Below are 258,998 nucleotides of genomic sequence, written 5' to 3' on the forward strand. Positions count from 1 at the left end.
GTAATGTTCCAGGCCAGCTGTATTCAATGCATTTTCACTTAGGACAAGCCAAGGAATATCTGTAATGACAAGCTCACTTAAAGTAAACTGTCATTTGTAACTCTACGTATTTTTCTCTTTCCTATGGTAGGCTTCTTATCCTTACATGACAGAAACTCAACGGGTGTAGTCTGTTAAAAGAGATTAAGAAAACCCAACCTCCAAATAAAAGCACAAACACTTTTATTTTTAACAGTAGTGTTTTGTTACAATTTAGTGAAACAAATAAATACATTCATTGGCCACAGCTATACTTTTATAACCAGTTTGACACTGATTTTATAGCTGAGAAACACTTAAACAATAAAAAAGGCAGCTATGCTTAAAAAAAGCCACTTTAGCTATAAATTACATCTTTCATAAAACTACTACCAGCTATAATGAGTGGCAAGAGTTTCAAAATTAATGACCGTCCAAATGAAACAATAAAAACAAGTACTGCTAATCACTGTAGAATTACACACTTAAGCAATGAAATTCTCTTTTCTAGTTAGTGAACCAAAAAGAAGGTTTGAAATTGTCATCATGTGCTTCAGTGCAGGATGAACAGGGGATCGACAGCCCTTTGATTTGATAAACAACTCCTTCTTTCAAGACCAGACTTAAAGTGCTCCTAGTGCTTTGAAATTTTTAAGCAAAAACTGGGCCAGAAGCTTATCTTTCTTTGTCTTTGGTGATTTATTGTGGGAGATGTCTTTAAGGAGACAAATGCAAGAATTCAGGTTCCCTGGTCAGGGATAAGAAATTTACAAATCTCAGATTTGGAAGAATCAACTAATGCAACTGAAAAAACCACGTTATTTTATCTGAAATATTTTTAAAAGAGTAATCCTCACTTATCTGGTCAAATAGGAGCATTATGTAGGGAAGTCTGGGGAAGCTTTCCTAGAAAAAATGTATCACTTTGAACCCCAAGGATTAACAAAGGCAACACATCTTCTTAGATAGCTCTAGATAATTAAATACCTAACATTATTAAGACAATAAATAGTCGGCATTCTGAAAAGAAACCCAGTAACTGAAGTTGCAGTAAAAATACACTCAGGTAAGTGCACGGTATGTTGTCCTGTTACGATCTATAAATTCTATACTATAAATTTTATAAATCCAAAGTGACATGTATAAGTTTATGATTTGGACTAAATTCAGAATTTTTTTTGTACTATAAAAAGATTAAATTTGTCTGTGTACCAGCTTCCCAAGAGATCAAAAGCATTAAAAATTTCATTTTTTTCTTGGGGTTTCACTTACTGTTATACTTCTGTGAAGTTACTGAATCAATCAAAAAGGTGAAAGATGTTTTATGTAAGAGCAGAAAAAGAACTTTCTAATCAAAGTAAAGACAGAAAAAGACAGTTGTATTAGTTCCAGTTCTGAAGAAACAGATTAGCAAATAACCGTATATAGTCATCTTTAAGCATGTTGTGACAACTTCCCAATGTTGCCTGTTACCTTGGGCTCTTGAGGTATTTAGCATCTACTTTTTTCCATATAGACACTAGTAGAAAGTGCATTTTAAAATTCTCTATCACTTTAGCCTACCATATATATATATTATATATATATATATATTTTAGATCTAAGATAGGACGTTCAAGACAGTTTTAATGTAATTCTAAAAGTACTCCAATATTGTTAACCACTGGTTTTTATACTTACCTAGTTAGTACCTTCACATAAGTTGTTCATTTAGTCTAGTGCTGGGATTAATTTGAATTAATTTGGCTTTGCCCATATGCAAGATATAAAAATGAAAACTAAAGGAAAAATTATATGTATTACAAAGTATTGCACTTGAGCTCACTGCAATAACATATCATGATTTAATTTACCTGAGGTTAATCCTGATTCATAGGAATAATGGGTAAGATTTGCTATATTTTATTTCAGCTAATTGAATGCCTTTGAAAATGTATTCATGTTTTAACTTAGAATTGTATATTTTCTGAATAATTCTTAAATGCATCTGTAAACTTTAGTCCTAAGAAGTTTCTATCAATATCTCCCTACACAAAAATTGCTGTTGTTTTCTTGAAGAATCATGCTTAAACTACTGTATTGTCTTAACCATACAGAATAATCACTTGACCAATTCTACTCAAAGTAGCCACATAATTTTGATTAGTATACTTTGCTCTTGAAGAAATGACTGTGACTTTCCAAAGAACACTGCTGGTCCTCACTGTAAAGGATTACTAGTATCATTTCTTTAAAATGATTGAATAATTTCAGTTAGTACTGTACAATCATGCTTAAAAGAACTATCTTCAATGATTACCTATTTTCAATAGATCTTTCAAAAGAATGATACGTTTTTATGCCTTCATTCTGTGCACTGTTCACACTATAAACTTTATTGGGTAAGAATTCCACATGGAGTACACTGCTGAATATACAGGCTTTGATTTTTGTAAGGAATCTCCCTCCTGATTTGATGTACAACATAACATCCCAGTGTGAACACTGGGTATGACTTTGGGGACTGCAGTGTACTCTTTCAGAACAAAGATAAAAGTGCAAATATGCGTTCGATATTCCAAAATCAGGATGTACGGAGGCCATCGAGTCCCTTAAGATCTAATCCTTCTTTTCTCTGGCTCCAAATTTTCCATTGTACTTCATTTTACCAGGACGAGGTCAAAAGTAACAGCTGTGTCCTCCACTGGACTCAGCCACATTTCCAGGCTTTGTTTTCAGTTGTAACGGATAATGGAATGTTTATGCAGATGGAATTTAAACACACTGAATATACACATTCATGAAAAATGATTGAAGAATCACAACTTGATGATGCCATCAGTTTTGTGGTGTTACGTATAAGCTATGGTGACTGTTCATATCTAAGTTACTACAAGTAAAGAGCAAAGGAGCAGTGTCCGTCAGAGGTCCATTCAGGTGGGGAGAGACTGTGTAACTGCTGCTGCCACAGCCAGTCATGGTGCCGTACCAGCCCAAACCTTGTGAATTTGGTAAGCTGCAAAAAAGGGGCAAAAAAGGACTGTGATCAGGATATAATAACTCATGCTGGCACTTCTAGTTTTGAATGAATTATGTTCTTCACCAAATAATGGCTTTCTACAAAATTCAATAACTTATATCTAATATCCTTGATTCTATATCACATATTAGAAAAGAATGAATAAATACCATTCAAAATTAGTAGAACTTGATTATCAGATAATAATAATAGTAACATAGTGCTTATTATGTGCTGGGCTTTATTCTAGGACATACATATGTATGTTTACACACACATGCACTCAGCCTTCACAACAATCCTATCAGATAGGTTCTATTATTATCCCTATTTTACAGATGAAAAACAGACAAAAAATTGAGGTTAAGTAACTTGTCCAGATGAAGTGAGGGTTATAGAAAATGCTGCATTAAATTCAAAGCATTATTTAGTGTGCATTAAGGCTTCCTCGGCACTGATACCAAAGCTAATGGGATGGACTTGTAATGATTTTGGAACAAGGAGGGCACTGAAGATTTCTTATAGCAGCTAAGCTTCCCAAGAGTTTTATTTAGAGTTTCTCTGTGCAATTTGAACAGCATAGTAGATATGGAAACATATATAATAGTATTTCTTCTCTGCTCACCAACCCCCATCAGCTTTGAACTAACAAGGGATCCTGAAATGAAAGGGTGCCATTTTACCCCCAAAGGCATTTCTCAAATAAAGGTAATATGTGGACTTAGAAGCAGATGATAATTCTTTATAGTACAGGTCTCATCATGGGTTTAACATCTACTGTTCTACGCGCCAATGTTAAACGATCTTATTTATTGACATATATCAGCAAATCACCCTTTTCATATTTGGGTTAAAGCTTTTTTAAAAAAAAATCTATGTTGGTACCAATTCAGTGCAACTACCTTCCTTCTCTTGAACTTCCCAGTCTTGGCAAGTCATCATCACTATCATATCGCCTCGGATTGTCGAAGAAGTATGCTCTGGAACTATAACTGTGACTGTTTATCATGCCAGCAGGTGCCTGTGAACAATGTAGTAGATAGAATATGAAGATTTACTTTTCAACTAAGAAAGGAGGCTGAGATCTATAATCCTTTTTAGTCTTTGCCAAAAATAGAAAATCAATATAAATGTTCTATTATTTTTAAAAATAAGGAGAACAGGCATTAGGTAATGTTATGATATCATACCAAATTCTGGTTTAATCTCTGTGCCCGGAAAAACAGTACCACTGACCATGCTGGCACATGTTCCCACAGAAAGAGGACCATTCCAAATACAATATACTCTTCTCCACTTATGTCTTTTACATGAGCCTGTGAATAGAATATGGTCGAGCAGTTTTAAAATCAGTCTTACATGTAAGGAATCACCCTCCACAAACAACTTGCTCCAGGTAGGGTAACTTAAAAGATCAACTTACAAGCACATAGAACTCTAAATTAATTTTCCATATTTTATGGCTTCTCATGTAATGATATTTATCCTTTAAAGATCATAAAATGCTTTGATGTTAAGTAGAATAAAGAGGTATTAACTTTTTCAACACATCAATTTATGAAAATATTTTTAACACATGGGTAGTGGTGTGGGTGGTTTAGGTCCTGTAGTCTGAGGAGGGTTATAAATGAGACTACAGGTTCCAGCTGCTCCAAAGGCAAAATAATCACACTTACCCTGAGTTACACCTGTAGAGAAATGTAACATGCAAGTCACTCAGCTCTGTTGCTATTTAAAAACATGCTTTTGGGCTTAAATTCCATGTTGAATTTGTTTCTATTCTAATAAATGTGGGGAAAGAGAAATGGGGAAAGGAGTGAAGGGAATCTGCCACACGGAACCAAATGTGAAAATTCCTTCTTTGAAAGATAATTAAAATCCTGATAAAACAGCATTCCAGGATGCTTAAATTCAGTACGAAGCTAAATTAATATAGATAAAGACATGACATGCACCTAGGTCAGGCTACTTCTAGCAGAAGGATGGAAAATGCTGGGAGGTCAGATATGCACAGCAAGCGTGCCAGGAGTCACTACAGAAAACACCTAGACACCCAAGGAACTATGAATGCGCTCCCATTTTCAAGACTGATAATGCCAAATTTTCATAAAAGTATACATCTAAAACTAAACCAAATATTTAGGTTATATATAGTTCTTGGGTAAGAGAGAATTAATTTCATCCTAGCAAATTAAAGACATAACCATATTTACTAGCTAATGACAGAATATCAACTTATAAAGAGATACTTAAACACTATCCTTTACAAATTAGTAAAGCAGAGACACTACTTTGCCAACAAAGGTCCATCTAGTCAAGGCTATGGTCTTTCCAGTGGTCATGTATGGATGTGAGAGTTGGACTGTGAAGAAGGCTAAGCACCGAAGAATTGATGCTTTTGAACTGTGGTGCTGGAGAAGACTCTTGAGAGTCCCTTGGCCTGCAAGGAGATCCAACCAGTCCATTCTGAAGGAGATCAGCCCCGGGATTTCTTTGGAGGGAATGATGCTGAAGCTGAAACTCCAGTACTTTGGCCACCTCATGCGAAGAGTTGACTCATTGGAAAAGACTCTGATGCTGGGAGGGATTGGGGGCAGGAGGAGAAGGGGACAACAGAGGATGAGATGGCTGGATGGCATCACCGACTCGATGGACATGAGTCTGAGTGAACTCCGGGAGTTTGTGATGGACAGGGAGGCCTGGCGTGCTGCGATTCATGGGGTCACAAAGAGTCGGACACGACTGAGCGACTGAACTGAACTGAAAATAGATTTATGACCAATAGATTTAATACACTGTTAATATTATTCACAAAAAGAAAATAAAATACTATTTTGGGAGAAGTTCTCTCTGAAGAATGATTTCAACTGCTACATATGAATGAGAATTTTTAAACATAGAACTTTGAAGTATGATTACTGATAGTGGCTAGAGATTCCATAAAAGTGTTTGTAAGTCAAACACTCAAAACATTCTCCTAGTCAGGCTAACTTCATTATCATACACTTAGATTTGCAATACATGTTAGGTTCTTACCTTATCTGAAAGATTATCCCAGCCATAATTAAATGGACTTTCTAATGTATCCTGAGATATGGTGATCACCACCAAATTATAACATGCTCTTGAAGAGTACAGAAGAATGACCACAGAGCCTACGACAACAGTCTGGCATAGAGACATACCCTAAAAGAAATAAAAGTCATCATCACAACAGTCTGCACATTTATCATGATATACATTGTCCATGTACAATATAGTCACTTCTTGCAATGCACCCCTAGAAAACACTGAGTGAGTGCCAGTTGAAATCAACTCTTGATTATCATGCTTTACAATTCCTATTTTTAGAACCACTTGTGTTTCAACTACCCTGTTAATACATATAAGTTCTTTGTCAACTTTCCCAGCAGCAGCTGGAGGAAGATTTTGTTCGGCCAAGGTTACCTTACTCCTTTAAGTAATATATGAATAAACAAGTTGGCAAATGATTGATGTTAATCAGAGAGGTAGTTTAGGCACAATGAGAAAAGAATGGGAGATAGAAACGTTAGTCCATTGATACACTTAATTTCCAATAAGAAGCAAAATTAGAATAGAAACACAATTCCTGTACTATTTGCTTTGTTCTATTAGAGTTGATGTTAATCCTCTGTTGATATTGTTATGTTGATGACAAAATGATGCAGGCACCCAAATGCACTTTCAAATCCAAAATATTTTAATACTAAAGCTTTCACCATTTCCTGAAATATAGAAAGAAAGCCTTACATAACAGTGGTTATAACAGTGGTTGTCAGCTGGAGTGTGTATATTGGAGAAGGGTGTGGTATCCACTTTTGCAGAGATTCTTAACCTGAAATATTTGAATACAGTTGGTTTCCTTTGTAATCCTATTTATCTTAAAGACATTATTCTGAAAAGTGACACAATTGCCAAACATATATTGTGAAAAACACCTAATATGGTGTTTTGGAAGTTTGTGTTTTAGTGTCACAATGATTAAGCGGAAATGATGGCATTCACCACACAAGGGCCAGGGCTGCTGGATGATTGACAATTTACAGGAGAGTTCTCCACGTAAGAGAATTATCTGACCTTCATAATGTCCCCATGTCCTCTTGGACATTTATGAAGATGAAAAACTTATCCATAATGATCTGAGCCAGAACCTAAATCTGTTTTAAATATAAACAGAGTTTGTGCTTACACAGTTTTAAACAGATGCCAACATATCCAGAAACACACATAACATGTAAATCGAGGGAAATTTGTCCTTTGTTTTTTGTTCAGACCTTTATCAAGAACAGTCAAATATTTCAGAAAGGTATGAAAGTGACAGCAATACTGCTTGTGGTGTACAGTGCAAAAGCAACACACCTGGAACAGTCTGCATTTATAGTCTCATCCACAGTTTCTATGTGTAGATACAAGCATCCGACCACTGTAGCATACCCTCAAATCTACACATTCAAATATTTATTAATTACTTTCCTTTTATTTTCTCATTATATTACAATTAGGGCAATTGCACTGAATTTTTGAAGTTATGTGTGTATGTATGTTAAACAATCTATTAATTTCAGCATAGAAATAGGTGATTAAAATTTATGAGAAGGTTTCAATGGGTTTGATAGGATTGAAAAATATTATTATAACTGACATCCTCGTAAGAACAACACATTTTTAGAGGTGAATGAGAAGAAAGCAAACTTAAAGATGAAATATATCTTGAAAGATTTTGGGATAGCAACAGCATATCTTCTCTGATCTAACTCACTATTACAGCAAAAAGTATGTGTGAAAATAAAATCCTAGCAAGATTAAAGTTTTTAATCAAGACTAAGCTTTTCTACAACGTGCATTTTTACTGTGCATATTTATTATGAATCAAAAAAATGTTGCTAATAAAAAGCTAATCTAAAAGCAATCCAATTTCCATTTTAAAAGTACTATATTATTACAGAAAAGTAACAAGTTAGAATGCTATAAGCATTATCATCCTTTAATATAACCATAAGTAAATTTATAGTCACTGCTTTAAGAAATACTATGACTGCTAAAAGTAATAACATCTTATAATACGGAGTTTCTCTACTTACACTTGTAAATATTATAAAAAACTGCAAAGAAGTGTGAGCAAAGAATAGTATCAGAGCAATTAACAAAGCAAAATTGCAGCCAAATTACATACTTATAATAGAGAAAGAAGTCCACCAATTTAGAAAACAAATTAAGATTCTTCCCACAAAATACAGGGTCATAAAACAAAAGATATCAGCCACATGGAAAGTTACAGAAAATTTTTCTAAATCGAATAGTCATGACAAACAATTCCACTCAGGAGCAATCCTCAAAGAATGATTCTCCCTTCCTCTACCTCAGACATTTACATACCACTGTTTTAGGAATTCCACACTTGACAAGTAAAGAAGAGTTAGATCTCACTCCGGTATGCTTACCATTAACTAGAGTTCAGTATTTGTTTATAGGTACTTTTAGGACACAGATATGTCGATACCTCAACTTACCATTCATTGGTTTTGACAACTGGTGTATACAAATAAAAAACATTACCATCACTCTCAAATGTTCTCTGACATCCGTTCCCCACCAGCCAACCCCTCAGACACAAATATTCCCCTGCTTCTGTTTTCACTACAACTTAGTTTGGCGTACTCTAGAACTTCACGTAAATGGAATTATAGAATATGAACTCTTGCGTAGGTATCACGCACTCAGCGTAACGTTTTGAGGCTCATCCATGCTGTTGGATGTACCAGGAGTTAGGTCTTCGCGCTGCTGAGGTGGACAATTACGGTGACCAACTCCTGGTTTGCTCAAAAGTTTCCTAGTTAAAAAAACGTTCCTAGTTTTAGCACTGAAAGTCACGTATTCCAGAAATCCTTTGAGTCCCTGGCAAACCAGGACAGTTAACCCCACTAATTCCACTGTATAATTAATTACATGAATTTGTTTATACGAGAATTTGTTTATTCACTTTTTCTGTTGATGGATGTTTCTGTGAATGTTCTTACTCAAATCTTTTTGTGGACATATTCTTTCGCTTTTCTTGGGTAAATACCTCAGGATGGAATTGCTGGGTCATGTGATAGGTTTAAGTTCAGCTGTATAAGAAACTGCCAGATCTTTCTCCAAAATGGATGTACAATTTTATATTTCCAACAAAACATGAGAGTTCCAGTTGTTCCAATTCCTAGATAACATTTGGAGTTGTCAATCTCTTTAATTTTAACCATGCTGTGGATATTTTGGTTTTAATTTGCATTTCCTCAGATGACTAACGATACTGTGTTTATTGGCCATTTATACATCTTTTGTGAAAAGTCTGTTTATATCTTTGACCATTTTTAAATTGGGCTGTCTTTTTAAAAATTATTGAGTTGTAGACAGTCCCTGCATATACTGGAAATGATTCCTTGTCAGATGTATGCATTGCAAATATTTTCTTAAAGTCTGTGGTTTGCCTTAGCATATTCTTAGTCTTGCCTTTTGATGGGAAAATTTAATTTTGATTAAGTCTAATTTATTATTATTCTTTTGTGATTACTTTCAATGACCTGCTTAAGAGATCTTCTAAAGGAAATTAGTCCTGAATATTCATTGGAAGGACTGATGCTGAAGTTGAAACTCCAATACTTTGGCCACCTGATGCGAAAACTGACTTATTGGAAAAGACCTTGATGCTGGGAAAGAGTGAAGGCAGGAGGAGAAGGGGATGATAGGGGATGAGATGGTTGGATGGTATCACTGACTCAATGGACATGAGTTTGAGCAAGCTCCAGGAGTTGGGGATGGACAGGATAGCCCAGAGTGCTGCAGTCCACGAGGTCACAGACAGTCAGACATGACTGAGTGACTGAACTGAACTGAAGAGATCTTTGCCTGTATCCAAATTGCAAAGATAATCTCTTATGTTTAGTTTTAAAAGCTTTAGACTTTTTGAATTATATTTAAATTTGTGACCCATTTTGAATTTTTGTGTGTATATGAGATGCAGCTAGAGGTTCATTTTATTTCATGTGGATATCCAGTTGTTCCAGCACCATTAGCTTTCCCTTTGAATTGTTTTAGCACCTTTGTCAAAAATCAAGATTGTTTCCAGGCTCTCTATTATGTTTGTCTTTGTTTTAATTACTATGGTTTTACACTAAGTTTCCGGAGAAGGCAATGGCACCCCACTCCAGTACTCTTGCCTGGAAAATCCCATGGACGGAGGAGCCTGGTGGGCTGCCGTCTATAGGGTCGATAAGAGTCGGACACGACTGAGTGACTTCACTTTCACTTTTCACTTTCATGCATTGGAGAAGGAAATGGCAACCCACTCCAGTGTTCTTGCCTGGAGAATCCCAGGGACGGCAGAGCCTGGTGGGCTGCCGTCTATGGGGTCGCACAGAGTCGGACACGACTGAAGCGACTTAGCAGCAGCAGCAGCAGCGGCACACTAAGTTTCAAAGTCATGTGGTCTAACTCTTCTTTTTCAGAATTACCTTCTGCATTGTTCGCTACAATAACCGTTAGCCACATGTATTTACATAATCACATTTAAACACGTTAAATGAAAAGATCAGTTCCTTTGTAGCACTAGCCCTCTTTCAAGTGCTCAATAGTTACATATTGGCTAGTACAGATACAGAATATTTTCATCATCACAGAAAGTTCTATTGGAAAGCACTACTTTTTTAAGTATTTTAGGTCCTTTGTATATCCATATAAATTTTAGAATAAATTAGTCAATTTCTGTTTTTTAAAGCCTCAAGGTACAATTATAATTGGGATTGCATTTTATTGATCTTTTGTGTGGAAAACTGTCATCTTAAAAATACTGTATCTTCTAATCCATAAATAATGGTCTTCAGTGATTTAGATCTTTAATTTCTCTCAGCAATATGTAGTAGTTTTCAGTATAGAGGTACTGCTTATTTTTTGCAAAATTGATTCCTAAGTATTTTGGGTTTTTTATGCTATAGAATTGCTTTTTGAATTTAATTTTCAAACTGATTATACCTTGTATATGTATGAAAATCATGTAATTTTGCATTTTGACTTTGTATCCTGAGTACTTGCTATATTCATGATTCCTCGGGATGCTCTACTTAAACAACCATGTTATCTGCAATTAGAAACAGTTTTCTTTTCTTTTATTTTTGATGGGCTAGGTGGTTTTTAAAAAATATTAACTTATTTTAATTGGAGTATAATTAGTTTACAATATTGTGATGGTTTTTGCCATACATCAACATGAATTGGCCACAGGTATACATGTGTCCCCCCATCCTGAATCCCCTTCCTGCCTCCCTCCCCACCCTATCCCTCTGGGTTGTCCTATTATACAGAGTGAATTAAGTCAGAAAGAGAAAGTCAAATACTGCATATTAATGCATGCATATATATGGAATTTAGAAAGATGGTACTGAAGATCCTATATGCAGGGCAGCAAAGGAGTCACAGACGGAAAAAACAGTTTTACTTCTTAATTTCTAATTTTATACCTTCTGTTTTTCTTTTATTGGACTATTGAATAGAAATGGTGAGAACCGACTTCCTTGCTTTGTTCCCAACCTTAAGGGTAAAACATCCAATACTTTCAGTGTGACACAGATTGCAGGGTTTTTAGAGATGTCTTTTATCAGATTGAGGAATATTCCTTCTATTCCCTATTAGCTTAACGTTTCATTGCGGTTATTTTTAAATCATGAAGGGTGCTGAATTTTGTCAGATGTTTTTGCTACATCTATTCAAATGATTATTTATCTTTTCTCCTTTGTTCTCTCAATGTAGTGAATTACATTGACTGACTGATTTTCAAATGTTAAACCAATGTTGCTAGATTCTGTATCTCTAAGTACAAGAGATTATATGTGTGTGCTCAATCACTTCAGTCATGTCCAACTCTGTGTGACCCTATAGATTGCAGCCTTCCAGGCTCCTCTATCCATGGGGTTATCCTGGCATGAATATTACAGTGGGTTGCCATGCCCTCTTCCAGGGGATCTTCCTAACCCAGGGATTGAACCTACATCTCCTGAAGCTCATGAATCGGGACTGAGCATAGGGCGCTAAAAGCTCCAACTATGATTGTGGGGATTTTTATCCCTTTGTTTCTTACTACCTGGTAAGTTCCTCTTTATTCCTACTATTTGGCTTCATATACACATGTATTATTTTTATGTGTTTGATGAACACCTCTTTATATTTCATAATATTCTTTGCTTAACTTTTATATCTGGTAATACCCTTTGTCTTAACAGTTCTTTTGCTTAATATTAAAGTGCCTTCCTCAGAGAAGGCAATGGCACCCCACTCCAGTACTCTTGCCTGGAAAATCCCATGGATGGAGGAGCCTGGTAGGCTGCGGTCCATGGGGTCGCTAAGAGTCGGACATGACTGAGTGAGTTCACTTTCACTTTTCACTTTCATGCATTGGAGAAGGAAATGGCAACCCACTCCAGTGGTCTTGCCTGGAGAATCCCAGGGACGGGGGCGTCTGGTGGGCTGCCGTCTATGGGGTCACACGGAGTTGGACACGACTGAAGCGACTTAGCAGCAGCAGCAGCAAAGTGCCTTCTTACACGTATTGAATGAATAGTATATTAGCTTCCTTGTTCAACTTATATCTATTTAAAGTGCTTTCTGGAAGTCAGAGTATAGATGGGTCTTGTTTTTTTTTTTTTTAATTCATTTTGACAGTCTCTACCTTTTAACAGGAGTGTTTAGTCCATTAACATTTAATATAATTAGTGATATGTTTAAATTTAGGTCTTACATTTTACTATTTGCATATTTATTTGTTCCTCTATCCATTATTTTCTGCATCTTTTGGTTAATTGAATATCTTTTAGAACTCCATTTTAATTTATCTACTGAACTTTTAACTATACTTTTATATTCCTTGTTGTTTTCTTTTTGCCTTAAGTGGTTGCTCTAGGGTAGAAGTCCTTAAAGTGTGGTCCTGGGATCTTAAAAATCAAAATCAAGATGATTAAAAACAAGAGTACTAAGATGTTATTTGCCTAAAATATTTTCATTCTCTTTTGTAGATACAGCAGAGTTTTCTAGAGGCTTTATGATATGTGATGGTATCAACACTCTGTATGCATGTGTGTTCTTGTGTTTTCTATTAACAGATTCCTGATATAATAGACTTAGGGTATAAATACATTCATTTTCAGAGATTAAGTCAGCTTGTTCTCTGTATCTTTATTGGGTTCTTGTTAATTTTCTTTAGTTATACCTGATATAGCAGCTAAAACCTCATTATCATCAAACTATTAGGTTTATTTTCTTTTTTGGCAATGCCCATAACATGGCATGTGGGTTCCTAGTTCCCAACCAGGGATCAAACCCATACCCCTGCAGTGGAAGCACGGAGTTTTAACCACCAGACCATCAGGGAAATCCCCAAACAAGTAGTTATTCTGAAATCCTAGAAGAAAAGAAGGGAAAGGGGGATTTCCATGGTAATCCAGTGGTTAGGACTTGATGTTTTCACTGCTGTGGCCTGGGTTCAATCTCAGGTAGGGGAACTAAGATCCAGCAAGCCACAGCGTATAGCCAAAAGAAAAAAAAATGAAATCCTAAATTTTTCCTTGTATCTACATGGCAGCACAACAAGAATAGGTACAATTAATATGTTTGTTTCATAATATTTAAGCATTTAAATAAAAACTTAAAATATTAAATTTAACATTAAACTCATTTTAGAAATTAATCACATTTTACTCTAAAATGAAAAATTATAATTCTTTTCATATTTAAAAATGGATTATTCAAGAGACATGTGTACCCCAATGTTCATCGCAGCACTGTTTATAATAGCCAGGACATGGAAGCAACCTAGATGCCCATCAGCCCATGAATGGATAAGAAAGCTGTGGTACATATACACAATGGAGTATTACTCAGCCATTAAAAAGAATACATTTGAATCAGTTCTAATGAGGTGGATGAAACTGGAACCTATTATACAGAGTGAAGTAAGCCAGAAAGAAAAATACCAATACAGTATACTAACACATATATATGGAATTTAGAAAGATGGTAACAATAACCCTGTGTACGAGACAGCAAAAGAGACACTGATGTATAGATCAGTCTTATGGACTCTGTGGGAGAGGGAGAGGGTGGGGAGATTTGGGAGAATGGCATTGAAACATGTATAATATCATGTATGAAATGAGTTGCCAGTCCTGGTTCGATGCACGATACTGGATGCTTGGGGCTGGTGCACTGGGACGACCCAGAGGGACGGTATGGGGAGGGAGGAGGGAGGAGGGTTCAGGATGGAGAGCACGGGTATACCTGTGGCGGATTCATTTTGATGTTTGGCAAAACTAATACAATATTGTAAAGTTTAAAAATAAAATAAAATTTTAAAAAATGGATTATTGGCTTAGGAATGGGGACTTATCTTTTTATTGGTACAAACTTTCAGTATGGGATGATGAAGATGATCTGGAGATGGACAGTGGTGATGGTTACACAACAATGTAAATGTACTTTATGTCCGTGAACTGTACATTTAAAAATGGTTAAAATGGTAAATTTTATGTTATATATATTCATTAGAATAACAAATATTTTTCTCTACACACAGCTTCTCTGTTTACTTCTAAGATACTGAGAAAGTTGAAAGTGTTAGAATTCTCTGACTCAGTGAAGAAAGAAATCTATATAAAGTAACTAGGTGAAACTGATTTCCTGTTTTATCAAATGAAATGCAATGAAAACTACCTTTCAATAAGTTTTATAAGTGTTAATAATTTACCTTATTGTCTTTTGCGACAGAACATTTTGTCCAAGTTAAGCTGCAGCATCATTTTGAGATCAATCATTCAGAGATTAAAGCAAAACAACTGTAATTGTAAATGCAGGTGTGGTGAGCATTTAAATTCCACAAATTGTTTTTATAACTTTCCAAACTAGAAATTAAGAAACCATTCAGGCATTTTATAGGCAAAGTTGTTATACTGCATTGGGTGGCAAACCAATCACAATAGCTGAGAGACTAGTAAAGCCTTGAAAAGTTAACATTGCTGAATGCCTCCTGGATGAAACATGCATTACCATTTTCCAAGATAGAAATTCACTGATTCAAAGATTTAACTAAAAACATAGTGATTTAATGTCTTATCAATAGATGTGTTACTATTTTTGCCTTAAAAATAAATAAATCTGATAGAGCAGGACTAATTTTGTTTGTATTCATCTGGTGTCAGCACCAACTAATCATACAAGAAGATACTCTTCTGGAATGCCTGAGAAGTACTACTGAAATATTCAAAGTGTTGAAAATTCTTCTGACCATTTATCCTGGGCCAATTGCGCTGATAATCTCACTAATGGTACAGAAACAGTCGAGGTTAAAACTGTGGGCTGTAGCACAAAGCAATGCAGTGGTACCAAACAGTATTGTGTTCTTTACTACTATGTACTCCCAGTTAAAAAAGAAAGTTCATTTAAGAATATCCCTGATGAAACAGTGAAAATATTTATTAAGTATTGACCCCCCAGTACCTATCTATTTACTATTCTGTGTGATTAGATAAGATATGCACTGAAGTAATTCTTCTGTATACTGAAGCACAGTAGATGTCTTGAGGAGAAGCACTTATGTGGTGGTGGTTTGACCTGTGAGCTGAATTTGTGAGCCACTTTTTTCATGAAATCCCATTTTCTACTTGGCAGACAGCTATGACTATCAAGCTATCATTCAGACTTGGTTAATAAGCATACTTCTTTTTGCAAAAATAAATGAAATGAGCCTGTCATGTCAAAGAAAACATCTAATAATATTTATTGCCAATGATGAAATATGAACTTTCAAGTGAAAATTAGAATTTTTGAAAACCTGTAAGTACCTGTATCCACTGTAAGACTGGCAGTTTCCCAAACTTAAATACTTTCTTTGATGAGGTTGGTGGTGGTATTAACAAAAGTGATTCTGGATATTGTCTAATGAAATGTATCAACATTTTGAAGATCTGTGACCACTTTTCCTATGATCAATGCATGATGTTATAACTCATTCAAAGTGTAAGACAGACCAATGGAGAGTACAGAAAGTTCACTAATATGGCTTTAGATTCTATATGGCAACTAACCTTTAAGAAACCTCCACTTCAGAGTTTTGGTGTAGTATTAAAGAAGAATATCCACAATTATCTGAAAAGGCTATTTAAATTCTCCTCCATTTTCCAACTACATATATGTGTGAGGATGGATTTTCTTCATATACTTCAACCTAAACAACATATCACAACAGATTGAATGCAGAAGCAGACATGAAAATCCAGATGTCTTCTATTAAGTCAGACATTAAAGAGATTTGCAAAATGTATAACAATGTCAATCTTTTCACTAACTTACTTTTGTTTTGGAAAATATAATTATTTAGCATAAAAACATTTTATTCATGTTAACATAGAATAGATTTGTTATTGATATTTTAATGAATAAATGAATATTTTTAATTTATCATTTTTTCTAAAATGTATATATAGGTATATATAAGTTATATAAACAAAATCTCTTTGGGGTCCTCAGTAATTCTTAGTATTGTAATGGGATCTCAATACCAAAACGTTTGAGAATCACTGCTCTAGGGATTATAAAATATATCCTTAACTTTTCATAGTCCAAATAATTGTTAATATTATACCACCTGGTGTAAAATATAAGAACTGCAACAATATAGGCCCTATCCTTTATGCTACAGTGCTGTAGTTGTTCTATATACTATACTGAGAATTATGTATTATATCTACACACCTAAGCCTCACATTATCAATTTTGCTTTGCACAGTCATATTTATTTTAAAGAAATTAAGAAATTATATTTACCCACATATTTTTTATTTCTTGTGTTCTTCATTCCTTCCTGAAGGGCTAAAATTCAAGCCAATTTTATTCTTCTTCAGTCTGTAAAATTTTCTTAGCATTTCTTATAGTGTAGGTCTGTTGGTAGTGAATCTTCTTTGTTTTCTTTTTCTTTTATCTGAAGATGTTTTTACTTCTTCATGATTCTTAAAGAATATTTTTGCATGATATAGATTTTAGAATTGACAATATTTTTCTTTTAGCATTTCAAAGATATTGTTTCCATGTCTTCAGGCTCTATTACATCTGATGAGAAGTGATTGATCCTTTGAATCAATGTTCCCTTATGTATGTGTCATTCTTCTCTATTTGCAAAATTTTTTTTTTTTAGGTTTTAAGCACTTCAGAGCTTCCCTGATGGCTCAGTGGGTAAAGAATTCGCCTGCAATGTAGGAGACACAGGAGACGTGGGTTCGATTCCTGGGTCAGGAAGATTCCCTGGAGGAGGAAATGGTAACCCACTCCAGTATTCTTGCCCGGGAAATCCCATGGACAGAGGATCCTGGCAGGCTACATCCAAAGGGTCACAAAGAGTTGGACATGACTGAGCAAATAACACTTTCACTCTCACTTTAAGCACCTTAACTACAATGAACTTAGGTGAGATTTTCTTTCTAGTTATCCTGATTGGGATTGCTGAGGTTCACGAAATTGCAAATATATGTCTGTCATCAAAATTGGAAAATTTAAGTCATATGTCTTCACACGTTTTTTTTCCAAATTTCATTTTCTTCCTCTTTTCCTTTGGGAATTCCAATTCTACATAATCTGACCCTGAGACTCTGTTCATTTCATTGTCATCTCCCCTCCCTGTCCCCCAGCATACTCTGGTCTTCAAATTGGATAATTTCTGATTGATTTAAGTTCACTGACTCTTCTTTCATCTCCAATCTGCTGCTAAGCCCAAGTAGTGACTATTTAATTTTAAATACTGTATTTTTAAATTCTAAACTTTCTGATAGTTTAAAAAAATAGTTTCTATTTCTCTTAAGAGTTCTTATTTATTCATTCATTCAAGTATTAATGTATATTCACATCCTTGAGCATATTATAAATCATTAATAAATTCAACATCTGGGTCAACATCTGGGACTGCCACCAATGATTGCTTTTTGAGTTTTTCTTTCTGCTCTTGAGTATGAGTTATAGTTTTCCTGTTTCTTCATATACCTAGTGACCTTGGATTCTGTTATGGACATTGTGAGTGCCATGTTTTAGAGTTTGGATGCTGTTATAGTTTTCTAAAATATATTGATTTTTTTTCTTTTCCCTTAAAATTTTTTTATTTTTAGCAAATGATTAAGCTGGCTAGACTCAAATCTCAAACTGTCTCTCATGTATGAATAGCAGCTGAACTCTCAGTTCAATTTCTTTAACCTTCACTGTGCTGCTGCTTAGAGTATATCCTGAACACGTCTAGTTCAGGTATCAGATAAAAATTTGGCAGAGTTTAAATCAGAATTTGGACCTTCCTCTACTTGGCTGTCTTCTTCCTGAGATTTTCCACTGACTTTTCATCTGGAATAGTTTCTTGAATTTTGCCCTGTGATTCTTCAAGCAAGTAAAACAGCAGGTTTCTCTTCAAGTTTTGGCTGCCCCATGGACGGGACTTTTCCTCAGGCTAGAAGCTGTAAAAAACAGGAAACTCACGCAGTGTCAGTTCCTTCTTCTAAGAGGCTGCTCTCCAGTGTTGTCAGTGCTTTTTATATTTTTTCCAGGATTTATCTTTGCTTTCTGCAGAAGGTTGAGTCCAATAGAAGCTACTTGGCCAATAGCAGAAGTAGAACCCTGCACATGTTTCTGAATCCATCTCACAAATGCTATTTCCATTTTGAAATTAGAATGCCAAACTAAGCATCAAAAATAAGAAAACAAAGTAATCTCAATTAGTAAATTTAAAATGTATTTTGATAATTATAAGGCCTAAACAGTTTTAAAAATAGTTTCATGGTGCTAAGACATAGTGAAATTAGATCTCTGGCTTTAATGACTCTACTGTTACAGATAAGATGGCTTTAAGTTGATGAACTTTATGTCCATGGAAAAATTTAAAAATTCTGAAAATGCTGGCTGGTCTAGTAGAAGAATTTAGAAGTATAAAGGAAAGGTACTTGAGCTTAGGATAAACCCAGTGTTGTAAGCAGGGATTTTTCAAAAGGGACAAGTGTGTGGTAGATTGGTTCAGCAATAGAATAGGAAATAAGACTTGCAGTATAAGAACTGGAATAATGAAGGCAGTAAATTAAAGAAGCACCACAGCTTAAAATGAATGAAAAAAATTCCAGTGACTCAAGAGAGAAATCAGAATACTGGGAAGGTAGCAATCATATCTATTATAGAGGATGATGCAGGCTCTGGTTTTTTGGGTTTTTTTTAACCATCATCCTCAACAAATTCTGGCAAAGTCATATTTCAGGGTGGTGGATGACAGACATTAATGGTATTTTAGCCTATTACTTCGGAGAAAGCAATGGCACCCCACTCCAGTACTCTTGTCTGGAAAATCCATGGACGGAGGAGCCTGGTAGGCTGCAGTCCATGGGGTCGCTAAGAGTCAGACACGACTGAGAGACTTCACTTTCACTTTTCTCTTTCATGCATTGGAGAAGGAAATAGCAACCCACTCCAGTGTTCTTGCCTGGAGAATCCCAGGGACAGGGGAGCCTGGTGGGCTGCCGTCTATGGGGTTGCACAGAGTCGGACACGACTGAAGCGACTTAGCAGCAGCAAGTAATCATAAACTACTTCTTTAGTCTTATAGGATCAGCTGGTCTCCATGAATGGTCAAAAATATAGTTTAGTTGAAAAGTTACTGTGTCTCTGCAAGATGCTGATGATGCCTTCCATCCCAATATAGTAATTAATATGGATCAAGAGTTAAGAGAACATGGGTCAGAAAGGTCTGCATAGTAATTAAAACTGTTAGACATTCAGGAAAGACAGACAGAAAATGCATTATTTGCAAACAGCTAACCAGGCAGGGAGACAAACTAACCTTGAGTCAGACAATGATTTGTTTTACACTCTTATCCAGATATAAAATTGTACATGTCCTTAATCAGAGATGTAAGGCTAAAAGCTCAACTTTTGTACTCACCCTAACTTTGAGTGGCCTTTCATACAGATAATCCCAACTTGCCATTATTTTGGCTCCTATAATGGCAAGTTGGGGTTATCTGCATGAAAGACCACTCAAATTAAATTAACTAATTTGAAACCTTTTTTGTGCCACTATTTTATCCATTAAAAATAACATGTCTCCTATATTCTTATAAATATGCTTATTTTTCCTAAAATGGAAATTAATATTAGAATAAAAATAATTTTATTGTATGTATTTTAATGTTAAAAGTTATATTATAATCTGAATAAAAGTAAATAAATTCAAATATACCACAGAAAACAAACAAAGAAAGGCAAAGCAAAGAGCAGTTTAAAAAACTTAATTGCTTGGGGCTAGTGCACTGGGACGACCCAGAGGGATGGTATGGGGAGGGAGGAGGGAGGAGGGTTCAGGATGGGGAACACATGTATACCTGTGGCGGATTCATTTTGATATTTGGCAAAACTAATACAATCATGTAAAGTTTAAAAATAAAATAAAATTAAAAAAAAAAAAGAAAGAAAACGAAAAAAAAAAAACTTAATTGGAGAAAAGGACTAATACTGACAAATGATCATATTAATAAATATAATATATTTGTTTACCCTATAAAGAGTTTGTAAAAAAGAAACATTTTATCTAAAGTTAATGAGACACAGTTGAAATGTTAGCAATATACAAAAAGTTTAAAAATAATATTAAGAAAAAAATTAAAAAACAAATAAAAAAGGTCATTATATACTTTCAACAATACATGTTCCAAAAATTTCTAAGAAAAATGACTCAATTATTATATGAAATGTCGGAGACTTCAACCCTTACAAAATCTGTGCAGAATGGAATATAAAGAGTCAAAATTAAACTATTTAAAAGAGAAATCCTATTCTCCAGTAATTCTTATCTTTTTCACTGTTCCTTTGGAAAATTTGATATATAGAGGATCTGTCTCCAGACACATTTTGCCAACAATTTTGGGTATTCAAGAACTTTTTGAAGCTACATTACCATTCTTTTGTATACATTAGGATCATAATAGCTAACATTTATAAGGCCGTCCTAAGTGCTAGGAATTATACTAAACACTTTATATGCATTTTAATTTAATTTTTATAACAACATTATAAGGTAGGTACTACTCTTATCCTCAAACAACCTATGAGATCAACATTATCATTATTTTCATTTTACAGACCAGGAGAGTGACCATTAGAGATGCTGTTACTGAAACAGGAGGGAAGGTGGCAAGGAACAACTTTTAAAAGAATGATATAGTCATAGGACATGACAAAAACTAGTTAGAACCAACTAGGTCCAATGTGGCAGAAGATCTGACTTCCAGTGGACCTCGTTATATGCCCATCATAACACATTAGCAAAAGCTAAGTGACACACCCACCAGTGCCATGACAATTTCAAGCTGGACTGTCAAAACCAAAAGGTTGACAATAGTCCAATTCCTGGAAATCTCTGTCCCTGCCTCAAAATATTTGGAATAATCCTTCCACTCATTAGCCTATGAAATTACCCAATACATAAAAACTAACCACCCCGTATTTCAGGGCCTCTTGCCTTCTGAGATGGCCCACACTCCATCTGTAGATGTGTTTCTCTCTAAATAAATCCACTTCTTGCCTATCACTTTGTCTCTCACTGAATTCTTTCTTCAGTGAAACATCAAGAATCTGAGTTTCATTAAGGGCTGAGACCAGGTGTGTGATATCAAGACCATGGGTTCAAATCCCAATCTGAACAATCTGCACAGTTTCATTACTTGTCCAATTGCTCAATTGGTCATACAAGAGAGATAGGATCTATTTATATCCTTATCTCTCTGATCCCAGGGTTTGGTTTTTTTTTTTTTTTTTTTTTTAGCTCTTAATCACTATGATACACTGTCTCTCACTAAGGTCATTTCAAATTAATTAAAAAATCAATATATATGAAAAAGGATGGGGTAAAATGTGGGGATGGGGTAAGAATGTGAAATGAAATGAGAGGTAAACCCGGAACAAACCTGGGTATCATAAGATCACCTGTGATTGATATAAAGATGAGCCACAGATTTGCCACTGCACAACACAGTAGCCAGGGAAAAGAACTTTAATATTTTTCTTGGTACTCAACTGGAGAAAAAGATCTTTTCTAGGGAACAACAACATAATACGATAAGACTTTAAGACAAACGTTTCTCACAAGAAATTTCTTACATATTTCCTGACATAGACCAAAGCATGATGTGCCAGTATATGTCAGGAAAGACAATTCTATCCAGGGTATAATGCAGTCTCAGAATACAACTCTATAATGAACTGGATTGAGCAGAGGATATATATGGAATAGATGGGATTATGGATAGATTGTATATCCTTCAGGTAATGTTTCTGGCAATTAAGCTTTTGAGTTTAAAAACTAATATTTTCTCCAACAAGAACCTGGAGTACAGAAATTCTACATTGTTCAGGAGGCCAGAGTCATATGCATGGACAATCATGCAGAGGGTAAAACTGATAACTTCTGTGGAAGTTAGGGGGCCCAAAGAGAACATATATCTGAATATTAGACTTTTCACCAAAGTGAAAGTAGAATAGTATCTATCTATATGTAGAGATAATATCTAATTCACACCAATGTGTAAATATGTAGTATTTAAGACATGGCTGAAATCCAAAGGATGTTGCTATAATATACAGTAATGATATTATGGAAAGTTGCCAAGGCAGTACTTGAGAAAACACATTGCTCTAAATGCCTTTATTAGTTTAATTTAAAATAATAAATTAAGTATCTATATAAGAACATAGATATGGAACAAAGTAACAACCTTACATATGTAAGAAAATCAGAAACTGAAAGAGAAGAAATTAACTATTCAAAATCATAATAATGAATATTTAAAAAGCAAGTCAGAGTTGCTACTTTGAAAAAGAACCAAGTCACAGCACTGATCTAGTAGCTAAAAGAATAAAATTAAGAGAATTCAAACAGAAAATTATTTCTAAATTTTATTTTGGAGATGAAGAAGAAGGGACAAAATTAAGGTCATAAAAAGGAGAAACATTAAAGTTATGCCTTAAAGTTGGGTAAGATAAGGACAAACCACGGAATAAAGCACTGGGAGTGGAAAGACATTTGGGGAAGATGAAACAGCCTAAGGGTATAGAGACAGAGAAGCATACCTGTACTACTTAGAAATAAGGTTGGTAAGACTGAGATAAATCATGGAGGATCTCATTATCCTGATTATGTAGAAGAAGGAAGGCAGAATAAAGAGAAAAACAGAAGACCAAAGTCTGAACTTTAAGGAAACTCTCTTAGGGATAGCAAGAAACAAGGTCAGTTTGAAAGTGGAGGAGACAGATGCTCAACAAACATTTGCTAATTGAATAAAAGAAATGGCCATTACTATATATTGTTATAGAAGTCAAAAAACAAAAATGAGTCTAGAGATTTTACAAAGAAAATGTGAAAGCAAGATGATGTACTATTTGAATAAACCTAATTAGGAAAACCAAGAACTACAGAACAGTATAATACAAATAATTTACTATCTCATATTATATTTACCTTTATAGGTATGTATTTGAACATGTTTCTCTGTAGTGTTCCGAGAGAATTCTGAATACATGCACTTTTAAATTTAAGTGAATATCTTTCATATGATAGTGATGGGAAGGTATTTAATTCTGGAGGAATTATCAGATTAACTTCCCTCCTCACATTGGTAACTTAACTACATCCAGAGAATTCTGTATATCACAGTGAGCAAAACCAAACTTAAAAAGTTTCTAAGTATTCAGAAAACAAGCCTTCAAATTCAGCCTCATTTATTTATGTTTTATCACTAGACCAAAGAGGTAAGGAATTTATCCTGATGTTGTCACACTATGAAAAGATGCTGTTGCTACATCAAAAGATTATGCACCACAACAATGGTGGTTGTATTCTTCTTAACACTTATATGGAAGCCAGAATTAACTAAAATATTTGACTTTTAGGAAGTAAACTGTTAGAAGTTGAATTAAAAAATTTCCAGGCAAGATTAATGGGTTTGAAAGTAAGTCTATGTCTCTCTCTCTCTTTCTCTCCTCTATTTCTATTTTTGTTTCTATATTTATATTTCTATTGATATAAGTTTAAAAAATAAAATTAAAATCTTCACCTAAACTTAAGGGACAAGTTGATTTTCATGCTTTAGTAGGATTATATTAAGGGTAATAATAATACAGAAGTCTAAAAAATATTTCAGAGAACTGTTTAAGAAACTATCTTGCTTATTGTCAGTGAATAGGCAATGATGCCAAATTAAAGCAACCTCCTATGTACATATAACCCCCCACCCCAATATCCATACGCATATACCCCACACCCAATGCCACATATACACTGTGATACCGATTCATCACTCATCCATACTGTCAATCAGCAACAGCAGAAACATTCATGGTTCTCTGTTAACAGGTTAACATTGGCTTTTGTTTCCTGACCCAAAAGTATCCGGAAAGGGAGAAGCAAGGCATTTATAAATTCAGTTACATGACTAGCTGTTTCAAATACCATAGGGACTTCATATTATGCAGTGAAGTAACATTTTCTAAAACTTTATACAAATAAACAACACTATACCAGTATGACATCTTGACATTGCTAACCCAAATATATATAGACATAAAGTGGTAAATCTGTTAAATGGCAATACTGCCACCCTTACTGATGAAACCTAAGTTGTTAGTATGGCAACTTAGTTAGTTGAATATCAGACTATTTGTGATACATTTGTATACATTCTGGCTTATGTAGTTTAATTATAGCCTCCAATGCAGAGGATATATCATAGAAAATACAATATGTTCAAGATAAGTGTCTTTGTTTAAAAAAACCATGGTTTAGTGAGCACCAATTTTTGAATACTTTTTAATTTCTTGTGACCATTCTTTCATGCTCAGAAATGTACCTGACATTCAGAATGCTTTTTAAAGAAATATAAAATTTCCATTAAAATATGGTTCATAAGATGAGGATTTGAAGTATAAATTTGTCAAGTATAAATTTAATGATGAGGATTTGTCAAGTATAAATTTAAAAAACACACTTACCTTTGATTCGAGGTAGACATTTGCTGATGACATTTTTGTAATTTTGCATATGTAACTAACTAAAGAGATGGCACAAAGAATAAACAGGCTATCATTAATTAATGCTCGAACAAACACAGTCCATTTCAACTGATTTTCTGGGACATCTCCATGGACTAACATCGCGCAAGTCAAGTTCACCACTAAAAAGAGAAGGCTTGCCAATATAAAGCCCAAATGCAACAGAATTCTGAAAGAAAAAATGAATTTATTAGATTTTTATAAAACTAATGAGAAGCTAAATTTAATACTGAATTAGTGTGTTACTTTAAGTACAATAATTCCTTCAGTTTAAACTGTTTATAATTTCATTAAATACAAATTTAATAATTACACAGAGTTATTTAGGATATTTTTGCAATTCTGATATTAGTAACTAAGCCATTTAAAAATGGCATCAGATTTTAAACCATGAGTTTAAAAATAATCTCATGTGGACTTGAATTCAGTTGCCTCTATCAGGAAGAGTAATATAGGATTATCTTAACTAATTAAAGTAATCCTGAATTTTTCATTTTGTAACTGCTGAGCATATTTTCATTGACCTTTCCATTCTAAGAATTAGCAGGCTTCTAAAATTTGCTTGGAAAATTAATATACCATATATAAATTTAAATTGATCACTAATATTAACTTTAGAAGGTAAGGGAAATGTGTTTTAAACAATTCTCCCCTTTATGAACATCTGATTATAGCAAACATTTATTTCAAACAAGACTAAAGAGGAACATAGGGACAATATATGTAGAGTTTCATATACCCATCAATATCTCATCTTCTTCTAAAGTGGCATATTTATTATGCATACAGAACTACTCCCAAAGTAGAATGCTAAACTACTTCCCCTTAAGAAAAATTAGACCACTTCATAAAAACTCTTCAGGTAAGGTGTGGCTCTCTGTATCAAGTAGCTGGAACAGCTATCTATACGAAAGTAACTCAATTCAAATACATTTACACTCCAAATTAACACGATCAAGAAATTTATTTGCCATTCTAGTAGCCTCTACTTTGGATTACTTTTACTAGTGGGAATCATAAAACATTGTTTGCCTTTGTAAGTAATTTACACAAGGAAAATGGAAGGCAATGTGTAATCTGTAACAATCAATCTTTATTAAGTATACATGCAAAATACAAGGATTCTAGTTTGAGAAGTTTAGATCTTAATATTCTCTCAGGTTAAATAATAAAAATAATAATTATATAGCTTGAAACCTAAAATGAACCTTGAAATTATCCATACATCCAGGGAATTATAGTGGTTTAAGAAAAAAAGCATCAAGAGGTTAGACGAGGAGCACTGCTGGCAAGTTTATAGAAGAACTGGTCTGAAACCCAAGGCTCCTGACTCCCCAGTTTAGCAATCTCATTTTTGAGGTGAATCAGTACAGAAACATTAAATATTTCATGGAATGACACTATACATTCTCACTCCAAACAGCATAATCTGATTATGAGAGTATAGTCGATCTTGAGAATTTGTGGACCCTATGAAACTACATTTGACATCTGAAGTGGGACAGTGGCAGAGCACCAAAACAGGTATGCTGCAGCAATACTGCTGAGGGGGGAAGGCCAGATTACTCAGTTCACTTTCTGTGAACTAATCTAAATGCATGATCTTCTACAAAACTGCTAAAGCACCCTCAACTACCAAGCCTTCTACCTTGAGAAGTATACTGTAAATAAAATTTACATATGCTACTCATGAAACTTACTTGTGTTTGTCAAGTTCAGTTGCACATCTGACTTTACATATAACCTATAAAGAGAGTATAGAAAAAAGGTTTTGAAAACATGTGTAATATAGTATTTTTAAATTTGCTTTGAATATGTGTTTCAAAGTGATACAACAAGTAATAATAGCAAGTAAACCTCAAATGTTAACAGTTCAACCATTGAAGCAAAAATAGGCAGGTTTTCAAAAGCTTAATATAATAAATTAATAACTTTCTTTGGTATAATTTTAAACTTGAATTTCTATCTTTAAATTTTAAAATTAAAATTTTTAAACTGAAATAATTCAGTTTCAATATGTAATATTTTAAACTGAAATAAATATACATTTATTGAACTTTTATTTTGAGCCAAACATTGTGCTGGATGGCTTGTAACCTATTTTAAACGTATCTTAAGATGGAACAACTTACTTAAATATGAATATGGCTGAGTGTTCTCCAAATATTATTTCCCCTTAAGATGAAATGAAGTCATTAAAGGAAACAAAGGACCAAAAAATGAACACAAAGATGATGAACATATATTTAGTAAACTTACTTCTTTCATAAAGTCTTGCAAAAGGCAGGTCCTCAAATACTTGATGAATCAAGATTAAGCGTAGATAAGGTGAATTTGAAATAAACATGGTAACTTCTGAGAACATGGGTGGAAGGTCTAAATTCCTGACTGGTTAATTTGGATTTTACTTTTTATATAGTGGGAAGATAATGAAGGTTTTCATGTAAGCACTCCAAAATACTTCATTAATCTGGCATCAATGTACAGGCAACCACAAAGAAACTAGACTAAAAGTAGAAAGACTAGGGACTTCCCTGGCAGTCCAGCAGTTAAGACTCTGCACAACTGCAGGGGGCACAGGTTTAATCCCTGCTTGGGGAACTAAGATCGCATATGTCCATATGAGGCTCAGCCAAAATAAATAAACATAGAAAGACTAGCTACAAGACTATTGAAATAGATAAGAACTTTGAGTGGGGGTGGGAGTGGGGTTGGGGTGGGGGAATCTAGAAAGAGGCAAGTACAGAAGGTTATAAAGAAACCTAATGTTAGTCTTTTAATAACTTATTGATTTCATTCAAACAATTACTGAGCACACACTATGAAAGGTACCATGGATTCATAAACCTAGTAACTGTTTCTGCCCTCAAGGAGCTCAGTGTATGAAAGACAGAGATAAACCAACTATTTTGAAACATGGTGATATCAATGCAAAAGATACTGTCACAACATCTAAGAAGGGAGAAAGACTAATTCAGTCTAGGAATGCATTGGAGAAGGAAATGGCAACCCACTCCAGTGTTCTTGCCTGGAGAATCCCAGGGACAGCAGAGCCTGGTGGGTTGCCGTCTATGAGGACGCACAGAGTTGGACATGACTGAAGCGACTTAGCAGCAGCAGCAGCAAGGCGAAAGAGGAGAGATTGTCTAGAGTCAGTGAAAGTGAAAGTCACTCAGCGGAGTCCAACTCTTTGCGACCCTATGGACTATACAGTCCATGCAATTCTCCAGGCCAGAATAATGGAGTGGGTAGCCTTTCCTTTCTCCAGGGGATCTTCCCAACCCAGGGATAGAACCCAGGTCTCCTGTGTTGCAGGCAGATTCTTTACCAGCTGAGCCACAAGGGAAGCCCAAGAATATTGGAGTGGGTAGCATATCCCTTCTCCAGCGGATCTTCCCAACCCAGGAATCGAACTCAGGTCTCCTGCATTGCAGGTGGATTCTTTACCAACTGAGCTATCAGGAAAGCCTGTAAAGAGTGGTTTTCCAAAGCCCAGGGAGGGCTTTGGAAGCTACATTTGAGTCAAGTTATGGTGGAGAAATGAGTATTAGGTAAATGCTCAGGCAAAGATAGCAGCTTGTGAGTTTACTTGTGTCTATTACATTTTGGTTAACAGTGCCACCATCTACCAGAAGCTAGATGTGATAAAGGATTCTAAAATATCACCATATTAATCTCTAAATAGTACCACTAAATCATTCTCAGATGTATCTTTCTTTGTCACTAATACTATACTGAATTATTACTAGAGCCTTTTAATTGGTCTGCTTCCATTCTTAACTCCATCTATATCTTTAGAACATAACTGGGCATTTTGCCATTTTCCCTTTATTCTCACTTCTCTACATGTTTTATTTTTATTCAAAATTGTACTAAAATATATATAACATAAAACTACAACTTAACCATTTTCAAATGTACAGTTCAGTTGCATTGAGTACCTTCACATTGTTATGCAACCATCACCATCAACATCCACCTCTGGGATTTCTTCATCCTCCTGAATTGAAACTCTGTATTCATCTAACAATATCTCCCTGTTCCTCTCCCCTCTAGTCTTTGGCAATCACCATTCCAATCTCTGTCTCTATGAATTTGGCTACTCCAGGTACCTCATATAAAAGAAATTATACAATATTTTTCTTCTTGTGATTGGCTTATTTCACTCAGCATAATGTCTTCAAGGTTTATCCATGTACATCACACATGAGCATGTGTCAGAATTATCTTCCATTTTAAGCCTGAATAATATTCCACTTATGTATATACTATATTTTGTTTTATATTCACCCCCTGATGGACACCTGAGTAGCTTCTGCCTCTTGGATGCTGTGAATAATGCTGCTGTGGGTACTGTGGATAATACTGCTTGGATACTGTGAATAATTCTATACATTGAATATGTTTTTTTGTTACTCATTCGCTAAGTCGTGTTCAAATCTTTGTGACCCCATGAGCTGTAGCACGCCAGGCTTCCCTGTCCTTCACTATCTCTCAGAGTTTGTTCAAACTCAAGTCCATTGATTCAGTGATGCCATCTAATCATCTCATTCTCTGTCGCCTACTTCTCCTCCTGCCCTCAATCTTTCCCAGCATCAGGCAGGTCTTTTCCAGTGAGTTGTTTCTTTGCACCAGATGACCAAAGTATTGGAGCTTCAGCTTCAGCATCAGTCCTTCCAATCAATATTCAAAATATGATTTCCTTTAGGATTGACTGGTTTGATCTCCTTGCTGTCCAAGGGAATCTCAAGAGTCTTCTCTAGCACCACAATTCAAAAGTATCAGTTCTTCAGTGCTCAGCCTTCTTCATGGTCCAACTCTCACATCCATACTATATATGACTTAAATCATTCAAGAGTAAGTTGCATATGCAATGCTCCTTTACCTTTAAATATTTAAATGTATATAATACTTCCTTTATAAAGGAAATTATCTTATATAACCTGTATAATTATAAAAATAATAAAATTGATATTGATAAAGTATCATTATCTAGTCTGCAGACCTTATTCAGATTTTGCCATTTGCTCCCCAAAGTGCCATTCACAGGGTGGGGGAGGGAATCCAAGATTATACATTGTGCATAGGTTTATTGTATACTTAATTCCTTAATTGTTATTTTTTCCCTTTGTCTTTTATGATATTCAGTTTTAAAGAGTTCAGACCAGTGATTCTGTAGAATGCTTCTCACTGGGTTTATCAGATAGTTCCTCATGTTAGATTCAGAATATGTATTTTGATAGGAAAACCACAGAAATGATCGCACTGCATTCTTCTAGTGCATTATATTATGAAGCTCAAGATGCTGATTTGCCCCATTACTGTGATGTTAACTTGGATCATTGGTTTGATCAGATGGTATCCACCAGGTTTCTCCAGGTTTAAGACACTGTTTTCCCCACTGTAATGAATATCATGTGGAGAGATATTTAGATTCTTTTTTTATTATGTTTATTTTTAATTGGAGGGAAATTGCTTTACAATGTTGTGTTGGTTTCTGTAGTACAACAACGGGAATCAGTCATAATTATATATATATTTGCCCCCTCTTGAGTTTCTCTTCTCTCCCCCTCATCCTGCCACTCTAGGTTATCACAGAGTACTAGGCTGGACTCCCTGTGTTATACAGTAGCTTTCTGAGATATTTAACTTCTAGTAAATATCTTTTATTCTTCAAACTTTCATACATTAGTTTTAGTATCTAAAAAAATGAATCTGATCATACTATTCCAGGAAAAAGCCCACACGCCTTTGATACAGCAAGGCCTTTTACCACCTAGCTCCACCTTCCCATCATTGTATCCTTTTATCCCTGTCTTCAGTCTTACAGTCTGCTTATTCTGAGTTACTTACAACTTTCAGATAAGGGGTTTCATTTCACATCTCCATGCCTTTGTACATGTTTTTACTTTACCTGAAATATGATTTCATGGTCACATAACAAATTCTAATTTATCCTTCAACACCTTATTCGAGTGTTGATCTTTGTTTCACCATAAGTGCCTCAGGAAGAAGGAAACCACTCTGTATCCTTGCATTACAAATCACACTCTATGGCATTTATTCACATTTTTATCCCCCTCTTAAGAGAGACTGTAACTTACTCATATTTATAGTCCCAGTGCCCAGCATAATGCTTGGTTCATAGCAGAAACTGTTTGAATAAGTGAGCAGTGAATTTAGGTCAAAGCAAGTACTTTGGTATGTTGTTGTGGTGTAAGTGAGTATAGGAAATATGGCACAAGTAGAAACTGAAGGGAAAAGCAGTCATCCAATAATGGAAGACTTGTGTAAAACTGTAAAAATATTAGACCTTAATTCTCACAAACTGTATAATAGTTTTTATGCTTGAGTAATTTATTAGGTGTCAGTATAGACAATGGATCAGAATGCCAAAAAGAATTTGAGTTAAGGCTGTTGCATTTGAGCAAATTGACAGTGTTAGTAACTCAGTCCAGGCTCCTCTGTCCATGGGATTCTCATGGCAAGAATACTGGAGTGGGATGCCATTTCCTTCTCCAGGGGATCTTCTTAACCCAGGGATTGAACCTGAATCTCCTGCACTGCAGCCAGATTCTTAACCATATGAGTCACCAGGAAGGGAGTCTACTTTTCCTCATTCTCAAGTTTTGAATCTAAAGAACTATTAGAATCAAAGTCCTACTGACAAAATTTTTAAAGTCAGGTCATGTAATTGATTTTTAGTTTTAAAATTTATTACATATAGGCAGAAATAGAGATAACAGGTGAGTTTTGGAATATAAGAAATAAATCATAATCACCTAGAGAGGTGATAGCTGCAACTCAAAGTAGGAGGTACTTGGGAAAACAAATGTAGAATGAGAAATCAACCTGTGATATGTTCACATTTTACAGTAAAAGTGAAAAAGCCCAAAAGGTGAAGAAAAGAGAGATGAGCAAGGGAGAGAGCCTTAAGAATCAGACTAGTCATAGGAAGCAGTGGAGTAGTTTAGAGGTAAAAGGAAGAAAGTATAGCCTTTGTTCAATTCTGCAAAAAGTCAAGAATAATTAAGAAATGAACTTTTGACTGGGATAACTTGAAGAGAATAGTTTTCAGTGGAATTGCAGAAGAAAAAGCAAGGAAGTAAGACAACAAAGGCAGTGAGCACAGACTATATGAGATATTTTTTAAGATAGGAGATAAGAGAAACCTGCGTATTTTTTTTGACTGGAAATCATGTATTGGAATATTGCATGTTTCTGCATGGTCCAGGGTTTCTGCTATGCAAGGGATTTACACAGTGAACATCCTTGAAAACTAGAAATGGTGTCTATCCCAGTGGCAGAGGGAAGATCTGTCTCTTGACTGGTATAACAGAGAGAACATCTCTCTCCCTGAAGACATTCCAGGGGAGTAAAATTTTCATCTCCCTCCCTGGTGAAGATTTGCTTACATTTCAGAATAAAGACAAGGTCTGCCTGTCTTATTTATTTGGGGTTATCTCTCCTGTAACAAACCTTGCTGCACACACAGTTAACATCTGACCCTCACTGGTTGCCTTATAGGAACTGGGCTTGGGGAACTGGTTCAAAACACTACTTTGGTTGATTCTTGTTTTTTCCCATGAGCAATAAATGGCCTTTTTCTCTGACCTATGGGTCTTCTGCTTTCTTTTGGTATATGTCTATAAAACTGTGGGAGGCTAACCTATCAGCTTTCAAATAGAATAAAATCTCAGACATTCACAATTTCTGATTTAATGATCTGTTGATCCGAAATGAACTAGAGAGGGTGAAATGGTAAATGGAGGAGACTGGGAGAAAGGAAAGGAGAGCTCAATTGTTAAAGAAGGCTCTAGGTGAGGCAGGTCAGCCCTGAAAAGGAAAACACATACTTTTGAGATAAGAGAGAGGAAAAAATAGCTGAATAAAAACTTGGAGATCTGTACAGAAAATGTAAAATAATTTACAAACCACTTTGTTAAAATAAGAAATTTGGATGTAGCAATTTTGATATAGAGAAAATGGATGAGGGAATTTGGCAGATGGATTCTATTTTTTTTGTTAAGTAAAGTAGGAGGCAAGGTCATATCCTGAGAAGGGATGTTAGATTTAAGCACTTGGAATATGGGAAACATTTGGAACACATGGATAGAGGGCTATAAAAGATTATTTCCAGAAACAGAGAGGTCCAGTTAAAGTCAGGCAGTTGACAGTGGATGTGGTCAGCAAGGGTTCCTAATTTTAAAATTGAAACAACCTAACAGGGAAAAAATGGATGCCATTAAAAAGTTAGGATATGTCGGAGAGTGTTTTGCCTATGTTCTCCTCTAGGAGTTTTATAGTTTCTGGTCTTACGTTTAGATCTTTAATCCATTTTGAGTTTATTTTTATGTATGGTGTTAGAAAGTGCTCTAGTTTCATTCTTTTATAAGTGGTTGACCAGTTTTCCCAGCACCACTTGTTAAAGAGATTGTCTTTAATCCATTGTATATTCTTGCCTCCTTTGTCAAAGATAAGGTGTCCATATGTGCGTGGATTTATCTCTGGGCTTTCTATTTTGTTCCATTGATCTATATTTCTGTCTTTGTGCCAGTACCTTACTGTCTTGATGACTGTGGCTTTGTAGTAGAGCCTGAAGTGAGGCAGGTTGATTCCTCCAGTTCCATTCTTCTTTCTCAAGATAGCTTTGGCTATTCGAGGTTTTTTGTATTTCCATACAAATTGTGAAATTATTTGTTCTAGCTCTGTGAAGAATAGTGTTGGTAGCTTGATAGGGATTGCATTGAATCTATAAATTGCTTTGGGTAGTATACTCATTTTCACTATATTGATTCTTCCAATCCATGAACATGGTATATTTCTCCATCTATTAGTGTCCTCTTTGATTTCTTTCACCAGTGTTTTACAGTTTTCTATATATAGGTCTTCAGTTTCTTTAGGTAGATATATTCCTAGGTATTTTATTCTTTTCGTTGCAATGGTAAATGGAATTGTTTCCTTAATTTCTCTTTCTATTTTCTCATTATTAGTGTATAGGAATGCAAAGGATTTCTGTGTGTTGATTTTATATCTTGCAACTTTACTATATTCATTGATTAGCTCTAGTAATTTTCTGGTGGAGTCTTTAGGGTTTTCTATGTAGAGGATCATGTCATCTGCAAACAGTGAGAGTTTTACTTCTTCTTTTCCAATTTGGATTCCTTTTATTTCTTTTTCTGCTCTGATTGCTGTGGCCAAAACTTCTAAAACTATGTTGAATAGTAATGGTGAAAGTGGGCACCCTTGTCTTGTTCCTGACTTTAGAGGAAATGCTTTCAATTTTTCACCATTGAGGATAATGTTTGCTGTGGGTTTGTCATATATAGCTTTTATTATGTTGAGGTATGTTCCTTCTATTCCTGCTTTCTGGAGAGTTTTTTTTTTTTTTTATCATAAATGGATGTTGCATTTTGTCAAAGGCTTTCTCTGCATCTATTGAGATAATCATATGGTTTTTATTTTTCAATTTGTTAATGTGGTGTATTACATTGATTGATTTGCGGATATTGAAGAATCCTTGCATCCCTGGGATAAAGCCCACTTGGTCATGGTGTATGATCTTTTTAATGTGTGGTTGGGATTCTGATTGCTAGAATTTTGTTAAGGATTTTTGCATCTATGTTCATCAGTGATATTGGCCTGTAGTTTTCTTTTTTTGTGGCATCTTTGTCAGGTTTTGGTATTAGGGTGATGGTTGCCTCACAGAATGAGTTTGGAAGTTTACCTTCCTCTGCAATTTTCTGGAAGAGTTTGAGTAGGATAGGCGTTAGCTCTTCTCTAAATTTTTGGTAGAATTCAGCTGTGAAGCTGTCTGGACCTGGGCTTTTGTTTGCTGGAAGATTTCTGATTACAGTTTCAATTTCCGTGCTTGTGATGGGTCTGTTAAGATTCTCTATTTCTTCCAGGTCCAGTTTTGGAAAGTTGTACTTTTCTAAGAATTTGTCCATTTCTTCCACGTTGTCCATTTTATTGCCATATAATTGCTGATAGTAGTCTCTTATGATCCTTTGTATTTCTGTGTTGTCTGTTGTGATCTCTCCATTTTCATTTCTAATTTTATTGATTTGATTTTTCTCCCTTTGTTTCTTGATGAGTCTGGCTAATGGTTTGCCAATTTTATTTATCCTTTCAAAGAACCAGCTTTTGGCTTTGTTGATTTTTGCTATGGTCTCTTTTGTTTCTTCTGCATTTATTTCTGCCCTAATTTTTAAGATTTCTTTCCTTCTACTAACCCTCGGGTTCTTCACTTCTTCCTTTTCTAGTTGCTTTGCACCTCCCAGAATATTGGAAATAAAAGCAAAAATAAACAAATGGGACACAACAAAGGAAACTATAAGCAAGGTGAAAAGACAGCCTTCAGAATGGGAGAAAATAATAGCAAATGAAGCAACTGACAAACAACTAATCTCAAAAATATACAAGCAACTCCTACAGCTCAATTCCAGAAAAATAAATGACCCAATCAAAAAATGGGCCAAAGAACTAAATAGACATTTCTCCAAAGAAGACATACAGATGGCTAACACACACATGAAAAGATGCTCAACATCACTCATGATCAGAGAAATGCAAATCAAAACCACTATGAGGTACCATTTCACACCAGTCAGAATGGCTGCGATCCAAAAGTCTATAAGCAATAAATGCTGGAGAGGGTGTGGAGAAAAGGGAACCCTCTTACACTGTTGGTGGGAATGCAAACTAGTACAGCCACTATGGAGAACAGTGTGGAGATTCCTTAAAAAACTGGAAATAGAACTGCCTTATGACCCAGCAATCCCACTGCTGGGCATACACACCAAGGAAACCAGAATTGAAAGAGACACATGTACCCCAATGTTCATCGCAGCACTGTTTATAATAGCCAGGATATGGAAGCAACCTAGATGTCCATCAGCAGATGAATGGATAAGAAAGCTGTGGTACATATACACAATGGAGTATTACTCAGCCATTAAAAAGAATACATTTGAATCAGTTCTAATGAGGTGGATGAAACTGGAGCCTATTATACAGAGTGAAGTAAGCCAGAAAGAAAAACACCAATACAGTATACTAATGCATATATATGGAATTTAGAAAGATGGTAACAATAACCCTGTATATGAGACAGCAAAAGAGACACTGATGTATAGAACAGTCTTTTGGACTCTGTGGGAGAGGGAGAGGGTGGGATGATTTGGGAGAATGGCATTGAAACATGTATAATATCATACATGAAACGAGTCGCCAGTCCAGGTTCGATGTACGATACTAGATGCTTGGGGCTGGTGCACTGGATGACCCAGAGGGATGGTATGGGGAGGGAGGAGGGAGGAGGGCTCAGGATGGGGAACACATGTATAACTGTGACAGATTCATTTTGATATATGGCAAAACCAATACAATATTGTAAAGTTAAATAAAATAAAATTTAAAAAAATAAAAATAAAACTTCCCATTAAAAAAAAAGTTAGGATAACTACATTGTACTTTTCAAGTAATAATTTAGAACTGTGACATGTGGAACTACTGTAGAGAAAGAAAGAGTGGGTGAGCGAACCACAATGGCACAACATAGTCAAGAGAAGAGAAATACTAGACAGGCCAGGTACTAAATGCAAATCACACCAGACAGAAGCTAACGGAGTTGGGAAAACAGAAAGGGTAAAGTGAGTAAAGGTTAGGACGAGGGTGAAAAACAAATAAAGGGATGAATGCAAATGTATAAGGGGAAGAGAAAAAACTGGTTGAAAAGAATTGCTTAATTTTCAAGAACTGATCCAAGGCATGATCATGCTACTGAGCAGCTCAAATAGAAATGGAGGGCTTTAGAGCTTTGAGAAACCACTGAAGTGAGAGACATTGGATGGGTTATCAATATGGGCTTTGAAAAAGATCTATATAACAAGAGACCAGGCTAGGAGAAGGAAAGTAATGATTCATCCATGGAAGTGGAAGTTATTATGATAGCCAATGATGATCTAGTCAGATGGCATGTGTTTAAGAGCAATGGTGATGGTGTAACATTAGTAAGGAGTATTGGGAAACATAAAATAGGCCGATTATTCTTCCCACAAGTCTGCAAAAAGCTAGATTTCAGTGAAGTCATCTAAAAGGTTCAAATGAAGAAGAGAATAGGGACAGAGTAGAAAGTGTAATTCAAAAGGTCATGGAATGGGATAAATAATGGGTATGAAAGGGAGTGGAGCTGAATAAGGAAAAAAATTAAAGGTCAGCAGTCCTCCCAGATTTGCAATATGTTACAATGCATCATATAAACACAATTAGTTGCTTTGATCACATTTAGATTATAATAAGATTTAAAATGATGACCTGACAGTAGATTCCAAGTATTTTACAGAATACAGCTAACAAGACATGACGCTAGGCAAAAAATTAATATCATAAAATGTCAAGCAATTATGATTTACTAAGATGTTAAGACAGTGAAGGATAGTCCATGAAACACAGTAAACATTTACTTGATGTAGATTTCCAGAAGTTCCAGAAGTTTTTGATGGTAAATAACATATAGCTAAGTAATTCACCAATGACAATTTATGGTCAGAGGGGCCATATCTTTTCAGGTCTTTCTTAATATCAGAAAAACTGAATAAATGGGCCATTTTATTTTTTAATCAAACATTAGGAAATTGAAGTATAGTCGATTTATAATCAGTTGTGTCTGACTCTTTGCGACCCCATGGACTATAGCCCACCAGACTCCTCTGTCCATGGAATTCTCCAGGCAAGAATATTGGAGTAGGTTGCCATTTCCTCCTCCAGGGGATCTTCCTGACCCAGGGATCAAACCCAGTTTCCTGGGTCTCCTGTATTGGCAGGCAGATTCTTAACCTGCCACCTGGGAAGCCCTGATTCATAATATTATATCAGTTTTAGGTGTACAACATAGAAATTTAAAATTTTTTAGTAGATTATACTCCATTTAAAGCTATTATAAAGTATTTGCTATAGTCCTTGTGTTATACAGTATATCCCTCTAGTTTACATACTGTATATATAGTAGTTTGTACCTCTATCCCTATCTTGCCCCTCTCATCTTCTCTTTCTCCCTGGTAACTGCTAGCTTGTTCTCTATATCTGTGAGTTTGTTTTTGTTTTGTTATAGTCATTCATTTATTTTTCAGATTCCATATGTAAGTGATAATACATAGTAGTTGTCTTTGACTTATTTTACTATGTGTAATACCCTCCAAGCAGGGTGACAATATACAGCCTTGATGTACTCTTTTTCCTATTTGGAACCAGTCTGTTGTTCCATGTCCAGTTCTAACTGTAGCTTCCTGACCTGCATATAGGTTTCTCAAGAGGCAGGTCAGGTGGTCTGGTATTCCCATCTCTTTCAGAATTTTCCACAGTTTATTGTGATCCACACAGTCAGGTTTTGGCATAGACAATAAAGCAGAAATAGACGTTTTTCGGGAACTCTCTTCCTTTTTCCATGATCCAGCAGATGTTGCCATTTGATCTCTGGTTCCTCTGCCTTTTCTAAAACCAGCTTGAACATCTGGAAGTTCACAGTTCACGTATTGTTGAAGCCTGGCTTGGAGAATTTTGAGCATTACTTTACTAGTGTGTGAGATGAGTGCAATTGTGCGGTAGTTTGAGCATTCTTTGGCATTGCCTTTCTTTGGGATTGGAATGAAAACTGACCTTTTCCAGTCCTGTGGCCACTGCTGAGTTTTCCAAATTTGCTGGCATATTGGGTGTGCAGCACTTTCACACAAGCTGGAATCAAGACTGTCGGGAGAAATATCAATAACCTAAGATATGCAGGTGACACCACCCTTATGGCAGAAAGTGAAGAGGAACTAAAAAGCCTCTTGATGAAAGTGAAAGAGGAGAGTGAAAAAGTTGGCTTAAAGTTCAACATTCAGAAAACTAAGATCATGGCATCTTGTCCCATCACTTCATGGCAAATAGATGGGGAAACAGTGGAAACAGACTTTATTTTGGGGGGCTCCAAAAGCACTGCAGATGGTGACTGCAGCCATGAAATTAAAAGACGCTTACTCCTTGGAAGAAAAGTTATGACCAACCTAGATAGCATATTCAAAAGCAGGGACATTATTTTGCCAACAAAGATCCGTCTAGTCAAGGCTATGGTTTTTTCAGTGGTCATGTATTGATGTGAGAGTTGGACTGTGAAGAAAGCTGAGTGCCAAAGAATTGATGCTTTTGAACTGTGCTGTTGGAGAAGACTCTTGAGAGTCCCTTGAGCAGATTCAATCAGTCCATTCTAAAGGAGATCAGTCCTGGGTGTTCTTTTGAAGGACTGATGCTAAAGCTAAAACTCCAATACTTTGGCCACTTCAGGCAAAGAGTTGACTCATTGGAAAAGACTCTGATGCTGGGAGGGATTGGGGGCAGGAGGAGAAGGGGACGACAGAAGATGAGATGTCTGGATGGCATCACCGACTCGATGGATGTGAGTTTGAGTGAACTCCGGGAGTTGGTGATGGACAGGGAGGCCTGGTGTGCTGTAATTCATGGGGTCACAAAGAGTCGGACATGACTGAGCGACTGAACTGAACTGAATACCCTCCAAGTCCATTCATGTTGCTATAAATGGAAAAAGTTCATTTTTCATGGCTGAATAGTATTCCATTTGTATGTATACATCTTCATTTATCTGTTTGTGGACATTTAAGTTTCATTAAGTTTGTGGACATTTCCATATTTTGGCTATTATAAATGATGTTGCTATGAACACTGGGGTGCACGTATCTCTTTGAATTAGTCTGTTCTCTTTCTTCAGATATATTCCCATTAGTGGAATTGCTGCATCATAGGGTATAGCTCTACCTTTAGGTTTTTGAGAAACCTCCATTGTTTCCTACAGCAGTTGTACCAATTTACATTCCCACAAACACTATACAAGAGCTCTCTTTTCTCCACATCCTCACCAACAGGTTAGTTGTACCCTTTTTGATTGATGATAGCCATGCTGACAAGTGTGAGGTAATATTCAATGTGGTTTTGGTTTTGTATTTCTCTGATTAGTGATGGTGAGTACATTTTCATGTGCCTGTTAGCCATCTATATATCTCTCTTGGAAAAAAATGTCTACTCAGGTCTTCAGCTCATTTTTAAAATCAAGTTGTTTGTTCTTTTGATGTTGCATTAAACAAGCTGTTTATATGTTCTGGATATTAACTCCTTATTAGTTGTATCTGCAAACATTTTGTCATTCAATACGTTGTCTTTTTGTTTTGTTGATGTTTTCCTTTGCTATGCAAAAGCTTTTATGTTTGATTGGGTTCCATCTGTTTGTTGTGGCTTTTGCTTCCTTTGCCTTAGGAGACAGATCCAAAAAAATATTACTATGATACATCTCAAACATTACTATGATACATTCTGCCTATGTTTTCCTCTAGAAGATTATGGCTTCTGATCTTTAATTTTGAGTTTGTTTTTGTATATGTATTTTTGTACACGTTCTAATTTCATTCTTCTACATGTTTCCCACACCACTTATTGAAGAGTCTGTCTTTTTCCCATTGTATGTTCTTGTCTCTTTTGTCCTAGATTAATCACCATAACAGTGTGGGTTTATTTCTGGGCTCTCTATTCTGTTCCATTGATCTATGAGCCTGTTTTTGCACCACTACTACACTGTTTTTATGACTGTAGCTTTGTAGTATAGTCTAAAGTCAGGGAGCATTAATGAGTTTACTTAACACAGGTATCTCAATATTTGAGGAAGAGTTACAGTGGAAATGTGTATCATTTACTGTCTCCCAGGGCATGTAGAATAATGGTGCTTAGAAATAGTAGATATTGAAATACCTATAGAACGTGTGCTTTTCTATAGAATTTCTTTTTGTCAATTTTCCTTCATTTGTTGATTTGAAATAGAAAGTTTACTGGAGGACATACCTATATAAACTTTGAAATTGATGCAAAAATAAATTGTGGTGAATATACTCTCTTTCCCATGGTAAATAGAAACTGAAATTGAAGTTGCTCAGTCGTGTCTGACTCCTTGTGACCCCATGGACTATACAGTTCATGGAATTCTCCAGGCCAGAATACTGGAGTGGGTAGCCTTTCCCTTCTCCAGGGCATCTTCCCAACCCAGGGATTGAAACCAGGTCTCCCTCATTGCAGGTGGATTCTTTACCAGCTGAGCCACAAGGGAAGCCCATGGTAAACAGAAAGACATGTATTTCCAACTAGGTAGCTTTCTTTCAGAGAAACATTTTCCTTAGTTTCCATCTCAGTTTAAGTTCCTGTGGAGCACAGTGCACCATTCCCAAGTTTGCCATTGCTACTGTTGCAGACTTTAAAAATTAGACTTTTAGTTACCTTAGCTATAAATATAATATATATTATAATTATTATAATATATATATTTAATTATATAATTATAATTATATAATATATATATATATATATATATATAAAAGACTTTCCTCACATATTCTCTTTCAGTGCCTATTTTACATTTCATGTTTTAAAAACTCCTTCTAATCTTCTAAATATTTTTTTCTTTATAGAAACTTATTTCTAGGATACATAGAATATAATATCTGTCTGTCAGTTTCTTAGGATACTAGCACCTTTTTAGATTTCTTTGCTTAGTCTGATTTTTTTTCAAGTTGCTTAAAAATGATTTTATACAATTAAATTGAGGTGTTTTGATTTATAATTCAATAAGTTCCAGATTAATACTGAAGATATATATCTAATTTTGTTCTCACCTGAAACTCCGCTAAGACAATAGTAAAGGGATTTTCTTAAAATAGATAAACCTATAAATGTGAGTAGAATGGGAAATGATAAATAAAGTGTTAGAAGCTAGAAAGCATATGGATACTGTGTGCAGAAAAGAGTTAACATAGTATTCCTGAGACTGTTATCCTTACCCACTTGTAAGGCTGGTACTTGGCTGGCATTGGGAACTTGGGATTTTGGGGAACATTTTCAATATTCCCTAAATGAGAAAGGTATTTCATTGTGCCCAGGCTATTTGTACAAACAATATGGTTTGTACTCAACACTTGCTTTCCCTATGGGAGTCTGGAATTTGGGGGTTGGGCAAAGAGTGTTTATATAACTAAGCCCCAATAAAAAAACTTCGGCACTGAGTTTCTCAAGAGCTTCCCTGGTAAATAACATTTCACATGTGTTGTCACAACTCATCAAGGAAGGAATTAAGCATATCCTCTGACTCTCCTCAGAATTCTTGGAAGCTTGTGCCTGGTTTCCTCTGAACCTTATGCCATATATCTTGAAACCTTTACTGATTTTGCCCTATCCTTGCAACAAAATGTAACCATGGTATATAAGTCCTATTAGCAAATCACTGAGGCTGAGGGTGGTCTTAGGGATCATCAACACAATGTGATGAATCCCAAGCTAGTAGTGAGGAGGACTGAGAACCAACTTGATAAATATTTCAGAATCTTCAAAAGGTTTAGGAACCAACAGAACCAAGTACCACTGGAACTGAGAAGTGGAAGTGACTAAAACAGAGATTGATAAGAGCTGTTTATGAGCAGTTAAGTCCCTAAGTGCGAAGAAAGAAGTAAAGAGCTAAAGAACTAAAGAGCCTCTTGATGAAAGTGAAAGAGGAGAGTGAAAAAGTTGGCTTAAAACTCGACATTCAGAAAACTAAGATCATAGCATCTGGTCCCATCACTTCATGGCAAATAGATGAGGAAACAGTGGAAACAGTGACAGACTTTATTTTGGGGGGCTCCAGAATCACTGCAGATGGTGAATGCAGCCATGAAATTAAAAGATGCTTGCTCCTTGGAAGAAAAGTCATGACCAACCTAGACAGCGTATTAAAAAGCAGAGACATTACTTTGCCAACAAAGGTCCGTCTAGTCAAAGCTATGGTTTTTCCAGTAGTCATGTATGGATGTGAGACTTGAACTATAAAGCAAGCTGAACGCCAAAGAATTGATACTTCTGAACTGTGCTGTTGGAAAAAACTCTTGAGAGCCCCTTGGACTGCAAGGAGATCAAACCAGTCCATCCTAAAGGAAATCACTCCTGAATATTCATTGATAGGACTGAGGCTGAAGCTCCAATACTTTGGCCACCTGACGTGAAGAACTGACCCATTGGAAAAGACCCTGATGCTGGGAAAGGTTGAAGGCAGGAGGAGAAGGGGACAACAGAAGATGAGATGGCAGGATGGCATCACCGACTCGATGGACATGAGTTTGAGTAAACTCTGGGAGTTGGTGATGGACAGGGAGGCCTGGTGTGCTGCAGTCCATGGGATTGCAAACAATCGGACAGGACTCAGCGACTGAACTGAAGTCCCTAAATCTCTTTCCCTAGTCCATGCCCTGAAATGCCACTTATTCATTCTGGCAGATACCTGGGTGTTTATTCTCTGTAGAGGTTACTCTGACCTAGAATATGAGTTAGATGGCAGGCACAGTTGATAGTTTGGTACAATTCCAAAAACAAGGAGACTAGTGATAAATATCAATTAAAGGGAGTCTCCCATGCCCAAACTCTCTTCCATGACTAGATTCACAAAGTGTTGTAAACCACAGCTTTATTCTCTGAAGGATTTTTCCTCCTGAGAAATCTGATTAGTCCAAAAGGAAAGACACAAATATAACAATTCCAGTATCAGGGGTTCCCTAACAAATTGTCTAGCCAGTCTGTCTACTGTGTACATGCCTCACCCATATGCTGAGAGCTTCCACTTTTAATTATGAAAAGACAGCCAAGGATAACTTGATAACTCAAAAGTTTTCAATGAAGGATGGTGATCCCAACAAACTAATAGAAAAAGAAAAGTACAAACAAAAAACTAGACAAACAGCCCATCATTAGTAGACTTGGAGAGATAAGAAAATCTACTGCACTCAAGAAACAAAAACAAGATGCTATTAATAAAAAAATTCAGAGAACAAAAAAGAGCTCTTAGAAATTAAACAAGCTAATGGAAATGAAAATGTCAAGAGAGGGGCTAGAAATCTTTCCCAAAAAACCTAGAGAATAAAGACATATTGAAAAATAGAGAAGAGGTAAGAAAAAGATCTGTCTTGGAAGTCCAACATCCAAATGTTAGGGGTTCCAGAAAGAGAGAACAGAAACAAAGGAGGGGAGAAAAATCAATGAAAAATTGAAGAAATGTTTCTCCAAACCAAAGCATACATATGGCTAAACTGAAAGGGCATGTTCAATGTCCAGCAAAATGTATAGAAAACACGAAGAGAGATCATTTTGGAACTCTAGGGTCAAAGAAAAATCTAATAGGTTTCAAGAAAATAAAAACAATTCACATGTAAAGGATCAAGAAACAGAATGGCTTTCAAGCTTCAATCACAACATTCAAAGTGGAGCAACACCTTAAAAATCTTTAGGGAAAATTATCTCCAACTTAGAATTCTATAGCTGCTTAAACTATCAATAAAATATAACAGTAGAACAAAAATATTTGACATGAAAAGCCCCCCAAAATTGCTTATCAAGCATACTTTCTCAAAAAGGTTCTAGAGAATTACTTTACTGAAAGGTATGCAATAAGGGATTAACTCAGCAGGCCTGAGTTGTATAAACTCTGCACATTACACAGAAAGATCTGGTTCTTGCCTAGCACTTGGGAGGTATTTCTGAATCCTTGGAGTATCCTGCCTGATAAGAATACCTTTGTTTACCTGGGGACTTGGGCCATACCAAATAATTTATGCTAACAATGTGATTTATGGTGGCCATGTGACCACCATAATAATTTATGCTAATATATGATTTATATGACCTAAACCATTTAATATGAGTTTGACCTTTGAAGAGGTGGGAGACTGAGTAATTAAAATCCACCAGGGAGACCATGCCTATTTGACCGATTCCCAATAAAAAAACCCTGGACACCATGTCTTAGGTGAGTTCTCCTGGCTGGCAATACTTTATAGGTGTTGTCACATGTTGTTGCTAAGAGAATAAGCACTGTCTATAAGAATACTGGGAAAGGACAACTGGAAATGTATCCTGGTTTCTCCTGGACAAAAAGAAACCTTAGAGATTTAATTCAATAACTTAATTTTATAAATAAAGCTATGCTTTAGAGATGAAGTGGACTGTCTAAGAACACATGAGAAATTAAAAGGATTAAAACCTAGGTGTCCTGACTCCTAATTCAAGGCTCATAGGGATCCTGGTTTTCTCTGATACATCTATACATTTAGATCTTTGATGGTACAGAGTTCAATTCCTTAATTTCCAAGGAGACAAATACTGCTTTATTAATAATAGTGTCATACATATGTCACTGCAACTACTTGTTCATTGTTCAAGATCTGCAGAATTAACATGCTCAAGAAAAATATACTCAGAAACCAAATAATCTGTTTAGTAAAATATAATGACCTAGAAGCAGTTTAACATCTTTATTTTGTGCTCTTTTGCAGACTATAAAGTACCTTTACTATATCCTTTACTTAACTAGAAGTAGATTTTTTAAAAAGCATAAATAACTATTTCAGGAATGAAGTATTAATTTTTTAAGGAGGAAAATTTGTAAGCTGTCATTATTGAAAATCATCCCAAAATATAACAGGTTACTATGGGTTACTCATTAGTTTACCATGCATAGCTCTCTTATTGAAAATTTAATATACCTTATATTAAGGAATAAACATAATTTATTTCTGAACTAAGAATTTCATACATTATAGATTTAAACTTCTTTGGAATCTAAACTGAATTTGTGATGAAACTGTGGTACCCTTTACAAAGTTTTTCCATATAAAATTCCTCATTATATATTACTGATTTTTCATAAAACCTTTCATGCTTTTCAAACTAGGAAGATAGCAGAATTGCTTTCTGTAAAGAAAGAGACAGAGAGCCAAATTCATTGGACAATATCGTTCTAACTGATAATGGTGGTCATAAAAAGAGGCAGAATGTATCAGAAGTAATAGAATATCCCAGGGGAGAAAGAAGCAGAAAGAACACTGATTATTTTCTTTCCATCTAGATATCTTAAGGACAGTAACAGTTTGACCATCATCAGTGATGGTGATCATTCACATTAGCTTAAAACCTGCTAACTCCATGGTATGACAGAAAAGTTCGAGAGTACACAGGAACACCTCCAACCAGCCCAGGTGGCTTGATCAGCAACTGGGCAAAGTTCTAAACGATAGCTGTAGAAAGAACACAAAAGGTTAAGAAAATACTACTTAGCATTTTTATGTGTGTGTGTGTGCTCAGTTGTGTTCGACTATTTGTGACCCCATGAACTGTGGCCCACCAAGCTCCTCTGTCCATTTCCTGGCAAGAATACTGGAGTGGGTTGCCATTTCCCATTTCAGGGGATCTTCTCTACCCAGGACTTGAATCTGCACCCCTGCGTCTCCTGCGTTGGCAGGTGGATTCTTTACCACTGTGCCCCTTGGGAAGCCCTAAGCATTTTTTTGAAAAATTCATTTTTAATTGGAGGATAATTGCTTTACAATATTGTGTTGGCTTCTGCCATACATCAATATGAATCAGCCATGGGTATAATGTCCTCTCCCTCTTGAACCTGCCTCCCACTTTCTAGCCCTCTAGGTTGTCACAGAGCACCAGATTTAAGCTCACTGCATCATATAGCAAATTTCCACTGCTATCTAAGTTGACATATGGTAATGTATATGTTTTAATGCTACTCTCTCTCGATTTGTCCCCCCACAATCATTTTTCTACTGAGAGACTAAAGCTGAAAAAAATTGTAGCACATGATCAATATGCTAATGGAAAATGGCAGCTGTAATTGAATTTTTGTTAAAAGTTAGAATATACATATTCAAAATACAGTTATATTTTATCATATAAAGCAGATGATTCTAAATATTTAAATATTTGTGTCCTAAACAAACTAAACTTTGATTGATTTTAACATGATATGTGTAACTTAAAATTCACAGTAAGTTAAATCTAATCTAATACAGACACTGTATTTTAATCTAATACAGACACTGTATTAGATTTCGGAACTAGGTCACACAGTAAGAAGAGATTATTTTTTAAGAAACCCTCAAATTCTAGATGCTTTATCACTGTCAGATAATGACAACTACACATCTTAGATATCAGTGAGACTAACCATTTTACAAATTAAACAATTGGCTCAGAAAACTAGTGATTTGGAAAATATCAATTAGCCAAGTAAAACAGAATTCGGAGTAGAACTCAGACTTTCAGAATTGATGAAATTATACTTTAAACAGATCCCTTAAAGTTATAACAAAAAGATAACAAGGATACTTAATTCATAAAAGTTTGTCTTTATTTAAAACAAATTAGATGCAAAGTTCAACTTGCTAAAGCTCGAGATTCTGATTGTATCTGTGCAGATGAAAAGAATTTCTTTTAAATTCCTTTACCTTACCATGAATTTGCTCTACCATCCAAATCATTAAGCACTGATCTACATATGTAACAGTGCTAGGTGCTGAAGAGCATGCAAAACTTCCTTCAAAACAAATATACAATAGTGACTAACCTAAAGCAATGGACAGTATAGCAGACATTGCTGGTGTATCACGGGATGTATCGTACTTTTTTTATACTTGTTCAAACTTAGAACAAAATCAACTTCCCATAAGGTGTAAATTATTCAGAGTTCATTTTAACTAATGTTGTTCAGTCACTAAGTCATGTCTGATTCTTTGTGACCCAAGGATTGCATGGCAGGCTTGCCTATACTTCACTATCTCCTGGAGTTTGCTCACATTCATGTACATTGGGTCGGTGATGCTATCTAACCATCTCATTCTCTGCCATCCCCTTCTCCTCCTGCCCTCAGTCTTTTCCAGCATCAAGGTCTTTCCCAATGAGTCAGCTCTTCACATCAGGTGGACAAAGTATTGGAGCTTCAGCTTCAGCATCAGTCCTTCCAATGAATACTCAGGATTTGATTTCCTTTAGGATTGTCTGGTTTGATGTCTTTGCTGTCCAAGGGACTCTCAAGAGTCTTCTCTAGCACTTTAATTCAAAATCATCAATTCTTCGGCACTCAGCCTTTCTTATGGTCCAACTCTCACCTCCATATATGACTACTGGAAAAACCATAGCTTTGACAATAAGGACCTTTGTTGGACACTTTAGGTCTTACTCTCATTAAATTTCAAACAAAACTTTGCACCTTTTTCAGGAAGGATCCATTTCATTGAGGTATAATATATGTATGCAGCTGTACAATTTGATGAATTTTGTCATACTTCAACAACCTAAGAAACCACTATTTCTGTCAAAAACAGAGTATTTCCACACCCTCTAAACTTTATCCTGCTTCTTTGTTGTATATATTCTTCCCTTCTGGCTCAGGTTCTAAGCAATTGGTGATCTACTTTTTGTGTCTGGGTTTTCTAAAATTTAAAATAAATGTAGTGATATAGTATGAGCTGAGCTTATTTTTTTCATCTGACCTACTTAATTTTAGATCCATCCTTGTTGTGCTTATCACTAGCATGTTCCTATCTTATTGCCAAGTATACTCCTTTGTATACTTTATATCATATTTTTTTATCCCTTTGCATTTTATGGCTGTCTGGGTCAATTTCAGTTTTGGCCATTGTGAGTAAATCTACTTCAAACATTCACACTCAAGTTTTTGCAGAGACATATGCTTTCCTTGTTTTATGATGTGTTTCACTTTTTAAAAACTGTCCAACTGTTTTTCAAAGTGGTTATAAAATTTTACATTCCTAACATCAGGGTATACTTTCTTATTAATTCACATCTTTGCCAATACTTGGTATAATCTTTTTGTCTTTCCAGTCAATATTTAATGGTATCTCATTGTGGAAATTTTCGTTTTCCTGATGAGTAATCTTGAGCATGTTTCATGTGTGTTTTTTTGGCCATGCATATGTATTCTTTTATCAAGTGTCTTTCAAAATATTTTGCCCATATACTTTGGATTTTCTTATTGTTAAGGAAAATTAGAAAGAGAGAAATAAGAAAATATCTCAAGACATAAAATGATGTAGCTTTGTTACACTGAAGTAATTTTTTTCCTATTCTTAGTTTGTTGAGTTTTTACCATAAAATGGTGTTCAGTTCATTTCAGTTGCTCAGTCATGTCTGACCCTTAGCAACCACATGGACTGCAGCATGCCAGGCTTCCCTGCCCATCACCAACTCCCCAGGCTTGCTCAAACTCATGTCCATCGAGTTGGTGATGCCATCCAACCATCTCATCTTCTGTCGTCCCCTTCTCCTTCCACCTTCAATCTTTCCCAGCATCAGGGTCTTTTCCAGTGAGTCAGTTCTTCACAACAGGTGGCCAGAGTATGGGAGTTTCAGCTTCAGCCTCAGTCCTTCCAATGAATATTCAGGACCAATTTCCTTTAGGATGGACTAGTTTGATCTCCTTGAAGTCCGAGGGATTCTCAAGAGTTTTCTCCAACACTCCACTTCGAAAGCATCAGTTCTTCAACAATCAGCTTTCTTTATAGTCCAGCTCTCACATCCACACATGACTACTGGAAAAACGATAGCTTTGACTGGATGGACCTTTGTTGGCAAAGTAATGTCTCTGCTTTTGAATATGCTATCTAGGTTGGTCATAGCTTTTCTTCCAGGGAGCAAGCATCTTTTAATTTCATGACTGCAATCACCATCTGCAGTGATTTTGGAGCTCCCCAAAATAAAGTCTCTCATGGTTTCGTTTCCTCAACTATTTGCCATGAAGTGATGGGACCGGATGCCATGATCTTAGTTTTCTGAATGTTGAGTTTTAAGCCCACTTTTTCACTCTCCTCTTTCACTTTCATCAAGAGGCTCTTTAGTTCCTCTTTGCTTTCTGCCATAAGGGTGGTGTCATCTGCGTATCTGAGGTTAAATTTTGTCAAATACCTTTTCTGCGATCTATTGAAAACATGTGCAATCTTTTATTCTGTTAATATGGTGTATCACATTGGTTGATTTTCCTATATTGAACCATTCTTACATCTGAGGGGTAATTCCCACTTGGTCATAGTGTACTGTTGGATATTTTTAATGTGCTGCTGGATTCAGTTTGCTAATATTTTGTTGAGAACTTTTGAATCTATGTTCATTAGGAATACTGACCTGTAGTTTTCTTTTCAGGTGGTATCTTTGACTTTAGTACCAAGGTGATGATTGTCTCACTGAACTTGTTAGGAAGTATTCTCTCCTCTTCAATTTTTTGGAAATATTTGAGAACTGACATTAATTCTTTAAATATTTGGTTGAATGGTCCAATGAAGCCACGTGTCTGGAGTTTTCTTTATTGGGAAGTTTTTGATTATTGATTCACTCTCCATGTTAGTTATAGGTTTGTTCATACTTTCTTCATGATTCAGTCTTGGTGTGTCTCTGGGAGTTTATCCATTTATTCTGGGTTACTCAAGTTTTGGTACATAAATGATTGTAGTAGTCTCTTATGCTCCTGTTTATTTCTGTGGCATCAGTTGTAATCTCTCATCTTTCATTCTACTTTTACTTGTCTTCTTTATTAATTGTCTAGCTAAGAATCTGTCAATTGTTTAGCTTTTCAAAAAACTTAGTTTCATCAATTTTTATATTATTTTTAAATTCTATTTTATTTCTGCTCTAGCCTTCCTTATCTCCTTCCATCTGCTAATTTTGGATTTAGTGGGTTCTTTTTTCCCCCAGCTCTTAGATATATGAAGTTAGGCTGTTCATCTGAGATCTTTCTTCTTTTTAAATACAGATGCTTATTAGTTTAGAAATCTCTCTTAATACTGCTTTTTTGCTGTGTTTTCTTTTGTCATAACTTATTTTCTAATTTCCTTTTTGATTTCTTCTCTGACCCAGTGGTTGTTCAAGAGTATATGAATTTCCATATAGTTGTAAATTTTCTAGTTTTACTTCTGCTACTGAGTTCTAGTTTCATTCCAGTGTGGTCAGAAAAGATACTATGCATGATTTTAATCTTCTAAAATATGCTAAGGCTTGAGAAGAATGTCTATTTTGTTGCTGTTGTGCAGAATGTTCTATATATGTCTGTTAGTGCCATTTGGTCCATAGTATATTATGGACCTAACAGAAGCAGAAGATATTCAGAAGAGGTGGCAGGAATACACAGAACTGTACAAAAAAGATCTTCACGACCAAGATAATCATGATGGTGTGATCACTGACCTAGAGCCAGACATCCTGGAATGTGAAGTCAAGTGGGCCTTAGAAAGCATCACTATGAACAAAGCTAGTGGAGGTGATGGAATTCCAGTTGAGCTCTTTCAAATCCTGAAGGATGATGCTGTGAAAGTGCTGCACTCAATATGTGAGCAATTTGGAAAACTCAGCAGTGGCCACAGGACTGGAAAAGGTCAGTTTTCATTCCAATCTCAAAGAAAGGCAATGCCAAAGAATGCTCAAACTACCGCACAATTGCACGCATCTCACACACTAGTAAAGTCATGCTCAAAATTCTCCAAGCCAGGCTTCAGCAATACGTGAACCGTGAACTTCCAGTTGTTCAAGCTGGCTTTAGAAAAGGCAGAAGAACCAGAGACCAAATTGCCAACATCTGCTGGATCATCGAAAAAGCAAGAGAGTTCCAGAAAAACATCTACTTCTGCTTTATTGACTACGCCAAAGCCTTTGACTGTGTGGATCACAAGAAACTGTGGAAAATTTTGAAAGAGATGGGAATACCAGACCACCTGACCTGCCTCTTGAGAAATTTGTATGCAGGTCAGGAAGCAACAGTTAGAACTGGACATGGTAACAACCGACTGGTTCCAAATAGGAAAAGGAGTATGTCAAGGCTGTATATTGTCACCCTGCTTATTTAACTTACATGCAGAGTACATCATGAGAAATGCTGGGCTGGAAGAAGCACAAGCTGGAATCAAGATTGCCGGGAGAAATATCAATAACCTCAGATATGCAGATGACACCACCCTTATGGCAGAAAGTGAAGAGGAACTCAAAAGTCTCTTGATGAAGGTGAAAGAGGAGAGTGAAAAAGTTGGCTTAAAACTCAACATTCAGAAAACTAAGATCATGGCATCTGGTCCCATCACTTCATGGGAAATAGATGGGGAAACAGTGTCAGACTCTATTTTTGGGGGCTCCAAAACTACTGCAGATGGTGACTGCAGCCATGAAATTAAAAGACGCTTGCTCCTTGGAAGAAAAGTTATGACCAACCTAGATAGCATATTGAAAAGCAGAGACATTACTTTGCCAACAAAGGTCATGGCTATGGTTTTTCCAGTGGTCATGTATGGATGTGAGAGTTGGACTGTGAAGAAAGCTGAGCGCCGAAGAATTGATGCTTTTGAACTATGGTGTTGGAGAAGACTCTTGAGAGTCCCTTGGACTGCAAGGAGATCCAACCAGTCCATTCTGAAGGACATCAGCCCTGGGATTTCTTTGGAGGGAATGATGCTGAAGCTGAAACTCCAGTACTTTGGCCACTTCATGCGAAGAGTTGACTCATTGGAAAAGACTCTGATGCTGGGAGGGATTGGGGGCAGGAGGAGAAGGGGATGACAGAGGATAAGATGGCTGGATGGCATCACTGACTCGATGGACGTGAGTCTGAGTCAACTCCAGGAGTTGTTGATGGACAGGGAGGCCTGGTGTGCTGGGATTCATGGGGTCGCAAAGAGTCGGACACAACTGAGCGACTGAACTGAACTGAACTGATGGTTCAAATGCTCGCTTTCTTTATTGATCTTTTGTCTGGATGCTTTATCCATTATAGAATGTAGAGCATTGAAGTTTCTTACAGTTATGATATTAGTGTCTTATTTCTCCTTTCAATTTTATCAATATTTGTTTTATATGTTTAGGTTCTCTGGTGTTGGATGCATACTCATTCATAACTGTTACATGTTCCTGGTGGATTCACCCTTTTAGCATAATATAATGTCCTTCTTCAGTTTTTGACTTGAAGCCTATTTTGTCTAACTAAAGTAACACCTACATTCTTTGGTTATTATTTTTATAGTTTCTTTTTCCATCCTTTTACTTTCACTCTATGTGTATCCTTAAGTTGAAAGTGAATTTCTTACATATAGCATATTGTTGGGTCTTTCATTTTCTTAGTTCATTCAGCAACTCTTATGTCCTTTGACTTCAGAGTTTAATTTACGTTTAAAGTACTATTAAAAAGAAATTATTTATATTGCCATTTTGTTGATGTTTTCCTATTAGTCTTATACCTCTTTGGTCTGTTATTTCTCTCTTGCTGTCTTCCTGTTTTGTTCATTTTTGGTATTAATACATGTTGTTTTCTTTTCCCTTTTAATTTTGTGTGACTTCTATAGCATATGTGTGAGTGTTTACCTTAAGGCTTACAAAAATATCCTACATAAAAGTCTATTTAAAGCTGATAACTTAAATTCAATTGCATACAAACTCTATACTTAAACTTCTGCCCACACTCCAACCTTTTAGTGTCATCATTTATATCTGTTTATCTTGTGTATCTTTCAATATCTTTAATAGTCTTTATTTTTATATTTTTCTTACCTTTTATACCAGAATTATTTACCCACCACCATTATAGTAATACAATTTCTGTACCTGTCTGTATATTTGTCTTTATCAATGAGTTTCATACTTATGCTATTGTGTTACTTTTTAGCATCATTTTCAACCTGAAGAGTTTGCTTTAGCATTTCCTATAAAACAAGTCTATTAGTGAACTCTTTTAGCTTTTGCTTATCTGGGAAAATCATTCTCCATTTTTTTGAAGGATAATTTTGCAGAGTATGTTATTCTTGCTTGGCAGTCCCGTGTCTGCCACCCCCCTTTATCCCTATCCTGCTTGTTTTCTGACCTGTGAAATTTCTGCTGAAAAATCTCTCATAGCCTTATAGGGGTTCCCTTGTATGTGACAAGTTTTTTCCTTCTCTGCTTTCAAAATTCAAAGGTCTTTGACTTCTGATAATTTGATTATAACATTTCTTGAAGTGTGTGCATTTCTTTATATTCTTTTGACTTCTTGAATCTGGATGTCTATTTTCTCCTCCACTTTTGGGAAGTTTTCAGTCATCATTACTACTGAATAACCTTTCTAGCATTTTCTTTTCTGTCTGGGATTCAATGTGTATATTGGTTTAATGATGTACCAGTAAGTCCCTTTAGCTTTGTTTATTCCTTTTTCTTTTTCTGACTGAATTATTTCCAACGATTTGTCTTCAGATTCATTGATCCTTTCTCTTGTTTTATTATCCAGTCTGTTGATGAACCACTGAATTTTTCACTTTAGTTTTCATGTTTTCAGCTCCAGGATTTATATTTTGTACTTTTTAATATATACATATATATACATTTTTGTTCACACTGCGTGGATTGTGGAATTATAGTTCCCTGACCAGTGATTGAACTTGTGCCCCTTGCAGTGGAAGTGTGAAGTCCTATAACTGGATGATCAGAAATTGCCTTAATATTTTCTATCTCTTTTGAAATTCTGCTTTGTTGAGATTGTTCATGCTTTGGTCTGTTGCCTGTGGTTAGCATCTTTATGACAGTCATTTTGAATTTTCTGTCAGGCAAATTATATAGCTCTGTTTCATTGGGGTTTCTGGATATTTATTTTGTTTGAAACATCTTTGATTCATTTTCCTCAGCCTCAACTCTCTACATTAGTGTCTGTGCATTATACAAAATAGGTATCTCCCCCAATCTTCACGGACTGGCCATGAACAGCAGAATACTGTCATCAACCAACTTTTTCAGAGACTCTGGGGGCCTCGACCAACTCTTTCCCTCCTCAGGGAGTAGCAGGAAGTTGTAGCCCAGGTTTCTTCACTCTCTGCTGAGAAGTAGGGGAGCTACGCTGTTTGCCAGTTGAAGGTGCTGTCCCCATTCTCCTCCAGGCAGTTAAACTGTATTGGACACCTCAGACTTCCAAGACTGGTAAGATAGAAGGTCTCACCTCTGGAGAGCACCCTACAAAACACTGGGGTGCTGGACATATGACCTAACCCCTTCCTTTGGGAGAAGCTCAGAGCTAGGAGGTCTCGTCCCAATTGTATGGCACTGTGCTGGGGTCAGGGACTCTAATGTGAGTCTGTCCCAAACCTCCTTACTGGTTTTGATGATTTTTGTTTTGTGTTCACCTGCTATACAGGAGACTTTCGATTAGTTTCTGGATTTCTCACACAGGCAATTTGTGAATTGTTGCTGAATTGGTATGTTTGTAGGGAGCTGGAGGGTCCATCACTATCTTGCTGATGTCACCCCAACATGGCTTCTATTTTTTCCTGTTGTTGACAGTGTTACTGTGAGCAGAATTTTAGGTTAGCGGTTATTTTCTCTCAGCAATTTTAAGATGTTTCACCATCTTCTGGATTCCTTAGTTGTTAATGAAACACCAAAACAAACTAATTTTCATTCTTTTTTTTGTAATATCTGTATCGAGTTGTTTTAAACACAGTTTGTCTTTGGTATTTTGAGATATTACTCTTTGTTCATTTTCCTTTAATCTGTCTTAGGATTTTTTTGGCTCTCTGAATTTAAAATTTAGCATCTTTCATAAATTTGGGCAAATTCTAAGTCATTATTTTTTAAAGTAATTTCTCTAAAATTCCAATACATTGTACCTGTTCATTATATATTAATTCTTTAATCTCTGTTCTTATTTTCCATCTTTTACTTCTCTGAGATATATTTTGGGTGATTTCTTCCTTATATCTTTCAGTTTAATGATTTCTTTTTAGCTATTTAATTTGTTCAGTTCATTTCAGTTTGTAATTTTAAATTGTTTTTTCATTAAAAAATGATTTCCCAAATGTGCCTAGTTAATTTACATTATTTATCATGTATCAATAGTGTTACTTTATTAAATCAAATAAATAGACATTTTATACTATCTGTTTGATAATTCTGACATCTTCAATCTTTGAAAGGAAGAGTCCTCAGAGTGATTTTTCATTTTGAGCTCATGTTCCTTTGAATTTTGTCAGAATTCTCGGTTTATAGTATACTTCTCAACAGATTATTTGGATTTGCTCCCTCCAGGTGCTTGAGGTTACCACCAAGTCATGGTAACATTAAACTACATTTTTCCAGTTGAGCTTTTTCCTCCTCTAAAATCAAAGAAGTGTGATTTCAGGCTTCAAACCTGTGTGAGAATAAGCTTGCTATGCATTTTCAGAGAAGACATTTTTCCTCAATTTGTATCTCCTTCACCCAGAGCCATGGCAGAGACAGGCACAAATTCCACCACCAACCTCTAAGAACCTTTCTTTCTCCCTAATTCATTTACTTAAGATGTGTATTTCAAGAACTCTGGCATTAAACTGGAGGGGATGAGTGCTCTGATTAGATCTCACCACAAGGTACTGCCTCCAATGTCACCTCTTCATACCAAGGTGTTGTCACCCCAAGACATTGAAATTCAGGATTTAGGTTAGCAGGAAGCAGCAAGCAACCACCCCCAAAACCCAAGACAAACATCTGTGTGGTACTTTACAATTTCATATTCACTTCTTTCTTTGTGGCTTCTTGTCTCTGAAGAACTTCCTCACTTACAAACTCAATCATTCACTGAAAGGGATTAAATACTCTCTGCAGCATTTTAAGACATTTCTCTGAGTCTTTGTTCAGCCAGATGGGCCTGGTTTCTACTTCTATAAACTAGGAGGTGAGGGTCATAAGCTGAGTAAGAAGGAGGAAAAAAGTTTGCTGAAGAGTGGAAAAGGTTTGAAATGGTGGGAAATGGGAAAGCAAGACAAACAGTGAACACTAAATAATAAGCAGTATAAATGGTATTCAGAAAAGTTCATAGGCAGGAGACCACTTGACAAGACTTTATAGATCATGGGCTATACAGTAGTCTCATTTCTAATACATATTAGACATAAAACCTTGGACAAATCCCACTGTTTATACCTACCTATTTTATAGGGATTGTGAAGATGTGACGTGCTTTGAAAATACTAAATCACATAGAATGTAAGACATTGTAATCATGTTTTTGCCATAGAAATGTATCTCAAACTCTTGCTTTACAGATGATCTCAAGAAGGATAGAATCAAGTTAATGGATAGAACAGTTTAGTAGATTTGCATAAAAACAGTTTATAATCACAGTTATGGATAAAAATCTAACACTGAGAAAAGTATAGTTTCCAGTAGATAGTAACTGACTCATGAGGTGAGACTTAATTTGTTTTGCAGGCTTTTCTGTTTAATAGAATTTGTTGAAACCAAATTAGCAAAGCCCTAATTATTATGGGCCATTTGCCATGCTATAAAAATAGTTTTGCTAAGTAAAACTCTAATATATTAAAGCAACTTCATCAGTAAGATTTTACCTGTAGTAATCAGAAGTAACTAATTGAACCAAGAAAATCTAAGAGAATCTTAGCATTCATATCATAGGCAATGTTTTAGGCACAAAATATAAAGATCCCAGAAAGTACACAAATAATTTACGTCATATATTCATCAAAATTAACTCTCAAATTTTAGATGGTTAAATATTTTCAAGATTTTGGTCTTTTCAAGATTGTCATCCAAAAATATATTCACTATTGTTCTATGAGTTTAAAATATGATAAAGTAACTTCTTATCCTTAGGGAGTTTCTATTTTAGGTGATAAAAGTACTTTTGTGAGAAATCATAGACCATTATAACAAAATGAAAGTACCTGTTAAGTTGAACTCCATCATGTTCTCTGACATTCCATCAATATTTGGAAGAATATATCGAATGTCAGGGACAATGACAGCAGCCATGTATGTAAGAGTTAAGATTCTGAATTTAATTTTCCTAGCTGTACTGGCATTGTGATTTAGTAACTGCATTTTATTGTGATTAAGCAACTGGCACTCATGTTACAAAACTGCAAGAAAAAATGTCAATATGGGTCATGGAGGTGAACTCATTGATTTTGGCATGCATCAACAACACTGCAAAGGTACTATCAACTCTCATTTTAAGTCCTTTTACTTGTTCCAATGGTAGGTAGCATGTTTAATAGAATAATTTGTTTTAAAGACTGAACCCTTCTCTGGTAAAAGCATAGGAGTGTGAACTTTTCTTTGGTAAAGTACATATTCTATTAATCATGCTGGAAAAAGTTCAATAGGTGCTTTAAACTTAGTGCATAGGTTTATTATTTTTTTCCAACTATTTGTTCTAGGAGGTAAGTACGTAAATCTAATTATTTCAGAAAGGGCTACCTCCCCCTACCTGAATTCCATTCAAGTATGGTAAAGAAAAGAAAGAGTGGTTTAGGCAGTCTTAACTTTTTGAAAACTTATTTTTAGAATAATTACCACAATGTATTCAAAGTAGTAATGGTTATTTTACAAACCTTATTTTTATACTGCTCTATGGTTCTTTGTAACTAAGTCTTTAAGTTAGAATTTAATTTTAAACTACTACTATATGTTTTTAATTAGTGAGAAGTGGATACAACAAATACTTAAAAGAAGTCAAAAGTAAAATGAAACTGGCATTTAATAGACAGCCTGGGTAATCAAGAAGCACAACTATTTAAAACAGATATAAGGGTCTCTTGGTAAACTAATACAATTATGTAAAGTTTAAAAATAAAATAAAATTAATTAAAAAAAAAAAAGTCAAATGTTAAGTTTTATATTTGTCACCATGTAGATTTTCCCTACCACTCTGCTGTAATAAAGAACTCATTGGGAAAGCCTTATTCATTCAGAGTGATCAATAGTTCTTCCAATTACTTGGAATTGATATAAAAATTTGAATTAAAAAACTGGACATGTAAATTGCTTGTATGTTAAAAAAAAAACAAAAAAACTGGACGTGGAACAACGGACTGATTCCAAATTGGGAAAGGAATACTCCAGTGTGGTATACTGTCACCTTGCTTATTGAACTTATATGCAGAGTACATTATGCGAAATGCTGGGCTGGAGAAGCACAAGCTGGAATCCAGATTGCAGGGAGAAATATCAATAACCTTAGATATGCAGATGACACCACCCTTATGGCAGAAAGCGAAGAAGAACTAAAGAGCCTCTTGATGAAAGTGAAAGAGGAGAGTGAAAAAGTGGGCTTAAAACTCAACATTCAAAAAACGAAGATCATGGCATCTGGTCCCATCACTTCTTGACAAATAGATGGGGAAACAATGGAAACAGTGAGAGACTTTATTTTGGGGAGCTCCAAAATCACTGCAGATGGTGACTGCAGCCATGAAATTAAAAGACGCTTACTCCTTGGAAGAAAAGCTATGACAAACCTAGACAGCATATTAAAAAACAGAGACATTAGTTTACCGACAAACGTTGTCTAGTCAAAGCTATGGTTTTTCCAGTAGTCATGTATGGATGTGAGAGCTATACTATAAAGAAAGCTGAGTGCCGAAGAATTGATGCTTTTGAACTGTGGTGTTGGAGAAGACTCTTGAGAGTCCCTTGGACTGCAAAAAGATCAAAATTGTCAATCCTAAAGGAAGTCAGTCCTGAATATTCACTGGAAGGACTCAAGCTGAAGTTCCAATACTTTGGCCACCTGATGCGAAGAGCTGACACACTGGAAAAGACCCTGATGCTGGGAAAGATTGGAGAAGAGGAGAAGGGAATGACAGAGGATGAAATGGTTGGATGGCATCACTGACTCGATGGACATGAGTTTGAGCAAGCTCTGGGAGTTGGTGATGGACAGGGAAGCCTGGTGTGCTGCAGTCCATGGGGTCTCAAAGAGTCAGACACAACTGAATGACTGAACTGAACTGTTTTAAACAGATTCCTTTGTATTTTTTCTATTGAATATAGAAATGATTTCTGGTTAAAAATGTCTCTTTTTAAACAGGTAAAAATATGTTCTTTTAAGTATAGTTATGTGTTTTAAAATCGTTCGTTTTATAAAAAGACTAGGATAGACAAATAATTTACACTCTTTCTAGGAGACACTCCAAAAGGAAAAAAACTTTAGCCCAGCTTCTTTCCAAATTATGTTTTCTAGGATAATAGAACCTTACTGTGTTTTAAAAAGTACATGACACAAATAAGATATCCATTTAATAGGAAGACTTTTAGACATTTAAATATCTTCCTCACTAGCTTGGAATAACAGCAATCAAAAGTCTGAAAATCCAATCTGGATACTGTGTAGTTTACACTGTAGAAGTATACTTTCAGAATTTCAAGCTTAAATATAGATGCTTTTTCCCTATGGTGATAATGTTTAGTCAATTTGTGTTTACCTTAGGGTGAGAGGTATGACTGGGAAAAGGCACAAGGGGACCTCCAGGGCACTGAAAATGATGCATATCTTATTCTGGGTGGTGGTAACATGAGTGTGTGCATATGTAAAATTTCACGTACCTGTGTACTTTATGTACTTTATGATATATGTTATATTTCAAGAAAAAGTAAAAAGGGTGTTTAGCTACTTATGAAATGCCCAACTGTTTTACAATGCCTCATTAATATGACTTTGTTAGTCAAAATGGTATCAGATCAGATCAGATCAGATCAGTCGCTCAGTCGTGTCTGACTCTTTGCGACCCCATGAATCGCAGCACGCCAGGCCTCCCTGTCCATCACCAACTCCTGGAGTTCACTGAGACTCACATCCATCAAGTCAGTGATGCCATCCAGCCATCTCATCCTCAGTGGTATAAGGAAAAAACAAATTATCTGATATGCATGACTTAAGGACTGCTAATCATGCTTAGGCAAACTATATCTGAAGCTAGAGCAAAGTTTTAGTGATGAGATGTGCTGGTAGTATATCAGAAATTGCCAGGAAGAATACAGTGTATCAGCTTAACTATAAAGGACTGAAGTACTGTAACAGTTTAAGCAACAACCAGAAGATCAGAACATCTGCAAATAAATGATGTGACTATGGCATGTTTATTTGATTTATTAACCCATACTTTTTATTTCTGCTTACTGTTTGGGTTTTTGTCACTGTATTGTTTGTACTTCCAAATGATTGGGAATTCTGTTACATATTCTAAACTGTTGTTTTTAGTGTGGTAAAAAGCTGAATTTATGATTGTGCTTTTAAAATTATGCATTCAACTTCATAGCTATTACTGGAGAAGAGTTGGTTTACGCAGGAAATACAAACACACAATCTGCCTCAAATGATTTTTACTTTTGCTCAGAACCATGTTAATTCTCATCACCTCCAAAAGCCTTTGAGAGGATTAGCTGCATAGACCAATATTGTTCTATATTAGTCAGTATTAAGCATATGATGTCACCTTGTTTCCTCCCCTCCTTAAGCTTTTTTTTTTTTTTTTTTGCGGGGGGGGGGGAGGGGAGTGGGGTTTTGTGTGTGTGTGTGTGTGTCTGTGGTAATTTTCAAAATTCCGTGGCTTAAATACCACTAGCTGGCACACATGATTGATAAACTTACACTCTCAAACCTGTTTGAAATGGGTCAAATACCTAAGTGCTGCAGAACAATGCAAACCAACCAGCAATTCCTCATAAAAGAGAAAGGGGGTGTGATTAGGTGCCAGCTATTAAGCAAGTTATTGCAAAAACAGTTTGGTGGTTTGTTTCTGCAATAGGCGCAGGTTAAACTAGTATTTTCTCTTAATTAGCTGGAAAAAATAAAAAAGACTAGGCTTTAGGAGGTAGAATAAATAGTCGAGGCATGAAGCCACTGGGGCAAACACACTCGGGGCTTTACGGAGGTCTTTATACTGACCCTCGGGATTGGTTAGTGATTATTAACCCCGCCGGGGAACCATCGAACGAAATCTGTGTGAGGCTTATCGAGCGCCGGGTAAGGAGATGCAGGAGGGAATATAAGCTTCTAATAAAAGAAACGCAGTAACAATAGCAGAGGAACAGCTCTGCCTGGTGACGTAATGGCTGGCAGCAGTCCAGCTTCAGCAGAGCTGCTGCTACCTCAGCATCCAACCTCTCTCAACAGAGTCCAGCTTCGGCAGAGCTACCCCGGCTGCTACTTCTTGCGATGCCACTTTGTCGGTGCCACCGACACCTTCGCGTACAAGGGCCAGGACGCCAAACAAAGGCTGGTCCTGCTGTTTCAAGTTGTCTGAACATACACTCTCACTCACCACCAGCCCTCCCCTCGCCGACTCCCCAAGCCCCTCAGTAGTCGAGTCAATCGGCTGCTTAAGTTTAGGGCCAGAAACCTGGCGCACACTCCAGGCGTGCCTCAGTTTCCCCGGGCTGCTCTCGGATTCGCTTCTCCCGGTCCGCACCCCACCCCCCAACCCGCCACCGATCCTCAGCCCGAGTGAAACGCGGCGGCCCCACTCTCCCGCCCGGCCCCGCGTGCCGGTCCTCCCGCCTTACCTCCGCCAGGTAGAGGTTGAGGAGACAGAGCGTGGAGAACTGGAGACAGGAGGGGAAGCAGTAGAGCAGCCAGTGGGGGAAGAAGTGCAGGTGAGCGGGCGGCCGGAGCAGGGGCAAGGAGCCGCTGAGCGAGAAGGCGGCTGAGAAGAGGGTGGTCCTGAGCGCTGCCCACAGGAGACAGAGGAAGAGACAGAGGCTCTGGTAACTCAGCCGCCGCTCGCGGTACAGGAGCAGCCGCCACAGCTGCAGGTAGGCAAAGGCGAAGAGCGCGGCGTAGAGCAGGGCGTGCAGGATGCTCAGCGCCAACTGCACCGAGCCAGGCACCGCGGCGCCTGAGGCGGCAGCGACTGCGTCTCCGCCGCCCCCGCCGGGCGTCGAGGGCTCGCGGCCGGCCGCGGGACCCGGCACGGACACCCTCATGAGGGGGCTGGGGGGCGGGCGAAAGAGCGCGGGAAGGAAGGGGGCGGACTCGGAGCCGCCGTCGAGGGGGAGAAGGATGTCCCTCTGACCCCCCACCCACCCCAACCTCCAACCCCAGGAAGCGCCGTGACAGGACCCAGAGCCCCGCGGAGAACAGCCGCGGCTCCTCGGACCCCGCCTCCTCTCCCCGGCCCCCCACCCCCGGGGGTCTCGGCTCCTCCTGCTCCGGCTCGGCTCGATAGATGCAAAAAACAACTCTCGGCTGGAGACAATCAGCTGAGAAACCCGAGCATTTGAGGCGCTCGCTCCGCACCTTGGGCTCCAGCCGATTGGCTCAGGAGGGCACGCCCCCTGGGCGCCGCGCTCGGAAGACCACAGGCCACAGGACCCGTCGCTCAGGGACCCCACGATCTCATTGGCCGCTCGCTTTCCCCGCCTGCTCCCTCCCCTTCATTCCCTAACCACGCTGCCGATTGGCCCAACTACTGTACGGCCTACTCGCGCTGGCGGGCGGACTAGACGTCGCCTGTCACCGGGGTGGCTCTTGCCCGCCCCCTGCGCTTCCCATTGGCTGGAAAGGCTGCACGTAAGGCCCACGAGGACAAGGAGGAGCCTCGTGGGTTGTTTTTTGCCCAGCCGTCCGACTCAGATGAGCGGTGCAGGCTGCTGCGGCGGAGGCGGGAGGAGAGTGAGCTCGCAGGTAGAGGGAGCGGTTCGCGGTTACTGGGCAGGCAAAGCACGGCCCCGCCTTCTGGGTCTCATCCTTCACGTGGAGGGAACTGTCGGTCCGCAGTCCAGATCCCAGCCGGCAAGTCTTGTCCTCAGGTCTCGGGTACGTAGGTGGCAGCGCGGGTCCTGGAGACCAGGGCTATGGTATCTGCAAGCAGGGATGCTTGCCGGCATTCGGACCTGGTGGGTCTACCTCAGCAACGACCGCACCACCCGGCTGTGGAGCTTGGCTTAAATAGGGTCTCACCTGAATGCTTCTGTTTTGTTTTCTTCTTTTTCCCTAGCGTGAGCGCCTATAAAAAGTGAGCCTTTTGTGGGGAGGAATGAGGCGAAGGCTGAACGGAAGGTCTAAGAGATCTTTCCCTCCCTCAGGACATGTTCCAGAAGAGAGTGGAATGGGATAGGAAAGAGAGTGGAAAGAGAATGGGATGGATATGGAAGCCGTCTCTGAGTAGGGAGAAAGTGGGCATTTAAAACTTAGAATTTGGAAAGATGCTGTGAGCGTTAGGCAAAACGAGAGAATCAGAATTTTAAGTATTTGATGGATGTCTGGAGAGGAAAAGGGGAATAGTCTGTGCTTTTTAAATTCCAGATGTATTCCTTCAAAGACCGGACCTGTGTGTGGGTGGATAGTTGCGCTGTATCTAGGGCTCAGACATAAGGAAACAAAATGCTATATTATGTTACTTAATGCTGTAAATAAATGAGGAGTAAATAGATCTTCCCACATATAGTGGACTGACATATGTTTTGACTTGGGGGGAGGGGAGTTGTTTGGTAACAAAATGAGCAAAGTAGTGCAAAATGATGAGAGAATCATTTGTGTTCCCCTTAGGATGGGTGGCGCATTGTTATTTAAGTATCCCTGTGAAAGACACTGCTACATTTATTTGTGTAGCTAAGACTCGGCCTTTCCTAACTCACCATCCTAAGAAGCGTGTTGCTGTCTTCTTTCCTAGCTAAGAGATTCACAGAGAAGGTTAAAGTCTCCAGATTGTGGGACAGTAGTTCAACCAGGCACCACATGTTGGTGTGTTCTGGGTTCTGTATAGGGTGTGCTGACAAACTGATGGATGTTGAGGTCTGGTACTGTTCTGTGAAGATCCCTCAGATGAAACACTCAGCTGAGCAGGTTGTGCCGTGCAGCCAGCCTACAGTAGGGCAAACTTGGAGCGAGAAGTTCACAGGCCTAATCCAACATCAGTGCTCTACAGAAGGATCTTGGTTTGTTTGTTTGTTTGCAGCTTAAGGCATTTGCCTCATGTATTCATAAAGAATGTGGTTAGGCCAGTACACTGATTTGAAAGGGTTCAGAGAGCTCCTCGCCCCAGTGAACTAACTGATTGCAGTTATGTGCTTCAGTTCAGTTCAGTCCCTCAGTCGTGTCCGACTCTTTGTGACCCCATGAATTGCAGCACGCCAGGCCTCCCTGTCCATCACCAACTCCTGGAGTTCACTCAGACTCACATCCATCGAGTCACTGATGCCATCCAGCCATCTCATCCTCTGTCGTCCCCTTCTCCTCCTGCCCCCAATCCCTCCCAGCATCAGAGTCTTTTCCAATGAGTCAACTCTTCGCATGAGGTGGCCAAAGTACTGGAGTTTCAGCTTTAGCATCAGTCCTTCCAAAGAACACCCAGGGCTGATCTCCTTTAGAATGGACTGGTTGGATCTCCTTGCAGTCCAAGGGACTCTCAAGAGTCTTCTCCAACAGCACAGTTCAAAAGCATCAATTCTTCGGCATTCAGCTTTCTTCACAGTCCAACTCTCACATCCATACATGACCACTGGAAAAACCATAGCCCTGACTAGACAGACCTTTGTTGGCAGAGTAATGTCTCTGCTTTTGAATATGCTGTCTAGATTAGTCATAACTTTCCTTCCAAGGAGTAAGCGTCTTTTAATTTCATGGCTGCAATCACCATCTGCAGTGCTTTTGGAGCCCCAAAAAATAAAGTCTGATACTGTTTCCACTGTTTCCCCATCTATTTCCCATGAAGTGATGGGACCGGATGCCATGATCTTCGTTTTCTGAATGTTGAGCTTTAAGCCAACTTTTTCACTCTCCTCTTTCACTTTCATCAAGAGGCTTTTGAGTTCCTCTTCACTTTCTGCCGTAAGGGTGGTATCATCTGCATATCTGAGGTTATTGATATTTCTCCCGGCAATCTTGATTCCAGCTTGTGTTTCTTCCAGCCCAGCGTTTCTCATGATGTTCTCTGCATAGAAGTTAAACAAGCAGGGTGACAATATACAGCCTTGACGTACTCCTTTTCCTATTTGGAACCAGTCTGTTGCACATCAATTAAGCATGGATTCAGAGTTATGTGCTTTTAGGCACTTGCCAAAATCAGGAAACCCACTTATTTTCTGGCATGTTTTATTTTTGTATGTTTTATAATCAATGAATCAGGTCATGAATAGATTTTCTCCATGAAGGGGTTTTTCTCTTTTCCCCAAATTCTCTACTCAAAGTGAGAGTAAACCACACATGGGCTTCCCAGGGGGCTCAGTGGTAGAGAGTCTGCCTGCCAGTGCTATAGAAACAGGAGACACAAGTTTGATCACTGAGTCAGGAAGATCCCCAGGAGAAGGGAATGGCAACCCACTCCAGTATTCTTGTCTGGAGAATTCCTTGGATAGAGAAGCCTGGCAGGCTACAGTCCATGGGGTTGCAAAGAGTTGGACACAACTGAGTAAACACACACACACACGTGTTTCACATCTTTGCTTGTGAGTTTTTTTTTTTTTTATTTCAGAGTCATAGGAAATCGGGATAGTTACCTTTTTCTCCTTCCTTTTTGGGGCCATGTATATGGGGAGGTGTAGATAGAAGATTTGCCTCACTCCCTCAGGGAAACTCTGTAAGTGGAGATGTGTTGACTCCTTTTATTGCCTCCTTTGGGTCATAAATGATAAACTGTGAGATTTATCATTTATGAGATCTAATCAGCATTTTATTGGAGGCTGGTTCAGTGAACAGGTTCTGTTCTCCAATAGCAGTGTTAAACTGTAAGTAAGCTAATTTTTGACAGGATGTTCTTACAGGAACTTTGCAAGTATTATTATATGCCCCATTTGTTGCAGAATATGAAGTGTGGCTTTTCCCAGAGAATGATGCCTGCAGATCTTTGTTTAATGTTTAGAGTTGCTGATTTCCTCTTTCTCAAAAGGGGAAACCATTAGTTTTATGTTTAATGATAAGGGAAATTTAGGCTTTTACAGAAGAAACTAACCAAGGGTCTTCTAGAAAAGCTTGTGCCTGGAAAACCTAAAATATGGAATGTGTCCCTGATGCACAATGGTTGAATACTGTTGTTTCGGGAGAGGAGATTAGCACAGTGGTCTTTGAAAGCAGAACTGTTTGCCAAGTGTTATATATGGGACCCAGTTCCCCAATGAGATTGCTCCAACTGAAAAGGGCCATCAGCTGCTCCATCTGCACAGAAGGGCAAATCCTTGTTTACACCTCTCACTAACAGGAGTATCAGTGTTTTTCTCCTGAGGTACTTCCTCCTCCTTTCTCAGAATTCTGGTGCTGAGCAAAACAAACTTTTGTTGCCGTTAACATTTTATTTACAAGCTTTAGCCCTTTTTGTACTAAACCTTCATGCATCCTTTCTTACAGTGTTTGTCAGCCTCTTGTATTTGTCCTTGGTTAAATGTCACATACTTTTCCCCAACTTTTAAATGACCTGTGCATGCATACTTGTTTAGAGTTTAGGGATGAGGCAGAAGTTACATCTTACATACTAACTCTGATTATTCATCCAGGAGCATCGTGTTGAACTGAGGGCTCTTTCCAGATCCAAAGGCTAAGAGTCGCACTTAGTGGGGAGGTGTCTGTGTGTAGTATTGGCAAATATTTGCGCATGAGTTCATTTTCTTTTCATATTGGCACTGGTTGTGGTAATAGTCAGTTGCATTGTAGAGTCATCTTCCCTTTTAAAATCTTCCTAACTTGAAATTGGGTCAACTTCTTGTGAATTCTTTGAAATATATTCCTTTAAGATCTAGGATATGTTTTTATGTTTAAGTCACTCTCTTCTTAGCTGTCACTAAAACAAATAGGGCTAGGTTGGGTTATAGTGTAATAACAACCCTAAATCTTTAGAAGTTTAAAACAAGATGTTTATTTTATGTTAACACTAGTAGGCTGGGAGCCTTGTCCCATGTTGCCCTCTTCCTGAGACTTGGTTTAACAGTTGAGTGTTTTCAATCATCGTGGCAGAGATAAAGTGTATCATGACACATACACATTGACTTTTAAAAGCTTTTGGAAGTTACATATGATACTTTGCACATTTCATTGGCCAAATCAAGTCATGGCCATATGTAACTCAGGGAAGTGGGGAAGTGGAATTTTAATACGTGTAGAGACCTAGAAACATTTGGACACTCTACCATTTTTGTGAGTAGATATTGTCCTTCCTATATGTACTTCAAAGAATCCACCTGCCAATGCAGGAGACGTGGGTTCAATCCCTGGGTCAGGAAGATTCCCTGGAGAAGGAAGTGGCAACCTACTCCAGTCTTCTTTCCTAGGAAGTCCCATGGATAGAGGAGCCTGGCAGGCTACAGTCTATGGGGTCCCAAAGAGTCAAGCACGACTTAGTGACTAAACAACAACTATATTCTTCTTCCTATATGTACTTCATCCTTGGCTCTTCCATGTGGAGATAACCCCTAACTCCCGTTCAGTCACTGTGTCATGCTCAAAGTCTGGGATCTCTGAGTAATGCTTAGTAGCCATGATCTCTGGACTTCATAAGTTATCCGTTTCCCTTACACTGTTGAATTCATAGAGTAGTTGTAGGGACATATAACTACAATACGTGTTCTTACTAATAATATTTGAAGAGAAGAATGGAAGACATAAACCAGACACTGAACTGTAGTGGTTTTGGAACCTTGCTGGACAGATATTGCTAGGGCTCAAAGTATAAGAAAAATGAAATAAAAAAGCATATCAAATGACTAGTTAACATTTGATTAGCCCACAGATTTACTTTGTGAAATTGCTATAAAAGCTGCTAAACATTTATAGTCAATTTCTGTGTTTTTCTCATTATTGTAGAACAGTGCTGCTGCTGCTGCTGCTAAGTCGCTTCAGTCGTGTCCGACTCTGTGTGACCCCATAGACGGCAGCCCACCAGGCTCCGCCATCCCTGGGATTCTCCAGGCAAGAATACTGGAGTGGGTTGCCATTTCCTTCTCCAGTGCATAAAAGTGAAAAGTGAAAGTGAAGTCTCTCAGTCGCGTCTGACTCTTCGCAACCCCATGGACTGCAGCCTATCAGGCTCCTCTGTCCATGGGATTTTCCAGGCAAGAGTACTGGAGTAGGGTGCCATTGCCTTCTCCTGTAGACCAGTGACAAACAGTTAATATTCTAGCACATGCCCTGGAGCATAGTTCTTTATGGTCCTTGGCTTTGGCTTGCAAGAGGTCCTTTGATTTTTATCATCTTTGGCCACATCTGAAGTTGGACTTTGGAGAATATGGTTTTTTTTCTGTGGCTGAGCAGTTTTGTTAGTGTTTCCTGACCCTGCAAAGGTGGGGACTTAGGAATTGTTTTAAGTTTTGAACAGCTAGACTTTTAGATGGTGGTGCTTCTTTGAGTACCTTTCTTTTATTTCCTTGTTAAACGTAATCAACAGCAACTGTCACATGCTACTCATCTTCTGTCTTGCAGCCATAAATAAGTTCTTTAGCCACATGAACCTAACTACATGCTCATAAATTCATTAGGTACTTCTCATTTCCAAATTATTGTAGTGACAGTTATATCAAATGTTTTGTTATTCCTTAACACAAATCATTTGTTGAGGTCCTGTCTCTGTGTTTCCTCGAAGAGAAAGAGTTTCCATGAGTAGTCTCAGAACAGTTTCCTGCTGCTTGGCCCCTGAGCCTATGTGTGGGGTTCTTGTTAAGGCAGCACCTCACTTGTGATTTATATACTGGTAAAGATAAACTAGATTATGCTGCAGTAATCCACCCCCTGCCACACCAGTCTCAGTGGTTTAAGACAACAAACCTATGTTATTTCTTCCTATGTCATATATTCATTGCATACCACCTGGGGGTTCTCTGGGCTGCACCCCATCTGGGACCTATGCTGACACACAGCCACCATCTGAGTGTTTTCAGTGAGTGTGACGGAAGAAAAGAAAGCCAGGCACATTGCACAGTAGCTGTTAAACTGTTGTATGAGACAACCTTATGTGCTTATAGTGTTGAAAAAGCAAGGTATATGGGGTTTCAGTTTATCAGCTCTATTGTAAATTGAGAACTAAATTGTTTCTCATTATCCCTGAAATGTTAAATTGAAGAGTAAATGGTCTTCATGACCACTGAAATGATAAATGTCTAATTTAGTATGATTTTTTTTCCCCTAAATTTTCCATTCTTCATTCTTTACTGAAAAGTTCCACTCCTATCCTTATGAGTAATTCTTGCTACTTTTTTTTTTTCCTGTCTCCTGTTTTGACATAGTGATCTTTTGCTTAAAAGATAAGGAATCTATTTAAAATTACAGTTAAAAAATAAATAAATAAAATAAAATAAAATAAAATTACAGTTAAAATTCTCACCTGTACCTGTTGGTGTATCTTTACTTTCTAAAAGTATGATGTTTAATATAAAAACTAATTTCCCCAAACTATGTTCTTTTAAATGTAGATAATGTATATCAGCAGTAGAAAAGCTTCCTGAAAGAAGAAATTGTTCAAAAGAAATTTGAAAGTAGCAAAAGTATAAGAAAAGAGAACTGACAGTGGACACAGAGAACAGCATGGGAGTAAGTACAGCATGAAAGAAGATGAGAAGATGGTATATAGACTAAATCTGCGTTCAGAAGATAGAACTGAATTAAAATATGAGTTGAAGGAGCTATTTGCTTTTCTAAACTGTTTAAATCCATCAAACGTTACTAAATGTATATTTGGAAGGAATGTTCTTAAATAGTTTCAGTAGATATCCTCTAGGGTAGGTGGCCCCAACCTTTTTGGTGCCAGGGACCAGTTTCGTGGAAAACAAGTTTTCCATGTATGGGGGTAGGGAGCAAGAAGGGTGGTTTCAAGATGATTCAAATGTATTACATTTATTATGCACTTTATTTCTATAATTATTATATCAGCTCCACCTCAGATCATCAGGCATTAGATCCCAGAGATTGGGGACCCCTGTTCTAGAGGATTTAAAGTAAAAAGAATGTAGACATATATTTTGGATCTCATTTTCATGTTAGTGGTTTTAATTGCTATTTGAGTATTAATTGTAAATCCACTCTGGGTAGAGAATGATTAAATGCCCTGTTTAAAAAAAATGGATTGAATAATGTTTGAGAATTAATTTTAAAATCCTTAGAAATGACGGCTTAACACACACCAGTAAGTGGGGCTTCCCTGATGGTTCAGTGGTAAAAATCTACCTGCAATGCAGGAGATGCAGGAGACTCAGATTTGATCCCTGAATGAAGTTGGGAAGATCCCCTGGAGGAGGAAATGGCACCCCACTCCAGTATTCTTGCCTGAAAAATCCCATGGATAGAGGAGCCTAGTGGACTATACAGTTCCACTGTATAGTGGTTCACAAAGGTTCACAAAGAGTCAGACACAACTGAGAACACACACACACCAGTAAATAGCTATTAAACATAATATACTTAGTATTGTGTTTTCCAGATATCCTTGATATCTTTGTATCAAAAATTAATAGTATTATAAAATCAATGTCATTATATATCATCCCCTCTCACATTTGTACTAGAAGGAAATAGTAAAGTATTAGCAAAATCAAACCTGAGACTAATTTCTTATATTATTCTTTTTACAGATTTTACTTCATTCATTCATTTAACAAATTCCTGGGGCACAACTTTGTCGCACACCTACTCTTACCAGGTATTGTCCTGGGCAACAGAAGACAGCAGTGAAAAGAGTAGATTCTCCTGTCCGTACGCAGCCGCAGCTGATGATGCCTTCCAGTTTCAGCGTGTTTAGAGCTGGCATCTCTTTTGTCATGATGTGCATTTTTTATACATCAGCAGTAGACTCTCCAGAGCTGAGTCCTCAGACATTCTTCAGTACATTGCAACCAGGAAAAGCCACCTTAGTTTATTTTTGTCAAGCTGGTAAGTATTTTTTATATTTTAATATGATTTTTGTGATGTTTCTATTGGTGTTTAATCATTATGCTCAGGGAGAACTTATTGTCAGGATTAATAAAATGTGCTTTAAAGCTGCTACTATGATATGCCTACCTGGGTTTGAATCCTGACTTTGCTTCTTCACCTGTTGTGTGACCTGGGTCAAGTCACTTAATCTCTCTGTGTGTCTTTTTTGTCATCCATAATGAGGAAGTAGTGTGTGCTTTATAAATTTGTTGTGACGATTAAGTGACTTAGCTCATGTCCCTAATCCATAGTAAATACTAGGTGAGAATTAGCTATGAGTAATATCATTTCATTATCATTTCTAAAAGTAAACATTTTGATATTTTTAGCATGTAAATATTTTTAAAGTGTTTTAAAACTTTAAATATAGGAATACTGATGCTTAAGTTTAATACTCTGCTTTAACCATACTGTTGATTATACTGAATTAATTAATACAGCTATTGAACATAACAGATCACTGTCACGGTTCTATTAAAATTTCTCAGGCCTTAAAAAATACTATTCTTGGAATTAGTAAGTGAATTCACATATTTGTTGGCTCCCTTATAGGGGTTCTTTGGTGTCTTAGAAGGTAAAGAGTTTGCCTCCAATGCAGGAGACTTGGGTTCGAACCCTGGTTTGGGAAGATCTCTTGGAGAAGGGAATGGCAACCCACTCCAGTGTTCTTGCCTAGAGAATTCCATTGTCAGAGGAGCCTGGTGGGCTACAGTCCATAGGGTCACAAAGAGTCAGGCACGACTGAGTGACTAACACTTTATTATAATTAGGATTTGAAAATGGTATGTTAAAATCATTTTGAAATTTTTGTACATGTATGTTTGTGTATAGTATTAAACTTGGAAAAATAATGACAACTGTTCCATTTAAATTAAACGTTTATTTATCCAGTTTATGTCTAGAAAGCTTCTAAGGTCACAAAATGAAAATATTTCATGATAAAAATATTAGAAATAAGAATAATGAGGCAATAGGAAATAGGGTACAAAAATATGTAATTGGTTTGTTTAGTTACTTATTTGTTGTTGCATAGTAGTTGAGCAAACTAATATATTTCTTTTGCAGTTTGCAGCTTTTGGCTTTAATTTTAAAAATTCATTTTTCCTAAGGGCAAGTCATAAAACATTCATAAAACATTTCTTATTTTAGAGTCTCCAAGAACTTCTATGTTTCTTGAAGAACTGAATGAGGCTGCTAAACCTCTCCAGGACTATGGAATTTCAGTAGCAAAGGTAAAAACATATTTATGTTAATAAATTATTAGTGACAAACATTCTACAGTTGTGTGACCTAAGAGTGAGTATCTAAAAGTAATATGTTGTTTCACATCTTTTTTCAAACTGGAAAAATATTTTTTCTATCTTTTTTTTCATAAGAATAAGCAGAAGTATAGATGGTTCCAAATTATTGTACAAGTTAGTACAAATACAGAGGAAAAAGCTATTTAGAATTCTTAGAGCTTTATTTTGTAAACCATTCTATTGGAGCTATAGTGTGATTTTTTCAGTCTTGTATATAGGCTCTTTTTATTTTGCCTAAGAAATATATCATAATAGATATTCATAACTATTAAAACATTTGTATTAGCACAAACTGAGGTATCAAAATTGAAGTAATTAAAGTGTGTGTTTTTGTTTTTTCTTTCATATTCTGTCTTTATAATTGCTTATGTTGTGGTTGTCATATTTATTTTTAGAAAAATGTTAAGACGACCTAATTTGAAATTACATATTTAATTTCTCAAAAAGTGTTCAAACTTGCTGTGGAGTATTATGGAAAATTTCCAGATGCATCATGGTTTAAATAGCTTCATGAGCCTTTCATTTAGTTTAAACTTAGAATTTGTACCTCAGAAAGTGGAATGATTAATTACCCAGTGATTATTAAATTCTTCAGATTAGTGTCTCCCTGACTTTCTGTGTACATTTATTCTTTTCTAGTTCATTAACCTTCCTCCTTTGAGAGATGGCTACTGTCTGTCTTGATCCCTGCAGCTTGAGTTCCCAGGGCAGGAAACATAGAAAAGTTAACTGACTGTGACTTTTAAAGGGAAACTCTTCACTTTCACCACAAAACACTTCTGACACCAAATGTGTGTGTTTTCCACACCAAGCAGGTCTGACACCAACAACCCAGCATTAGCACAGACCCCTCAGGGGAAGGGTACAGTCCTGTGAGATTGCTCTCACTTTAGATTCCAGTCACAGGGAGTGAGAAGATCCCCAGGCTTCCTACGACTTGGCTACAAATGGGGGTTCTCACAACCCCATCCTCAGGGTCCATAATTGGCTACAGTGACTCACAGAACTCAGGGGAAGACTTTACTTAACTGTTACTGGCTTCTTACAAAGGATATCTCAGGAACAGCCAGGAAGAAATACATGGGCAAGATCTGGAAGAGTCTCAAGTGCAGGAGCTTGAGAAGGGAAGGGAAGTGGGGCTGAAAGTTACCACTCTCTAATTTTGCCTTTTGCTGGCAACCAGCCCCCTTCCTGAAGCTATCTAAGGGCCCCAACTGCCAGTCATTTCATTTGCATACAGACAGACTCTTATCACTGCCAGAGATTCCAAGGGTTTTAGAAACTCTTATATTTGGGGTTAAAGGACCAAATATTAGAACAAAAGATACTCCTACCACTCCATCATTCAGGAAATTACAGGGTTTTAGGTACTTCCCTAGTGGTTCAGTCAGTAAAGAATATGCCTACAATGCAGGAGACCTGGGTTTGATCCCTGGGTCAAGAACATCCCCTGGAGGAGGAAATGGCAGTCCACACCAGTATTTTTGTCTGGGAAATCCCATGGACAGAGGAGACTGGTGGGATACAGTCTCTGGGCTTGCAAGCGTCAGACATGACTTAGCAATTAACCACCATAAGCACCACCAGGCGCTCTGTGTCAGGAACGAGCGGTAGAGACCAAATATATATTTCTTATTATATCATAGTTATATTCCTTGGAGAAGGAAATGGCACCCCACTGGAGTATTCTTGCCTGAAAAATCCTGTGGACAGAGGATCCCGATGGGCTACGGTCCAAAGATCACAAAGAATTGGACACAACTAAGCGACTAAGCATGCATGTATATACCTTTAAAAAAAAATCTTTTTTTTTTAAAGTGTCAGTTCTCTTTGTATAGAGGTCTCAGGGTCTCGATTAATTGTGAACCAGTTTATACTCTAGAATGATAATGGCGCCCAAGCTTTGAACAAAAATTGGGATTTAGAAACAAAATACTGGGTTGGTATGACACTCCAAAGGGATAATCATACTGTTTATCTAGCAGTCAGTAAACTGATGACTAGTGACTATGTGTTTGCTCACTGGAGTAGAATATGAAGGTTCATGCCTAAAGATCACCTTTATGAACTAACAGTTCATAAAGCTTTTACAGTTAGGGCTTTGAAGTTATGTGGAAAGGAAACCATGGTGAAAGAGACAGACCTGGACCTCGAGTACCTAGCTCAGTCCCTGGTGCATAGTAGATGCTCAGTACTGCTTAGGAGGCTGAAAAGAGCTCAGGATTATTTAGTCTCTTATTGGATTGTAGACTTAAAAAGTATTCACAACCTAAAAGTTGAGAGTTATGTTTTCTTAGGAGGGGATTTTTAGGACTTAAAACCCAGGAGCCAGCACCTCAAGTAACCCTGAGAAAATAGCTCTGAGGAGTTGACAGGGGCAACCGGATTTTGTAGAAGTTTTGCCAAAAAGGGCAGGTAGTCCGAATGTCAAAATTGATTGCTGTTAATTAAAGGAAAGTCAGATATGGCAAGTTAAGGAATTTAGTGGTTTTCTGTGTATGGGAATATGCAAGAATCCGGGCTCACTGAAATCATTCCTTTGATACGTACCTCAGCTATCTGGTGCCAGTATCCTGTATTTTCACATCCTGAGTTTTCTCAGGGCTCACCTTCGGTGGTGGCTGCAATAGCTGATCACCGTGACATCCTTTGTTTGCTGATACGGCAGGAAATACTCCATTTCTCAAGACGGAAAAATAACTAAGATCCCAGACTTTTCTTTGGAGAGTAGATATTCAAAACACATTCACAGACCTTTTTTTTTTTTTTTGGTTACGCTGCACACCTTTGGGAATCTTAGCTCCCTGACCAAGGATTGAATCTGGGCCCTTGGCAGTGAAAGCTTGGAGTCCCAACCACTGTACTGCCAGAGAATTCCTGCAGACCATTATAATAACTGGCAGAACTTGGTCATTATAAGAGGTACAAATATAATGCTATAGAGGTTTAAAAGAAAGAAATCTTACATGATTATCAAAGTGGACATCATATTATGGTATGGGGAAAGACTTCACAAAAAGTAGCATTTTGAGATTGTCTTCAAAAGTTAAGATTTCTTTAGGCAGATGTAGATGAAGAAAACATTAAATTATAAATGGACTAAATATTCCAGGTAAGAAAACGATTGTCAGGCTGGGAACAATCAGATCAGATCAGATCAGTCACTCAGTCGTGTCCGACTCTGCGACCCCATGAATCCCAGCACGCCAGGCCTCCCTGTCCATCACCAACTCCTGGAGTTCACTCAGACTCACGTCCATCGAGTCACTGATGCCATCCAGCCATCCCATCCTCTGTTGTCCCCTTCTCCTCCTGCCCCCAATCCTTCCCAGCATCAGAGTCTTTTCCAATGAGTCAACTCTTCGCATGAGGTGGCCAAAGTACTGGAGTTTCAGCTTTAGCATCATTCCTTCCAAAGAAATCCCAGGGCTGATGTCCTTTAGAATGGACTGGTTGGATCTCCTTGCCATCCAAGGGACTCTCAAGAGTCTTCTCCAACACCACAGTTCAAAAGCATCAATTCTTCGGCGCTCAGCCTTCTTCACAGTCCAACTCTCACATCCATACATGACCAAAGGAAAAACCATAGCCTTGACTAGACGAACCTTTGTTGGCAAAGTAATGTCTTTGCTTTTGAATATGCTATCTAGGTTGGTCATAACTTTCCTTCCAAGGAGTAAGCGTCTTCTAATTTCATGGCTGCAGTCACCATCTGTAGTGATTTTGGAGCCCAGAAAAATAAAGTCTGGTACTGTTTCCACTGTTTCCCCATCTATTTCCCATGAAGTGGTGGGACCGGATGCCATGATCTTACTTTTCTGAACGTTGAGCTTTAAGCCAACTTTTTCACTCTCCACTTTCACTTTCATCAAGAGGCTTTTGAGTTCCTCTTCACTTTCTGCCATAAGGGTGGTGTCATCCGCATATCTGAGGTTATTGATATTTCTCCCGGCAATCTTGATTCCAGCTTGTGTTTCTTCCAGTCCAGCGTTTCTCATGATGTACTCTGCATAGAAGTTAAATAAACCGGGTGACAATATACAGCCTTGATGAACTCCTTTTCCTATTTGGAACCAGTCTGTTGTTCCATGTCCAGTTCTAACTGTTGCTTCCTGACCTGCATACAAATTTCTCAAGAGGCAGATCAGGAGGTCTGGTATTCCCATCTGTTTCAAAATTTTCCACAGTTTATTGTGATCCACACAGTCAAAGGCTTTGGCATAGTCAATAAAGCAGAAGTAGATGTTTTTCTGGAACTCGCTTGCTTTTTCTATGATCAACCAAATCCAGTTGTAAGATATTTAGAAATGCATCTTCAAGACTTTAGAAACTCTCAAAGTAAATGAAGGAAAAATAATATATCATGCAAATAATAACCAAAAGAAAGCTGGTGTGACTATATTACTTTATCAATGTAGATTTAAAAGCAAAAAACCTTTGGGTCATCTTTTTTCTATCATAACCAATCCATTAATAAGTCCTTCAGGTTCTACTTCCCTGGTAGCTCAACTGGTTAAGAATCCACCTGTAATCAGGAGACCCCAGTTCAATTCCTGGGTCAGGAAGATCCGCTGGACAAGGGATAGGCTATCCACTCCTGTATTCTTAGGCTTCCCTTGTGGCTCAGCTGGTAAAGAATCTGCCCGCAATGCGAGAGACCTGGGTTCAATCCCTGGGTTGGGAAAATCCCCTGGAGAAGGGAAAGGCTGCCCACTCCAGTATTCAGGGCTGGAGAATTCCATGGACTGTACAGTCCATAGGGTTGCAAAGAGTTGGACACAACTGAGTGACTTTCACTTTCTCTCAGGTTCTACTATCAAAACCATGCATACTTGACCACTTCCGGTATCTTCATTTCCAGTATCTTGTCCAAACATCCTCACTTCTCCTCTGGGAAACCACAACAGCTGCCTATTTGGCCTTTTTCCTTTCACTTTTGTCTCACCAAACCCTTCTCCACACATAAGCAAATGTATCAGATCTCAGAAAGACTTCCCATTAGAGTTGTGTTAAAATCGAAACTCCTCTTTGGATACTGACTTCCTCTTATCTCACTTTCTGTTCCTCCACCTTCCTCAGTTTGTTCCTGGCACTTGCTAGTTGTCTTTGTGTTACTTGAACCTGCTAGATTTTCCATAAGGCCTTTGCAGGTATTTCCCACTCATCTCTTCCACATATTTATATATTTGCATGCATCATTCCGTTACTTCAGTTCTTTGTTCACATGTTACCTCCTCAGAGAATCCTTCTTTGATGAAGATAAGCCTTCTTTAGGTAAGCCTTCTTACCTAAAATGTCCTGTCATACACTATCCCCATAGTAAGTTTTTTTTCCTTCATAGTGCTTAACATTACATATTATTTAGTTTTTAAATGGTCTATCTCTGCTTTTAGAATATGAGTTCTAAAGAGAAAGATTTTAATTTGGAACCTAACTGTGCTCCCAGTGAAGAGGATAGTGACTAACATACGATAGGTGTTCAAATGTGTTTTGAGTGAATGAATGGACAAATCTGTTATCATAATATCAACCATCCCCTATGCTCTGACTTTAAAAATTTTTTTTTTTAATTACAGTAAAATTCATGGCTTTTGGTTATGACTATACTCTGACTTTTAATTCTGGTTTTCTATTCCTCATATCCTTTCTGGGTATCAGTTCTCTTTTAGTAGCTGTTTGAAAAATAAAACAAATGTAGCTTTTCCACTTGTCACTGTGCTTCCTCAAACTCCATTAAAGTTAACCTGAAAACAAAAACCAAAAACAAAACAAAAAAAACCCATTAACAAATGCAAATTTAACAAAATCCAAAACAAAATACTAACTGTTCTTCCTATCTTAGTTTTGGTAAGTTATGTTTCAGGCAACCCACTTGCCCTGTCTGACAGCCTCTTCATTCTCTCTCTTTCCTTCCCCTCTATGTCCCGTGGTGCATATTATACACTCAGTCTTCTTAGTTTTACTTTCTGTATTTGTGAAAAGTCTCTTGAATCTCTTCTGTCCTTTTCTGCTTTACTTCAGGCCCTTGTCAGCCTTGACCTGTGAAAGTGAAAGTGTTAGTCTCTCAGTGGTGTCCCACTCCTTGCAACCCTATAGACTGGAGCCTGCCAGGCTCCTCTGTCCATAGGATTCTGCAGACATGAATACTGGAGTGGGTTGCCATGCCCTCCTCTAGGGGATCTTCCTGACCCAGGGATCCAACCTAGTCTCCCACATTGCAGGTGAATTCTTTACAGTCTGAGTCACCAGGGAAACCCTTCTTGACCTGTGGTGGTGGTGGTTTAGTTGCTAAGTCATATTTGACTCTTGCAACCCCATGGGCTGTAGCCCGCCAGGCTCCTCTGTGGAATTCTCCAGGCAAGAATACTGGAGTGGTTGCCATTTCCTTCTCCAGAGGATCTTCCTGACCAGGAATCGAACCCAGGTCTCCTGCATTGCAGGCAGATTCTTTACCAACTGAGCTATGAGGGAAGCTTTGACCTGTACTGATGTGATACTCTGTCATCTGGCTTCCTTGCCTTTGTGCTATACCTTCCATTTCATCTGCATGTTGCTGCCAGGATCGTCCTCATATTTTTCAGAGTCTTCATTGTAAACTATCAAGAGTGTTGTGGCTGCTCTAAAATCATCAGGGACTCAGACTCGTTCTTTCTTTTGCACCATCCTTAGCAAGGGTTTCTCCTTTAAGGATGCCTTATGGCCCATGATGACTGCTGGTGCCTACCTGCCTTGTTAGGTTTTTTTCTTTGTCATCAAGGAGTGGGAAGAGCATGAGTATCAGAGAACCTCCTTTAAGACCCTTCTAGGAATGCCAAACCTGTGACTTCTCCGCACATTATGTACCTATCCTTAGCTTTTGGGGGAGTCTGGAAAAGTCTTTTAATGGGGGAACTTGCTATTAGTGACATTCTGTTAGTGAAGCAAAGAGAGTGGGATGGATTTGGGGTGGGGAACCAGCAGTATCTGTCATACCTGTGTTCCAGCTACTGAGATGCTTCTGTGGTTCCAACTTACCATTCACTTCTCTGTTTCCTGGCTTTTGCCCATGATTTTTTTGTCTTGCTTTTATTGTTTCCTTCCTTTTCTACGTCATTATCTCCTACTTCCTTCATAAGATTGAATTGAATTGTGCGTGATTAAATATAACTCTTTGGTATAAGTGAGCAGTTACAGCATATAAGTCAGAAAAAAAGTAAAATAAGAAATGTGATCTGGAGATACACTGCACTATTTAACTTTCCTTTGTGTTTCCCTAACCAAGAAACTCTGCCATTTGCTCTACACTCTTAAGCGTTAAATATAATCTTTTAAAGGTTAATTGTGTCACAGAAGAAACATCGAGATACTGTGGAAGTGAAAAGGATTTGATAAAAGCATATTTATTCAGGTAAACTAGTTTTTTTTTCACTGGGATGGATAAATATAAAGCTATGCCTCTAAAATATTCAAGTATACGAAATGTCACGAAGCCAGAAGGAAGCTCTGTGTAATGGGGATCATATGAAGCTTAGCAAAAAAGTCTAAGTAATAGATTTGTTACCTCCACTTTGGCTTCCTAATCTATAGATTGAGGAGAATGATACTTAACTGTCAGGGTTGTTTTGGATATTATATGAGAATCTTATGTAAGCTTTGACTGCAAATGCCTGGTAAGTAAGCACTTAGTATATGTCATGTTCTAAGTAGGTATGTCAGGTCAGGTGTGAAATAAATGTCTTACTACTTTATTTTTGAGGGGTCTACAGGTTTCCAGGTTATAGATTTCTCCATACTGGGGTCTTCTAATCTGAGTCAGCGAACTCTTGGGATTTGGCCTAGGAAGTAGGGACAGGTCCTTTATCCTCCGGGACCTACTGCTAAGGACCCTTCTTTGTCTCTTCTGCTTGTCTCCTTCCCAGCCCATTTGGGGCATCTGTGTATGCTGTGAGAAAGGGAGGCAGGAGGAAGCCCTGTTGGGACTCATGTTTTTTCCCAGTCTTTTTGCCAACCACAGAGCTTTTCAAAGTGAGCCTGTCTATGAGGTGTGTATAGTAAGTATTTCAGTGTGTGTTATGACCAGTGCTCTGGTAGGTGCATCGGATAGTGGATGAGACACAGGTTCTAACATCAAAGAACTTCCAGTCAGTGTGTTAGAGCCACAAGTGAATTGAATGCTAAGGAAATCTTTCTGTAATGCTTTACAGGGGCAACATACCACTGAGAGAATTCCCAACGGATACCTTGTTTGACGTGGATGCTATCGTTGCTCATGTGCTCTTGTAAGTTCAGGGGGCACTTGTTTACTTACTCATTTGTTATTTATCTATTGATTTCATTTTAGACAATCACAATCCATTGTAATACTTCAGGGCCTTAACATTATATTTGTAAGCATCAGTTTTATACATATTGCTTGTCTGTTTTCCCACGTAGTGAAGTGAAAGTTGCTCAGTCGTGTCTGACTCTTGGCGACCCCATGGACTAAACAGTCCATGGAATTCTCCAGGCAAGGATACTGGAGTTGGTAGCCTTTCCCTTCTCCAGGGGATCTTCCCAACCCAGGGATTAAGCCCAGGACTCCCACATTGCAGGCAGATTCTTTACCAGCTGAGCCACAAGGGAAGCCTGTTTTTCCATGTAGGGTATCTATAATTTCTTGAATGGCAAAGTATACAGAAACATGGAAATATTCTGCATAAAAGTAGGAAGTGGTACAACATGGCCACCTGGGTCATACTGTTGCTCTTGCCTTTGATTCTGTCTGTGGAGTGAGGATTTTACCAGGTCAGAAGCTCATTTTGCTATTCCCACTAGGGTTTTTGAAGTGTGTAGCCTCCTTTTCACCTCTGCCTGATTTTTTTCTGGAGTCTGTAGCTCTGTGCCTGCTCAGTAAGTACAGAAACATTTCAGATATCCTCAGCACATATTGAATGTTTATTGAGGGAGTGAATCTAATTTAACTCTCCTAGCACGGAATCATTAGGCCTGGGATTCAGACTCACCTGGAGTCCATTCCTCCTCAAATGAAGCAGTAATATCTTTGGTGACAGAGCTAACAGCTACGACTTTTCAGGACATGACTTTGCATGGACTTTTTCAATTTAACATTTACTGTGGTTCTTTTGCCACTGAGACCTTTTCTGAAATTGAGTATCTTATTTTCTGTGTGGCTCCCATCTTCCTTCTCTTCTACCTGATTCTCACAAAAATGAGACTTTGGGTGAAAGTTAGTGTTAGTCACTCAGTCATATCTGACTTTTTGTGACACTATGGACTGTAGCCCACCAAACTCTGCTGTCCATGGGATTTTCCAGGCAAGAATACAGGAGTGGGTTGCCATTGCCTTCTCCAGGGGATCTTCCTAACCCAGGAATCAAATTTACATCTCCTGTGTCTCCTGCACTGCAAGCAGATTCTTTACCCGCTGAGCCATGAGGGCAGCCCTGGGTGAAATTTAAGTTACAGGACATTCTCAACTTCAAAGGTGAAAAGTTGTGGTTATCACATGTTCCAGTACTAATATTAGTGAATAGTCTTTAGAAATCTCTGCTAACCGTGAACCCTGAGGCCTGTGGCCTGAACAGCCAGTTGTAAGTGATAAGAGATGGTCTTTTGAAGAAGGAATTCTAAAGAGCTCCTGGGCTGTCCCAGAATAAAGAAGGGATGGCTATCTTGATAGTGGGAGTGATAAAAAGCTTAGCAAAAAATTCAAGTCATAGATATATTAGTTCTCAAGAAGCTTACTCATTTATGCTCTTTTTACAGTGGACACCCATTGACTATCTTTGACCCAGAAGTAAGGGTGACGAATCAGAGAAAGGTTCTTTAAGGGATGGGGGAGGGGATACTAAGGTTGTCTTTGACAAGTTTGACAGCAAATTCTGGAGCAGCAGGTTCACGCTAGCTCCATGACAAAGGTGGTTTTGAAACTATTGGGCAGTAGATGTAGAGAGGCTGCCCGAGCTGGAGACCCTGATACCTGAACTGGGTAGCCTGTGGGGCTTATGTCATTCAATCCTTCTGTGGTGTCCTGTTCCTTTGCTGTACAAAGGCTGATTTATAGAACACTACTACCACAAATAGAGTATTCCCCAGGGTCCTCCTATATACCAGATACTTGTAAGGCATTGGAGATGCAAAACAGAATAAGATACAGTTCTGTCCTCTAAGAATTTAGCATTTTGTTGCAAAGACAGATATGATAAACAGAAAATATTATATAGTAAGTGAAATAGAGCTTCATAAGGGCTTAAATGTCAACAGGGTAGAGAATATTTCCTTGGGTCTAGAATGAGGGTGGATATTTGGTAAGAAGCCTTCCTGAAGGAAGGTAGCATTTGGGGTGTGTCTTAAGGGATAAACAGGCATTTGCTCAGTGAAGAAATGAAAGGTGGAAGAAGCAGAGGGAACTATGAGCCCAGGCAGGGAGGTCAAGACAGTTTGGAGAGGGTAGTTTTTACTGGCGTTTCAAATGTATGTAAAGCAGGAGGTGAGAGCAGAGAACTTGGCATGGGGTCAGCGGAGGGGATCTTTGTTTACCATGAGAAGGAATTGAGGCTTTGGGGTAGCCAGTGAAGGGTGAGGAGGCTGGCTCTGGGCCACAGTCCTTGTGGATCTTCCAGGCCCAACCACAGGCAGCTGCAGGCTGTGTCTGGCAGGCCTCATAGAGGGAAGGTGCCCACTCACATCAGAGATAGGAGCCAGCTCTTTGGGGCTCCTTGGAATGAGATGACTCCTGTGCCCAGTGGCTCTGGCCTGGAGCTGTTCTGTGGTTGGGGAAGGGAATGGAGCTTGTGGAGCTGGTGTCTCTCCTCCCCTTTTGCCTCTAGCACTGTCGCAGTGAGTAAATAAAGGCTTGGTTGTGACTTTTACTCTTTGTCCTAATTGACCTGATTGTTCAGCAGAAGGTTGTAGGCAGTAAGAGATGTGATCGGATTAGCACTTAAGAGCTCCTTCTGGTGGGTGAGAGACAAGTCCATGGGATCCACACACATGTAGACACCATTGTGTGGCCATTGTAGAATCTAGGGAAATAAAGATAGCAAAGAGGAGGTTTCTTTTTAATGGTGAGGAGGTGAAATTTTTAAGAAATACTTATTTTTTGGTTGTGTCGGGTCTTACTTGTGGCACAAGGAGTCTTTGTTGTGTCCCGTGGGATCTTTTGTTGGGGTGCACAGACTTTCTAGTTGTGGAAAAGAGGCTCCAGAGTGTGCGGGCTTGAGGCCATCGGCTTAGTTGCCCCGTGGCCTATGGGACTCTTAGTTCCCCAGTGAGGGATCAAATCCACGTCCTCTGCATTGAGAGGCAAATTCTTAATCACCAGGCCACCAGGAAAGCCCTCTGCTGCTGCTGCTGCTAAGTTGCTTCAGTCATGTCCAACTCTGTGCGACCCCATAGACAGCAGCCCACCAGGCTCCCCTGTCCCTGGGATTCTACAGGCAAGAACACTGAAGTGGGTTGCCATTTCCTTCTCCAATGCATGAAAGTGAAAAGTGAAAGTGAAGTGGCTTGTGTCTGACTCTTCGCGACCCCATGGACTGTAGCCTACCAGGCTCCTCGGTCCATGGGATTTTCTAGGCAAGAGGACTGGAGTGAGTTGCCATTGCCTTCTCAGAAAAGCCCTCTAAGAGGTGAAATTAACTGAATTTGGTAGCGATTAATTTGAATAATCCCTGATCTCTTCTTTTCCTTCCTTCCCTCCTCACTCTACCCCATCAGATGCTGATCTGATCACCATCTGAGATAGGCAAAGGAAGAAGGGCAAGGTTACAGGAAAAAATAAGTCTAGTTTAATAAGTCAGATGCTCATCTTATCTGAGTCTCCAGTAGGCAGTTGTAGGAATTTGCATTCCTAAGGAGTGTTGTCAACATGTAGGTCATCTACGGAGCATTCTAGGACAGTACAAACATATAGAGGAAGAAGAAACTGGGCAGAAAAAAAAAGAAATATCAGGAAAGTAGAATTCTAAAGAGGCAATGTCCTCATTTTTGTTTAAAGCATAAGAAAAATGACTTGTGGAATACAGTAATTTACAAAAATTTTCAGTAATGATATGTAGGATCTTGAAGAACTGTGCTAAATAAATAGTATGCAATATCAGAGCTGTACTTTTTTTTTCCTCCACGAAGAAAGAGAATGTCTCTTAAGCCATCATCCTACTTGTTTGTGCTAAGAGCATCAGTTTGAAATACCCAGTTCCTGGCAAGCAGTTTCTCTCTTGTACTCTTTTCAGTTGCATACTATTCATAGAAATGAAACTGAACTTGTTGCTGGATATTTTTTGCCCTTTTTTCTATCACATTTTGAACTTTCTTATTAATTGCAAAGTACTTTCTGTATATAAAGGAGATAGAAACTGTACATTTTCCTGTTTGTGATTTATCTTTTGAATTTCCCTATTTAAAAAAAAAAATATTATCAGGTCAAATTTATCTTTTCTCTTTTAACTTCTGGATTTTAAGTTGTACCAAGGTCTCCCTTTTGCTTTTGTTACAAAGGAATTCACTTAAAAACTTAACAGATGTTTTTTAGAGCAGGTTTAGGATTACAGAAAGTTGAACAGACAACGCAGAGAATTCCTCATTTCTCCTCTGTACTCAGTGTCCTCTGTTACCGTATTACATTGGTGTGGCACCTTTGTCACAGTTGATGAATTCATATTGGCACATTATTATTAACCAAAGTGCATACTTTTTAGTAGGATTTACTCTTTGTTGTGTAGTTCTATGAGTTTTGACAAATGTATGATGACATGTATCCATCGTTATTTATCAAACAGAAAGTTTCACAGCCCTAAAAATCCCCTGCACTCCTCTTAGTTATCCTTCTCTGCCACTCCCCAACCTCTGATCTTTTTACTGTATAGTTTTACCTTTTTGAGGGTCATATAGATAGAACTGTAACCCAGAAAAAGGGCTCATGTGTCAGAGTTTCACAGAAAGCCAAGCTCTGACAGTGACTGCAGCAAGGTAAGGATTTATTGCAGGCTGCTGAGCAAGTGAGTGGGAGACAAACCTCAGGTCCACTCCAATTTGGTCTCTGAGTTAGGAGCTGGGGGAGAAGAACAGAGAAGCTGGGGTTATTCATTGTCTAGTGACATTTCTGTGACATTTCTTACTTGTAGTTTCAGAAGTCAGGATACCTACATTTTACTAACATCTGGTTGGGTGGACCATGACCCCAGGAGGTGGTGTTGGGGAGGTCTGATAGCTCATCCTGCCCTGGAGAAAAAACCTGAGTCTGTAAGTTAATGATAAGTTATCCATGACAGCAATTTTAGTATGTTAACAGTGTTATAGGCAACAGCAACTTTAGTCATCTGACTGTTGATTACTGTTCAGTTAGCACAGAGTTGAGGTCAGAGGGCACAAGAAAGGGAATACAGTTTTGGATATAGAAGTTAATCATAAAGTTGTCAGGGGGACTTGATTTTAGAGGGGGCTCAGTTTCAGAATCATACAGCATGTACCCTTTTCAGATTGGCTGCTGCATAAAATTAGCAGTATGTTTTAAGATTCTTGCATGTCTTTTCATGGCTTGGTAGCTCATTTCTTTTTTATTGCTGAGTAATATTCCATTGTATGGATATATCACTGTTTATCTCTTCACCTGTTGAAGGACATCTTGCTTGCTTCCAAGTTTTGGCAGTTATCATTAAAGTTGCTATAAAGCTCGTGTGTAGGTTTTCTCTATTGATGTGGTTTTTCAACTCATTTGGGTTAAATCTTCAGGGTATGATTTCTCAATCATATTTTAAGACTGATTCGGTTTGTAAAAAACTGCCAAACCGTCTCCAAACTGTATCATTTTGCATTACCACCTACGTCGAATGAGTTCCTGCTGCTACACATCCCCACCAACATTTGGTATTGCTAATTTTCTTCTTTCTTTTTTTAACTGTAGCTATTCTGTTAGGTGTGTAGTGGTATTTCATTTTAATTTGCAACTTCCTAAGGACATATGATATTGAGTATCTTTTAATATGCTTATTTGGCATCTGTATATTTTCTTTGGTGGGGTATCTGCTCAGATCTTTTGCCCATATTGTAAATGTTTTTTTTTCTCTTTTTTTCTCATTGTTGAGTTTAAGAGTTCTTTTATATATTTTGGATACACTCCCTTTAAGAGTTCTTTTATATATTTTGGATACAAGCCCTTTATCAGATATATATGTTTTGCAAATATTTTCTTCCAGTCTGTGGCTTGTTCGTCATTCTCTTAACAGTGTCTTTTGTAGAGCAGAAATTTTTAATAGTAATGAAATCCAACTCTATAATTTTTTTAATGGATCATGTTTTAGGTTGTATCTAAAACTTCATTGCCAAATCCAAGGTCACCAAGATTTTCTTCCATGTCTTAACATTTAGGTCTCTGCTCCATTTTGAGTTATTTTTTGTGAAAGGTGTATAGTCAGTGTCTGGGTGCACTTATTGGCATGTGGATATCCAGTGGCTTTAGCACCCTTTTTTGAAGTCTAGCCTTTCTCCACTAAATTGCTTTTGCTCCTTTGTCAAAGATCAGATTCTATTTATGTGGGTGTATTTCTTCTCTTAATGTCTTACTGGTTCATTTTTACATTTAAATCTTGGCTTTGTTTGGAATTTAGGTGAATGGTATGAGCAATGAACTTAGCTATATAGTAATCAGGTGGTTAAATAGTTATCCCAACAGAACTGAGATTAATCTCAGTTTTCAAGATGCCATTTTTTATACTAAACGCTCATATATATTTGGGCCTACTTTGGACTTTCTGTTTCATTAATCTGTCTTGTTTTTTTTCTTTTTTTACTGTTATCTTAATTACTGAGGCTTTATAATATACTGTCTGAAAGATCCTGGACACGACTGAGCAACTAAGCACAGCACAACACAGCATATCCGAAAGATCCAGGTCCCTTCATGTTTCTTTTTCTAGAATTACATTTTTATTCTATTTACATGTGACATTTAAAATTGGATTGTCCAATTTCTTCTTCTCCCTGACTAAATCCTACTGGCATTAAATTTATAAGTTATTTTAGGGATACTTGGCATCTTTGAATGAATCTTCCCATCCCATAACCAGATGTCTTTCCGTTTATTCAAGTTGTGTATCCTCTAAGTAGTGTTTTAATTTTTTCTTTGTGTATGCTTGGACAGTAAAATTTATTACTAGGCATTTTTTATGTCTTCTATTCCTATTGTAAATGGGTTCTTTTCTTCCATTATCCCTAATACACACATACTGATACATTTGTATGTGATTAGTAATCTACAGTTATTTATACTTGAAATAGAAAAGATTAAGGTTTTAGACAATTTCTTAGTCTCAGAAATTAGAGAAAGAATTGAGTTAGTAAAATCTTAGAATAAAAAGTGTAAACTAAGGTAATCCTACACTAAATAGTTATAGAACTGCGTATTTTTGAACCATAATGGCCAGTTAAATCATGGAGTTGTTTTTTTTGGTAGGACATTTAAAATATTCCTAAAACATCAGTGATTAAAAGTATGTTGACTTAATGGTCTATTAAGATTTTTCACACATTGATTTTTCAGGATATATTAATGACATAAACCAAGTGTTTAGAGTATAGCAGAGTTCTGTGTGTATAAGAAAGGAAGTGTTAGAGTCTAAAACTCTGAAGGGTCTTCGATGTTACCCTCCTTACATATATGCATGTAGAAATGCCAAGTCTTGGAATCGGCGATCACACACAGCAATAACAGCAGTCAGAGTAACGTGATAGTACTGGATTGCTTTATCCAGTTCTCCACAGAGCTGCAAGGTGAACGCTGTATTCTTAACATCTGTATTTACAGCAAGGTCTGGAGAAGAGCTTAAATTATGAATCTCTGAGTTTATATAGGAGCTGGCATATCTACTTTTTCCTTCTAGAGATAAAGCACTTATCTTTTTCTCTGGAATTTAAGTAAATAGCTTGGGGTGGGAGATAAAGGTTTCTGTCCCTAAATATAAGAGTGTAGCTCCAGGGGAGATAAGAAAGATTTTATTACCTTTGAATGGAAGCAGATGGCTCCAGAGAAAAGAAGACAAGATTAAGAGGAGACATTTTCCATCTTTGTGTCCTATCAGTTTTCATCTTCAGGAGAGCTGGACTGTACAGGAACACTGAGATATCTAGGAGAAATAGTCTTCTAACAGAGGCATATATAATATATATTTATAGCATGTATGCATTTCAGTTCAGTTCAGTTGCTCAGTTGTGTCTGACTCTTTGAGACCCCATGGACTGCAGCATGCCAGGCTTCCCTATCACCCACTCCCGGAACTTGCTCAAACTCATGTCCATTGAGTCGGTGATGCCATCCAGCCGTCTCATCCTCTATCGTCCCCTTCTCCTTCTGCCTTTAGTCTTTGCCAGCATTAGGGTCTTTTCCACTGAGTCAGTTCTTTGCATCAGGTGGCCAAAGTATTGGAGTTTCAGCTTCAGCATCAGTCCTTCCAATGAATATTCAGGACTGATTTCCTTTAGGATTGACTGGTTGGATCTCCTTGCAGTCCAGGGGACTCTCAAGAGTCTTCAACATTACAGTTCATAAGCATTAATTCTTTGGAACTCAGCTTTCTTTATAGTCCAGCTCTCACATCCATACATGACTATTGGAAAAACCATAGCTTTGACTAGATGGACCTTTGTTGGCAATGTAATGTCTCTTCTTTTTAATATGCTGTCTAAGTTGGTCATAGCTTTTCTTCCAAGAAGCAAGCGTCTTTTTATTTCACGGCTGCAGTCAGCATCTGCAGTGATTTTGGAGCCCAAGAAAATAAAGTCTCTCACTGTTTCCATTGTTTCCCCATCTATTTGCCATGAAGTGGTGGGACCAAATGCCATGATCTTCATTTTTTGAATGTTGAGTTTTAAGCCAGCTTTTTCACTCTCCTCTTTCACTTTCATCAAGAGGCTCTTCAGTTCTTGTATGTATTTAGTATAAATATTTCAAAGTTTCACAAGAAACTGATGATTGGTTTATGGAAATGGAATGGGAAAGCTAGGATGGGAAGAGAGAATTGGAGGTAGACTTTTCACTCTTCAACTTTGCAGATACCTTTTGAGTCCTACAAAGTGTTAAAATGTGCAAAATAAATAAAATTTAAAATAGAGGTAAGATTATAGGTTTAGAGTCTAAGAATTCTTAGCTCTATTTTCTAAAATATATATAGTCAAAAAGTTTGGTAACTGTAAGGAAAATTTCACTTCCCAGCTTTAAGATGGCATTAAGAAAGGTAATATTTAGAAAAGATAATATTTAGTGTTACTTCACTAAGTAACAATTAATCTTTATTTGTTGATTGAGAAAACCTTATGTAACACTCCTGAGGCAAGTCAGATAGAGATATAGGAGACTGAGGCACTGTAATCTCAAAGGTGGGCTTCCCTGGTGGCTCAGATGGTAAACAGTCTAAATGCCAATAAAGGCCATTTCCCCTACTAGTCATTATTGATGTCTAGAAATTTATCAAATGATCCAAAAAGGAAAGATTGTCTAGTGCTGCAGAGAAACACTTAAATCTCATTAACTCTTTATTAAGGTGTGCTAATTGATATTCTTGTGGCAATATTTAGTCAAATGGAAGGTTTCTTTCCTCTTAAGGTTAATATACTCCTGACAATCATACAGATATTATGGGAATTATTTTCAACTATCATAATTTCTGCTAACAGTTTATTTTTAACGCATTACTGCAGAGCCTGGGTACTGTGACTTTAGGTGATGTTGCTATAGAGCCTCTGGGGAAAGATCCTACTGGAGGTGTCTTCCTCTAAAACTCCTGAGCTGTGCCCAGGCTGGTCCCTTCTGATAGGTTGTGAGCTATTGTTAAATCCTTTATCTCTATCAGATTTGTTCCTACCCAGTATTGTCACCTGGGTTCCTGTTTGATAGTGACATACTGGGAGAAACTGTAATAAAATAATTACTTGTCTTAGATTTGAATTCCTCACAGCTCTTTGTTAATTTGGTAGTAACTAATATTATAAACACACATCCACCTCTATCACCACAAGCATCCTGTTTTGGTAGTAATGGTTGTATCCTCAGAGTGTGCCCTCTTATACACAATCCTTCTACCAGAGCATGGCATCGTGTGTTACATGTGTTATGTGTTCAGAAAATATCGGATTGGTGGAAGAATGAAATGGGAAGCTTCACTTTTTGGTTGTTAAAAATTAGAGGAGCAGAAATCTTATGTTACAAGCCTGTAAGATTATTTCTGGTGATAAGAATTTTTTAAGTGGTAAGCCAGTAGGAGAATGTATGCTGCTGCTGCTGCTGCTGCTGCTGCTAAGTCGCTTCAGTCGTGTCTGACTCTGTGCGACCCCATGGATGGTAGCCCACCAGGCCCTGCCGTCCCTGGGATTCTCCAGGCCAGAGTACTGGAGTGGGTTGCCATTTCCTCCTCCAATGCATGAAAATGAAAAGTGAAAGTGTAAGTCACTCAGTCGTGTCTGACTCTTAGCGACCCCATGGACTGCAGCCTACCAGGCTCCTCCATCCATGGGATTTTCCAGGCAAGAGCACTGGAGTGGGGTGCCATTGCCTTCTCCGAGAGGAGAATGTATAACATATGACAAAAAGACCAAGACTGATGCTTTGGAGAAAGATCCTACTGGAAATATCTTCCTCTAAAACTCCTGAGCCAGGCTGCTCCCTACCTGATGTTTTTGAACTTTATTACTTGTTTTCTCAATTCACGTTTCACTGGCTTCAGTTTTTTTTTTAATTGTATTATTTAGAAAATGTTGAAGTATTTGGGATATTTCATTTTATACATGGATCTGCCTTGTGTAATATACAGTCATCCCTCAGTATTTGAGGGGGACTAGTTTCAGCACCCCCTAACCCCCCTCCCTTTCTGACCCCCTCTCCCCCATACCAGCATCCTCAGATACTCAAGTCCCTTACATATTAGCATACAACCTATGCACACCTTCCTGTAAACTTTAAATCATCTCTAGATTACTTAGCCTAATACAGTGTGAATGCTGTATAATGAATAGGTATCATTATATGGCAAATTCAAGTTTTGCTTTTTAGAACTTCCTGGAATTATTTTTTTGGAATACTTTCCATTCACAGTTGGCTGAATCTGTGAATGCAGAACCCACTGGCCAACTGTAATTAATTTAGATAAAGTAATTTGTCTGTCTCCTCGTGCTGTTTCCCTCTTTTCCCTACTCCCTCTTTTTCATTTTGCCCTAAGGGTTTTGGTAAAATAGAAGGTAACAGTTCCTTTTTATTGAATTTTTTAGAATTTGAATAGTGACAGAACATAATAAAAAGTGGGGTTTTTTCCTGAAAAAAAGGCTAAGCAACCTGCTGCTCTAAAAGCAGGGTAGAGTAGACTCCTGAGTCCCCCCGCCCCCACCAACGCCTTTTTTTTTCCTGACACCCACTGAAGTCTTGACCATATATTTTATGTGCCTAGTGGTTGTATTAGGAGAGTCTCAGCAAGAGTATGCCAAGGGAAAGGAAGGCCTTTCTGGGGCAGGAAGAGCCCCCAGGTCAGAACAGGCTCACGTGTTTTTATCGCATCTTTGGAGCAGGAAAATCCTAAGACAGATTTTTCCTTTAACCCATTTCTCCTCCTTGGAACTGGAGTAAAGGAGCACTGGCTCGTGGAATGGATCCTAGAGATCCCTAAGTGTCCGTATATTCTGGAAATTAACATTTAAAAATATATTAAAGTTAGGAAGCCATTGGGAATAATCCCAGAGATCATGAGAATATGAATGTCATAACCAAAACTAGGTTATTATTACCTCGTGGATCACTCGCTTGCTCTTTGTGACCTGGTGGACTGCAGCACACTAGGCTTCCCTGTCCATCACCAACTCCCAGAGCTTACTCATGTCCATAGAGTTGGTGATGCCATCCAACCATCTCATCCTCTGTCCTCCCTTTCTCCTCCTCCTACCTTGTGAATAATGACTCTTTAATAATAATAAGCTTTGGGACTTTAGACAAGATGACCTCTTTAAGTCCCATGACCTTTTCTACATAATGGAGTTAATGATAGTACTGATCTCAGATGGTTGCCATGAAAATTAAGCAAGACTAAGAGCGTACCTGGGTGTTCTTAGTTATAAACCCCCAAATCTGGGTCTGACTGGCTTAAGCAGAAAAGAATTTGGAGAGGATATAGGGATTCTCAGTCTTACTAGAAGGGTTGGAGAGCTGGACTCAGATTTATGTGGCTCTGAATTAGTCATGGTCATGACACAGAGCTAGTCTCGGGAGGACTGCTACATCTCTGCTGGCCATCAAATGCCACAGCTTTGCATTGCTGGCACTGCGGCTGTCGTTAGCAGTGTTGTCATTCCTGCCTTTGAAGCTGACTCTTGCTGCCACTGCTTCTGGAAATAATTCTGCACCGTCCCTGATTCTTTACATCACTGGCTCCCAGTTTAGGATGTCAGACAAGTGATTCTGGGCCATACAGCCTAGCAGCAGAGAACCTGGAAAGGCAAATTTACAAAATGATCAGCTTGTATGAGGGGACTTGGACTTTGCTCACCATGAAGACAGAAAACTGGGAATTTCTGAAGCAAGAGTGTCAGTCAGTCCCAAACTGATAAATTGCCACTACTTATAATATACTTAGTACTATGCCTGACATGTGGGAAGTGTCCCCCCAAACACTGGCTTTTATTAATTTATACTTTACAGTTTTTGAGGAAAAGGTTAGATTTCTACTCCTGGGTTTGGTTTTTGAAGCAAAAAAAAAAAAATTGCTTCTAGAGCAGTAAAGGTAAATGGATGGATGTAATTCCCAAGAATTTACATGGCAGTCCGATTACGTTCACTAGATGGTGCCTCCCAGTGATTTTGAAGTAACTTGAGGGTAATTCTGGTCTTGCTAGCCAAAATGTATAAGCAGCCAGTAACCCAGATTGCCACTGAGACTTTCTTGCTATTTATTAATTGCCTCTCTTTTTACCTGGCTTACCATTTATGAAAAGTGAAAGTGAAGTTGCTCAGTCATGTCTGACTTTTTTCGACCCCCTGGACTGTAACCTACCAGGTTCCTCCATCCATGGGATTTTCCAGGCAAGAATACTGGAGTGGGTTGCCATTTCCTTCTCCAGGAGATCTTCCCGGCCCAGGGATTGAACCCGGGTCTCCCTCATTGTAGGCAGACGCTTTACCATCTGAGCCACCAGGGAAGTCCTACCATTTATGAGGGGTCAGTAATAACAGTTTAGAAAGTTACAGGCAAAGTGTCAGAAAACCTGGGTTTGAAAATCTCTACCAGTGACTCCTGGTATGTCTTGGAGCATGTTACTTAACCTCTGAGATTCTTTCCTCTGTGTGTCTGTATATGTGTTCCTCTGTGTGTGTGTGTGTGTGTGTTTGTGTAATAAGAAATTTCCCAAGAATATTATTGAGAATTTAAATGTGCTAAGTCACCTGTGATGGATTCATTTTGATATTTGGCAAAACTAATACAATTATGTAAAGTTTAAAAATAAAATAAAATTAAAAAAATAAATAAAAAGAAAAAAAAAAAAGAAATGTGCTAAGTCACTTCAGTCATGTCTGACTCTTTGTGACCCTGTGGACCATAGCCTGCCAGGTTCCTCTGTCCATGGGATTCTCCAAGCAAGAATATTGGAGTGGGTTGTCATGCCCTCCTCCAGGGGATCTTCCCCACCCAGGGATCTAACCTGCATTTCTGACATCTTCTGCATTGGCAGGTGGGTTCTTTACCACTAGTGCCACCTGAAGATTTAAATGAAAACGTGTGAAAATATCTAGGAAATAGTGAGTACTTCTCAGTAAATATTTCTTTTAAAAATAGAACAAGAGCCCTGGGAATTACAGAAATTTAAGTTTCACATTTCTTTTAAAAAGTGGAAGAAATCTGTAATGTGTAGGTAAATATTTAAGCAGTGTAACTTAGGGCAGCCATTTTAGGGTGCCCCTGAAGTTATGATATTTTTATAATATTGAGATGTTTGCCTTTTTCACTTTCATTTTTTTATGAATGCACTTTCTAAAGATGACGTGTGTGTGGTGTCACAACAGACTGAACAAAGAAGCAAATATGAGAATCTACCTGTCTTCTATTTAGTTCAGTGTTACAGAGATTTACAAAAGTGTAAAGTAATGCCACTCTTTTTATTAGACTTTTCTTTCATTTTGAAAATTTTAGTTATTTTTAATAAAAAGTGTTAATGTGCAATGGTGTTTATTTTTATTTTTTAAAGAATTAACATTTTAAATTGCTGTTTTAATTTCTGTTTTGGCAACTATTGATAGATGAAACCTACATAAATGCAAACCCATTGAAGAGCTCAGTAATTTTTAAGGGTCTAAAGAGATTCTGAGACCAGAAAATTTGAGAATTGTTATATTAATGGAAAGTGCTATGTTTTTCAATAAGAGGAAACTATGATTGACTAATTTATTGGAATGAACCTTGGGCTTCCTTGGTAGCTCAGACAGTAAAAAATCCACCTGCAATGAGGTTCAATCCCTCAACGGGAAGCTCCCCTGAAGAAGGGAGTGGCTACCCACTCCAATATTCTTGCCTGGAGAATTCCGTGGACACAGGAACCTGGCAGGCTGTAGTCCATGGGGTCACAAAGAGTTGGACATGACTGAGTGACTAACATTTTTGCTTACTAAGTAAGTGGACTCGGAACAACTTTCAAAATTCATAAAGTCTAGCTTAACAAAAATACGCATACAGACAGAGATATGCATGTAGAGATTAAGTGGAATTTGTTGTTAGTCACAGAGAATTTATATAGAAGTAGAAGTTTTTAAAAGGAGATTCTTTTCAATGAACTAATGTGATCAGTTATTCTGATCTATACATTAAATGTGCCAGGTTCTATTCTAAGTTATTATGGAAATACTGACAAAATAGACAAAGTCCTCGCCTCAAGAAGGTAACAGTTTAATGAGAGAGGCAGGGATAAACAAGTAAAAAAATATATATGAATAATTATAAATTGTGATAAGAACTACAAAGGAGCAAATATTATGAAATTGAAGAGGAAAATGATGCAGACCTACTTATACAAGAGAGGCTTCTCTAAGTCAATGATTTTTAAGCTGAGGCGGTATATATGAGAAGGAGCAGAGGGAATAGCTTTCTGCAAAGAGAATGGTGTGTGCAAAGACCCTGAGGTGTTGCCTAAAGTAGGGTAGACATGAGGAATGGTAGAACAAAATGATGTTGGAGAAGTAGGCAAGATGTAGGCCATGCAGGGCCTTACAGGCAATGGAAAGAAGGCTTTAGTTTAGACGTGTGAAGAGCTCAAACGTGTCTATGGCTGAGAGGTTTGTAAGGGATTATTTGGCCAGAAGAGAATGTTAGTAAGTATAGTTTATATTGAGGTAGTTGTGATAGAGGATAAGCAGTTATTTCTCATAACTGTCCCTGGTTGATGTTCTCAGTGACAGAATAATGATTTCGAGAGTGATTTTAATTCAGTATTGAAATTCTTAGGTTCTTACTACTGAGAGTTTGTTCAGAAGATTAAATTTCTTTTTTGATTAGGTTCTTTAACTTACTCAAAATATGTATTAAATAACTAAGTGCCTATCAGATTTTTCTACCAGTTATATATGTTTGTTTCAGTGCTCTTCTTCTTTTTTTTTTTTTAGTGCTCTTCTTTTTAATGAAGTAAAATATATTACCACCCTGGGAGACCTTCAGAACATAGAAAATGCTCTAAAAGGGAAAAGAAACATTGCATTCTCATATGTCAGAGCCATTGGAACACCAGGTATTCATCGACTTTTGCTTTAATCTTTGCTGTGCATCTATGTTGAAGGACTTAACACAATGTATTTTAACTACCATCTTAATGTTTTAAAATAAATTTAAAGGATCTTTTACCATTACATTTTCTTTCTTCAAGTATGCAGCATAGTATAATGATTGAATAAGAACTCTGGAGCCAGACACCTAGGTTAGACTCCCTGTTCCACCACCTACTTACAGTATGACCTTGGCATGCTCAGTTGCTTCAGTCATGTCTAGCTCTTTGTGACCCCATGGACTGTAGGCCGCCAGGCTTCTCTGTCCATGGAATTCTCCAGGCAAGAATACTGGAGTGGGTTGCCATTCTCTCCTTCAGGGAATCTTCCCAACCCAGGGATCGAACCCATGTCTTCCATGTCTCTTGCATTGGCAGGCGGGTTCCTTACCATTAGCGCCACCTGGGAAGCCCAAAAAATACAGAATGCTTCACACATTTGTGTGTCATCCTTGTGCAGGGACCATGTTAATCTTCTCTGTATCATTCTAATTTTAGTGTCTGAGCTGCCAAAGCAAGCACATGACCTTGGACAACTGATTTATTTAACCTGTTTCTTGGTCACTAAGATGGTGAAAATAATTGTGCTGACTTCTTAGTGTTATTGTGAGAACCAAGTGAATTTGAAAAAATAAAAAGGTTGCTGTCATATAGTAGGTGCTCTGTGTCTGCTATTACTGTTTTTATTTCCTAACAGTCCTCATGGTACCTGATTTAGTATTCAGTAGTTTATAGTATTTGGTAAATGTTGTTGACTGACTTGGCTTCCATTTTTATTTTGGTGTTTGCTGTTTATGACATATTTTTCTTGACTTTTAAAAAGTTTTGACATCACCTTAGCCTTAATAGGTAATTTTGTCATAAAGAAATTTATAAATGTTTTATAAACAAATAGTAATTATGCTTTCATGATTTTTATGTTAATGGTTATAACTTGGACATGTTAGTATAAAATGTTGTTAAAAACATTTAAAATTGTATATGCTCTATGAAATAAAATCATTTATTGGAAAATTCTGTTTTTACAGACATAAAGCTTGATGGCTACATAGTTTAAACTTAATGTACATGTAAAATAATACCCCACAATCAGCCTATTAATTGTTTCCTTTTCAGGGCCCCTCAGGTTATTGTATTTTGTCCACAGTCTGTAATTAAAGTCAGTAAGAGGAATGAACTATACAGGGACTTACACTTCCATAGTGGAGCCAGAAATCCATGATTTATATTTTAACAGGATCAGTCTGGCTTCTGGGTTTGGAATAGAGTAGAAGGAGCAATAGTAGAATAAGGGAGAAAATCAGGAAGTTATCACAATAATGCAGGCAGGAGATGGTGGTGGGTGGTTTGGACCAGGGTATCAGCAGCAGTGGCAGTGGAAATACATTCGAATTTTAGCAGTAGTTTGCTAAAATTGTAAGAGGTACTGAATTTTCTGACATATTGGATATAGATTGAGAGAGATAGCAGAGACAAGGCTCTAGGATTTTGGCCCGAGTTCCCTCCCTGAATGGTGAAATTGCTAATAACTAAGGTGGGGCATACTGGAAATAGTTTGGAGAAGAAAGCTCTGGAATCAACTTTCGGACACCATACTTGTGAAATACCTGTTAGACAGGCAAGTAGAGATATCAACAAGGTAGTTGTAGTTGGATATTACTAGTCTGCATTTGATGGTGGAATACAGACTAGGGATATACATTTATGACATAAAGTTGTGAGACCAGAGGAGACCATGAAGGGAGTGAGGCTAGATGGAAAAGAGACTGAACTCATTAGATACTTCATCATTCACAGGTCAGTGGAGGAGGTGGAAGGAATGACCTGTGTGTAATGAAGTGAAGATAGAGTTTTAGTGAAGAGATAGTAGCAATTGTATCAAAGGATGCTGAAAGATTAATTAGGATAAGAACTACCAGTTGGCCATTATGCTTAGCAATATGAAGTTACCCATGCCCTTGATATACATGGTTTTTGTAGAGTGGTAGGGATAAACGCCTGACTAGGGTATAAGAGAATAGGCAGAGAGCAACTGGAGACTGTGACTATGGAGTCTCATACAAGATTTTGCTATTAAGGGAAGGAGGATACGAGGCAGTGGCTGGAGCAGTATGTGGGGTTGTGTGATGAATTTTTTAAGAAGCGTATTTGTATGTTGACACGAAAGATCTTGTGGAAAAAGGAAAATACATTATGGAGAAAAAGGAAGGAAAAATTATTGGAACAACATCTTTGAGTAGACTAGGGTAGATGAAATCTAGTGAATGGGGGAAGGGGTGGCTCTTTGCTGGGAGAGTGGAAAATTCACCTATGGTATTAGGAGAGAAGACAGAATATTGGCTTCAATTTAGTTAAGGGGGCAGATACATACGATGCTGGGAACTTTTGGTTTTACTTAATTGATTCATTTTCTTAATGAAATAGAAATAAAGTGATCAGATAGTGTGAGGAAAGAAGAGATGAACCAGTTGTTTTAGAAGGCCTGAAAACAAAGAATGGCTGTTACGCAGCAGTGGTAGTTGATGTCAGTAATCTGAAGTGAGACCATGGGCGTGGTTATGCTGGCAGGTTCTTGTTTTCTTCCCCCAGTCATATTCATTTTTATGGGTGTAAGTGCAGAATGGGCAAATTGTTTGATTTAACTTGGACTGTGTTTTGGCTAGACAGGTGGGTGAGTGATTATAAAGACTGACCATGGAATTTAAGCTGGACTAGGAGGGATGAGAGGACCTGAGGTGGGTGAAGAACAGTGAAAATGGTAAGACTGTAAATTCAGGAAGGTTAAGGTTATGTACTAGATGAGTGACCCAGAGATGGAAGGGTGTGTGTGTGTGTGTGCGTTTATTTTTGGGGGGAAGTGCTAGACATTGAAAATTTGGAGGATTTGCAGATTGATGATTACAAGCCTGAAGTGGGACAGTGGCTCTGAGTGGTTAAGGCAGGGCTGAAGAGAAATCACTGGAGTTTCCAGATAAGACCAAGGACTGAAAGGCTAGGATTTTGCAAGGAGAGCCTGACAGTGTGACAGAAGCTAAATTTTTCATGAGATGAGGGGATTAACCCTGGGTGGGGTAGTAGATGACTCCAACAAGGCAGAGTGGTGAGTGGAATAATCTGATGAAATGTGATTCCAGTGATAGAAGATTAGGTCAGGGAGGGGAAGATAACTACCTGGAAATGGCAGTGAGAAAAAAAAGGGAAAATAAGATATGGAAATGAAGAAGTTGTCAAAGGAATGCTTTAAGAAAATTTCCCCGAACTGAGGGATTTGAGCCTCCAAATTACAAGGGTTCACTGAATCCCAGCAGATGACACCATCCTTATGGCAGAAGCGAGGAAGAACTAAAGGGCCTCATGATGAAAGTGAAAGAGGAGAGAACATTTGAAAAATGAAGATCATGGCATCTGGTCCCACCACTTCATTGCAAATAGATGGGGAAACAGTGGAAACAGTGAGAAACTTTATTTTTTGGGGCTCCAAAATCACTGCAGATGGTGACTGCAGCCATGAAATTCAAAGACGCTTGCTCCTTGGAAGAAAAACTATGACCAACCTAGATAGCATATTAGAAAGCGTTACTTTGCTGACAAAGGTCTGTCTAGTCAAAGCTATAGTTTTTTCCAGTAGTCATGTATGGATGTGAGTTGGACTATAAAGAAAGCTGAGTGCCAAAGAATTGATATTTTTGAACTGTGGTGTTGGAGAAGACTCTTGCAAGTCCCTTGGTCTGCAAGGAAATCCAACCAGTCAGTCCTAAAGGAAATCAGTCCTGAATACTCATTGGAAGGACTGATGCTGAAGCTGAAACTCCAATACTTTGGCCACTTGATGTGAAGAACTAACTCATTGGAAAAGACCTTGCTGCTGGGAAAGATTGAAGGCAGGAGGAGAAGGGGACGACAGAGGATGAGATCATTGGATGGCATCACCGACTCGATGGACATGATTTTGAGCAAGCTCCAGGAGTTGGTGATGGACAGGGAAGCCTGGTGTGCTGCAATCCATGGAGTCACAAAGAGTCAGACACGACTGAGCGACTGAACTGAACTGAACAATATGAAAACTGACTATTGATCTAATAAAAACTAGAACTATATTGGGCAAATTGAGGGGATAGAATTGTGTACATTTGTGGAATGAGGTTTCAGAAAAGAGAGCTATTTATCATCTTTCATAGTGGGAAGTCAGTAGACAATACTAACACACACAAATAAACAGGAAATAAGAGTGTAAGAGTGTCATTTAGGGATTTGGAGGTAAATACCTAAAGAAAGAGTGAGAAAGTTGGAAGTAGTTGTCCCTTGGAAATTGGAAATGGGGTCAAGGGTAGAGGAACTGTTAATTTTAAAAATATACCTTATAGAATTGTCTCTTTTTAGATAAGAATAAGTTTGATTAAAAAAATAAGCCATAAATAGCATACAGACATATTCATATATAAAATATAACATATAAAAGTTGTGTGGTGAATTCATACTCTCTGCTCTACTACTGGGAAAAAAATATCACATATTTGTTGTATATCTTCAAGTATAACTCATTTTTAACTCCCTCTTAGTTCTGCTCTTACCTTGACTTGACTAGAACAGACTTTTTATAACTTCTTTAACTGCCTGCATTTTCCCAACTGGGATCCCTACAAAAGATTTTTCTTTAAACATAGTAGAGCATAAAAGGGTGTAGGAAAGTATTCAAATAGAATCACACAAACTAACCTCTCCTCCCTCTCACCTCCCCTCTCTTTTTTAGAGCACAGAGCTGTCATGGAAGCTGCTTTTGTATATGGGACCACATACCAATTTGTCTTAACCACGGAAATTGCCGTTTTGGAAAGTATTGGGTATGTATAAGACACATAAGTAAACTATTTTAAGTTTCACCTATCTCACATTACGTTTTCACCATTTCTGTCGTACTCTCACAGCATGGACTAATCTGACAGGAATCGCAAGCAGATGTGAATATATAAATGAAACCTGAAATCTTCTTCATTACTATCATGTGAAAGTGAAAGTTTCTCAGTTGTGTCCGACACTTTGCGACCCCATGGACTATACAGTCCATGGACTTCTCCAGGCCAGAATACTGAAGTGGGTAGCCTTTCCCTTCTCCAGGGGATCTTCCCAACCCAGGGATTGAACCCAGGTCTCCTGCATTGCAGGCAGTTTCTTTACCAGCTGACCCACAAGGGCTGTACTAAAATGAGCTTGAAGATACAGAAGTGATGTTAAACTAAGGTGAACCAAGACAATATGGATAAGCCACAGATGTGATCCCTTGAGTGGTCATGTGTTTAGAAATATATCTACCCCAGTAATCAGCTAGGGGATCAAATAACAGCTTTTATGACTAAGCTCTAGAGATTCTTTGAGAGTTCCATCAGTTACTATACCAGAAAAATCTTAAATATATTTGAGTACAATTTTGAACAGATGTTTTCTAAATGTTTAATTTTCTTGTCTAGTTTCTAGCTTATAGTTGTAGGTAGAGACCTTCTTTGGACTCTTTTTGGCTGGGCAACCTAGGGGTAAAGTTTTTCTTCCATTTAGTATATAGGAACACCAGTGCATTTGAATGACTTTTAAGTTTGGCTTCAAGATATTATTCAAGAAAATTAATCCAAAGCAAGGCAAAAGGGTGATTGTGTGACCCTTTTAAAACCATGCAAGAGTTTTTAATGAGTCCTCTTGCTCACCGCTCAGAAAATAGTGACTATTTGTTAAACCATACACAATTAAATCCCAGATATTTTACAGTTTGGTAAATTTGGATGTTAGTGCATAGATTACTGATAAAGTGAAATGATTTTGGGGGCGGGGGGTTGTTGGGAGTGCATAGGCAAAGAATGAAGTACTTGCAAAGAAAATTTATTGCTCTGTACAATATCAACCAACATTCCTTTTCCCCTCTTCTTTGTATTCAATTGCCATTCTGCTGGTTCCCTCATTGAGTTAAAGAAAACTTCGATGCATGTTTACTATTTGTATAAGAATTAATATTCTTAACAATTTGAGAAACATGCTGGCAGTATAAAGCTCTATGATATGTAGTCACTGCATCTCAAGATACAATGAGCAGTAGTTTAGACAGCCTCTTTGCTACTGCCAGAGTAGACTGCCAGATTTCCATCGTGGGATGGGGGAACCCGGCTGTTCTCAGTCCCATGGTGATTCTGGGGTAGCCCCACAGTTTCTCTGAGGATTGTTTGTACTTTCTCTTCTGTTATCATCTTCTTTATTTTTCTGCTAATGAATAATTGCTAATAACAGTGACATGCTTCAAATATAGAGGGTTGGATATTTACTGGCAAGGTATGGGTCCTCTCATTTGTCTTACAAATCTGTTCAGCAAGAGCAGACTATATGATGATCAATGACTAAACATGGTAGTGTTCTGGAAAGATTTTTGCTTGTCTCCATTTTTAAAATGAGAATTAAAAACACAGTTATTCTGTTTTTCATAAATTTGTTAGTATATGACACATTGGAGAGGTTTATTCATGGCTAACAAAGTGGTGAGGAGTCATACTTGGCCCCGATGTGGTAAGGAAGGACTGTGGATTCAGAATATGTAGTCAGTGGCTCAGATGGTAAAGAATTTGCCTGCAATGCGGGAGACCTTGGTTCAATTCCTGGGTTGGGAAGATCCTCTGGAGGAGAGTATGGCAACCCACTCCAGTATTCTTGCCTGAAGAATCCTCATGAACAGAGGAGCTTGGTGGGCTACAGTCCATGGGTTCACAAAGACTCGGACACGGCTGAGCAACTAAGCATATGACATCACTTCTAGATGAAGTAGTTAACTGACTTTGAGTTGTCACCTAATGGAGGAGAAGTGTTAGTCGCTAAGTCATTTCCAAATCTTTGTGAACCCATGGACTGTAGCCTGCTGGCTCCTCTGCCCATGGGTTTTCCCAGACAAGAATACTGGAATAGGTTACCATTCCTTTCTCCAGGAATCTTCCCAACCCAGTGATCGAACCTAGGTCTCCTGCATTGCAGGCAGATTCTTTACCATCTGAGCCACCAGGGAAGCCCCACCACTTAATGGAGGAGAGATGAATGTATGTTTTCTTCCATCTGTTTTTTTAATTTCTTCTTTGCTTTGTTCATTCTCTCATTCAACAATTATCTATTGAATGCTGTCTGTGTTCTAGGTACTGTTCTTCTTGCAGGGTAATAACTTTGGATAATCTTGTATATTAATAGTTATGTTGGACCTGAGTATGTTTGAAATGGTTAAGAAGGGTATGTGTGCTCTGGAATGACCTATGTGAGAAAAGAAGAGGATGTATGTTTATGTATAACTGATACACTTTGCTGTACACCTGAAACTAACACAACATTGTAAGTCAACAAAACTCCAATAACAATTTTTTTTTAATGGTAAGAAAAGAAAAGGGTATATATGATGGGTAGTAAAAGAGGTAGCATTCTGTAGAGACACATGTACTTTCTGCTACCTCCCCATATTCCCTTCTTAAAGTATCTGTGTATAGGCCAAGAAGGGTGTTACCCCTACTTCATACTTATCACAGTCTGTTAAGTTAGAGGTGGCCACCTGACCTAGAGTCAACCAATCCATGGGCTTACCTGAGCAAAAGAGATATCTTCTTCTAGGAACTTGGAATTGAACATGGGAGAAACTGGATTATACAGCACTTTAACTGTCTTGCTTACTTGCCGGGGACCAGCCCCGGCTGATCCAGGGAATTCGAAGCGGGGACGGCGTTGGCGAGGATCAGGAAACAACTGCTTAATTAAACGTTTATTAAGGATATAAAGAGTGGTGAAATAAGGATAGCTCAGCGAAGAAATTCAGTGAAGAAGAGAGGCTGAAATAAGGATAGCTCAGTAGGAAAATTCAGTGAAGAAAAGAGGCTGAATAATTCAGCCAGAAGGTAAGAGAAAGAACGACATGGGGAGACCAAGTTTCAGTGAACAAGGCCCGCACTTTATTTTCCACAGTAGTTTTTATACCTTAAGTTATGCATAGAGGATGATGGGGAAAGGGGTAGAGTCCTGCAGTAAGCCAGGCTTTCTTCCTGCAAACTTATCATATGCAAAAGCTTAGGTGATTTGCATCATCTTCTGGCCCAGAGGCCTGTTAACATTTTAAGAAACTTATTTTTTTCTAAAGGTGATTATTCTAAAGTCAGGCGCCAGCCTCCAAAAAGCATTAGATAAAGTTGCATTCCTACAGAGCAAAGGTGTGGTGGGCTATAACAAGAAAAAGAATTAACTCAAGGGTCCCAGGTTACAAACATTAAAGCTACTACTTACACCAATTATATTAATCAATACACTGCCAGGGACACAGCAGGTAAGGGATATGGAAACTTAGCAGCAAACATTGGCCCAACAAGTGAAAATCCCTTCACCAATACAATTTCTAATCAATCTTTTAACTACTCAAAAGAATCTGTGTTTAGACAGTTTAGAACATCTCCTGCCTCTCACAGTTGGGAGGCTCTGAACAATCACATGTGGCTAGAAAAACCTATTCAGGCAGGCTAGAGGATTTCCAAAGGAATTTGTAGGTTGAAACACTGTCACACCCAGGAATTATTAACTGGAGCTGTAAGCTAACTCTTTTCAGAGAGGTAGTGGGGGACAGCCCCCCGTAAAGTCAGAGGTGTAGGTGAAAGCACAAAGCAGAAAGTAGGCAGACTCTGGTTTTGGGGGTAGATGGAGGACTCCTGAGGCTCGATCCCACCTTTGCGTGTGCCGAGCCTCCTTCCTCATGACCTTTGTCATGGGCGGAGTTCCTCACGCTGGCTCCCGGCAGTGATAGAATTCCAGTTGAGCTATTCCAGATCCTGAAAGATGATGCTGTGGAAAGTGCTGCACTCAATATGCAATATGCACTCAATATGCAATATGCCGGCTCCCGGCACTTACTGAATGTTTTGCCCATGTAGAAGTAAAGCAGAAAGAGTGGGGAGCTAAAAAGTGTTAATGCAAAATGAAGGACCCTGAACTCTTGCTGTTCAGATCTGTGCATTTGTTCTCTGATCTAATTACTTGAATTTTCCTTGTATTCTGTGAGATACCCTTCTAAACTAGTAAGTTCCTCCTACCCCCACTTTTTTGGTTTCTGTTACCTACAACCAGATGATCTCTGATTAGATAACTTTCTAACATAATTTTATTATTTCATAAATTATGGTATGTAGTCCAGCCTAGCTGGGTCATCTTGCTCTCAACACTTCCCATTCAGTAATATGTGACTGTTTATGGTTTCCCTCCAAAAAGTTATGTACTTTGATTGGGGCCTTGGCTATATTGTTCCTGTTGTCTGAAATACTCCTTAGTCTTATCTTCTTGGAGAAGTCATTCTCTTACTGTTTTTAATCTCTATGATGATCTTCCTTTCCCTTTGCTTCCTTCTCTTCCCTGGCTTGAGCAGAATGAAATGTTTCTTTGTTTCTCATAGCACCCTGTATGTTATAGTACTTATGAACCACGTTTTTGTGTGTTTTTTTTTAACTAAATATATGTCCTTTAGCCCTTACCCCTCAAGGATTTGAAATATCTTATTCATCTTAGTCTTTTATATTTAGCACAGGGCCTAACATAGTAGGCATTAAGTAATCTTTGAGTGATCATTTCTTTATTCATTGAATCTATTAGATATTGCTTTGTAATGAAATTTAAAGTCAGTGAATCTTGGCGCTCAGTTGAAACATGTGTCAATAATTAAAATAACATTGTAGAAATAAAAATTTGCAGTATTTTGCCAGACTGTACTAATGCCATATGGAGATTTATAAAATGTTATTTTAATTTTGGCAAACCTTACTTACTATAAGTTTATCTTTGAATTTTCATTTTGAAGGGAATGCCAAAACTCAAATTATAAGCCGCATTTGCTGGGTTTTCTAATATTTCAGACACAAACTCACTAACTCTCACAAAGTGTCACATGGTGTCTATCTTAAGGCATGTTTTGGCTGAAGTTTATTCAAAACAGATTTGGGTTTAAATTAAACCTAGGAGATTTGTGTTACAAAGCTTTATTTAGCATAGCTGTAGAAAAGAAACTATGTTTTAAGGTAATCTCATTGTCCTCAAGGTGACAGTCTTTTATTTAAAAATAATTGTGTAGACCTGTCTCTAACCTAATTTAAAAGTTACCATATGAAACTGTTCAGGAAAAAAAATTGTTTATACATCTCAAAAATTCCTTTTATTCTCTTTTTTTGCTTTGGTCCACTTAATTTTGTTATACTGTTTTAGGCTTTTACCAAAACAGTAATCCAATAGCATGAGACTTAGGACAAAGAGATTTATTATGTCTTTCTGCATAGTAGAAGAATCACACATTGAACTTCAAGTTGGTCTGTCCCTCATTTTTAATTTGCAGCCCTGAGGATATAGAATATCCACATCTCTACTTTTTTTACTGTAAACAAGTCTTGGACTTGACCCAGCCATGTAGGAGAATACTGATGAAACAGTCACTGACTACACTGAACATTCATCGATTTATTAAGACAATGGAAGCACCTCTGCTGGTATGTGTCTTATTTAAATATGTTAGATAATTCGTATGTAAAATTTATTGTTTTGATTCATAGATATGCATTTAACTTAAATGAGCTATATCTTTTCCCCTTGAACGTATTTATTTCATGTAGGCAGATTTAGGAGTAGTACCTTATTACAGGTAGATTAGAGGATAAACTGTGTATTCATAAAATGGTATTTTAATGCCTTGAAGTGTTGTTGTTTTGAACAACCCAATATAGCATTGTGTAATTATAATGATAGTTATAATAAACTGTGGAATTATTCTGTGGTAGTTATAATGAACTGTGACCGTTCTAAGATCACAAAGATTACATCATGGGCTAAGAAAAGACCTCTTCTGTGAATGTTTTGATTCCTGTTTTAAAAGTTTATAAATATTTGCATTATAGAATTTTTGGTGTCTCACTTTCCTTAGTGTCAGACTGAAAGACTCTTAGACTCAGTAGCTGATCAACTGACTTCTCTCTGGAAGTTTAAAGGGTTGTCCTGAGCATATGTAAAACCTTCAATAGGCCTTCTCACTCATCATATCCTTTTTACATAAAAGTTGTGCATATGTGCTATAAATAATTCAAACAGTACAGCAAAGTATAAAAAATGAAAAATTTTAAAGCCACCAATTCCCGTCATTCAGAAATGAACTGTTAGCTGCAACCAGTCATCTCTGCATCCACATAGATACACACAGATAGAGGGATGAATGGATTCATGGGCGCATATTGCATGAGCTGCTTTATGGTAAGAAGCATCAGATTTAACCTTATTTGAATTTACTAGAAGAAAAAGAAACTGATAAGAAACTAGAGGAATTATGGAACTTTTGAGAAATTGTTTCATCATTAGAAGGCTGTTTAGGAAATACTGTCTTAAATGTTGAAATGATTATGGAAAACACTGAGAAGTGAAAATTATTATTTTAAGAAAACTGCTTGTTTTCATTTTAGATAATATTGATTTACTCCTTGGTGTAAAAGATGAGAATATTAACTTCATATATTTATTTCCATCTCAGTTTCTCTTTACCCTCCAGATTTTTGTTTTGTGTTATTTTACATTGTAAAGGTTATAATATTTATATTGTGTTCTATAGCCCTGCTTTCATATTTAAATAGATTCAGAGCTCATCAGTCCCAGTTCTACTGGCTTCATTCCTGAGTTCTTTATTCTGGTCAGTTGTTATTTGGTTAGATTTTGACTTCAAGCAACTAAGAAAAAACAAAACAGTATATAGGTCTTTTTCCTTTCTGTTCACATGGGAGAGGGAAATATTTATCTTAGGTCCTTTGGGAAAAGATCCTCTGATTTTGGTTTGATCTTCCACTTCCCCACAAAGCCCTCAAAAGTTCATTGTAAAATTCTTCATCATTTCTCTCCATCCTCATTTCCTTTTCTTCCAGTGTTGGGATATTAAGAATTCTCAGGATTTGTCTACTCACCAGTCAACATTATCTATAAACATTAATAAAAATGGAAGCTGGGATTCAGAGTTTTTGATAAACTTCGGATGCATGATCATTGCAATTATATGCATTGTTTCACTTCTAAACATATGAAAATAGATGCAGGTTGGAGAATGTGTGTTTGTGTGTTAAGCAGATAGGGTTCCTGGACATTTAACTGTTGTAGATACATAGCACAGCTGCATCTTATTATCATGACAGGCTCATTGTCGAAACCCAGCAACTTTGCTGTGACATTAAGCCTGAGGATAAATCATGTGAAAAGAAATTGAGGCCCCTAGCCCACAGCTCCGGAGAAGGTGATGGCACCCTACTCCAGTACTCTTGTCTGGAAAATCCCATGGACGGAAGAGCCTGGTGGGCTAGGTCCATGGGGTTGCTAAGAGTCAGACACGACTGAGTGACTTCACTTTCACTTTTCACTTTCATGCATTGGAGAAGGAAATGGCAACCCACTCCAGTGTTCTTGCCTGGAGAATCCCAGGGACGGGGGAGCCTGGTGGGCTGCTGTCTATGGGGTCGCACAGAGTCGGACACGACTGATGCGACTTAGCAGCAGCAGCAGCAGCAGCCCACAGCTCTGACTGAGCTCATACTGGTCAACAATAGCTTGCTAACTAGTAAATGAGCCATTTTTAAAGTGGAACCTTCACCCTCCAGTCAAAATGCCCCACAAATGCAACGTGGGCCAGAGATGAGTTTGTAGACATATGGACAACAGAAATGATTCTTTTATTTTAAGCCATTAAGTTTTGGGGTGCTTTGCTACATACACAATGATAGAGGCTCAGAACACACCCTCAATCTGTTTCTATGGCGTTAACTACTCTTAATTTTTAAATCTGAATTTTCAGGTCAGATTTTTCTTTGAAGTTCCTGTCCCTTATATTTAACTACTAATTAGATGTCTCTCTCCTAAGCTCTATGTGTCTGACATTAACGTGTTGTCTTTTACCATCTGTTCTTGCTCCATTATCTTGGTTAATTTACTGTCCAGTCACTCATGGCAGAAGCCTAGAAAATCATTCTCAATTCCTGCATCTCTCTGCATCTGATTTTAGATCTGAAATATCTTCTCGAATTCTTCATTCTAACAGCCAGTGCTTTAATCCAGGTTCAAACAATCCAGGTTTGAATGTTGAGTCTCTTGAACTAGTCCCTCAATTTTATTATCTTCCTCTCTCTTGTGTACTACTTTAGTAATAAGAATTGACCTGGTCTATATTCCTATATTTCCCTCTCTTTAAGTTCATACTCCCTGTTGCTTGCATAGTAATGTATTTTAAACACACATATATGATCTTGTTCTGGTAATTTTTGCAGTTCCTAAATGGCTTCAATTATTTACAGAATGAAGGCCTACTTTCTTAGGAGGATATACATGGTTTTTAATGATCTGGTCCTTTGCCAATTCTCCAGCCTTACTTGTCTGTTCCCGTTTTTACTTTTTAATATTGAATTGCTTATGGTTCTCCAGATACTCAAAGAAGAAACCAGGCTTTTCTGTTCCTTCAGGCTGTTATACCCATCCAGGTCTTGACAATTCAGTTCTGTGTGGTTGTGAGGCTGAGGTTTCTACCTTCTCACTAGCTTATGGCTGGTGTTGTTCTTAGCTCCTATGGTCTGTTCTCAGATTCTGGCCACGTGGCCCTCTCAAAAAACATTGGAAGTTTCTCCTTCAAAGCCAGCAGACAATCTTGCTCCATTGTGCTGTGACAGTCTTACATGGTATAATCTAATCAAGGGAATGACTATGCTGTGAGTACCACCCCCGCTCAAGGAATTAGGATTATACAAAATGTGTACACCAGGAATTTTGGGAGTCATTTTAGAATTATGTCTACTGTAGCTAAATACAGATTTCTCTCTGGAAACTTTAAGGATTAGAAAAATGATTTTCTATTATTAGACAATTTGCAAGAAAGCATCTTTCTGCATATCTGCTTTTATCCCCTATGCTGGTTTTACTCAGTGGGCTCTTTCAATCTGGCAGCTCGTGCTCCTTTAGTTGTGGGAAATTTCTGTGTTTATTTCAGTGATGTTTTATTCTCTTCTGTTTTCTCCCTTCTCTCTTTCTGGGACTCCTGTTTGAATGTTGAGTCTCTTGAACTAGTCCCTCAATTTTATTATCTTTTCTATTTTCCAGCTGTCTTTGCCATACTTTCTGGCAGATTTATTCAACTTTAGTTTTCATTTTTTGTGGATATAGTATCTTCTCATCTTTTTGAGCTTATCGGTGGTGGTTTTCTGAACCTTTCTTCTTCCTGAATAATCTGTTTCCTCCATGTTACTTGTTTTTCTGTTTGTTCTGGTCTTTCATGTTAGAGGCTTTCCTCAAATGCTTATTACTCCTTGTTCATGATTTAGAATATGAAACTGAAGAAGTTGGCTGGAAATTCTGAGACTATGGATCAGACTTGTTAACTTTGAGCTCCATAGGGTGGTTGGACCTGGGCAGCGTTTTGGTGAACCACAATGTCAGTAGCTTTAGGCTTTAACTTGTTGTTGTTCAAGATCCCCAGAGAAAGATCTTCCAGTTTTCTGCTGAAATACAGAAGTCTAGCTTCTAGCTACCAGAAACTGAGTGGGGAGGGGACAGAATGAGTCTCAGCATTTGGTTGCTCAGTCCCTCTGCTTTGAGCATGGTATTCACACTCAGCTGTTCCTGCAGTCCCCCCAGATTTCTTCTGGTGTGATGCAGGGGTAGTTGCCTAAGCTCATGGAGTGAGGGAAGAGGATCTAGAGATCTAACTGCTTCTCCAAAGGTTTTGTCTATTCTTTCTTACTCTAGAGCCTTCTTTCCATCATTCCCCTTCTGCTCCTTCTTTCCCTGTTCCAGAGGCTCCAGGCACTGACAGTTCCTGAGCAGTTTTAGGATTCTGCAGTTAAAGTGAAATTGTTTCTTACCCTTTCCTCTCACGGCTTAGGATTTTGTTGTTCTCTAGCTTCTAAGACTTTGCTGCCTTTACTCTTTTCCCTTCTTCATGTGTGTATGTTCATCTGTTTTGAAAAATCCTACTGCTGAAGTTGTCCTGGGATTTCTGAAAGGAGTGAAGTTAGATGTGTGTTCAAGCTGCTGTCAGCTCAGATGTTCCTCATTGTTCTGTAAGATGTCATTATATATGTTAAATTCTTATATGGAAGAATTTGTTATGTGTTTCGTTTTTGTTTCAAATCTCTTTCTCTTTATTCAGCAGCACCACAGTTTTATTTATTGCTTTTTTTGGTTTCTCTATGATATCCTTATTCTTTTTGGTTGTAAGTATCTGTATAACTACTTGTAGAATTTGTTAGTTTAAATTATATAGGTTCATGGGAGCATGAAACTTAGAAAACCATGAGACCGTTTTTGTAAATTGTGGATTTATTTCACAGACTTGTTTTTTCACTTATTATTAGCAGGGTTTAAATCCAAATGTTGGAACATTATTATCACATAGTGAAGACGTTTTGTTCTTTTTCTAAATGAAGACTGAAGTTGCTGGAGATCCTACACAAGTTTCAACTGTTCATCTACAACTAGGATTACCACTGGTTTTTATTGTTGGTCAACAAGCTACTTATGAAGCTGATAGAACAACTGCAGAATGGGTTGCTTGGCGTCTTCTGGGAAAAGCTGGAGTTCTACTTTTGTTAAGGTATTTTAAACATGGAATAGTAACTGTTCTCTCTTTAGCAGGACACTAGTATTTTTCTTGGTAATGTGTTCACTGGTAAATAAATTCAAATCTCTAATAGATTCTAATATAGTTAGAGCCAGTTGCTGAGTTGAAGTCTTTAATTATCAGCTTGATTAATATTTAGACCTTTAAACTTTACTAAATGAAGTTGTAGATTAAGATAGAGTATAGAAAACCTGGTCTGTATTTACATGAAAAATTTCTCAGACTCACTAAATTGTAATCTTTTTTCATAAACATTTTTAGTATAAAATTTTCAGTTCAATTTTAGATTGACCTCCTGGATATTATTCCTGAGATTGGCAACATATAACATTTATTTCCATTTTGATAAAGGGACTCTTTGGAAGTGGACATTCCTCACGATACTAATGTTATCATCAGAAGAGCAGAAGAGGTTGGTCATTTTCTATATTGGTCGATAACGTGTGCTTATTTAAAAGAGGTTAATACACATGGTCCTAAAGTAACATATGCTTATTACAGGAAAATTCTATGAATTTTCACTATTCAGAGATAACTGTTGTTAACATTTTCAACTGTTGTGTGTTATTTTCATTTGTTAATCTCTTTTTCTGTGTGTGTTTGTATATTTATATAATTATATGTGTATCTGATGCTGCTGCTGCGCTAAGTCACTTCAGTCGTGTCTGACTCTGTGCGACTCCAGAGATGGCAGCCCACCAGGCTCCCCCATCCTGGGATTCTCCAGGCAAGAACACTGGAGTGTGTTGCTGTTTCCTTCTCCAATACATGAAAGTGAAAAGTGAAAGTGAAGTCGCTCAGTTGTGTCTGACTCTTAGCAACCCCATGGACTGCAGCCCACCAGGCTCCTCCGTCCATGGGATTTGCCAGGCAAGAGTACTGGCGTGAGGTGCCATTGCCTTCTCCAATATGTATATCTACATATGCATATTTTAAAAGAAATTTAGGTTCATGCTGTATTCATCCCACCTTTCACATACAGTTGTATTTCATTACTTGGTATTGTGCTGTGATGCCTGCCTTTAAACACTGTTTTGGACATCACTGATTTATTTCCCTTTGCTAAATTTCTGGAAGTAAATTTTGTTAAATGAGATTTTTCTTTTTTCAGAGCTCGGGCCTTAACCACTTTAATTAATCTTTTTTGTGATTTAAAAATTTTATAGATTATATTTCATTTAAACTTATTATAAACTATTGGCTGTATTCCTTATGCTGTACAATATATCCTTGTGACTTATTTATTTTATTCATGATAGTTTTTACCTCTTAATCCCCTCCCCCATTCCCTCTTTCTACTGGTAACCATGAGTTTGTACTCTGTGTCTGTGAGTCTGTTTCTGTTTTGTTATATTCATTAATTTGTTTTATGTTTTAAATTCCACATATAAGTGATAATGTACAGCATTTGTCTTTTTCTGCCTGACTTATTTCGTTGAGCATGATATCATCCAGGTCCATCTATGTTACTGGAAATGACAAAATTTCATTCGTTTTTTATGGCAGAGCGATATTTCATTGCATATGTATGCCACATCTTCTTTACCCACTTGTCTGTTCATAGGCACTTAGGTTGCTTCCATATCGGCTACTGTAAATAATGCTACTATGAAGCCTGGAGTGCATGTATCTTTTCAGATTAGGGTTTTTGTTTTCTTTGGATTCTACTGATTTACTTTTCATGTGTGAAGTTAATTGACTTTCATATTTTTTTTTCTGAATGTGATTTTTCTTTCTTTTCTCCCATGGAAAGGCATTTTATTTTAAATATAGCAGTGTGTACATGTTAATGGGAATTTTAAAGACTTTTAAAATACACAGTCAAATTTCCTTCCAGAAATATTATTTTACCAGAAGGATTTAGAATTCCTTGTTCTTTATACATCTTTGCCAGTACTGAGTAGTAATCTTTAAAAAAAATTATTTCTATACACAAAAAAAGTTTCCATATTAATTTGCATGTCTTTGATAACTTTGACTAGTGAGATCACCTGTATTTCCTTTGTAAATTTCTTAAATTTTTGAATTTTTTAAATTCTTAAAAATTTCCCAAAATTTTTCTTAATTAAGAACTCTTTGGAATATCTTCTAAATATTTTAAACATATGCTAAAAAATTGTTGATATGTTTACAAATGGTCAGATAGTTTAAACTTAAATTCTCTTGCATAAGTCTATGGTATGACTACTGGATTCAGTTATCAAGATTGCTGGGAGAAATATCAATGACCTCAGATATGCAGATGACACCACCCTTATGGCAGAAAGTGAAGAGGAACTAAAAAAGAGCCTCTTGATGAAAGTGAAAGAGGAGAGTGAAAAAGCTGGCTTAAAACTCAACATTCAAAAAACTAAGATCATGGCATCTGGTCCCATCACTCCGTGGCAAATAGATGGGGAAACAATGGAAACAGTGAGAGACTTTATTTTGGGGGCTCCAAAATCACTGCAGATGCTGACTGCAGCCATGAAATAAAAAGACGCTTGCTCCTTGGAAGAAAAGTTATGACCAACCTAGATAGCATATTAGAAAGCAGAGACATTACTTTGCTGACAAAGGTCCATCTAGTCAAAGCTATGGTTTTCCCAGTAGTCATGTATGGATGTGGGAGTTGGACTATAAAGAAAGCTGAGCGCCGAAGAATTGATGCTTTTGAACTGTGGTGTTGGAGAAGACTCTTGAGTCCCTTGGACTGCAAGGAGATCAAACCAGTCAGTCCTAAAGGAAATCAGTCCTGAATATTCATTGGAAGGACTGATGCTGAGCTGAAACTCCAATACTTTGGCCACCTGATGCAAAGAACTGACTCACTGGAAAAGACCCTGATGCTGGGAAAGATTGAAGGCAGGAGGAGAACGGGACAACAGAGGATGAGATGGTTGGATGGCATCACCAACTCGATGGACATGAGTTTGAGTAAACTCTGGGAGTTGGTGATGGACAGGGAAGCCTGGCATGCTGCAGTCCATGGGGTTGCAAAGAGTCGGACACGACTGAACAACTGAACTGAAGTGACTGATGAATACTGAGTTAAAAAGTCAGAAGACTTGACTCCATTGCTGCTAGTTCTGGGCCCAGATAACTGAATTAACTTCTTCAAGCTCAGTTTTCTCATTTGTGAAATAGTTATAAAACCTCTCCTTCTAACTTATAAGAAATTTTGTAAGACCAAATAGGAAAATACTTTGAGAACTGTAATATTGTTCAAATATGTGTATTGTGAGGTCATTATGCTTTGCTTTTAGACCAGGTAATGGAAAGAATACTTACTGAAACTATTTTTTTTTTTTTACTATTAGATAAAGGATTCCAAAATAGGACATTACTTTGTTATTGGGAAAAAGGTTTTAATGAAGAATTAAAGTTCATGCTGTTTTCCCAGTACATATGAAAGTTATGTTTATACTATACTGTAGTCTGTTAAGTGTGCAATAGCATTATGTCTAAAAAAATCAATGTATGTAGCTTTAGTTAAAAAATAGTTACTGCTAAAAAATGCTAACCATCATCTGAGCCTGTAGTGAGTTGTAATCTTTTTGCTCATGGAGGGCCCTGCCTTGACGCTGATGGCTGCTGAGTGATCAAGGCAGTAGTTGCTGAAGGTTGGGGTAGCTGTGGCAATTTCTTAAAATAAGATAACAATGAAGCTTGCCACATTTATTGACTCTTCCTTTCACAAATGATTTCTCTGTAGTATGCAATACTACTAGGTAGAATTTTACCCACAGTAGAACTTCTTTCAAAATTGGAGTCAATCCCCTCAGACTCCGCTGCTGCTCTATCAACTAAGTTTTTGTAAGATTCTCAATCTTTTGTTCTCATATCAACGATCTTTAGAACTGCTTCACCAGAAGTAGATTCCATCTCCAGAAACCATTTTCTTTGCTCATCCATAAGAAACAACTCCTCATCCGTGCAAGTTTGATTGTGAGATTGCAGCAGGGATGATTACTGAAATAATCTAGTGGCCTAAAATTTCATGTTTTAAAAAAGTTTTGGTTGAGCCTTAGTGTAAGAAATTTTAATAGAATAATTTCAATGGAAAATAATTTGGTATTCTTAAAATACCTGGAGCCAGGTATTATTTTTATGTTTATGGCTAAACAGTCAATTGAACTTTGTAGTGGAATTATTTATTTATTTATTTTTATTAAATTACTTTTTCCCCCTTCTTTTTGGCCATGCCACACAACTTGTGAGATCTAAATTCCCCAACCAGGGATTGAACCCAGGCCAGGGCAGTAAAAGCCCCAATCCTAACTGCTAGGCCACCAGGGGCCTCTCTAGTGGACTTATTTTAGATTAAGTATTATTTTGAGTGGTGGTAGTGATTTGGTCACTAAGTCATGTAAAATATCAAAAGAACTTTGGTGCTATTTGCAATAAAATTGCATATATTTGTATCTTGTATTGAGGTAGGACTTACTGTTACAGGTAAAATACTTCAGATTTCAGCAGAATGTAACTGTGACAAGAAGCAAATGAGACTTTCCAGTTCCATGTTTTGCCTTCTTTTCTAGTAGTATGCACTATCTTTCTGTAATGCTTAGATACTTTTAATATTTTGGAGTTAATTTCCCATTTTTATTTTTAAATATTAAAATTGAAATTCACAAGTTTAATTTCATTTTAGTGTCAAACAAGTAAAATATATTAGAATGGTTCATTATATTCTAGTCATATCTTTTAAAATTAATGTATTTCTAGGACACGCAAGTGGAATTTTTGGCGTTAAGTCATATTGATTTAATAGTATTCCATCTGGAAAGTACCATGAACGTTGAGGAAATGGTCAAATATGAAGACATGGCAGAGCTAAACATAGGTAATGTGTTTTTTTGATGCTCATGTTCCCCTCCCATTTCTGCCCAGCATCCTTAAGGTCAGTGAAATTTCAGTGAATTAACTTTCACATTCAAGAATATGAAGAGACCTGAAGAAATTTGGAATCACATTTTAGCAAGTTGATTAGGTGAAAAGATACAAGGATGCTCTATTTTGCTTAGTGTGATACCTTTCATTGTTATATATCAGGCTTCTCTCTTTCCGCCTGTGCCTTTATCCTCCAGATCAGTTCCTTCAGTGCTCCTGGTCTATTCCATGTTTAAAAAGGACCCAGGAGCCACAATATGATATTTATTTTTGTTATTCCTATTAGGGTATGAAATTCTGATGAATATAGTTATATTTGTAGTTGTAAATGAATCCAGTTGTTAACAGTAAAAGGAGTAAACTTTGATAACACTTTTATACTTATTTTTAACGTTATTTTTAATAACGTTAAAAATAATTATTGTTTTAACATTTAAACATTTAACATTAGTATTTTAACATTAAATTAATTTTACCATAATGTCAAAATAATTTAAATTAATTTTAACAGAATTTTGCCAATTTTGTTTTTCTTTTTATTGTTCTATCACCTATGTTTTGAAGTATTCTATAGTTTTCAAGGCTATTTCCCACACATTATTTACTTTGATTGTTTTCCTCTGAGTTAGTTGAGGTCACCTTCATTGTAGATGAAAAATCTGTGTTTTGGCAGAGTTAAATGATCTGCACAAAGTCACAAATGGCATGTGGAGCATTCTGACTTGAAATTTCATTTGTGACCATTATCATTCCTGATACTTCTTTATAACATATCCTATTCTGAAATTGCTCATTTGCTTTTCTCCCTTCTGTACTGGTCTATTATAAACTTCTAAGGCAGGGATTATGTCTTGTGCATTTACTAAATGTATCCCGTTTAGTAAATTATTGAATTTTTATCATGAGTCCCGTTGAGTAAATACTTTTTATGTAGTCCTGTTGTTATGAGTCCCAGGAAGGAAGGAATTTGCATATTCTTTTCATGAGATCAGTTTATTATGATGATCAAAATCTGTATTATAAATTTAGTAAGGCCTCTGAGCTTTAACTGGTACATGACCAGCCTCATGGTTTGAGCACTGCTCTAGTTTTCTGGTATACAGAGGTTAGAACTGCTGATGATTTAAGCCGGAGTTCTTCTCCATAGCATCATCATTATACAGGCAGGTCTGTGTTCTGGTCTCTTGGTCCTTGCTTTGTTCCTATCATCGTTCATATATTCAAACTTTCAAAGTTACAGGAACCATCCAGGTGTCAGTTTTAACAGGATTCCTGTCCTCAGCGGAAGTTGCCTTTTTCAAAATTTTGTTGCCATGTCTCGTTTTACTTAGTGACTCTGGCTTCAAGATAGCTTGCCCTCTGGTGCTGCCTTCTCGTTTTTTCTCTCTCCTGTCTTTGCTCGTCAGCCCAGTTCTTGTGTTTTGGGGGTGGGGGTGTTTGGTCTTAATTTCCTATGTTTGTAATCCATATTGACTTGTAATATAGTATGATGTTGTGCCCAAATACACAATTGCCCTCTTATTTTCATTCCTTCTCATTAATTAGGAAAAATAGATGAGGTTTGGAAAGACTTTGTTACCATGAAAAAGTGAAATATAAAGAAAAATGCTCTTCAGAGGAAATGAACACACAGTGAGTCAGAATTAAATGAACTGGGTTCTACAAAAAGAGTATGAAAAACACTTATGTGACTAAAAAGAATATATATACATGTTGATAAGTAGGTGAAATGTAGAGCTGAGGAGTGAATATATTTATAAACTTAAGTGGCTTATTAAGAGAATGGGAAAGCAGAAAGGTGTTAGAACAAGGTAAGAGAAGAAAGGATGGATTAGGAAATAAGAATGGACTGGCAGGAAAATGAAAATATGTGAATAATAAGAAAATACTGTAAATGAGAAAATTGGCCTTCATTAATTTTGACATTGAGGGCATAACTTTTAGTGTCATAGAATGTGATATTTTAAAGTATCTTAAAATTAATAGTGTAAGTCTTATGGTTCACAGGTTTGAACACTGAAATTCCTAGAGTTATGTAATTTACTAGAGTCACACAGCTAAAAATTGCTGATGTGATACTAAAATCTAGATATAGTCTTTTATGGTATTGGAAATCATATGGAAAATAATAATTTAGTTTTCTGAATGCATTGTCTTTCTCACTTCCTTTCTTTTTAATATGTTATTACAGAGAATTATAAATGTATCATAAAATAGGATAATAGAACAAACCTCCAGATAACCATTTCCTGGCCTCACTCAACTACCATCAGTCAGTGGCTAATCCTGTTACATTCATAGCCCTTTACTTATTATTTTGCACCTAATTCCAAACATATAAATTCATCCATAAATATTTCTCTGTATTTCAGACATGTAAGGATTCTTTTAAAATTAACATAATGCTATTACTTCATCTACATGGTTAAGAATTGTTAATATCAGATGCTTAGTCGACATGCAGATTTCCAGTTTCATCATGCTTCTTCATGCCACTGTTGCTTTGTACATGCTGTTCGTTTTACTCATATGCCTCTACTGCCTCCTTAAGTTTCATTTTTCTTTTAATAATGTTCAGCTAGTGTCAACTTCTAGGAAGCTTTAATTGTCTCTAATCAAGTTGGATGTGCCTCCATTGTTACCATATGATCTGTACAAACTTCCAACAGGACATTTGTTAATTCAGAATATGTGTGTGTATGTGTGTTTACTACATATTTGAATGGATAGATGAATGAATGGGTGGGTGGGTCTGTCTGTCTTACTGAAGTTTTTTTTTAGATTTAATTGATATGTAACATTATATTAGTTTTAGTTGTATACCATAATGATTCAATATTTCTGTATATTGTGGTTAATGAAACGATTTTTACATATTCAGAATCTACCCATAACTTAATACACATAGAATAAAATAAAAATTTCTTGGTTTATATGACCTCTTATGGCTTTCCATGTGGTACTAGTGGTAAAGAACCTGCTTGCCAATGCAAGAGAAGGAGACATAAGAGATGCAGGTTCAATCCCAGATCCGGAAGATCCCCTGGAGGAGGAAATGGCAACCCACTCCTGTTTTCTTGCCTGGAGAGTCCCATAGACAGAGGAGCCTGGCAGGCTACATACATACAGTCCATGGGGTCGCAAAGAATTGAACACAACTGAGTGACTGATCCACACATGATCTAGAAACCCTAGAGTTTTCTCACGTCATTCCTTCAGTCTATTTCGCTTTAGTCAAATGTGCCTTCCCTCAGTGCCTAGAGTATGCTGAGCTCTTTTATGTCTCCGAGTCTTTGCATATGTTGTTCTCTTTGTCTAAAACGTTCTTTTCTTGATTATCCGGTAGACTTTGGATTGCCCAATTTAAATCTCCCTGTTAAAATCTCTCAGTGTATCTTTTGCCTTTCTTCTTAAACTGATCACGTTTATAGTTACATATTTATTTAGTGATGAGTTTATCGACTGATTTTTCCATAGATAGAAACCGTGTGATCAGGGACTACGTCTGCTTTGCTCACTGCTTTCTTTAGTGTCCATCCCAGTGCTTGCCGTGTAGTAGAAGCAAAAGAAATACTGTCAAACGTGTGTGGTAGGACTTTTTTAGGTTATAAATTAATATTCTGATTAGAAACAAATGTTATTTGTTGACAAGTTTATTATTTTTATATTTATATTTATTATATTATTTCTTGACAAGTGTAAGTAATTCCTTTTGGAATTAACTAAAACTTGATCATTTCTAGGTCAGGAAGCATCTGAGAGTCATTTAAGATAGGAAGCCAGACAACTGGAAAGTTTTCTAAATATCATGCATTTAAAATATTAAGATAGTATGAATTCATGAGTTTCTATGAAGTGCCAAATTTTCATATGCTTGCCTGGGAGAAGAGCTTAAATATTTTAAATTGTACATTTGTGTTTACATTAATTTCTCTTCAAACATTTCAGAAATTCAAGATGATGAAGTGGAAGAAACTGTTTACAGAGACAGAAAGAGACAGTTACCTTTGGAACTCACTCTGGAATTAACGGAAGAGACATTTCATGCGACAGTGACAGCTTCTGACAGCATAGTGCTTTTCTATGCTGGCTGTGAGTATTATGAACCTTTAGAGGTGACTGCTGTACTGCACATTAGGACACTTAAAGTAGGCAGATTTTACTTTTGCATTCTGTTATTACACATTGTAAAATGACATAGCTTCATGTCCCACACTTTTAAACAATTTACTTCGAAGCTGTTTCTAGGGTTGTAAAACTGATTATATATAGTATAGTCTAAGTGGTAGTTGCTCAGTCATATCTGACTCTTTGCAATCCCATAGACTGTAGCCCGCCAGGCACTTCTGCCTGTGGGATTCTCCAGGCAAGAATACTGGAGTGGGTTGTCAATCCCTTCTCCAGGGGATCTGAGCCTCGTGTATTGCAGGCAGATTCTTTACCATGTGAGCCACCAGAGAAGCCCTGATTATATAGTTGATTATAAATTGAAGATTATGATTAAACTAGATGTTAAGCTTACTAATTTGGAAAATTGTTGTTAATCAAGCTAATGATTTTAATAGATTAACAGTTATTGGAGGTTTATAGGCATTATATTGCTTTTATCTTCAAACAATAGCCATTCAACTATACTCCTTGCCATATGAATGTAGAAAATTAGTTGTATTTGGAACTATCTTGAATGTGTGGACAATACTGAGTGCTGCATATTAGAATATTTCTTAGTATAAAATAATTTTGAGATACCCCATTAATCTATATGTTTGTTATATATAAGTATGGATGCTTTAGAAATATGTATGTTGTAATATCTATTTATTTTTTTATTTTAATGTAGGGCAAGCAGTATCCATGGCATTTCTGCAGTCCTATATCGATGTGGCAATTAAACTGAAAGGTATTATTTTCCTGGTTCTGAGCTATAGCTATTTGTAAAATTGTGTCTCGCTAAAGGTGTAGAAAACCACATAAAATTTCAGATTATTATGTTTGTGTCTCCACAACAAACATAAGTTAATACTGAACATTAGACTATTCCACTTGAAACATGATTAAGTATTAAAACCATTTTACAGCAAAGAAAATTAAAAAGTGATAACTTTAGTATAAGTTAATACTCCACGGTTAATAAGTTAAGGAACCATGAGTTTCAAAACTGTTAGGAGCATTCCCTTTGATTGTCTTCATTAAACTGTCTTATAGCTTTATACTTAATCCAGTAAACTTTTTGGCTGAATTCAGTCATTCAGCAAACATTTATTGAGTGCCTACTATGTGCCAGTTACTGTTAAATATTATTAAATATATACTAAATATTATTAAATAAAAATTTGATAGATAAACCTATATCTCACAGTCTAATGAAGGCTCTAAGATCCCAGTGTTCTTGAAGCTATACAGTTAGCTTTTCATGGGTAGGGAATTTCTTAATAGCCAGAATCTTTTTATTTTAACTATTCTATGAAACCTGATTCAGTGGTAGACAAACAGTAATCCAAGCAATGAACTCAAAATGTCTATGCCACTGTCGCAGCAAAGAAAAGGAGGAGTGGGGAGGCCTGTTAGTGTTAGTAAGAGAGAGAGAGTAATAGATTAGGTAAGTATAGTATTTTTTAATCATTCGAATAAGACAGTCCATATCATGCTTTGTATCTTTAATATGATTTCTTCTTACTCTGTTTTTCTTTTTAATAAAAGCTGTTATGGCTAAATGGGCTTTTTCTTGGCTACTCCAGAAATGCATCCACCATTTAGTTTTTTAGGACATTAGCTTATAGCCTCTTTTATTATTTAGTAAGTTCCTTATGGGAAGAAAGTATGCCTTATACTCAGTTCATTGGACTTGGTGCATTGTCTTACACTACAGAACATCTTGTGTTTAATAATTGTTGAGTAAATAAATTAGCAAATATAGTAGAGTTTCATAAATTTTATTTTTTTTTGTGGAAAAGGTGTACTGGTATACAACGTGTGTGTGTGTGTGTGTATGTATGTGTGTATATATATATGTGTGTGTATATATATATATATATATATATATATATATATATGTATATATATGGGGCTTTTGTGAATTCAAGAAGTTGATTCCAGAAAGTCAACCCTAAATACAATATGTTCTATAATAATAAAAGCATCGGAGATATAAAAAAATCATTGTTGATCCATTTCTCTTCCATTCAATTCCAAACTACATTTGATCTATCGTTTGATTATTTCATTCCCCAAGTGAAGGGATGATTAAGTCTGTAGATAATATGATCCCTAATATTTTTTTTAAAGCAAATCCTGTCACTCTCTAGTTCTCCTTTATGATTGCAATCTATAGACTGATTTAAGTTTCTTCTCTTAGGTTTTCCAGCCTTACTAGAAGAAAGAAAAAGTAGGAAAATATAAAAAAAGTAACCATATATATAAATATAAAATATAAATATAAATAAAATATAACCATTTATATATATATAAAAGTAGGAAAATATAAACCATAATAAAATAGTAATTGGATAATGTCCCTGAATACTAGAATTATCCCCCCTCCCCAGCCCATTTGGCTAGATACCAAATGAAAATGGAAGGAGGTTCTCTTACTTTCTTCTCTGTTAATGACCACATAAAGACCTGACCCCTCAATGCAAGGACTCTGAGTTGTATGTGTTTGTAGAATAAAAAATGAAGATTAACCACCAACCTAAAGACTTGATTTCTTTTTTCAATTAGTATGTTCTTTATGAATAACAATTCTTTTAGTAATTAGATATCAGGTGGATTATTTTGGAAGTTCATGGGGCTTCATATAGAAATGCATACTATAGGTAACAATAATGTTTTATGTCTGTGGTAAAGCCTATACTATAATTTTATAAACTAGGACAATATTGTAATACTTTGGGGGTTGTATAATCTTTCATGTTGTTTTGGGAAAAAGCCACTTATTTAATCTTAGTCCAAGAGGATGAAGAATATTTTATACTTAGTCACAAGGTGGCAGCAAATGTCTGTTTTTGTTTTTCTTTTAAATTAGGATCCTTATTTGAAATTACTGTGTTGTTAAAGTACGTGGAGTGTAATACTACAGTAATCTTAGAACATTAGACTATTCCACTTGAAACATGATTAAGTATTGAAACCATTTTACAGCAAAGAAAATTAAAATGTGATAACTTCAGTATAAGTAGCCTTATCATTTTTTAATAATATATATCAATATTCTTTATTTCAGTTTTAAAGATAACATCAAAGTTTTCAGCTTGGACTGCTGGGACATTTAAAACAGTGCTAGACCCACTGAGGATGCTTATTGAAGGGAGAGAACTACATTTATTATGACACCATGTTCCATCCTTTGGTGGCAGTGCATAGTATGATACTCCATTTGAGCAAGCACCAGCACATGCACCACTACACATTTACTGACTAAATGACTAACATAAAGGAGAAGAGGACTTTACAGATCCAAGCTTAGAAGGAATAAAGGTTTATCTTTGTATGTCATATAATATTCAGGTATTAACATACTTCAATGTAAACACTGAAAATTTGTTCATGAAGAAATATCAGGGTACATTTCACAAATTTTTACTGGATACATAATAGGTAATAGACATTGTTCTAGGTAGCAGGTTTATAAGACAGACTAGACCCTGTGAGATAGAATCTAGGATCATAACGTAAAGATGGATTTTTAGTATTAAAACTTTTGAAGATAAAATATTAAAATATTGCATTTTGCAATTTTAGTCTTACGGGTAGGTTACATCCTAATTTAGAATTTAGGATTAAATTGATATACAAAGATTCCTTCTTTGATCTAATACTATATTAAAATTTCCTTTTATTAGATTTTCTTCCTCTCTTTCATTAGCTGAGTTTTATGGTACTTTGTTATTTGGTTTTTGATATCTCTGCACCTAACTATATATTTTGGAGAACTGGAGAACTTTGCATATACAGTTGACTTAGACAATGCAGGGATTAGGGGCGTTGACTTTCCATGCAGGAGAAAATCCAAGTATAACAGGCTTGGCCCTCCGTGTACACGTTTGCTGGAGAAGGCAATGGCACCCCACTCCAGTACTCTTGCCTGGAGAATCCCATGGACAGAGGGGCCTGGTAGGCTGCAGTCCATGGGATCGCTGAAGAGTCGGACATGACTGAGCGACTTCACTTTCACTTTTCACTTTCATGCATTGGAGAAGGAAATGGCAACCCACTCCAGTGTTCTTGCCTGGAGAACCCCAGGGACGGGGGAGCCTGGTGGGCTGCTGTCTGTGGGGTCACATAGAGTTGGACACAACTGAAGTGACTTAGCAGCAGCAGCAGCATACACGTCTGCTCTGTATCCAAGTTTCCACATCCATGGATACATCCAACCTTGGGTCATGTGGGACTGTAGCATTGACTATTGAAACAGATCTGTAAGTGGAACTGCACAATGTTTTCCAAGGGTCAATTGTATTAGTACAGAACAAGTAGGAATTTCTCTTTGAGGTTCTGCTATGTGTTTTCTCAGGCTGAAAAGAAATTATTTAGATTAAGTAAATATGTATGAAATTATACTGTTGAGACAGGTTGGGTATGTGGAAGTGAAAAGTGAAAGTCGCTCAGTCGTGTCCGACTCTTTGTGACCCCATGGAATATACAGTCTGTGGAATTCTCCAGGCCAGAATACTGGAGTGGGTAGCCTGTCCCTTCTCCAGAGGATCTTCCCAACCCAGGGATAGAACACAGGTCTCCCACATTGCAGGCGGGTTGTTTACCAGCTGAGCCACAAGGGAAACCCAAGAATACTGGAGTGGGTAACCTATCCCTTCTCCAGGGGATCTTCCCAACCCAGGAATCAAACTGGGGTCTCCTGCATTGCAGGCACATTCTTTACCAACTGAGCTATCAGAGAAGAGAAGTGAAGTGAAGTGAAGTTGCTCAGTCATGTCCAACTCTTTGCAACCCTGTGGACTGTAGCCTACCAGGCTCCTCTGTCCATGGGATTTTCCAAGCAAGAGTACTGGAGTGGGTTGCCATTTCCTTCTCCAGGGGATCTTTCCTATCCAGGGATCGAACCCAGGTCTCCCACGTTGTAGGCAGACACTTTACCGTCTGAGCCATTAGGGAAGTCTGAGCTATCGGAGAAGCCCTAGGTAAATATCATGGAGGCCCTAGATAGTATATTCACACACATATTTAAGGTGTTTCATGTACGAGGACTGCTCTAGATTCTGGAAACTCAGTGATGAGGAAACCAGACGCAGTCCCTGCTCTCAGGAAGCTCAAATCATACAACACAAGTGAGTACATAATTCCATGATGAGGTAGGGAAAAGAGCATGGTCCTTTAGGAGTATAAGAATCAGATGTAGATCAGGGTGTCAGTGGAGGCTTCTCTGAAATGGTCACACATGCAGAGATCTGAAGGGTGAGAAAGACCTGACTGGTAAAATTGGTAGAGGTGGGCTGATACCAAAAGAGATTTGAGTTTTGAAAAGATATCTCTAGCTTCAGCGTAGAGACATACTAAATTCTGGGAGATGAATTAGAAGTGATGACTAGAATGGTGGCAGTAAAGAGAAAGGGACAGATGCAAGAGGTACTCAAAATTTAGGTGGTAAAATTGGAAGGCGTGCGGATTGATAATGTAAGACCTGCGGGGTTTAGGAATGAAGAGGTGTGAAAGGTGATACTTTGCTTTCAGAGTTGCTCAGGATGGCAACGTTCACTACTGTTCAGAGGAAAGAAACCATGTTTGGTTTTAGACGTCTTGAGTTTGAGGATGTTTCTGTTCAAAAGGACCTAGAGAAGGCAGTATGGATACATGGATCTGGAACTTTGACGATCCTGGGCCAAAGCTATAAATTTAGGATTTATTAGGTTGTTGTTGATTATTGAGATTGTCTAAAAGAGAGTGAAGAAAGAAGAGAAAGCAACTTAAACTGAGCCTTGAGGGAACTCCCGACTCCACTGGCCGAAGAGCCTGCAAAACGGAACAAAAGGAGGCAGCTGGGGAGAGGTTGGAGCCGATGGGAGGAGGTGCTGCAAAGAACCAAGGGGAGAGAGTCCCCCAGGAGTACGTCATGCTGCCGAGAAGTTGAAATAAGAACGGGATATAAAGACATTAACAGTTCTCAACAACTGAGTTTTCTGCATTAACATTTATAAAAATGTGCGTTTTCTTTTTATTTAGGCACATCCACTATGCTGCTTGCTAGAGTAAACTGCGCAGACTGGTCTCATGTGTGTACCGAGCAAAATGTTACCGAATTTCCTGTCGTAAAGATGTACAAGGAAGGCCAGAACCCGGTATCTTACACTGGTATGCTGGGAACTGAAGATCTCTTAAAATTTATTCAACTGTAAGTATTCAGCTTCACCCTAAGATTTTTTAAGTTTTAGATCTATTCAACTCCTAATTCCCTTACTTATTTGACACACCTTGGATAGGTTAAGGAAGTATGAACACTGATGAGAAGAACCTGTCTATTACTTTTTATCACTTTTGGGGAGATAGAAATTTTATTTAATGAGACTGATTTTTTTTTGTTTTGTTTTGAATAGTGTTGTCTTTATTTTGTCAGATGTTTATCCTATGGAATATACTAAGTTCAGTATACATATATATATATATATTTTATAAGCTGAGAAGTATTTTTTAAAATTAATTTTGACTATAAATATTCATCCAGCAACAGGATTTCATGCCCAGTGAACATTACGTCTGTCCAAGAAGCAGAAGAATATTTAAATGGGGAATTATATAAAGACCTAATTTCCTATTCTAGCATGTCAGTACTGGGACTGTTTAGTCCAACCATGACAAGAGGTAAGTGGAACTGAACATTTAAATTATATAATGTATAGTTGAAGGCTTGTTTACTTGTTTTCTTTTTAAAGAATTAATATCTTTTAAAGAGAACTCAATTGTAGAGAATTTTGAAAATACAAAGAAGTTTGAAGAAAAATAAAAATCTTTCGAGTTGTTAAATTTTAAGATAATTTCTTCCCTGTTTTCTTGTGAACTTATGTCTTAAATATTAATATACATTTTAATGTAATTGGGCTAGTACTGTGTATTTAGGTTAGTATCTGCTGTTTTTATTAACATTAAGTGGGTGCATTTTTCCATGTGATTAATATTCTTCAAAAACATCATGGCTGTATAATATTTGATTGGATGAATATACCATAATTTATTTAACTGTTTACCAACAAATAATTTCTTTTATTTCCTTTTTGCTTTGTATTGTAAAGAGTATTTTTATTTATGAGTCTTTGTGTAGGTTTTAGACTATTTAATAGCTATGGATTCCCAGTAGGTGAATAACTTTGTCTTCTGTAAACTGTATATGTGTTATTCATTTTTTTCTTAAAAAGGTTTTAGCATTTGTCTAAGGAATTACTATGAGATTATTATATACTAAAGATATTAAGCTTTTGTCATTTGATTAATATTCCAATTATTTCCCCCAGCTTGTTGTTTGCTTTTTAGCTTTGCCTAGTAATTTTATATGTAATAGTTAAAATTTTTTTCAAATTTATTCATTTTGAGATTTCTTCTATTGCTTTAGCTATAGAAAATCCTTATCATTTTGATTAGTTAATAGTTACCTGTCTCTTCTTGTTGCTTTATATTTTCTTATGCTATATTGTCTTCTTGTTTTGAATATTCTTTTTTAAAATTTGTGAGTGATAAGACACAGATAACATGAAACTTAGCCTCTTAATCATTTATAAGTGTATAGTTAACTAGTGTTAACTGTATTTCTATTGTGTGCAAATTCTGATTTCCAGAACTTTTTCATCTTACAAAATTGAAACGCTTGACACGTTAAAGAGCACTCCCTTTCCCTGTTGCCCTGCTGCTGCTAAGTCGCTTCAGTCGTGTCCGACTCTGTGCAACCCCATAGACGGCAGCCCACCAGTCTCTCCCATCCCTGGGATTCTCCAGGCAAGAACACTAGAGTGGGCTGCCATTTCCTTCTCCAGCTCCCTTTCCCTGTTTCCCTAGCACTTGGCAAACACCATTTTCCTGTCCATTTCTATGAATTTTACTACTCTAGTACCTCATGAAAGCCAGATCATGTAGTGTTTGTCTTTTTCTGAATAGCTAATGTATATACACATATCTTTTTAAATGTTTTCTATTTTATTCACTTTACCTATTGATAGTCTATTTATTTTATAAAGCATGTTGAATATGATTGGGTTGTCTCTTTTTCTTTTTGACAACTTCTTATCTTTTTTGCCTATTGACTCTTCTAAGTGAACTTCAGGCATTTACACATATTGTCTAAACTTATTCAAATTTTTGTTGCTTGTTTTATGCTTCATTGGTATTTCTTTTTTTTAAAAAATTTTTTTTAATTTACTGAAGGATAGTTGATTTATAATGTTGTATTAATTTCAACTGTACCTCCGAGTGACTCAGTTATATACATATATTTTTTTAATATTCTTTTCCATTATGGTTTATCATAGGATACTGTAATATTTCCCTGTGCTATACAGTAGAACCTTGTTGTTTATTCATCCTATATATAAAAGTTTGTATATGTTAATCCCAAACTCCCAGTTCTTCCTTCCCTCACACTTCCCTCCTTGTCAACCACTAGTCTGTTCTGGTTTGTGAGGCTGTTTCTGTTTCATAGATATTTCATTTATGTTGTATTTTAGATTCCACATATAAGTGATGTCATATGGTATTTGTCTTTCTCTTTCTGACTTACTTCACGGTCTGATAATCTCTAGGTCCATCCATGTTGCTGCAGATGGCATTATTTCACTCTTTTTCATGGCTGAGTAGTATGCCATTATATATGTATGTACCCCATCTTCTTTATCTGTTCATCTGTTGATGGACATTTGAGTTGTTTGTGTCTTGGCTATTGTGAATAGTGCTTCTGTGAACACAGGGGTGCTTATGACCCTTCAGATTTTAGTTTTGTCTAGTTTTATGCCTAGGAGTGGAATTACAGAATCATATGGCAACTCTATTTTTGGGTTTTTGAGTAACTTTCATATACTGTTTTCCTATAGTGGCTGCACCATTTTATATTCCCACCAACAGTATAACAGAGTACCTTTTTCTTCACACCCTTTCCAACATTTATTATTTGTAGACTTTTTAATGATGGCCATTCTGACTGGTGTGAGGTGGTACCTCATTGTAGTTTTGATTTGCATTTCTCTAATGATTAATGATGATGAGCATCTTTTCATGTGCCTGTTGGCCCCTGTATGTCTTCTTTGGAGAAATGTCTGTTTAGACCTTCTGCCCATTTTTTCAATTGGGTTGTTTGTTTTTTTGTTATTGAATTGTGTGAGCTGTTTGTGTATTTTGGAAATTAAGCCTTTATTGGTTGCATCCTTTGCAGACGTTTTTTCCCAGTTCATAGGTTGTTTTTTTGTTTTATTTTTGGTTTCTTTTTCTATACAGAAGCTTGTAAGCTTCATTAGGTCATATTTATTTTTGCTTTTATTTCTATTTCCTTGGGAGACTAACCTAAGAAAACTAATTCATCTTATTTTTGATGCATTTCAAATTAATGCTTTTGCCTTCAGCTTTGATACAATGCTTATACTAACAAGTTTAATTTGTTTGTTTTACATAGTATCATTGGTTTTCCGTAGTATCATAAGCCTACCAGTGGGCTTCCCTGATGGCTGAGATGGTAAAGAATCTGCCTGCAAGGCAGGAGCCCCGGGTTCAATCCCTGGGTTGGGAAGATTCCCTGGAGAGTGGAATACGCACTCTAGTATTCCTACCAGGAGAATTCATGGATAGAGGAGCTTGGCAGGTTATAGTCCATGGGGTCGCAAAGAGTCTGACACAACTGAGCAATTAGAACTCTCTCTACACTGTTGGCTATAGTGTTCTTTGAATATTAAAACCTCTCTATACTTAAACTGCCTCTCTTTACTTTTTTTGTCTTTCAAAGGACTGTGTCTTTCAATAAGTTTTAAAGAGAGAGTCCACAGGACATTTATTCTAACCAATGGTGTTGCTTAGAATGTTATTTTCTTGGCTTTGGAGATGGATGGCCTCTTGACTGGGTAGCAAAAAGTGTTTTTTTCATCATGTCAACTGAGGGAAAAAAAAGCACAATGTGAGAGTTGTGAGTTAAGTTTTATTGGGGGGCAAAATGAAGATTATAGCCTGGAGCCAACCTCTCCGATAGTTTTGGGGATCTGCTCTGAAGAGCTGAGCGGGGAGGCAATATATATGTAATTGTGGTGAAGAGGATTACATGCGGTCAAGCACACGTTTTAATAGAAGACTGCTGCTAGTCACAATGAGCAGATGTCTCTGTTAATGATTTTAGTGCTGCTTTTCTAGATACGAAAAGATATAAGAAATTGGGTCCATAAAATCTTTTGAAAATATCTATCTGAAGGCTTGTTCTGCCAGTTTTGCCCAGAGTGCAGAGTGCCTCATTCCTGATTTCCACCCTGAACTCCTTTCAGGGTGTGTTCAACTGAACACAACTAAAATGGTTGGTTGCCTCATCCTTACAGAGGCAGATGGCAAGTAACAATGTTTAGTTGGCATTCTCATGCTGTTTCCATTTATGTAGCAAACTTCCTCTTTCGTTTTTCTTTTATTTAAGATGAATTTCAAAGTCTGAATGAAATATTTTAAGAGTGTTTGTATGGGAAGAAGATCCCCAATGTCCAGCATTATAATTGTATATAGGTGATACTATTAACTATTGATTCTTATTAAATTTTGCTTTCTAAAAATTGCTGTCTAGTAATTTTTGCTTTCTACTTTGTCTTCAAAATTAAAAAAAAAAAAAAGAACTCACTAGAAAGAAGAATAAGACTGTTAATGTGTGCCATGTGGCTTACCATCTTAGAAAGCAAAATCCAGAGGGCGTAACTTTTTAATTTCTATTCTATGAAAAATCATGAAGTAAATGCCTCTATGTTTTACTCCTTTTTCCCTTTCTCATGTTTTTTCACGCACATTGACCTTGTTTTCTGCCTACCTCAGGTGCCTGGTGTCCTGAAGTTCTTGTTTATTATTTACACTGGGCCTCCTTCTGAAAAGAATTAGTCTTTAGATAATAAAAAGCACAAATACAATAAAATCATTAAAACAAGGATAAGAGTCGAGCAATAAAAGTAGGAGATAATTAGGTAGAATACCTAGAAACAATGCAGTGATTGTAAAACTTAACCCTGAGCAATCTGGTAGCAAATAGAAACAAAGATGAAATTTTTGCCAATTATCATCATTATATAATAAATGGCAAAATACTAGTTAGGGTGCTGAGTCACCCATAGAGAAAATATTTCTCTGATTGTACATGCTGAGGGGAATTTTTCATATATGTGTGTATATACATATGTATTTTATTTAGAGATTGACATAGGAACAGTGTGTTGTTTAGTCGCCAAGTTGTATCCAACTCTTCTGTGAGCCCATAAACCGTAGCCTGCCAGCCTCCTCTGTCCATAGGATTTCCGAGGCAAGAATACTGGAGTGGGTTTCCATTTCCTTCTCCAGGGGATCTTCCTGACCCAGGTATTGGACCCACATCTCCTGCATTGTCAGGCAGATTCTTTACCACTTAGGCACTTGCATGACCCCCAGAAACACTGTACTTGACCATATTTCTATACAAATGATGATAAAATTTACATATAATTACCTCTCAACAAACTTGAAAAGCATAATGCTGAAGTATTGATACATAAAGGTGGTTCTGGTGTACCAGAATGGTGTAGTCTGGATATGATGCTTTTTTTTACTGGCTTGGTTGCTTTTAAGCCTTTTAAGTCAGGTATTAGTTCCTCTTCTTTTTTGTTTGTTTTTGTTTGCAAAAACTATCATGGGATAGTTGTTGGACTTTCAGCGTCTACTGAATGAGAAAACATAAAACAATAAAGGGCTCTTATGAATCATAAAATTATGTTCATTTTTATTATATTCACAAATGCTAACTACCAGCATTTGCTGAGCACTTTTTGTATGAGATACTAATTGTTATTCATGTAGATTCTAATGGTTTGAAGACTAATGTGAGTACCGTGAAAGCTGAAATGTCTCTTTTATCTGCTGGTTTATTTTTCAGGCCCCTCCACTAGAAAGTTACTACTTTTCCCCTTATAGTTAATAAATACTTTGTGGGAATATAATTTAAAACTCTGTAAATGTCCTGTTTGGAGAAGGCGATGGCACCCCACTCCAGTACTCTTGCCTGGAAAATCCCATGGATGGAGGAGCCTGGTAGGCTGTAGTCCATGGGGTCGCTAAGAGTCGGACATGACTGAGCGACTTCACTTTCACTTTTCACTTTCCTGCATTGGAGAAGGCAATGGCACCCCACTCCAGTGTTCTTGCCTGGAGAATCCCAGGGACGGGGGAGCCTGGTGGGCTGCCGTCTATGGGGTCACACAGAGTCGGACACGACTGAAGCGACTTAGCAGCAGCAGTAGCAAATGTCCTGTTTCTCATCTTACTTTGCATACTGGTTTTAGAATCCACTCACTGCCTGAAAGAGGTATTACTATGATAGTTGCCAAGTGGGCACTTTCCAATTCCATTATTCCTTCTACCTTTATTAGTTGGCATACTACTTGTTTGTTTATCAGTATGGTTAGCTGAGTTCTTATTTTATTCAATGGATTATAATCAGCCGCTATCATTAATTTGCTCAGGTTGTCCTAGGATCCCTTTCATCCTATTATACTTTTTTCCCCATCATCCCTGGTACCTGTGACCTTTTGATATGTCTCCATTGTTTTTTGAATGTCCTTTTGCCACAAAATGTTCCCAGCCCCGTTCCTAGAATCAGCCAGTTCTCCAGGGAATCCAGTTTCCTTTAGTGAGACATTGAATCTAAAAGCTGAGATCTAGGGGTTAGGAATGCTTTTAATTACTGGGGTGTTCTTGCCTCTTGCTAACAGAGCTAAAATACAGATGAATCTACATATGTGTGTGTATAAATATAACTATGTAATAAAATGTAACAGTGGAAAGAAGCAGTATTGCTAAATTAATGTATTTATTTTATGCAGTTAAATATGCTTAAAGTTAAAACAACTAAATATTGTAAGTCACTATTAATATTACATTTCAAGTATATTTATAGTGGTTAAAAAACTTTTTATTTAGATAACTGATCATTTCCTTATATTTGGGTTGGCATATATTCTGACATACATGGCAGTTTTCACCAAAAAGGAGAATGTGCCTGGTTTCAAACATTCAAAGGGGAGTTTACACTTTGATTTAGTGGAAACGGATATAGATCTGAGGTCTACAGTCTTAAATACTCCCATTCCCCAAGGAACTCTTAGGATTTATGAACAAGTAGACTCATGAAGAGCCTTCCAAGAAACATATTCATGAGTTTAGAATCTTATGAATGAGCAAATTATATGGAATGTTAGTGTCTTTCCCTGCTGTTTTTTATTTAAAAAAGAAGACACTAAAACAGATTCCACTATGTCACTGCTTTAGGTAACAGTCATCAATTATGGATCAGAATTTAGGGAAATTTCTCTTAGAAATGAGAGTGTAGGCACTCAGTTCCTTCTGGTTGCCTTGTTTTCTTACGTATCTTTTCTAGCTTGGTATAGCACAGGCTAAAGAAAATGTTTTCATGGATTACTCATTTCTCACTAACTTGATGATCATAAATGAGCTCTCAGTGCTGCTTGCAGCTGGATCTTGCCACCCTAGTAAGTGGCTTTACTACAGTGTCTCTCAGTCTTGTGGAAAGCATGCCTCATTTTTAAAGACAATCTGGTGATTACGCAGTGTTAATGGTGTTGGTGCTCACATCACGGACTTAGTACTGACTGTTAAGGGACAGATCTTCTGGGTTCAGCATATCCAGACCTCTAGGTGCTTTATGATTCAGCTCTTCCATCGTTGTGTTTCTATTTGAACTGCTGTGAACCTTTCATGCAGCCAGCCGAGGTATCATCTGACCTTCAGTTGGCAAGAATACATCATTTACAAAAGTCCATCTCTGCTCTTTTCTCATTAGTCTATAGCTGTTTAATTCAGACTTGCTTCTGGGTTGTAAGATCCAGAATATGCTCTTATTTATGAAAATGTATTCACAAAACCTAGAGATAATAGTTCTTGTTTTGAATATGCATATCATAACAAATGGGACAAGACTAATACACAAAGTAATCAAAGTTCAAAAGTAACAAAAACACCTTACAGAAAAATACAGGAAATGAAAAAAGAAGATGCAAATCCCTCATAATTGTAGAACCCTAACACAGACAGTGTCAGAGGACTAGAATTTCCAGTCTTCTGTCTTTTTCTATGCATATAGGTCCTTTTAGGTTTTGTGGTATAAGGTGTGCATCGTTTCACATACCTGCTGTCTTTCCAGGCTCCATATAGCACAGCTGTCTCCATTTACCTTGCCTTAGGAGTAGATTATGGAGAAGGCAATGGCACCCCACTCCAGTACTCTTGCCTGGAAAATCCCATGGGTGGAGGAGCCTGGTGGGCTAGTCCATGGGGTCACTAAGAGTTGGACACAACTGAGTGACTGCACTTTCACTTTTCACTTTCATGCATTGGAGAAGGCAATGGCAACCCACTCCAGTGTTCTTGCCTGGAGAATCCCAGGGATGGGGGAGCCTAGTGGGCTGCCGTCTGTGGGGTCGCACAGAGTCAGACACAACTGAAGCAACGTAGCAGCAGCAGCAGGAGTAGATTAAAAGGCAACAAATATTTATTTAACAAATTTGTATGATCAGAACCCTATAAATCCTATAAATTACAGTTGACCCTTGAAGATGAAGGGGTTTGGGTTGCTGACCCCCTGTGCAGTGAAAAATCTCCATTCTGCTGTCTCTGCCTTAAAAACAATTGGTTTGATAAATGATCTACCCAATGGCAGGAAGCTCAGTTTGGGTAGAATTAGGACTCAAAGCCTCTTTCTTTTGGTTCCACATATTTATCATCTCTGATTGAGATCTCCCCATCTCCCCATTGTGAACTCCCCATCTCTGAGTTTATGGAGAACATAAACCTTTCCTCACACCTAGTTTAAATGTCTATAAAATGAAAATACAGGTACTCTATTTATTGAAAAAAATTCATGTTTAAGTGGACTTGTGAATTCAAACTCAATGTTGTTCAAGGGTCAACTGTACATTTAGAGTACATTTATTTTCAGAACATTACGATATGTACATTATCTATGTTGCATTATATTAACGTACATTTTTATAATAATCAAATGTCATGATAACACAGGTTTATTTTAGAACCAACAAGGTATGTAAGGTCTGCACTTGTTTAGTCACTCAGTCATGTCCAGCTCTTTGTGACCCCATGGACTGTTGCCCGCCAGGCTTCTCTGTCCATGGACTTCTCCAGGCAAGACTACTGCCATGGGTTGCCATTTCCTTCTCCAGGGAACCTTCCTGACCCAGGAATTGAACCCACTTCTCCTGCTTTGGCAGGTGGATTCTTTACCACTGAACCACCAGGGAAGCTCCAGGGTCTATACTGAAATATATTTATAATTAATAATAAAGCACTATCATCTATAAATCTGTTCATCAGTTGAATAGCACATATAACTTTAAAGGTTTCAGATTTTTATCTTGTTTGTATATTTATAGCCAAAGAAGAGTTCACTGAAGCAGGAAGCCACCTAAAAGGATATGTTACCACAGGAATTTATTCTGAAGAAGATGTTTTGAGACTGTAAGTGTATTATAATTTTAGGGAGGAGGAAGTTTGCAAAATAATGTATTACCTGTCTTCACATGATTCTTTTTAAGGAAAATAGGGCAGCAACATACCTAAATTTTTAATTTCATCCTGGGAAAATCTGTAAAGTACTATCTGGCTATTTAGAATTTTTACATACTCAAAATTCTTCTTGAGGCTAGAGCCCTCCATGAGGCAACACTGGATTCATACCGCTTCATCTTCCTATAAAATTTTTCCTCTTTGGATTCTGTTACCTGCAGTTTAAATTCTTTGCAGTTATAGTTTTTTGAGGAATTTTACATCTTGAGTGTCTGGGTTTTGATTTGCCATCAAGGTATGCATAAAAATCAGAGTTTTTACGTATTTCTCCCAGAGTTTTAGGTGATGAACCAATAGTTTTGCTTACTTTTGTTATTGCAGACGTACACGTAAGCAGTGCTTTTTATAGCCACTTAAGTTGCTTTATTTGTAGAATTTGGGGCTCCTGTAAACTATCAAATGTTTCAATTGCTGCAGAATGAATGAACTGAAAATTTAGACGTTATTAATACACATCACATTCTACACTAACGACTCATCTTCAGATGCACGTGGAGTTGTTTGTGTTTCTTACCCTCTGACTATATTATTTCCAATTGTGATTTCTGAGCTTAATTAAATCTTTCATCCTGAACACTGGTGACGCATTTGATGATTGAGCTCCTGTTCTATCCAAGAAATCAGTGACTTTTGAAAAGTGAATACCGAACTCTAGACTTTTAGGGAATATGACACATGGCTATTCACTGACACATGGCTATTCAACCGACACATGGCTAATCACCCACTGTCTTCTAGACCAGTAGTTTTCAGAGTATGTTTTGTTTATAACTAAGAGCACCTTCCAGGTAATCTGAAGACTGGGCAGTAGAAAGCCCAGTCTTCAGATTTATACTTTGTTTTAGCATGAATTAAGTTTTTGCATGATATAAATGTTACCATATCACTGGTAATTTCACACAGTCATTTTTTCCTGTTTAGTGATTTTCTTTTAGGTTTAGTTAGCGAAAGTAGTGGTAGGAGAAAGCGGATTTCAGGTTCTCTTTCAATGGAGAGAGCTCAGACTCTGTATCTGGAATACCTCAGTGTGAATTCTGTCTCTGCTATTTATCACTCTTTCATCATCTGTAAAATGAGGATTATAGGGCCATTCTGAGGGTTAAATAAAAATGTAACTAGAAGCACCTGGTATAGTGCCTGGCAAATACAGGCCTATTCTCATAAATGCCTATCTCCTTGCTCAGCAGTTTGGTGAGCAGTCCATAAAGTTAAGAACCATTCAGTGTGTTCCTAATCCTGTTTAGACATTTTCTTGATGAGTAACTTGTCTAGGAAAAGAAAAACCTGGCTAGATTAGTATCTGTTGTTTTCTTCTAATCGAGGTTGTCAAGGCTCTTGAACTTGCTCAGATAGCCTCACATAAGAGCTAAGTTTGCCTGGAAATTTTTTTTTTTTTTTTTCTTTTTTCTTAGTAGGGCTTCCCGTTTGCTGCTTCCGTTGTGACTTCTTTGCCTAACTGTTCATGTTTTCGATGACTTGCTGTATTTTGGTTGGGAATTTTAATACTCCGTTTCTCCACAGGTCAAGTAAATATACCGTAACTCTTCCAGCCCTGCTGCTTGCCAGACACAAAGAAGGCAAAATAGAGAGCATTCCATTAGTTAACGTCCATGTGCACGACATAGTTCAAATAATAACAAATGCATCACTGGAAACATTTGTGAGTATATAATAAGGATGTTTGAAATAGAATCTAGAGCAGTTAAAGGTAGTGTAAAGAACTTTGCGTGTTTTAATACATGGTTTTCCATCTTTTGTTGGCACAGGGCTTGATGTTTGGTGAGCTCTAGATTCATTGGGTTGCTCGGTTTTATTATTCACCCATCATGCGTATAGCTTCTTTAATCCACTGCCAAAAGTCTACATGTCTTTGGATTATTTTTCTTGCTGAGATGCTTGTGGCTGATGGCCGGTTGAAGTACTCCATCTGGGCTGAAACTTGGCAAGAAGCAAGTTTGGATTCCAGAGAGCGGCATGCTAGGCTTCCAATCCTTGCTTGCCTCCTTACTGGCTGTATGTCAGCGTCTCTCCACATGTGTAAAATGGTTATTGTAAGGACTGAATGAGAATGGGTGTTCAGTGCTCTGTGTACAGTGTTTAGCCTGGTAAACACTCAGAAAATGTTAGCTAGTATTGCTTACATTGTTGTAGAGAAAAATATGTTTTATCAAAGTCCTTTTCTGATGCCTACTTTGTATAATAGCGGATTTAAAGGCACAACAGATGTAACCTGCATTTCTTGATTTTGATTGTTTTGCATTAATATTAAACACAGCTAGACTATTATAAATTGATACTTTTCTACATTTCTAAAGTGACATGGGAGCAGTATTATCAACTATAAATACTGAATGAATATCCTCTTGTTGTTGTCTTTTGTCATGATGATCTAAACAATATTACATTTTAGGCTAAAGAATGTGTTCTTTAAGTCATTTTGTGGCCTCAGTCCCACTAACTCCCCTTCCCTAATTAAAGTTACGGTTTATAATTAATCAAGTCATTAAAATTTTTAGGATGCGGTTTTCTAAATTATTTATTAAAGTAACATTTTTGTTTTTAATGACTTTATTAAATGACTGTCTCTTTAGCACATCCATAGTGTTAATATTTTTGGAATTTTTATAAGATGTTAGCTTTTTTCCCCAGATAATACAGAAAACTATAAAGAAGAAAATTAGAATAAATCATAACTTCTTTAACCAAGCTTAAATTTAGGGATAGATTTTCCCAAACTTAAAAAAATTCCATGAGTGCTGTTGTTAAATTTCCTAATGCTGCTTTGTGTTAGAGCTTTTAAGTCGAGAGCATCAGTGACTGTATACAGTAGCTAGCTAGGAGTAAGCTATCTTCTGTCCTGCCCTTAGGTACTAGAAAGACTCCCTCTGGATAGGAAAGAGCAGTGGATGGCCAGATGGTAAACATTTTTTATATAACATCAAACTTTTATTTTAATGAACCTGATGACAAATTAGTCCAGGTAAATAATGCTCATAGTTAGTTAAATGTTAGTTGCTCAGTCTTGTCCAGCTCTTTATGACCTCATGGATTGTATGTAGCCCACCAGGTTCCTCTGTCCATGGAATTTTGCAGGCAAGAATACTGGACTGGATTGCCATGCCCTCCTCCAGGGGATCTTCCCTGGGATTCAATTCCCTTGCAGGGATTGACCCTGCATCTCTTATGTCTCCTGCATAGGCAGGCAGGTTCTTTACCACTAGCGCCACCTGGGAAGCCCGGAGAATGACATGTATACCATCTGTGTAATGGCTCACAAATTCATATGGCCAACACAGACCTTGGGCCTGCTCTCCAGGCTCCTTTATACAGTTGTCTACTTGACACTTTGTCTTGAATATCTTTGAAAGTGAAAGTGGTAGTCGCTCAGTTGTGTCTGACTCTTCATGACCCCCCTGCCAGGCTCCTCTGTAGAGTTTTTCAGGCAAGAATATTGGAACTCTCCAGGCAAGAACACTGGAGTGGGTAACCATTCCTTTCTTCAGGGGATCTTCTCAACCCAGGGATTGAACCTGGGTTTCCTGTATTGAAGGTAGATTCTTTATCATCAGAATCATCAGGGAAGCCCCAGATCATAGCTAATTACATGCTAATTAACTATGTAGTTATTCCAATTAAGCAATAGTATATTTAAGGCTGTCACACTTAGAACTATTTGTTGGGTAATATGTTTAGCATTTTTCTCAAATACATTGAGTTCATTTTTGTGCTTTTATTATAAATAAGAATATGGGAACACACATAATTATAGTCTCTTATATACTCAAATAGCCAACACTCATCTTCCAGTAACCACATTTGATGACCTTTTCTTCTCTGAGTAGCCTCTTGAGTAGCAATCAAAACCCTTGATTGTGCTTTTCCTTTTTAAGATTCTTTTTTTGGCTTTTGCAGTTCCGTCCTCTCCAGGTACACCTTCAACCGTCTTGCCACTCTAGAATTACATCTTCAACCATTTTTTCTTCTTTTGCTACATTCATTCTTTGGGAGACTTAGTATCTATACCCATAACTTATATGCGTCATTATACCAGCTGATGAATCCTAACTTTTGAGTTTCTAATCTTAACTAAACTCGGATAACTCTTAGTCTTTCTTTCCTGACAGGAAAGAGCAATGCCTGCCACTACTGGCCTGTCTTTCCACAAATTCATACTCTTAGTCAGTCATCTAAAACAGGCCTGACCGTGTGACTTATTTGGTACAAAATCTTGTCAGTATTTCTGGGAGCTAGAAAGAACCTCTCTAGTCATTTTCCCACAGCCATATTTGCTTCTGCCTGCCTGAGTCTGGTACACTTCACTATCACTGTTCCCCAGATACTCTGTATGCCTAACACCTGTCTGCACTCTCATTCACCTCTCTGTTCCCTGTATCTGGAATCCCCACTCTAGCACACACTTCAGTCTGTAAAGGTCTTTTTCCTTATCCAAGGCCCAGGTCAAATATCACTTCCTAAAATCACCCATGAGCTCCCCTACCTTGTTTTTTAGTTTTAATTTAGAGGCAGTAGGCTTCCTTATTTATGCTCAGTCACTTCAGTCATGTTGGACTCTTTACAACCCTGTGGGCTGTAGCCCACCAGGCTCCTCTGTCCATGGGATTTTCTAGGCAAGAATACTGGAGTGGGTTGCCATGCCCTCCTTTGGGGGAACTTCCCAACCCAGGGATCAAACTGTGTCTCCTGCATTTCAGGCTGATTCTTTACCACTGAACCACTGGGGTCTTCTTATTGTCGTACATTAAAATTTTTTCTTGGATCACAGCAGTTTCCACACTTGTCTCCTCCTCTAAACTATGAACTCTTTGAGGGCAGATTAAGCATCTTACTTCTTTTTGATTCAGTACCCAGCATAAGGGGCTTCCTAGGTGGTGCACTGGTAAAGAATCTGCCTGTCGATATAGGAGACACGGATTTGATCCTTGTGTCAGGAAGATCCCCCCTGGCAGTCTGCTCCAGTATTCTTGCCCAGAAAATCCCATGGACAGAGGAGCCTGACAGGCTATGGTCCATAGGATCACAAAGAGTCGGAAACAACCAAGAGACTGAGCACACACTCATGCACCCACCCAGCATAAGATCTTAAAATTCTCAATAAATTTTTGAATTGAGCTGTGATGGCTCCATCACACCATATCCATCAAATCTGTTCTGCTGGTTTGATAAGAACTGTCAGTTTTAGGAAGGGGACATAACTCATGTAGAAGAGAAATGACGATAGTTAACATAAGACAACATGGGGAGTTTGGAGAAAAGGGGATCTAAGATTTAAATCATGAAAGAGGAAGGTGTGAGAAGAGGATTTTGAGTGGTCAAAGAGAAAGAATTCAAAGAAAAATGAAAACTGGCAGAGGAAAGTGGCTTTGAGAATTAAGTAGGGAGAAGTATGTGCCAGAGTTCGGTGTTTGAGGGTGAATTGGAGGTGATTGGCACCATAAAAAAATTGTTCATTTGGATTTCTAGTGTGATCCAGTGAAATGGCATACTGGTAAACAAAACCCCTGGGTGCTAGTTTCATTTAACTCTTCCTCCTACTTAGCTGTGTGACTTCAGCAAGTCAACTTCTCATCCTTGGTTTCCTCATCTGTCAGCTGGGGATTTGTTTTCTGATGTAGGAAGATTTAATCCAGCTCACAAGTATATCCAGAAGATGAATTAATAGATGTGATACTAAAAATGGAAAATGGTAGAAGCCTTTAATACTCTTAAGTCACTGCTGTTTTTAATCCTAAGTATTTTAATTTTGTTTCTTACTCTTTCCAATTCTTGTTAATAACAGCCTAAACAAATTGTCTTCTACAAATATATTTTTTTTAAATGTTCTCTTTTAATTAATAAAAAGAGTAAGATTTCTTATTCTTACTACTTTTTCTTTATTTTAAACCACCCCAAAATAAGATCCTTTAAAATTTGTTTTAGCATATTATTGGATTACTTTAATTATGCTAAAAACTCAGTTTTGAAACAAAGTAAGACTTATTAATTTTTAAGTAATCATAGATGTTAAAAGATTATATCTTTAAAGCTTAGCTTATATATTTGTTTAAATTTTATGCTAGAGGAAAAATACTTGTCATATGTGTGTTGACTAGTTTGATCCAGATTTTAATATAAACTACTAGAAATGCTACATGCTTAAAAAACAAGGAGCTCCTTTATTTTCAAATTCTATTAGTAGTTTTATTTTGAAATAACTAATTCATTATTGAAATAAGATGAGTTTAAATAAAAAACACTCTTGAGATTCATACTTGTTAATCAATATAGTAAAATCTCCACTTAAATGAAAATTTGTTTGAAATACATTTTAAAAACTAACATGCAAGAGTGATTTGAACATTATTTTCTATTTTATGTATTATAATTTCCCATTTTTTCTTGATTTGTTTTGTTTTTAAACAGCCAGAGATCACTGTGGAAAATCTTCCCACTTACTTACAACTTCAGAAACCATTACTTATTTTATTTAGTGATGGTGGCATAGATCTTCAGCATGAAAAAACAATACTGAGGCTGGCAAAAAAGAAATACTTGGATTCAGTTACCCCTTGTTGGTTAAATCTGTAGGTATATTTTTATTTTTTAATATGTAAAAAGTAAAGAAAGTAATAAATATTATTAAGTTTTCATTAGGGAATGAAACTACCTTTGGAGTTAATGTTATTAAACCAATATAAAAGTCATCATTTTAGTAATTAACCCGCCTCAGATGGTCTGAGATGATCTTGTTTTAGATTGAATTCTGTTTTACAATAAATTCTTTTTTTTTGCTGTGAGTTTTTTTTCAGCTTTATTCAAGCATAACTGACAAATAAATTTGTAAGATATTTAAAATGTACATTGAGATAATTTAAACACAATGCATACATGTATGCATTGTGAAAAAACTCTTTCATCTAGTTAATTAACACATCCATCACCTCATATATTTGTTTTATAAATGTAAATTTTGGGATGGGGTGGAGTAAGAACATTTAAGTTCTACTCATGTAGCAAATTTCAATGATACAGCACAGTATTATCAACTATAGTCACTGTGTTATACATTAAATCCTTAGATCTTATTCATCTTGCAACTGAGAAGTCTGTTTCCTTTTACCAGTCTCACCTTCTTTACCCCACCCTGCAGTCCCTGGCAACTTTTCTATTCTGTTTCTGAGTTTGACTTTTTTTTTTAGGATTCCACGTATTACTGTTACTGCTGTGTAGCATTTGTCTTTCTCTGTCTGTCTCTCTAAGTATCTTCTTATTTTATAGTTTGTAGCCATTTATAGTTTGTAGAGTGCCTGATGAACTATGGACAGAGGTTCCTGACATTGTACAGGAGACAGGGATCAAGACCATCCCCATGGAAAAGAAATGCAAAAAAGCAAAATGGCTGTCTGGGGAGGCCTTACAAATAGCTGTGAAAAGAAGAGAAGCAAAAAGCAAAGGAGAAAAGGAAAGATACACGCATCTGAATGCAGAGTTCCAAAGAATAGCAAGGAGAGATAAGAAGGTCTTCCTCAGCAATCAATGCAAAGAAATAGAGGAAAACAACAGAATGGGAAAGACTAGAGATCTCTTCAAGAAAATTAGAGATACCAAGGGAACATTTCATGCAAAGATGGGCTCGATAAAGGACAGAAATGGAATGGACCTAACAGAAGCAGAAGATATTAAGAAGAGGTGCAAGAATACACAGAAGAACTCTACAAAAAGATCTTCACGACCCAGATAATCACGATGGTGTGATCACTGACCTAGAGCCAGACATCCTGGAATGTGAAGTCAAGTGGGCCTTAGAAAGCCTCACTACGAACAAAGCTAGTGGAGGTGATGGAATTCCAATTGAGCTATTCCAAATCCTGAAAGATGATGCTGTGAAAGTGCTGCACTCAATATGCCAGCAAATTTGGAAAACTCAGCAGTGGCCACAGGACTGGAAAAGGTCAGTTTTCATTCCAATCCCAAAGAAAGGCAATTTCAAAGAATGTTCAAACTGCCACACAATTGCACTCATCTCACATGCTAGTAAAGTAATGCTCAAAATTCTCCAAGCCAGGCTTCAGCAGTACATGAAGCATGAGCTTCCAGATGTTCAAGCTGGTTTTAGAAAAGGCAGAGGAACCAGAGATCAAATTGCCAACATTCACTGGATCATCAAAAAAGCAAGAGAGTTCCAGAAAAGCATCTATTTCTGCTTTATTGACTATGCCAAAGCCTTTGTGTGGATCACAAGAAACTGTGGAAATTCTGAAAGAGATGGGAACACCAGACCACCTGAGCTGCCTTTTGAGAAATCTGTATGCAAGTCAGGAAGCAACAGTTAGAACTGGACATGGAACAACAGACTGGTTCCAAATAGGAAAAGGAGTACATCAAGGCTATATATTGTCACTCTGCTTATTTAACTTATATGCAGAGTACATCATGAGAAATGCTGGGCTGCGAGAAGCACAAGTTGGAATCAAGATTGCCAGGAGAAATATCAATAACCTCAGATATGCAGATGACACCACCCTTATGGCAGAAAGTGAAGAGGAACTAAAAAGCCTCTTGATGAAAGTGAAAGTGGAGAGTGAAAAAGTTGGCTTAAAGCTCAACATTCAGAAAACGAAGATCATGGCATCCGGTCCCATCACTTCATGGGAAATAGATGGGAAAACAGTGGAAACAGTGTCAGACTTTATTTTTTGGGGCTCCAAAATCACTGCAGATGGTGACTGCAGCCATGAAATTAAAAGATGCTTACTCCTTGGAAGGAAAGTTATGACCAACCTAGATAGTATATTAAAAAGCAAAGATATTACTTTGCCAACAAAGGTCTGTCTAGTCAAGGCTATGGTTTTTCCAGTGGTTATGTATGGATGTGAGAGTTGGACTGTGAAGAAAGCTGAGCGCCGAAGAATTGATGCTTTTGAACTGTGAAACTCTTGAGAGTCCCTTGGACTGTAAGGAGATCCAACCAGTCCATTCTGAAGGAGATCAATCCTGGGTGTTCTTTGGAAGGAGTGATGCTAAAGCTGAAACTCCAGTACTGTGGCCACCTCAGGCGAAGAGTTGACTCACTGGAAAAGACTCTGATGCTGGGAGGGATTGGGGGCAGGAGGAAAAGGGGACGACAGAGGATGAGATGGCTGGATTGCATCACCGACTCAATGGATGCGAGTCCGAGTGAACTCCAGGAGTTGGTGATGGACAGGGAGGCCTGGCGTGCTGTGATTCATGGGGTTGCAAAGAGTCGGACACAACTGAGCAACTGAACTGAACTGACTGAGCCATTTAATTTTGAGCTGACATGATCAGATACTTGACTATACTTTGAAAGAAATATATATTGATTATATCAGGACAAAATTGATGATCCTGTGGACTGTGTCTGTTTTTTTATTAAAACTCTCATGCTGCCATTTTTCTCCTAAGAGATATACAGTACATACCTCATGTTAAAAGAAACATTTTACGATTCTGATTACTAGTAATGTAGTTATAGACTTTTTGATTTTTAGGACTTATTTCCGTAAAATAAACTTCCTGGTATGGTGCTGTATTTAAAGGTGAATGTTTTACAAACTGTTGTTCTTGTTATTTTGCTATAGAAAGAAATATTCATTAACATGTTCAGTTGCTCTCTTTTCTAGGAAGAAGACACCAGTGGGGAAAGGAGTCTTACAGGCATATTTTGGTACCCTGCCTCCCCTTCCTCTTCTTGTTGTGGTGAATCTGCATTCAGGTGGCCACGTGTTTGCATTTCCTTCAGACCAGGCTGTCACTAAACAGAACCTTTTATTGTGGCTGAAGAAATTAGAAGCAGGACTGGAAAGTCCTATCAGTAAGTTTCCTGTTTTAATGTGTACAATTTGACATTTTGTTTCATGGATTTTTAAACTTGAATTATAGCTGATGAATGCTAGAATTAATTGAATTGTAATGTTTGTAAATATTCTAAGTATTAATATGCTGATAGCATTGTCCATACAGTCTGCTCTATGGTGGATATTCTTACCCACAGAAAATGAGTGCTGTTATATTAAACTTAATAATAGCTAAACATTTATTGAATGCTCAGTAGGTATCATGCACAAAGTTACATGCTTCACATACATTATCTCCTTTATTCTCACAGGAGTCATAGGACATACCTGTAGAAGAGCTAAATAACTAGTTCAAAGTCATATAATTAACCAGTAAATGAGGAAACTTGGATTTCAACATGGCTCTGTTGTACTCCAGAGCCAGAATTTTGAACCACAAGAAAATAAATCTTGGCCCAGAATTCACAATGCTGGTTTTATGACATGCCATGAAAGTGAAAGTGTAGTTGTTCAGTGGTATCCAACTCTTTGCGACCCCATGGACTGTAGCCCACCAGGCTCCTCTGTCTATGGAATTCTCTAGGCAAGAATACTGGAGTGGATTGCCATTTTCTTCTCCAGGGGATCTTCCCGACCCAGAGATCAAACCTGGGTCTCTTGCATTGCAGGCAGATTCTTTACCGTCTGAGCCACAAGGGAAACCCAAGACATGACATGCCATAGTTGCTATTTTTCTAAAACCACTGTGGGTTTGTACTTGTGGCATAGATATGTTGGTTAGTTTATGTACAGTTGTGGCAACAAGCCTGTTGCTATAATTTAATTAACATGTAATAACCTAGATCATTAGTCTGTTGAGGAAATAGTGATGTTATGAAGTTTCCTAAGGCACTTGTAAAGGTTTTGTTATTGGAAAGCAAATGAACTATTTTATAATAACATTTGATGCTGTTCATGACTGAGTTCTGAAATAAGTTTGTGTATGTGTGTATGTGAACACATGTGAATATATGTGTACATGCACACACACAATTCTGGTGTATAAACTCCAATTCAGTGTTACTCTATCTCTCAGCTTGCATTTTGTGAATCTATCACTATGTATGTTTATGCATATTTAATCATATTCTTGAATTTATTTAAGTGTCAATCGTTGCAACATTCTTTTTCTTCCCAGGAGGTCTATCCATTTCATTTTTGTTAAATTAGGCAGTTTTAACTAAATTCTTATGTCTAAATAGTCTATAGATATTTGGATATTGAAATACAATTCACATACCATAAAGTACACTCTTTTAAAGTGTATAATTCGATGTGTTTTGGTGTTTTTTGTTGTTGTTGTTGTTATATTCGCAAGATTGTACCATTCACAACCATTACCACTACTGAATTTTAAAATATTTTCATCACCCCCAAAAGAAACTCTGTACCCATTCACAGTCACTCTCCATTCTCCCCTCTTTTCATTCCCTAACCACTGATTTATCTTCTGTCTTTCTGGATTTGTCTAGTCTAGACATTTCTTTTTTTTTTTAATATAAATTTATTTATTTTAATTGGAGGTTAATTACTTTACAATATTGTATTGGTTTTGCCATACATCAACATGAATTTGCCACAGGTATACACGTGTTCCCAATCCCGAACCCATATGGGGAGGGAGGATATTCCCTCCTCCCTCCCCATACCATCCCTCTGGGTCGTCCCAGTGCACCAGCCCCAAGCATCCTGTATCCTGCATTGAACCTAGACTGGCGATTTGTTTCATATATGATATTATACATGTTTCAATGCCATTCTCCCAAATCATCCTACCCTCTCCCTTTCCCACAGAGTCCGAAAGACTGTTGTATACATTTGTGTCTCTTTTGCTGTCTCACATACAGGGTTATCGTTGCCATCTTTCTAAATTCCATATATATGCGTTAGTATACTGTATTGGTGTTTTTCTTTCTGTCTTAACTTCAGTCTGTATAATAGGCTCCAGTTTCATCCACCTCATTAGAACTGATTCAAATGTATTCTTTTTAATGGCTGAGTAATACTCCATTGTGTATATGTACTACAGCTTTCTTATCCATTCATCTGCTGATGGACATCTAGGTTGCTTCCATGTCCTGGCTATTATAAACAGTGCTGCGATGAACATTGGGGTACACGTGTCTCTTTCAATTCTGGTTTCCTCGGTGTGTATGCCCAGCAGTGGGATTGCTGGGTCATAAGGCAGTTCTATTTCCAGTTTTTTAAGGAATCTCCACACTGTTCTCCATAGTGGCTGTACTAGTTTGCATTCCCACCAACAGTGTAAGAGGGTTCCCTTTTCTCCACACCCTCTCCAGCATTTATTGCTTGTAGACTTTTGGATTGCAGCCATTCTGACTGGCATGAAATGGTACCTCATTGTGGTTTTGATTTGCATTTCTTTGATAATGCGTGATGTTGAGCATCTTTTCATGTGTTTGTTAGCCATCTGTATGTCTTCTTTGGAGAAATATCTATTTAGTTCTTTGGCCCATTTTTTGATTGGGTCATTTATTTTTCTGGAATTGAGCTGTAGGAGTTGCTTGTATATTTTTGAGATTAGTTGTTTGTCAGTTGCTTCATTTGCTATTATTTTCTCCCATTCTGAAGGCTGCCTTTTCACCTTGCTTATAGTTTCCTTTGTTGTGCAGAAGCTTTTAAGTTTAATTAGGTCCCATTTGTTTATTTTTGCTTTTATTTCCAATATTCTGGGAGGTGGGTCATAGAGGATCCTGCTGTGATGTATGTTGGAGAGTGTTTTGCCTGTGTTCTCCTCTAGGAGTTTTATAGTTTCTGGTCTTACGTTGAGATCTTTAATCCATTTTGAGTTTATTTTTGTGTATAGTGTTAGAAAGTGTTCTAGTTTCATTCTTAGATAAGTGGTTGGCCAGTTTTCCCAGCACCACTTGTTAAAGAGATTGTCTTTAATCCATCGTATATTCTTTCCTCCTTTGTCAAAGATAAGGTGTCCATAGGTGCGTGGATTTATCTCTGGGCTTTCTATTTTGTTCCATTGATCTATATTTCTGTCTTTGTGCCAGTACCATACTGTCTTGATGACTGTGGCTTTGTAGTAGAGCCTGAAGTGAGGCAGGTTGATTCCTCCAGTTCCATTCTTCTTTTTCAAGATAGCTTTGACTATTCGAGGTTTTTTGTATTTCCATACAAATTGTGAAATTATTTATTCTAGCTCTGTGAAGAATACCATTGGTAGCTTGATAGGGATTACATTGAATCTATAGATTGCTTTGGGTAGTATACTCATTTTCACTATATTGATTCTTCTGATACATGAACATGGTATATTTCTCCATTTATTAGTGTCCTCTTTGAGTTCCTTCACCAGTGTTTTATAGTTTTCTATATATAACTCTTTAGTTTCTTTAGGTAGATATATTCCTAAGTATTTTATTCTTTTCGTTGCAATGGTGAATGGAATTGTTTCTGTAATTTCTCTTTCTATTTTCTCATTATTAGTGTATAGGAATGCAAGGGATTTCTGGTATTAATTTTATATCCTGCAACTTTACTATATTCATTGATTAGCTCTAGTAATTTTCTGGTGGAGTCTTTAGGGTTTTCTATGTAGAGGATCATGTCATCTGCAAACAGTGAGAGTTTTACTTCTTCTTTTCCAATTTGGATTCCTTTTATTTCTTTTTCTGCTCTGATTGCTGTGGCCAAAACTTCCAAAACTATGTTGAATAGTAATGGTGAAAGTGGGCATCTTTGTCTTGTTCCTGACTTTAGGGGAAATGCTTTCAATTTTTCACCATTTAGGATAATGTTTGCTGTGGGTTTGTCATATATAGCTTTTATTATGTTGAGGTATGTTCCTTCTATTCCTGCTTTCTGGAGAGTTTTTATCATAAATGGATGTTGCATTTTGTCAAAGGCTTTCTCTGCATCTATTGAGATAATCATATGGCTTTTATTTTTCAATTTGTTAATGTGGTGTATTACATTGATTGATTTGCGAATATTGAAGAATCCTTGCATCCCTGGAATAAAGCCCACTTGGTCATGGTGAATGATCTTTTTATGTGTTGTTGGATTCTGATTACTAGAATTTTGTTAAGGATTTTTGCATCTATATTCATCAGTGATATTGGCCTGTAATTTTCTTTTTTTGTGGGATCTTTGTCAGGTTTTGGTATTAGGGTGATGGTGGCCTCATAGAATGAGTTTGGAAGTTTACCTTCCTCTGCAATTTTCTGGAAGAGTTTGAGTAGGATAGGTGTTAGCTCTTCTCTAAATTTTTGGTAGAATTCAGCTGTGAAGCCGTCTGGACCTGGGCTTTTGTTTGCTGGAAGATTTTTGATTACAGTTTCAATTCCGTGCTTGTGATGGGTCTGTTAAGATTTTCTGTTTCTTACTGGTTCAGTTTTGGAAAGTTGCACTTTTCTAAGAATTTGTCCATTTCTTCCACGTTGTCCATTTTATATAAAAGGAGTCATACAACATGTGGCTTTTTGTGTCTGGCTTCTTGTGTAGGTTTTTAAGGATCATCAGTGTTGTAGCATGAATCAGTGGTTCATTCCTTTTTATGGATATTCCATTGGATGGATATATCCCATCATCAGTTGATGTACATTTATACTGTCTCCATTTCTTGCTATTATAAGTAATGCTGCTATGAACATTCATGTACATGTTTTTCTATCAACTGTACAGATGTCTTATGCCAGTTACCCCACTGTCTTGAATACAACATCTTTGAAATAGGTTTTCAAACTGGGAAATTTGATTCCTCCAACCTTGTTCTTTGTATGCAAGATTATTTTGGCTATTCTGGGTCCTCTTGGATGGTATTTTTAAGTCTTAGTTTTCTGAGACAGTGTATTAGTTTTAGCATTTAGAAATGTAAAAAAGTAACTAAATTGACTATTTGGTTTGTCATAATCTGAAAGAAGCCTCTCTGTGGTTGTCATCACTCACTGATGGCCTCTTCATTCTAACCACACAGCAGAGGGGTCCTTTCAGGCACAGCTCTTGAACTCTTCAGATAGGCTGCATTCTCTGTCCGCATTGCTTTTTTTAGAAGCATCTGAGTGCTGTCATTTTGCAGTTGCTGTGACACAGAGGCCTCATGGACTCTGACTACATCAGACAGGATATGTAAGTCAGGCCAGAGTACCTCTCCACTGAACAGTTTTTAAAAAGGTCATGTGATGTTTAGAGATAAACCTGAACTTCTGACCCAGCTTCCTTGACTACTAACTGTGTTTTTTTTTCCCCTTATTTCCTCCCGATAGTCCCTACTCTATGTTACAGTTATTTCAAAAATTAAAATTAAGTGTGCAGAGACATACGTTTAAAGTGTAAAACCTACAGTATTTATTATTCTTCGTATAAAGATCCTTTCCTACAAGGGGCCTCCTTAGGGGCTTTGATTTCTCAACTGAAACCATTACCAAGGATCAGAATTATTCTTCTGAGTTTCCTGAGAGATTAGTATTTCTTCCATTGCAATGATGGTGATGTCTCTGGTTTCCATTATTTCTTTGTATCACGGCTCCTGATCTTAAGTTATTCCTGCAGCCTCTGCAGCAGGGAAGAAGCCAAGGTCCACGCAGGACCTTTCTGTCTGGCGGCCCGTCCTCCGTGCTGCCAGGACCTGCTCTCACTACATCCTGGGAGGCAGGTCTGAGACACGAATGTTGCAGCTACCCTTAGGAAAGCCCGCGTCTGTAACACGGTGCCACTGGTCTCCGCCTCACCTTGCTTGCTGCACATCTTAATTTCTGTGAAATTGTGACCACTGGCTGTTGTTACTTGACATTTACACTTAATTTTGGTCAAGTTCTCTGACCTTTCTAGGACTTGGTTTTCTCATATATAAAGTTGGGATAATAATTGTACTTACCTCATGAGGTTGTAAGGATTAAATACATAATTCCTGATACATAGTAAAGCCTCAGTCAGTGTTAGTCATTATTATTATTATCATTATTAATTTGATAATAGTGTCTTTCTTGTCCATATGTGAGGAGAGTACAGTTTTATTTAAGATCTTTGTAGCATTCCTGAGGAAATATTGAGCAGAATTAGAATGTCCAGTTTCAGGCATTTTGTCATTGTCTCAGACCACTAGGCTGCTGCTGCTGCTGCTGCTAAGTCGCTTCAGTCGTGTCCGACTCTGTGTGACCCCATAGACGGCAGCCCACCAGGCTTCTCCATCCATGGGATTTTCCAGGCAGAAGTACTGGAGTGGGGTGCCATTGCCTTCTCCGAATAGGCTGCAGTGCTTACCATGAAAATAAACATTGCTAAATCTTTGCTGTGCTTTAAATTGGACTTCTCTTAAAGATACTTCATCTGCATATTGCACAGTACAGTTATTTTACTTCTTACCTATTCATTATATTCAAGAAACTATTTTATCTATTTGTCACTGTTGACACTGACAGCAGACTATATTTGAGTCTGTTATCTGGGCAACACTGTAATTTGAAACATCAGTTACAGGGGTAACTTAAATGTAGTACCTTGCTGATGTACCACGGATTTCATATTCTTGAGCCTGAGTGAAGAAATCATATCAATGAGTATAGATATACATATGTACTGATGCAGGTTTTTGTTTGTGTTTTAATCCCAAATTAGAGTTTGTATGAATGTCCTAAGCTTTTATTTGATTTATGAGAGATGCTTGAGTTTTTACTTTATGAGCTTTACTTTCTTTTCATATAACAGTATATAGATTCTTTCATTGGAATTTAATTTTTAAATGTTTAGTTTGCATCTTTCCTTATGTAATTTCTCAAGTAGTATTTTGAATAGGCATATAAACTCTGAAATTGTGTGAAATCTGTTTACTAAATGGAGTAAAGCTAGTCTATTTATCCCATATATATGTTATCAGCTTAAATCCTTTTTCTTCTTTTAATGACCAATATTTTAAAATAAATGTTAAGACTCACTGCCATGAAGCCCTCCTAAGTAATTCTAATCACTGCCTGTTTATAGTACAGTTGATTCCATAGCAATCTTCCAAAACAGAAAATGCTTTAAAATATGAGATATTTTTCTAAATTATATATATATATATGTGGTCCAAAACTTTTCTAAATTTCAATGTATATAAAAAAATATATATATATATATATATATATATATGGTCCAAAATTTTTATCTGGAATGATTTGTAGTTACAGTACTTTGGGGATAAAGACAGGAGGAAGGAGGGAAGCAAGAGACTTCTTCATTTTAACTTGTCCCTGGCTATATGTAATCTCATTACACATATTGCTATTTTTTAACCCTCAGTAAGGGTTAACAGCAGTGAGATTATGAACCTTTATGTTTTTTGCCTATTAATACCTGTCTTTATTTAAAATAGCACAGCCTATAAATGAAAATGTCTGGTACTGACAAATGTATCAAGTTTCTTAGATGATGATAATAAAATGTAGCTTTCCCATAGATAAAGAAAACCAATAAGGCCTTCACTCCTGTAAATATATTTTTCAAAAGAAAACATTTTCTAGTATATTCATGTGATGGGATTTTATATCTGTTCCTCTTTAATCCTTGATTCTACCTTCCTTGCAGAAGTTTTACCTGCTCAGGAATGGAAACCTCCTCTGCCTGCTTATGATTTTCTAAGTATGATGGATGCGGCAGCATCTGAGCATCTTGCTAGGAAAGTTCCCGAGTGTATAAAAGAAACTGACATGCATGAAAGTGATAAAGAACAGCCTGACGATAAATCTGCCATCACAGAGGAATCGATTGGAACTTCGAAAATGAAGCATTCGAGCAGAAGTAGTTGGCTTGAAGAAATCAAAAAACCGCTCAGGCATGATAATCAAGAATTATGATACTCAAAAGTGAGCTAATTTTATAGGGCTGTGAAAAGCTTCCCAAAGTCTTTTTGGCTCGTTTGATAGACTTGAGAATTTATTTCACTAAAAAGTAATACTGAATCATTTCAAGTTTCTAGATCAGGGCTGTTCAATGAAATATAATGTGCAATATATGTAATTTAGAATTTTCTGTAGCCACATTAATATAAAACTGAGCAGGTGTAATTAATTTTATTTCACCCAATTTAAGTATACCACCCCAAAATAGTTCATTTAACATAAAAATTGTGAGTTATTTTACATTCTTTTTTTGTATCAAGTCTTCAAAATCCAGTGCACATTTTACGCTTACTACACATCTCACTTCAGAGTAGCTACGTTTCAAGTGCTCAGTAGCCACATATGGCTGGTGACACAGGTGAAGCCATACATATTCATGTAAACTCCACTCCCATCCAGTCTGCCACACAATATGGAGCAGAGTTCCTTGTGCTATACAGTTGGTCTTTCTTGGTTATTTATTTTAAACATAGCAATGTGTACATGTCCATCCCAAACTCCCTAACAACCATAAGTTCATTCTCTAAGTCTGTGAGTCTCTTTCTATAAAACCAGTGTTTCTTAATCAGGGGAGAGTTTTGCCCCCAGAGGGGGCATTTGATAATGTCAAGAGGCATTTTTGATCATCGTTACTAGGGGCATTACTGGTGTATAGTGGGGCTAAGTAGAAGCCAGGGATGCTAATAAGCATCTTACAACGCATTGGACAGCTCCTCCCGCCCCAAACAAAGAATTGTCCTGCCCAATTGTCAATAATCCCAAGTTTGAGTTAAACTAATCTGGGCAAACTGTTAAATTCCCTTATATTTTTAAAGTAATGAAATAACCCTAAAAAGAATGCAGAGTAAGATATATATAATATATATTATGTTATATATGTTATATAATGATTCTCTTATATATAATAATATATATTACATATAATATATATATAATTCTCATATATATACAGTTGCCCCTTAGACCAACCCAGATGTGAACTGCACCATTCTACTTACATGTAGATTTCCTTCACTGAATACTTTCTACAGTACTATCGCGTCCGTGGTTGATTGACTCTGCAGATGTGGAACCATGGATATGGAGGGCTAACTGTAAAATCGCTGTTTGTTCGGGGGTTGGCTCCCCTAAACCCCACATTATTCAAGGGTCAACTGTATATTTCATTGTAACATAGAGCATTTGCTCCTCCCAGCACCCTTCCTAGATGTTTTTGTTATGACATGTAATCTGTATTATTTCAGTTCATTCTCATTTGTTTTTTATTTCTTACATGGGAGATACGAGAGTGAACTCCAAATATAGCTTGTATAGTAAAATGTCACCAGCCTAACCATTAACTGCAAGCACATAAAAACTTGAAATCAATTAGTCATTGTACCATAGCCAGAAATTTTGACAGTTATTAATATGTGTTTTTAAAATAATTTTAAATAAAGTATCTGGATTTCAGGCTACCTTTAAAAGCTTCCTGTGGCCTCTGTCATGCTGTCTGTTGGACCACTTTCCCTGTATCAGTAGCATTTCTTTGGTTGCAAGCAACAGAAATTTAGCTTTGATTAACTTAAGCAAAGTAAGAATATTGGTAATTCATAGAGTTAAGCTATGCTTTGAAAAAATACAAACAAAAGCTGTTTGGGGATTTGTATAGCAGGAACCAACCAGCTCAGTAATTTTTCTGTCTTTCTCTCCAGCTGTTTTTCTGTCTTTCATGTCTCAGGGACTCCTGGGAATGTTGGTTAGGGGAAGACTAACTGGCAGCCCTAACCAGATTTCCACAATACAGAAGAGGTGAGCCTTACAGAAGAAATCTAGATTCTGTTTGCTAAGAAAAGGGAGCATGGGTGTGGAGAGGGGAAAAAAAAAACAGCAAAGAGAAAATCTGTGAATCCTCAAAACACCACTTGCTGTGCTCCTACCTAGCCTTTTATCCTTTTCAGGAGTTTCTGTCACATCCTCCTGTTGATCTGTAAGAGTTTCAGACGTTCTCTCTCTACCTTCAAGTGTTGAAGTTTTCCTATGTGTCTCCCTGAATCTCTGTAAAAGTTGGCCAGTGCATATGTACTTTCTGAGTAACATTTCATTCCTCATGAATCAAATTATTTTACCGTCTCCTGACTCACCTATGCTGGAAGAAACATCCTTGGTCCAGCCCTTATGATGAAATATTTCATTCATTTCACATTTCCTGGAGTTCATTACCCAAACTTATGCTTCTTTTAAAAACTAACTAAACATGCCTAGGCAGAACATTATATTCAAAGATCTGTAAGTGTCTATCATTGGTAATAGAAAATAATCAAATAGGTATACCTTGGGAGTTGTGCTTCCATTTAAGATGTCGAAAGCTGCAAGAGAATGTTCCTCCCATCTTAATAAGAAAACAAAAATGAAAACTTTTCTATTACACATCAGAGAAGGCAGCCAAAGGAACTGAATTCCAGAATGACAGGCCTCTTAGAATACATGAACTGTTTCACCTTTGGCAGAGAATAGGAGGCTGCCAGTAAAGACACTTGGAAAGATCTAAGATGTGTCCCTGCCTGCAACTTACAAGTTAGCTTGCCACAGTTTCTTGTATCAGAGACAAGGGACTTCATTACTTAACCTAGTAGTATCAATCAGTGTCAGTATCTGTGCTGGTTCCCTGATCCCCAGTCCCATAGGGCAATGAGAAAAGGGCCAGGTGACACCTATACATGCAGTGGGTTGCATTTCAGGGAGGTACTCTGAGCTGCAGGAACCTAAATATTTTATAATGAGTGTTAAGCATGCTGGTCCTTTGCTCTGGAGGGAGACATCTTCATTATAGTAGAAAGTAATCAAATGTGTCTCTTCCCAAGGAAGATGCTATCTCTTTTTACTCAAGCTGAGAAGGTGGTTGAGACAGAACAGAGGCAGTCAGTGCCTCTCCATAGATCATGCACAAACATGAGAGACCCATGAAAAAATATCTCCCAACAAAAATCAGCTAAACTTTTGAAGAATTTAGGGGCAAGTATGGACTGAATATTAGCTTAGAGTAAGTGGGAGCTTATCTCTCCTTGCTATTCTTTGGCACTCTGCATTCAGATGCTTATATCTTTCCTTTTCTCCTTTGCTTTCCACTTCTCTTCTGTTCACAGCTATTTTTAAGGCCTCCTCAGACAGCCATTTTGCTTTTTTTGCATTTCTTTTTCTTGGGGATAAGAAAGCCTTCCTCAGTGATCACTGCAAAGAAATAGAGGAAAACAATAGAATGGGAAAGACTAGAGATCTCTTCAAGAAAATTACAGATACCAAGGGAACATCATGCAAAGATGGGCTCGATAAAAGACAGAAATGGTATGGACCTAACAGAAGCAGAAGATATTAAGAAGAGGTGGCAAGAATACACAGAAGAACTATACGAAAAAGATCTTCATGACCAAGATAATCAAGGTATGATCACTTACCTAGAGCCAGATATCCTGGAATGTGAAGTCAAGTGGGCCTTAGGAAGCATCACTACAAACAAAGCTAGTGGAGGTGATGGAATTCCAGTTGAACTATTTCAAATCCTAAAAGATGATGCTGTGAAAGTGCTGCACTCAATATGCCAGCAAATTGGAAAACCCAGCAGTGGCCACAGGAGTGGGAAAAGTCAGTTTTCATTCCAATCCCAAAGAAAGGCAAAGCCAAAGAATGTTCAAACTACCGCACAATTGTACTCATCTCACATGCTAGTAAAGTAATGCTGAAAATTCTCTAAGCCAGGCTTCAGCAATAAATATGTGAACCGTGAACTTCCAGATGTTCAAGCTGGATTTAGAAAAGGCAGAGGAACCAGAGATCAAATTGCCAACATCCGCTGGATCATCAAAAAAGCAAGAGAGTTCCAGAAAAACATCTATTTCTGCTTTATTGACTCTCGAGAGAGAGAGAGACTATATATTTATATATAGAGAGAGAGACTATTTATTTATTATATGCCAAAGCCTTTGTGTGGATCACAATAAACTGTGGAAAATTCTGAAAGAGATGGGAATATGAGACTACCTGACCTGCCTCTTGAGAAACCTGTATGCAGGTCAGGAAGCAACAGTTAGAACTGGACATGGAACAACAGACTGGTTCCAAATAGGAAAAGGGAGTATGTCAAGGCTGTATATTGTCACCCTGCTTATTTAACTTATATACAGAGTACATCATGAGAAACACTGGGCTGGAGGAAGCACAACCTGAAATCAAGATTGCTGGGAGAAATATCAATAACCTCAGATATGCAGATGACACCACCCTTATGGCAAAAAGTGAAGAAGAACTAAAGAGCCTCTTGATGAAAGTGAAAGGGGAGAGAGAAAAAGTTGGCTTAAAGCTCGACATTCAGAAAACTAAGATCATGGGCATCCCGTCCCATCACTTCATGGCAAATGGATGGGGAAACAATGGAAACAGTGACAGACTTTATTTTGGGGGGCTCCAGAATTACTGCAGATGGTGACTGCAGCCATGAAATTAAGAGATTCTTACTCCCTGGAAGGAAAGTTATGACCAACCTAGAGGCATATTAAAAAGCAGAGACATTACTTTGCCAACAAAGGTCTGTCTAGTCAAGGCTATGGTTTTTCCAGCAGTCATGTATGGATGTGAGAGTTGGACTATAAAGAAGGCTGAGCGTTGAAGCATTGATACTTTTGAACTGTGGTGTTGGAGAAGACTCTTGAGAGTCCCTTGGACTGCAAGGAGATCCAACCAGTCCATCCTAAAGGAGATCAGTCCTGAGTGTTCATTGGAAGAACTGATGTTGAGGCTGAAACTCCAATACTTTGGCCACCTGATGTGAAGAGTTGACTCATTGGAAAAGACCCTGATGCTGGGAAAGATTGGGGGCAGGAGGAGAAGGGGACAACAGAGGATAAGATGGTTAGATGGCATCACCGACTCAATGGAGATGAGTTTGAGCAAGCCCTGGGAGTTGGTGATGGACAGGGAGGCCTGGCGTGCTGAGGTCCATGGGGTTGTGAAGAGTCGGACACAACTGAGCGACTGAACTGAAGTGGGAGCTTTGACATGACAGTTCACATTCTCCTTGGCTCCTTTCCACCAGCTTCTACTGGGTGCTATGAGAACTACTGGGGCAGGAGTGTGGTGAGAAGATATCCCTCAAAAACACAGGCATGCAGTTAGTGGTTGATCTGATGTTCTTGGGTGACAGAGGTGAAACACTGACCACTTCCTCAGACTTTCTTTATTTTGAGTGAAAAACATTAACCACTGCTGGAGAGAGCATAACTTCCTGCCTCCAGGGCCCAGGCACAGACCGACTGCCTCTGGGGAAGGAGTAAATGCAAAAACCTTTGGCCCCTGGGGAGAGGTAGAAAACCTCTTCCGCCCAGGATACTGTACCAACACCAAGCGGAGATCTGCTATCTATGGGAGAAGTGCAGTTCACCACTGGAGGAGCTTGAGACTGTGGGGTGACGCAGGGTAAGCAGGACTGGCTCAAAGCTGAGGGTGGAGAAGGAGAACAGATCCTCTGACACCCAGGTCTGACCCAAGTGCAAGATGACTTCAGCCCATCCCTGAAGGTACACAGACTGTATTACACCAAAGGTAAAAATAATAAAAGCCAAGCCTGTTTTCACTGACTTTGATTCATTCAGTCCCTCACACTAGTGGCCATGTATAAATATTATTTATCTTTCTCAACTGTTCTTCACAAGATGTGTGGCATTCAAAAATTCTAAGACTTAAAAGTAAAACAATTCATAGTCAAGAGATGAAACAAATGACACAACTAAACTCAGAAATGACCCAGATATTGGAAATTGTGAGGCAGAGACTTTTAACGTGATGAATGTGTTAAAGGATTTACTGGAAAAACAAAAGGTAAACTTGAGCATATCTGCAGAAAACAGGCAACAATAAAGTCACCAAAGTGGACTTGAAAAAGAACCAACAGAGAACTTTTATAAATAAGATTGCAATAACTAAGATTAAAAATTTAAATTAGACACAGCTGAAAAGAAAGCGATAACTAGAAGACAGATGATAAAAAAGTATCCAAAATATACCACAGAAAGATAAAAAGATGAAACATACAGAAAAGAGATTAAAAGTCCAGGATGATGGAGAGAGAAAGATTAACATCTGTTAATAACTAATAGGTATTCCACAAGAAGAGGGAGAATGGGGGCAGAGATACCAAATATGGAGACAATTACTGAGGATTTTCCAGAATGATGAAAGATACCAATTCACAAATTCAGAAGTTTATAAATTTCTAAGTGGATTAAATAAAAAGAAATCCACACTAGACACACAGTGAAACTACAGAACATCAAAGGCAAAGAGAATCTTAAAAGATGTCAAAGAAAAAGACCAATTACATCCATACTATTGGGAGCTGGACAACAGCTGAATCAAAGGCTGTGGCAGGATATTTTCAAAAGGTTGCAAGAAAAATATTTTCTAACCCAGAATTTATATCCAGTGAAATTTTTTTTTTTTTAAAAAAAGGATAAGATAAACACAGTTCAGAACTGAGTGGCCATCAAGAAAAATAAGGAGATTCCGGATATTTATTTCATGTGGAAGGAAAGAGATCCCAGATGGGAGGGCAGAGAAGACAAAAGACATAAAGGAGCAAAGTGATAAATACATGGGTGAATCTGAATGAGAGCATGAAACACTCATAAATGCAAAACTTAAAAGAAAACATGATGGAATTAACATATTAACAACAACAATGTATAAGTAGGGAAAGGAGTCAATAGAGATAATGTACTCTTAAGTTCCCTGGGAAATGGAGATGGTTATTGATTAATCTTAGCTTATGACAGGCAGTAAGTATGCATTTTGTAATTTTTAGGGTATCCACTAAAAGGATAGAAAACTTTCACACAGTGAGAGGGAAAAAATGAAGGTATCAAAAATAATCAACAGCAAGAAAGGAAAATAAATGAAACATAGAACAGGTGGGATAAATAGCACAAAATAAGACAGCAATTTAAACAGAACTGCTAGTAAACAAGTGCAAATGGGTCAAATATTCCAATTAAAAGAGCATCAGGTGGGATCAAAAAGTCAACTACACAGAGTTTATAAAAGACACACATTAAATATACAGAAAGGTTAAAGGTAAAAGGACAGAAAAAGAAATGCCATTCAATTTCTAGGTAAGAAAAAGTTGGTCAGATTAGACAGCCTTAATATCAGATAAGAAAGACATTAAGGCAAAAAGCATTATTGAAGATAAAGAATCACTTCATAATAATAAAATGTTCAATTTGTAACACTTGTAAATTCGTGATCACCTAATAACAGTTTTCATACCGTTCATGGGGTTCTCAAGGCAAGAATACGGAAGTGGTTTGCCAGTGCCTTCTCCAGTGGACCACGTTTTTTCAGAACTCTCCAATGTGACCCATCCATCTTGGGTGACCCTATAGGGCATGGCTCATAGTTTCATTTAGTTAGACAAAACTGTGGTCCATGTGATCAGTTTGATTAGTTTTCTGTGACTATGGTTTTCATTCTGTCTGCCCAATGACTAATAAGGATAAGAGGCTTATGGAAGCTTCCAGGTAGGAGAGACTGACTGTGAGGGAAACTGGGTCTTATTCTTATAGGCAGGGCCATGCTCAGTAAATCTTTAATCCAATTTTCTGTTGATGGGCAGGGCTGTGTTCTCTCCCTCTTGTTTGACCTGAGACCAAACTATGGTGGAGGTAATGAAGATAGTGGTGACCTCCTTCAAAAGATCCCATGCACCCATTGCTGCAATCAGTGCCCCCAACCCTGTAGCAGGCCACTGCCGACTTACGCCTCCACCAGAGACTCCTGGACACTCACGGGCAAGTCTGAGTCAGTCTCTTGTGGGGTCACTGCTTCTTTCTCCTCGGTCCTGGTGTGCACAAGGTTTTGTTTGTGCCTTCCAAAACTCTTTCCCCAGGCCTGTGTAAGTTCTGTAATCAATTCCCACTGGCCTCCAAAGTCAAATTCCCTGGGGGTTCTCAGTCCCTTTGCCAGATCCCCGGGTTTATTGACTACACCAAAGCCTTTGACTGTGTGGATCACAAGAAACTGTGGAAAGTTCTGAAAGAGATGGGAATACCAGACTACCTGACCTGCCTCCTGAGAAATCTGGATGCAGGTCAGGAAGCATAGAACTGGACATCTAACAACAGACTGGTTCCAAATCAGGAAAGGAGTATGGCAGGCTGTCTATTGTCACCGTGCTTATTTAACTTATATGCAGAGTACATCATGTGAAATGCCGGGCTGGATGAAGCACAGCTGGAAGGAAGATTGCTGGGAGAAATATCAATAACCTCAGATACATGAATGACACACTTTATGGCAGAAAGCAAAGAAGAACTAAAGAGCCTCTTGATGAAAGTGAAAGAGGACAGTGAAAAAGTTGGCTTAAAACTCAACATTCAGAAAACGAAGATCATGGCATCTGGTCCCATCACTTCATGGCAAATAGATGGGGAAACGAAATGGTGAGAGACTTTATTTTCTTGGGCTCCAAAATCACTGCAGATGGTGACTGCAGTCATGAAATTAAAAGACCCTTGCTCCTTGGAAGAAAAGCTATGACCAAGCTAGACAGCATATTAAAACACAGAGACATTACTTTGCCAACAAAGGTCCATCTAGTCAAAGCTATGGTTTTTCCAGTAGTCATGTATGGATGTGAGAGCTGAGCGCCGAAGAATTGATGCTTTTGAACTGCAGTGTTGGAAAAGACTCTTAAGAGTCCCTTGGACTGCAAGGAGATCAAATCAGTCCATCCTAAAGGAAGCAAGTCCTGAATATTCATTGGAAAGACTGAGGGTGAACCTGAAACTCCAATACTCTGGCCACCTGATGTGAAGAGCTGACTCATTGGAAAAGACCCTGATGCTGGGAAAGATTGAAGGCAAGAGGGGATGGGGATGACAGAGGATGAGATGGTTGGATGGCATCACTGACTCAATGGACATGGGTTTGAGCAAGCTTCAGGAGTTGGTGATGGGCAGGGAGGCCTAGTGTGCTGCAGTCCTGCTGCTGCTGCTAAGTCGCTTCAGTAGTGTCCGACTGATCCCACCAGGCTTCCAGGTCCCTGGGATTCTCCAGGCAAGAACACTGGAGTGTTTATTGCCATTCCATCGGGTCGCAAAGAGTCGGACACGACTGAGTGACTGAACTGAACTGAATAGCAGTTTTAAACTATATGACACAAGGTTAATAGTTCACAAATTATCGAGTTTCATTTAATAATCTTACTTTGCTTGACCACAGAATATTCATTCTTTTTGTGCATACATGGAACATTTATAAAAACTGACATGTGCTGAGCCATAAAGCAAGTCTCAATAATTGTTAAAGGACTAAAATCATACAGAACATGCCCTCCAGTGCAATTAATCTAGGGGGAAAAGAAAGACCAAATGATAACTAGGGTATGTAGAGTTAAGGGGATGAGTATGCAAGTCTAAGCTTTAGATGAAAATCTGGGAGTCATACAGTTTATTAATGGCAAGACTTGGAGTTAAATCTGAGTCTTTTTTAATATTCATTTAGTGGCATGATACCATATAAAGGCTTTTCTGTCTTTTTTTTTTTTTTTTTGCACTGAAAAAATACTGCAATACTTCTTTTTGGACTGAAAAGTCAGTACATATAATACGTAAAAATAATTTTAAAATGGCCTATTGCTGGATTATTGAATAAGCAGAGAATTCGAACATCTCTCCCACTTAGAGTTGTTTCATGTTCTCACACTTTATGGTTGTAGGTTGTAATTTCATAGTCTTTTAAAATACGCCTTTTTTTTTTTTTTTAACTAAGATCATCCAAGACTTAGTTTGGATAAGCCAGGGCCAAGTTCTTATATAGACCTCAAGAGCTATTAAAAAAACAGATGAGAATCTGGAGTCTTGCGAAATACTCCAGACAGCCGTTCTGACTTATAGTAGGTGAAATTTCACGTCAGCCTTTTAACCAAATAAAGTACTCATTTCCTCTGACCTTAGGCGCAGTCCTAATTTTCTGTTTCTTACGTAGATAGTTTATAATAGTTACAAAGTCTGTTTCTGAAAAACTAATTTTACTCTCACCTAAACATATTTCCTGGCTAGAGAAACAACATAACCTGCTACCAGTTCTTTGTGCCATGAAACTCCTCCTGAGTGCATGGTTTCTTATACTAAGAGTAACCAATGCATTTAAATCCCTTCCCCAAAGTTACCAGAGTGGAACTCTAAGGATGCATCAGCTTTACATGGTCTTGACAAGTGTGAATAGTTAAGTAATTCCTAGTGAGACACTGAAACAAGGGAGGATCATTCTTGTTTCTAAAGATAATTATACTCGAGGGAAGGAGAGAGGGGAGAGGGGAGGAAGTTATTGGAAGACAGTTTCCTTAAAAAGAGTCTAAGGAAAGCATCATTCAGTTGTTATTACTAACAATTTGTTTTGTATTTGACCGAAATATTTCACTTCTTATTTTTAGTTTTTGAGATGCCTATGTTAGAACATGTTTCTTATTCAGGTTTGGTAAAAAGAGTTAAAAATATCTACATATCCAGAAACATCTGGGAGAGGCGGTATTGCCCTGTACTTAGAGTATGGGCTGATTTGGACTGAAGAGTCTTCAAGTCCTTATTCTTTCAATAGCTAGCTGTATGGTGTTGTGAAGTTACTTGAAGTTTTTACGTCTTAGTTTCTTTATTGAACATACTGCTCATCACATAGTGTTGTGGATTAAATGGGAGAATGCATAGAGAGCATTTGATAAAAACCTTCTTAGAGGTGGTTTTATTTATCAGAAACTTTTTCCTATTAGCAAAGTAATACATTCTTGTAACAAAAATTCAAAGAATAAGGAAATCTAAAAAAGCACAGTAGTTGTCTCACTTCTCTCTGACTCTAATTACAGAACCAAGTGTTAACCACTACTAATAATTTGGTTTGTATTTGACCTAAATATTTCACTTCTCATTTTTAGAGTTTGAGATGCCTATGTTGGAACATGCTTCTCATTCAATTTACTTTTCCTTTCCATATATAACATTAGAAAAATGTTTCTTTCACTCTCTGGTTAAATCTATATTTAGTGTTCACACAGAGGTCTGGAAATAGAGGTTGTAGAAGAATCATTTGATCATAAATATACTCCATATTTGCCTTAGAATTGGAGTTTGCTCTTCCAACCTAAACTTTAAAAATTAGCATAATTATACCTACAGTGTCTCCCCAGGCATCCCAGAGTACAAGGCCTAAGAGCATCATTCTGAACTGAGTAGCACACATCCAGTTGTCCTGTTAAGGGCAGCATCCCCCGTATATCTAGGTATCGCTTGTGCTAGTGTCTGATGAATACTACTGGGGGTGTGAGTGTTGTGTCAACTAAGAATGCTTTAACTGCACGTAACAGATAACCTGACAGTAGCTTAAATATGTAGGGTTTTGTTTTACCTGAGGAGAAGTCTGCAGATACAGCAGTTCCATGGTAGCACTAGGTTCTGTTTTTTGCTTTGCCATCCATATTGTAATGGCTTGTTTCCCCTTCTCTGCAAGGTGCTTGCTGAGGCTCAAGTGTCCAGCAATGTATTTAAGGCAGTAAAAAAGGAGGGAGGGTGGTGCCAGATGGGTCTTTCCCCATTTTATATGGAAAACCAAAAGGGTAATCAGAAGTCCTGGGAGACTTCTGTTTGTGTATCATGCTTGGACCAGAACTACTCCTACCTACAAAAGAGCTGGGAAGTAAGTCATGTAATTGGTTTCCCAATCTCTTATTGGGAAACAGCAATGGAAAATAATGCAACCAACTCATAGTCTCTGGCACAAGGAGGAAAAGTGGGAGATGAGGGGGTGGATTATAACTGGTCTGCTGCTTTTTTTCTTCTTAGTGCTGGTCTGAAGACACACCCGAGTCATAGCAGTGAAGATGACTCACAAGCTCTCCAATGAGAAGCTCCATACCAAGGGAAGGCCTGCTGCGGCTGCTGCTAAGTCGCTTCAGTCGTGTCTGACTCTGTGCGACCCCATAGACAGCCCACCAGGCTCCGCCGTCCCTGGGATTCTCCAGGCAAGAACACTGGAGTGGGTTGCCATTTCCTTCTCCAATGCATGAAAGTGAAAAGTGAAAGTGAAGTCGCTCAGTCGTGTCTGATTCCTAGCGACCCCATGGACTGCAGCCCACCAGGCTCCTCCATCATGGGATTTTCCAGGCAAGAGTACTGGAGTGGGGTGCCATTGCCTTCTCCAGGGAAGGCCTGGATCCCCCCAGTTGTTGCATCTCTTAATGACCAGCTCCCTTGGTTCATACATAGCTACCTGCCCAGGGTGCCAGTGCCCCCTGAGGCAGGGTTGAGGCAGTTCTGACATCTGCCATCTCTTGAGACTCAGGCTCTTTGTTGCTGTTCTCTATCAGTTCAGTCATGCATTCAGTCAAAAATTATCATAACTTTCTACCCTCAAAGGTTTGTTTTGGGGACTCTTCCTTCCCATCTTCCCTGCTCCTGAGCATGGTTGAGGGTCACTCTGGCCCACTGGGAAGACCTCTTAGAGTCTTATCTGCATAAGATATCCTTATGCAAATAAGTCCACCCTTTCTTGAATTTTGCCTATCCAGGGGGCGTGGACTTCATGTGCTCTTTTCTGTAGCCAGAGGATCCTGGCTTACACTTGCTTAACAAGTAAGAAGCATTCAAATGACTCTCTGAAGAACAAGGAATATCATCCAAGGTGACTGGACTGACTACTTGCTTATCAGAGAAGTGGAGTTCACCTCCTCCCACCTAAAAAAAAGAAAAGCTGGCTACACAAAAAATTAGAAAATATGCAGTAATTGCAACACTTGCACATGGCATAATTGATTCTGAAGTTTCATGCAACATATCTTTAGATCACGTTATTCATTCATTCAACCATCTGTGGAGCCCATAAGTGCCAGACCCTAAGCCAAATACTATGGATATAAAGTGAAATCAGGCATTGTCCTTTACCTGAACGACCTTAGCATCCAGTGTGTGCGGGAGATATGGAAACCATTTTCGCCTGTTGCCTTATGAGTGCTAGGGCCGAGGGGTGCCTAGGATGATAGGGAATCCCAGGGGATCCAGGGCAGCTAAACAAGCTAAGGGCCAGACAGCTTTCTAGGGGAGATGATACTTGGGCTGAATTTTGAGTATAAGTAGAAGTTGCTAAGGGAATTTCCAAGGAGATGAAAGAGCATGTGATGACAGGATGTCCATGGTATTTTTTCTGCTGCACACACCAGGTCATTTCAGCATAAGCCAGCTCATTATACAACTGGTGCATGAAACAAGAGAAGGAATTCCATACAGAGAGAAAGGTATTTGGTGAAACGGAGTCCAGGAGGCCAGAGAGGAACAGGAGCCAGGTACTACAAATTGATGTTAAACTAATGAGCTTGAACTCTGGATCATAGGTTATAGATTTAAGTTACAAGCTTATTAGGTGATTTTCCCCTCTAAGAGTGAAAAAGTAAACTTTAAATATTTCTATTTTAATGAAAGGGAAAAATTAAAACATCAATGATGGGTTGAGTGCAAAGCCCCATGGTCTTCCTGAAAAGATAGTTACAATTATTTTAGAGTAATAGTCCCTTTCTGCCAGTCTGTTTGCTTGCATTAGCTTAAGTAGATTAAACCCTCTGAGGATTTAAAAGTTGTAGGTGAATGTTTTATCCTGGAAATTATAATGAATTAGAAACTCTCTAGGGCCAGAGTCATTTCCTACAGTAATTTTTCCAGGCTATTATAGTACAATTTACTCCCTTGCACTAGAAAATGCACAAAATGGAGAGTGAGTTAGTAAACCTCTCTTGGCATCTCAGTTGTTACAATTCCAGGAAATGACGAAAGTATGGGGAAAACAAAGACCAATATTTGCACATCAATTTTATTTCTTTATTTTGGCTTCAAAGTGTTCCAGTATTTCTCTAGTTTCCTAGAAGACCAGGACTTTGAGAAGCAAATTCTCATAATGAAGTCAATATAATTCAAGTCAGAAAGAGTGAATTTTATTTAAAAATTTTTTTTTAAACTTTAAATTGCAGTAAAAGTATTCATTTACTGGTTTTAAAACCCCTTTATGTGTATACATACCACAGTGCTGCGATGAACATTGGGGTATATGTGTCTTTTTCAATTATGGTTTCCTCAGGGTATATGCCCAGTAGTGGGATTGTTGGGTCATATGATAACTTTATTCCTAGTTTTTAAAGAATCTTCATACTCTTCTCCATAGTAGCTGTATCAATTTGCATTCCCACCAACAGTGCAAGGGGGTTCCCTTTTCTCAGTGGAACATTACTCAGCCATAAAAAGAAGCACATTTGACTCAGTTCTAATAAAGTGGATGAACCTAGAGCCTACTATACAGAGTTAAGTAAGTCAGAAAAGCAAATACCATATATTAACACATAGATATGGGATCTGGAAAGATGGAACTGATGAACCTATCTGTAGTGCAGCAGTAGAGATACAGAGACTTGTGGCCATGGCAGGTGTGGGGAAGATACACTGAGAGGAGAAGGTATGGTGAATTGAGATAGTAACACTGAAACATATGCATAACCAAATGTAAAATGAGATAGCCAGTGGAAATCTGCTCTATGACACAGGGAGCTCAAATTCAGTACTCTGTGACAACCTAGAGGTGTAAGACGGGGTGGGAAGTGGAAGGGAGGTTCAAGAGGGAGGGGATATACATATACTTATGGCTGATTCATGTTGATATATGGTGAAATCATACACAATATTGTAAACCAATTGTCCTCCAACTAAAAATAAATAAATTTTAAAAAGAAACCCTCTTTATGCATTTTTAAAATAGTATCCTGGCCCACCCTGAGATTTTATACTGTGAGAATATCAGAAGATCATCAGTACTGATCGTTTCTAATGTTCTGTGTATGATGCTTGTTGCCGAAGTGATTAATACTGAACTTATTCCTCTCTAAACCCCACAAAATATTGACTCATAATTATATTCAGTTTTCTAATTTATAACACTCTTTTCCCATATATTGCCTGTTTAACCTTCATAATATCACTGTAAAATAAGACTTGGCATTTTATAAGCTAGGAAAATAACTGAGAGGTTCTGGCAAATAAATCTCAAACGTAAGTCTTCATTTGCATCACCTACAGGAGCTTTTCGTAAAATAGACTCCTGTGTTTACTCTCCCACTCAAACTCCAAGACTCTGATTTAACAGTTAAAAAGCTGCCTGAACGATGCTGATAGTGAACCTAGTTGGGAACTCCTGTTTAAGAGGACTTTTCTAGAGCCCTTAAGGAATGGAACCAGAACTCAAGCTAGAAATGCTGACTGTAGGTCGACAGATTTCCCCAAAGATCACAAGTCAGGTGGAAGAAGTAGGTAAGCAGCAGGGATTATGGGAATGCATGCAGGTGGATGTGGATCGATGGTAAAAAGATACATCTTAGAGCAATTTTCCTTCAAAGAATTTTCAACAGTAGAGATGGAGTGACAGTCAATGGGAAGATAGAAATCTTCAGATTGGTAACATTTTATAGGATGGTGGGGGAAGAGGACAGACAGGTTAGTTAGTATGCATGTGATATTTGTTTCTATGCATAAAAAAATAAGAAATATGGGAAATGAGACAAAAGAAATAGTGAGCTGGTTCCTTGTATCTTTTCAAAAGCCACAGTGGAAAAAAAAACCATGATAAGTTGGAAAATTGAAAACAAATAATTGAAAAAATAGTTGCCTTCAAACCGAAGTAATTCCTAGGTATTTATATGGGGAAAAGATGCTGCATGTTTTAGAAGATGAATTATAGTGAAGCACTAGGAAGGAAGACCTGAGTGGTAGGTATTTCCAGTTTTGTATTACAAATGATGAAACTATGGTTCAAGGAAGTAAAGGGTATTACTTAAGATGTGTAGTGAGTGTGTGGGAGAAGGAATTGGAACCTGTGAATTATTAAAGTTTTCTATCAAACACTGTCTATAATAAATAGCAGCACCAAGAAGAACCCACAAGAGGAGAATAGATTCTAGGAGAAGAAAAGAAGGCCTAGGAAATGCAACCTTCACTCCATTCTGTGATGCGGATGGAATGTAATGTTGCCTTCCTGTGTTTTTGTCGTCAAAACCACAGAGCTGTGACCATGAAATTTCTTCTTGGAGAGTTGACACTGGGACTTTCCAAATTTTTATTATTCAGAAGACAAAATTTCAGCCTGAGGCAAGATTTTAAAATGGATTTTGTAGAGAATAAAATTTAGAAAATTTCCTTGGCTGCTACTTATCAACTGTTGGTTGAGAATTTTTGTTTCAGATAATGCCATCTTAAGTATACTACAAGCACTTTCTGCTTGTAAGTGTTTGTAGTCGTAATGTATTTCATCAAATGTATTTTTTTTCACAGCTATACAGGACTTCTAGAAGTTTATTTTGTTATTTTTAATCGTTGATAATCTATGCATTGGATTGATGCATTCCCTCCAATAAAGCCCCCTTTCATAGAGAAAGAGAGAAAGTTGCTCAGTCGTGTCCGATTCTTTGGGACCCCATGGACTATACAGTCCGTTGAATTCTCCAGGCCAGAATACTGGAGTGGGTAGCCTTTCCTTTCTCCAGGAGTTCTTCTCAACCCAGGGATTGAACTCAGGTCTCCCACATTGCAGGCAGATTCTTTACCAACTGAGCTATCAGGGAAGCCCCAGCATAGAGGTTGTCACATCCAGTCATTATTTCATAGTTATCCAGGTTTCCTCAGAGGCTATGTCTACTTTCCATTTCTTTTCCAGAGGCCTTTTCATGTGCTAAGACCCAAGTTAGGCCTCTCACGCCTCTTATGTCTTAGATAAATCTGAGCTTAGCTTCAGGAAAACAGTAGAGACAACTAGTACCTAAAACGTCTTCGGTCTGAATGTTTTGATACATCCTGAATCACTTCCCACAGTCCATGGAAGGAATTTGATTGGGCTCTGCTTCAAAAACTGTCTGATCATAATTTGTTTTTCCTAAGACAAAGTAATCTTGTATATCATGAGCAGGAACCCAAGAATCCACAGCGGTCATTTTCTTATAAGAACACGAGAGATTATTTGCCTTTCTAAAGGTAAATGCAAAACCTATAAACTGCATGATTGTTCTCTTCTAAGTCTCTAGAAATCACCTCAAATGCAATTATTATAAACATTTAACATACAGTATTTAACACTGAGAACATTAAAAATTCTTTTATAATTTTATTGATTTTTATAATTTTATTTATTTCTGTCTCTGTGAGGTCTTCTTTGCTGTGTGGACTTTCCTCTAGTTACAGCCAGCTGGGGCTACTATCTAGCTGCAGTGCACAGCTGCACTGTGGTAGAAGAGGTAGCATCCTCTTCTTGCTGAGCATGGGTCTCTAGGGCACATGGGCTTCAGTAGTTGCGGCTCATGGGCTCAGTAGCTGTGGTTCCCGGGCTCTAGAGCACAGGCTCAATAGTTGTGGCTCATGGACCGAATTGCCCCGTGGCATGTTGAATCTTCCTAGATCAGGGATTTAGCTCATGTCTCCTGCACTGGCAGGCAGACTCTTTACCACTGAGCCACCATGGAAGCCCAATTACATAAAATTAAAAATATATATATATGTTTGTTCATAATGGAACCAGAAGCAAAGCAATACTTATCATATAGGAACTTGTGTCTTTTTTTGTTTCACTCTTCCTTCTCATAGTTATTAACAGACAGATGCTGTAAAAAGAATTTAAATTCAGTATTGGTGGGAAAGAATTTCAGAGTTATTTCTAGTAATTCCCTTGCTCCTTTAATGGTATCAGAATTTTTAAAAAATACGTAGCTGACTTTATTTTGTTAACACTTGCTCTAATCTTAACTTCATCAAATGGCTGTTTTTCATCCCCACTAACAGAACTGGAAATCTGATAGTTCAGGGTCTTTGAATGGTTTTTGTTCCCCTTGAGAATTGTCTTTAGCTTTTTGCCTACGAGAGAAAATAATTATTTTTATAGTTTTCAAGAGTCCTTTTAAAAATAGAGACTTCTCTTATTTTGATGATAATTTCAACTCACTATTTATATTTTCTGAATGGATAATCATTTCATATATACATATGGTAGGCAGTTGAATAAACAAAGTTTCAGTTAAATAAACCATTTTGTAACTTAAAAAATTAAGAATTGCATTCTAAATGAAAATTCATACACTCTGGATATGTTTATGCAATTTCAGAGCTTGACTATGTATGCCTGTATATGTATCTGTGTATGTGTGTGTGTATATATATATATATATATATATATATATATATATGCCTGTATGTGTGTTTCTGGTAGAAACTGATTTAAGAAACTTTTAACAGAAAATAAAAGCCCATAATTAGCTCATTCATGCTTTACTTTTATTGTATGAAATTTAGCACACTGAGTAGTTTGTTCTGTTTCTGGTTTTATCTTGTTTTGCTTGTCATTTCTGTTTTCCAATGGTTACCAAAAATAATATTTGTAAGTATTTGTAACACCAGGCATCTTGTTTCATCTTTAGTCTAATGGTCTAAAATTCTTTGATCTTGAATACGAATAGAAATCCCAGGGCCTTTCAGAGGGTTGAAGGGAAAATGTTGAAAAGTAATTTGAACTCAGGACCACATGCAACATACACCTGAATGTGGTATGCTGCAAACTGCTGAACTGCGGCAGCGGTGGCTGTGCTAGAGTGTGCGTACTTGCTCCTGTGGACCTCCTTTCTATAAATATTGTATAGCAAAAGAGGTTCTTTACTTCAGGTCTATGATTCATGTAGGCACAAGGGAGTGTACAGGTGGACATAGGCACTTTTCTGATGGATAGATCGATAATCTTTCTTTAGACTGTTAAAGGATTTCATAATGTAAAAATAGCGAAATTTAATGAACTAAAAGCTTAGAAGATGACTGTATACAATTAGCTATACATTTCAGATTTTCTAAGCATCACTTATGTATCAGGATGCTCCAGAGACACAGAACCAATAGGATCAATCTATCTATCTACTGAAGAGTAGATTTGCTATAGGAATTGTTTAAGCAGTTGTGGAAGCCCAGAAGTCCCTTGATCTGCAATCTATGGGCTGGAGAATCAGGACAGTTGTCCACATGCAAAGGTCTAAGAATAGGGGAGCTGATGGGATAAATCTCAACCTGAGTCCAAAAGCCTGAGAAACAGGAATACCAGTGTATGAGGCCAGGAGAAGATGAAAGTCTTCACCCAGGAAGAGAGTGTGTTCTTCCTCCACCTTTTTTTTTTATCTATTCAGACTCTCAACAAATTGGATGGTGCCCACCCACACTGGGGAGGACCACGTGCTTTACTCAGTTCACCAATTCAGCTGCTAATCTCTTCTGGAGACCCTCTTAGAGACACATCCAGATAAAATGTTTTACCAGCTATCTGGGCATCCCCGTTAGCCCAGTCAAGTCGGGACATAAAATTAACCATCACAACTTAACAGCTCGAGACTTAAATTCATGACTTGGTTTTCTGCCTCTTAAGATTCAGATGCCAGTCAGAAACTAAAGAAAAGTAATTGACTGAATGGTACAGGCATATGACTAGAGCAGAGAAAGCACAATTTTATTTTATGAGTAATGTGTTCCTGAAGACTTGGCAGAATTCAAAACTTGCATATTTCATATCTAGTTGCTCCCATAGGACTGACAGTGTTTACTAGTGAAAGTGGCCAAGGCATATGCCAATTACAAAAACACATTTGGTAACTTATTCATCCCTCTCCAACTTAAAATTATAATTCTTCAAGATTAAAAAATAGATTTACTTTATTTCTAATTTTGTGCTGAAAGCAAAACTTTATTGATATTTTAGGTTCAGCCTTTTCAAGTTAATTCTAATTTGCATATATTTGCGTTATGTATGTTATACTCGTCGGAGAAGGCAATGGCACCCCACTCCAGTGCTCTTGCCTGGAGAATCCTGGAGATGGAGGAGCCTGGTGGGCTGCAGTCCATGGGGTCGCTAAGAGTCGGACATGACTGAGCGACTTCACTTTCACTTTTTATTTTCATGCATTGGAGAAGGAAATGGCAACCCACTCCAGTGTTCTTGCCTGGAGAATCCCAGGAATGGGGGAGCCTGGTGGGCTGCCGTCTGTGGGGTCGCACAGAGTCGGACACGACTGAAGCGACTTAGCAGCAGCAGCAACATGTTACACTCTGTGTGGTAACTGAGCCTTCTCAAAATTAGAAAGAATGAATTTTTAAAATTTTTAACTCAGCAATTTTATCTCTTATAAGATGCCATTCACAAATAATTTTGTACAACCAATAGTACCACTAACACTACTGTTGGTAAAATTACTGTAATTGATGGCCCAATTAATCTATAAATGGGAATAAATTTCTGTCCATTTTCCAGTAGTTGTCTATGTTTTGTTTCTTTTATATCCTGTAGCAGTCTGACAACTAAGGAAATCCAACTAGGAGGAGAGGTTGAGCCAAAGAAAATGTCAATTAAAAACAGGTTTGAAAATATATATCTAACTCTTATTTTCATAAAGTGCGTGTGTGTGTTTAATTTTCATTTTGATTCAGTGTTCTGTGGATAACTTTAACACTTGAAAAGTAGTTTGAACAAGTTAAGCCATTCATTTTGATTCTTGGACTTTATGGTTTCCAATCCCTAATTGGAAAGGAGATTATAAATACCCTTGATCTGACTGTATACTTCAGTCACAATAGTATAAGTAAAATCTTTCGGGCTTTACAATAAAAATTAAATGAAGTATGTCTCTTTTTTTGCATTTGAGAAATTTGAATTTTAAGGACACTATGATTTATCATGAACCAAACCTCTGGCTTTTAGGTGTTTTGGTCTCAACTTGCAAAGCTTCTTTATACAAGTTAACCAAAAGTGGCATGTTTGGTCTTCAGGTTACAAGTAATACTGACTCTCTTGATTGTCTCAAATAAGAGAGTCTTACTTTAAATACACAGGGGAAAAGAGTAAGGAAAAGAGGCATCTAGGGCCTCATGGGGACCAAATAAGAGCAACAGAGCCAGAAGTCATGTGAAGACAGCCAACAACACATATCTGGGCTCCATGGCGATCACAACATAGTTTGAGAACTAGAAGATTTCTATTCCTCAAGATCCAGTTCTATCTTTGGGGACCCATCATGTCACCCCTGAATAGTGGAAGTCCAAGGAGCCCCCCAGAAAGCCATCCTTAGTCACCTCAGTGTCCCTTCTCTGTGTTCCCACAGTGTAACATGTGATGTCACACTCCGGGTGTAACTTGCGATGCCAGGCTTTCCCATGTTGCTCTGTATTTCTCTTTTACTTGTCAAACACCTCTGCTAGATTGTGAAATGGTGTTCCGTGCCTTGGTCATCTCTGTATTCCTATCCTCTGGCTTGTCTCTGTGATTTTCAGTCTTTGCTCCCCTTACCAGCTGCTTTTAATTGACTTTCTTTTTAGGATTGAATACTTTCTCAAAGGGAGAATTAGATTTGTCATTTAGTCACCATCTTCTCGGAGAAGGCAATGGCACCCCACTCCAGTACTCTTGCCTGGAAACTCCCATGGACAGAGGAGCCTGGTAGGCTGCAGTCCATGGGGTCGCGAAGAGTCAGACGCAACTGAGCGACTTCACTTTCACTTTTCACTTTCATGCATTGGAGAAGGAAATGGCAACCCACTCCAGTGTTCTTGCCTGGAGAGTCCCAGGGATGGGGGAGCCTGGTGGGCTGCCATCTACGGGGTCGCACAGAGTCGGACATGACTGAAGCGGCTCAGCAGCAGCAGCACCATCTTCTTGGGGGGCCAGAGCTTTTGTGCCATATTACCTCCCAGGTTGCAGATATAAAAATGGCTGCCCTGATCCAACAGCTCTGGCTAATTGATGACATTATATTACCAGCATAATAATTTCTGTAGTCCAGATTGGCAGTGGGTTTGGTGGGGTGGGAGGATGGGGTGAGGTGGTGGGTGATTGCATTTTGAGACCTGAACTGTGCAGTTCAAGAGATCACATCTTTGTTTGATCCAAAATCTTGTTGAGTGATTAAATACATGAACAATCTATATTGGTTATCATTCGGCCTCTCCTTTCTGAACTATTTTCTTTTAGACTGAAGAACTAATATTCCTTTGGGGAAGAAGTATGATCTCCGTTTTCAACAGGCAAAAATTTCATTTCCTTCATTAACATCCCTGGTAACAAGAACCAGTTGCTGAGAAATAGGTCACAGTTACACAAGAAACGCCAAACTGCTGGTGTAATAACCTCAAATGTCAGTAGATGTTTAATGAAAAGTTTTCAGCAGCATTTTGATGACTAATTTCTCCTCTATAATTTGTATTTTTACAAATATAAATTTGTACCGCAAATTCATCAAAATTAGGCCTGCTTTTCCCTGCCTTTCCCAATACAGTCCTTGCTAGACCTTTATTTACATTATTCATTTCAAAAAACCACCTTTGGCCACATTTGCACTTCAAGCTGTTTGTTCTTCACCTCTGGTCGCCCAGCCGTTTCTTACTACTGTAGTACCTAGGAAAATCAGTGCAATCCGTTTCAGCTTCGGCGATGGTTAATGTATTTGCCAAATTAACTAGATTATGGTGCCAGTTGTTTGGTCAAACACCAGACTAGCTATTGCTGTGAAGGTATTAATATTTAAATCAGTAGACACTGACTAAAGCAGTCTGCCCTCCATCATGTGAATGGGCTTCATACAACCAGTTGAAAGCCTTACAAGCAAAGACTGAAGTCCCCGGAGAAAGAAGGAAGAAGTCCTTCCTCCAGACTGCATTCAGACTCCAGACTGCAAACTTTGGAAATTCCAGCCTGCTGGCCTACTCTGCAAATTTCAGGGACTGAATTTCAGTGATTGCCAGTCCCTTGTAATCACATGAGCAAATTCCTTAAAAGAAATCTCTCTCCCCTTCTTTCTCCCTCTGTATGCATTGTACATTATATACACACACACAGACTAAGTGAATTAGAATACAGACACATACACATCCTGTTGGCTCTATTTCTCTGGAGAATTCTGGCTAATATAGCTACTCTCACCCTTAATAATAAAGTGGGACTATTTATGCCTGCTACTGCTGCTGCTGCTAAGTCACTTCAGTCATGTCCGACCTGTGTGACCCCATAGATGGAAGCCCACCAGGTTCCACCGTCCCTGGGATTCTCCAGGCAAGACCACTGGAGTGGGTTGCCATTTCCTTCTCCAATGCAGGGAAGTGAAAGTGAAGTCGCTCAGTCGTGTCCAACTCTTAGCGACCCCATGGACTGCAGCCTACCAGGCTCCTCCGTCCATGGGATTTTCCAGGCAAGAGTTCTGGAGTGGGTTGCCATTGCCTTCTCTGATTAATGCCTACTGGAATAAATTAGATCAGTGATTCTGAATCAGGGGGCCCGTGGAGGTATCTCAGAGACCAGCAAAGGGAATGAGTAAAGCTTGGAGAGGAGACATTCTGTTCCTCCCTTTTCGAGCTTCAACCAGAATGGTCCCACGTTTATCTTATATGTTGGAAGATGGTGTAAATGTGCTTAGAAAATATTCCACTGCTAAAAATAGAGCTTGAAGATTACATGGTTATAGTTAGGATGAACCAGTTTCTCAAAGTTTACATGTATCTGGTATCTGAATTTTTTTTACTAAATATTTCCATGTAATTTTTGACTGATGACAGGGGAATATCCCCAAATGTGCCAAATGTATATTTTTGTAGGCTGTGAGGATATCATCTTTATGATAAAGATTTTTCAGGACATGTTCCTTCCCAGTACCTATATTCTATCCAGCTCCATAGTTTTATAAACATCTGGCTTCCCAGGTGGTGCTAGTGGTAAAGAACCTGCCTACCACTGCAGGAGACCTAGGAGACGTGGACTCGATCCCTGGGTCAGGAAGATCCCCTGCAGGAGGGCGTGGCAACCCGCTCTACTTTTTTTGCCTGGAGAGTCCCATGGACAGAAGAGCCTGGTGGGCTACAATCCATGGGGTTGCAAAGAGTCAGATATGACTGAAGCGACTTAGCACACACAAGAAGATATAATTAACTTTGTTTCTCACCTGCAAGTCCATCTTCTTGAGAGGCCTTTCATTAGAGCAACAATCTCTAAGAATCATGAAACATAAGGATTTGTTTTTTACAGGATCAATGGAAATCAAGATATGGCCACAGGACCGGGGAAGGGCTGGATTCTCTCTGAGTTGCTGTGTGCAGGAACTTGGGAAGGAAAAAAGGAAAACCTGGACTGATGTCCACCAAGTTCTGAAGCATCAGTGGAAAGTATGAGGAGGAGTAAAAGCCTGTGAAGTGGTGGGCTGATGTGTTGACAGCATTGTGGTTGCGGAACTCAGTGGTAGGCCTGAAGGAATTTGATCTTTCAACTAGAACTAGCTGGAAGTGGTGTCAGAATCCTCTGCATTTACTCACATTGTTTGGGTAGGATTAATAGGAGAAGATGCACCTTGTAATGGAAATGGGCTTCCAGAAACATCTGATGGGCTGGGGTCCTGCTATCCAATATTGCCTGGGCCAGCAAACCATGAAGTCTTAAGATTTCTCTGAGCTAGAAGGTCATCATGGTGGTTTTGCTATTGATGGGGATGGGGATTTTGTGGGGAAGTAGCAACCTGAGCAGAGTCTTAAAATGCATCTGTGTAATCAGAACAGTATGGTACTCACACAAAAATAAAAACACAGATCAACGGAACAGGATAGAAAGCCAAGAAACAAACCACACGCCTGTGGTCAATTAATCTGTGAAAGAGGAGGCAAGAACATACAATGGAGAAAAGATAGTCTCTTCAATAAGTGGAGCTGGGAAACCCGGACAGCTACATATAAAAGAATAAGAACATTCTTTAACACCATGCACAAAAATAAACTCAAAATGGATTAAAGATCAAAATGTAAGTCCAGACGCTATAAAATTCTTAAAGGAAAACATAGGCAGAATACTCTCTGACACAAATCACAGCATTATCTTTTTGGATCCAGCCTCCTAGAGTAATGAAATAAAAACAAAAATAAACAAATGGGACCTAAACTTAAAAGCTTTTGCACAGCAAAGGAAACCATAAACATGCATAGAATGGGAGGAAATATATGCAAAAAATATGACTGACAAGGAAACAATCTCCAAAATATACAGAGAGCTTATGTAACTCAGTATGTGTGTATGTATATATATATATATAAAACCCATGGAGAACAGTGTGGAGATTCCTTAAAAAACTGGAAATAGACTTGCCTTATGACCCAGCAATCCCACTGCTGGGCATACACACCAAGGAAACCAGAATTGAAAGAGACACATGTACCCCAATGTTCATCATAGCACTGTTTATAGTAGCCAGGACATGGAAGCAACCTAGATGTCCATCAGCAGATGAATGGATAAGAAAGCTGTGGTACATATACACAATGGAGTATTACTCAGCCATTAAAAAGAATACATTTGAATCAGTTCTAATGAGGTGGATGAAACTGGAGCCAATTATACAGAGTGAAGTAAGCCAGAAAGAAAAACACCAATACAGGAATTTAGAAAGATGGTAACGATAACCCTGTATGCGAGACAGCAAAAGAGACACAGATGTATAGAACAGTCTTTTGGACTCTGTGGGAGAGGGAGAGGTGGGTATGATTTGGGAGAATGGCATTGAAACATGTATAATATCATATATGAAACGAATTGCCGGTCCAGGTTCGATGCAGGATACAGGATGCTTGGGGCTGGTGCACTGGGATGACCCAGAGGGATGGTATGGGGAGGGAGGTGGGAGGGGGGTTTAGGATGGGGAGCACGTGTACACCCGTGGCGGATTCATGTTGATGTATGGCAAAACCAATACAATATTGTAAGGTAAAAAAAAAAATCAAAAAATGGGTTGTTAGAGAAATGCAAAATGAAACTACACTGAGATATCACCTCACACCTATCAGAATGGCCATCATAAAAAGGCTACAAACAATAAGTGGTGGAGAGGGTGTGGAGAAAAGGGAACACTCCTATGCTGTTGGTGGCCATGTAAACTGGTACAACTATTTCAGAGAACAGTGTGGAGGTTGCTTAGAAAACTAAGTATAGAACTAGCAGCATGATCCAGCAATCCCACTCCTGGGCATATATCCAGAGAAAACCGTAATTTGAAAAGATACCTACACTCCAAAGTTCATTTCTTATAATAGCCAAGACATGCAAGCAACCTAAATGTTCATCAACAGATAAAGAAGATGTGGTACATGCTGGAATATTACTTAGCCATAAAAAGGATTAAATAATGCCATTTGTAGTAATATGGATTGACCTAGTGTGATCGAGCTTATCATACTAAGTGAATTAAGTCAAACAGAAAAATACAAATATCATGATACAGCTTATATGAGGGATCAAAAAAATGATACAAATGAACTTATTTACAAAACAGAAACAGACTCACAGAATTAGAAAACAAATTTATGGTTACCAAAGGGGAAAGGTGGGGGGAAGGGATAAATTAGGAATTTGGGATTAACAAATACATACTACTGTATTTAAAATAGATAACCAACAAGGACCTACTGTGTAGCACAAGGGATTCTACTCAATATTCTATAATAACCTAAATGGAAAAGTAATTTGAAGAAGAATAGCTATATGTGTGAATAACTAAATCATTTTGCTGTACTCCTGAAAGTAACAACATTTAAAATCAACTATGTGTTCTAAGTCACTTTAGTCATGTCTGACTCCTTGCGACGCTATGGATTGTAGCCCACCAAGCTCCTCTGGCCATGGGATTCTCCAGGCTAGAGTACTTGGGTTGCCATTTCCTCATTCAAAGTATCTTCCTGATCCAGGATTGAAGCCATGTCTCTTACATCTCCTGCACTGGCAGGTGGGTTCTTTACTACTCGTGCCACTCCAATATATATGTATTTTTAAAAAAACTTTAAAAATGCATCAATGCATCTCACTCTTCTCAAGTTCCCTTCCTATTATAGGATAAAGTCTAGGTGAGTGTTTTTCAAACTGTAGAGTACATCATAATAACCTGCAAAAACATCAATTGCTAGACCCATCTTCAGAGTTTCTAATTCAGACAGCAATGAGATCAAACCAGTCAATCCTAAAGGAAATTAACCCTGAATATTCATTAGCAGGACTGATGCTGAAGCTGAAGCTCCAATACTTTGGCCACCTGATGCGAAGAGCTGACTCATTGGAAAAGACCCTGATGCTGGGAAAGATTGAGGGCAAGAGGGGAAGTGGGCAACAGAGGATGAGCTAGGTGGATGGAATCACCAACTCAGTAGACGTGAGTTTGAGCAAACTCTGAGAGATGGTGAAGGACAAAGAAGTCTGGCATGCTGCTGTCCATGGGGTCACAAAGAGTTGGACATGACTTAGTGATTGAACAACAATAATAAGGTCCAGGATAGGACTTGAGAATTTACATGTTAATAAATTTCCAGGTGATGTTGATACTGCAGGACCATGGACCATGACACTGAGAACCATTAGCCTAGGCTACTTAGCATCCCACAAATGGACTTTCTTAGTTCAGTCCTTGCCAATCCCTTTTGTCTATCTTCCCACCTCTTGCCCTGAACTTTGTGATTCAGCAGTTTGGAACTACTTATGGGGAATTTGGCAGTCACTGTGCTCTTTCCTGCTGCCTAGGTTCCTGTCCTTCACTCTGCTTGGGGTGCCCATCCCTCCTTATCCCATTTATTTACCTGGTTAATTTGTACTTAGCTTTTATGAGTCTATATCCGCCATCCTTCAATAACCTTCTTTATCATTTATGTTGCCTCCCACCTCTCCAGCTCCTCTTCTAGCCAGACAGTCCTCCTCTAATGCTTCCATAGTCTGAACACCTTTCTGCACTGCACATATCCCCTTAGACTAGAATTGTCAATTTGTGTGTCTGTTTCTTCCGTGACACTGTCAATTCCTTGAAACCTGAACTGAATCTTTTTCTTTGAATGCACAGTGCACTGAAAATAGAGGTTCTAGATAAATTTGAGGGAGGGAGTAGAAGGAAGGGGGAAAGTGAAACAAACGTGTGCCCTTGGTTACTGGGGCCTCTAATACACAGACAGCATATGGCCTGGCTTAGAGTCAAGCTTCTGGTGGTTATCAGGCAGTAAAAGGATTCTTTCAATTACATCTGTTCTTGATCCTGTAGTCTATAAACATTTTGGTGCAAATCAAACAAAAAACACATTGGGGTTATATAGCAGGCAATCTTCTATGCGGTTAGGCTGTGACCACTGTCCATAGCATGGAGGCTTATGATGAGGGGCTCTATGTGATTAGTATAGCAAAGTCTGGCTGGTGTCACCTTTAACTTCTCCTCAGTTGAATGAGGTACACCCTTATTAAAATGTAGGACAATTTCAGTAATTTAGAATACATAGTTATTATCGCCTTGCTTCACATAGTACACGAGGACCATTAATTGCATACTGAAACATGCACAGGAGGTACTCTGGTTCACAGACTCCTTTAAATAGTCAGTGATTAGGCTTTCAGTTTTTCCATTCCTCCTGTCTGTCTTCATTATTTATTATTCTGCTCCATCCAGGGCCCCACTGATGATGAAAGACCTTAGTCCATTTTACCAGGAAAGAGCATAAAGAGAATGCCATGTAACCCTCTCATTTTCTTGATGCTGAGCACAAGGGATCTGTCCAGTCCCAGAGCTGGCTCCAGTGGAGGACTGGAATCAGGCTCCTGCTCTCAGCACTGCACCATGCTGCCCTGTATCATCTGTCTAAGAAGCCCCACTTTACAGTTTCAAATTCTACTATTCCCAAAGCATCAGTTTGGGAATAGTAGAATTTGAAAAATAGCTGCAAAACAGACTCAATTAGAAAGCCCCTAAAATAGGATAGAGCAAATTTAAAGGTGAAATCCAAGAGATAGACTGCACAGGAAGGTATGGTTTATTATGCCAATTGTATAATCACAAGTGATGTGTACTGAGGGTTTTCTCTGTTGTGGGCACCACACTAAGTGCTTTAAGTGTACTATCTATGTGTGGATCCTCGCAGCCACACTAGGAGCAGGTCCATTGTTATTCCCAGTTTACAGATTGGAAACTGAGGCTTAAAGGCCAAGAGGCACCCCTCAAAATCTACACTAGTAATACCAAAATTCAAGTGCAGGCGGCTTGTCTCCAGAACTCATGCCCTTCACTGCTACACTGATCGAGTAAAACCAGATAGAAACTCCAGTCTGGCTGCACTAGTGACCGAAGCAAAGCAATTGCTACCAAAGGTAAATAGCAAGACGACAAGGTACCCATGGGCACCTCCTATTTTACCTTGTGTTTGTGAAAGCACGGGCATTGTAATGGGCTGGTATCCTTATGATTTAAGTTCTTGTCATAATAATTTGTAGATGAATTATAAAAACTTAGGTTTGGAAGACACCACAGAGTTCACCCAGTTCAGCATGACCAGATCAACATGGCCAACCTTCTGCAGGATCCCTGGGGAAAAGTGGGAGGTCTTTGCTGAAGACCAGCCTGTGATGGAAGGTTCACCTCGGGAAAGTCTGCTCAGTCAGTACAGTCATGCCTCCCTATCTGTGGGGGATCGGTTCCAGGACGTCTACAGACACCAAAATCCAAGGATGCTCAAATCTTTTATGTAAAGTATCTGTACTACAGGTGGGCCCCATGGCCGACCATGTTTTGTTGTTGTTCAGTCACTTAGTTGTGTCCAACTCTTTGGACCCCATGGACTGTAGACCACCAGGTTCCTTTGTCCATGGGGTTTTTCAGGCAAGAATACTGGAGTGGGTTGTCATTTCCTTCTCTAAGGGATCTTTCCAGACCAGAGATTGAACTTGCATCTCCTGCATTGGCAGGTGGATTCTCTACTACTGAGCCACCTGAGAAGCTGATGACTGACCATGCTGCTGCTGCTGCTGCTAAGTTGCTTCAGTCGTGTCCAACTCTGTGCGACCCCATAGACAGCAGCCCACCAGGCTCTGCCGCCCCTGGGATTCTCCAGGCAAGAACACTGGAGTGGGTTGCCATTTCCTTCTCCAATGCACGAAAGTGAAAGGGAAGTCGCTCAGTCATGTCCGACTCTTAGCGACCCCATGGACTGCAGCCCACCAGGCTCCTCCGTCCATGGGATTTTCCAGGCAAGAGTACTGGAGTGGGATGCCATTGCCTTCTCCGATGACTGACCATACTGTCTTGTAAAACCTCGAGTCCTCCTGTGTTGTTGACTCTGCATATTTTGCCTTATTTTTCCAACTGGATTGTAACCTATATAAAATCAGGTTTTGGGATTCATTCATCCTGTTATTTTCCAAAGCACCTAGCATTCTGTAGCCTTAAAATAAAAGTTTACTGATTGAACATGAATCCCTCAAACTTACAGATCTCACAACTCTGTCCTCTTTGGGGGATTGGATATATATTGCTCTAATGAAGGGTGGTGGAAGAATGGAAGTGTTTCTTATTCTACAGATATTTTTCAAAGGAATGGGCTACTTTCTAACTATGAGTTCAGTATAATCTTATTTGAGATTAAACATATTAGTATTAGGACTTCCCTGGTGGCTCGGTCAGTAAAGCATCTGCCTACAATGTGGGAGACCTGGGTTCAATCCCTGGGTCAGGAAGATCTCCTGGAGAAGGAAATGACAACCTACTCCAGTACTCTTGTCTGGAAAATCCCATGGATGGAGGATCCTGGTAGGCTACAGTCCATGGGGTTGCAAAGAGTCGGACATGACTGAGCAACTTCACTTAGCTTAATATTAGTATTATTTCATTTGCCTGACACTACATTTTAGCTCATCTCCAAATACCTATTTAAGAAGAATTAGTCATTTGCTAGACATAATCTGAATCTCTTTTATATCCTATTTTTATTTCTTACTGGGGATTTCCTACAAATCATACATGGCCCATGAATTTCTCTTTAGCACTCCAATTTTGGGGGAAAAAAATGATCCTGTGTGCTGGTTTGGTTTGTTCTAAATACACATTTCCTTTTTCCAAATACACATCTATACCATGTGGGTTTACCACAAGTGAAGAATAAAGGTCAAAAGAAGTTAATTGGTACAAAAGGTCATTAGGTTAAAAAAATGTTGTTTGTCATAACATGAAATTTTTTAATGCATATTTGATTTAATATATAAATAAGCACAATCAATGGAATATAAAAAAGAATATTACAAAATGTAAATTCAACTGGTTATGATCTTTTATTGACTTGAATTCAAATTCACTGGGACTTCCCTGGTAGCTCAGTGGTAAAGAATCTGCCTGTCAATTCAGGAGACGTGAGCTTGATCCCTGATCCGGGAAGATCCCATATACCTCAGAGCAACTAAGCTCTTGCACTGAAATGATTGAGTCTGTGCTCTAGAGCCCAGGAACTGCACCTGCTGAGCCCATGTGCTGCAATTACTGATGCCGACCCACCTCGAGTCCGTGCTCTGCAAAAACAGAAGCTCTTGATTGCAACAACTAGAGAAAGCCCACGCAGCAATGAAGACCCAGCACAGCCAAAAATCAAAAAGATAAAGAAAATAATTTAAAAAATTATTTTCGCTGTGCTAGAAAAAAAAATTAAAACTCACTACTTAGGTAGTTGTAGCACTCTTGGATAGTGATATGGGGAGTATCAGTGCCATTTTGAACATTGCTGTGTACTTACAGTATTTATTCAACATTCAACAGATATTTATTCAGCCCCTATGTGTCAGGCATAGTGTTCTGAGGTTACACTAGTAACAAAGATAGACAGTTTCTGCCCTTTTGCAACTTACATTCCAGAAATCCTCCCTCCCCAGATAAAGAAACTCCAGTGCAGGTCCAAATCTGTCTGTGGTTTGGGTTGCTACCTGCCTCATAAAGCAAAGTAGGGGGTTTGTCTTCTGAAAAGACAAAAACCTCTGAAAAAAACCTCTTATACAGTAGGAGGGAAAAAAAGTAACTAAACCAAACAAGTAACCAAAATGACAAATAACTGCAAGCTCTAATAAGTCCTGAAAGGAGGCTGAGATAGAGAATCAGTTTGAAGTGAGGTTGGGGGAAGAGTTAAAAGGCTTTAGAAAGCATGGTTTGGTGTTGGCCTTTCTGAGGAGGAAAGAGTGAAGCTGAAAATTGAAGCATGAGTAATAGACGAGAGATGCGTGTGCGTGTGTGCATGCGTGTGTCTGTGTTTGTGCGCACATGCACCCCACCAATGGAAGCCACGGTTATAAAGACTGTGAGGCAGGAAAGAACTTCAGGGACTGAGCAGCTCAGAGAAGCCCCTTTTGAATGGTACAATGTAAATGACAGAAAGGGAGCGGTAGCAGAAGAGGTGGGCAGGAGCTGGTTTGGGCAGGAGCTGGTTTGGGCAGGGCCTCACCAGTCATTGCAAAGGAGATGGGATCTAAGTCCAACGGACGCCATTTAAGGGTGTTACAAAGGGACATGACAAGATCTGATTTGTGCCCTAAGAAGGACACTTTCACTGTGGTGAGGAAAATAGATCCATGGAGGAACAAGGATAGAAGCAGAGGCTGAAGGGGAGCAACTATGGTTTTGGGGTGAAAAATGATGGTAACTTGGACTAGGAAGGCAGTAGTGAAGGCAGACTGGAGTGGATGGGTTGTTGATGGGATGGATGAACATGAGGTTAGGGAAAGAGAAATGAAGCTTGACTCTTCTTTTTGACTTAAGCCAAACATAATTGAATGTGGGGGTGGGAAACTGCTTTTGTGGGTGGTACTGATTTTGAAAATGTTATGTTTGAAATGTTTGTATGCTATCCTAGCTCAACAAACAATGTTGAGTTGAGAGATGACAAGCTTAAATAGTGTGGGGCTATAGGAGGGGTCTCAACTAGGAATATCACTTAGGGAGTAATTCATTATAAAAAGAAATATTTGAAGAAGTTCAAATATTCTTGAACAGAATGAGAAGGGATGGGAATGGGAATGGATGAGATCACCTAAGAAAAATAATTCAAAAGAGAGAGTACTGAGGAGAAATTCCTAAGAAACACTACCAAAATGAATTGCTCTTGCAAAGGGCCCAAGGAAAAGGTGGTCAGCAGGGTAGAAGGAAAACCAGGAAGCTGCCAAGAAAGAATAATGTTAAGTAGTCAAAATTTGGACAAACTACCAAAATTTGGACAAATCAATATTTCTAGGCTTCTATTGCCTCATTGCTAAAATAGATTTATACATTTTCATTAAATAAAAAATGTATAGTAGCATATTAGTTTTATATTGCTTCTGTAACACAGTGCCATAAACATTGTGGCTTAAAGCAACAAAAATGTGAAGCAACTTACTTTTCTGGAAGTCGGAAGTCCAAAATAGGTCTTTTACACCAGACTAGTATCAGTATGTCAGTGGGCCTGCTTCTTCTTGGAGGTACTAAGGGAAAATCTGTTCCTTTGCCTCCGCTAGCCTCTCGAGGCTGCTCACATTCCTTGACTTACAGCCCCCTTTCTTCTTCAAAGTTAGCAGTGGCAGGTGGAGACGTGACATCTCTCTAAGCAAGCTTCTGACATCTCTCCAAGCGAGCTTCCAACATCTTACCTCCTTCCGACTCTGCCACCGCCACTGCCTCCCACTCTCTTCAACTGAACTGAAAGGCCCTGTGATTACATTGCGCTCACCTGGGGAGCCAGGCTACTCTCCCTATCGTATTGTCAGTTGATTGGCAACCTTAGTTCTAACTGCAGCTTAATTCTCCTTTATCATACGACATATTTGTTGAGTGACTACATGGCACAATGCTTAAGAATGTTTAGTGAATAAATGAGTGCAGATGGTATATTTCAGATAGAGCTACAGATGCACTGTACTAACCTCATTTGATTTTACCTTTGCCAGAAACTTGTGGGATGGACTGGCATTCCTCCAAGCCAGTTTGTTTTCTTGACTTCTCCATTGAAGTTCACAGACCCACCACTTACTCATGTGTGAAAACTTGAAGTTCTTTTATTGTATATTTTGAATTATTTATATCAAGTCTACTTTCTCTTCCATCTTTTGTTCTTTTTGACACTTTCCCCACTTCATTCATTCAACAGACATGACATCAAAGTCTATTACATGGGACCTCCCTGATGGTCCAGTGTCTAAGACTACCCAGTGCAAGGGGGCAAAGGTTCAATCCCTGGTCAGGGAAGATCCCATATGTCATGTGGCCAAAAAAAAAAAAATAAGAAGTCTATGTACATGAACCGAGAACTTCCAGATGTTCAAGCTGGATTTAGAAAAGGCAGAGGAACCAAAGATCAAACTGCCAACATCCATTGGGTAATAGAAAAAGCAAGAGAATTTTTAAAAAAAATCTACTTCTGCTTCACTGACTACGCCAAAGCCTTTGACTGTGTGGATCACAACAAACTGTGGAAAATTCTGAAAGAGATGGGAATAACACATCACCTTACCTGCCTCCTGAGAAATCTGTATGCAGATCAAGAAGCAACAGTTAGAACCCAACATGGAACAAAAGACCGGTTCCAAATTGAGAAAGGAGTACTTCAAGGCTGTATATTGTCACCCTGCTTATTTAACTTCTATGCAGAGTACATCATGAGAAACGCTGGGCTGGATGAAGCACAAGCTGGAATCAAGATTGCCGGGAGAAATATCAATAACCTCAGATATGCAGATGACACCACCCTTATGGCAGAAAGTGAAGAACTAAAGAGCCTCTTGATGAAAGTGAAAGAGGAGAGTGAAAAAGCTGGCTTAAAACTCAACATTCAAAACACTAAGATCATGGCATCTGGTCCCATCACTTCATGGCAAATAGATGGGGAAAAAATGGAAACAGAGACTTTATTTTCTTGGTCTCCAAAATCAGTGCAGATGGTGACTGCAGCCATGAAATTAAAAGACTTGCTCCTTGGAAGAAAAGCTATGACCAATCTAGACAGCATATTAAAAAGCAGAGATGTTATTTTTCCAGCAAAAATCTGTCTAATCAAAGCTATGTTTTTTCCAGTAGTCATGTATGGATGTGAGAGTTGGACCATAAACAAAGCTTAGTGCCAAAGAATTGATGCTTTTGAACTGTGGAGTCTTGGAGAAGACTCTTGAGAGTCCCTTGGATGGCAAGGAGATCAAATCAGTCAATCCTAAAGGAAATCAGTCCTGAATATTCATTGGAAGGACTGATGTTGAAGCTGAAACTCCAATATTTTGGCCACCTAATGTGAAGAACTGATTCATTGGAAAAGACCCTGATGCTGAGAAAGATTGAAGGTGGGAGGAGAAGGTGATGACAGAGCATAAGATGGTTGGATGGCATCACCAACTCGATGGACATGAGTTTGAGCAAGCTCCGGGAGTTGGTGATGGACAGGGAAGCCTGGCATGCTGCAGTCCATGGGGTCGCAAAGAGTCAACAACTGAGTGACTGAACTGAACTGAACTGACTATCAGCTGGTTAGGACCCTCACTACCTCTCTTGGCTTCTGTGGAGTCAGTCTCCATGGCCTCTGCCACATTTCTTTACTAGAGCACAGTAGGACTGTTCTCCAAATGTGCCTAATATTTGCCTTCATCTCTTGTTCACTTTGTTTCTTCTGCCTAGAATGTCTTTACTCTTTTTGCCAATTAGCATTATATGCCCTCACTTTTCCAGCCCCAGTTCCCACCCTACTCTTAGAAGCCTCTTTGACCCTGACAACCATGTCTTTTCTCTCCCTGAACATTCTTGTCCTCTTGATTTCCTGCACAGTCACCTGGGTTGTAAGCATGTCTGCACGCACTCAATTTCTCCCCAAGAGGCTCTCAGCTTGTTCAGGGCAGTAACTGCATTTTCTTGTAGCCACACAGGCTCTAGATTTCAAGTTTGAATCCTGGCTCTGCCACATTCAAGCTCTGTAGCTTTGGGCCAGTTATTAACCTTTCTCTATGCTTCAGATGGAACAACAGACTGGTTCCAAATAGGAAAAGGAGTACGTCAAGGCTGTATATTGTCACCCTGCTTATTTAACTTCTATGCAGAGTACATCATGAGAAATGCTGGGCTGGAAGAAGCACAAGCTGGAATCAAGATTGCTGGGAGAAATATCAATAACCTCAGATATGCAGATGACACCACCCTTATGGCAGAAAGTGAAGAAGGACTAAAAAGCCTCTTGATGAAAGTGAAAGAGGAGAGTGAAAAAGTTGGCTTAAAACTCAACATTCAGAAAACTAAGATCATGGCATCTCGTCCCATCACTTCATGGGAAATAGATGGGGAAACAGTGGAAACAGTGTCAGACTTTATTTTGGGGGGGCTCCAAAATCACTGCAGATGGTGATTGCAGCCATGAAATTAAAGATGCTTACTCCTTGGAAGGAAAGTTATGACCAACCTAGATAGCATATTCAAAAGCAGAGACATTACTTTGCTAACAAAGGTCCATCTAGTCAAGGCTATGGTTTTTCTTGTGGTCATGTATGGATGAGAGAGTTGGACTGTGAAGAAGGATGAGCGCCGAAGAATTGATGCTTTTGAACTGTGGTGTTGGAGAAGACTCTTGAGAGTCCCTTGGACTGCAAGGAGATCCAACCAGTCCATCCTAAAGGAGATCAGCCCTGGGATTTCTTTGGAAGGAATGATGCTAAAGCTGAAACTCCAGTACTTTGGCCACCTCATGCGAAGAGTTGACTCATTGGAAAAGACTCTGATGCTGGGAGGGATTGGGGGCAGGAGGAGAAGGGGACGACAGAGGATGGGATGGCTGGATGGCATCAGTGACTCGATGGACGTGAGTCTGAGTGAACTCTGGGAGTTGGTGATGGACAGGGAGGCCTGGCGGGCTGCAATTCATGGGGTCGCAAAGAGTTGGACACGACTGAGCGACTGAACTGATGCTTCATATTCCTTATCTGCTCAATGGCATTAATGATATTCCTGAGTCAATAGTGTTCTTATGAGAACTGATTAACACAGGGACTAACAAAACACGTGGTAAGCACTCAATAAACATGGGTTGAATTTCCACATATCTAGATGATTGAGAATTTTATATTACCACTTATTTGAGGGAGAACAAGGATTTTAAGAGTTAAATTAGTTCAGTTGCTCAGTTGTGTCCAACTCTTTGCAAGCCCAAGGGCTGCAGCACACTAGGCTTCCCTGTCCATCACCAGCTCCTGGGGCCTACTCAAACTCATGTTCATCAAGTTGGTGATGCCTCCATCCATCTCATCCTCTGTCATCCCCTTCTCCTCCTGCCTTCAATCTTTCCCAGCATCAGGGTCTTTTCCAATGAGTCAGTTCTTCACATCAGGTGGCCGAAGTATTGGAGTTTCAGCTTCAGCATCAGCCCTTCCAATTCAGGACTGATACCTTTAGGATTGACTGGTTGGATCTCCTTGCAGTCCAAGGGCTCTCAAGAGTCTTCTCAACACCACAGTTCAATTCTTCAGATTCTCCCCAAATTGGGAAAGAACTAGGTTTAGAAGTTGCATCACTTCAGCTCCACTTCCCAAATACCTCCTACTTCTGAGTTGGAAGGAATAGATTTATTTTATTTAAGAGTGTTTTATCTTTTTCTTATATAGAAGGCTAGAGTCAAGCTACCTGATTTTATGTACTCTGGTTTTAACATATGGGAGATGATTTGGGCAAACTTCTCAGCCTGTAAAAATTTCACCTTCTTATGGCTGAGTCCCTTCGCTGTTCATCTGAAACTATCACAACTTTGTTAATCGGCTATATCCGAATACAAAATAAAAAGGTTTTAAAAAACATTCACATTCTACAGTATATCTGGCCAAGCCCCAAATCTTCATTGTAAACTTCTTGACCCTAAACCCATGAAATACTTGGAAGCAGGCTAACAGTTCCTCTCCATTACATGAAATTCCCATTGTACTGGAGGACCTCAGTGGTTCCAGGAGGGTACATGACACTGTTCCTAGTTCCCTTGTTTTTTCACTCCAGGTTTTGCTGGGGGCTGGGGGAAGTACTGGAATGTAAATCTTCAAAGTGCCTTAGATGATACAGATAACTGTTTTAAAATTTAGGAGAAAAATAAAATTACTCCAGGGCTGTCGCTGGCTGGGAGTTTTCAGAATGGACACAGGGGCTTCAAGGTTTCATTCAACTGTCAACCTCTTGGGGCAGACCTTGAAATGTCAGTGTTTTGAGGACCCTTCTCTGCTTCAGGAAAACCACAAGTTGCAAATGCAAATCCCGTGGTAGCACCACTTGTAGAAGTGGGGCGGAAAAACTCGAGCAGCTCGAGAAGGGGTGAGACACTTGCATACCCCATTTGCGTTCTGTACTGGTCTGCTTTAAAACAGGTCTGTTTAAAACCAATCACATCATTCTCCGGTTCAGACCATTTAAATGGCTATTTACTGTCAACAAGATTAATCTAGACTCTCTGGCCTAGCCCGTAAGATCTGCCGTCACTCAGCCTTAATTTACCTAAGACTGACTTTCCCAGGCCTGGCAGCAGCCACACTCCTTTTTCTAATCATTCTCTAAATAAGTACACGTGTACTCTAGTCTTGCTGAGGCAACGTTAAAATATAATCTTAAAGGGGGAAATAGTAATAGCCCACTTCTAATCTCACAGGGTGCATGATAATATTAATAAAATTACTACATAACAAGCATTGTACAAAAAAAAAAAAAAGCACTTCGTACACATTAACCCATCGTACTCTTCGTAACCTAAACACCATTACATTTTTATTCATAAGGAAACTCAGGGATTAAGAAAATTGCCCAGAGTCCTATAGTGAGAAAATGGTGGAATCAGGATTCCAACTGATAGTCTGGCTTCTTAACTGCTGTGACCTTCCAGAAGGGTTATTCTCCAGCGAGAGATTGTCCTGTTGACATCTGAACCTTCAGGAACTTTTACTGTCTCTGCTGGCTTCTGCCGACTTAGCTGGTTAAAATGGAGCCTTACAAAGGGGAAAATAGACCAAATAAATCTCCCTTAAAGCCCATGTACATCCAAGAGCCACAGAATGCAGTATAATTTGATAATTGTCTGTTTTTTTTCTGAAAAGGACCAAACAAAACTAGATTCTCTGCATCATCTCCCTTGCTGAGAAGTCTTATTGAATTACAATTTCATAAGAGAAATGTTTACGTGAGTTGTATAATGTAACTAAGCTTTCCACGAGAATGCCCAAGTTAATGGCTAACAGCTGTGGGGAGCATAAAAACAACTTGTTCATACCTGGAGTGCCTTCAGACTTGGAGAAGCTGGCCTGCAGTGGCTCTCCATCGGCACTGCACATTATAATCACAAGAGAAACAGAGCTTTTGAGAAATGCCTGGTCACTGGGCCCCTCCCCAGACCAGTTAAATTGTATTCTGGTGCATTGGTAAGTGTGTGTGTCGGGGGTGGGCGGTGGTGAGGAGTGGGTGGGCAGAGGCACTGGGAGTTTTTGAAAGCACTCCAGGTGATATTAACATGCAGCTGCAGGGACTAGAACTGCTGGGCTTCCCTGGTGGAGCTAGTGGTAAAGAACCAGCACCAGTGCAGGAGACGTGAGAGATGCAGGTTCTATCCCTGGGTTGGGAAGATCCCCTGGAGGAGGGCATGGCAACCCACTCCAGTATTCTTGTCCAGAGAATCCCATGGACAGGGAAGCCTGGTGGGCCATAGTACCATCCAGCTGCAAAGAGTCAGACACAACTGAAGTGACTTAGCACTAACACACAGGGACTAGAACTACTGAGCTAGAGAAGAAAGATGTGTATTTGTTTTTAATGATCTGCAATCCTTCACAGTGATTCCAATCCCGAATTCAGTTAAGACTTGGACAATATGGGCCTTTTTCAGCTGTCCAAATGTATTTTAAAAAATGAGAACAAATGGCAGTATTCTGAATGCATGCACCAGTTAATGAAACAAAACCCAAGTGTGGTTTGAGGGTGGGCACCACCAGCCAGAACTGGGATCTGGTTAGAGGCTGAATGTTAGGCCCTCCCGGAGAGCCCCACACTTTTCAAAACCCATATATTACAGTGTGAGAAGCACTGCCTTGGACATCATCTTTTCCAGCCTCATTTTACAAATGGGGGAAAAGGGAACAGGATACGAACGAGATGATGGAACTCCCATATAGAGACTGGACTCCCATCCTGGGAGCCGAGAGGCCAAGTCGAGTGCTTTCCTGGACTTGTTACTTTCCACTACATTATGCTGATACACCTAAAGAGTCAATTCTGGGTTCCTTTCCCTGAGTGGATTCAGATTCTTACCTTCCCTTTCTATCAAGGAGGCTTCCACGATGAGGCCTCTAATGATCAACTCATGTTTGAAAAGGGGAGAAAGACACCTATGATAAAACATGCATGAAAAGTAGAATTGATCTGTAAAATCTAATTTTACCTTGGCCTCAAAGAGAAAACCATAGTAGAACTACTGTAAAATTTTTTTTCTTAAGAGAGGAAAAAATCCCTTAAATAGGACACCATAAGATGGAATTATTTAAAGTTTGATGGATAAAAACACATCTTAAATAACAAAAGTTGGGTGTCACTCCAATGTCTCCATTTCAGCTCTGCTTGAAGTTGTTTGTTGGTATACATTTTTACCAGGGTACAAATTTTTCATGTGAGGAGATATAATTGCTTATGTCTCTCCACACTGAAATGACTTTGCTCCATAGCACTCAATTCTGCCAATGGTTGCAAGATTTAATATTAGCAATTCAGGGTCCGTTAATCAAGCAGTCTCTTTGGATTAAATGCTGAGGCAGAAATATGAGTCTTCCCTGTCACATGAAGGGTGAGGTTGGGGGCAAGGGTGCTTCTGGAACATTTGGCACTGGGGCAGGGTGCAGGCGCCACTTGGCACTGCTTGTCGAACTGAAGGGCATCCCCTGGTCTGGTCCCATCAACACACCCGGTGTCTGTTGCCTATCTCTGCAGCTTTGCCGGCTGCCCTCAGGACCTTGTTACCTACTCCCCTTGGGGCCAGGTCACCTGCATCTGCTTTGTCTCAGCAGTCCTTTCTGCTCCAGGATCTCCCGAGCTTACTTGTAGTTTATCCTGTTCTCCCCACCCTCTTTCTGGCTGGGTCCAGAGAAGCAGAGGGCAAGGCACGGGCATTTCTCAAAGACCCAGTGCAGCTGAGCCTGAGTCTCAGAGTCCAGGGATCTCTCTTGCCTTCCTGGGTGTGTAATGCCTCTCTTTTTGGTGGGAATGGCTCTTACATAATTACACACTTTTTCTGTTACATGGTTCATGATATAAATCCCATGCTCTAATTTGACCAGCTTGTGGCTCCTGATATTTAAAAGGAAGTTTTGTGTGTGTGTGTGTGTAAAATTTCAAACAATCCTTTACCCTCAATTCCAGTCTTCCAGCTAGGTGCGGGTCTCCCTGGGTGCTCAAAAGCCAGGTGCTGAAAGGGTCTTTCTCTTTCCAGCCATGTTACTCACAGCCTGAGAACAGTGCACAAAGAAAGCTCTCAATATAGCAGGCTGGGGATGGAGAGAAGAGCAAGAACAAAACGCCGGACAATACATTTTTAAACCAAAACACGATCCTGCCAAACTCCTATAAACCAGGCCATATTTTAAGTCCAATATGCCACCTTTATTCTTAAGGCATCTATCTATAAGAGACAGAGAATTCAGTTGTATGAACTTTCTTTGAACCCGTTGTGCAGGACATTTCATAAGGTCCTACACAGTATATATTATACTTGTCTTCAGGTGTCTATTAGGTACCTCTTACTGTTGTAAAGGACTATCACAAACACAGAAACTTAAAACAACACAATTGTATTATCTTAACAGTTCTGGAAGTCAGAAGTTCAAACCTGGTTTCACTGGGCTAAAATCAAGGTGGGCTTCCCTGGTGGCTCAGACCGTAAAGAATCTGCCTGCGATGCAGGAGACCTGGGTTTGACCCCTGAGTTGGGAAGATTCCCTGGAGGAAGGCATGGCAACCTACTCCAGTATTCTTGCCTAGAGAATCCCCAAGGACAGAGGAGCCTGGTGGGCTACAGTCCATAAAGTTGCAAAGTGTCAGACACGAAAGTGACTAAGAACACACGCACAAAATCAAGGTGTTGGCAAGCCTGTGTCCTTTCTGGAGAGTCTAAAGAAGGACCCATTTCATTGTCTTTTGCACATTCTCAAGGCTGCTTACATTCCTTGGCTCATGGTCTCTTCCTCCGTATTCAAAACCAGCAGTGGTGCCTCTCTCCTCTCTGGCCTCTGCTTCCATCCTGTCTTCACTCTCTGATTGTGACCCTGCTTGTTGTTGTCCAGTTGCTAAGTTGTGTCTGACTCTTCGCGATCCCATGGATTGCAGCATGCCAGGCTCCCCTGTGAAGACTATCTCCTGGAGTTTGCTCAGCTTCCTGTTTATTGAGTCAGTGATGCCATCCAACCATCTCATCCTCTGTCGTCCCCTTTTCCTCCTGACTTCAATCTTTCCCAGCATCAGGGTCTTTTCTAATGAGTCAGCTCTTCGCATCAGGTGGCCAAAGTATTGGAGCTTCAGCTTCAGCATCAATCCTTCCAATGAATATTCAGGGTTGATTTCCCTAAGGATTGACTGGTTTGATTTCCTTGTAGTCCAAGGGACTCTCAAGAGTCTTCTCCAGCACCACAGTTTGAAAGCATCAATTCTTCAGTGTTCAGCCTTCTTTATGGTTCAACTTTCACATATATACATGACTACTGGAAAAATCATAACTTTAACTATATGCACTTTTCATGGGAAAGTGATGTCTCTACTTTTTAATATGCTGTCTAGTTTTGTCATAGATTTCCTTCCAAAGAGCAAGCGTGTTTTAATTTCATGGCTGCAGTCACCATCCGCAGTGACTTTGGAGTCTCCTGCCTCCCTCTTATTAGGACTCTTGTGTTTGAGCCCCTTGGGCTCCCTCAGAATATCCAGGATAATCTCATCTCATGATCCTTCATTTAGTCACATCTGCAAAGGCCCTTTTAGGGTATAAAGTAGCATAATATTCACAGGTCCAGGGATTAGGATGTGGACCCCTTTGGGTAGAGGAGGGCATCAGTCACCAAGGGGTGCCTGAAGGACAGGACAAGGTGGAGAAATTTCCTGTGATACAATTGATTTTTGTTGTTGAATTTTTAAATTATTGTTTTATATTGGAGCACAGTTGATTAACAATGTTGTGTTAGTATCAGGCATACAGTAGTGATTCAGTTAGACATATACATGCACCTATTCTTTTTCACATTCTTTACACAGTTAGGTTATTATATTAGGTTATCCAGAATATTATGCTGAGCCCCCTGTGCTCTACAGTAGGCCCTTGTTGGTTATCTATTTTAAATATAGTAGTGTGTACATGCCAAGTTGATGCTTTTCTTCCTGTATCTTTTTCTTTATCTTCCTTCATTTAAGTAGGGAGCCAGGTTCTGACTCTGCCTTAGAGTGGGGAGGAAGTAGAAATTGCTGGCAGGACACTTCCCTTTCTGATTTTTGATTTTTAACAGCCTAAGTGCAATGAGGAAATTGCACTGGGAGACCCAAGGAGAGGTGGGAGGGAAGCAGGAGGTGAGAGGGGTTTCCCTAGCCTTGGAGGTAAGTGGGATTAGGAATGGGGTGCGGAGCCCTTGCTCCATGGAGGTGGTGAGACCTCAGAAATAGGACTGCGTATCTCTTGGTCTTGAATAGGACCCTAGTGCCCTCAGGCATCGCCCAGAATCAGCACCGCGGCTAACTGTGCACGTGTCCAGTGTCCTGGTGACTAACATCCAGAGGAACCTCCCCAGGGTCTTGGTCCTGCAGGGCGCCTAACAATGTGTGAAACTAAGATACACCCCAGCATGGCAGGATGGAGGCTTAGAATCAAAATAAATTGGATGGAAGAAAACAAGGAAATTCAGTATTTCTTGCCCAATTGTCTAAATCATAAATATAAGATGAAATAGGATCACTGCTTAATAGACACATAGTGAAGAAAGCTAAGTTTCTTCGTTCCCCCCAGCTCCCTTTATGTCTAAGGTGTTGTGAAGTCAGATCATAGGGGATTGCTCTAGTGTGCGCGTGGTGTAATGGAGAGGGAAGGGCAGAGTGCAGAGGCGCACCTAATTCTAGCTCGGGGGGTCAGGAAAGACTTTCGGAAGAATTGGCATCTAAGCTGACTGGGAGATGCCAGGTCTTAGTGACTGAAGGAAACAGTGACAGTAAAAGGAAAGACGGGAAGAAGAATGTCAGCCCAGGGGTTGAAATTCAGCAGGTGTTTTGCAAGCCAAGCTAAGCGCCCTGGCCTGCACACCCACCTCCCTATTCCCCTGGAGCAGGGGGAGGGCATTTTTCATGTTTCTCTTCACTTCCTCATCAACCCTCCCTGCACCCTCAACTCTAGGGAGCTCCTAATTAACATTCCCATAGGTCTCTGGGAAACCTTCTGGATGTCCTGGTATGAGATGTGTCCAAGGCCTTGGACAGTGTGTGTCTGGTGCTCAGACAAGTTGCACCGGAAGCTAGGATTTGACCACGTGCATAGAGGTGTGACCCTAAGCTGAGAAACTCGATGGGCTAAATAAGGTAGAGAAAGTAGAGATGCAAGAGAGGAAAATGGTGAAGAGAACCATGAGTTTGATTGTAGGTTGGTGGAGTTTAAAATGCCTCTCACCTATATATATATATTTTTTAATCAAGTGTTGATTTAGTTTTCCTGGCCAGTCTTCACATCATGATATAAGAAGGCCAAACTATAATATTCAAAGCAGTAGAGAAATCCCTTCTGATTACATTTCTATTTGTTCCAGTTTCCAACCAGGGAGTCCAGGAACTCTTATTTCCCTGCCTTTCACTCCCAGCCTCTTAGTTACACAGGCCTGACTTCCACATATGCCCTAATGACAGTGGTGTGAGATGGGGTAGGGGGCTTCCTCCTGGCACGGGCTGCAGGGGAGGGAAGGAAGCATCTGTGGAGATGGTGAGGGGGATGAGAGAGCAGGAGCAGTGAGGCAGAGGCCCCTGCCTCCTGGGTGTGCAGGGGAGGAGCTCACACAGCTGTGGTTCTTAAGAAGCTGGTTTCTGGGGTGCTAGGCAGCATACCTCTGCTTTTCCTACAAGGATTACAAAAAATAATCTATAGTATGAATCCTTTTATTTTTCACTCAGTTTCATTTCTGACTCTGTCCCCCTTCACCTGTTTACTGCTACATAAAAAGCATAGCATCAGGTCCTCTCGGGTTTCTCATCTGGCACCCCACTCCAGTACTCTTGCCTGGAAAATCCCATGGATGGAAGAGCCTGGTGGGCTGCAGTCCATGGGGTCACGAAGAGTCGGACATGACTGAGCGACTTCACTTTCACTTTTCACTTTCATGCATTGGAGAAGGAAATGGCAACCCATTCTGGTGTTCTTGCCTGGAGAATCCCAGGGACGGGGGAGCCTGGTGGGCTGCCGTCTATGGGGTCTCACAGAGTTGGACACGACTGAAGCGACTTAGCAGCAGCAGCAGCATCTCTTCTTTAATTCAGTATCTATGGTTTGAGGTCTTCAGAAGGGCATTGGAGGTAGGAAGGAGCATGTGGCCCTGGTCTACCCTGGCATCTGTGGAAAGAGATGACCACAGCTCCTGAGGCTTGGCCAATGCTTGGACCACAGGAATTTTGTGAGGCTGCATCTTTTCCTTCCATCAGTTCAGCCTTGTGTGGCCTGTAGGTTGAGTTTAACCAAACACAGATACTGCAGTGGAAGAACATTTATGTCCCCTCCTCTCTCCCAATTCATAAATTAGAATCCTAACCCACAAGGTAATGGTATTTGGAGGTGGGGCCTTTAGAGGGTGATTAGGTCATGAGGGTAGAGCCCTCAGGAAAGGGACTAGTGCCTTTGAAAAAGAGGACCCAGAGAGCCCCCTTACCCCTTCCGCTATGTGAGGACATAGTAAGAAGGGGGCTATGAACCAAGGAGCAGGCTGAATTGTCTGGTTCCAGAATCTCAGACTTCTCAGCTTCTAGAATTTTGAGACATAAGTTTTTGTTGTTTATAAGTCCCTCGGTCTATGGTATTTTGTTAGAGCAGCCCAAATGGACTAAGACAGGTATATAGTTAGTTTGACCTGTACAACTGAGCCCATTAAAAATTGTTTGTCTTAAACTCTGCATTTGAAAAATCAGAAGGCAGTGGTGGGCCCACACTCCCGTTAGGCAGCTATCAGCAGACCGTGGGTTCACCATTGCCATCCCACGTGGGCCATTCCGCTCCAGGACACTACAGCCTACAACTTCTTGCTGACGTTTTACAACCATCTCTGCCTCCTTCACTGATGTCAACTATTCAGCCCCTGTAGGCCTCTGAGTTGTAACTCCTAGCCTAGATACAGACATTTATTTTGTGGAATCTTCCCCTTCTTACCCCTGTCTCCTGCCCCACCTGGCAGCTACTGAGAACAGCGAACAGCGTACAAGTTATTTCTGTTCTAGAAACTGGAAAGATCTCTTTCTCCCTCTGAGTGCTTCTCACATTCTCTCCCTCAGCTTCTCCATCCACTGGCCTCTTTTCCTGTTTCTGACTCTGCCTTCCCCTCGCTGTTCAATAAGACAATTTGCTTAGGCACATAACAAATTCTCTTCCCCTAAGGGTTTGTGCTTTTGGAACATAACAGCCAGAATGACTGGAAAGGCTATTTTTAATTTTTGTTACCTTCCTGGAGGGAATGAAAAACAGAGCCTGCTTGAATAAAAGAGAGGGAAGAAGAAAGACAACTCCACTGTAAATTAATCTATAAAAATATCACACAACCATGATTACTTGTTTAAAAAAGTTAGACATGCTCACTGTGATAGTTCAAGCATTACACAGATGATCTATCAGGAAAAGGAGGTTTCTAGATATCCCACCACCCAGAGATGACTGCTATTCACGTATTCTTTCAGAATTGCTATTAGGATTTTCTTCAGAAATGGGCTTACACAATTATATTGCTCTATACCTTGATTTTTTTTTCACCTTTCTATGTCAGTCCACACTGATTTACCTCATTGCTTTTATTGGTACTGAGTATCCCTGTACATGATTGAACCCTTGTTTAGTTCTCAGATCCGACATTGCTGGCCCTTTTGGTTGTTTTAGATTTTTGTTATAACAGAAGCAGTGAACGTTCTTCTACACAATTCTCTTCACAACTTGTGTAAGTAGGTCCCAGAAGAGGATCAGCTGGGGCAAGGAACATGGACATTTAAAATGTTGGTAGATACTGCCAATGAATCCCCCAAACCCTACAGTGTCAATAACATTGAGTTAGAATTTCTTTTTCCACACCCCTGCCAACATTAAGCTCTATCAAATAAAGCTGATTTGAGTCATTCTTTGCATATTAAAATACAAACAAAATACACTTTTCTGCCTTAGAAGAATATAGTAAGTATATTGGCAACAATGGAAATTTTCTTTAATGAGCAAGCATTTTGATGTGTTCCACCAAGGAGAGGCTTAATGAAAAATGATCAGCAAGAAGAAACAGACATGCAGGGGTCTAACAGAGACCAAGTCCAAGCAAGGGTGTGGAGATGAGGCCAGCCTCAAATCAGGTGATGGGGACCAAGTAGGTGTGCAATTTGAGGGAGAGAAAAATAAAATTATTTTTTAGTGCAAATGGCCCTCTAACTAAATGTAGGGAAAATATTTATGAGTAAAATTTATGAATAAAGTATCATCATATCTATTAAATACAGAATACCAAAAAAAAAAAAAAAAACACCTTCAATCTCTGATGGAAAAGCCATTTAAGCTTTTGTTGACTTGATCATGAATCAGTTAAAATTTTTGAGTTATGGGTTTCAGAGGACTGGAAATAGAAGTAGGAGGTACAAAGGAATGTTAAAAATGGTTTATTTACTTACAGTTTGAAATCTAATTGGAAGACAAAATTTAAATACAGGAAAGTTGAATAACTTTCCTAGATTAGAATATGAGGATTTATCATAATTTAGAAAAGAAAACTCCTTGATGAGGTTTTCAAAGACATTGGCAAGATGAGGCAGTCACTGGCATGTACAGAATTCTGGCTGAGTTCTGGGATGATTCTGACCCGAGAAACGAGAAATTATATTTCTCTGCTACTGCTCCCACTGCAAGCCCAAATAGTCAGACAGAAGGTAGGCCAGATTATTACCCACTTACAATTGAAAATTGTTTGATTTGCTCGGGCTTATGCATATGGCAAACATTTGGAAATTCTGGACTTGCTGCCTGCAGAACGTTTTAACTAAAAGCAGGAAAATGAACACAGATTTTGGACTTTTAGCCAGATCATTTTTTCTGTACACATTGCCATTTCTGCTTCATACTGAGAGTTTTAGCTGGCAACCTTAGGGAGTTTGCATGAGAGAAAAGTTGACTCCAAAAGAAACGCAGAGAATGCGAATCTCGTTCAAAGTTTGGCCAAAGTAAAGAAGTAGTTACACTTCAGCATGAGTTGCCAATAATAATGTTATAAAAAATGTTTTCCGGAAGCCAACAATCTTTTTTTTCTTTGGTCTGCATGAAATAACTGAAACCATACTTAGTAAACAGAAGTTCTGGATACAATTTAAAACAATGGATCTCCATTGTGTGACACATACAAATAGAAAGTTAAAGATGGAGAACTTATTCATGCAAAGGTAACTAAGGTTTCCCACAGTAATCGGATCTGAGTAAGCAAGTACTCATTGAATGCCTTTTATGTGGCCAGCACTATGAAGGGATTGTGGAGGAGGGGAAGGGGACTAATGAAACACCATACAAAGCCCCTGATTTGAGAACCCTTCACCGATATGGAGGGATAAGAAAGAAACACACGAAACTGCCAAGTAACCATATAAAGCAGTGTGAGGTGATATATTTGTGCGAGTAGTGAAATTCTGTAAGTGTGATGAGTGGTTGAAGAAAGTGAAGGTATTAGAGACTGAAGGAGGTTTTCATGGACCAGATAGTGTGGAGAGGATAACCCCAGCGAAGGACATTCCAGGATGGGAGTAGCAGGAAGCAAGGGGGCATGTAAGGGTGGGAGGAGTGGACTGGTCTGGAAGAATGATCGGGTCAGAGTGACCCAGTCACTTTCTAGCAGGTAGAAGTCTTGGCTGCCTGCCCACACCTGCTTACTGTATCCGTCCCTTTTGTTTTACACCCAACTCTATCTCTTAGCGCTGCTGGAACCATTTGTTTTTTCTGAATACTATGTTCCTCTCTCCCTACTTAGGCTGTTTAAATACTGTATCAGGCGTTAGACTGCTTGGGTTGAATCCAGGCTCCTCCACTTACCAGTTGTGCAAATTATTCAATTTCTTTTTGCCTTTGTTTTCCCATCTTTAAAGAGGAGTCGATAATGATTAAATTCATTAATGCATATAAGGTTTTTACAACCATGACTAGTACATAGTCAGCAATCAGTGAATGTTAATTATAATATTAGCTATTCCTTGATTGGTGGCAAGGATTCATTTAAAAAAATTATACTGGTAATATATGGGGATCATCTTTGGAGGCACTAACAATAATCCAGAGTCCAGGTAAGAGAGGCTGAGTGAGGGTGGATATAGTGGCTTAGTTGAGGTGCCAACCTTGATGTCCTCCCAATAGCCTCACCAGTACCAGTGTCATTTCTTGGCACTGGCCCTGTCTGATATCCCCCACCCTCAGGAAACACTTCTACAGGTGGTGATCGTCAAGAGTAGATGGATGAAGATGTAGATTTTGTTTATGGACAAAGAGGAGACACTGAACGGAGACAGGATAAGATCCAAATAGCTTCTGAGAATAGTTTAAGGAATTGATTCTATAGATAGAGGATGTGAGACTTGGAATTAGGAAACCATGTCCATGAATGTGAAGTTTAAGGAAAGGGAAGAGAAAGAGGAGTCAAAGAACAGCAGTCAAAGAGAAGGGAGACAAACTAGAGAAGATGACCTTGTGGAAGCGGGGAGAAGAGTTTCAAGCAGAAGAGATTTTTATTTGTGACCCAAATGAATGTCGCATTCTCTCCTCAGAACTTAGGCTTCCTTTGCCTATGGTTTTTCAAACATTTCTCACAAACCCTAGCATTTGGTGGCCCTGTCAACACTTTTCAGTGGTTCTTGTGATTTTGCTCATTATTGGCAAATTCTTCTGCACACGCTTCAAAACTAAACTTGACCTTTTGACTCTTAAACTCAAAAGGACCTAGTTCATGGGGTGCCCATCACTACCCATTCTTTCTGCCACTAGTCTGGTTTCTTCTTTCCTTAAGCAGAAAGGCCAAAATATATTTGTGATGATTTTGAAATTATAGCCATGTATCAAACCAGTCAATCTTAAAGGAAATCAACCTGAATATTCATTGGCAGGGCTGAGGCTGAGGCTGAAGCTCCAATACTTCAGCCACCTGATGCAAAGAGCCCACTCATTAGAAAAGACCCTGATGCTGGGAAAGATTGAGGGCAGGGAGAAAAGAGGGCAACAGAGGATGAGACGGTTGGATGGCATTACCGACTCAACGGACATGAGTTTGAGCAAACTCCAGGAGATAGTAGAGGACAGGGAAGCCTGGTGTGCTGCAGTTCATGGGGTGACAAAGAGTCGGACACAACTTGGGACCTGAACAACATATTTTAAACTCTTTGCATTTTTAAATGATGTAGTCCTTGTACGTAATTTCCATTTTCTTTCCTATCTCAGCTTTTCACATGTGGTGGACTGACATGTAGCTGCTGATTTATGATGTTCCCCTGAGCAAGTCCCTTCCCCCTCTGTCTTAAGCTTCTCATTCAAGAAGTTACCAATTAATGTTTAGTAAACTATCTCAGAATGATCCAATAAAACAAACCTATTCCAAGGATTTCTAAATTTATTCAAGATTCTCCATCTTTCTCTCTGATGCCATCAGTCATATTTTTGCTTTCCTTGAAGCTCCCTAAATGTAGCCACAGCCCAGGGCTCATGTGTTAGCTCTCTGTTCTCTCTCAAGGTGTTAATCTACCCTAAGGGCTTTATGTATCTCTTCTATACTGATGTCTTCAAATCTGTATCTCTGCTCATCTCACCTAAACTCTAGCTCTACCGTTTCCATTGCCCTTGGTTGGATGTGCCACCATCAGTCCAAACTGAGAAAGACCAGGCTCAGCATGGCACCAGCTGCCAGTCACTGGGACTCTCGTCCAACTTTTCACTTTCCCCTGCCCTCGTACAAGTTCGGTGGATGAGCCCTAGAAGTTTTTATAACAGGGAGCATCCTATTCTGCTCTCTAAAACAGTCCCTCTTAAACTATAATTCCTGTTTGGTTTTAAGCTTTTTGAGGATAAGGATTATACCTTGTTCACCTTTAAATTCCTATAATCCTTTATCTTTGAAAATAGACATGCAAAAAATATATGTTTGAATTTAGTAATTGAGTTGCAAAGAGTATTCCATGCTGAAATATGTTTATAAAGCCCGAGTTGAAGTTAATTAGGATTCCTTATTAGATTGCTAATGGTTATTATTAATTCCTAAAATGAGCATTATAGTACACAAGTGGGTCAAAACTTCATTGATCTTAGGATCCATTTTCCCCAGCACCAACTGCATCTCTCTGAACAAAAGTCCCCAGAACAAAGTTTGTCAAATGTGCTAGGATGACTGATTAACTATCCATATACAAAATTATAAAATACAAAAATTAAATCCACATGGATCAAAATGTTATCTATAAAATACATACACATATACATACATTTAAAACAACTAAAGAACTTGAAGAAAATATACGTGAATATGTCTCAGTCTTGTTGTGGGAAAGAATTTTCTAAGTATAACACACATAGCAAGAACCACAAATATTGACATATATAACTATATATTTAAAAAAATTTTTAATATTTCAATGCATTTAAAAAATTTTGAGATTAATTCCAACACCAGAAGATAGAACATTGTGAATAAAACATTGTAATGTATGTGACAGATAAAGAATGGATATCCTTATCATATAAAAAACTCTTAAAAAATAAGAAAAAGATGTACATCTCCAAAAGAATAATGGGGAAAATACACACATAAGCCATTCACAAAAGAAGGGATATCTACAGATGGCCAAAAACAGCTGCTCAACATCACTAATAACTAGAGAAATGCAAATCAAAACTACAAAGAGGGATCACCTCACAAGTCAGAACGGCCATCATAAAAAAAATCTACAAACAATAAGTGCCGGAGAGGATGTGGAGAAAATGGAATCCTCTTACACTGTTGGTGGGAATGTAAATTGGTACAATCATTGTGGAAACCATTATGGCTGCCCTGGTGGCTCAACCGTAAAGAATCTGCCTACAATGCAGAAGACCTGGGTTCAATCCCTGGGTTGGGAAGATCCCCTGGAGAAGGAAATGGCAACCCACTCCAGTATTTTTGCCTGGAGGATCCCATGGACAGAGGAACCTGGCAGGCTACAGTCCATAGGGTTACAGAGTCAGGACCCAACTAAGCAACTAAACTTTCACTTTTCTTTTCGTTATGGAGAACAGTGTGAAGGTTGCTTAAAAAGCTAAATATATAACTACAATATGATCCAGCAATCCCACTTCTTGGCTAATAGCTGGAAAAAAATGTAATTCAAACAGATACATGCACCCCAATGTTCACTGCACCATTATTTACAATAGCTAAGACATGGAAGCAATTTGAATGTCCCTGGACAGATGAATGTATAAAGAAATGTGGTACATTTATACAACAGAATATTACTGAGTCATTAAAGAGAATAAAATAATGCCATTTGCAGCAGCACAGATGGGCATAGACATTGTCACACTAAGTGAAGTGAGTCAGACAGAGACAAATCATAAGATGTCACTAATGTGTGGAATCTAATTTAAAAAGTGATACAAATTAACTTATTTACAAAACAAAGACAGACTCATAGATCTCAAAACCAAATTTATGATTACCCAAGGGGAAACGTGGGGAGAAGGGACAAATTAGGAGAATGGAATTAACATATACACACTTCTGTACATAAAATAAATAAATATACATATCTGACTCACTTTGCTGTACGCTTGAAACTAAACACTACATTATAAGTCTACTCCAACAAGTTTTTTTAAAAAAGAAAAGAAAACAGATTAAAAAACTAAAACTGATAAAAAGAAGAAACGCCAATGGTCAATAATGTTAGGGGACAAAATTCAACCAAGCTATGTATTTAATTAAATACAAGTTAATATAGAAGATTTGACAAGAATATGAGGGGAAATGGGCGCTCTATTACAATGATGGTGGAAGAGCAAATTTGTATAATTATTTGAAGAGTAACTTGTCAATATTTACCAAAAGCTTTTGAAAGTTGCCTCTCTTTTTACCCAGCCCATCTATTTACATGAATTTATGTTAAGAAATTATTAAAACAAGTATTCAAAATGAACGTATAATAGTATTTGTCAGAATGTTGTTAATAATATTAAAGAACTAAAAAAAAAACTGGAAAAATCCTAATTGTTCAATTGCAGATGGAATTTTATATACCAACATTTAACAGCTAAATTGGGGTTAGAAGTGATCTGATTTTCTTTGCACTGTGTGCGTGTATGTTTCCACACTTTCTAGTTTCAGCATGCATTTTTTTTTTATTTCTAGAAATAAGTGACTTCCAGTTATTTTTAAAAGCAGGTTATTTACACATAATGCAATATTCAAGTTTCTGAATAAGGAATTGGAATTTACTACTTCAAATATCATTGTTTTCATGTAGTTCCCTTTTTAATTTTCATTCCTAATTCTTTCCCTTCTCCTAATAAAACACACTCGGAGGAAAACAAAAGTGTCTTCTGGATGTGGTATTCCAATTCCCCTACCGTAAGTCTCCCCTTTCCCTAAATAATCCAGCCCTCCAATCTGCCCGTGTGTGAACTTCCTCTCTTTGAATGTCAAGTTTCTTGGCTCCCTTTACTCCAGCTCCACCTCCACTCCTGAATAGACTCCGGAAGGAAGCCTCAAGGCAGTCCGGACCCTGCCTATGGGGTCAAGGCCTTCCCTCTCCTAGAAACCTGAGAGATTTTTAGTCTAACCCATGTGACAAGTGCCTGTTCAAACTAGAGACCCAAATCTTGCTTAACTGGTAGCACCGTTTGCTTGCAAATCTCTCCTCAGCCTCAGGATCTGCTCCTGGGGGTTGAGCAAGGATGAAAGATGTGTTTTTAATTTGCCACAAGATAATTGTTTCTCTGAAACCAGGTTAATCATCACCAAAGATTTGGTTGATCATTCTTTGACTTCTCTTGCAAGCACATTTTCTTTCATTCTCTGACTTCTCTTGCAAGCACATTTTCTTTCATTCTCTCATTTTCTGCTCTGATTCCTGTCACTACCAGATCCCTAAGTGTGCTTCCAAAGGTCCTGACTTCAGCCCCTCCCAAACACCCTCAGCCCAGGCTGTCACATCTTCAGTGCTCACCTGCCAGCTAACACTACCCAAAGAAGCTTTGCTCCAGTGCAATGGCTTTCCTGGCTCCAACTCCACACGCCCAGCCTACTTCTGGAAAGCTACTCCAGGCTGCCCTCGTGGTGCCTCAGACTCAATAAATTAGGTCTGTAATCAGCTAACTATGCCTTCCCCAAATCCCCCGACCTTCCTGTTTCTGAAGTAAAACTGCCTTTTTTCCTTTTTACTAAGCCCCAAACCTTAGTCACTTTTGACCACTTTCTCTTTTCCTTCCTTTCTGAAGCTCTCTCTACCTCCCATCCTCAAGTCCAGTTAAACCTTTCTTCATACCCTCTCTTCCATCCATCTTTTTTTCCCTCTAGTGCTACCATCTTCCCCTGAGCCCAGCTCTATCACTCAAGCACAGAGGCTGCTGTGATCTCTTGACTCCTCCCTGTCACCCCAACTCACCACCAAGTGAATCTTCCTAAGGCATTGCTTGGATCTGGTCATTCCTCCCTTCAGACACTGAGAAGGCTCCTGTTCAGTCCAGTCCTGCAAGCCTAGCATTCAAGGCCTTCCGTCATCTTTTCCCAATGGCAATCATCAACTCCTATATCTTACTGCTTTGTAAACAAGTTTGGGGCTTCCCCAGTGGCTCAGTGGTAAAGAATCTGCCTGCCAATGAAGGAGACTCAGGTTTGATCCTGGGTCAGGAAGATTCCCTGGAATTGGCAATCCACTCCAGTATTCTTGCCTGGGAAATCCCATGAACAGAAGAGCCTAGTGGGCTAAAGTCCATGGGATCACAAAGAGTAGGACATGGCTTAGTGACTAGACACCAATAACAATAACAAACACAAACTTAGTATCCAGTTCACCAGATATTTTGACCACTGTGTAATTCCATCTAGCCCTTCTTGTCTTCATACTTTGGCAAAACTTCTTCTCTCATATTTCTTTCCCTTCTACATAAGTACCACCTCCTGAAATTATCACTGCTAGGTTCCTAGAGAGGACTTTGTTTCAAATGGCATATAACCCATTCTCTATTGCATTACTGTCTATGTTCATGTCTAATCTCCCCTACAGGAATAAAGTCTTTGTCTTACACATCAATGTATATTCACATCTCCTGGCACATATTAACTACTAACTATGAAGTACTTGTTTAATGAGGAAATGAATGAACACTTATAACAAGTTGGCAGCTTATGTTTCAGCCTTTCTGCCTCTTAGTGGGAATCATCTAGGGATGGCCAACTGGCTATATCATTAAAATCAGCCTGTTTTGGCAAAGATGCTCACATACAGCTACCATTTTGTAGTGTGACTTCTGTCTCTATAACAAAACACAAATTGTTGTGATGTGTTAGTGGAGAAGACACCAGAAAAAAAAATTGCCATATGAGCAGGAGTAGGGTCAGCTCTTCTGCCTTAGATGCTTTTGTTCCTTGTCTATGTGGAAACCCTGCCACCTTCTTTCTAGTAATGGACCCCGCATACTTTCTTGGCCCCATTACCTCCAGCCTCAAGAATCAGAATGTGACAGGTAACATGCAGTCTTAGGAGTCTATTTGCATGTGGACTCTGAGCTCAAATCATACCAGTTAGATACTTCACAGAGACTTTCTTTTGGAGCTAGAAAGGAAGTGGAAATAGAGTATTGCTTCCCTGGTAGCTTAGTCTGTAAAGAATCGGCCTCCAGTGCGGGAGCCCCGAGTTCAATCCCTGGGTCAGGAAGATCCCCTGGAGGAGGAAGTGGCAACCCACTCCAGTACTCTTGCCTGGAGAACCCCATGGACAGAGGAGCCTGGCAAGCCCCACTCCATGGGGTCGTAAAGAGTCAGACATGACTGAAGTGACTGAGCACACACCATGGAGCACATCTCCAACTAGAAAACAATATAGTTCTCTTAAATTTTATATATCCTAAATAGAGTTCTTTATCATGCTAATGTATTTTTCTCCATCTTTTCACATCAAAAGAAATGGCACCAGGATCCACCTGATTAGCCTATCTCAACAAATTCTACGGATTTTCGTCTAAATGGTCCAAATCTGGCCCTTTCTTTGTCTTCTCTGTCACAGAACAAACTCTCTGCTGGCCTCCTGGCAGCTGTTTGTCCAGCCTCATTTCATACCAGTCCTCTGCCTGTTCAGTAGGCCCCAGCCACACTGGTCTCCTTTCTGCTTCTCTGATGTCCCTTTCTAATGACTTCACACTTTTGTTTTTGTTGTTCTATCTACCTAGAACATTCTTTCCACAGCTCTGGAATAGCTAACCATTTGCGGGTCTCATTTCAAATGTCGCTTCTTTAAGAGCTCTCATCTGGCAGACTCTACAGCCCTCTCCCAACTTCTTCATCCTGTTTCTTTATGACACTTATGACAATGAATAATTATCATGCTTAATTTGTTTACCTTTGCTTTTTACTGGAATGTAATCTCTCTGAAAGTAGATTCTTTTTTGGTCTGGCACTTAATGAATGTTTATGAATTATAATAACAGTAATTATCTATAATATTTCTACTCTTTCTTTCTTAACATTTCTCCTCCTTCAATATCTGAGACATGAAATTCTGTTTTCTGTCTTGCTTTTCTTCCTCTTCCATCTTCTAAGAGTATATATTCTCTAAATTCTACCTTTTTTTCCCTTCTCTTTGGTCTACATTCTAGAAAATAAATTCCATGAAGGCAAGACCTCTGTTACTCTTGTGTCCCTAAGATCTCAGACAGAGATCCTGTGTTTGGTACAGAATAAGGGCTCAATAAAAATTAATTGAATGAATGAATGATTTCTTTCCCATGGTACTTACATGACTTCAGTTCTTCCTGCATGGGACACACTCTGACTGATCTTCTGATAATCTGTCCCACACTTTCAGTTCCTACTCGGTGTTTGCTCCTAAACTTTTTGTGAACACATACATGTTGGTATATCCATAATTGAATTCATCATTTCTCTTTAAGCCCTCTTCCTTCTTGGTTCCTTTCTGAGTTCCATTATCATTTCTGATGCCAACACCATCATTTTTCTAATCAACCGGAGTGAAAAATCTGAAGAGTCAGTCTTACTTATGCCCCACATTTGTTTGCCAACTCTTGTTAATTTCACTTCCCATCCATCCCCTTTCCCTTAGTCCCTCTATCCCTGCCCTGATTCAGTTCTCTACCACATGGCTGGAGTTCTCAGCCTTCATAGATTCCAGCTTCCTTAATGTTCTTGCTCACTCAAGCTCACCCATTTTCAATTCTCACTGCAGACCACTTCCAGACTTCTTTATTGAAAGCACTCTCCTGCTTGAAAATATCAATTGTTCTCTGGAATGAATACAGTCAAATCTAGGCTGGAAATTTAAAGTTCTTCTTTAACCATCTCTAACTTCCATTCTGACTGCATCACCTCCTACCTCCTTTCAAATTTTCTCCTCTCTGGCAGTCCAGAATTAATCAACATTCTGGTATCTATCTTGTACTTTTCGTCTCTGATACCTGTGCTCATGCTATTCACTCTGTCTCTAATCACTATGAAAGTGAAAGTGTTAGTCACTCAGTCATGTGTGAATCTTTGTGACCCCATGGACTACAGCCCACCAGGCTCCTCTGTCCATGGAATTCTCCAGGAAAGCATAGTGAGTGGATTACCATTCCCTTCTCCAGGGGATTTTCCTGACCCAGGGATCAAACTCAGGTCTGTTGTATTGCAGGCACATTCTTAACTGATTGAGCCACCAGGGAAGTGATGTTTTAAATTCCTATTGCAATTAATTCTCCTTTATATTTTACCTATTTGATTGGATCCTGTTTATCCTGTTAAATCATAAACTCCTTGAGCACAGGAACCATGTCTAATCATGTGTTTAACCTCCAGAGGTCCAATATGGTGCCCAGCACATATCTGTCGAATGCTGAGAGGCACCATAATAGAGTATTTAAGGGTATGGAGGACTTGGGTCCAAAATCCAGCAAACTTGAGCAAGTAATAAGCCTTGTTAAGAGTCAGTTTCCTTTGAGTTGAAAAATTGGAAGAATGCTGCCTACTTTGTGCAGTTGTTGTGAGAATTAAATAGAACATTTAGAGCACCTGGAGCCTGATAAGTACTATTATAAAATGAAAGGGACCTCTCTCGCTCCTTGATCATGAGGAGGTATAAAATTTAAAGAACCCACTATGCAGTTACAGCCATTTCTTTGGGGGAATTAAGGCAATTCCATGGGAAAAGTTCAATATAAATTATGTAATTCTACATAACGGATCATTTCCACTTTCATAACAGGTTACAGTATATTCATAGAATTTCAGAGTTTAAAAGAAGCTTAACCGTTTTCTCCTTGAATTCTCTCTTTTGATATGAGGAGACTAAAGCCATAGAAACAAAGAAATCTGGCCAATGTCATACAGTTAGCCCCCTTTGCATTGTGCATATTTTACTTGTTATAATAACAGTTTTAGGTCATTACCATAACAATCTGATGAGAAGTTTCATGTAATTCTTATGAAAATTACAACTTAAAAACAAAATGACATTAACCAAAAAAAAAAAAGTCATTAATCTTCTTCAAGATTTTTATGGATAACATTTAACAAGTATAATACAATCCAGTAACCCCACTTCTATATACATCCAAAGGAATTAAAATCAAAATCTTGAAGAGCTATCTGCACTCGCATGTTCATTGTAGCACTATTTACAATAGCCAAGATGTGGAATCAACCTAAGTGTCTATCGACAGATTCATGGAGAAAGAAAATATAAATATACAGTGGAATATTATTCAGTATTCAAAAAGAAATCCTGCCATTTGTGACACTATGGATGGACCCAGAGGATATTATGCTAAGTGAAATAAAGCAGACAAGGAAGGACAGATACTACAAGACACTATTTACATGAGGAATCTAAGATAGTCAAATCCATAGGAGCAGAGAGTGAATGGTGGTTAACAGGAGCTGGGGGGAACAGGAAAATGGGGAGGTGTTAGTCAGAGGGTACTAACTTTCAATTATGCAAGATGGATAAGCCCTAGAGATCTACTTCACAGTGCAGCGGCTAAAGGCGGCCACACTGTCTTGTTCTCTTAAAAACTTGCTAAGCGGGTAGAACTTATGTTAAGCGTTCTTATCATATACATGCAAATAATAATAATAATTTTGTAGGAGAAAAGTTTTGGAGGTGATGGATATATTTATGGCATAGATTGTGGTGATAACTTTACAGATGTGTACTTATTTCCAAACTCATCAAAACTGTACACATTAAGTATGTGCAGCTGTTTGTATGTCAATTGTACCTCAATTACCCTAGCAACTGAAAAAGAAGATGATACGGATATTATATAACAACTTCACTAGCCTATGTATTGTTTTGCTTCAGTAAATGAAAATTCTAATCTATTGACACTTTTTAAATGTTCTGAGATCCTCGGTTGGGTGGACCAGTGGTGGTGGTTTAATCACTAAATCGTGTCCAACTCTTGTGACCCCACGGACTGTGGCCTTCCAGGCTCCTCTGTCCATGGGATTTCCCAGGCAAGAATACTGGACTGGGTTGCTGTTTTCTTCTCCAGGAGATCTTTCTGAGCCAGGGACTGAACCTGGGTCTCCCGCACAGCAGGCAGATTCTTTACTGACTGAGCTACCACGGAAGCCATGGAGCAGTAGATACTTGTAACGTGGTCACTTCCTGCCTTGGTGTTCTTTGATAAGCTGAGAACTAGATGTCATGTTTGGCCATAGAGGAATTTAACTTTCTATTGATTGTGTGACTTGACTGAACAGCAATTCATCTGTGGCTTGCTGTGAAATTTCTAGGTTTCTCATACCCCCAAGAAACACTGAATAATCTACTGTGGGAACAAACTTAATTCATTTTAGCACCACTTTGGAGCAAAGGTCATAAGGACAGCGTGTCTCTGGTCTATTATTACCCAGTTGCTCCTGTCCATAATGGATGTTTATGACTCATTTCTTACTGAGGAACCACTTCTTTTTTTTTTTTTTTTTTTGAGGAACCACTTCTATGGAAAATTGCCAAATACCTTCCAAAAATCCAAAACAAAATGTCTTGGCTCCCAGGGTTTGGGGTTAGATCTGAATGGCTCATTTTCAAGTTGTTCAGGGTCATACCTCAAGCTATTGGTAGAAAAGATCAAGCAAGCTTAGGAACCTAAGCCTAGGCTGGGGGTGTGGAGTGCCAGTCTCAGAACCCAGGCCCTGCTGAAGTTCTTAGAGGAGGAAGACTTCCTGGTGCCAGGCTCAGAGGAGAGGTGATGTGGGCGTGGTAACAATTCTTGTGCAGTGTTTTCAAGGCATGGCAGACCAGAGAGGATCTATCTATATCTTCCCACACCAGGCTTAAGGGGTCACTGGCCTACTCATTCTTGGAGCACTGGTCACAAATGATGCTCCGTGGAAATGTTAAGAAGAACAACTTTGGGAAATAAAACAAAATTAAACAAATTTCTTTACCGCAAGATTTCTATGAGCCTTCAATATAGATTCATATTCATTATGGTTCATTGTGAATCTTCTGTAGATGCTATTTTTTTTCCCAAGTCTATTTGACCAGGAGATCTCCCCTCCTTTTCAGTGGTACAACTATTAGCATTTGAAGAATTGTTTATGGGGTTAATGACATTTCAATCTTGAGAAAAACACAGGAAGCTCCAAACCAACTTTGTTTTGAAGAGTTTCCAGGACTTTTTGATGGTTATCTCAAAATGAATGGCAGGTCGAAGCCTTAGGTTTTTGAGTTTTTGTGGTTTCCTTCAGATTTTGAGTCTGGGTAGTGGGTCTTAAAAACTAGAATGGCTCCAGAAGCGATCTAGTTTCCCTGAGGGCTTTGTACCTGACTGGCCCTACTGGAGCTGTGAAAAAATAGTGTGGTTTAGTGCTTGAGAGCACTAGCTCTGGAACTGTGAAATATGGATACGTTACTTAATCTGTCTCAAATTCCTCATCTGTAAAATGGAGATAATAATAGCATCTAACCCATGGAGAAGGCAATGGCACCCCACTCCAGTACTCTTGCCTGGAAAATCCCATGGACGGAGGAGCCTGGTGGGCTGCAGTCCATGGGATCGCTAAGAGCTGGACACGACTGAGCGACTTCACTTTCACTTTTCATGCATTGGAGAAGGAAATGGCAGCCCACTCCAGTGTTCTTGCCTGGAGAATCCCAGGGACGGGGGATCCTGGTGGGCTGCTGTCTATGGGGTCGCACAGAGTCGGACACGACTGAAACGACTTAGCAGCAGCAGCAGCAGCATGTGCTTATATGAGAATTCGGCAAATTAATACATTTTGGTGGTAGTGGTTTAGTCGCTAAGTTGTGTCCAGCTCTTGCAATCGCATGACTATGCCCACCAGGCTCTTCTGTCCATGGGATTCTCCAGGCAAGAATACTGGAGTGGGTTTCCATTTCCTTCTCCAGAGGATCATTCCAGATCCAGGAATTGAACCTGGGTCTCCTGCATTGCAGGCAGATGATTTACCAACTGAGCTATGAGGGAAGCCCTACATTTTAAAAGCACATAAACAGTGCCTGGCACAAAGTAAATACTAAAGAAAAAAAAAATTAGCTACTTTTGGGCCTGGACTTCAGTCTCTGAGGCTGCCCTGTACATGGAGATGGTGGGAAGGGAAGCCCTCTGTCTCTGCATTTGCTCAAGTTAGAGGCTCTTGACTGTGGATCCAGTCTAAGTGCAAATTAGCAACAACATGTTTTCACAAATGCAATCTTGCCTCTCAAAACTGACCACACATAAATAGCACCGATAGGGAATGCTTAGAAACACAGGCTTTTTTCTCAGAAAAATTAAGCATTTGTTTCCATCTGAATGAAATATGATACCCGGCTTACATGATTATTATTTATGGCGGGGTACCTTTGTGTTTACGAAATGTTCAGGAAGCACAGATCCTCTGCATAGGAAATAAAAGTATCCATAAGGCTGAATAAATTTTCCTTATCTCATCTCGCTATGACCTTCAGAACTTGCTTATTCAATTTAAAAATTACTGGTGCTGATATACAAATTGTGGGCTGCTTCCTTCTGATTCAGCCTCAGCAGTACAACTTTGAATGGGAGAGAATCTAGGGTTTCTGGCCCATTCTGGAACAACATCAGGTCGTCAAAAGTTTAGGGAATATCTATGAAGACAGGGATGAACAACACATTCTACTTATTCCCACTGCATTCCACTGGAGTTAAACTTATATATATTTTTTGCCAGATAATATCATCTAATGGTGGTCTAAGTTGAGACAACCTGATTTATTTTAACTAACTGAATTAAATGAACTCAAACCAACAGTTTAATCAGTTTAACTAAAGCTACACATCAGCTCTCACATTTCCCCTAAGCAAATATGAATGAAAGAGTCATCTCGTTATCTACTTGTGGATGGAAAACAAGACAATGACAAAAAGGAAAAAAAATGAACTATGAACAGTCATTAGAGACCTCTTCATCAGTTCACGTGCTGTTCTGGGTTTAGTTGCTCAGTCATGTCAGACCCTTTGCGACCCCATGGACTGTAGACCACCAGGCTCCTCCATGGGATTTCCCAGGCAAGAATACAGGGTTGCCGTTTCGCACTCCAGGAGATCTTCCCTACCCAGGAATTGAACCTGGGTCTTCCTGCATTGCAGGCAGATTCTTTACCAACTGAGATACAAAGGAATCCAACAATTCATAATTTGCACTGATTATTGATTTATTTTGCTCTTAACGTTGGATTATTTTCTTTTCTCTCATATCTTTCTAGGTAATATATGATTTGTACATATAAATGGTTGTAATGAAATGCTTTAATGGTAATTATTTACGTTAACATTTAATATGTTAATAATTAAAATCATGCTTGGCTTCCCCGGTGGCTCAGCAGTAAAGGAATCCACCTGCAATACAGGTGATGCCCAGGAGACCTGGGTTCAATCGTTGGATTGGGAAAATCCCCTGGAGAAGGACATGGCAACCCACTCTAGTATTCTTGCCTGGAAAGTCCCATGGACAGAAGAGTTTGGCGGGCTACAATCCATGGGGTTGCAAAACAGTCAGACACAGCTTAGTGACTAAACAATAACACAAATCATGCTTAGTAATTCAGAAGTTTAGGTTTTACGGGTTATTTCAGCTGGGTTCTAGATGTTACTTAAGTGGATTTCCTTGAAGAAATCACAGAATAGCTAAAATATTGAGATTCTTGGTTTACAGCTGAAGTTAACACAGTATCATAACATCAACTACCTTTTAGAGATCCAATACTTGGATTGAGCAGTCCTTATTAATATAAAATAAGAAAACCTGTAAATTTATTTGCAGTTTGATAGAAAAATAGTTCTTGGGACCATGGAGAAGGAAATGGCAACCAACTTCAGTATTTTTATCTGGAAAATCCAATGGATGGAGGAGCCTGGTGAGCTACAGTCCATGGGGTCACAAACAGACACGACTGAGAGATGATTTTTTTTTTTTTTTATGAAAGATGAGAAGGCTATGCGGGTCTAAGATTTCCCCAGGGGAACTAAGATTTGTTTAATTAAATAACCTGGGATGAAGGGAGTATATATACCAACAAAATTGAAAGTTATTTATGGTAGGTAAATTATAACATGTAAATAATTATATAACCCTTAACTAATTAAGAACATTGTAATTAATAAAGCAAGTGAGCAAGGAAGCAATGTCCTAATGTCTCATAAATGAATATTAATTATCCCACAAGATGATATAATCCACCAACCATCCTTGATTCTGCTGAATATCTCGGTCACCCCCAAGGTCAAAGCAGTTTGAAGATACATTCTGCACCTAAAGATGCTAGAGTAATATTTAGATTAAAAGTTGGAAGCAGAAATTCCACTTGTTGGAGTCAATCTTAGAGAAACCCTTGCACCTACACACTTAAAGTAATGCACAAGGAGGTTCACTGCAGCAGTATAACCTGTAATATTTGAAAGTTTACTATTTTAAAATTCCTACTAGCAGGTCTAATGCATGAACAAATTATAGTGTGTCCTCATAATGGAATACAACCAATAGTTAAACTGAATAAACGGGCTATATTATGAATCTTGAAAAAACAATATTAAGTGACCAAAACATGTTGCAGGCTAAAACTTTATAGTGTGATAGGACTTGGATAATTTATTGTAAAAATTGTTTAAGATGAGAAAAACTATACTGTATGTTATATTTCTCATACATGTATATTCATATACATTTCACATACACATGATTTTCGTATCTGTGAAGTCACCTTTCCATCTATATACAGTAAATTCAGGAAAGTAGTTGCCTCCAGGAGGGAAGGAGACTAGCTTCAGGGAATGATATGAAAGGGACTTCAACTATATGTGTAAAGTTTTATTCTTAAATAACAAATACATGAATCATCTGTTAAACTTTTAATATCTAAGTGGCAAGTATCATTGTACTTCACATGTTCTTCAAGTATTTCATAATTTAAAAAAGAAGGGGACTTCTCTGGTGGTCCAGTGGTTAAGAATCCACCTTGCAACGTAGGGGACACAGATTCAATCTCTGGTTGTGTAACTAAGATCCCCACATGCCACGAGGCAACTGAATCTCTATGTACCACAACTACTACAGCCCACACGCCAGACCTAGAGAGTGCTTGCACCGCGACAAGAGATCCCACATGCTGCAACTCAACTAAGACCCAATGCAGAGAAAGAAAGAAAGAAAGGATTTTTTTTTTTTTAAAGGATTAAGCCATAGGTATAGGCTCTTTTAGACTCACCGCAGTTGTTCCACCTTTAAAGGATAAGGAGACAGACAGATTTGTTTCGAGGAGGATGTTATTTGCCTAGCCAAAGCCAAGAGACAATCCAACTGCTTCTTTTGGACAGAAGAAACAAGATGTTTTACTATTGCTCCGAGACAAGTTTGCAGTCTGGAAGGACTCCTAGCTAATAGTTAATACTCCTCTAGGAGTATTACTTTGGGGAATTCAAGTAATGCACTGTTGTTTGTAAATAAGCTGGAGTCTGACCTTTCATCCAAGTTTATATGTGTTTGGGAGAGCCTGGCCCCATTTCCCTGGCCCTGTCTCTCCCAGCTTTTCCCAGCTGGCCCTTCAGCTCTCTCCATGAGCAAATGGAGCACCGCTGACTTCAATCAGGAAATGCCTAACCAGCTTCTCTCCCTGCCTTACTGCCTCTGTCTGGTCAGGCTTGGTAAGGAGCCCATATATCTGACAGATTAACATATGACAAGGCATCTGTGTGGGTCTCTAGAGATTCTGTCTACACCTGACTGGCCCCTGGGCCCATCTGGAAGCTGGCTCCAAGCCCCAAACCTTCAAGTCCTCTCTTGCTACCAAGTATTCAGCTGCTTCTTTTCATGAGCTCCCAGGGTTCTACTGCATTTGGGAAAAATACATTTCTCCTGCATTTGGCTTGGCCATCACTTCCCCAGCCAAGGCCAGATCTCCTGGTGTTAGATATTCTCCTCACAGCCTAGACTTCTCCTTTGAGGTCTCATCACAGCTTCAGTTAAGTAATTAATTTCACAATTAAGTTAATGTTTGCTTCCTTGTCTCCAGTGTAGGCTCCCATCAGGGCCTAGATTACATTCCCAACGTGAGGAGCAGCACCAGTCATAGAACATATATACTGATTAATGAATGACTGAGTAAAAGCAAACTTCCTCTATACAAAGAAAATACATGTATATTTTAAGAATAGAAGTAGAATGTCCTCAAATTTTAGTTTTTACAAGTTGTCCCTTTTAAATTTTTTCAAAAAATTTCAGAAAATAGATTATAATGAACTCTTTCTGCAAACACTTCTCCGTGAGTATAGTGATCGATATTTTGCCATATTTCATGTTTTTCTAAATCTATCCTTTTCTTTGCTGAAATATTTAAAGCAAATCCTAGATGTCATGACATTTCAACCCTAAATCCTTCCATACAGAGTACTCAATACAGCTCCACACAAAAAGCTAATTGCACATAACAAAATTGACAACAATCCCTATAACATTCAGTAGGTTTTCAGTTTTTCTGATTGCCTTCCTACAATTGTAAAAAAAAATTCTTTCCACAGTTACTGAGATTCAGGATTTCCTTTTTTTTAACCATTAAAAAAATTAAGTATAGTTAATTGACAATATTGTGTTAGTTTCTGGTGTACAGCAAAGTGATTCAGTTATTCAATTATTGTGTATATATATATATTCTTTCTCAGATTTTTTTCCATTATAAGCCGTTACATTGAATATAGTTCCCTGTGCTATACAGTAGGCCCTTGTTTTTTATCTATTTAATACATAGTAGTGTGCATATGTTAATCCCAAATTCCTAATTTATCTCCCTCTCCTCACCCCCCTACTATATCCTTTGCTAACTATGAATTTGTTTTCTATATCTGTATATCTATTTCTGTTCTTGTAAATAGTTCATTTATATCATTTTTTGAGTTTCACATATAAGTGATATCATACAATATTTGTCTTTCTCTGACTTATTTCACTTAGTATGATAATCTCCAGGTCCATCCATGTTGCTGCAAACAGGATTATTTCATTCTTTTTTACAGGATTGATTTTCTTTTTTTTTTTTTTTTGAGGCAAGGAATATGACTTTATTTGGAAACTCAGCTGACTGAGAAGGTGGCAGAGTAATGACTCAAAATAACCATTTTATTGGGGTCTGGATGCCAGGTTCTTTTATAGAACAGAAATGGGGGGAGGTGAGGAAACAAAGTAAAGAAACCATTAATCTTACAAATATCTCCTATAATGGCAATCCTAGGAGACTGTGTTTATTTCTTCCATCCTGCCACCCACAGGTGGACAGGGGCCTGAACAAAGGCATTTTGGTTTAATATTCAGGGAGAGAGGTAGGGTTTCCTGAGGCAGGCTACTTTGTATGGGCAGTGTCCTTTCAGTGAACAAAAGCAACAGGAAGCAAAGGTTAAAGAAAAGGATCCAAATGAAGCTGTAATTGGCTCTTCCCCATAACACAGCTTCTGGTGGCATGCTGGCCATCTGTGGTGTCCCTGGGCTTATGGACACTGCATAACACTGATCTCTGCCTTCGTCTTCACACGATGTCCTCCCTGTGTGTGTGGCTGTGTCCAAACTCCACCCTCTTCCTTTTTTAAAAAAAATAAAGACACCAGTCATGTTGGATCAGGGGCCACTCTATCCAGTACGACCTCATCTTAACTAAGTTCCATTTTCAACAGCACTGTTTCCAAACAAGGTCATATTCTGAGGTTCTAGAAGATAGGACTTTAACAAATGAATTTTATGCAGGCTAAGTCGCCTCAGTCCTTTCTAACTCTCTGCGACCCCCTGGACTGCAGCCCGCTTCCCTGTCCATGGGATCCTCCACGTGAAAACACCAGAGTGGGTTGCCATGCCCCTCCCAGGGGATCCTCCTGAGCTAGGGATGGAAACCAGGCTGCTATGTCTCCCACACTGGCAGGTGGGCTCCCCACCCCTAGCACCACCTGGGAAGCTTGGGGAGAGACAATTCACTGCACAGCAGATGATGTCTCTGCGAACCTGTAAAAAGCCACTTAGAGCCTAAGCTGTGTTTAGCACCCCTTATCCTGAACTTTGCACTGCAGGGAATAATCCCCAATGTAGTACCAGCCCAAGCCCGTGCTCTTGATGTCTGGCTCTTGTCTCCAAGAATTGATTTTTTTTTTACAAGACTGCTTCACAGATGGTGCCACGTCCTTCAGATTGCAGCAGCTAAAGAGGGTCACCATAGCTAGTTTTCCCACTGTTTAGGGTCAGCAAGATTCATCAGTGTGGTCAAGGTGTCAGCCTAAACCCTCCAATAGGAAGTTTTTCTTTCCTCCTTATAACCAGTAAGCAATCAGTGCTTGGCACCCTGCCAATGTCTAGTTCTCATTGACCTTTCTTCTAGAATTTTAGCATTTGTTGATGGCCATAGCCTGAATCAACTATTTCATTAGGGTTTGTAGAACAGATGTTTTTGCATTCTACCATTCCTTTCCACACTTAGCAGCTCTAAGCATTTAGTAATGCAGCACATTCTGACATCAATTAGGGCTATGTAAATACTTTGAAATAGAACTTTTGTAGGAAAGGCACAGTAATTCTTTTGTGCTAATTTGTGCTAATTCTTCCTCTTTCATTACCAGTAGTAATAGAGTTCACACACAAGCTATTTCCAATGGACACAGATTGTTTCTTGAGGGCTTTTTTGAATATATTATAAATGCCTGGCTTTTAAAATATTTAGTATGATTTCAATCAATTAGCCTTGATTCTTTTTGATTCTCAAATTGACTGTGGAGAGCACATTCAAGCTGGCTCCCCCATCTTTTATAAGTGACTGTGTTAATCTTTAAAACACTTCGTTATTCTCTAGCACAGCAGAATGCCTGGGGTCATGTTGTATATTTTCTTTCTTCCCTCCTTACCCTCCTGCCTCCCTCCCTCCCCCTCTCTTTCCCACTCTCCCTTTCTTTCTTCTTTCCTTCTCTTTCTCCTTCCCTTTCTCTCTCTTCCTTACTGCCTTCCGTTCTCCCTCCTTCTCTCTCTCTTCTTTCTTTTTTTCTCTGCAAACTTTATTCATTCCTCCAAGAATTCTCTTTAGTGTTGTTTTTTGCTTTATTTTTTCTGGTAATGAAGATGATATTTAGAGACCACATTCTCAGTATTGCAAGTGATCATTGGTATTGGAATTTTCAGTGGTCAGAGGCAGAAAATATATTTTTAAATTTATGAGCTAATATTGATATTTCCAATAAAAATATGATTACAGAATTCTTACTTAAATTGTTCGATTTTATTCTTGTGTCTATTTTTAACCTAAAAACTTTATTTCTCTGTAATATTAGCAAAATCACTTACTTCATCATGAAATATATAAAAGTTTCAAAATAACAGTAATAATAATATAAATATTACTAACCAAACTAATAAATTATACTGAAAATTATATTCAGTTACTGACTATATTATTTCCAATAAACTGACTATATCCTATCAAGTACATGTGGTCAAACCACTATATTCTGAAGTTCCTTGAAGCTTTGCCTTTCTCTGTAAAGCTATGTTATCAATATGACATATAATTAGTTCCATTTATTCCAATTTGCTTTCAATCTATAGAGATTTATTTTTTCATTTTGACTTAATTTTTTGAATGAGTTAAAAGAAGTACATGTCTTCTGGCCAAACTTTAAGGAGGTATTTTAAGAGAAATATTGTTCCATCTTTGATCATTCCATTCTATTTTCTACCTCTCCTATGTGTAATGATTTTTACTAATTTTTTACTTAATCTTTTAGTATTTATACTGTGAAAATATAAGGACTTATTTGTATATATGTATTCCCCTTTCTTACCTAAAATATAGCATATTAGCACACTATTCTGCACTTTGCTTTTTAAAATAGTAATTTAATACTATATCCTGTGCGTCATTCTATATCAATAAATCAAGTGCTGCTCTAATTCTTTTTATAACTGCATAGATTCTACTATGTGAATGCACTTTAGTTTTTTTTAGCCAATATCCCACTGATGGACGTTTGAACTGATTCCGATCTTCTGCTGTTATAAATAATGTCACAATAAATAATTTGTGTATATATAATCTTTTCCTTTGGGATACATTTCTAAAAATGGAATGACCGAGTCAAGGATAAATACATATCATTTTCCTAATTATTGCTAAATTTTCCCATCTTCAGTGGCTGCACAGTTTTCATTCTCACCAACAATATATTTAAGTTCCAGTTTCTCTACAACCTGGTGAACAGAAGAAATTGTAGGAGTTTGCATTTTTGTCAATCTGTTGGTAGAGAAATAATATCTCACTGTATTTTAATTTTTATTAGTGTGAATGATGTAAAAAATTTTTTTCCTGTGTTTAAAGGGCATCTGTTTTTATTTTTCTGGATAGTATCTATTCATGTCTCTCCCAAGTTTTCTATCAGGTTGTTATCATCTTCCCTCCAGTTTTACTGAGATGAATTGTTCAATTGGCATCACCAGTACACCTTAAACTTACCTTGTGTAAGTTTAATAAGTGTACAGGTGATCATTTGACACACATATTGCACAATGACTATTGTAATAAGATTAGTTAACACCTCCATCACCTCACATAATTACCATTTTGTTGTTGTGAGAATAGTTAAGATCTACTTCCTTAGCAACTTTCAAGAAGTATATATATTGTTAACTATAGTCATCATGCTGTACATAGAGCCCTAGAACTTAATTCATTTTATAAATGGAGGTTTGTACCCTTCAACCAACATCTCATTTCCTCCACCCAGGTTGCCAGTCTTTTTTTCTCAGTCTATGATAAATCTTTCCGAGAAGGCAATGGCAACCCACTCCAGTACTCTTGCCTGGAAAATCCCATGGACAGAGGAGCCTGGTGGGCTGCAGTCCATGGGGTCACTAGGAGTCGGAGACGACTGAGTGACTTCACTTTCACTTTTCACTTTGATGCATTGGAGAAGGAAATGGCAACCCACTCCAGTGTTCTTGCCTGGAGAATCCCAGGGACAGGAGCCTGGTGGGCTGCCGTCTATGGGGTCGCACAGAGTCGGACACGACTGAATGACTTAACAGTAGCATGATAGATCTTTATATTTTACAGAGATAAGCTCCATGATAAACATTGCAAACATATCCTCCAATTTCTCCTTTGTCTTTTGCCTTAGCTTATGAAGATTTTTGCCATGTGAAGGCTTTTTTTTTTTTCTTATTGTGTCTGGATATTGAGTCCTAGATAGGAACATTTTCCTCACTCCCAGGTTTTAAGAGATTTCACTCATGTTATCTTTTAATACTAATAAGGGTTATTTTCATACATTTAGACCCTTGATCCATCTAGAATGTATCCTGGCATATGCTATGAAATATGAATCCAATTTTACCTTTGTTTAAATGGCTATTCATTCTAAATTTTCTAAGTCAAAAACTTTTTAATTAAAAAGATGGACTTTTAAAGTGGTCTTCTCTCCTGATTTGAAATACCATCTAATCATTTATTATATTTCCCTATCATTTGGCTCTAGTTTTGTACTTTCTATCATTCCATTGGTCTGTCTTTTCATGTAGCAGTACCATATAACTGAATTATAGAAGCTTCTATAATACGTAATGCTTGATAGGGTCTATGCCTTTCCCCCATACTGTTCATCCTTTTCAGACTTTTGCTTTCCTGGCTATTCTTGCTGATTTATTCACTTATCTTTTAACACAAAGTTTAAAATACATTTATCTAGCTCCAGAAAAGAAATCTGATGTTATTTTTTTATCGAGATGGCATGCCATTTATTACAAGCAGATTCTTTACCGTCTGAACCGCCAGGGAAGCCCAACTAACTTAAAACTGGTATTTTTTTCATGTTGCATCTTCCTATCCAGAAAACAGAATATTAAATATCTTTCTATGTGATCTGGCTTTGTTGCTATTGTTTAGTCTCTAAGTCATGTCCGACTCTTTGCAATCCCAAGAACTGTAGCCTACTAGGTTCCTCTCTCCATGAGATTTCCCAGGCAAGAATAGTGGAGTGGATTGCCATTTCCTCCTCCAAGGATCTTCCTGATCCAGGGATTGAACCCGTCTGTCCTGCATTGGCAGGCAGATTCGTTACCACTAAGCCACAAGGGAAGACCATGATCTGGCTTACTTGCATATAATTTTTACAAACTAAAGAGACAATGTTTTGTAATTTGCCTTTACATTTTTTAAAAATTTATTTTTATTTATTTTTCATTAGAGGGTAATTACTTTACAAAGTTGTGTTGTTTTCTGCTGTGAAACAACATGAATTGGCCATAAGTATTCATATACCCCCTTCCTCTTGGGCCTTTTCATTTTCTTAACTGTGTATCTTGGAGAATTCTACCTCAATCTACATAGCTGCATCTCATTTTTTAAGGTTGTGAAGCATTCCCTTATACGAATGCAACACAATATGTTTGTGTTTCTTTTGATGAACATTGTTTTTGCTACCATAAATACACTATGATGAAAGTTTCTAAACATGCATGGGCAAGTATCGCTGCAGAATCAATTCCTAAAAGGGAAATTTCTGGGCCAAAGTATATGCAGAGTTTTGCCAAATTGCCTTCCAAGAATCATACTATTTATCACTCCAACAAAGGTCACGTGAGAATGAGTTTTTCACATGCTTGCCAGTACTGTACAGAATCAACATTTATCATCTGTATCATCTGATGCTTTAATACACTGGCACCATCTCACCTAGGCCAGCTTCTCTAGTCCCCACTGAGCCTTCTGTGAAAAGACTGAATAGAAGCTACCAGGACTGCTCTGCCTAGGAGTATGTTTGATGGTATTACATGGATTTGCATGGCACCTGGGGAACCCTGGGAGATGATGGAGAATACGCCTCAGGGTTATACTAGTCAGGATCGAGGAAGTTTTATCTTTCAATTTCCCATCTACGAAATGGATTGAGTGTTACTCTGAGGGTCACTAACTCTAACACTTGTGGCTCAGCCTCCAACCACGCTCCCTGTCCAGGTGGAGAAACACGGGCATTCCAAGCCATCAGTGAGGCGAATGCTGAGAGGATAGGAAGGGGTGCCAACAGTGGTGGCTGGAGATCTCTGTCAGGAAACCACACTTTATGCCTGAAGAAGGAAAATAAAATAATTTTTATATTGCCACAGAGGATAGAACACAGCACAAAAAGAAATATAAGATATAGAGTTCTTGGAACAGATATAAAGAAAACGTTACAGGATTGTGCAATGGGGGAGGAGACGAGATGAGAATGACAGAGAGAAACTATTCACTGAGGTGAAAGGAAAAGGTGGGGGAGGACTTCCCTGTGGTCCAGTGGTTAAGACTTTGCCTTCCAATGCAAAGGTTGGAAGGGATCAATCAGGGTTGATCCCTGATCGGAGAGCTAAGATCCCATATACTTTGCGGCCAAAAAAACCAACACATAAAACAGAAGCAATATTGTAACAAATTCAATAAAGACTTTAAAAATGGTTCACATCAAAAAAATTTAAAAAAAAAAAAGTCTACAGCAGGCAGTGTGCAAACCTCAGTAATCTATTGATAATGATGTCGAGCCTAAACTTTGAACAATTCCCTATCCCTAGGGGCAAGGACACTGTGAGATAAATAGACTGGGAGAGTGAACAATGAGGAGAACATTTCCACTGGTCCAGATAAAAGGTGATTCTCTTAACCTTAACTGGTGAAAGGTTTTCATTAACCCCTCAGAGAGGAGAAAGTTTATGTATGAACCTCACTGTATGTTTTTATGCGGTTTATGCAGTATTTTAAACTAACCCAGTCATTCTCAACTAACTCTTCTATAATTTTCACATAAAGCCCTGCATTAAGTTGTAGGCATTGTTGTTATTACTTAATTGTATGTTTGTTTAGTAATTTAATTTTTTTTTAAGTCTTTCACTTCAAGAAAACTACTTCCCAAAAGATGGTACAGTCTCTGGACTCAAACTGCTTGCAGTAGACCCTAGTCTCTACTGGCGTCTCTACTGGAGGGACTAGGTTCAATGGCTCAGCTGGATGATCTTGAGCAACTTTCTGAACTTCTCTGATCTTTCGTTTCCTCATCTATAAGATTAGGAACCTACTCCTTAGGAATGTGGTGAAGATGAAATAAGCCAAGTCTACCTAAATGCCTGGCATATAATGAGTACATCATAAATATCAGGTATTTTGTTAGAATATGATGAAAGTCAAGGTTCAGGTGCTCCAAAAAATACAACTGGTAAAACAGCTCTCCTGGCAGAAGGCTGCTTCATCAAGCCCATCTGTGCCTGAGCATGTCTGCACTGAGGCAGGGATAGCCTGGTGGGTCTGGGTATTTCACGTTGTTCTTCTAGGCCTATGGACACACTCAAGGTCATGTGTTTGGTGGGGAAAGACTCCAGGGCTGTGAGTCTTTACTGACCTAATAAGAGTAGAGGCTTGTCCTGAGGAAACAGCACCCAAAGCGGCCCAGAAGCAGTATACATTTTGAAAACTGACTGAAGAGGTACTTCATTCCTACAGTAAACAGCCAGGCTGCTTTGTCACCTGGTGAGGGGCACTGTCCTGTGCGTGCAAAAATGCCCCTGGTAAAAATAAAAGGAACTGTATCCTGAGCATCAAAGCACAGTGCTTCCTGGCATATTTAACAAACTTTCAAAAAGGAATCAAAGCAAAAATAAACAAACAAACCCCAAAGAATTCTCTGGATGATTACCCCCAAGAATTTAATTTTTTGCCATTAATTAGTATCTGGCTTATGATAGAGATCAGAAGAAATGAGAGTTGTTTTCTTTAAGGAATTGTGCAAGCTAAGGAACAGGCCAAACGAGAAAGTGGGCTCCTGGGAGATAAAAGCCACGCTGGAGCCCAAGGGTTTCATACCTCCTTTCTTGATAAATAAGCTTAATTAAAGCTTTTGCACTTGAATTCAATTCCCCTTGTGCTAACTTTTGCTCAGAGCATACTTCTCTCTCTCATTTCATCACTGAGTAGAATAATTCTTAGAGCCAAGAGAAGTTATGGAAGCATCATAATTTAGTTTAAATGTATTGAAGTTTCATTCTGAGATGACAAGTAGCAATTTCAGGCTCCATTCCATGGCTGGTAAGAGACGCTTGAATAACTAACTGGGTAGAAAATTTCCTCATGGAAGATCGTTTAAGACATTAATGTGACAAGTCATTGGAAAAAAGAAAAGTCTCATTCAGAAATGCCACAGTTAAGCACTGAAAGTCTTGCTTTTTTTTTTTTCATTTTGGTTACGCCTCCTTCAGTGGAAGTATGGACAGGTCTGCCAGATGTGTGTGTGTCTTCAGTTGCTCAGTTGCATGACTCTTTTTTCCACCCCATGGACCGTAGGCCACCAAGCTCCTCTATCCATGGGATTTTCCTGGCAAGAATACTGGAATGAGTTGCCATTTCCTCCTCCAGGGGATCTCCCCGGGATCGAACCCATGTCTCTGGTGCTTCCTGCATTGCAGGCAGATTCTCTACCTCTGAGTCACCAAGGAAGCCCAGGGAAGTCCCTGAAAATCTTCCTTTTTATCCATATATACTTTATGGAAGATAATTCTGAAGGTCAGATAATATGAATACCTAGGATGGAGCTGCCCATCAGGATTTAAGGGCACTGGGTTGGGATGCTTATGGCCAAGTTCTTGTGAAAGGGATTTTATCTGTGGCAAGTCTATAAAGATCAAGACACCAATTTTTAAAAAGCACCAGCCTCTTTAAGACATCTTTACTCTCAATACAAATTTTTCCCTAGGAAGAGCAATGAACTTTTATATGACAGCAATGAGGTTAAAAGGGAGTAAAGAATCCATCTGAAAAAAATGGAAAGTCACCAGTTTTCGTTTTTTGCTATGCTCATTGGGATACTGATTTAATCAGTTTGTAAGAAACTACTACTCTTGAACTGTGGTTGTTCTACAGAAAGTAGAAACACAGAACCTATTCTAATTACTGAGAATTTGTTGCTATTTTGTTGTTGCTGTTGAATTCTTTTCCCTAGTTTATGTTTCAGAAATGAATAAAATTCCATGAATGGAATTTGGTAACCTTCCACACTGAGTCATAGACAACATGTAGTCAAATTCCAGTTCTCAATGGGCTTTTCTAATGACTCCCCACCACCACCCTCTTTGCTGCTCAAATGGTTAGTCCTACAGCTTCTTTAATCTCAAGTGTTTCATTTGGTGGGGGGCTTTGTCCTCCACATACTCAGGACGGTTTTGTGGAGACCTGGGCAACTTGAGTCACTGAATTCCATGCCTTCCAAGGCCAGTACGTGAAGCAAGCCACACTACTGTGTGCATGCAATGGCTGTTGTCCAGTTGGGAGATGACACACAGCTGGGTTTATATTTTGTCAGTTGTCTATAAAAGTGGGAGAATCAGTAACCCAGGCTAGAAGGGAGTAGCCAATTTGTTATTCTAATCACCATGTCTCTATAAATTATTTGTGCCTCTCAGATGGGAAAGTAGGCCTAAGTGGATAACTTGGGAGTGAAGAAAATTTAAAGAAAAGAAATACAAGGAAAAGGTCAAAATCAGTGTTTAAGATAAGTCATTTTAGATTGATTCTTATGGATGTAATTTCCATGATTTTTTGGCAGAGTTGAGAAAAGTGGGGAACTGGAGGAGATGCAAGCCGGGCAAAGTGTCCAAAAAGCTCTACAGTCCTTTAGGGCCAGAGGGAGGTTATTTTAGGAGCAGAAACATATACTTTTAAAATGTGCCTATATTAGGGTTCTGGATTTTCCTGATTTCCTACGTTCTCTTTAATTTAGTCAAGTTTTTTTTTTTTAATTTTATTTTTAAACTTTACATAATTGTATTAGTTTTGCCAAACATCAAAATGAATCCATCACAGGTATACATGTGCTCCCCCTCCTGAACCCTCCTCCCTCCTCCCTCCCCATACCATCCCTCTGGGTCGTCCCAGTGCACTAGCCCCAAGCATCCAGTATCGTGCATTGAACCTGGACTGGCATCTCGTTTCATACATGATATTTTACATGTTTCAATGCCATTCTCCCAAATCTTCCCACCCTCTCCCTCTCCCACAGAGTCCATAAGACTGTTCCATACATCAGCGTCACTTTTGCTGTCTCGTACACAGGGTTATTGTTACCATCTTTCTAAATTCCATATATATGCGTTAGTATACTGTATTGGTGTTTTTCCTTCTGGCTTACTTCACTCTGTATAATAGGCTCCAGTTTCATCCACCTCATTAGAACTGATTCAAATGTATTCTTTTTAATGGCTGAGTAATACTCCATTGTGTATATGTACCATAGCTTTCTTATCCATTCATCTGCTGATGGACATCTAGGTTGCTTCCATGTCCTGGCTATTATAAACAGTGCTGCGATGAACATTGGGGTACACGTGTCTCTTTCCCTTCTGGTTTCCTCAGTGTGTATGCCCAGCAGTGGGATTGCTGGATCATAAGGCAGTTCTATTTCCAGTTTTTTAAGGAATCTCCACACTGTTCTCCATAGTGGCTGTACTAGTTTGCATTCCCACCAACAGTGTAAGAGGGTTCCCTTTCCTCCACACCCTCTCCAACATTTATTATTTGTAGACTTTTGGATCGCAGCCATTTTTTTTAATGTCAATGATAAGCCACAATAGCAAAATCAAAAGCAATATGAGTATATGCATCCATAGTATAAAAGACAATACTATATCTACTTCAACTGGGTCAAGGGGAATTAAAGATTGAGAATGGGAGCCAGTGTGTCTCTTCTTGAGTCAGAGCTTCAGTGGGAATTAACATACAGGAAACCTAAATGACTTCCTTGGAACTTTTATTTTCTGCTAAAATCTTGGAAGATGTGTGTTTACTCATAAGGGAGGCTGTTTCCATTCACAACATATATAATACCAAAATTGTATTCATAAAGCTGCTTACTAGAACTAGAAAAATAGAATATGTAAATAAACTTTCCTTCATGTTATCAAAGAAGAAATGTTTTCTAGGTTATTGTCTGTATAAACCCAAGTTTTGGTGTATTAAGTTTGCTAAAGAAAGGTGGAAGGTAGTTACTCTTTAGTGATTTTTCATCTGAAAAATCTTAGTCATAGATTTCAACTCGTTTCTATTTTACTTTTTCTTTTCCCTGGAATAAACTTGATTTGCTTGACTGATTAAAAGAACTCCTGTGTTTGTATAACTACTTGTCAGACAATAAAATGGGCAGAACCATGTCGCATCATACCATTTTATTTGTAGTATTGCAGGTGAAAGATATCAGTAATAGTATTACTAAGGTACTAAAAATGTTTTCTAGGATGTTTGACATTTAAAACTAATTGATAACCTAAAATCTGCAAGTTTTTATTTAAAGTGAACTACAGTATCACAATCATACCAAATAGCCTAGCTTAATCGTTCTCTTGGGAGAGACCTCTTTGCTCTTTGTTCTCCACCTCCCAGCCCTAAGCATCCCAAGTCATAACCTACTGTATATTGTTTTGAGTTAAGTGAAAAGTGAAAGTGTTAGTCGTTCAGTCATGTTAGAGTTAAAGGAGTGATTTATCATGTACGTTATGTGTGTGTGTGCTAAGCCCCTTCAGTAGTCCAACTCGTTGCGATCCCATGAACTGTACCCCTCCAGGTTCCTCTGTCCATGGGATTCTCCACGTAAGAATACTGGAGTGGGTTGCCATTTCCTTCTCCAGTGGATCTTCCCCACCCTTGTTGAACTGGCAAGCAGGTTCTTCAGCATTAGCGCCGCCTGGGAAGCCCATCATGTAAATTACTCCTTTTCAAAAAGGATCTGGGGTGATTGCTCTAGAAGCTTTCGACAAAAGCTGAATAATGAATAAAAAGAAATGCTGATATTTTTAGCAAGGGTAGCAGTGAGTGGAGAAGAGAGAGAAGAATCTGGCCATTAAGGGTGAGGACAGCACTTTGGGGTGGGGATACCATACCCAGCACGTCTCAGCTCTGGAAGGGCAGGAATGGTGTTTGGTTTCCCGGGGCAACGCTTTGAGGTACCTCCCCCTTGGAACCCACAGTCAGAAGAAAAGTGAGGTAAGTACACAAATGACTGTGGTTCTAAACAAGCCAGTGATCCAGTGAGCTTTAAATGTTTGAGGCTCTTTTAAAAAGAAATACAGTGGTAGTGTTGTCAAGTATATAAACTGAATTAATTGCCAAGAAATATTATCTAATTTTAGTTACTGGTGATGACTCAAGTTTTTGTTGAAATGTTAGACAGTTTTTGACCTTTAAATCATGATAATATGTTCTAACTAGTTTAAAAGAACTAATTTTAATTGTGAATGTATGTAAATTTTAGTTTTCTGATGTTTTGGACTTACGCATAGGAAAACGAAGAACAAAGAGGTTTTGCTCAGAATCAAACCATTGTGGTTGTTTTACTCCCAGGGCGACAGTCTTTAAGGACATATAAAAGCTTTGAGGAAAAAAATTTTTAAAGCACAGTGTTTACATAAGCAGTGGTTGAGTCACTTCATTGAATGTAAAGCTGAGAAATCTCCGGATAATTGATCATCTGTCCAAAGTGCTGACAATCTTTTCTGCTTACTGACATTTATACAAAGCCCAGTGAGCCGAAGAAAATCAAATCTGATTTTAAAGCAGTAAAAAGAATGACATAGTTAAAAGATAAATGTCTTTCTTAAAAATTGGTCATTTCTAGAGGGGAAAAAATATCAGGTTGTTGAGAGGTGAAATGTCTCAGGTCACTCACTGAACCTCTGTGAGCCTGTATGCTCCCGGAGTGGCAGAGATGTAATTCCATGGCTCAGAACATCACTGTCTTCCTCACAGACCTTCCAAGACCCAGGATGAGAATTCCCAGAGCCAACTGCATGACGGGAGAAAACTCACCATGGGGGAAGATAAATGTTTTGCAATAAGTGTGAGCAATTGGTTGAAGGGAACAATTACTTTTATCTTTGCTACTGAGCCTTTGGTTTCTGCCAAGTATATTTATGCTCCTTGGCGAAGACTCCATTTTAATTTCTTGGCAAAACAGATGCTCAGACATCTCTTTTTACAATATCTAGTAAAAGATGCTGCTTTGTAAACACTCATTCTGCAGGGCTTAAAAGCTACAGTGGGGGATTGAATTACATCTGCCTCCTTGAATCTTTAGAGAGGAAAGAATTCTTCAGGAAAAGAACTTTACATAGGCTGTTAGAAAAGAGCCTGTTTAGTGAAGATACTTGGTCAGTTTCCTCTTCTTCTGAGTGTTCTCACTGACTCTGAAAGACAGTGTCAATTTTCGATGCCATTAAAAAAAATAGAACAATACCCACCCCCAGTCCACCTTTCTATTCCTCATAAATTCTGGGGCAGGACAGGCTCATATTATCTTATTTCCTGTCTGGTGTGAATGCAACAGGGTACTTTCAGCTCTGGGAAGTCACTGAGAACACTGGAGCAAGCGATTAGTGAAGTTATTATGTGTCACTCAGGGAAAATTTCCTATAAAAGTCAGGCCAAAGATCCAGGCGTAAGTGAGCTCCTGGCACATGGTACTAAACAAAACTGACAGAAACAAAACTTGGAGTTCTTGAAACCAACGCCTTTCTCCTACGAGAAAGTGCTCTGACAACGAAAAGTGTTTTGTGTAGTGACCCAGATTGCCTCCTGGCTGTGACCACGCTTCTTAGAACAGGATGGATGTTTGACGCGGGTTTGTGATCCATCCCTGAAAAGTTACTGTTTTGTTCGAAGGGAAAAGTATTGGGTAGAAAAAACACTGATTTTTTTTTTTTACTTCTAAATGCTAGGTATCTTGTCTATGGTAAAATGCAGCCTACCCACAACCCCCAAGTTACATGTCATGTGTTACAAGCAGACATGAAAGGGATATCCCTTAATTCAGGTTGTGATACCATTAACAAGGATTTAAATTTTCATAGTTTAAGCCCTATTTTGATAAGAAAAAAAAATTATTTACACTCAGTCATACCACTGAGTGTATACACACACACACACAACACACATCATCATTGTTCTATATTAAAAATTATAGAATTGGCAAGGCTGAATGTAAAGAATTTTTTATATATAAGAAACTGTTTATATATATGGCCTCCCTGGTAGCTCAGACAGTAAAGACTCTGCCTGCAAGGCAAGAGACCTGAGTTTGATTCCTGGGTTTTGAAGATACCCTGGAGAAGGGAATGGCAACCCACTCCAGTATCCTTGCCTGGAGAATTACAGTATTCTTGCCTGAAGAATTCCATGGACAGAGCAACCTGGAGGGCTACAGCCCATGGGGTCACAAAGAGCCAGCCACAAATGAGTGACTAACATTTTTACTTTTCACTTTCACACACACACAAACACACGTGTATCTCAAATAAACAAATACAACTCTCTCGTGTGATAACCATGTTAGATATTGTTAATTATGCATTTCAATAAACTTTCAGCATTCTTCTCAACAGAGCTTCCAGGCAGCTATCACCCAGAAAACTTCTTATAAGAATGTAAGAAATGTGTCATGACATGGGAGGCAGGGATACTGGAACACCTTGACTTGGTCCAGAGGTTGGAATCTTTTATTTTTCTTTTTCTTTCATCTTTGTTACTCCATGAGTATTTGTGATAGGCAGAATAATGACCCCTAAAGATGGAATTAGGAATACAAATGCCAGTTTATGTGACAAAAGGAAATGTGCTGATATGATCAAGTTAAAGATCTTGAGACAGGGAGATTGTTCTGGGTTCTCCAGGGGAACACAGTTTAATCACAAGGGTCCTTAGAAGAGGGAAGCTGGGGGTCAGAGTCAGAGATGAAGATGTGACAACGGAAGCATAGGTTCTAGTGATACAAACATACATCAAGGAATGCAGGCAGTCTCCAGAAGATGGAAAAGGCAAGGAAATGGAATTTCTCCCAGAGCTTCCAGAAGGAATACAGTCCTGCCAACTGGTTTCAGGCTTCTGATCTCCAAAATAGTAAAATAATAAATATGCTTGTTTAAACCACTAAACTTACGGTAATCTGTTACAGCATCAGTAGGACATTAATACAGTTTTTACTTCATTGAATTCATTGTCCCCTGGCTGAGAGAATGGCTGCTTTTTTTTATTTTCCTGCTCCTAGTTCATGTGGCAAAACACAGCCTCCCCAGAGCACCCAAGCTTACAAGTCCCATACAGATTCTGACTCAACCTTCTTGGCTTTCATTTCCGAATTCCAGAAAGAGAATGTGATCGGGGGCTGGGCAGTTCTCAGAGATGAGGAGCAGGGCAGATATCTCAAACAGGTACCCACAGCACTGTTCATGCCTTTGTTTACTGACTTCCTAAATTTTAAATTTTATTTTACAAATTCCACATATCTGGGGTATTGTAGATGGTGTTTCATGCCTCTAGATAGCCCTTTTGATAGTGCCTCTCTAACCACATCTGACCTTGGCCATGTGCTTTGCTTTGGCTGATGGAACAATAGCAAACAATTGGTCTTGTAAAAGCATTTGTATATTTCTGCTTCTTCTCTTGGAGCCTTATCCCTGTCCTAAGAGCAGTCCTTGGCCAGTCTACTGGAAGATGAGACACCATGTAGCCCAGAACAAAGTCATCCCAGCTGAGGCCATCCTAGCCAGCCAGTCCCCAGCCTACCTAGGTGCTGATCACAGATATTTTAAGTGTGCACCCCCTAGCCCAGTTCAGATTCGCACAATTGCTCAGCCAACCCAGTATAAGTTAGCAACTAACCCCCAACAATCACAATCCAGACTCATGAACAAGAATAGGTGTTACTGATGAATGTCACTGTGGTTTCATGGTTTTTCATTACACACCATTATTTCAGTTCATTTCAGTTCAGTCACTCAGTCGTGTCCAACTCTTTGCGACCCCATGAACCACAGCATGCCAGGCTTCCCTGTCCATCACCAACTCCCAGAGTTTACCCAAACTCATGTCCATTGAGTCGGTAACGCCATCCAAACATCTCATCCTCTGTTGTCCCCTTCTCCCGCCTTCAATCTTCCCCAGAATCAGGGTTTTTTCAAATGAGTCTGTTCTTCACATCAGGTGGCCAAAGTATTGGAGTTTAAGCTTCATCATCAGTCCTTCAAATGAATATTCAGGACTAATTTCCTTTAGGATTGACTGGTTGGATTTCCTTGCAGTTCAAGGGACTCTCAAGAGTCTTCTTCAATTCCACAGTTCAAAAGCATCAATTCTTCAGTGCTCAGCTTTCTTTATAGTACAACTCTCACATCCATACATGACCACCAGAAAAATAGTCCATAGCTTTGACTAGATGGACCTTTGTTGGCAAAGTAATGTCTCTGCTTTTGAATATGCTATCTAGGTTGGTCATAACTTTCTTTCCAAGGAGCAAGTGTCTTTTAGTTTCATGCCTGTAGTCACCATCTGCAGTGATTTTGGAGCCCCCAAAATAAAGTCTGTCAATGTTTCCACTGTTTCCCCATCTATTTGCCATGAAGTGATGGGGCCAGATGCCATGATCTTAGTTTTCTGACTGATGAGTCTTAAGCCAACTTTTTCACTCTCCTCTTTCACTTTCATCAAGAGGCCCTTTAGTTCTTCTTCACTTTCTGCCATAAAGGTGGTGTCATCTGCATATCTGAGGTCATTGATATTTCTCCTGGCAATCTTGATTCCAGCTTGTGCTTCATCCAGGCCAGCATTTCACATGATGTACTCTGCATATAAGTTAAATAAGCAGGGTTACAATATACAGCCTTGATGTACTCCTTTTCCTATTTGAAACCAGTCTGTTGTTCCATGTCCAGTTCTAACTGTTGCTTCCTGACCTGCATACAGATTTCTCAAAAGGCAGCTCAGGTGGTCTGGTATTCCCATCTCTTTCAGAATTTCCACAGTTTCTTGTGATCCACACAGTCAAAGGCTTTGGCATAGTCAATAAAGCAGAAATAGATGCTTTTCTGGAACTCTCTTGCTTTTTTGATGATCCAGTAAATGTTGACAATTTGATCTCTGGTTCCTCTGCCTTTTCTAAAACCAGCTTGAACATTTGGAAGTTCATGCTTCATGTACTGCTGAAGCCTGGCTTGGAGAGTTTTGAGCATTACTTTACTAGTGTGTGAGATGAGTGCAATTGTGTGGCAGTTTGAACATTCTTTGAAATTGCCTTCCTTTGGGATTGGAATGAAAACTGACCTTTTCCAGTCCTGTGGCCACTGCTGAGTTTTCCAAATTTACTGGCATATTGAGTGCAGCACTTTCACAGCATCATCTTTTAGGATTTGAAATAGTTCAACTGGAATTCCATCACCTCCACTAGCTTTGTTCATAGTGATGCTTCCTAAGGTCCACTTGACTTCACATTCCAGGATGTCTGGCTGTAGGTGAGTGATCACACCATCATAATTATCTGGGTCATGAAGATCTTTTTGGTATAGTTCTTCTGTGTATTCTTGCCACTTCTTAATATCTTCTGCTTCTGTTAGGTCCATATGATTTCTGTCCTATATTGTCTCCATCTTTGCTTGAAACATTCCCTTGGTATCTCTAGTTTTCTTGAAGAGATCTCTAGTCTTTCCCATTCTATTGTTTTCTTCTATTTCTTTCACTGATCACTGAGGAAGTCTTTCTTATCTCTCCTTGCTATTCTATGGAACTCTGCATTCAAATGGGTATATCTTTCCTTTTCTCCTTTGCCTTTAGCTTCTCTTCTTTTCTCAGCTATTTGTAAGGCCTCCTCAGACAACCTTTTTACATTTCTTTTTCTTGGGGATGGTCTTGATCACTGCCTCCTATACAAGGTCATGAACCTCCATCTTCCTACTTGTTACTCTGTCTTCTTACTTCCAATGTCATCTTACTTCCCAAGATGGCAGAGTAGAAGGACATGCGGTCATCTTCTCCTGCAAGAACTCCAAAATTACAACTCACTGCTGAAGAACTGTTGACAGAAGAATGTTGAATAACACCAATAAAAGATACCCCACGTCCAAGGGCAAAGGAGAAACCCCAGCAAGATGGTAGTCGGGACAAAATCACATTTAGAATCAAACCCCATACGTGCCAGATACACTCGAAGGGTTCAAACAAACCTCGTGCACACCAAGGCCCAAACAGCCCTCAGAGACTGAGCCAGAACTGTGTTTGAGTGTGTCCTGCGGAGGTACAGGTCAGCAGTTCCCTACTGCAGAGGCAGGGGTGCTGAGTGCAGCAGACCTGGATACGGCATTAACCCCACCATAGAACTGCCAGAACTCACACAGGACTGGAGAAACAGACTCTTGGAGGCCACAAACAAAACATTGTGCACACCAGGACCCAGGAGAAAATAGCGGTGACCCCGCAAGACACCAACCCAGACTTGCCCATGAGTGTCCAGGAATCTCTGGTGGAGGCATGGGTCAGCAATGGCCTCCTGTAGCATCGGGGCACTGAGTGGGGCAATGGGTGTGCAGGACCTTTTGAAAGAGCTGGCAAAGGACAGAAATAGTATGGACCTGACAGAAGCAGAAGATATTAAGAAAAGGTGGCAAGAAATACACAGAAGAACTGTACAAAAAGGTCTTCATGACCCAGTTAATCACAATGGTGTGGTCACTCACCTAGAGCCAGACACCCTGGAATGTGAAGTCAAGTGGGCCTTAGGAAGCATCACTATGAACAAAGCTAGTGGAGGTGATGGAATTCCAGTTGAACTATTTCAAATCCTAAAAGATGATGCTGTGAAAGTGCTGCACTCAATATGTCAGCAAATTTGGAAAACTCAGCAGTGGCCACAGGACTGGAAAAGGTCAGTTTTCATTCCAATCCCAAAGGAAGGCAATACCAAGAATGCTCAAACTACTGCACAATTGCACTCATCTCACACACTAGTGAAGTAATGCTCAAAATTCTCCAAGCCAGGCTTCAGCAGTACATGAAGCATGAACTTCCAGATGTTCAAGCTGGTTTTAGAAAAGGCAGAGGAACCAGAGATCAAATTGTCAGCATTCACTGGATCATCAAAAAAGCAAGAGAGTTCCAGAAAAGCATCTATTTCTGCTTTATTGACTATGCCAAAGCCTTTGACTGTGTGGATCACAAGAAACTGTGGAAATTCTGAAAGAGATGGGAATACCAGACCACCTGAGCTGCCTTTTGAGAAACCTGTATGCAGGTCAGGAAGCAACAGTTAGAACTGGACATGGAACAACAGACTGGTTTCAAATAGGAAAAGGAGTACATCAAGGCTGTATATTGTAACCCTGCTTATTTAACTTCTATGCAGAGTACATCATGTGAAATGCTGGCCTGGATGAAGCACAAGCTGGAATCAAGATTGCCAGGAGAAATATCAATGACCTCAGATATGCAGATGACACCACCTTTATGGCAGAAAGTGAAGAAGAACTAAAGGGCCTCTTGATGAAAGTGAAAGAGGAGAGTGAAAAAGTTGGCTTAAGACTCATCAGTCAGAAAACTAAGATCATGGCATCTGGCCCCATCCCTTCATGGCAAATAGATGGGGAAACAGTGGAAACAGTGGCTGACTTTATTTTGGGGGCTCCAAAATCACTGCAAATGGTGACTACAGGCATGAAATTAAAAGACACTTGCTCCTTGGAAAGAAAGTTATGACCAACCTAGATAGCATATTCAAAAGCAGAGACATTACTTTGCCAACAAAGGTCTGTCTAGTCAAGGCTATGGTTTTTTCAGGGTCATGTATGGATGTGAGAGTTGTACTATAAAGAAAGCTGAGCACTGAAGAATTGATGCTTTTGAACTGTGGAATTGAAGAAGACTCTTGAGAGTCCCTTGGACTGCAAGGAAATCCATCCAGTACATCCTAAAGGAGATCAGTCCTGGGTGTTCATTGGAAGGATTGATGTTGAAGCTTAAACTCCAATACTTTGGCCACCTGATGCAAAGATTTGACTCATTGGAAAAGACCCTGATGCTGGGAAAGATTGAGGGCAGGAGGAGAAGGGGTGGACAGAGGATGGTGGGTGGCATCACTGACTCAATGGACATGAGTTTGGGCAAACTCTGGGAGTTGGTGATGGACAGGGAGGCCTGGTGTGCTGGGGTTCATGGGGTTGCAAAGATTTGGACATGACTGAGCAACTGAACTGAACTGAACTGAATAGTTTGGCCTCAAGTCAAACAAGAGGGAGGGAACACAGCCCTACCCATCAATAGAAAATTGGACTAAAGTTTTACTGAACATGGCTGGCCCATCAGAACAACACCCAGTTTCCCACTCAGTCAAACTCTCCCATCAGGAAGCTTCCATAACCCTCTTATCCTTATCCATCAGAGGGCGGAAAGAATGAAACCACAATCACAGAAAACTAGCCAAACTTGACCACATGGAGCACAGCCTTGTCTAACTCAATGAAACTCAAAGAGCCATGCCATGTAGGGCCACCCAAGACGAACAGGTCATGGTGGAGAGTTCTGACAAAACGTGGTCCACTGGAGAAGGGAATGGCAAACCACTTCAGTATTCTTGCCTTTAAAACCCCATTAACAGTATGAAAAGGCAAAAAGATAGGACACTGAAAGATGAACTCCCCAGGTCGGTAGGTGCCCAATATACTACTGGAGATCAGTGGAGAAATAACTCCATAAAGAATAAAGAGATGGAGCCAAAGCAAAAACAACACCCAGTTATTGATGTGACTGGTGATGGAAGTAAAGTCCGATGCTGTAAAGAACAATATTGCATAGGAATCTGGAATGTTAGGTCCATGAATCAAGGCAAACTGGAAGTGGTCAAACAGGAGATGGCAAGAGCGAATATCGACATTTTAGGAATCAATGAACTAAAATGGACTGGAATGGGTGAATTTAACTCACATGACCATTATACCTACTACTGTGGGCAGGAATCCCTTAGAAGAAATGGAGTAGCCACCATCACAGTCAACAAAAGAGTCTCAAATGCAGTACTTGGATTCAGTCTCAAAACTGACAGAATGACCTCTGTTCATTTCCAAGACAAATCACTCAGTATCACAGTAATCCAAGTCTATGCCCCAACCAGTAATGCTGAAGAAGCTGAAGTTGAACGGTACTATTAAGACCTACAAGACTTTCTAGAACTAACACCAAAAGTGATGTCCTTTTCATTATAGGGGACTGGAATGCAAAAGTAGAAAGTCAAGAGATGCCTGGAATAACAGGCAAATTGGGCCATGTAGTACAAAATAAAGTAGTGTAAAGGCTAACAGAGTTTTGCCAAGAGAACACACTGGTCATAGCAAACACCCTTTTCCAACAACACAAGAGAAGACTCTACACATGGACATCGCCAGATGGTCAACACCGAAATCAGATTGATTATATTCTTTGCAGCCAAAGATGGAGAAGCTCTATACAGTCAGCAAAAACAAGACTGGGAACGGACTGTGGCTCAGATCATGAACTCCTCATTGCCAAATTCAGACTTAAATTGAAGAAAGTAGAGAAAACCACTAGACCACCATTATTTGGCATTAGATAATTGATATTTCCTTAATTCACTTGCCTTCAAGGCTGAGTCTAATTATCTTAGACAAAAATTGGCTATAAACATCTCAGCCAGAGATCAGAGCTGAAGTACCAGAAGAGTAGGAAGGCAGATTAATGATTTTTTTTCTATTTTTTTGCAGGTCACCTATTTATCCAGCCCTCTGGCACTATGTTAAGAGCTCTCACAAAACCTACCTTATTAGAACCTCATAAACACTCTGAGAGGTGGGTTTGTTTGTAGATGAGGAAATTGAAGCTCAGTGGGAGTTAAGTTAACTTGTTCAAAGTTGCTTCCACACTACTGATACACCCAAGAATGAAGATTTGTTTTCTTCCTATGCATAAGAAAGGCAGATCAGAGCAAATTAATAATAGCTCATATGGTGCTTATTTTGTACTAGCAATTTTCCTAAACATTTAAAATATATTAACTCATTTAATTCTCACAAAAAGCCTCTGAGGCAAACGGTACTATTATCCTTTTATTTTAAAGGTGAGGAAACGAAGAGATTAAGCATGTAACCTAAGCTTACACAGCCAGTAAGAGGTAGTTCTACACTTCAAAGCCAAGCCATTCGACGCCAGAGTTCAGATATTTAACAACTGTGCTCTAGTCCTCTCAGCAAGTGTCTGCTGAATTTTCACTATGTGCCAGGCATTGTTCAAGGTTATGGGACAGAGCAGTGAATACAGTTTCTGCCTTTGCAAACCATGCAATGTGGTAAAGATAGGCAGAAAATATAGAGATTAAAAAAATGAGTTCCAGTTGTGATCAGTGCTATAAAAATAACAAAGTAGGGTCATATGATGGAGATTTTCTAGCAGAAGAATGGCTTCATTAGAATAGGGAATCTTTTTTTTTTTGCAGAAGTGACATTTGAGATGAGGTCTTACAAGAAAAAGGAGCTAGTCGTGCAAGGACCTGGAGGAAGAGCCTGCTAGGCAAAGGGAATGCTCTTGTGGTAAAGGCATTTGAGAAATAAACATAACGCTAGTGCTGCTGAGATGGAACCAAAATGGGAGAGGGGTAAGATGTGACCTGAGGCGCAGGGTCAGTTCATGGGAGGCTCTGAGGGCCATGGTGAAGGAGAACTGTATTCTCAGTGGAAGGGACAAATATTGAAGAGCTTTAAATATGGTTGGGACATGATCTAATTTTTAGTTCTAAGGGTCACTGTGCATGTTATGTGAGGAGAGCATGAGTCAGTGCAGGGTGAGTGTTGTTGACAAAAGCAGAATAAGGGGATAAGTTAGAAGGGGACTGCATTAGTTCTTAAGAGAGATAGGGGATTGGGACAAGGGTGCCAGAGTGGATGGATTTGGGGTGTGTTAGTGGGGTAGACCTGGCAGGACTTGCTGATGGATTATAGGTAGGGAGTAAGAGAAAATGAGGAATTAAAGCATATTTTGTCTTGAGCAACTCAGTGAATGTGGTGCCATTTAATAACATGAGGAAGCCTGGGAAAGCAGCAGAGCTTGTGGAGGGCAGGGTGAGGTGGGGTGGAACAGAGTCTGTTTTGACCATATTAAGTCTAAGATGCTGAAGAGACACCCAAGAGGGACTCTCAGGGAGTCAACTAAACTGTCATCCTTTCCTTCCTTTGTCTGTATGTCCTCTCTTTCTTTTGCTCCATGTAAACCCAGAAACAAGAACTCAGCACGTCTCTTAGATCCTTAGATATCATTCAGTCATACAGAAATGCATTAGGGAGGAATGTAAACTGAAGACTTCACTCAGGAGATAGGGGAGGCATTTCATGTCATAAATCCCATAGCAAACAGAATATACACTAATGAGACAATTGTTTCCCAAAGGCATTTCCCAATCCTTAGCCATATCCTCACAGGAATTTTCTTTTTGATCTTTATTATATGCCACACACCAAGTGTCTTGGGCTCTTTTTCAAAAGTATTTCTACTATGCACTGATTGTCTTCAGATTGCAAATTCCTCTCTCTGCTACTACACAGAACTGTTTGGCCACCTTGCTTATACCCAAATTTACATACTCAACCCATCACAGTCCTTAGCAAAGGAAATCTCCCTTAAGTACCAAGGTCCAGTTCAGTTCAGTCACTCATTTGTGTCCGACTCTTTGCAACCCCATGAACCGCAGCACGCCAGGCCTCCCTGTCCATCACCAACTCCCAGAGTTTATCCAAACTCATGTCTATTGGTCGGTGATGCCATCTAACCATCTTATCCTCTGTCATCCCCTTCTCCTCCTCCCCTCAATCTTTCCCAGCATCAGGGTCTTTTCAAATGAGTCAAATCTTCACACCAGGTGGCCAAAATATTGGAGTTTCAGCTTCAACATCAGTCCTTCCAGTGAACACCCAGGACTTATCTCCTTTAGAATGGACTGGTTGGATCTCCTTGCAGTCCAAGGGACTCTCAAGAGTCTTCTCCAACACCACAGTTCAAAAGCATCAATTCTTCTGCGCTGAACTTTCCTTATAGTCCAACTCTCACATTCATACATGATTACTGGAAAAACATAGCCTTGACTAGACAGACCTTTGTTGACAAAGTAATGTCTCTGCTTTTTAATATGCTATCTAGGTTGGTCATAACTTTCCTTCCAAAGAGTAAGCATCTTTTAATTTCATGGCTGCAATCACCATCTGCAGTGATTTTGGAGCCCCCCAAAATAAAGTTAACCACTGTTTCCCCATATATTTGCCATGAAGTGAAATGTGGTCCCCTGGAGAAGAGAATGGTAAGCCACTTCAGTATTCTTGCCTTGAGAACCCCATGAACAGTATGAAAAGGCAAAAAGATAGGACACTGAAAGATGAACTTCCCAGGTTGGTAGGTGTCCAATACACTACTGGAAATCAGTGGAGAAATAACTCCAGAAAGAATGAAGGGAGGGAGCCAAAGCAAAAACAATACCCAGTGGTGGATGTGACTGGTGATAGAAGTAAGGTCCGATGCTGTAAAGAGCAATATTGCATAGGAACCTGGAATGTCAGGTCCATGAATCAAAGCAAATTGGCAGTGGTCAAACAGGAGATGGCAAGAGTGAATGTCGACATTCTGGGAATCAGCGAACTAAAATGGACTGGAATGGGTCAATTTAACTCAGATGACCATTATATCTACTACTGTGGGCAGGAATCCCTTAGAAGAAATGGAGTAGCCATAATGGTCAACAAAAGAGTCCGAAATGCAGTATTTGGATGCAATCTCAAAATGCATGACAGAATGACCTCTGTTCGTTTCCAAGGCAACCTATTCAATATCATGGTAATCCAAGCCTATGCCCCAACCAGTAATGCTGAAGAAGCTGAAGTGAACGGTTCTATGAAGACCTACAAGATCTTTTAGAACTAACACCCTAAAAAGATGTCCTTTAAATCATAGGAGACTGGAATGCAAAAGTAAGAAGTCAAGAAACACCTGGAGTAACAGGCAAATTTGGCCTTGGAGTACAGAATGAAGCAGGGCAAAGGCTAATAGAGTTTTGCCAAGAGAACACACTGGTCATAGCAAAACCCTCTTCCAACAACACAAGAGAAGACTCTATACATGGACATCATCAGATGGTCAACACCGAAATCAGATTGATTATATTCTTTGCAGCCAAAGATGGAGAAGCTCTATACAGTCAGCAAAAACAAGACTGGGAGCTGACTGTGGCTCAGATCATGAACTCCTTTATTGCCAAATTCAGACTTAAATTGAAGAAAGTAGGGAAAACCACTAGACCATTCAGGTATGACCTAAATCAAATCCCTTATGATTATACAGTGGAAGTGAGAAACAGATTTAAAGGACTAGATCTGATAGACAGAATGCCTGATGAGCTATGGAATAAGGTTCATGACATTGTACAGGAGACAGGGATCAAGACCATCCCCATGGAAAAGAAATGCAAAAAAGCAAAATGGCTGTCTGAGGAGGCCTTACAAATAGCTGTGAAAAGAAGAGAAGTGAAAAGCAAAGGAGAAAAGGAAAGATATAAGCATCTGAATGCAGAGTTCTAAAGAATAGCAAGGAAAGATAAGAAAGCCTTCCTCAGTGATCAATGCAAAGAAATAGAGGAAAACAACAGAATGGGAAAGACTAAGATCTCTTCATGAAAATTAGAGATACCAAGGGAACATTTCATGCAAAGATGGGCTTGATAAAGGACAGAAATGGTATAGACCTAACAGAAGCAGAAGATATTAAGAAGAGGTGGCAAGAAATACACAGAAGAACTGTACAAAAAAGATCTTCATGACCCAGATAATCACAATGGTGTGATCACTGACCTAGAGCCAGACATCCTGGAATGTGAAGTCAAGTGGGCCTTAGAAAGCCTCACTACGAACAAAGCTAGTGGAGGTGATGGAATTCCAGTTGAGCTATTTCAAATCCTGAAAGATGATGCTGTGAAAGTGTTGCACTTAATATCTGAGCAAATTTGGAAAACTCAGCAGTGGCCACAGGACTGGAAAAGGTCAGTTTTCATTCCAATCCCAAAGAAAGGCAATTTCAAAGAATGTTCAAACTGCCACACAATTGCACTCATGTCACACGCTAGTAAAGTAATGCTCAAAATTCTCCAAGCCAGGCTTCAGCAATACGTGAAGTGTGAACTTCCAGATGTTCAAAGCTGGTTTTAGAAAAGGCAGAGGAACCAGAGATCAAATTGCCAACATCCGCTGGATCATGGAAAAAGCAAGAGAGTTCCAGAAAAAACATCTATTTCTGCTTTATTGACTATGCCAAAGCCTTTGACTGTGTGGATCACAAGAAACTGTGGAAAATTCTGAAAGAGATGGGAATACCAGACCACCTGACCTGCCCCTTGAGAAACCTGTATGCAGGTCAGGAAGCAACGGTTAGAACTGGACATGGAACAACAGACTGGTTCCAAATAGGAAAAGGAGTTCGTCAAGGCTGTATATTGTCACCCTGCTTATTTAACTTCTATGCAGAGTACATCTTGAGAAACGCTGGGCTGGAAGAAGCACAAGCTGGAATCAAGACTGCCGGGAGAAATATCAGTAACCTCAGATATGCAGATGACACCACCCTTATGGTAGAAAGTGAAGAGGAACTAAAAAGCCTCTTGATGAAAGTGACAGTGGAGAGTGAAAAAGTTGGCTTAAAGCTTAACATTCAGAAAACGAAGATCATGGCATCTGGTCCCATCATTTCATGGGAAATAGATGGGGAAACAGTGTCAGACTTTATTTTTCTGGGCTCCAAAATCACAGCAGATGGTGATTGCAGCCATGAAATCAAAAGATGCTTACTCCTTGGAAGGAAAGTTATGACCAATCTAGATAGCATATTCAAAAGCAGAGACATTACTTTGCCAACAAAGGTCCGTCTAGTCAAGGCTATGGTTTTTCCAGTGGTCATGTATGGATGTGAGAGTTGGACTGTGAAGAAAGCTGAGTGCTGAAGAATTGATGCTTTTGAACTGTGGTGTTGGAGAAGACTCTTTTTTTTTTTTTTTTAACTTTACAATATTATATTGGTTTTGCCATATATCAAAATGAATCTGCCACAGGTATACATGTGTTCCCCATCCTGAGCCCTCCTCCCTCCTCCCTCCCCATACCATCCCTCTGGGTCATCCAGTGCACCAGCCCCAAGCATCTAGTATCGTACATCGAACCTGGACTGGCGACTCGTTTCATGTATGATATTATACATGTTTCAATGCCATTCTCCCAAATCATCCCACCCTCTCCCTCTCCCACAGAGTCCAAAAGACTGTTCTATACATCAGTGTCTCTTTTGCTGTCTCATATACAGGGTTATTGTTACCATCTTTCTAAATTCCATATATATGCATTAGTATACTGTATTGGTGTTTTTCTTTCTGGCTTACTTCACTCTGTATAATAGGCTCCAGTTTCATCCACCTCATTAGAACTGATTCAAATGTATTCTTTTTAATGGCTGAGTAATACTCCATTGTGTATATGTACCAGAGTCCCTTGGACTGCAAGGAGATCCAACCAGTCCATTCTAAAGGAGATCAGTCCTAGGTGTTCATTGGAAGGACTGATACTAAAGCTGAAACTCCAATACTTTGGCCACCTCATGCGAAGAGTTTACTCATTGGAAAAGACCCTGATGCTGGGAAGGATTGGGGGCAGAAGGAGAAGGGAACGACAGAGGATGCAATGGCTGGATGGCATCACCGACTCGATGGACATGAGTTTGAGTGAACTCCAGGAGTTGGTGATAGACAGGGAGGCCTGGTGTGCTGTGATTCATGGGATCACAAAGAGTCGGACACGACTGAGTGACTGACCTGAACTGAACTGAACTGATGGGATGGATGCCATGATCTTAGTTTTCTACTCTAAAAATTAGAAATTTTAGGGTTTAAATGAAAGTAAAAGTTTCCTGTTTGTAAGTATGTGTAGGCATACACAGAAAAATGAATATTCTGGTCCTTGTTCTTCAATATAAAGAATTGTCCTTTAGATATAGATGAATTACTTAACAATTTATCATAACAGATTTTAGTGTGAAATGTTTTTTTTTTTTCTTCTGGAATCACAACTGTTGTATTTGTGATTCCTCATTTGTTCTCTTGATTGAGAATTATTTGAATCCTAGTATTTTTAGTTCTTGTTTGTTATTGTTTCCTTATTCCATCTTTAAGACCAGAGGGTAGAATATGCTTCTTGTGTCCTGGTTAGATAAGGCAAACATGATCCATGTGGTGATCTGATATCTACACTGTTCTCTACAGATATCAGCTAGGTGCCAGGCACTGGACGAAATAAGTAGCACCAAGTTCCTGTCACCAAGAAGTTTACATTGTCACAGTGAAGGTTAGAAAAATTTGGATTATGAGAATGAAGGGAAAAGATTATAAATTTTATCTTGTCCCCTCCTTCAGGAGTAAGTGCATTCTCCTTATTTCAGAAAGAAAGTGAAAAGTGAAAGTGAAGTTGCTCAGTCATGTCCGACTCTTTGCGACCCCATGGACTGTAGCCTGCCAGGCTCTTCTGTCCATGGGATTTTCCAGGCAAGAGTACTGCAGTGGGTTGCCATTTCCTTCTCCAGGGGATCTTCCCGACCCAGGGATCGAACCCAGGTCTCCTGCATCGTAGGCAGACTGCTGTGCAAATAACAGTCACCAATACAATCAAATAGAAATTCTATTTTAATGTCACATTTACTGACACATATTTATAAATTTGTGGTGATTCTTTGGAACAGAATTCACTACTTTAACTCCTGTGGTAAGGTTCAGAAAGCCAAGAACACTAAGTCAGGGCTTCTGCCAACTAGCCTTGCATTAGGAAGAAGTGTTTATTAGTTCCAAAAAGTAGCATGTAAATCAAGCATTCCTGCATGCTGAGCAGGCCAGCAATCTGGACACAACGCGGCAATAAACTGATCTCAACTGTGGGCCGCTGAACTTCTAAGCCCTTTTGTCAAGAAGTTGTCGTTTCTGTATAGCTTATCTGAATGGCAACTCAGAATATAAAGCCCAGAAAATCAGCAGCTGATCCTCTGTTAAATAAGTGGTGGTAACATTTTCCAGTTGTTATCCTTCAGAAAACCTGGTGTCAGGATTAGCCTCAAAAGTAAATGGGCTGGAGATCACTCGTATTCCCAGTTGTAATCATGATGGCTAAAGTAATCTAAAAAACTACATCTGGTCAAACTGATGGCATTGTGTCCCATATCAGACTTAAGTCAATAAGCAAATAGATGAAATTGGGGTCTATGAAAAATACTGAGAGAGCCAGGAATGGGTGATAGTTTTTGTGCTGGATTTGTTGCTTGGCTGCCTTCTCTGGGAGAATGACAGGAAGTGCCTTGAGTCAATAGCAGCACACACTGTCCTGGGCAAATGGACAAGTGTCCACAGGGGTGTGACACTGTCCAGGGAGCTCTGATCTCTGACTAGAAAGTGTCACTGAAGTTGTCATTATGAGGTCTCTCCTGCAAAGAAACACAGCCTGGCTGCTTGCACTGCTTAGAGCATCTCTCTCTCTCTCACACACACACTCACAAACACACAGACACACAGACAAACTTATTTGGTCAATTTTCTCACCAAAGGAAAATTTACACATCTATGTACTGAGTTTTTGCAAAGCAGCTTCTTACTCTATTTCTCCACATTAAAAGTTATTAGTTATTTTATGCTGAAAAGTTTCAGGCTCACAGAAAGCATGGAGAGCAATATAACAAAGACATTGCTGCTAAGTCACTTCAGTCGTGTCCGACTGTGCGACCCCATAGAAGGCAGCCCACCAGACTCCCCCATCCCTGGGATTCTCCAGGCAAGAACACTGGAGTGGGTTGCCATTTCCTTCTCCAATGCATGAAAGTGAAAAGTGAAAGGGAAGTTGCTCAGTGACGTCCAACCCTCAGTGACCCCATGGACTGCAGCCTACCAGGCTCCTCCGTCCATGGGAGTTTCCAGGCAAGAGTACTGGAGTGGGGTGCCATTGCCTTCTCCGAACAAAGACATTGGTGCACACTATTCAGAAAGAACACATATTAACCGTGTATTTTATTTGCTTCAGATTTTTTAAGACATTAAAAACTAGAGACAATGTTCTTTTGTGTCATCCTACTTCCCCGCTTCCATCTCCAGAGACAAACACCATCAGAAAGTGCCTGAAATTTGTCTTTTTTCACTCAACATTGTTTCTGAGAACTATTCATAGGGAAGAATTTAGATCCAGTTTATCTGTTCATTATAATAGATGAGGAGCTATTCTACAATTTATCCATTTATTTAAATCTTTTTCCTCCCCACCTCCTTCTGGCAATAACAAAGAATGCTACTGTGAGCATATATGTACACAACTCCTTGTACCAAAACAATGTTCTCTATGGTGTATTTCTATAAGTGGAATTGCTGGTCGGTACATACCATGTATAGATTTTTACCTTTCTCAGCTATTGCCATACTGGCCTCCAAAGTTGCTCCAATGTGCATTACTAGTCATGTGTTAGAGATTCCACTTCTTTACATAGTCACTAATACCAAGTATTATCAGACTTCTAAAGCATTAAAGTATTACTTGATAGGGTGCAAAATATGTTTTCATTTGTATTTTCCTCATTACTGATGAAAGTGAAAGTCATTCAGTTGTGTCTAACTCTTTGCAACCCCATGGACTATACAGTCTATGGAATTCTCCAGACCAGAATACTGGAGTGGGTAGCTGTTCCCTTCTCCAGGAGATTTTCCCAAACCAGGGATCAAACCCGGGTCTCCCACACTGCAGGCAGGTTCTTTACCAGCTGAGTCATCAGGGAAGCCCAAGAACACTGGAGTGGGTAGCCTACGCCTTCTCCAGCGGATCTTCCCAACTCAGGAATTGAACCAGGGTCTCCTGCATTGCAGGTAGATTCTTTACCAGCTGAGCTACCAGGGAAGCCAATTACTGATGAACCAAAATATTTTCACATTTTTCAGCCATTTAGGTTCTCTCTTCTATAAATTGCCTCACTGTGTCCTTGCTCATTTTTCCATTGTGTTACTTGCATTTTTTGTAGAGCTAAACAAGTTCTCTTTAATATTCTTGATATTATGATTTTGGGCTGTATGAGTGGCAAAAGTCTTTTAGAGTTTGTGACTTGTCTTTTGACATTATTTATGGAGCCTTTAATTGTGTACGGATGACTCAACATTCATAAAACTAAGATCATGACATTTGGTCCTATTACTTCATGGCAAATAGATGGTGAAAAAATGAAAGCAGTGGCAGATTTTATTTTCTTGGGCTCCAAAATCATTGCAGATAGTGACTGCAGCCATCAAATTAAAAGACATTTGCTCCCTGGAAAGAAAGCTATGACAAACCTAGACAGCATATTAAAAGGCAGAGACATCACTTTGCTGACAAAAGTATGTATAGTCAAAGTTTTGGTTTTTCCAGTAGTCATGTATGGATGTGAGAGCTGGACCACAAAGAAGGCTGAGTACCAAAAAATTGTTGCTTTCAAATTGTGGTGCTGGAGAAGACATGAGAGTCCTTTGGACTGCAAGGAGATCAAACCAGTCAGTCCTAAACCCTGAGTATTCACTGGAAGGACTGATGTTGAAGCTGAAGCTCCAATACTTTGGTCACCTAATGTGAAGAGCTGACTCACTGGAAAAGACTCTGATGCTGGGAAAGATTGAAGGCAAAAGAAGAAGGGGGTGGCAGAGGATGAGCTGGTTAGATAGCATCACTGACTCAACAAACATAAATTTGAGAAAACTATGGGAAATAGTGGAGGACAGAGGAGCCTGGCGCACTACACTCCATGGGGTCACAAAGAGTCGGACACAACTTAGCAACTGCGACAACAACAACAATTACATTTTAATGACTTCAGGTCAGTTCAGTCACTCAGTCGCATCTCTTTGAGACCCCATGAACTGCAGCATGCCAGGCTTCCCTATCCATCACCAACTCCCAGAACTTACACAAACTCATGTCCATTGAGTCAGTGATGCCAGAGATGGATGGCATCTCATCCTCTGTTGTCCCCTTCTCCTCCTGCCTCAATCTTGCCCAGCATCAGGATCTTTTCAAATGAGTCAGCTGTTTGATTAGGTGGCCAAAGTATTGGAGCTTCAGCTTCAACATCATTCCTTCCAATGAACACCCAGGACTGATCTCCTTTAGGATGGACTGGTTGGATCTCCTTGCAGTCCAAGGAGATCCAAGTCTCAACAGTCTTCTCCAACACCACAGTTCAAAAGCATCAATTCTTTGGTGCTTAGCTTTCCTTATAGTCCAACTATCACATGACCACTGGAAAAACCATAGCCTTGACTAGACAGACCTTTGTTGACAAAGTAATGTCTCTGATTTTTAATATGCTGTCTAGGTTGGTCATAACTTTCCTTCTAAGGAGTAAGCATCTTTTAATGTCATGGCTGCAATCACCATCTGCAGTGATTTTGGAGCCCCCAAAATTAAGTCTGACACTGTTTCCACTGTTTCCCCATCTATTTGCCATGAAGTGATGGGACTGGATGCCATGATCTTACTTTTCTGAATGTTCATCTTTAAGCCAACTTTTTCACTCTCCTCTTTCACTTTCATCAAGAGGCTCTTTAGTTCTTCTTCACTTTCTGCCATAAGGGTGGTGTCATCTGCATATTGGTGGTTATTGATATTTCTCCCGGCAATCTTGATTCCAGCTTGTGCTTCTTCCAGCCCAGTGTTTCTCATGATGTACTCTGCATAGAAGTTAAATAAGCAGGGTGACAATATACAGCCTTGACGTACTCCTTTTCCTATTTGGAACCAGTCCGTTGTTCCATGTCCAGTTCTAACTGTTGCTTCCTGACCTGCATACAGGTTTCTCAAGAGGCAGGTCAGGTGATCTGGTATTCCCATCTCTTTCAGAATTTTCCACAGTTTCTTGTGATCCACACAGTCAAAGGCTTTGGCATAGTCAATAAAGCAGAAATAGATGTTTTTTCTGGAACTCTCTTGCTTTTTCCATAATCCAGCGGATGTTGGCAATTTGATCTCTGGTTCCTCTGCCTTTTCTAAAACCAGCTTTGAACATCTGGAAGTTCACAGTTCATGTATTGCTGAAGCCTGGCTTGGAAAATTTTGAGCATTACTTTACTAGCGTGTGAGATGAGTGCAATTGTGCGGTAGTTTGAGCATTCTTTGGCATTCTTTTCTTTAGGATTGGAATGAACACTGACCTTTTTCAGTCCTGTGGCCACTGCTGAGTTTTCCAAATTTGCTGGCATATTGAGTGCAGCACTTTCACAGCATCATCTTTCAAGATTTGAAATAGCTCAACCGGAATTCCATCACCTCCACTAGCTTTGTTCATAGTGAATACCTAAATCAAATCCCTTATGATTATAGAGTGGAAGTGAGAAATAGATTTAAGGGACTAGATCTGATAGAGTGCCTGATGAACTATGGATGGGGTTCGTGACACTGTACAGGAGACAGGGATCAAGACCATCCCCAAGAAAAAGAAATGCAAAAAGCAAAATGGCTGTCTGAGGAAGCCTTACAAATAGCTGTGAGAGGGGTTTGGGATCGGGAACACGTGTATACCTGTGGCAGATTCATGTTGTTGTATGGCAAAACCAATACAATATTGTAAAGTAATTAACCTCCAATTAAAACAAATAAATTTATACTTAAAAAAATTAAAACAAACAAACAAACAAATAGTTGTGAGAAGAAGAGATGTGAAAAGCAAAGGAGAAAAGGAAAGATATACCCATTTGAATGCAGAGTTCCAAAGAATAGCAAGGAGAGATAAGAAAGCCTTCCTCAGTGATCAATGCAAACAAATAGGGGAAAACAATAGAATGGGAAAAACTAGAGATCTCCTCAAGAAAATTAGAGATACCAGGGGAACATTTCATGTAAAGACGGGCTCAATAAAGGACAGAAATGGTATGGACCTAATAGAAGGAGAAGATATTAAGAAGAGATGGCAAGAATACACAGAAGAACTGTACAAAAAAGATCTTCATGACCCAGATAATCACAATGGTGTGATCACTCACCTAGAGCCAGACATCCTGGAATGTGAAGTCAGGTGGGCCTTAGGAAGCATCACTACAAACAAAGCTAGTGGAGGTGATGGAATTCCAGTTGAGCTATTCCAAATCCTGAAAGATGATGCTGTGAAAGTGCTGCACTCAATATGCCAGCAAATTTGGAAAACTCAGCAGTGGCCACAGGACTGGTAAAGGTCAGTTTTCATTACAATCCCAAAGAAAGGCAATGCCAAAGAATGCTCAGACTACTGCACAATTACACTCTTCTCACACACTAGTTAAGTAATGCTCAAAATTCTCCAAGCCAGGCTTCAGCAATATGTGAACCGTGAACTTCCTGATGTTCAAGCTGGTTTTAGAAAAGGCAGAGGAACCAGAGATCAAATTGCCAACATCCGCTGGATCATGGAAAAAGCAAGAGAGTTCCAGAAAAAACATCTATTTCTGCTTTATTGACTATGCCAAAGCCTTTGACTGTGTGGATCACAAGAAACTGTGGAAAATTCTGAAAGAGATGGGAATACCAGATCACCTGACCTGCCTCTTGAGAAACCTGTATGCAGGTCAGGAAGCAACAGTTAGAACTGGACATGGAACAACGGACTGGTTCCAAATAGGAAAAGGAGTACGTCAAGGCTGTATATTGTCACCCTGCTTATTTAACTTCTATGCAGAGTACATCATGAGAAACGCTGGGCTGGAAGAAGCACAAGCTGGAATCAAGATTGCCAGGAGAAATATCAATAACCACCAATATGCAGATGACACCACCCTTATGGCAGAAAGTGAAGAGGAACTAAAGAGCCTCTTGGTGAAAGTGAAAGAGGAGAGTGAAAAAGTTGGCTTAAAGATGAACATTCAGAAAACTATGATCACACATCCAGTCCTATCACTTCATGGCAAATAGATGGGGAAACAGTGGAAACAGTGTCAGACTTAATTTTTGGGGGCTCCAAAATCACTGCAGATGGTGATTGCAGCCATGACATTAAAAGATGCTTACTCCTTGGAAGGAAAGTTATGACCAACCTAGACAGCATATTAAAAATCAGAGACATTACTTTGTCAACAAAGGTCCGTCTAGTCAAGGCTATGGTTTTTCCAGTGGTCATGTGTGGATGTGAGAGTTGGACTATAAAGAAGGCTGAGCACAGAAGAATTGATGCTTTTGAACTGTGGTGTTGGAGAAGACTGTTGAGAGTTCCTTGGACTGCAAGGAGATCCAACCAGTCCATCCTAAAGGAGATCAGTCCTGGGTGTTCATTGGAAGGACTGATGTTGAAGCTGAAAAGATCCTGATGCTGGGAAAGATTGAGGGCAGAAGGAGAAGGTGACAACAGAGGATGAGATGGTTTGATGGCATTGACTCAATGGACATGGGTTTGGGTGGACCCCAGGAGTTGGTGATGGACAGGGAAGCCTGGCATGCTGCAGTTCATGGAATCACAAAGAGCTGGACACAACTGAGCGACTCAGCTGAACTAAACTGAATGGTCTAGTGGTTTTCCCCACTTTCTTCACTTTAAGTCTGAATTTGACAATAAGGAGTTCATGATGTGAGCCACAGTCAGTTCCTGGTCTTGTTTTTGCTGACTGTATAGAGCTTCTCCATCTTTGGCTGCAAAGAATAGAATCAATCTGATTTCGGTGTTGACCATCTTGTCATGTCTATGTGTACATTTATCATTTGTGGTTTTTTTTAATTGTGGTAAAATACACATAGCATAACATTCACCATTAGTGAGATTTACTACATTTACAGTGATGAACAATCATCATTATCTAGTTCCAGTGTATTTTTTATGATTATAAAAGAGACCCCATACTCATTAAGCAGTGACTCCCTGATCTCCCCTGACCCAGGCCCTGGGTACCACTAATGTGCTTTCTGTATTTATGAATTTGCCCATTCTGTATATTCCATGTGACTGGAACTATATACTATGCGCCCTTTTGTGATTGGCATCTTTCACTTAGCATGTTCTCAAGGTTCATCCGTGTTACAACAAGTATCAGTACTTCATTCCTTTTTATGGCTGGATAATATTGATTTGTATGGATATACCACATTATGCTTATTCATTCATCAGATTAACATTTGGATTGTTTTCACATTTTGGCTATTGTAAATAGTGCTATTATGAACACTTCCCTACAATTATCTGTTTGAGTGTCTGTTTTCAAATTTTGGGGTATATTTCTAGGAGTAGAATTGCTGGGTCTGGCGTGCTGCAATTCATGGGGTCGCAAAGAGTCAGACACGACTGAACGACTGATCTGATCTGATCTGATAGAAATTCTTTGTGTAGCTTTTAGTGGGACTTCTGAAATGTCTTCCACAGCAGCTACACCAATTTACATTCCTACCAGCAATGTAAGAGGGAGCTAATTTCTCCACATCCTCACCAACACTTGCTATTTTCCATGTTTTAAAATTACTTTGATTGTCATTCTAAGGAGTGTCATTGGTATCTCATTATGGTTTTGAGTTGTATTTCCTTAATGGCTAATCATGTTGAGCATCTTATTCTTGTTGGCATTTTAATATCTTCTTTGGAGAAATGTCTATCAAAGTCCTTTGCCCATTTTAAAAATGAATTGTCATAGCTCTTTATATATGCTGGAAGATCAGATTTCTACTTTGTTGAGTTTTAAATCTTTAAGTAGTGTAACAGTGTTGCAAAGATTAAAATAATAAGAGGAGTCTCCCCCCAAGGGTCCATATCTCAATCCTTAGAACCCTTTTATGGCAAAAGGGACATTGCAGAGCTGATTCAGTTAACAATCTTGAATGAAGAAATCATCGTATATTATCTAGGTGGACCCAGTGTAATCACAAGGGTGCTTCCAGAGGAAGGCAGGAGGGTCAGAGGCAGAGAAGAAGATATGATGGGGGAAGGATGGGTCAGAGCAGAGTGACACGGCCAGGAGCCAAGGAATACTGGCAGCTTCTAGAAACTGGAAAAGGCAAGAGATGGGTTCTTGCCTAGAGCCTCCAGAGGGAACACAGCCCCACTGACACCTAGATCTTAACTTTTTACGTCTCGTGAACTTCTGATCTCCAGAACAGTAAGCAATAAATGTGTGTTGTCTTGAGACTATGTCTGTGGTAATTTGTTACAGCAATGATAGAAAACAAATACACTTGGCTATTCTGGCTCTCTACTCTTCGACATGAATATTAGAATGGTTTTATTGTTCTCAGATCAGATCAGTTGCTCAGTCGTGTTCGACTCTTTGCGACCTCATGAATTGCAGCATGCCAGGCCTCCCTGTCTATCACCAACTCCCGGAGTTCACTGAGACTCACATCCGTCGAGTCAGTGATGCCATCCAGCCATCTCATCCTCTGTCATCCCCTTCTCCTCCTGCCCCCAATCCCTCCCAGCATCAGAGTCTTTTCCAATGAGTCAACTCTTTGCATGAGGTGGCCAAAGTACTGGAGTTTCAGCTTTAGCATCATTCCTTCCAAAGAACACCCAGGACTGATCTCCTTCAGAATGG

The 258,998-nt window shown here is 38.6% G+C and overlaps 2 protein-coding genes and 2 non-coding genes across 4 annotated transcripts; 1 reads left to right on the top strand and 3 right to left on the bottom strand.

The window, feature by feature from the left end:
• Positions 1-205: 205 nt before the first annotated feature.
• Positions 206-63,111, bottom strand: GPR137C (G protein-coupled receptor 137C). The gene is made up of 7 exons (XM_061430079.1): positions 62,363-63,111; positions 26,872-26,915; positions 25,112-25,340; positions 6,053-6,202; positions 4,207-4,332; positions 3,919-4,037; positions 206-3,013 (listed from the first exon to the last, which is right to left on the bottom strand). Exons 1-7 carry the CDS (start codon positions 62,780-62,782, stop codon positions 2,836-2,838), a joined length of 1,266 nt encoding a protein of 421 aa, XP_061286063.1. The 5' UTR covers positions 62,783-63,111; the 3' UTR covers positions 206-2,835.
• Positions 63,112-63,395: 284 nt separating this feature from the next.
• Positions 63,396-156,218, top strand: TXNDC16 (thioredoxin domain containing 16). The gene is made up of 21 exons (XM_061430076.1): positions 63,396-63,482; positions 70,190-70,307; positions 71,345-71,642; positions 72,834-72,916; positions 80,299-80,372; positions 81,169-81,243; positions 96,585-96,706; positions 101,490-101,580; positions 107,106-107,256; positions 112,204-112,370; positions 112,749-112,809; positions 117,105-117,222; positions 121,218-121,361; positions 122,110-122,169; positions 127,446-127,614; positions 127,945-128,081; positions 136,865-136,949; positions 138,579-138,717; positions 143,478-143,638; positions 146,699-146,889; positions 154,448-156,218. The coding sequence occupies exons 3-21, from the start codon at positions 71,483-71,485 to the stop codon at positions 154,714-154,716; spliced, it is 2,457 nt and encodes an 818-aa protein (XP_061286060.1). The 5' UTR covers positions 63,396-63,482; positions 70,190-70,307; positions 71,345-71,482; the 3' UTR covers positions 154,717-156,218.
• Positions 97,155-97,261, bottom strand: LOC133256344 (U6 spliceosomal RNA). Its single transcript, XR_009739208.1, has one exon. It is a non-coding gene; the product is annotated as a U6 spliceosomal RNA (small nuclear RNA).
• A 61,452-nt stretch (positions 156,219-217,670) lies between the features above and the next one.
• TRNAC-GCA (transfer RNA cysteine (anticodon GCA)) lies at positions 217,671-217,743 on the bottom strand. Its single transcript has one exon. It is a non-coding gene; the product is annotated as a tRNA-Cys (tRNA).
• Positions 217,744-258,998: the final 41,255 nt, after the last annotated feature.

The sequence above is a fragment of the Bos javanicus genome, chromosome 10 (genome assembly GCF_032452875.1).
Source record: "Bos javanicus breed banteng chromosome 10, ARS-OSU_banteng_1.0, whole genome shotgun sequence".
Taxonomy (NCBI): Eukaryota; Metazoa; Chordata; class Mammalia; order Artiodactyla; family Bovidae; genus Bos; species Bos javanicus.

What these genes read in the sequence shown, in the direction of transcription:
- TXNDC16 (XM_061430076.1), top strand. Translation starts at nt 71,483, where the DNA reads ATGATGCCTTCCAGTTTCAGCGTGTTTAGAGCTGGCATCTCTTTTGTC. An exon ending in TCATCAGAAGAGCAGAAGAG is followed by an intron (nt 112,810 to 117,104) that starts GTTGGTCATTTT and finishes ATGTATTTCTAG; the next exon opens with GACACGCAAGTGGAATTTTT. An exon ending in TGTGGCAATTAAACTGAAAG is followed by an intron (nt 122,170 to 127,445) that starts GTATTATTTTCC and finishes CTTTTTATTTAG; the next exon opens with GCACATCCACTATGCTGCTT.
- GPR137C (XM_061430079.1), bottom strand. Translation starts at nt 62,782, where the DNA reads ATGAGGGTGTCCGTGCCGGGTCCCGCGGCCGGCCGCGAGCCCTCGACG. An exon ending in TCAACCTCTACCTGGCGGAG is followed by an intron (nt 26,916 to 62,362) that starts GTAAGGCGGGAG and finishes CTCTCTTTATAG; the next exon opens with GTTATATGTAAAGTCAGATG. An exon ending in GGGATAATCTTTCAGATAAG is followed by an intron (nt 4,333 to 6,052) that starts GTAAGAACCTAA and finishes TTCTATTCACAG; the next exon opens with GCTCATGTAAAAGACATAAG.